The 288,358-nt window shown below is 40.6% G+C and overlaps 2 protein-coding genes, 1 long non-coding RNA gene, 2 other non-coding genes and 2 pseudogenes across 26 annotated transcripts; 4 read left to right on the top strand and 3 right to left on the bottom strand.

Annotated features, from left to right (window-relative positions):
• Nucleotides 1-7,076: 7,076 nt before the first annotated feature.
• Nucleotides 7,077-37,157, top strand: FMO4 (flavin containing dimethylaniline monoxygenase 4). 3 transcript variants are annotated; one of them, XM_009241012.4, is made up of 10 exons: nucleotides 7,080-7,328; nucleotides 10,849-10,990; nucleotides 14,480-14,619; nucleotides 17,675-17,863; nucleotides 18,809-18,971; nucleotides 26,382-26,524; nucleotides 27,446-27,645; nucleotides 29,141-29,493; nucleotides 32,094-32,163; nucleotides 33,967-36,056. In XM_009241012.4, exons 3-10 carry the CDS (start codon nucleotides 14,488-14,490, stop codon nucleotides 34,124-34,126), a joined length of 1,410 nt encoding a protein of 469 aa, XP_009239287.1. In that variant the 5' UTR covers nucleotides 7,080-7,328; nucleotides 10,849-10,990; nucleotides 14,480-14,487; the 3' UTR covers nucleotides 34,127-36,056.
• Nucleotides 37,158-84,671: 47,514 nt separating this feature from the next.
• On the top strand, nucleotides 84,672-174,440 carry LOC100442697 (ganglioside GM2 activator-like; annotated as a pseudogene).
• On the bottom strand, nucleotides 111,261-111,367 carry LOC112130953 (U6 spliceosomal RNA). The gene has a single exon (XR_002913119.1). It is a non-coding gene; the product is annotated as a U6 spliceosomal RNA (small nuclear RNA).
• A 1,672-nt stretch (nucleotides 174,441-176,112) lies between the features above and the next one.
• Nucleotides 176,113-176,215, top strand: LOC112131501 (small nucleolar RNA U13). Its single transcript, XR_002913558.1, has one exon. It is a non-coding gene; the product is annotated as a small nucleolar RNA U13 (small nucleolar RNA).
• A 610-nt stretch (nucleotides 176,216-176,825) lies between these two features.
• LOC134761895 (uncharacterized) lies at nucleotides 176,826-179,752 on the bottom strand. The gene is made up of 2 exons (XR_010141041.1): nucleotides 179,520-179,752; nucleotides 176,826-177,673 (listed from the first exon to the last, which is right to left on the bottom strand). It is a non-coding gene; the product is annotated as an uncharacterized LOC134761895 (long non-coding RNA).
• A 34-nt stretch (nucleotides 179,753-179,786) lies between these two features.
• PRRC2C (proline rich coiled-coil 2C) lies at nucleotides 179,787-287,909 on the top strand. 20 transcript variants are annotated; one of them, XM_054525483.2, is made up of 36 exons: nucleotides 179,787-179,975; nucleotides 206,424-206,592; nucleotides 207,393-207,570; nucleotides 208,904-209,013; nucleotides 210,109-210,234; nucleotides 211,963-212,186; nucleotides 216,589-216,671; nucleotides 217,650-217,783; nucleotides 217,864-217,951; nucleotides 219,241-219,382; nucleotides 222,229-222,282; nucleotides 226,770-227,388; nucleotides 229,864-230,033; nucleotides 230,464-230,713; nucleotides 231,693-231,903; nucleotides 234,399-236,657; nucleotides 239,889-240,097; nucleotides 244,479-244,633; nucleotides 251,637-252,498; nucleotides 255,358-255,443; nucleotides 260,567-260,755; nucleotides 260,926-261,177; nucleotides 262,569-262,661; nucleotides 265,653-265,754; nucleotides 269,353-269,554; nucleotides 271,857-272,060; nucleotides 273,768-273,880; nucleotides 274,242-274,378; nucleotides 278,356-278,587; nucleotides 278,817-278,924; nucleotides 281,369-281,587; nucleotides 282,008-282,111; nucleotides 282,736-282,862; nucleotides 283,734-283,970; nucleotides 285,526-285,578; nucleotides 285,973-286,302. In XM_054525483.2, exons 2-36 carry the CDS (start codon nucleotides 206,481-206,483, stop codon nucleotides 286,043-286,045), a joined length of 8,517 nt encoding a protein of 2,838 aa, XP_054381458.1. In that variant the 5' UTR covers nucleotides 179,787-179,975; nucleotides 206,424-206,480; the 3' UTR covers nucleotides 286,046-286,302. The 20 variants fall into 20 exon arrangements, with proteins under 20 accessions (XP_054381458.1, XP_054381456.1, XP_054381445.1 ...); XM_054525481.2 differs by having other exon boundaries at nucleotides 278,817-278,939; nucleotides 285,973-286,203; XM_054525470.2 differs by lacking the exon at nucleotides 285,526-285,578 and having other exon boundaries at nucleotides 255,361-255,443; nucleotides 278,817-278,939; nucleotides 285,973-287,909.
• LOC112131067 (U6 spliceosomal RNA) lies at nucleotides 214,198-214,298 on the bottom strand (annotated as a pseudogene).
• Nucleotides 287,910-288,358: the final 449 nt, after the last annotated feature.

Genomic DNA, 288,358 nt, shown 5'->3' with positions numbered 1-288,358 from the left:
CCCAACCCAGGTACATGTCCTCTTCTCCCTCTCTGATTTAAAGCAGATCAAGGTAGACATGGGGAAGTTTTCAGATGATCCTGATAGGTATTTAGATGTCCTACAGGGTCTATGGCAAACTTTTGACCTCACTTGGAGAGATGTCATGCTATTGATAGATCAAACCCTGGCCTTTAATGAAAAGAATGTGGCTTTAGCTGCAGCCCAAGAGTTTGGAGATACCTGGTATCTTAGTCAAGTAAATGATAGGATGACAGCTGAAGAAAGGGACAAATTCCCTACTGGTCAGCAAGCCGTCCCCAGTATGGATCCCCACTGGGACCTCAACTCAGGTCATGGGGACTGGAGTCACAAACATCTATTGACCTGTGTTCCAGAAGGACTAAGGAGAATAGAAAAAAACCCATAAATTATTCAATGATGTCCACCATAACCCAGAGAAAGGAAGAAAATCCTTCTGCCTTCCTTGAGCGGCTACAGGAGGCCTTAAGAAAATATACTCCCCTGTCACCTGACTCCCTTGAGGGTCAGTTGATGCTAAAAGATAAGTTTATTACCCAATCTGCCACAGATCTCAGGAGAAAGCTCTAAAAGCAAGCCCTGGGCCCTGAACAAAATCTGGAGGCATTATTAAACCTGGCAACCTCGGTGTTCTATAGTAGGGACCAAGAGGAACAGGCCAAAAAGGAAAAGTGAGATCAGAGAAAGGCTGCAGCCTTAGTCATGGCCCTCAGACAAACCAACCTTGGTGGTTCAGAGAGGGCAGAAAATGGAGCAGGCCAATCACCTGGTACAGTTTCTTATCAGTGTGGTTTGCAAGGACACTTTAAAAAAGACTGTCCGATGATAAACAAGCCACATCCTCACCCATGTCCACTATGCCAAGGCAATCACTGGAAGGTGCACTGCCCCAGAGAACAAAGGTTCTCTGAGCCAGAAGCCCCCAACCAGATGATCCAACAACAGGACTGAGGGTGCCCAGGGCAAGCACCAGCTCATGTCATCACCCTCACTGAGCCCTGGGTAAGATTAACCATTAAGGCCCAGGAAATTGACTTCCTCCTGGACACTGGTGTGGCCTTCTCAGTGTTAATCTCCTGCCCCAGACGGCTGTCCTCAAGGTCTGTTATCATCCAAGGAATCCTGGGACAGCCTGTAATCAGGTATTTCTCCCACCTCCTCAGTTGTAATTGGGAGACTTTGCTATTTTTATATGCCTTTATTGTTATGCCTGAAAGTCCCACACCTTATTAATGAGGGATATATTGGCCAAAGCTGGAGCTATTATCTATATGAATATGGGAACAAGTTACCCATTTGTTGTCCCCTACTTGAGGAGGAAATCAACTCTGAAGTCTGGGCATTGGAAGGACAATTCAGAAGGGCAAAAAATGCCCGCCCAGTCCAAATCAGGCTAAAGGACCCCACTAATTTTCCTTATCAAAGGCAATATCCCTTAAGGCCTGAAGCTCATAAAGGATTACAGGATATTGTTAGACATTTAAAAGCTCAAGGCTTAGTAAGAAAATGCAACAGTCCCCACAACATCCCAATTCTAGGAGTACAAAAACTGAATAGTCAGTGGAGACTAGTGCAAGATCTTAGATTCATCAATGAGGAAGTAATTTCTCTATATCCAACCCCTATACCCTGCTCTCTCAAATACCAGAGGAAGCAGAATGGTTCACAGTTCTGGACCTTAAGGATACCTTCTTCTACATACCCCTGCACTCTGACTCCCAGTTTCTCTTTCCCTTTGAGGATCCCACAGACAACACATCCCACCTTACATGGATGGTATTGCCCCAAGGGTTTTGAGATAGCCCTCATCTCTTTGGTCAGGCACTGGCCCAAGATCCAGGCCACTTCTCAAGTCCAGGCACTCTGGTCCTTCAATATGTGGATGATTTACTTTTGGCTACCAGTTCGGAAACCTCATGCCAGCAGGCTACTCTAGACCTCTTGAACTTTCTAGCTAATCCAGGGTACAAGGCCCAGCTCTGCCTATAACTCAGATATCTAGGCCTAATCTTAGCCAGAAGAACCACGGCCCTCAGCAAGGAATGCATACAGCCTATACTTGCTTATCCTTGCCCTAAGACATGAAAATCATTGTGGGAGTTCCTTGGAATCACTGGCTTTTGCTGACTATGGATCCTCAGATACAGTGAGAAGGCCAGACCACTCTATACTCTAATCAAGGAAACCCAGAGGGCAAATACTCACCTAGTAGAATGGGAACCAGAGGCAGAAACAGCCTTCAAAACCTTAAGGCAGGCCCTAGCACAAGCTCCAGCCTTAAGCCTTCCACAGGACAAAACTTCTCTTTATGCATCACAGAAAGAGCTGGAATAGCTCTTGGAGTCCTTACTCAGACTCGTGGGAAAACCCCACATCAGTGGCATATCTAAGTAAGGAAACTGATGTAGTCACAAAAGGCTGGCCTCACTGTTTACAGGTAGTTGTGGCAGTGGTATTAGAGGCTATCAAAATAATAAAAGGAAAGGATTCCACCTGGACTTCTTATGATGTGAATGGCATACTAGGTGCCAAAGGAAATTCATGGCTATCAGATAAACCCATGCTTAGATACCAGGCACTACTCCTTGAGGGACCAGTGCTTCAAATACACATATGTGTGGCCCTCAACCCTGCTATTTTTCTCCCAGAGGATGGAGAACCAATCAAGCATGACTACCAACAAATTGTAGCCCAGACTTATGTCACCTGAGAGGATCTCTTAGAAGTCCCCTTAGCTAATCCTGACCTTAACCTATATACCAATGGAAGTTCATTTGTGGAGAATGGGATACGAAGGGCAGGTTATGCCATAATTAGTGATGTAACAGTACTTGAAAGTAAGCATCTTCCTCCAGGGACCAGCACTGTTAGCAGAAGTAGTGGAACTTACCCAAGCCTTAGAACTGGGAAAGGGAAAAAGAATAAATGTGTATACAGATAGCAAGTATGCTTATCTAATCCTACATGCCCATGCTGCAATATGGAAAGAAAGGGAGTTCCTAATCTCTGGGGGAACCCCCATTAAATACCACAAGGAAATCACTAAGTTATTGCATGTGGTGCAAAAACCTAAGGTGATGGCAGTCTTACACTGCCAAAGCCATCAAAAAGGTGAAGGAGAAAAGGCAGAATGAAACTGTTGGGCAGATGCTGAGGCCAAAGTTGCTACCAAGTGGAACCTACCATTAGAAATACCTATAGAAGGACCATTGGTATGGAACAACCCTCTCCAAGAGATTAAGCCCCAGTATTTCCCAACTGAAACAGAATGGGGACTTTCACGGGGGCATAGTTTTCTCCCCTCAGGGTGGTTCACTACAGAAGAGGGAAAGGTACTCATACCTGAAGCCAGACAGTGGAAAATACTTTAGACCCTCCACCAAACTTTTCATATGGGTATTGAGAACACTCATCGAATGGCTAAATCCCTATTTACAGGGTCCAAGTCTCCTCCAGACCATCCAACAAGTAGTCAAAGCCTGCGAGGTGTGCCAAAGGAATAATCCCTTGGTCCATCCTAAGGCCCCCCTGGGGGAACAAAGAATACGGCACTATCCTAGAGAGGACTGGCCGTTAGACTTCACCCATATGCCTAAGTCTAAGGGATTTCAATATGTGTTGGTCTGTGTTGAAACCTTTACAAATTGGATAGAAGCCTTCCCCTGCAAGACAGAGAAGGCTCAGGAAGTGGTTAAAGTCCTAATGCATGAAATAATTCCTAGATTTGGGCTTCCCCAAAGCTTACAAGGTGACAATGGTCTGGCTTTTAAAGCCACAGTAACAGGGAATTTCCAGGGTGCTAGGGATACCATATTACCTCCACTGCGCCTGGAGGCCACAATCCTTAGGGAAGGTTGAGAAGGCAAATCCCTGTAACTATGAATACCATCTTAACTTTCCAAGCCCCTCTATGCATCCAACACAACCTGTTATCAGGCCTGCCCCTGGGGAACCTACTATCCCATCAGTGTAATTACATCCTACAACTTCAAGCCCCAACTGATTATAGTAACTTCCAAGTCACCAAAACAGCTCCATTCAGACGGCTTGTCCACTTCTCAGAGCCTCCAAAAATCATCACCTCCTCCCTGCTTAACAAACAGTCTGGGTTTTTTAATAGCAAACATACTCCCTGCATGACCATTCACCCCTGGACCCCCTGCAGCAGTGCCCCCACCACTAGTGAATGCCTCCTCATCCCCTCTTTCAATTAATCTATTGAATGGTCCCTAGTAGATACAAAATGGCTTTTTCCCCCAGTGGGAAGATAGAACACAGGGAGCCACTCAGTTTGCTCCCAGCACCCCTTTCCAGCCACTCACCAGAGCCACCTTGGCAAGTACTCTAGGAGTATGGGAATATGAAAACAACAAGCTCACAAACCTTTTTAACGTACAGAACCAGTTCTGTCTACCCAGCCAAGGCATATTCTTCTTACGTGGAATGTCAACTTATATCTGCCTCCCCACCAACTGGACAGGCACCTGCACCTTAGTCTTCCTAAGTCCCAATATAAACATTGCCCAGACCCTATAAGTGCCCCTCAAAGCTCAAGTCCATCAGCACAGGGCCATACAACTAATACCCCTACTTATAGGGTTAGGAATGGCCACTGCTACAGGAACCGGAATAGCAGGTTTATCCACTTTATTATCCTACTACCGCACACTCTCAAAGGATTTCTCAGACAGTTTGCAAGAAATAACAAAATCTATCCTTACTCTACAATCCCAAATAAACTCTTTGGCAGCAGTGACTCTCTAAAATCACTGAGGCCTAACCTCCTCACTTCTGAGAAAGAGGACTTTGTACCTTCTTAGGGGATGTGTGTTGCTTTTACACTAACCCGTCAGGGTTAATATGAGACGCTGCCCTGCATTTACAGGAAAAGTCTTCTGAAATCAGACAATGCCTTTCAAATTCTTATACCATCCTCTGGAGTTGGGCGACATGGCTTCTCCCCTTTCTAGGTCTCATGGCAGCCATCTTGCTATTACTTGCCTTTGGGCCCTGTATTTTCAACCTCTTTGTCAAATTTGTTTCCTCCAGGATCAAGGCCATCAAGCTACAGATGGTTTTGCAAATTAAACCCCAAATGAGCTCAACTAACAACTTCTACTGAGGACCCCCTGGATCGACCCACTGGCCCTTTGATACCTAGAGAGTTTCCCTCTGGAGGATACTACAATTCAGGGTCCCTTCTTCACCCCTATCCAGCAGGAAGTAGCTAGAGTAGTCATTGCCCAATTCTCAAAAGCAGTTGGGGTGTCCTGTTTAAAGGGGGTATTGAGAGGTGAAGCCAGCTGGACTTCCGGGGTCGAGTAGAGACTTGGAGAACTTTTCTGTCTTACAAGAGGATTGTAAAATGCACCAATCAGTGCTCTATAGCTAGCAAGAAGTTTGTAAAATCCACCAATCAGTGCTCTGTAAAATGGACCAATCAGTGCTCTGTAAAATGGACCAAGCAGCGCTCTGTAAAATGGACCAATCAGCAAGATTCTAAAAGTAACCAATCATGGGGAGAATTGAGAAAAGGGCATTCTGATAAGATAGAAACAGGACATGGGAGGGGACAAATAAGAGAATAAAAGCTGGCCACCCCAGCCAGCAGCAGCAAATGGCTCAGGTCCCCTTCCACTCTGTGGAAGCTTTGTTCTTTCGCTCTCCACAATAAATCTTGCTGCTGCTCACTCTTTGGGTCCGTGCCATATTTAGGAACTGTAACACTCACCACAAAGGTCCGCAGCTCCATTCTTGAAGTCAGGGAGACCATGAACCCACTGGAAGGAACTAACTCTGGACACAATATTTTTCTTTTTTCTTTTTTTAATTTTTTTTCTTTATTTCTTCTAAAAAGCTGGGATGCATGTGCAGAACGTGCAGGTTTGTTGCATAGGTACACATGTGCCATGGTGATTTGCTGCACCTAATGACCCATTCTCCTCTAAGTTCCTTCTCCTCACCCCCCACCCTACAACAGGCCCTACAACATTCCCTCCTCTGTGTCCATATGTTCTCATTGTTCAACTCCCACTTATGAGTCAGAATATGCAGTGTTTGGTTTTCTGTTCCTGTGTTAGTTTGCTAAGGATGATGGCTTCCAGCTTCATCCATGTCCCTGCAAAGGACATGATCTCATTTCTTTTTATGGCTGCATAATATTCCATGATATTTTTCAAAAGAAAATATTTGCTGCCAACAGAAGATTTTATATTAAAATCTGTATTTGCAGCTTTTACTGAAAAGAGCTTAAGGCCTTGCCATATTGGGCTCATTTTCTCAAATAGCAACATTTAGCTGAACTGAATAGACAGAGAAAGTACTTTCCAGTCAGATCATATCTGGCCCACTTTCTGATGTATGTTACCCTCCTCACTCCTGTAGGTATTTGCATGTGTAGTCACAAGCAAATGTGGTTTAGAAATTGTTCAGTGAACCATGTTGCAAAATGTCCCTAAACACAAGTCCTAAAGATGGTCTGTTATATTATCTTCCAAGCACACAGTGGAAGGAAAAAAAGTAAGTTTTCTATTACTGCCACAGCTTCTATAATTATTACCTTTCTTGTGCCCTAGGTTAATATCTAAAAATAGCTTTATGCTTTCTCAAACACATTTCACAAGCTCCCTCTGCTGATCCAACCTGAAGGATAAAACAGCTTAAATTCCTTGTAAGTCCTGAACTTTAAAATCGCATTTCTGGGGTTGGAGAACTCCAAGCATGAAAGAACTTGATGAGATAATGGTCATCTAAATAACTTTCTCCTTTGGACAGCTCCTATGGTAATTCAAGCAAGAGTCAGGGTGTAGAAGTTTGTTTCCAAAAGTAGAACTCCTGTTTTGCTGAGACAGCTGTAATTTGGGGTGATTTGGCGCCCTCTACAGACTATAATGGCAAAAGCGACGCTATCATGTGCTTCCCATAAGCTTTGGGGCTTTGCCAGAACTATGACGTTGAGGAGGGTGGGGTAAAGGGGCAGGAAGGGTTTATGGTCTGCCAATCCAACAGCTGTATTCTAACTCACCATTCAGCCCTCCCTTAAGATCACGGAAGTATCACGCTTGCCTCTTACACAACTTTTTTTCCTTAGTCCGTATACTTTCTGCTGTCACCAGCATAACAGAAAAGACAAATGGCTTTTGTTTTAAACTGAGGGCACTTTTACAAAAGTCATCTTTCCATTTATTTTTCTTTCAGAAAAAAGAATTTGGGTTTTGAGCTTTTTTAAAAAAAAGACAAACACTTTCCTTGCCTATTTGACTTTGAGAAATAATTTAAGTCAAAGAATCTGCTCTATGCTAACCAAGGTAAGTGTCCTGGATTTTTTTTTTTTTTCTTTTAATGGGGAAATGATCGAGAAACTGCTTTCACAAAAGATGAATGTTCTTCTTGGAGTGTGTTCCTTAAGAATGAATGTGATTATCTTCTTTTGGGGTCTCTTGACTAGGGCTAAAGCAAGAGAATTAAGGAGAGAGTCAGGAAGCAAAGGGAAGTTGTAAGGAAACAAAGTTATGTTGTGGACAGAACCATCCAAAAGGAAAGTGTCAGTGAGATAAACAGAATCATGAGACTTTCAGTGACCTCTGATTTCATCTTATGAATGAGATGGAAATGCCAGCCATTGGGAAACAAAATATCCCATAGATGGTGTGGAAAAAAAATACTGTAACAAAGCAAGAGCATGCTAGGATGATGATAAGAAACATAAAATGATCAAATTCCAAATTCAAAGAAATCATAATTGATTACATGATTTGCAAATCACCCAAGTCTCTCCATGTCTCATAAAGGATTCCTACATTTGCTGGTCAGTCAGGTATAGGGTGGAGTTTTCCCGTTGTACAAAGGTATAGTTCAATAGGTCAGGGCTCCTTTCTGCCAAGGGACTAAATATAAGCAACCTATTGAGAGGTGACAGCATGCTGGCAGTCCTCACAGCCCTCACTCGCTCTTGGCGCCTCCTCTGCTTGGGCTACCACTTTGGCGGCACTTGAGGAGCCCTTCAGCCCACCGCTGCACTGTGGGAGCCCCTTTCTGGGCTGGCCAAGGCCAGAGCCGGCTCCCTCAGCTTGCAGGGAGGTGTGGAGGGAGAGGCGCGAGTGGGAACCGGGGTTGCCTGCGGCAATTGCGGGCCAGCTGGAGTTCCGGGTGGGTGTGAGCTTGGCGGGCCCTGCACTCAGAGCAGCCGGCCGGCCCTGCCGGCCCCAGGCAATGAGGGACTTAGCACCCAGGGCAGCGGCTGCGGAGGGTGTACTGGGTCCCCCAGCAGTGCCAGCCCACCGGCGCTGCGCTCGATTTCTCGCCCGGCCTTAGCTGCCTTCCCGCAGGGCAGCCCTCGGGACTGCAGCCCGCCATGCCTGAGCCTTCCCCCGCCTCCGTGGGTTCCTGTGCAGCCCGAGCCTCCCCGATGAGTGCCGCCCCCTGCTCCACGGAGCCCAGTCCCATCGACCACCCAAGGGCTGAGGAGTGCAAGTGCACGGGGCGGGACTGGCAGGCAGCTCCACCTGCAGCCCGGGTGTGGGAACCACTAGGTGAAGCCAGCTGGGCTCGTGAGTCTGGTGGGGCCTTGGAGAATCTTTATATCTAGCTCAGGGATTGTAAACACACCAATCAGCACTCTGTATCTAGCTCAAGGTTTGTGAACACACCAATCGGCACTCTGTATCTAGCTCAAGGTTTGTAAACACACCAGTCAGCACCCTGTGTTTAGCTCAAGGTTTGTGAGTGCACCACTGGACACTGTATCTAGCTGCTCTGGTGGGGCCTTGGAGAGCCTTTATGTCTAGCTCAGGGATTGTAAACACACCAATCAGCACCCTGTATTTAGCTCAAGGTTTGTGAGTGCACCAATGGACACTCTGTATCCAGCTGCTCTGGTGGGGCCTTGGAGAGCCTTTATGTCTAGCTCAGGGATTGTAAACACACCAATCGGCACTCTGTATCTAGCTCAAGGATTGTAAACACACCAATCAGCACCCTGTGTTTAGCTCAAGGTTTGTGAATGCACCAATCGACACTCTGTGTCTAGCTGCTCTGGTGGGGCCTTGGAGAACCTGTGTGTCCAAACTCTGTATCTAACTAACCTGATGGGGACGTAGAGAACCTTTGTATCTAGCTCAGGGATTGTAAACGCACCAATCAGCGCCCTGTCAAAACAGGCCACTCGGCTCTACCAATCAGAAAGATGTGGGTGGGGCCAGATAAGAGAATAAAAGCAGGCTGCCCGAGCCAGCATTGGCAACCCGCTCGGGTCCCCTTCCACACTGTGGAAGCTTTGTTCTTTTGCTCTTTGCAATAAATCTTGCTACTGCTCACTCTTTGGGTCCACGCTGCTATTATGAGCTCTAACACTCACCGCGAAGATCTGCAGCTTCACTCCTGAACCCAGCGAGACCACGAGCCCACCAGGAGGAAGGAACAACTCCAGACACACTGCCTTAAGAGCTGTAACACTCACCGCAAAGGTCTGCAGCTTCACTCCTGAGCCAGCGAGACTACGAACCCACCAGAAGGAAGAAACTCCTAACGCATCTGAACATCAGAAGAAACAAACTGCAGATGCACCACCTTAAGAGCTGTAACACTCACCGCGAGGGTCGGTGGCTTCATTCTTGAAGTCAGTGAGACCAAGAACCCACCAATTCTGGACACACTATGGCTGGCATGGTGGCTCATGCCTGTAATCCCAGCACTTTGGAAAGCCAAGGCGGGCAGACCACTTGAGATCAGGAGTTTGAGACCAGCCTGACCAACATGGTGAAACCCAGTCTCTACTAAAAATACAAAAATTAGCCAGGCGTCGTGCCGCATGCCTATAGCCTCAGCTACTCAGGAGGCTGAGGCAGGAGAATCACTTGAACCCAGGAGGTGGAGGTTGCAGTGAGCCGAAATTGTGCCACTGCATTCCAGCCTGGAAGACAGAGTGAGACTCCATCTCAAATAAATAAATAAATATAAGCAACCTTTGAGCAACCAAGTACCTTATGAAGTCCACTTTATAGTTTGCAGAGTTTGCACACACATGTTCTCCCAATCCTTCAAGCCTGCAGTATTCTCACCTACCTTTGAATTCATATCTTTTTTTTTTCTGCACCAATTACTTAATTTTTAGACATAAGAACAGTCCTTTCAAGCTTGAAGGAAACAAAGAGAAAGCCACTTGAACCCTCTGTTTTACAAATGTGGAAGCACTGGCTCAGAGAAATCGAGAATTGTGTTCAGGGTTACAAGCTGCTTAGAGGCAGAAGCAGAATTAGAACTCAGATCTCTCAATTTCCAGTTCACTCACTACCTTCCTCTACTGACTCAAGGCAAAATTTAAAAAGGTTGCTCCCATTCAGAAATTTATAGTCTGTAAATACGGATTAATTTTAAAAGGTGCTAATTCCCAATTTGTTTCTACTGCCTGTAGAGTCTCTTCAGTCAGTCCTTAAAGTGCTTTTGCCCAGCACCTTTTTAACACACAGCCCACTCTGTGTCACTAACTAGGTCTCTAGGCAGGGATAATAAACAGGCCAGGAGAGTGCAAGCATTCATGCCTAGAGCATGCTGCTACCATAGGACTTAGCACAAGGTAGCGTCAGCCTCTCCATATACGACATCTTGAGCAGTCACGGTCTTTTTTAAATTCTAAGACTTTACTACTATTTCTTAGTTGCAGGGTCTTCATTATCTTCAGGGCCCCACACTTAGCTTAGGACCTGCACTTAGAGGTACCCAGGGCATATTTGTTGAATGAATTAATTTGCTTCCAGTCTATTCACGTCAGTATATTTTTCACTTTGGCAATTCAGTTAGCAGTCATTTCTTTTTATGTTATTATTGCAGAGATAGAGCACAGCAAAGATCTGCCAGCCCCAGGCCTCTACCTAGTGGCCTGGAAATTCAAGTATTCTTATTGGTGGAGGCCATTTATTTCTGATTAGAAGCTGTCTAAACCTCCTACTCCTCAACTCAAAGGAAAACACAGGTATGTCTTCCTACTCCTTTCCAAACTTGTTGATACATTTTATCTGTATGAACCATCTTTTCCAAGGAGAAGAGAAGGAAGACAGGAGACAAGTAGGGAGGTAGAGAATGAACACTGAGTAAATATTTTGTGCAAGGCACTTTTTTGTGTAAGTAATATCAAGTTTTTTAAAACACAAACAATCCTTCAACATAGATATTTTTATTATTTTATAAATAATATATGTAAGGTTGCTTCAGTAGGTTGCTCAGGGTCATAGGGCTAGTTGGTAGCAGAGAAAGTTCAAACCCAACTCTGCTGCCTCCAAAATCCATTTTCATTGCATCCCGTATAGCTCTCTCAACTAAAGAGGGACTCCCAAATAAAAAGTCTAAGAGGAAAAATGATACATTTTGTAATAGATAATGAAGCCACCAGGTATGGCAATCTCAGCCTTACAAAGCGCAAGGCAGCAAATACATTCGGAAATTGGCAGCCCTAGGAAATCCTTCTGATCCTCATTGCAAGTTCATGAATCTGCCTTAGGGTCAGGTAAGTCTAAGGGTTCCTGGAGGACTCAAAAGTCTTTCTTTACTCCCTCCAGTCAGTAAATTATCTTAGATTTTGTGCCTGGGGATTCTGATCTCATTAAGAGACAAGCTACAGAGCCATAGAGAAAAACTCCAAGCCCATCCCAAAGGTGCAGCAGCAAACCTGAGCAAAGATGAAGGAAGAGGCTTAGTGACGGGAACCACAGGATACCTCAGGCTCTCAGACCAACAGCATGTTCACATCTTGGTTTCAGATCCTCAAATCCATACTCAGTGCAAACTCTGCCTCTTAATAGCAGTGTAGCCTTAAGTTGTTTCAAATGATTATGCTAATTTCCCATTTACTGGTCCTAATAGCTCAAAAAATATATGCTCTCTTGTTTCCCCAAGGCAAATACCACTGTGATATGTGACATGAGACTACAAAAATCACACAGGGGTTATACAGCTAGATCTTTCCTCAAAAAATGCTGTATCTTCAAAGGCAAAGTGAAATGAGTTACATATATTTCATAAAACAATGGAATACTTTGAGGTCTCAACTATCATTTATGTGTCTTCTGAATTGGCCAAGTGGGTTGCAGGGAAAAGCAGCACTTGCAACTAAGTCTACATGACATATTAAGGGCCTCAGTGTGACATAAACTTGATTTACTAGAATTAACTCAGCCCATTTGATTGAGACAAAAGCAATGTGAAATGTGCAGAAGGCTAAATGATAAAATCCAGAAAAACTGGTAAAAACTGGTCTTATATCCCCATGTATGTGTATGTGTATACTTCCTCCAGTTCCCGCTGACAAGCATGAGCATCCCCATTTCTAGCTGACATCGTCTTGGGCTCCAGAATATCCCTTATGACGTTCCTTGGGGACTTTGTTTTCTATTATGGTCAGTCTTGCCTCTGCAAGTTAAGAACCTCCCCTCAACCCACGTAATATCCTTGTTTTATGGCAAGACATGACCGTGACCAGCTATTCTTTAGGACTTTAAATGCTTTGAATCAAAACCAACATTTCTACTGACTGAAATTCCTAGGATTCAAAGGCAAAGTGATAGCAAAGAGCCCCTTTAATACTGAGAAATTCTAGCATCCCAACGGGGTCAAGGTACTGTCTATACTCTCTAATAATACTACTACAGATTGAGTACTCCTTATCCAAAATACCTGGGACCAGGCCAGGCACGGTGGCTTATGTCTGTAATCCCAGCACTTTGGGAGGCTGAGGCCAGCATATCACTTGAGGTCAGGAGTTCAAGACCAGCCTGGCCAACATGGTGAAACCCCATGTCTACTAAAAAATACAAAGATTAGCTGGGCATGGTGACAGGCACCTGTAATCCCAGCTACTTGGGAGGCTGAGGCATAAGAATCACTTGAACCTAGGAAGTGGAGGTTGCAGTGAGCTGAGATTGTGCCACTGCACTCCAGCCTGGGTGACAGAGCAAGACTGTCTCAAAAAAATACTACTAATAATAATACTTGGGATGAGAAATGTTTCAGTAGGATGAACGTGGTGGCTCACTCCTGTAATACTAGCACTTTGGGAGGCCAAGGCAGGAGGATCACCTGAGCCCAGGAGTTCAAGAACAGCCTGGGCAATAAGGTGAGACCCCATTTCTATTAAAAAAAATTTAAAACAAATAAAAAATAAATGTTTCACATTTCAAGTCTTTTCAGATTTTGGAATATTTTCATTATACTTACTGATTGAACATCCCAAATCTAAAATCTGAAATACTCTAGTGAGCATTTCTTTTGAGTTTCATGTCAGTATTCAAAAAGTTTTGGATTTTGGAGTATTTCAAATTTTGGATTTGGGGGTTTGTGCTGCTCAACCAGTAATAGCTAAATTTAGTTGAGCACTTACTATGTAGCAGGCACACTTCTAAAACCATTCCAACATTTATCAGTCATTTAATCTTCACAACAACCCTTTAAAGTCATTATTATTATTACTATTAAAATGGAAGAGTTCCCTGACCCCTCACAGAACTTGCTGCAGGGGTGTGGCTTGTTTGCATGTTCAAACCCCTTAAGGGAAGGGGAGCATGCAGACAGGCAGGTGCAGGAGCCAGGGCTAGTGCTTTTCAGTTCCAGCTCCACAGTAGGATCTAGAGGTGTGTTAAAATTAATGCTCTTTTAGCAGTTGCTATTTACAGACAGCTAAGTATTACTAGTTCAGTGGAGATTCAGGTGACAGTCTTTTACACCCTGCCCTTTTGGTACCCAGGTCCTTGTCCAAAGTCCAGGAAGAATCAGGTCAAATGGACTTGAAGGATGGTGAATGCGGGTATTTTATTGAGTGGTGGAGGTGGATCTCAGTGGGCTTGTTGGGGAGCTGGAAAGGGGATGGAGTGGGAAGATGATCTTCCCCTGGAGTTTGGCCATCCTGGGCCAATCTCCTCTCCAACCATCCCCAGCTGAACTCCTCTTGATATTCAAACACTCCTTCTCTTCTCTCCTTCTCTGCCATGCTGCTCTGCTCTGCCAGTGGAGCTTGGAGTTTATATGGGCATGGGATAGGGGCATGGTGGGCCAGAATGGTCTTGGAAAAGGCAACATTGGGGTGCAAAAACAGGAATGCCTGTTCTCATTTAGGGCTGTAGGTTTCCAGGCTTGAGGGTGGGGCCTTTGCCAGGGAACTGCTTTCTTCTACTCAGTATTTCCTTGCCTCCTGTTGGTATCACTATTATTACCATTCGCATTTTACAGGTGACAAAACTGAGGCATAGACAGGATAGTTAGCCCAAGATCACACAGTTAATAAGTAGTGAAGCCAAGACTTAAACCAAAACAATCTGATTTCAGAGCCTGGATTTTTAAGCAGCATGTGATTCTGCCCCCACTCAAAGATGAAAAAAAGGCATATATAGCACTATAAAAGTTGAGTCTTGTGACAAGGGCTCTCTTCCAAACTTATTAAATAAAGAAGTTCTGCTTGACTTTCCTCTAACAGAGCATACCATGGCCAAGAAAGTTGCAGTGATTGGAGCTGGTGTGAGTGGCCTCTCCTCCATCAAATGCTGTGTTGATGAGGACCTGGAGCCCACCTGCTTTGAGAGAAGTGATGACATTGGGGGATTATGGAAGTTTACTGTACGTGGTTCACATCCTCTCATCTCTATCAGTCATGATCTGGCCATTTGCTTTGTCTCTGCTCAGACATGGTGGCTTTAGCCTGCCTTGGTGATCAAGTAAGGGAGTGGCTTACTGCAACAGCACAAACATGTGCATAATGCAGTGTTAAACATTAGGCAGGATGCAGTCTGATTGGTGAGGAATCTTGAGAATGTGCAGACTCGGGTCAGGGACAGTTGGAAGAGAGAGGAAAAAAGAGTTAAGTCTGATAGATAAGCGTAGTATTGGACATTTATGATGATTTCTGGACCGTGGACATTCTAAGACAAAGCAGCAGAGTGTAACATCAGGCAAACTGAATAGGACTGGTGAATATAAAACAGATTATACTCTAGGGAGAATGGAAGTTGGCAACAGGGAGTGGAACCACAACCCCCAGACATTGTTCAGGTCTTTAGGAACAGAACTGGCAAGAGTGAGGCAGGGCCCCAGACCTTGGAAGGCCTTGGGGGAGGGGGAGGGTTCGCTGTCACATTTTCAGAATAGAAAGAACTCAGGCACTAACCAATCCTTCTTAGAAGTGGAATATTTAGCCTCGGAGGCTACACTCAGGTCCAGGCCACCTGTTAGGTGACTTGAGCATCAGACAGTGGGGATGGAAGTGGTTAAATACCACCTGCCTCTGGTCAGGATTGGTGCTGGTTACTGGAAGTAGCAGGGTATCCAGTAGGGACTGAGGGATCTGCCCCAGTGGTGAAGTATAAGGAGGTATCAGAAGGTTTGTGCCTGTAATCCCAGCACTTTGGGAGGCTGAGGTGGGAGGATCACTTGAGGCCAGGAGCTCAAGACCAGCATGGGCAGCATAGTGAGACCCTGTCTCTATAAAAAATAAAATTAAAAACAAACAAAAAAAATAAGATGGAAGCTAGGCAAGCCCAAGTACTAAATGCTATAGCGGAAAAGAAGAGTGACATTCATTCAACAGGCATGAGAGAGAAGCCTTCATAAAAGACATGTTGTTTGCTATTAATAGATCTCTGATGGATGATGAATAAAACAGAATAAGCAACTACATATAAGCAGGAGTAGTCATAACCCTAGGATTATAGTATACTAGGAGAAAAAATATTTGGTATATTGTTAACCTCATCAAGCCACCAAATGTTTATGTGGAAGGAAAATATTGGGTCTGGTTTATGTAGCTTCTGCTATTTGACCCCACAGTTGGTTTGGTTTACTTCTTCTATTCTAAAGTAATACAGATTAATTTTAGAAAACAATTTTGAGGTAAACAAATAGGGAAAAAAAGAAAAATATAAATTAAGTAAGTGACAATACTCACAAATTAGTACTATTAAAATTTCAATGTAATTTCTCTCAGTCATATATATACAGTTGTCTCTTGGTGTCCGTGGGGGTTTAGATATCCCTTTGGTTTTGCTGTGGATACCAAAATTCTCAAATGCTCAAGTTCCTAATAGAAAATGGCATAATATTTGCATGTAGCCTACACACATCCTCCTGAATATTTTAAATGTTCTCTAGATTACTTATAATGCCTAATACAATATAAATGCTATATAAACAGCTGTTACACTGTAATGTTTAGGGAATAATCACAAGGAAAGAAATACGTACACGTTCAATACATATGGAAGCATCCTTTATTTTTCCCAAATATTTTCCATCCTTGGTTGATTGAATCCATGGATCTAGAACCTACAGATACAGAGGGCCAACTGTACTATTTTTTTCAAAAATGTTATCATAATATTAATTTTCACTCATTCAACAAGTACCTATCATGTTCTTCTGCCGGGACACAATGATGAACAAGGTAGACAGGGACTCTGTCCTCCTTGCAGTCCGGTGGGAAACAGAAACAGTAAATAGGGAATTACAAGACAGTGTCATCAAGTTCGCAGTAGAAGTACAGGATGCAGCAGGGCCGCATCAGCTACCTTATGCAGCTCCGTTGGGTCATGGATGACTTCTTAGAGAAAGTGACAGCTAAGAAAGAGGCTTAAAGGAGAAACAGAGATTAGCTTCAGCCACAAGAAGTTCATTGATGTCTTTAATATAGACCTATTTGTTTGGTTGTTTTGTTTTTGAGTGATGGAGATTGAATCAAGACAAGTTGAGGACTTCATGAGAAAACAGAGGCTACAGTAAATGATTCTTCTATGAAGATTGAGATAGGATGGAGAGAGACAGGGCTGAAGGGGACATAGGTTGAGAAGATGTTTTGTTTTGTTTTTTAAATTAGAGTATTTTGTGCTGATGAGAAGGAGCCAATAAAGGAAGGTAGATTGGGAATATACGGAGACAATAAAGAGAAAAATTAGTAAGGTATTCTCTGAGGAAAGGCAAAAAGGAACATGTCTAGGGCATGAGTGGAGGGAGTAGCCATGCCAATGGAAGAAGGAAAAGATACACAAGACAGATAATGAGCCCTGCATTCATGGAATTGTTTAAGGACAGTGTTAGTCTTGGAGAGCCCTATTTAATTTGGTTAGCTTCTTTGTGGTTTGAAAAATATATTGATTTTAATTATACAATCCCACCAATGATTTCTGATAATTATAGCATAGAGACCTAATGCTGGGTTTCCTGGAACTCTTTAAAATTACAAATAGTGGCTGGGTGCAGTGGCTCATGCCTGTAATCCAGGCACTTTAGGAGGCCAAGGCGGGTGGATCACTTGAGGCTAGGAGTTAGACACCAGCCTGGCCAACATGGTGAAATCCCGTCTCTACTAAAAATACAAAAATTAGCCAGGCATGGTGGTGCACACATGTAATCCAAACTATTTGGGAGGCTGAGGCACAAGAATAGCTTGAACCCGGGAGGCGGAGGTTGCAGTGAGCCAAAATCGCACCACTGCACTCTAGCCTGGGTGACAGAGTGAGACTCCATCTCAATCAATCAATCAATAAAAGTAAATAAAATTACAAATGGAACATTAATTGCTATGACCCCCCACGCTCAGTGAGGCTAGCATGAGCCACCATGATCTCTGTTCTCTTCCTCCTATCTCCATTATCCCAACAAGCTAACTATGCCTTCACCACAGGAATCTTCCAAAGATGGGATGACCAGGGTCTATAAGTCATTAGTGACAAATGTCTGTAAGGAAATGTCATGTTACAGTGACTTCCCTTTCCACGAAGATTATCCTAATTTCATGAACCATGAAAAATTTTGGGATTATCTCCAAGAATTTGCTGAGCACTTTGACCTCCTGAAATACATTCAGTTTAAGGTAAGATACTTTGGGTTATGGAAGATGAATAGATGGGGGCTGGCCTATTCAGCAATCTAATGAAAATTGGATGTTTAAAGTAAACTTTTTATTGATTTTATCTCTAAATAAATAGGAATATAATAAGGACTCCTCACTTCTGCTGCTGCTCAAGTTTTACTCAAATAAATCATTAAAATACTGAATTGGGGACGGGTGCAGTGGCTCACACCTGTCATCGCAATACTTTGGGAGGCCAAGGCAGGCAGATCACTTGAGGTCAGGAGTTCGAGACCAGTCTGGCCAACATGGTGAAACTCCATCTCTACTAAAAATACAAAAATTAGCTGGGTGTGGTGGTGTGCACCTGTGATCCCAGCTTCTCAGGAGGCTAAAGCATGAGAATTGCTTGAATCTGGGAGGCAGAGGTTGTAGTGAGCCAAGTTCATGCCACTGCACTCTAGCCTGGGCCACAGAGTGAGACTCCATCTCAAAAACAAAATAAAATACTGAATTTGCGGATTCCACCTCTAAATGCCAAACTCTCATTCAGGATGAAATTTTGACTTTTTTTAAAAGAGAAAAAAAGAATTTTGTTCATGAAGCCCATTGGGGAAAAAAAATCTAGACGTCTAAACCACAGAAATTATAATAAGGCAAAACTAATTTTCCTAAATTTCCCAAAGCATTGGGCATTGTAACTCATCTCTTTCTCACCAGGAATAAAACGTGACCGTTTCTTCCTTCCACTGAAAGATTCAAATGTCTTGAGTCAAAGTCTATATTGCCACCTTTGTGAGTTTGTGTAAGTTACTTAACTTCTCTAGGAAGATGATAAATCAATATTAATAGACCTCCTGTCATGGGACTTGACCTACTAAAAGTAACCGACATGGTTACCACACCAGTCATTGCATGAGGTCCAAGGGTGTTGGTGAGAAGTGAGTGTTTGTCTTTCACTTTTAGACCACTGTGCACAGCGTAACGAAGCGTCCAGACTTCTCCGAAACTGGTCAGTGGGATGTTGTCACAGAGACAGAGGGCAAGCAAAATAGAGCTGTCTTTGATGCTGTTATGGTTTGCACTGGACATTTCCTGAATCCCCATTTACCTTTGGAAGCCTTTCCTGGTAAGTCATTTCTACCTGAGACCATGCCTACGCTTCTGGGTTCTTCTAGAAATAAACTTATTGATTTGCAGTTGGAAATACCTCCCCATGATTATAGATAGCTTTATATTCACTCTCAAAAATAATATGTGCAAAATTACTTTAAAAGGTATATAAGGCACTATGTAGGTGTCAGGTCTTATTTATTTATTAATATAAATGTAATTATTATTGTTTAAGCTTTCTAATGTGTGTCTAATTCAAATTCAGTGATCACATAAGGCTCAAAATGATCCGATCTGTCATGAAAAAGAACAAGCTTTGATTTTAGGAATTAAATTACAGGTAATTTGAATCAGGACTGGCCTGTAATAGAACTTACAGGAAGTGAGAGTATATGATTTTTTTTTTAAAGAAACACACCAGAAATTAAACATGTAAAGCAATATATTCAACCTTCTCTAGAGTTGGAGATTCTTGGACAAATAAAACTTTGAAAGGGAAAAAAAAGCAATATATTCACCCTTCAAAACAGTCAACACAATAATCATACAGTTCTTCAGCTAGGCATAGTGGTTCATACCTGTAATCCCAGTACTTTGGGAGGCCGAGGCAGGGAGATCACTTGAGGCCAGGAGTAGGAGACCAGCCTGGACATCATGCTGAAACCCTGTCTTTACTAAAAATACAAAAATTATCTGGGCATGGTGGCTCATGCCTGTAATCCCAGCTACTCAGGAGGCTGAGGCACAAGAATTGCTTGAACCTGGGGGAGTGGTGGTTGCAGTGGGCAAAGATCATGTCACTGAACTTCAGCCTGGGCCACAGAGTGAGACTCTGTCTCGAAAATAAATGAACAAATAAATAAATAATCATACAACTCTTAAACCAGGGCTATCCATAAAAAGGAGTTTTAGAAACTTCCATTTGAAAATGCTTTTCACTGTGACAACATATTCTTTTTAATATACTCATGACTGTCAAATTGCCATCATTTGAGGTCAAAACTGATTATTTGAAAAGCCAAAAGCTATTCAAATTCAGTTGAGGGAAATAAAATTAATCAATTGACGATTACTAAAATGTAATAAAGCTACTCTTTTGTTACATATTAGTGGCCCTAAAGGCAATTGAATAGGTGAGTTTTTGAAGTATCTTCAAGGAATTAAAAGAACTTTTAAGGAAGGAAAACTGTGAAGAATAAAACATGCAGACATTGGCAAAACGAATGAAAATACATCTTATAAATGTAATCACAAATTGACAAAATATCCTATTCAAAAAGGAATGAAGTGAAAATTCAATACATAATTTTGCAAGGAAACAATATTATAAATGGTGGTTGGCTTCAGGCTTGCTGCTGATCTGGGGGCTAAACACACAACTGTACAGTACTAAAGGAATATAAAAACACCTCTTATGACATTTTCTATGGGAAAATGTGCTGTAAGTGCCAAACTATTGACTTGGATACTTTCGGAATTGATTCTCTTCAAGTTTGGGATTGTTTACCCTTTATTCCACATTAAATTCAGTTCCACATAGACTATCTTTTTTTTTTTTTTTTTTTTGGAGACAGGGTCTCACTCTCTTGCCTGAGCTGGAGTGCAGTGGTGCCATCTAGGCTCACTGCAGCCTCAACCTCCTGGGCTGAAGCAATCTTCCTGCCCCAGCCTCAGAATAGTTGGGACTACAGGTATGTGTCACCACACCTGGCTCATTTTTGTATTTTTTGCAGAGACGGTGTCTTGCCATGTTGCCCAGGCTGGTTTCAAACCCCTGGGCTCAAGGGATCCACCTGCTTTGGCCTCCCAAATACTGAGATTACAGGACTATAACTTTTTAAGATTCCGTTTCTGCTTTTAACTAACCACCACAGTATCTTTCACGAATAGCTGTAGGACCCCTGTTGAAATGAATGTTTTACTTGGGAACATGAACTCTTCTCTGCATAGAAAGTACCAGGATTATTTCTACACTATTGAAAAAAATCCATAGAAATCACAAGCTTTGTCTATAACATGTTGCCACAACTGTTTGAAAGTTGACATTGCAACACATGCATACCCTTTTTAAAAATCTATATTGTCAACCTAATGGAAGAAGCTGAGGCACAAAATGTGATTTCAAAGAATTTACTTGAGTCAAAATACAATCTTAAAGAGTTTCCTTGAGGATAGCTGCTTGGGAAACATTTCCAAGTTGCTTTGGGAAGTGCTCTGTTCAGCCTTTGTTACAAGCAGGTTTCTGAAGGGAACAGGGAACAAGGAGTGCACAGATACAAAGTTGTTGGACAGGAATTCTCATTAATTTACAGAAATAGCATTGATTAGTCATTGGCTGTACATTTTTGAACTATAGGCTATGAGTTGTGACATCCAGCGTATAGCATTGTCAGGGTAATTTATGGCTACTTAATGTCAGTAAGTCTAGAGCCCAAATAGCAAGTGTCTTCAAGAGGCGATTATTTAACTCATCATGGGAAGTGACATGTGATTGCTGTCAGATTTCAGTGCCTCTCTGGGCCTGATAACTTACAGGGGACTTGCATTCCTCAGATAAGTTTCTTTTCTTTCCAATATAAATTGACTTCTGCTGTTTTCCTGAATTAGTAGTTTTAATTTATCAAATATATTTCTTTTTTACTTTTTGGCACTGCATTGACATAATCATTGACTCAGAACTACCTACACATTCTCTGTTTTTTCTTCTTCAATATGTAATTACAGAGAATCTGTCATTTGCAAGTCATTGTGTTAGGCAATATGAAAGATATAAAATCCATGAGCAAAGTTGAGCCCTCCAGTAAATTCCCTCCTGGAAAACCTCATAAGTGCCTGAAAGTCCCACTCTCTAATGCATTTGATGCATATTCTGTTCCCACTTCTTGGAAACTTCTTCATGCTCCCCTTTTCCAATTTCTGATCATCCTTTAACAAATTCTTAATTTAAGAAAATCCCCTTCAAATGCCTTCACTGGCTCAGTCCAGGCTAGACGTCCCATTGGACCCATCTTAATGCCTTCTCTTCTGGGAGGGAGTATAGTAACATGCCTGACAGCTAAGCTCCAGAGTCAGACATCTTGAGTTCCCATATGGGCTCTGCTATTTACTGTATGGTCCTGGGCAAGTTGCTTAACCTCCCTGTTTTGTTTGTTTGGTTGGTTGGTTTTTGTTTTTTTGCACTGCAATCTCAGCAGTGCAAAACAAAAACAAACAGGGAGGTTAAGTCATTTGCCCAGGGATCTTTTTTTGTCTCAATCTCAGCTTTGACAAAATTGAATAATACTATGGTCCACTCTATAGGAGTGCTGTGAGGTTTAAATTTGTTAATACAGACCAGGTGTGGTGGCTCATGCCTGTAATCCTAGCACTTTGGGAGGCTGAGGCAGGCAGATCTTTTAAACTCAAGAGTTCGAGACCAGCCTGGGCAATATGGTGAAACCCTGTCTCTACTAAAAATACAAAAAATTAGCCAGGCATGGTGGCATGTACATGTAGTCCCAGCTACTCGGGGGGCTGAGGCGGGAGGATCACTTGAGCCTGGGAGGCAGTTACAGTGAACTCTGATGATGCCACTGCACTCCAGCCTGGGTAACAGAGCTAAATTCTTTCTCAGCAAATAAATAAATTTGTTAATATGTATAAAGTTCTTAGAAGCCTGGGACTAGCATAGCAAGGACTAAATAATTGTTACCTATTTTCTGTTTACTTACTTACATCCCCATTAGAGGACAAAGTCTTTATTTATTTATTTATTTTGAGACAGAGTTTTGCTCTTGTTGCCCAGGCTGGAGTTCGATGGCATGATCTTAGCTCGCTGCAACCTCCACCTCCCAGGTTCAAGCAATTCTCCAGCCTCAGCCTCCTGAGTAGCTGGGATTACAGGTGCCCACCACCACACCCAGATAATTTTTTTTGTACTTTTAATAGAGACGAGGTTTCACCATGTTGGCCAGGCTGGTCTCGAACTCCTGACCTCAGGCAATCCACCCACCTCGGCCTCCTAAAGTGCTGGAATTACAGGTGTGAGCCACCGCACCCGGCCTAGATGACAAATTCTTTGAGGGTATGGGTCGGGCACGGTGGCTCACACCTGTAATCCCAGCACTTTGGGAGGCTGACGCAGGCAGATCACTTGAGGCCAGGAGTTTGAGACCAGCCTAGACAACATGCAAAACACTGTCTCTACTAAAAATACAAAAATTATCCAGGCATGGTGGCATGCACCTGTAATCCCACCTACTCAGGAGGCTGAGGCAGGAGAATCACTTGAACCTGGGAGGCGGAGGTTGCAGTGAGCCAAGATCACGCCATTGCACTCCAGCCTGGGTGACAGAGCAAGACACTGTCTCAAAAAAAAAAAAAAGTTCTTTGAGGGTAGGAACTGCCTTTTGTTCTCACATTCCTTAGACCTGACCTTAGACCTAGCATAGTACCTTGGGTGGTGTTGAAAGTGTTGAAAGAACAGGCTATATAAGATACGACTATTAGCCAACTTTTTCCTTTAGTATCCCTGCAGACTTGATCTGTGAGGCTTGTCCTTCCATTGGCCCTGGATGAAATCTCAGGCAGTTTTCTGCTTATTCTCAGATAATGAAATGTCCTCTGATCATTATAAGTCACCCCAAAAACAAACAAAAAAAAATCTCATTTTCATAACTAAAATGTCCTGTTCATGCAATAGTCAAAATTTGCAACTGCATGTAATGTAAAAGCTTCTCCCTCCACCATCTGGCACCTGCTATGAGCTGACAGCAGTGTCAAGAAGAGACAGTGTGCTTGACTTCCTTCTTCCTCTGCCATCCTCTCCCTCTGAACCCTAAACCTATCAGCTGCAGTTTCTGACCTTTGCAGAATTGGAGTTGGGGAAAGGTCAAGAAGAGGTAAGAGAGAAGAAAAGTTCTTTCTGGACTGGCCCCAATCCTGGGCTAGTTTTCTCTGATCTCGGGGGTGTTTAAAATTGGCTTTGTCAGGTGGTGTCCCAGGTTCTGATTCAGAGAGACGCTTTATTACTGGGGATATCTCAACTGTAGCTTCTGTTACAGATTATATGCTCTCAGGCTGGCTACCTACAACTCTCTAACCCCCAGTTTTCCCCAGGTCATCACCACACAGACTATCTGTTAGGGCCTCATTGTGTGTTCAAATTGCCACCTTGGGCAAAGTTCCCTTAAGCTGGTGTCAGACTGGCTCTCTCCCAAAAGGCCTTCTGGTCCACATGAAATATAGATCTTGCATTGTCAACAGTGGGAGAAATGCTGCCAGTGCAGCCACCATCCCTCGAAGGCAGTCCCAGTCACGGCCTTACGAGCACCAGTTGCTGTGCTCTGTAGACCCCGAACATCAAGGTCTTGCTCAGAGTGGTCTCCTTGAAGCCCCTCACACCTGGCTCCATGTCAACATGACAGAAAATGCCACAATTCCTGTCAATTTCCAACTCCCAGCCACTTCAACCTCAACCATTTTAGACTGTCAAAGTGAGTGTGAGGCTAAGTCAGGATCACAAAACTGGCCTCAAACACACAGTTTCTGCAAATTCAGCATAGTTGGTTTAGCACCTCACTTGGAATGCGGGAATTATTGTTTAGTGTCCAGCTTTGGGGGCCTCTGTAGGCAAAGAATCCTGTTAAAACATTTCGGGAACTATTGTTTAGTGTCCAGCTTTGGGGGCCTCTGTAGGCAAAGAATCCTGTTAAAACATTTTGTTATACAATCTACGTCTTGCCCAGGATGTTCAGCATAGTGTATAGGATGTTTCTTATTATTTGTGAGTTTGATTTCCTGAAGCAACTGCTTTAAAAAAGAACACTGATGTGGACTATAAGATCTCTTATGTTTTTAACAAGGCAGGTTGTAGCTATTCAATAAATGTTACCAAGTAAATGAATGAATCAGTGACTGAATAGGAGGAGAATGATATATTCTAGAAGAGAATTTAATCTTTGTATATTGACACTTCAAAGGTACTTGAAGCCTTGGAGTGAGACGCAGTCTAGTCCTCAAAACTGCTGGGCTTCCCTTTCAGATTCTTTGTCAATGCTTCATCTCATCTGTGATTCTGACCATCACTGGCCTCATCACAATTGTTTCCTCTGTTACCTCCCACAGTTTCCATTGTTGCTGCTGCTGCTGTAAACACCCTTGCTTCCACTATTCTTACCATTCTTAGTTTATGTGAATCCATGGTTCATGTCTATTCTCACGCTGCTAATACACACCCAAGACTGGGTAATTCATAAAGGAAAGAAGTTTAATTGACTCACAGTTCCACATGGCTCAGGAGGCCTCACAATCTTGGCAGAAGCGAAGGAAGAGCAAAGTCATGTCTTACAGGGTGAAGGCAAGAGAGGGAGCATGCCCAGGAAAACTCCCATTCCTAAAACCATCATATCTCGTGAGACTTATTCACTATCAGGAGAACAGCATGGGAAAGACCTGCCCCCATGATTCAATTACCTCCCACTGGGTCCCTCCCATGACATGTGAGAATTATGGGAGCTACAATTCAAGATTTGGGTGGGGACACAGCCAAACCACATCAGTCTTTTATGTCTGCCAAGGAGATAATCACCAAAAATGAATCAAAAGAAGAAATATTTGTAGTCTTCCTTACATATGTAAATATCATTATAGCTGTGCTTCTATGGACAGGGTATTAGGAGCTTCATGAAAGATCAATCAGAAACAAGTGTAAATAACGTAAGAATAAAACACAAATAAGCATACTGCATAATAACACATCAATAATAAAGCATAAAGTAAAATAAGCATAAAGTACAAGTAACATGAACTTAAATCACAAGAATAATTACTTCATTTACAAAAGAACTTACCACAGAATCTCCCCTGTGGAGAATTTTAATTGAATCAAAATTTAATATGTAAATATATTATATATACAAATCACATTCTGATAGAGTATATCTATTGGGCAAAGTAACATACATCAACAACCTACTGTTTTTGTTTGTTTGTTCAAGATCTTTATTCAGTATCCAAAAGAAGATGTCAAGTACGTATTTAGATACAAGTGTAATGGTCCTGGGAGAAGCCACAGCTGGATATAATACTTAATGAGATGAACTAGATACAATCTACTTTTTGCCCAGGATGTTCAGCATAGTATATAAGGTGTCTCATTATTTGTGAGTTTGATTTCCTGAAGCAACTGCTTTAAAAGGGCACACTCATATGGAATTCAAGATCTCCTATGTTTTTAACAAGGCAGTTTGTACTAAATCCACATCTGGGCTCACAGCATCCCAAGGGAGAGGGAGGTTATATGCTTTTTCTACTTCCTGCCACAAGCAGCATAAGCAAAGGGCTGCCATAGTTGTGGGATTTCCCTTTTTCCACAGACCCTATCCCTGTGTAGTGAGAAATTATAACTTTAGATATTTCAGACTTTCTGATCCTTCACTCCTCTCAGGAATTCATAAGTTTAAAGGTCAGATCCTGCATAGTCAAGAGTACAAGATCCCAGAAGGCTTTCAGGGCAAGCGCGTCTTGGTGATCGGTCTTGGGAACACTGGAGGAGACATTGCTGTGGAACTCAGTCGAACAGCAGCTCAGGTACATCATCTCTGAATTAATGCCCCTAATCCCATCATCAGTTATGCTAGCTGGAAAGAGATATTCAAAACTATGAAGTACATTGGCCAATTGCTAAATTATGCAGACACAGAGTAAGTGGGAAAAAAAAAAAACATTGAAAATCTTTAAAGCCACTCACGGCCCTTTCTGAACTATTTAAAAAGCCATGCTTTACAGAACTGAACTATCTCCAAGAAGGGTCTAGGAAAATTGTGTGGATGCCATACCTCTAAGCATTTTTCAGAAGTGCTCCTTCAGAAACAAGACCATATAGGCAAATTGCTTCACCCAGGTTAATTATCTTTTTTTTACACTCTCCCTTTGTCATTCTGGCAAAATCCCTATGTAAAAATAGAGAGGTCATGTTCTTGAATGTTTCTAAGCTCTCTACTAAAAGTGATATTTGTACCTTGTTTTGAGATGAAAGCAGCTCTTGCACAACAAGTATACATAATGGTTTTAGAAAGTCTAAGCCCAGATTCACAAATTAGAAATCTATTGCACTTTAGCATAAAAGGACAATGATTAGATCTGGAAAGAATAGATTTTTATTTAAAAATAAGTTAAAATTGCTTTTCCATACCTTCACTTTAAGTTCTATTTTGCTTACATGTAAAAAACTGCCAGATCAATTCCATGTATCTACAAATATTATACTTCTATATTTATAATTCTATAAACATAGTAAAATATTTAAGAGATATACAGATCTAGTAAAGTGATTTTGAGAACAATGACAGCAATAGGAAGAGATAATCGTATGTAAACCTATGTACAAATTCACCAATCCTCTATTGTTAAAAGACCAGATTGGAATAAGATCATTTGAAACACACTGATGAAAAATACTACAAAATGATGAACATTTATTTATCCTCCTTGCCTTACTTTACTTTTTAGGTACTTCTCAGTACTAGAACTGGTACCTGGGTTCTTGGGCGCTCTTCAGATTGGGGCTATCCTTATAATATGATGGTTACAAGAAGATGCTGTAGTTTTATTGCACAAGTTCTGCCTTCACGTTTTCTAAACTGGATTCAAGAAAGGAAGTTGAATAAGAGATTTAATCATGAGGATTATGGATTAAGTATTACCAAAGGGTACTTACATTTTTTATTTAGTAGAAAAATTATTAAATCAATATTTCTCATTATATTTTATTCAGAATTCAAAATGTTCAACAATTGTAATATTGCCTTTGTTTATTCTACTCTAAATCCATTTCCCTAAAACATTGTTCATCAGGTACCATAGCAGTTCTTAAAATATGTGTATTCTCTTTCTGGTAGCAAAAGTAGTGATTCATGAGGCTGGAAGAAAATAAAAGATGAAAACTTTCATTTCCTGCTGTTACAAATATCACATATTTTTGTTGTTGTTGTTGTTGTTGTTGTTGTTGTTGGGGGTTTTTTGTGTTGTTGATGTTGTTTTTGTTCTTGAGACAGGGTTTTACTCCCGTCACCCAGGCTGGAGTTCAATTCACTGCAGTCTCTGCCTCCTGGGCTCATGCTATTCTTCTGCCTTACCCTCCCAAGTAGCTAGGACTACAGGCACAGGCCACCTCGCCCAGCTAATTTTTGTATTTTTAGTAGAGACAGTGTTTCCATGTTGGCCAGGCTGGTTTTTGAACTCCTGGTCTCAAGTGATCTACCTGCCTCGGCCTCCCAAAGTGCTGGGATTATAGGAATGAGCCACTCCACTCAGCCAAAATGATATATTTTAATATACATCTGTATAGAGTTGCACATTGGCAAGTAAAAGAAAGCCTTTGAAAAGCACGTAAGGTCATTAAATATGATTTTTATTATTCACTTGACCCAAATGTTTTTCTTTGGTAAGATATCTTTTTTTGTTTTTTGTTTTGTTTCTTTTTTTTGTCTGTGTTTTTATCCTTGAGATGTCTTTCAACTTATGAGGAGAACTACTGGCAAAGGATGATTTGATATGTAAATTTTATAAAGAAAATATGTTTGATGTGATTAGGTAGAATGATGGTCACACTGAAAATATGTATCAGTATAAATTTTTTTTAATGGAGTCTCACTCTGTTGCCCAAGCTGGAGTGCAGTGGTGTGATCTTGGCTCACTGCCACCTCTGCCCTCCCCGGGCTGAAGTGATTCTCCTGCCTCAGCCTCCCAAATAGCTGGGACTACAGGTGCAGGCCACCATGCCCAGCTAATTTTTTGTATTAAATTTTTATTTAAAGAGTTCCTTGCTAATTTCCTGTCTGCCTAATATCATTCCCTAGAGTCCTAAGTAATGTGAGACCCAAAATTGATCATCAAATGGATTGTTGTACACTCTATGCTGACACTCTGAGAAAAGCATTGCTCCAGAAATTAGTTCTAAGAGATAGAGAGTTTTAAACCCCAAGCAAGAAAGAGTAGGTTTAGTCATTTTCCGTATACCTTCTACTGAGAACAGAAACACAAACCCATGTTATAAACATACTAAGTAGATGACTTTGAATTAGACATTGGTTAATTCTCTTCCTTAGCTTGACAGGTAATTTCCCTGAATTGACTAAATAAATCATTTGCTGAAGTTTCTCATAAAAATAACTACAGTGAATAATTTTCTCCTTTGTGTCAAAGGAAAAAAGCAAAATTCATTGTGAATGATGAGCTGCCAAACTGTATCCTCTGTGGGGCAATCACTATGAAAACCAGCGTGATTGAATTTACAGAAACCTCTGCTGTCTTTGAAGATGGGACAGTGGAAGAAAACATTGATGTTGTGATCTTCACTACAGGATATACATTTTCTTTTCCATTTTTTGAAGAACCTCTTAAAAGCCTCTGTACAAAGAAGATATTTCTATACAAGCAAGTCTTTCCCTTAAACCTAGAGAGAGCGACATTAGCCATCATCGGCCTTATTGGCCTTAAAGGATCCATCTTATCAGGCACAGAGCTCCAAGCACGATGGGTCACAAGAGTATTCAAAGGTACCATGACTCTACTGAAAGTCCTCTCTTTGGATCTTAAAATTGGTGCCCTGCCATTTAGCTAAAATCAAACAGATGTGAACTAAAGTAACAAAATATTTTTTAAATTAGTGTACAATTAATTGTATATGTTTGTAATATGAGGGTGTGCTGTGTCACTTAATGTGACTGAATAGGAAAAGAGATTTTGGCTCTGTGGATGAGATAAATTTGGACAACAGAATGTAATCAAATTTCTCAGGTTAGCTGAAATTATTGAAGGCTTCATGATCCTATTCTAGCCTAGTCTAATCTATTTACTCTTAAGTCTTTTCATTTAGTACTAGAAGTACAATTTCATATTGCTCCCAAAGAAAGATATTGGAATAATATACACTATGAATGAAGTTGAGATTAGAGACCCATAAAAAATATTTTAGATACTGGAAACTACTTTCTGTCAATTATGCAATAAGAGCATAGATGCTGGAGTCAGAGCTACCAAGGTCCAATCCCAACTTCAAAATTCTTTAGCTTTGCAAGAACCCCTCTAAATCTCAGCCCCTTCATCTGTAAAATGGGGATAATAAATCCTCTATGACAAGAATTTTGTAAAAAGGATAATGTCTGCAAAGCAATTAGCACAGTACTTGACATATAACTAACACTTATTAAGTGACAGGGTTTCTCTGACCATTGCTATTGCTATCGTACCTCTCTAAAGCAGGGCAAATTTTAGATTAGCAAGCATTTTAGTTTTAAAGAACTGCAGTTTTCTTGTTTTTAAATATAAACAGCCATAGCAATTAGGCCAATCAGCTATGCTGTAGAAGAATTCTGTTCTTAATGAATAAAAACAATCACCAATAACTTATAAATAGCATACAACATGGTATTAAGTAGTGTTGACTTCTATCAAACTGTAGAAATATAATAGGTATCAATCACACTTAAAACCGTACGTTCTCCTAAGTTGGCAAAAAAAAAAAAAAATGTTATTTGAATGGGGGGAGGGGAAAGAAGGCAGTTAGAAAAATCTCATTTTATTTACATTACAGAAAAAAAATTCTACAACCCTGCAGTAAATTACCACAAATTTCTGTTTTTTAAGGTCAGTTAAAGAGCTTTCACAGCATTATCCAATTACATTAAAACCACAAAAGACTTAATTAACTACCTGGTTTTAAAAAGTGTTTTATGGTGAGCTCCAAAATGGTTATTAGAATGATAAAGTTGACAAAACAAAACTCGTTTAGCTCACACCATAGGAGTAATGGCGTGCTTCTCCTGAGAACTTCCAAAAAGCAATCTAGGAACAACCAATTAAATCTTGCTAGTTTTTTAGAGGATAAGGTGACCCTAGTGGAAAGCAGTCCACAGAGCTTAGTTGGACCTATCTCGTGTGTAAAGTAAACACACACCCTGGGCCAGCACTTGGTACCTAACAAGGGCAGGACTGGCCAGAATGGGATGGCAAACAGGGAAGACTAACAAGGGTCACAAGTGGCCTGAGGTGGATAGAGACAGTGAAGGGGCAGGGGGTGGGGACAGAGTTTACATTATAAGAGGGAGTATGGACGTTCTAGGAACCCAGAAGACAAACTGGGATTTTAGTCTCAGGGAAGCTGGACAACTGCAGAGAATTATCAGGGTGCAAGCTGTTAAGGAAGAATAAGGTTTAGAATTCAGAAAAACAAGAAGAGCAGAGTCCAAGTGCTAAGACTGTCTAGACAGGAGACTGGGAATGAGCAGGTCCTCACAACAAAAGCAGAAAGAGCCTGGGTGAGACTGACTGAGAAACTGCCAGGCCCCTTCCACACTTGAGGCTCCTTGTGTAACAAAAATAAAAATGTTGTAAGACAGGGTTATAAAGAGGGTTTTTTTTTAGAGACCAGTCCTCACTCCATTGCCCAGGCTGGAGTGCAGTGGCGTGATCATGGCTCACTGCAGCCTCCATCTCCTGGGCTCAAGGGATTCTCCCACCTCAGCCTCCTGAGTAGCTGGAACTATAAGCCCATGCCACCACACCTGGCTAAATTTTTATTTTTTGTAGAAAGAATATCTTGCTATGTTGCCAGGCTGGTCTTGAACTCTTGGACTCAAGCTGTCCTCCTACCTTGCCCTCCCAACGTGCTGGGATTATAGGCATGAGCCACTATGACCAGCCTAAAATGGGGTCATTTTAAGTGTTTACATCTAACCAACTAATAGCTTTAACACAAACAGGCACACGCACACACACACACACACACGTACAATGTGGAGGGTATACATACAATATAATATAAATTATATTATTTGTACAGTGAAAGCAGATGAAGAGAGACAGGGCAGGCCAACTGGCACAGGTGCAGGTGTCTGATGAGTGTGGCGCAGGCTGACAGCTGGGCCATAGAGGCATCTCTCCTCACAATTCTGGCAGTAGAGTACCCTGGTTAAGTGAGCTGGGCGGGGAATTTTACCTCCAGAAAATTATTTTCTGTGCTGCAATTCCATTCTGAGCTTTGACTATCATGTGCTCTGAAGTTAGAGCAGTGGGAGGCTAGAAATGAGTGGGCGGAGAATTTAAATAAAGGAAAAGCCACATGTGACTTTAGTGTTGTTTGTGATTTTTCCCACAGGACTCTGTAAGATACCGCCATCCCAAAAATTGATGATGGAGGCTACTGAAAAGGAACAGCTCATTAAAAGGTATGAAATGTAGCTTGCTCTAGGGAAAACTTACAGGATATTCTATTACAAAAAAAGGATTCAGAGTATAAAAGCCATTCCTAGAGAAGCAGTATGGCAGGTTGGAAATAACTCTGCATTAGGAATCAGAAGGATACGTTTTTAGTCCTAACTCTGCCACCAATCAGACGTGGCCTTAGACAAGTCATCTGGGGACACCAGGTCTTTTCAGCGGAACACACAGCCTGGCCCCCTACCAGTGGCAATCCTGTCTTCACTTAGTCCAGGAAATCTATTCTGACTTCACTCTCTTCCTACCTCTCAGGCTGCTCTTTCTCTGTATTTGCTGGTATCGCCTCTTCCTCACTCCTAAAATTTAGTGAGCTCCAAACTTAGTCCTCAGGCCTCTTCTCATTCCTATTTATACCCACTCCCAGGTGGCCTCATCCAAGCCTGTGGCTTTAAATATCATCATATACTCAGGGCTCCCAAACTGTGTCTCTGACTCAAATCTTTCTCCAGAACTCCAGACTCCTAATTCCACTCCCTCTAGATAGCTCCACTTAGATATTTAATAGGCGTCTCAAATTTAATATGTCTAAAAATGAACTCTTGACCCCCTCCACCCCACATCTGCCCTGTAAATGGGCTGATCTGAAACTTTTCCCCATCTCAGTTCATAGCTACTCATTCCAGTTGGTCAAAACCAAGTTCAGTCAAAAACCTTGGAATAATCCTTTCCTCTTCTTTTTTTCTCACACCCCATATCGGCAAATATTGTCAGCTCCTGCCTACCAAATAAATCCAGAATTCAGACACTTCTCACTGCCCCTACTGCTACCATCCCAAACCAGACCACCAACATCTCTCATCAGGACACTTGCTGCCACCTCTTACCTGGTCTCCCTCCTTCCACTCTGTTCTACAATCTAGGCTTGCTTGTCACAGCATCAAGAGTGAGCCACATCACATTGCCCTTCTACTCAAAACCCTCCAGTTGCTTCCTTTTCACTCCCAGGAGCCTCCCTACAGCCTCTGAGGCCCACAGTACACCCAAATATTGATATGCCCTCACTGCCTACTGCTCTCCATCTCATCCATGCTGCTTTAGGCATTCCAGCCTCCTACCTGTTCCTCAAACATACCAAGCATAACCTCCTCAGAATCTTTACGCTCACTCTTCTGTGTGCCTGGAATGTTCCACCAGACACCTAAAAGACTCACTCTGTTCAAATGTCACTTAATAGGAGAGAAGCCTTCTCTGACAACACTATATGTGACAGCAACCCACCCTGACTCACCACTGCCTCTCCCCTTACCCTCCTTTCTATTTCTCAGAATGCCCATTATTACCACCCGATATATTACATATCTACTTAGTTGGGGTTTTTAAATAATGTGTTCATTTCCCCCATTAAAATGCAGGCTTTTTGACAGCAAGGACTTTGTTTTGTTCACTATTGGATCTCCAGCACCTACAATGGTGCCTGGAATGTGATAGACACTTAATGTTCATTTATTTATTTATTCACTGAATGAATGAATGATTGACATTGGGACATCATGAAAGTTTACTGACAGAAATAAGTAAACTTCATGAAAAGTAAAACATCATGGAAGTTTACTGACAGGAATAAGTAAATAAGTAAGTTTACTGACAGAAATAGGTATGAATAATGCTTTCATATTAATATATAATATGCTCATATCTGTGGAAAGTTCAGTCCACGTATACCAAGTATGGCCCTCTCAACTCACAATTCACACCAATAAAAAAATTTAGGTACATATGATGCTTTCTGGTCATGTTCATTCATTCAACAGCTGTTCTATTTGGACTGATCAGACGTTGTTCTCACAGCAAATCCAAGAACTGAAAACATTATTTAAAGTTTCTCTCGAGTTTTTAAGAACCTACAACTATTTATGGAGAACAAGCAGCCCGAGGATGATCTTTTTGATAGACTCAATACTGGTATTCTGAATAAGCATCTTCAGGATCTCATGGAGGGCTTGACAGCCAAGGTATTCCATACATACAATGCCTCCATCACGCTACAGCAGCAGCTAAAAGAACTCACAGCCCCGGATGAGAACATCCCAGCGAAGATCCTTTCTTATAACCGTGCCAATCAAGCTGTTGCAATTCTTTGTAACCATCAGAGGGCACCACCAAAAACTTTTGAGAAGTCTATGATGAACTTGCAAACTAAGATTGATGCCAAGAAGGAACACCTAGCAGATGCCCAGAGAGACCTGAAAAGTGCTAAGGCTGATGCCAAGGTCATGAAGGATGCAAAGACGAAGAAGGTAGTAGAGTCAAAGAAGAAGGCTGTTCAGAGACTGGAGGAACGGTTGATGAAGCTGGAAGTTCAAGCTACAGACCGAGAGGAAAATAAACAGAGTGCCTTGGGAACCTCCAAACTCAATTATCTGGACCCTAGGATCACAGTGCCTTGGTGCAAGAAATGGGGTGTCCCAATTGGGAAGATTTACAACAAAACCCAGTGGGAAAAGTTTGCCTGGGCCATTGACATGGCTGATGAATACTACGAGTTTTAGCCATTCTCAAGGGGCAGGGTTCTGTGAAAAGGAACAGTGTGGTTTGGGAAAGATGGATAAACTGAGCCTCGCTTGCCCTCATGCCTGGGTGAGAGAGGCAGCAAGTCTTAACAAACCAACATCTTTGCCAAAAGATAAACCTGGAGATATTATAAGGGAGAGCTGAGCCAGTTGTCCTATGGACAACTTATTTAAAAATATTTCAGATATCAAAATTCTAGCTGTAAGATTTGTTTTGAATTTTGTTTTTATTTTCAAGAGGGCAAGTGTATGGGAATTTGTCAGCATTCTACCAGGCAAATTCACTGTTTCACTAAAATGTCTGGATTCTCTTAGCTACTGTATGCAAAGTCCGATTATATTGGTGCGTTTTAACAGTTAGGGTTTTGCAATAACTTCTATATTTTAATAGAAATAAATTCCTAAACTCCCTCCCCTCTCCCCCATTTCAGGAATTTAAAATTAAGTAGAACAAAAAACCCAGCGCACCTGTTAGAGTCGTCACTCTCTATTGTCATGGGGATCAATTTTCATTAAACTTGAAGCAGTCGTGGCTTTGGCAGTGTTTTGGTTCAGACACCTGTTCACAAAAAAGCATGATGGGAAAATATTTCCTGACTTGAGTGTTCCTTTTTAAATGTGAATTTTTATTTCTTTTTAATTATTTTAAATATTTAAACCTTTTTCTTGGTCTTAAAGATCATGTAGATTGGGGTTGGGGAGGGATGAAGGGCGAGTGAGTCTAAGGATAATGAACTAATCAGTGACTGAAACCATTTTCCCATCATCCTTTGTTCTGAGCATTCGCTGTACCCTTTAAGATATCCATCTTTTTCTTTTTAGCCCTAATCTTTCACTTGAAAGATTTTATTGTATAAAAAGTTCCACAGGTCAATAAATTTAGAGGAAAAGAGTATTTGGTCCAAAAAAATGAAAAATAATTAAGATTTTAGGGCTTTTATTTTTTCTTTTGTAATTGTGTAAAAAATGGAAAAAAAATAGCAGAATTTTAATGTGAAGACATTTTTTGCTATAATCATTAGTGTTAGAGGCATTGTTAGTTTAGTGTGTGTGCAGAGTCCATTTCCCACATCTTTCCTCAAGTATCTTCTATTTTTATCATGAATTCCCTTTTAATCAACTGTAGATTATTTAAAATAAATTCCTATGACTTAACAGAAAAAAAAAGTTTCTCTTCCATCTCTAGTAAAATTAATTGCCTCCTTTTACCATCTCTAGTAAAATTAGCTTCAGATACCCTCTGTAGATAAACTCCTTCAATTTCTTTATTCCTAACATACAAAAACATTCCCAAATATGGTTTGATTTCCCCCAAAAAAATGTAACAAAATGGTTGGAGGAGGGGTGGGTCTGATAACTTGAGAAATGCAGAGCAGGTGTGATTAATGAAAGGTCCTCCCTCTTTTTTCCTCTCAGGGGAGTGTTTAAAGACACCAGCAAAGACAAATTTGACTACATTGCCTACATGGATGATATCGCTGCCTGCATAGGCACAAAGCCCAGCATCCCGCTTCTGTTCCTCAAGGATCCCAGACTAGCTTGGGAAGTTTTCTTTGGACCATGTACTCCTTATCAGTACCGCCTCGTGGGCCCTGGAAAATGGGATGGAGCCAGAAATGCCATCCTGACCCAGTGGGACAGAACATTGAAACCTTTAAAAACTCGAATTGTCCCTGATTCCTCCAAGCCTGCCTCCATGTCACATTATTTAAAAGCCTGGGGGGCACCTGTCCTACTTGCCTCTCTTCTACTTATCTGTAAATCACTTTTCTTGAAATTGGTGAGAGATAAACTACAGGACAGAATGTCCCCTTACCTAGTAAGTCTTTGGCGAGGATGAACCTGATTGTTATGAGGGCTGCACCAAGTCATGCTAATTCTATCTCCAAGTATCTTGTGCATCCCTCCTCTGCTCTCCATCATAACTGCTATTAGCCAAATTGAGGCCCAGTCATCTCTTATATGAATTATTGCATTGTCTTCTTCTTTGTTTTCAGTACCCTCTTTCTTGCCACCCTTTCCAATGCATCTTCTACCCTGCTACCTCAGTGATTATTCTAAAATAAATATCTTTGATATGGTTTAGCTGCATCCCCACCCAAATCTCATCTTGAATTGTAGCTCCCATAATTCCCACATGCCGTGGGAGGTAGGTAATTGAATCATGGGGGCAGGTCTTCTTCCATACTGTTCTCATGGTAGTGAATAAGTCTCATGATATCTGATGGTTTTATAAATGACAGTTCCCCTGCCCAAGCTCTCTCGTGTCTGCCACCATGTAAGACGTGTCTTTGCTCCTTCTTCACCTTCCACCATGATTGTGAGGCCTCCCCAGCCATGTGGAACTGTGAGTCTGTTAAACCTCCCTTCCTTTATAAATTACCCAGTCTTGGGTGTGTCTTTATTAGCAGCAATAAAACAGACTAATACAATATGGTTTATTACTCTAAAGTAAATATATGGTTTATAAATATATAGGAACCTCTGATTCCCAGGAAGGTCTCAGTAGGAACAAAATGGCATTCAAATTAAGTTGAGAAAATTTTTTTTCTCTTAGAGACAGAGTCTCGCTCCATCACCCAAACTGGGACACAGTGATGCAAACATAGATCACTGCAGCCTCGAACTCCTGGGCTCAAGCTATCCTCCCACCTCAGCCTTCTGAGTAGCTGGGACCATGCCTGGCTAATGTTTTTAAAGGTTTTCATAGGGACAGTGTGTTACTATTTTTTTCTTTCTTTTTTTTTTCTTTCTTCAAAAAAAAATAATAGGGCCAGGGTCTCTCTATGTTGCCCAGGCTGGTTTCAAGCTCCTGAGCTCAATCATTCTGCCTCAGCCTTCCAAAGTGCTGGGATTACAGGCATGAGTTATCATGTCCAGCCTCACTATGTGTTTTAGATCTCAGATCTTGAACTCTTGGGTTCAAAAAAACCTCCCTCCTCCACCTCCCAAGCTGCTGGGATTACAGACATGTGCCACCATGCCTGCCTGGAAATTTTAATATAGAGATTATTTTAAAAGATATGAGCAGAGTGTAGGAAGATCGTAGAGATAATGAAACACTCCCAGACTTGTAACAATCAGGTACTTTTACTATCCATAGACCTAATGAGGCAAGAGAATAAAGCAATTACTAAAGAGAAAAAGTAAGCACTGCATAGAGGGCCACGTAACAAAAGCGATGACCTTCAGCTGAGTGACAAAGGCAGGTGCACGATGACTACAATAGTAGACATCGGGGGGAATAAATTATCTAATCTTACTCTCTTCCCACTCTCTGATCCCTTGCTAGTGCTCCCCAAGGGCCAAACCCAGATGAAAGTCAGAAGGCAAGGTTGCCAACAGATTTTATCCACAGAGGTCAGGCTCCTAGGGCACAGAGCAGAGCAAAGATGATGGAGAGGATATATGGTGAGGCACAAAAAAGGGATCCAGTTTAATCATGTCACCCTCCCATATAAAATCCTTCATTTTCTATCTTGATTAGAGATAATAGTCCTTGGCTGGGCACGGTGGCTTATGCCTGTAATCCCAACACTTTGGGAAGCTGAGGCGGGCAGATCACTTGAAGTCAGGCATTCAAGACCAGCCTGGCTAACACGGTGAAACCTCATCTCTACTAAAAATACAAAAATCAGCTGGGCGTGGTGGTGTGTGACTATAATCTCAGCTACTTAGGAGGCTGAGGCAGGAGAATCACTTGAACCCAAGAGACAGAGGTTGCAGTGAGGCGAGATCACGCCACTGCACTCCAGCCTGGGTGACAGAACGAGACTCTCTCAAAAAAAAAAAAAAGAAGACATAATAGTTCCATATTCCTTAGCATAACATAGAAGGCCCTTCATGGTCTGAGTCCCTTTGCCCGGGTCAGCAGAATGCCTGTTATTTCAAACCCTCCCATCCAGCACTACCAAACTATGAACTTTCATAACTCCTCCCTTTGGCATCAGCTTTTGCCTCTGCCAGGCACACAAATCTATACCATGCCTGACTGATGAGGTCCTATTTATCTTTCAAGAGAGCTCAGTGCTCTCATTCTGTGCAGCCTTCCCTGAATCCCCAAAGCAGAAATGGTCACCCCTGTGTAGCAGCTGCACCTTGTGTATGCTCTGGTGCTGCTCTTTTCTTACCATAGTATCATTTTCTTTTCGTCTGTCACCTAACAATTGGTGAGTTCCTAAAAGGAATCATATCATGTTCATCGGAAACACTGCCTGATATGAAGCATTGCTAAAGAACTATTTGATGAATCGACAGTGGCCTTGCCAGCTGGCACTCTTTGTTTTCCCTCTTCTACCTACATTCTTGTCTTCTGCCAACATGATAAATTACCTCAGCCTTGCAAACAAACAAGAACAGTCCGCCAACAGCTAATGTTATAAGTAAAAGACAATCCAAGTGGCAATTAGAAGAAATAGAACTATACAGTCCAGTACTTGCACAGGAGCCAAGTACACTGGTTAAGAGCACTAACTTGAGAATGAGAACTCAACTTGTTAGCTATGAAGTCTTGGCCATGTGACTTAGCCTCTCTAAGCCTTAGTGTCCTCATCCGGAAAACAGTGGTCATAATAGGGCCTACCTTACTGTGAACATTAATGAGAAAATGCAGGGTGTTTGGCCAAAAGTAAGTTAACTATTAATAGCTGCAGAATCAGGGGACATTTTCTATTCTCTGAATTAAAGAAAGGACTTGAAACTACTGCCAAATCCCATTCCCTGTTGTGTAATCTGGAGGCATGGCCTTTGCTCTCCCTGGATTCTCTGGCAGCACTTTCCGGTTAACGATTGTTTTTGTTGTTGCTGCTGCTACTGATAAACAGACATGTTTAATGACATATTGGTCTTCATAGAGATGACTACAGAGACTTTTAATCTATAATCCAGTAGTATACAACCATGCATCACAGACTAATTAGCCAGATGTAAAATAAACTAGCTTCTTACCACAACTACCCTATAAACATTGCAACTATTCTCTCCAAAATGACCCTAATCTTACATGAAAACACCTATTGTGGGGAAACCAGAAACCTAGTTATGTGACCAAAACTAAAAATTAAAGGAAAAATTGCAATTCACTGGTGAAAGCAGAGGAAATTCAGTGCCCTTCACTGTGCTACTTTGATATTACTTGTGTTCTTTTTGTCCCTCTTCTTCAGCCCATCCATGTTAGTTGTCAGTAGGTTTGAATAAGCCACCCGGAACTTATTCACTTCTTTGGAGCTCACCACAATGCTAAACTTCTTTTTCCCATCAGTAGTTCTTAACAGACACCTGTCTGAAGACTCAAAGCCCACAACAGAACCTTTCTTTAGAATGGGTTTGGTTCAACCTCAGTTCTCAAGGAACAAATGGTACCAGGAAAAGTCTGCTGTAAGTGAACCCATTTTAAATGAGAATCAAAACATCACAGTAAATAGTATGGAAAAAAAATAGGTTTGGTCAAAACTTCAACTTGAGAAATAAAACCAGAAATTATAAAAATAAGTTTGCTTTGCTGTTTATTTAACTGAGTTAGATTATAATTGGAACTATGTAAAAATGGGAACTGTCTAATTGTCTGAGAACTTATATTACAGCAAGAGGAAACATTCTCCACTTTATACAATATTCTTTACTTCCCATATGACTTTCAAAGCAAGATTATAAGAGTGCCCTTTTTAAAAATAATTCACAGTTTTCATTGATTTTGCCAAGTATTTACATCATTCTCTTTTGAATTTCCTGTCTTGTCATTATGTTTGCCAATTCTCTCTATGTTATTCTTATATTTCTTACATGATTTAACTCTGCAAGACCTAGACTTGCCAATGGCTTAACAGTTCTCCGGTATTACTTTATCAACTTCAACATTCTTCTTAGTTGCAGGTGATATGGCTTGGCTGTGTCCCCACCCAAATCTCATCTTGAATTGTAAGTCCCACAATTCCCACAGGTTGTGGGAGGAACCCGGTGGGAGGTGATTGAATTATGGGGGTGGAGCTTTCCCATGCTGTTCTCATGATGGTGAATGAGTCTCACGAGATCTGATGGTTTTAAAAACAAAGGTTTCCCAGCACAAGCTCTCTCTTTGCCCCCTGCCATCCATGTAAGATGTGACTTGCTTCTCCTTGCCTTTGGCCATGATTGTGAGGCCTCCCCAGCCATGTGAGACTGTAAGTCCATTAAACCTCATTCTTTTATAAATTGCACAGTCTCAGGTATGTTTTCACCAGCAGTGTGAAAATGGACTAATACAGCAGGATATGTAACTTCTCTTTGCCATTGATTTGCATTGTTTGGTCTGCATTATCAGACAATTATCAGAGACTGATCACAAACACATTTATGAAATACATTTATGGAAATGATATCCAGAGTAGACTGTACTGTCAAACAGTCCTGTTGGATATGTGTTTGAGGAAAAGTAAACTTTTTTTTTTAAGACAGGGTCTTACTGTGTCACCCAGGCTAGAGTGCAGCAGCGTGCTCACAGCTCACTGCAGCCTTGACCTCTCTGGCTTAAGCTGGGACTATAGGCATGCACCACCATGCCCAGCTAATTTTTTCATTTTTTGTAGAAACAAAGTTTCACCATATTTCCCAGGCTGGTCTCAAACTCCTGAGGTCAAGTCATCTACCCGCCTCAGCCTCCCAAAGTGCTAGGATTACAGGCATGAGCAACTGTACCTGGCCAAAAATAAACTTTTAAGTGGTCAGTTAATTTGTTCACTCAATAAAACTTATTGAGCACCTAATATGTTCCAAGCACTATTCTAGACCATGAGGAAATAGAAGCAAATACAAAGAGATAAAACTCTTGACTTCATGAAATTTATAATCCAGTGTGAGAGGCAGAAAGTGAACAAGAAAATGCTTTATAGTGATCAGTCTGAAGAAGAAAAAGTAAGTTGAAGAGACAAAGGGTGGTGGGGGTTAGATAGGATGCTCAGATAAGACTTCTCTTAAGAAATGACTCTTGAAATATTTTTATTGGAACTTGCATAAAGTGAGGATGTGACCCACATGAATATTTCATAGAATGGTATTGTTTCTGAAAGACGGATCAGTAAGTAGGCCTAAGTCAGGGATGTTAGAACAGTGCTTTCCAATCTTGTTCACATTGTGACACATAGAAGATTATGGTAATGGGCCAGGCACAGTGACTCATGTCTGTAATCCCAACACTTTGGGAGGCCAAGGTGCGGGGATAACTTGAGCTCAGGCATTCAAGACCAATAGGCAACATTGCAAAATCCCATCTCAAAAAAAAAAAAGAAGATTATGATAATGAAAGAAGACATATGAATAGCCAATGAGCATATGAAAAAATGCTCAACATCACTGATCATTTGAGAAATGCAAATTAAAACTACAGTGAGATATCATCTTATACCAGCCAGAATAGCTATTATTAAAAAGTCAAAAAATAACAGACGGTCAGAACATGGAGAAAAGGGACCACTTATAGACTGTTGATGAGAATGTAAATTAGTAGTACAACCTCTATGTAAAACAGTATGGGCCGGACATGGTGGCTCATGCCTGTAATCCCAGCACTTTGGGAGGCCGAGGCAGGCAGATTACCTGAGGTCGAGAGTTCAAGACCAACCTGACCAACATAGAGAAACCCCATCTCTACTAAAAGTACAAAATTAGTCAGGTGTGGTGGCGCATGCTTGTAATCCCAGCTACTTCGGAGGCTGAGGCAGGACAATCACTTGAACCTGGGAGGCAGAGGTTGCAATGAGCTGAGATTGTGCCATTGCACTCTAGCCTGGGCAACAAGAGCGAAACTCCATCTCAAAAAAAAAAAAAAATGGAGATTTCACAAAGAACTAAAAATAGAACAACCATTTGATCCAGCAATCCCACTACTGGGCATATATCTATAGGAAAAGAAATTATTATATCAATGATTTCTGCACTTGTATGTTTATTGCAGCACTATTCACCAACCTAAATGTCCATAAATGGATAACTGGATAAAGAAAATGTGGTACCTATATATGTGGGTGTGTATGTATGTGTGTGTGTCTACATGTGTATGTCTATATATGTGTGTGTGTGTATAGATACACATATCATGGAATACTACTCAGCCATAAATAAATAAAACCATGTCTTTTGAAGAAACATGGATGGAACTGGAGGCCATTATCTTTTTTTTTCCCATATGTTCTAATGGAGGCCATTGTCTTAAGTGAAACAGCTCAGATTCAGAAAGTCAAATACTGCATGTCCTCGCTTATAATTGGGAACTAAATAATGTGTACATATGTGTATTAGTCCATTCTCACCCTGCAATAAAGAACTGCCTGAGACTGGGTAATTTATAAAGGAAAGAGGTTTAATTGACTCACAGTTCCACACGGCTCCAGCCAGCGAGGCCTCAGGAAACTTAAAATCATGGCAACAAACACATCCTTCTTCATATGGTGGCAGGAGAGAGAAGAATGAGAGCTGAGCAAAGGGGGAAGCCGCTTATAAAACCATCAGATCTTGTGAGAACTTACTCACTACTACAAGAATAGCATGGGGGCAACCGCTCCCATGATTCAATTACCTCCCATTGAGTCCCTCCCACTACATGTGGGGATTTGGAGAACTACAATTCAGGATGAGATCTGGGTGGGGACACAGCCAAACCATATCAACATGGATATAAAATGTGGAATGATAGACATTGGAGACTTAGAAGGGTGAGGAGTGTAGAAGGGAGGGAGGGTGATGAGAAATTACTTAATAGGTACAATGTACCTCATTTGAGTGTTGTCTACACTAAAAGCCCAAGACTTCACCACTAACAATATATGCATGCAACAAAATTACACTTGTATGCCTTGAATTTATACAAATAAAAAAGACAAATGATGATAATGTTTGTATTTCACACTGGGATAAGTTAGAAAGAATGTGGTTATCTGTGTGAGCACAGGAAAAAATGATCTTTTTATATATTAAAATAAAATTAAGCAAAATATAAATATAAAATTTTAGGAAGAATATTAAATACACAATGTATAACATACTTCCAAATAAATATTCACAGTTTTTAACTAAAACTTGAGCTCATTTCTGAAAACATAAGTTTTTCTATCATATTTTACACTTGAAATTATATACTTAATTCTTAATTAAGATTTTTTTAATGATGAGCACTTCGCATGTGGCAAGTTGGCATGAAAATAATGTAAAACCATTTCATAGTCATTCAAAAATAATCAGAGCCCTTGAAATATTTAAATCCAAGTGTGTTTTTTTCCTTTTCTCTCATTGACAAATGTAACATTTAAAGTTTTTGTGTTATAAGAATTGATTCAAATCCAATCAAACTTTTTTAAAACAAGTAATTTAGAACAAGACAAAATTTAGCCATGAACATTGGCTCACACCTGTAATCCCAATGCTTTGGAAGGTTAAAGTGGGAGGATTGCTTGAGGCCAGGAGTTCAAGACCAGTTTGGTCAACATAGCAAGACTCTAACTCTACAAAAAAATTAAAAAATTAGCCAGGTGTGGTGGCATCTGCCTGTAGTCCCAGGTACTCAGGAGGCTGAGGCAGGAGGATCCCTTGAGTTCAGGAGTTCGAGGTCACAGTGAGCTATGATTGCATGACTTAACTCCAGCTTTGGAAATCAGAGTGAGATTTTGTCTCAAAAACTAAAAATGAAAATAAATAAGACAATGTTCTAATTAGTAGAAGGAGCTAACTTAGAGCATTCACCATGCAGGTAGCTTGAATACATTAAAAGTGCATCTTGGCCGCAGATACACAGAATTAACTACTATATGTGAAGATAGAAATTCCAAGCCACTGTTTTTACAGGACCAACAGGTTCATATATCTGCTGTGCAGTAACAGACTAGTACAGCAAGACAGCAAGGTTTACAATGGAGAAAGAGTTTAATGATCACAGGTGGCTGAGTGAGGAGACAGGAGGGAGCCTCAAATCCATCTCTCCAAGGGGTTCTGGGATGGGGATTTTAAGGGGATTGTGGAGGGCAAACAGCTAGAAAATTAGGGTCATTGACTGGTTAGGAAAAGGAGGGTGAAATCATCAGGATATAGAAACTGCATTCTTTGGTGAGTCAGCTCTTCTTGGAGTCCTTCAGACAAGCTACCATCAATAGTTTTATTTTTGTTTGTCTTGTTTTGTTTATTTTTTAAGTTTTTTATAGAAACAGAGTCTCACTATGTTGCTCAGGCTGGCCTCGAACTCCTGGGCTCAAGTGATCCTCCCACTTCTGCCTCCCAAAGTGCTGGATAAAGAAAATGTGGAGGCCAGGCACTGTGGCTTAGGCCAGTCATCCCAGCACTTTGGGAGGCTGAGGCAGGAGGACTGCTTGAGCTCAGGAGTTCGAGACCAGCCTGGTCAACATGGCAAGACCCTATCTCTACAAAAAATACAAAAAGTGATCTGGCATGTTGGTGGATGCCTGTGGTACCAGCTAGTTGGGGGGCTGAGGTTGGAGGATTGTTTGAGCCCGAGGGTTGAGGCTGCAGTGAGTCATGATTGCACCACTGCACTCCAGCCTGGGTGACAGAGCAAGACCCTGTCCCTCACCCCCCAAAAAAGAAAATGTTATATACATACATAATACACACACACACTCACACACCATGGACTACTACTCACTACTGCCAACATTAGGCTGGCCATGGCGGGATTACAGGTATGAGCCACCATGCCCAACCTAATGTCAATAGTTTTATCAGCATGCAGGACACAAAAGAACATCTCAAATGGAAAACTTGCTCTCGCTCTCCCTCTCCCTCTCCCTCTCCCTCTCCCTCTCCCTCTCCCTCTCCCTCTCCTTCTCCCTCTCCCTCTCCCTCTCCCTCTCCCCTCTTTTTTCAGTCTCCCTCTCCTTCTTTTTTCGGTCTCCCTCTGTTGCCGAAGCTGGACTGTACTGCCGGGATCTCGGCTTGCTGCAACCTCCCTGCCTCGGGCTCCTGTGACTCTCCTGCCTTGGCCTGCCGAGTGCCTGGGATTGCAGGCGCGCGCCGCCACGCCTGAATGGTTTTTGTATTTTTGGTGGAGACGGGGTTTCGCCGTGTTGACCGGGCTGGTCTCCAGCTCCTGGCCTCGAGTGATCTGCCTGCCGCGGCCTCCCGAGGTGCTGGGACTGCAGACGGAGTCTCGCTACCTCAATGCTCAATGGTGCTCAGGCTGGAGTGCAGTGGTGTGATCTCGGCTCTCTGCAACCTCCACCTACCAGCCTCCTGCCTTGGCCTCTTAAAGTGCTAAGATTACAGCCTCTGCCCCACCGCCACCCCGTCTAGGAAGTGAGGAGCGTCTCTGCCTGGCCGCCCATCGTCTGGGATGTGAAGAGCCCCTCTGCCCGGCCGCCCTATCTGGGAAGTGAGGAGCGCCTCTGCCCGGCCGCCCATCATCTGGGATGTGAGGAGCGCCTCTGCCCGGCTGCCACCCCGTCTGGGAGGAAGTGAGGAGCGCCTCTGCCCGGCTGCCCCGTCTGGGAGATGAGGAGCACCTCTGCCCGGCCGCCCCGTCTGGGAGGAAGTGAGGAGCGCCTCTGCCCTGTTGCCCTATCTGGGAAGTGAGGAGCGCCTCTGCCTGGCCGCCACCCCGTCTGGGAAGTGAGGAGCGCCTCTGCCCGGCTGCCACCCCATATGGGAAGTGAGGAGCGCCTCTGCCCAGCCGCCCCTTCTGGGAGGTGAGGAGCGCCTCTGCCCAGCTGCCCCGTCTGGGAGGTGAGGAGTGCCTCTGCCCGGCCGCCCCGTCTGGGAGGTGAGGAGCGCCTCTGCCTGGCCGCCACCCCGTCTGGGAGGAAGTGAGGAGCACCTCTGCCCAGCTGCCCCATCTGGGAAGTGAGAAGCGCCTCTGCCCAGCTGCCACCCCCTATGGGAAGTGAGGAGCGCCTCTGCCCGGCCGCCCACTCTGGGAAGTGAGGAGCGCCTCTGCCCGGCCGCCCACTCTGGGAGGTGAGGAGCGCCTCTGCCCGGCCGCCCACTCTGGGAGGTGAGGAGTGCCTCTGCCTGGCTGCCCCGTCTGGGAGGTGAGGAGCGCCTCTGCCTGGCCGCCACCCCGTCTGGGAGGAAGTGAGGAGCGCCTCTGCCTGGCCGCCACCCCGTCTGGGAGGAAGTGAGGAGCACCTCTGCCCAGCTGCCCCATCTGGGAAGTGAGGAGCGCCTCTGCCCGGCTGCCACCCCCTATGGGAAGTGAGGAGCGCCTCTGCCCGGCCGCCCACTCTGGGAAGTGAGGAGCGCCTCTGCCCGGCCGCCCACTCTGGGAAGTGAGGAGCGCCTCTGCCCGGCCGCCCACTCTGGGAGGTGAGGAGTGCCTCTGCCCGGCCGCCCCGTCTGGGAGGTGAGGAGCGCCTCTGCCTGGCCGCCACCCCGTCTGGGAGGAAGTGAGGAGCACCTCTGCCCGGCCGCCCACTCTGGGAGGTGAGGAGCGCCTCTGCCTGGCCACTCCGTCTGGGAAGGGAGGAGCGCCTCTGCCCGGCCACCCCGTCTGGGAGGTGAGGAGCGCCTCTGCCCGGCTGCCACCCCGTCTGGGAGGAAGTGAGGAGCACCTCTGCCCGGCTGCCCCATCTGGGAAGTGAGGAGCGCCTCTGCCCGGCCGCCACCCCATATGGGAAGTGAGGAGCGCCTCTGCCTGACCACTCCGTCTGGGAGGTGAGGAGCGCCTCTGCCTGGCCGCCCCGTCTGGGAGGTGAGGAGTGCCTCTGCCCGGCCGTCACCCCGTCTGGGAGGAAGTGAGGAGCACCTCTGCCCGGCTGCCCCGTCTGGGAGATGAGGAGCACCTCTGCCCGGCCGCCCCGTCTGGGAGATGAGGAGCACCTCTGCCCGGCCGCCCCGTCTGGGAGGTGAGGAGTGCCTCTGCCCGGCTGCCACCCCGTCTGGGAGGAAGTGAGGAGCACCTCTGCCCGGCCGCCCCCTCTGGGAAGTGAGGAGCGCCTCTGCCTGGCCGCCACCCCGTCTGGGAGGAAGTGAGGAGCGCCTCTGCCTGGCTGCCCCATCTGGGAAGGGAGGAGCACCTCTGCCCGGCCGCCACACCGTCTGGGAAGTGAGGAGCGCCTCTGCCTGGCTGCCCCATCTGGGAAGGGAGGAACACCTCTGCCCGGCCGCCACACCGTCTGGGAAGTGAGGAGCGCCTCTGCCTGGCTGCCCCATCTGGGAAGGGAGGAGCACCTCTGCCCAGCCGCCACACCGTCTGGGAAGTGAGGAGCGCCTCTGCCGGGTCGCCCCGTCTAGGAGGTGAGGAGCGCCTCTGCCCGGCCGCCCAGTCTGGGAAGTGAGGAGCGCCTCTGCCCGGCCGCCCTCTCTGGGAGGTGAGGAGCGCCTCTGCCTGGCCGCCACCCCATCTGGGAGGAAGTGAGGAGCGTCTCTGCCCGGCTGCCCCGTCTGGGAAGTGAGGAGCGCCTCTGCCCGGCCGCCCCCTCTGGGAAGTGAGGAGTGCCTCTGCTCGGCTGCCCCCTCTGGGAAGTGAGGAGCGCCTCTGCTCGGCCGCCCCATCGGGGAAGTGAGGAGCGCCTCTGCCCGGCCGCCCCGTCTGGGAGGTGAGGAGCGCCTCTGCCCGGCTGCCACCCGGTCTAGGAGGAACTGAGGAGTGCCTCTGCCCGGGCGGCCCCGTCTGGGAAGCGAGGAGCGCCTCTGCCCGGGCGGCCCCGTCTGGGAAGTGAGGAGCGCCTCTGCCCGGCCGCCCCGTCTGGGAGGAGAGGAGCACCTCTGCCCGGGCGGCCCCGTCTGGGAAGCGAGGGGCGCCTCTGCCCAGCCGCCCTGTCTGGGAGGTGAGGAGCGCCTCTGCCCGGCTGCCCTGTCTGGGAGGTGTACCCAACAGCTCCGAAGAGACAGCGACCATCGGGAGCAGGCCATGAGGACGATGGCGGTTTTGTTGAAGAGAAGGGGAGGAAGTGTGGGGAAAGGAAGGAGAGATCAGATTGTTGCTGTGTCTGTGTAGAAAGGGGTGGGCATAGGAGACTCCATTTTGTTCTGACTAGGAGAAATTCTTCTGCCTTGGGATGCTGTTGATCTATGGCCTTTCCCCCAGCCCCCTGCTCTCTGAAACATGTGCTGTGTCAACTCAGGGTTAAATGGATTAAGGGTGGTGCAAGATGTGCTTTGTTAAACAGATGCTTGAAGGCAGCATGCTCTTTAAGAGTCATCACCACTCCCTAATCTCAAGTACTCAGGGGCACAAACACTGCAGAAGGCCGCAGGGTCCTCTGCCTAGGAAAACCAGAGACCTTTGTTCATGTGTTTATCTCCTGACCTTCTCTCCACTATTATCCTATGACCCTGCCATATCCCCCTCTCCGAGAAACACCCAAGAATGATCAATAAATACTTCAGAAATTAAAAAAAAATAAAAATAAAAATAAAAATAAAAATAAAAAAAAAATGGAAAACTTAACATTTCAGAGTGCTCATGTTGTTGTCTGTAGAGAGGTTAAGGGGAACTATCATCTTGTGACAGGTCTACATGATTCTGGGGCAACAGACAATCATGAGGAAGTAGGTAAGAGATCAAGCTGACCTAATGATTAATGCTAAATGTGCTGCAAGCTTGGTTTATTTTTGCTTCTTCCCTGATTAATTTTACAAAATTTATAGGGACAATTTTACAGACTGAAGTTGCACCTACCAGGAAGCCCTACCTACTCCCTGCCACCTCCAACACCCTACCCACCATCACCACCTTAGGCACTATCATAGCAACTTCACCAACAAGTCCACAACCCCTGTCCACAGTGGGGAATGGCATGCTCTGTAAATCCTGCTAAAGTAGATGCCTAGGTGGTTCAGCATCTTTTTGACAAAGCTCAAAGCAACCCAGGGAAGTATCAAATGCAGGACTCACACATCACACTGCCACCAAAAGGGGATGATATAGAGCATGCTGTCCGAAATGCTGCTCTAGGTCCCAGATTCCTGCCCAGGCACTCTGCCCATGGTCACACCTTGCCAATCTGAGGGCTGAGGGGATCAATTTCTCCAGCACAGTGGGTAGGAAGCTCTGTTTTAGAAGACCTATAAGAAGAAAATGTGACAGAGGAGGAGGAGGGCTGTATTAGTCCACGTTCACGCTGGTAATAAAGACATATCAGATACTGGGTAATTTAGAAAGAAAAAGAAGTTTAATGACTCACAGTTCTACCTGACTGGGGAGGCCTCACAATCATGGCAGAAGGCGAATGAGGAGCAAAGTCACATCTTACATTGTGGTAGACAAAGAGGGCATGTACAGGGGAACTCCCCTTTATAAAACCATCAGATCTCGTGAGACTTATTCACTATCACAAGAACAGCATGAGAAAGACCCACCCCCATGATTCAATTACCTCCCAACGGTCCCACCCACAACACATGAGAATTATGGGAGCTACAATAAAAGATGAGATTTGAGTGGGGACACAGCCAAACCATATCAAGGGCAAAAGAGTAAAAGGAAATAAATAAAAATAGAAAAGCACTGAATATTTTTGTATTATGATGAGTTCCTTTTCCTACACAGTATTATAACTTTAGAGATTCAGATAATAAATCCCCAGATAAAGAAGTCTCTTTGTGATTATTTTCTACGTTTCTTTTAGGTTATGCACTCTTCAAAGGCAGGAGTAGAAAGCAGCCTGACTAAAGCCAGCTCAATAAAGCAATTCATTGAATTAAGTTTCTCCCAAGTCAACAAGGCTTCTAAAACTTTTCCAGCTGGGCCCAGTGGCTCATGCCCGTAATCCTAGCTACTGCGGAGACTGAGGTGGGAGGATCACTTGAGTCCAGGAGTTCCTTGGCTGCAATGTGCAATGATGGCATCACCGCACCCCAACCTGGCAGAGATGGGGCAAGCTTAGTTTCCAAAAAAAAAAAAAAAAAAGTCTTCCAGATCAATTTTCAGTGGATTCTGGGAACAGTCTAATGCCTCCTGCTATGGAACAGGTCTTTCGGGCCTTCAGCAGTTCCAATGCCTGTACCTCTGGAAACAAATAATGAGTCATCAATTCTCCTAAATCAGTAGAAAAGAAGAGAGGTCAACAGTCAAAGTTTATTGAAGGTAATATCCTTACATTCCAAAACTTCTAACCTACTGGGTAGAGAATAAGATGAAGCTGTTACTTTTCCAAACACGGTCCAACGTAGTTGATCCTCCCACTTCCTACCCCACTACACACTCAATATTGTCTGTAGTTAGAGAGTTGGAGTTGTCCACACAGTCTCTACAACTCTCTGTGAAACGTACCTTTCTCTCTCTGCATCTTGTATGTTCCCAGATATACTTCTTCCCCACTCCTCATGCATCCTTCCCAAGAAAGGAACCCAGTTAATACAGTCCTGAGCCTCTCCCCATTCCTTTACTTACACTGCTTCTGTGTCTGGACTTGTGCAGTGATTTTTCTGACTGGTAAATCTGGGGAGAATAACGCTCCCCACCAACTCTACACTCTTTCTGGTGGAGTGAGCCTGCCCACGCAGAGCACACTCTCTGCTCTGCTCCAGGCACAGGATGAGGAATTTCCTAATTCTAAGGCTTAGTTAGTAAGCCATACGTTCCAGCTTCATCTTTATCAGTGATGAAATGAATATTTTTGACTCAATCTTTACTGTTTGTTTTATCTTACAAATTATCTAGAATCCATGCAAGGAAGATAGGTGTTATTCAGGGAGCAAGGACTCTCAGAGACTCCATTATATACTAATAATATGTCACTTAACGGTACCTCTAATTCCTACTTCCTAGCTTTTCCATTGAAATCATAATTCTTTACAAGTACATCATCAACATGCCCAATAAAAACTCCCTTACTATTGCATTCCCTCCCTTTTATTTGTTGGCTTGCTACTTTATCAGCTTCCTACCTCAAAGTGCTACCAACGTCCATTAGCAAACAACTTCACTCATTCTTCCTATACTGTGTCTATGTTGGAGGCAGAGATCAGCTGGCAGTAAAGGTTGACAGAAGACTATATGGTTCTACCCTAATCCAAGCTCCTCTCATGTAGATGACTATAAACAGGTCTTCCCACTTCTAGTCTTGCCATCATACCAAATTACACACATACTTAAGACCTTCCCATCGTATTTCCAATAAAATCCAAGCTCACTATCATGTCCTACAAAGTTCTGCTTCATTTGGCCCTGTCTCATGCCAGTTTCCCCTTCAATTTCTACTCTTCTTCACCTATATTAGCTATCCTTTAATTCATTTTACATGTCATAAGTTCCTTTTCATCCTTCAGGGCTCAGTTTAAAAGTCTCCTCCTTAGAGGGGTCTTTTTTGATGATCTATTTTAAACAGGAACTTTCCCCATCCCTTTACCCTACCTTTGTTTGTGAACAATCATTTCATGTATTGGTTTCCTTCATAGTACTTGGCATTATTTGAAATTATCTGTGTGTTCCTTTATTATTTACTCTATCCCCCAACTTAACAGTCAGCACTATGAGTATAAGAACTTGTCTTTTTTATTTACTAAAGGAAGAAGCAGATAAACAAATGAATGAATAATGCACACTTTTTTTTTTTTGACACAGTTTCACTCTGTCATCCAGGCTGGAGTGCAGTGGTGCAATCTCAGCTCACTGCAACCTTCGCTTCCTGGGTTCAAGTGATTCTCGTGCCTCAGCCTCCTGAGTAGCTGAGATCATAGGCATGCAACCCCAGGCCCGGCTAATTTTTTGTATTTTTAGTAGAGGTGCGGTTTCGCTATGTTGGCCAGGCTGGTCTTGAACTCTTGACCTCCAGTGATCTGCCTGCCTCAGCCTCCCAAAGTGCTGGGATTACAAGCATGAGGTCACCGTGCCTGGCCTGAATAATATAAACTTTTTAAAGCAAAGACATGACTTAGAGGTTCTACATAACTCCTGCAATGAAGATTTTTACTGTGATTCAGAATTCTTAAAATATGTATGTGTTCTAAAGAAGCACTCTAAAAGGTTTTTCCTGGAGTAGCATGGTGTCATTCTACATTTTCCTCTTTATTTGGCCTCCTGGTGCTCTGACAAATTACTAGTATATAACTGACTCTCTAATGAGTATAGATCCTTTTGTAGAGTCCATAATGGTTATAAAATGGTCCCAATGTGTGCTGGTCACTGCCTTAGCTTAGTGGAATCGTTTGTGGAACACTGCTCTGCATAGATAACAGAGATATCAGTAACTGATTGGCCAAAGGCATGAATTCCACCAAAATATGTTTAATGTGTAAGGTTGGGGTAGAGAAAACCATTTTCATTGCAAATAGAGAAACTATATACAAAAATGCTAGTGAATGATAAATCTCTTATGTGAATTACTCAAGATACATATCGCTTTTTTCTAATATCACCAATATTTAAATCTAAGACAAGTTTCTATATCTTAGTTTCTGTATCACTCTGCTTAAAGTCTTTATATTCCTCTAAAGTAATCTGCTTCTCACTATAAAGTGTTTCTTTTTTTTTTTTTTTTTTTTTTTTTTTTTTTTTTGAGACATGGTCTCACTCTGTCACCCAGGCTGGAGTGTAGTGATGCGATCTCATCTCACCACAACCTCCACCTCCCCAGATCAAGCAATCCACCCACCTAAGCCTCCCAAAGTGCTGGGATTACAGGCATGAGCCACCACGCCTGGCCCATAAAGTGTTTTGCAACTGTACATTATTATATTCAAATAATTATATATTGAAATTATTTGAATTATTATATTCAAATAATTTATACTTATAAACATATCTTGTTTGGCTGATCTTAGGAGTCTATAACTGTCATTTTCACTCCTTTATTCCATCCTGGCCCATCCGGGTTTTCTGATCTATTTATTTCCAGCTGCAACTGGGTAGTCTTCCTCAGGATTAGAATATCTTTCCCCTTTGATTGAGTCCAGTTGATCAAAACAATGATGTTAGTGAAGAAAACTTCTTAAACTCTTCTTATGTCCAAACTGTCGACAGAAATATGTCACACTTTACTATTAGCACTTATGCTGTTACTGTCTGTCCCTGTATAACCAGGGATGAGACAGGCTTCCTTGCTTTGTTCTCTTAACTAAGCTAGTTTTCTCTCCAATTGCTCTTCGTGTGTTTGTGTGTGTGTGTGTGTGTGTGTGTGTGTGTGTGTGAGAGAGAGAGAGAGAGAGAGAGATTGACATCCTTCCACATTTTCTGTCTTAACTAAATCAGTAATGGCTGATACTAAATTGTTGCAATTTTCTCTCTCTTCCAGTTTTAGGGCCTCATTTTCAATGCATACAACCCTCACTTACCTATAGCAAGTTCTGTAACCATCTGATAAATGTGCTTCATGAATTTCCATATTCTTATCAAGCTCTTTAGAAAGTGTGGTCCCAAGTTATTTGTTCTAAGGAAATTCCTATGACTGGCCAGGCATGGTGGCTCATGGCTGTAATCCCATCACTTTGGGAGGCCAAGGTGGGCAGATCACTTGAGATCAGGAGTTCGAGACCAGCCTGGCCAACATGGCAAAACTCTGTCTCTACTAAAAATAAAAAAAATTTGCCAGGCATGGTGGCATGCGCCTGGAGTCCCAGCTACTGAGGAGGCTGAGGCAGGAGAATCACTTGAACCTGGAAGGCAGACGTTGCAGTGAGCCCAGATCGCGCCACTGCACCCCAGCCTAGGCAAAACTCCCCATCTCAAAAACAAAAAAAGAAAATTTCTCTGCTTGCTTTAGCACCCTATGCTGCCTCTCGCCACTGACTGAGGATCACCAAGAAGAAAGAAAAACATGAGTTCATGCTCACTGATATGTTTGCTGAGCATTTTGAATCCCTGGTTCCCTCTAAAATCCTTTCTTGATGAATCATTATGCCTGGGTCAGACAGGCTTCTCCCCATCTCCCCGGCCTTGCTTTTCCCAGCTTATAAATAGGTTCACTACTCTATCATTCCCCCTCCTGCAGGCTTCCTCTCCCCCTCAACCTTCTGAGTCAATGCTGACTGGGGTGGAAAGCACACAGCAGTGTAGCTTCAAATACGGCCCATGAACTACTTTCATCAAAACCACCTGGGCTGGGTGGTTTCAAATGCAGAGTCCTGAACTTCTGCCCTGTGTATCCTGAAAACTGTATATTTTAACAGATTTTCCAAATGATACATATAGTTTTTATCATGTACCATTGTTCTAAGAACTTTAAATATAACTAATTTAATACAACAACCTATGAGGTAAGGATGATTATTATCCTCGTTTTACGGATGAGGAAATTGAGGAAAATAAGTTATATAATTTGCCCAAGGTCATAGCTATGACAGGACGGAAACAGGATTAAAACTGGGGCAGGTCTTCCTTCTGGAGTCTCCACACTTAACCACATATTACACTGCTGCACCCACCTAAAGTTAGAGCATCACAGACATTACAGATTAGAATGGAGGTTACCTGTATACACTTCTCAAGAAAAACAACAAAGAACATGAAAATAAGGTCATGAATGTAATTCTGAAGAATTTTGTTTTGAAGACAAGGTCCTTCCAAGGATTGTTTTATTTTTTAGGAGAAGTTACCATTTTCTAACTTCTCTGTTTAATATTAACTAGGGGCTTTAACTTTGTGAAGTTATATCGACTTGTAGATTTATGTCTGATAAAGATGCAAATAGGCCAGGTACTATGGCTCATGTCTGTAATCCTAACACTTTAGTAGGCCAAGGCAGGAGGATTGCTTGATCCCAGGAGTCTGAGACTAGCCTGGGCAATATAGTGAGACCCCATCTCTACAGAAAATTTAAAAATTGGTAGAGTGAGGTGGTGCATGTCTGTGGTCCCAGCTACCGGAGGGCTAAAATGGGAGGATCACTTGAGCCCGGGAAGTTGAGGCTGCAGTGAGCTGTAATCATGACACTGCATTCTAGTCTAGGCAACAGAGCTATACCCTGTCCCGACAACAACAACAAAAAAGATGCAAATGAAATCTCTCCAGTAAAAGACATCATTCCAAAGGTTACAGTTTACTGCCGGATAAGACATTAGTCAGCTTTGTTTCTAACTTAGAAAATTTATTCTAACATTTGTTTATTTAATTCTCTATAAATACCCTTAAAACCAGCTTTACCATCATACTTTTCCCCTGACTAATAAAATTATTAAATCTTTGACATGTGCTTATTTGACGTTTGCAAAAAAAAGCTATGATTTAAGCTTCTGAAAATTACACTTTTACACTCCAGACATGGGTAAACCATTTACAAGAATTCTTCTGACATAGTATTTTTCACAGTCAATTAAGTCTGGGGAGAAGTGCTTACTTGGTGCCAACTACTGCTCCGAAGTAACTGGCAGCATGATGCCAATGAAAGGGCATGGACTGAAGTTAAATGGGTCTATTTACTTTTTTTTTTTTTTTTAGACAGAGTCATGCTGTGTCTCTCAGGCTGGAGTGCAGTGGTGTGATCATAGCACACTGCGCACACTGCAGCCTCTGACTCCTGGGCTCAAGGGATCCTCCCGCCTCAGCCTCTGAGTAGCTGGGATTATAGGTGCAAGCCACCATGCCCAGCTGTCCTCCAAAGTCTATATGGTACTTCCTTAAATTTTTAGCTGGTACTCAGCCCTCCCCTGAACACTGACTGATGCAGAAAATTGCTCAAATCAGTACCACGTGAAAGTAAAACATTTTCTCATGGCTGGAGGACCCCAACACCGGGGCAAATTTCCTGATAGAAGTCACCTGCCTACTTGAGTCCCAAGGACTAAAATCTCACTCAGTTTCTTCAAGGCTGATTTCCATCAGTGAATTGAGTGTTCCAGTGCCAGCCACTGCCTCAGTTGAAGGTAAGCTTGCCACCCATGTACTGTGACTCAAATATCAGCCTCTGTACTTAAGAGTTCTCCAGGGTCTCCTTTATTTTTTGCTTTTTGATCTTTTTTCTTCTTGTGGAGACAGGGTCTCCATATGTTGCCCAAGCTGGTCTCAGACTCCTAGGCCCAAGCCATCCTCCCTCCTCTGCCTTTCTGAGTGCTGGGATTACAGGCATGAGCCACCGTACCTGGCAGAGTCTGCTTTGAACTTGAGTCCACATACCAATTTTGTTCTCTTCTGCATATGTTTCCTACCACTACTGATACTTAATGCCTTCTCTTTAAGTTACAGGTTAAGATCAACATTTACTCAGTTTGACTCTTCCAGAGAAATAATTTGCATTTGTAACTACAAATATTTACCCATGGTCACAATTAGAATCTCCCCTATCTAAAGGTATATTTTTTTCTGAGAGAAGATTTTAAAATATGAAATTGATTTAAATGTAAGAAGGTATTATTACCATTAATTAAGAACCTGGCCGGGTGCGGTGACTCACACCTGTAATCCCAGCACTTTGGGAGGCTGAGGCAGGAGGATCACGAGGTCAGGAGTTCAAGAAAAGCGTGGTCAAGATGGTGAAAACCTCTCTCTACTAAAAATACAAAAATTAGCTGGGCCTGGTGGCAGCCACCTATAATTCCAGCTACTCAGGAGGCTGAGGGAGAGAATTGCTTGAAGCCAGGGGGCGGAGGTTGCAATGAGCTGAGATCAAGCCACTGCACTCCAGCCTGGGTGACAGAGTGAGACTCCATCTCAAAAAACTAATTTGTATGAGAGGTCAGTTAGGTATGCATGCAAGTCACCTAAGTAAGCAGGCAAAGATAAGTCTTCACATTCTTGAGACTTTTCAAATGTCTTATCTGACACTGCAGAATTCTTTCTGGCATTTTTGCAATTTCAATCATTTAGCATCAGTATGAGCGAAGTTTGACCAGCAGGCCATATGCTGCCAACCAAAGCTTGCAATGCAGCTTAGAATTTAATTTCAGGAATTCTTTAATCCTAATAATGGAGAAACTGAGATTCACCTAGGTAAACTCAGCCTAGACCTAGTTTGACCCTTTACAGTCAACGATTTCTGATCAGGTCTTGCAGACAGGGAAGGACCAATCAGGTGCAGCAGGCTGACCTGCTGTGTGTACAGTTTATGGCAAGGAATAATTGGAAAATCCAGTCTGAGCCTGTACTTGGGCCTTTATAAGGGGTCATGGTTCAGGCCAAAGCTGACAGTCTCTCAGAGCAGCAGCTATGAGTCTTGCACCTCCCTGGTTGAGAATGAAACACAGTTCCCAAGAACAATTCATAATCCCATTACATTTTAAAAATATTATTAAAGGGAATCTTGGTGGGTGGGTGGCAAGATGACCGAATAGGAACAGCTCCGGTCTGCAGTTCCCAGTGAGATCAATGAATAAGGTGGGTGATTTCTGCATTTCCAACTGAGGTACCCAACTCATCTCATTGAGAGTGGTTAGACAGTGGGTGCAGCCCACAGAGGGTGAGCCAAAGCAGGGTGGGGCATCACCTCACCCGGGAAGCACAAGGGGTCAGGGAACTCCCTCCCTTAGCCAAGGGAAGCCATGAGGGACTGTGCCATGAGGAATGGTGCACTTTGGCCCAGATACTACACTTTTCCCACAGTCTTCACAATCCGCAGACAAGGAGATTCCCTCGGGTGCCTACACCACCAGGGTCCTGGGTTTCAAGCACAAAACTGGGCAGCCATTTGGGCAGACACCAAGCTAGCTGCAGGAGTTTTTTTTTTTTTTTTTTTCATACCCCAGTGGAGCCTGGAATGCCAGCAAGACAGAACCATTCACTCCCCTGGAAAGGGGGCTGAAGTCAGGGAGCCCAGTGGTCTAGCTCAGTGGATCCCACCCCCATGGAGCTCAGCAAGCTAAAATCCACTGGCTTGAAATTCTCACTGCCAGCACAGCAATCTGAAGTAGATCTGGGACTCTTGAGCTTGGTGCGGGGAGGGGTGTCTGCCATTACTGAGGCTTGAGTAGGCGGTTCCTCCCTCTGAGTGTAAACAAAGCCACCAGGAAGTTTGAACTTGCAGGAGCCCACCGCAGCTTGGAAAGCCGCCGTAGCCAGACTGCCTCTTGAGATTCCTCCTCTCTGGGCAGGGTATCTCTGAAAGAAAGGCAGCAGCCCCAGTCAGGGGCTTGTAGATAAAACTCTCATCTCCCTGGGACAGAGTGCCTGGGGAAAGGGGCGGCTGTGGGCACAGCTTCAGCAGACTTAAAACATTCTTGCCTACTGGCTCTGAAGAAGGCAGTGGATCTCCCAGCACAGTGCTCAAGCTCTGCTAAGGGACAGACAAGATCCTCAAGTGGGTCCCTGACCCCCATGCCTCCTGACTGGGAGACACCTCCCAGCAATGGTCAACGGACACCTTATACATGAGAGCTCCAGCTGGCATCTGGCAGGTGCCCCTCTGGGATGAAGCTTCCAGAGGAAAGAACAGGAAGCAATCTTTACTGTTCTGCACTCTCTGCTGGTGATATCCAGGCAAACAGGGTCTGCAGTGGACCTCCAGCAAATTCCAGCAGACCTGCAGCAGAGGAACCTGACTGTTAGAAGGAAAACTAACAAACAGAAAGGAATAGCATCAACATCAACAAAAAGGATGTCCACACAGAAACCCTATCTGAAGGTCACCAACATCAAAGACCAAGGGTAGATAAATCCACAAAGTGAGGAAAAACCAGCACAAAAAGGCTGAAAATTCCAAAAAACCAGAATGCCTCTTCTCCTCCAAAGGATTAAAACTCCTCACCAGCAAGGAAACAAAACTGGACAGAGAAAGAGTTTGACGAATTGACAGAAGTAAACTTCAGAAGGTGAATAACAACAAACTCCTCTGAGCTAAAGGAGCATGTTCTAACCCAATGCAAGGAAGCTAAGAACCTTGAAAAAATGTTAGAGGTATTACTAACTAGAATAACCAGTTGAGAGAAGAACATAGATGACCTAAAGGAGCTGAAAAACACAGCATGAGAACTTCGTGAAGCATACACAAGTATCAATAGCCAAATCAGTCAAGTTGAAGAAAGAATATCAGAGACCGAAGACCAACTTAATGAAACAAAGCATGAAGACAAGATTAGAGAAAAGAGAATGAAAAGGAAGGAACAAAGCCTCCAAGAAACATGGGACTATGTGAAAACAACAAACCTACATTTGATTGGTATACCTGAAAGTAACAGGGAGAATGGAATCAAGTTAGAAAACATTCTCCAGGATATTATCCAGGAGAACTTCCCCAACCTAGCAAAACAGGTCAACATTCAAATTCAGAAAATACAGAGAACACCACAAAGATACTCTTCAAGAAGAGCAACCCCAAAACACATAATCATCAGATTCACCAAGGTTGAAATGAAGGAAAAAATATCAAGGGCAGCCAGAGAAAAAGGTCGGGTTACCCACAAAGGGAACCCCATCAGACTAAGAGCAGATCTCTCTGCAGAAACCCCACAAGCCAGAAGAGAGTGGGGGCCAATATTCAACATTCTTAAAGAAAAGAATTTCCAACCCAGAATTTCATATCTAGCCAAACTAAACTTCATAAGCGAAGGAGAAATAAAATCCTTTACAGACAAGCAAATGCTGACAGATTTTGTCACTACCAGGTCTGCCTTACAAGAGCTGCTGAAGGAAGCACTAAACATGGAAAGGAACAACCAGTACCGGCCACTTCAAAAACATACCAAATTGTAGACCATTGACACTATGAAGAAACCACATCAACTAACAGGCAGAATAACCAGCTAGCATCATAATGACAGGATCAAATTCACATATAACAACATTAACCTTAAATGTAAATGGGTTAAATGCCCCAATTAAAAGAAACAGACTGGCAAATTGGGTAAAGAGTCAAGACCCATCAGTGTGCTGTATTCAGGAGACCCACCTCACATTCAAAGACACACATAAGCTCAAAATAAAGGGATGGAGGAATATTTACCAAGCAAATGGAAAGCAAATAAGTAGGGGTTGCAATCCTAGTCTCTGATAAAACAGACTTTATGTCAAACAAAGATCAAAAAAGACAAAGAAAGGTATTACATAATGGTAAAGAGATCAATGAAACAGGAAAAGCTAACTATCCTAAATATGTATTCATCCAATACAGGAGCACCTAGATGCATAAAGTAAGTTCTTAGAGATCTACAAAAACAGACTTTCACACAATAGTAGTAAGAGACTTTAACACCCCACTGTCAATAACAGACAAATCAACAAGACAGAAAATTAACAAGGATATTCAGGACTTGAACTCAGCTCTGGACCAAGCAGACCTAATACACATCTACAGAACTCTCCACCCCAAATCAACAGGATATACATTCTTCTCAGCACCACATTGCACTTATTCTAAAATTGACCACATAATTGAAGTAAAACACTCCTCAGCAAATGCAAAAGAATGGAAATAATAACAGTCTCTCAGACCACAGTGCAATCAAATTAGAACTCAGGATTAAGAAACTCACTCAAAACCACACAACTACATGAAAACTGAACAACCTGCTCCTGAATGACTACTGGGTAAATAACAAAATTAAGGCAGAAATAAATAAGTTCTTTGAAACCAATGAGAACAAAGATGCAACATACCAGAATCTCTGGGACACAGCTAAAGCAATGTTTAGAGGAAAATGTATATCACTAAATGCCCACAGAAGAAAGCAGGAAAGATCTAAACTCAACCCATAACATCACACTTAGAAGAACTAGAGAAGCAAGAGCAAACAAATTCAAATGCTAGCAAAAGACAAGAAATAACTTAGATCAGAGCAGAACTGAAAGAGATAAAGACACAAAAAACTCTTCAAAGAAATCAATGAATTCAGGAGCTGGTTTTTTGAAAAGATTAGCAAAATACATAGATTGCTAGCGAGACTAATAAAAAAGAAAAGAGAAGATTCAAATAGATACAATAAAAAATTATAAAGGAGATATCACCACTGATCCCACAGAAATGCAAACTACCATCAGAGACTACTATAAACACCTCTATGCAAATAAACTCGAAAATCTGGAAGAAATGGATAAATTCCTGGACACATACCCCCTCCCAAGACTAAACCAGGAAGAAGAGGAATCCCTGAAAAGATCAGTAACAAGTTCTGAAATTGAGGCAGTAATTAATAGCCTACCAATTAAAAAAAGCCCAGGACTAGATGAATTCACAGCTGAATTCCACCAGAAGTACAAAGAGGAGCTGGCACCAGGCCTTCTGAAACTATTCCAAACAATAGAAAAAGAGGGATGCCTCCCTAACTCATTTTATGGGGCCACCATCATCCTGATACCAAAACCTGGCAGAGACACAACAAAAAAAGAAAATTTCAGGCCAACATCCCTGAAGAACATCTATGTGAAAATCCTCAATAAAATACTGCCAAAATGAATCCAGCAGCACATCAAAAACCTTATCCACCACAATCAAGTTGGCTTCATCCCTGGGATGCAAGGCTGGTTCAACATATGCAAATCAATAAACATAATCCATCAGATAAACAGAACCAATGACAAAAACCACATGATCATCTCAATAGATGCAGAAAATGCCTTTGATAAAATTCAACACCGCTTCCTGCTAAAAACTCTCAACAAACTAGATATTGATGGAACATATCTTATAACAGTAACAGCTATTTATGACAAACCCACAGCCAGTATCATCCTGAATGGGCAAAAGCTGGAAGCCTTCCCTATGAAAACCAGCAGAAGACAAGGATGTCCTCTCTCACCACTCCTATTCAACATAGTATTGGAAGTTCTGACCAGGGCAATCAGGCAAGAGAAAGAAATAAAGGGTATTCAAATAGGAAGAGAGGAAGTCCAATTGTCTCTGTTTGCAGATGACATGGTTATATATTTAGAAAACGCCATCGTCTCAGCCTGAAATCTCCTTAAGCTGATAAGCAACTTCAGCAAAGTCTCAGGATACAAAATCAATGTGCAAAAATCACAGGCATTCCTATACACCGATAATAGATGAACAGAGAGCCAAATCATGAGTGAACTCCCATTCACAATTGCTACAAAGAGAATAAAATACCTAGGAATATAACTTACAAGGGATGTGAAGGACCTCTTCAAGGAGAACTACAAACCACTGCTCAAGGAAATAAGAGAGGACACAAACAAATGGAGAAACATTCCATGCTCATGGATAGGAAGAATCAATATTTTGAAAATGGCCATACTGCCCAAAGTAATTTATAGATTCTATTCTATCCCCTTCAAGCTACCATTGACTTTCTTCACAGAATTAGAAAAAAACACTTTAAATTTCATAGGGAACCAAAAAAGAGCCCATATAGTCAAGATAATCCTAAGCAAAAAAGAACAAAGCTGAAGGCATCTTGCTACCTCACTTCAAACTATATTGCAAGGCCACAGTAACCAAAACAGCATGGTACTGGTACCAAAACAGACATATAGACCGATGGAACAGAACAGAGGCCTCAGAAATAATGCCCCACATCTACAACCATCTGATCTTTGACAAACCTGACAAAACCAAGCAATGGGGAAAGGATTCCTTATTTAACAAATGATGTTGGGAAAACTGGCTAGCCATCTGCAGAAAACTGAAACAGGACCCCTTATACAAGAATTAACTCAAGATGGATTAAAGACTTAAATGCAAGACCTAAAACCGTTAAAACCCTTGAAGAAGCTGAGTACGGTGGCTCGCACCTGTAATCCCAGCACTTTGGGAGGCTGAGGCAGGCAGATCATGAGGTCAGGAGATCGAGACCTTCCTGGCTAACAAGGCAAAACCCTGTCTCTATCAAAAATACAAAAAATTAACTGGGTGTGGTGGCAGGCACCTATAGTCCCAGCTTCTCAGGAGGCTGAGGTAGGAGAATGGCATGAACCCAGAAGGCAGAGCTTGCGGTGAACTGAGATCATACCACTGCACTCCAGCCTGGGCAACTGAGTGAGACTCTGTCTCAAAAAAAAAAAAAAAGAAGAAGAAAACCCAGGCAATACCATTCAGGACATAGTCACGGGCAGACTTCATGACTAAAACACCAAAAGCAATGGCAACAGAAGCCAAAATTGACAAATGGGACCTAATTAAACTAAAGAGCTTCTGCACAGCAAAAGAAATATCATGAGAATGAACAGGCAACCTACAGAATGGGAGAAAATTTTCCCAATCTATCCATCTGACAAAGGGCTAATATCCAGACTCTACAAAGAACTTAAACAAATTTACAAGAAAAAAACAACCCCATCGAAAAGTGGGCAAAGGATATGAACAGATACTTTGCAAAAGAAGGCATTTATGTGGCCAACAAACATATTTTAAAAAAGCTCATCATCACTGATCATTACAGAAATGCAAATCAAAACTACAATGAGATAACATCTCACCCCAGTTAGAATGGTGATCATTAAAAAGTCAGGAAAAAACAGGTGCTGGAGAGGATGTGGAGAAATAGAAACACTTTTACACTGTTGGTGGGACTGTAAACTACTTCAACCCTTGTGGAAGACAGTGTGGCAGTTCCTCAAGGATCTAGAACTAGAAATACCATTTGACCCAGCCATCCCATTACTGGGTATATACCCAAAGGATTATAAATAATTCTACTATAAAGACACATGCATATGTATATTTATTGCCACACTGTTCACAATAACAAAGACTTGGAACCAACCCAAATGTCCATCAATGATAGACTGGATAAAGAAAATGTGGTACATATACAGCACGGAATACTATGCAGCCATATAAAAGGATGAGTTCCTGTCCTTTGCAGGGACATGGATGAAGCTGGAAACCATCATTCTCAGGAAGCTAACACAGGAACAGAAAACCAAACACCACATATTCCCATTCATAAGTAGGAGTTGAACAATGAGAATACATGGACACAAGGAAGAGAAGATCACACACTGGGGCCTGTCAGGGGGTGGGGGGTTAGGGAGAGATTGCATTAGGAGAAATACCTAATGTAGATGATGGGTTGATGGGTGCAGCAAACCACCATAGCACGTGTATACCTATGTAACAAACCTATATGTTCTGCACACGTATCCCAGAACTTAAAGTATAATAAATAAAAAATACATATATGTAGATACATGTATATATATACATACATAAAAATAATATATATTTTAAAGGCATTTTATCTTCTGTAAATTATCATAGAATTCATATATTTAAACACAAAATTATAATCCAAATGAAATAATGCAATATTAAGAAGCATTTTGAGGCAAACCTTGTTTCACAGGATTGTTCAAGGAAATTTAAAATAAACCAGTTGTAATAGTCTCTTGCACAATGTTAAAATGTGTTCAAAGGTCAGCATTATAGTTAGATACTTCTGTTATGCAATTTCTGGAAATTTATCTCCTCAAAAGGAAGTCCTTCAAGTGAAGGGGGAAGTCTCTTTTTTTTTTTTTTTTTCCGAGACAGAGTCTCTCTCTATCACCCAGGCTGGAGTGCAGTGGTGTGATCCCAGCTCACTGCAACCACCACCTCCCAAGGTCAAGCGATTCTCGTGCCTCAGCCTCCTGAGTAGCTGGGATTGCAGGTGTGTGCCACCACACCTTGCTAATTTTTGTATTTTTTAGTAGGGATGAGGTTTTGCCATGATGGCCAGGCTGGGGTCGAACTCCTGGCCTCAAGTGATCTGCCTGACTCAGCCTCCCAAAGTTCTGAGATTACAGGCATGTGCCACAGCGCCCAGCCTGGGAAATCATTTTTTTAAAAAAAAGACTGAGCTTCATATATTATACTTTCTACTTTAATAATAATACATATGATAACTTAAGAGGGAGTAAATGAAGCTCAAAAGCATTTCTTTTCCTTTTCTTGGCCCACCCATATGCATACATGTTCTAACACATTCACCTCTATGAATTGGGCTTACTCTAAGTGTTCAAGTCAACTTGTGAATCTCTATAGGAATAGTAATCACAGTGCTTACCATTTACCCTGCAGGAGAGAACCAGAACTATACCCCCTCTACACATGCATACAGTTCATTTGAACTCATTTTACTTGTACCACACAATCTAGCTTCCCTTGACCACTCTCAATTAATTTTCAGGTACCTGTGAGCAACAGTTCAAAAGGTCAGACGTAATGATCCCTGACCGTGGCAAATGCAGTAATAGACAAATGCAGAGAAGAGGAACACCCAAAAGAGAAGAGAGAGAGAGGCAGACACTCCAAGCAGAACGGTAGAGGCCCCTAGGTCATGTGGAAGAATTAAAACAGTTTCAATAGTCCTTGAAAACATCATCAACTTGAAAGACAGAAAACCAAACAACCACAATAGCACAGCATTCTGGGGCATCTAACACAGGACATCTGAGCCTCTCAAGCAGTGGTCTGGGAGTGAAACAATGCATTATAGCATAGATCTGTCATCAAGGAATTTTAGCTGAACTAAATAAACATCTTTTGAGAATAAATTTGATTTCTGAAAGCAGTTAAAAATCACTTACTCTGGCCAGGCATGGTGGCTCACACCTGTGATCCCAACACTTTGGGATGCCAACATGGGAGGATCACTTGAGGCCAGGAGTTTGAGACCAGCCTGAGCAACATAGCAAGACCCCATCCCTACAAAAAAAAAAATGTTTTTAATTAGCCAGGCACAGTGGTGTGTACCTGTAGTTCTAGCTACTGGGGAGGCTGAGGCAGAGGATAACTTGAATTCAGGAGTTGGAAACTACAGTGAGTCAAGATCACAGCCCTGCACTCCACCTTAGGAAACAGAGTGAGACACAATCACAAAAAAAAAAAAAATCACTTAGCTGCAGTAAGAAACTAGAAAAAATCAAAAATTAAAAAAATTTGAAATCACTTAGACCCCAATTTGCATGAATAAGATATGAAGACAAACTGAGAAATGTTATTTCAATGAATAATAAAAGCTTTTGTGGGAATGTTTTATGGGACATAAAACAAACAAAACACAAATAAATAAATGCAAGATTTGCTCGAACTCAGGAGTTCAAGACCAGCTTGGGCAACATGGCCAAACCCTGTCTCTATAAAAAACACAAAACTTAGCTGCGTGTGGTGGCTTGTGCCTGTAATTCTAGCTACTCAGGAAGCTGAGGTAGGAGGATGGCTTGGGCCCAGGAGGCAGAAGTTGCAGTGAGCTAAGATCAAGCCACTGCACTTCAGCCTGGACGATAGAGCCAGATTCTGTCTCAAAAAACAAATTAAAAAACTAAAAATAAAAGCTGACATAATGAAACTGGTTTACTTTCATGATTCCAAACAAGGAATTCTAAAAATGACTGGAGAAAAGACACTTGGTTAAATTAAATAGACTGTCCACCTATTCATTTTAAATTATTTTCTAGGGTGTTCAATAAAAAGCAATCTTATGAAAACTTCTGGTTGAACATGGCAGCTGGAACACAGGTAATTATTTTTATTTCATCTCTTTGGAACCCCATCAAAACAAAAAAATGAGAGACAACAGCAGATGAGCAATGTCATCACATTTTCAGTAGATGGAAAGCAGATGGAAGTATACTAACTAACAAAGTGGAGAAAGTTTACAACCTGAATTATAACAGAGATAAATACCATAAGAATCCACAGAACCTTGGAAAAGCTCAGGATTTAATAGCATCCAGCACAGCAAAGGGAAAGGATGGAACAAGTGGACAAAGCCAGATGGGCTCTAAATTTAGAGTATTTTTTCTGATTTTATTTTTGTTTTGTTTTGAGATATGATCTCTTGCTCTTTTGCAGTGGCTGGTCTTGGAATCCTGGCCTCATGGAATCCTCCTGCCTCAGCCTCCCAAGTAGCTGGTATTACAGGTGTGTACCACCACATCCAGCTTAAAGTCTCTACTCTGAATGAGCTCCAGATTGCTTTCCCCTGCCTGCACCCACCAACAGCTGGGCAGAAGAGTGGTCTTTTTTCCATGGAAGATCTGAATGACTCCAGAGAAAAATTCCTGGTACTAACTCCCAGCAAAAAAGTTAGGCTCTCAGCCTGATTATCTCATGATAAATCCCACTACTTAAAAAGTCCTCCACAAACATATAAAGCTGCAAATCAATAGTTTGGAGCTGTGCTCTAAAACATGAACAGAAGGTAAAGGGTCAACAGACATTTAAGGAAATCATCTAATACAGAAGGCAGAGATGAAAACAAACACAAAAAAGAACTTGGAGAAAATAAAAATAATGCACAAGCTGCCAGGCGCAGTGGCTCACGCCTGTAATCCCAACACTTTGGGAGGCCGATGCAGGCAGATTACAAGGTCAGGAGTTCAAGATCAGCTTGGCCAACATGGTGAAACCCTGTCTACTAAAAAAAAAAAAAAAAAAAAAAAAAAAAAAATTAGCCAGGTGTGGTGGTGCATGCCTGTAATCCTAGCTACTAGGGAGGCTGAGGCAGGAGAATTGCTTGAACCTGGGAGGTGGAGGTTGCAGTGAGCCAAGACTGTGCCACTGCCCTCCAGCCTGGGTGACAGAGCACGACTCCATCTCAAAAAAATAAAATAAAATAAAAATAACAATAATGCACAAGTTAACATCAAAAGAACTGTAATCCATGTCCTCTGAGAGACAAAAGGTAGTATTGCATCCAAAAAACAAGAACAGAATACTACTGTAAAAAGAAAAATAGAACAAGAAAGAGCTTGCAGAAATTAAAAATAGGAATGAAAGTTCAGATAAAGATGAAGTGGAACAAAAGGTAAAATGGTGAACAATTAAAAAAAAAACTAAGAAAATTATAATATCTGTCTAGAAGTTTGAACACTTGAATAACAGGACTTTCAGAAGAAGTCAGAAAGCAAGATAAAATTATCAAAGAAATAGTGGGCAAAGGATATAAACAGACACTTCTCAAAAGAAGACATTTATGCAGCCAACAGACACATGAAAAAATGATCATCATCACTGGCCATCAGAGAAATGCAAATCAAAACCACAATGAGATACCATCTCACACCAGTTAGAATGGCAATCATTAAAAAATCAGGAAAAAACAGGTGCTGGAGAGGATGTGGAGAAATAGGAACATTTTTACACCGTTTGTGGGACTGTAAACTAGTTCAAGCATTGTGCAAGACAGTGTGGTGATTCCTCAAGGATCTAGAACTAGAAATACCATTTGACCAGCCATCCCATTACTGGGTATATACCCAAAGGATTATAAATCATGCTGCTATAAAGACACATGCATATGTATGTTTATTGTGGCACTATTCACAATAACAAAGACTTGGAACCAACCCAAATGTCCAACAATGATAGACTGGATTAAGAAAATGTGGCACATACACACCATGGAATATTATGCAGCCATAAAAAATGAGGAGTTCATGTCCTTTATAAGGACATGGATGAAGCTGGAAACTATCATTCTGAGCAAACTACCACAAGGACAGAAAACCAAACACCACATGTTCTCACTCATAGGTGGGAATTGAACAATGAGAACACTTCGACACAGGGTGGAGAACATCACACACTGACTTTTAAAAGTCAGCGTTGGAGACAGAAATTATGAGCTCATGCCTGTAATCCCAGCACTTTGGCAGGCCAGGCAGGTGGATTACCTGAGGTCAGGAGTTCGAGACCAGCCTGGCCAACATGGTGAAACCCTGTCTCTACTATAAATACAATTAGCCGGGTGTGGTGGCGGGCACCTGTAATCCCAGCTACTCAGGAGACTGAGGCAGGAGAATCACTTGAACCCGGGAGGTGGCAGTTACAGTGAGCCAAGATATGGCCACCAATCCAGACTGAGCCTGGAGTCTCAGAGTGAGACTCTATCTTGAAAAATATATATAAAAATTGTAAGCCACACATTCCTACCAACTCTAATAGGAAAGGATATTATGTATAAATCTGAAACTCAGTCATCTTGCTTACTCTCGTCCCTGGAACTGCATCCAAGTGGAGATGCCTAGCAGGTAGCTGGATATGCGTGGAGCTCTTGAGAGACGGTGAGTTTTCATAAGGAGAACACTGGGTGATATAGAACATGACAGTCTGTAAATAAGTTACACAACAGTATGTCTTAAAATATTGTTCTCTGTATTAACAGATTAATTCAAATCACTAAAAGCAATTCTAGGAGGGACCAAAATAATCCAGTAAAAATAAGCAGGCCCTTGATGTTCTAGAAGGACTGCATATCACTTAGAAATCTTCTCTTAATATTATCCCTCTCAAATGAGCTTTTGGCAAGAGTTTGACTCCCTGCAGAGTAGTCACTTGAGGAAGTCTCTCTCCACACATTGATGATCAATTCTGCCAATGTATACAGAAACCTTTGGACAACAATGAGAGCTCAAACTTCTATAACATTGAGCTTTTCTGTAATACCTTTGGCCTAGACGATTCTCTAAGCTCATGTTACCAATTATACAACTGGTGAAAGGAAAAAAGAAAAACATCAGTGAAGTGTTTTTATTTTCATCTTAGCAGTGTACTTTGTGGTGGACACTTCCAGATATTCTAATTGCAGCATGTAATCCTGGGTAATTAAATGAATTTGCCTGCTTATTTATTTTGTATAGACCAACTAACTGTTGGAAATATCTACTGAAAATGAATATATAAAATAGTTATATTTCCTGCTCTCATGGTTGGAAACTAAATAAGCCATCACAAAATATATAATTACAGATTGTATGGCCGGATGCAGTGACTCACACCTAATCCCAGCACTTTGGGAGGCCAAAGCAGGTGAATTGCTTGAGCTCAGGAGTTCGAGACCAACCTGGGCAACATGGCAGAACCCCATCTCTACAACAACAAAAAAAATTAGCCGGGCATGGTGGCACACACCTGTGGTGCCATCTATTCCAGGAGGCTGAGACAGGTGGATTGCTTGAGCCCAGGAGGCAGAGGTTTCAGTGAGCTAAGATTGTGCCACTGCACTCCAGCCTGGGTAATACAGTGACAGCCATTCTGTCTCAAATAATAATAATAATAATAATTACAGATTGTGAAAAATGCTCTGAAGGAACAGTCCAGTAGAGAGAATGACAGAGCAACTGTCAGGCCTCTGAGCCCAAGCTAAGCCATCATATCCCCTGTGACCTGCACATATACATCCCGATGGCCTGAAGCAACTGAAGAACCACAAAAGAAGTGAAAATAGTCACTTCCTGCCTTAACTGATGACATTCCACCATTGTGATTTGCTCCTGCCCCATCCTAACTGATCAATTGAACTTGTGACATTCCTTCTCCTGGACAATGAGTCTCATGATCTCCCCACCCTGCACCTTGTGACCCCCGCCCCTGCCCACAAGAGATAATCACCTTTAACTGTAATTTTCCACTACCTACCCAAATCCTGTAAGACTGCCCCACCCCATGTCCCTTTGCTGACTCTCTTTTCAGACTCAGCTCACTTGCACCTAAGTGAAATAAACAGCCTTGTTGCTCACACAAAGTCTGTTGGTGGACTCTCTTCACATGAACTCGTGCGACAGTAACCTAATTTAAACTGTGAATGGGGTATATCAAGGAACAGCTCTTTGAGAAAGTGAGGTTTAAATGGAAACATAAAGAATCAGTAATAGCTCTTCCAATGAAGAATGTAGGATTAGGCCTATTCCAGGCAGAAGTACAGCACGTAAGCCTTCCCTGAGACAAAAAAAGAGTACTTCACGTTGCTGAAAATAGGCCTTTAGGGCTGGAAAGATGGTGAGGGAAGGATTCTGAAGTCAAAGCCAAATAAAGCAAATAAATGAAGACCTTATTAGGTCATGGTACAGAGTTCTGATTGTACCTAAGATAAGTATTGTAAACAAAAAGATGACATAATTTGATTTATGTTTCTAAAATTAAAAAAGTGCTACACAGGGATTTTATAACAATCACCCACTTTAAGCCAGTTTAAGGAATTTTAGTAAATTTACACAGTTGTGCAACCATCGCTGCAGTCACCCAAAGTTCATTTGTGTCCGTTTGTGCCTGTTCGTATCCACCCACTGCCCAAGGAAACCACTAATCTGATTTCAGTCTTAGTAAGTTTGCCTTTTCTAGAAATTTCTCTTTCTTTTTTCTTTCTTTTTTCTTTTTCTTCGAGACAGAGTCTAACTCTGTCACTCAGGCTGGAGTGCAATGGCACAATCTCGGCTCACCACAACCTCTGCCTCCTGGGTTCAAGCAATTCTCGTGCCTCAGTCTCCCGAGTAGCTGGGACTACAGGCATGTGCCACTATGCCCAGCTAATTTTTGTATTTTCAGTAGACATGGGGTTTCACCATGTTGGCCAGCCTGGTCTTGAACTCCTGGCCTCAAGTGATCCATCCGCCTTGGCCTCCCAAAGTGCTGGGATTACAGGCATGAGCCACTGCACCCAGCCAGAATTTTCATCTGAATGAAATACACTATGTGGAGTTTTGCGTCTGACTTGTCCTATTTAGCACAATGTTTTTGAGGATCATCAGTATTGTTGAAGCTGTCCTCAAAAGGTTAACAAGAATTCTGGAGAAAAATATAGTTATAATTAAGCATTAATCAGGTTGCCCTTTGACCCACTTTCTTGTAACCAAAAGTCACATAACACTAGAAACTGACCATTTGCATCCCAGTTGTTCCTACAGATAGGATTTCTGATATTAGGATCATTAGGCTTTTAAGAAATGTTTAAGCAGATCCTGAATTCCAGCAGAACAGCTGACAGCAACCAGATTAAAGACCCCAATGAGGAACCAAATCAGCATGAGAATAGTTTCTTCATCTCCCTACCCCATGACTTCACCCTGCACTCCGACCAATCAACAATCTCCACACTTCAGCCCACTCTGAAACCCTTAAAAACCCTACCCCCAAGCTCCTCAAAAAGATGGATTTGAGGTTTCCTCCTGTCTCCTTGTTCAGCAGCCTTATGATTACAACTCTTTCCCTGCTGCAACCTGGTGTCTCAGCGCATTGACTTGCTATGTGCATGGGGCAGTGAACCTATCACAATTACACTGTGTGTATCAACAGTTTGTTTCTTTTTATTGCTGAGTAGCATCTGGTGGTATGCATATAACACATGTTGTTTATCCACCCACCAGTGGATGGACATTTGGATTGCTGGCTATTACAAAAGGCCACTGTGAACATTCATCTACAAGTATTTGTGTGGACATATGCTTTCTTTCTCTTGAGTAGATTCCTAATAGTGGAATTGCTAGGTCCTATGATAAGTTCCTGTTCAACTTTTTAAGAACTTGCTGAACTGTTTTCCCAAGAGGTTGCACCATTTTGCATTTCCATTAGAAATGTATGGGGCTTTCCATGTCCCTACATCTTTACCAGCACTTTTTATTGTCTTTTTTGCTTTAATCATTCTAGTCGGTGCATAGCGGTATCTCTCTGTGGTTTTAGTTTACATTTCCCTAAGCAACAAAAACATTGAACATCTTTTTTTTTCATGTGCCCATTTGCCAGATGTATATATTCTTTGGTGAAGTCTCTATTCAAATATTTTGGCCATTTTTTAGATTGGGGTTTTGGTCTTATTTTGAGTTATTCTGAGTTATAAGAGTTCTCTATCTATTCTGGATATTACACCTGATTACAATACACTCTCCTAGTGTATGGCTCACCTGTTTAATTGTCTTGCTGTGTAGGAATTTGAATAGATGGGGATATGAGTTTGCAAGTTATAAAGCTATTGCCTTACGGTACAGGCAAAAGATGTTGGTTTTAAAATGGGGGAAGTAGAAGCCAGGCACAGTGGCTCACACCTATAATCCCAACACTATGGGAGGTCAAGGCAGGTGGATCTCTTGAGTCTCGGAGTTCGAGACCAGTGTTGGCAACAAGGCAAAACCCTGTCTCTACAAATATAAAAATTAGCCGGGCACGGAGGCATGTGCCTGTGTGTCCACAATTGGTGGGTTCTTCTTCTTGCTGACTTCCAGAATGAAGCCGCAGACACTTACAGTGAGCATTACGGTTCTTAAAGATGTTGCATCCAGAGTTTCTTCCTTCTGCTGGGTTCGTGGTCTCGCTGACTTCAGGAGTGAAGCTGCAGACCTTTGCTATGAGTGTTACAGCTCATAAACGCAGCCCATCTGGAGTTGCTTGTTCCTCCTGGTGGGTTCGTGTTCTCGCTGGCTTCAGGATTCAAGCTGCAGATCTTCATGGTGAGTGTTACAGCTCATAAAGACAGTGTGGACCCAAAGAGTGAGCAGCGGCAAGCTTTATTGCAAAGAACAAAACAACAAAGCTTCCACTCTGAGAAAAGGCACCCAACAAGTTGCAGCTGCTGGCTCAGGCAGCCTGCTTTTATTCCCTTATCTGACCCCACCCTCATCCTGCTGATTGGTCCATTTTACAGAGAGCTGATTGGTCCGTTTTACAGAGAGCTGATTGGTCCGTTTTGACTGAACGCTGATTGGTGCATTCACAATCCCTGACCTAGACACAGAGTGCTGATTAGTGCATTTACAATCCTCTAGCTAGACATAAAAGTTCTCCAAGTCCCCAACAGATAAGTTATATACAGAGTGCTGACTGGTCCACATACAATCCTCCAGGTAAACATAAAAGTTCTCCAAGTCCCCACCCGACTCAGGAGCCCAGCTGGCTTTACCTAGTGGATCCCATGCTGGGGCCACAAGTGGAGCTGCCCCCCAGTCCTGCGCTGCGTGCCCACACTCCTCAGCCCTTGGGCAGTCAATGGGACCAGGCACCATGGAGCAGGGGGCAGCACCTGTAGGGGAGGCTATGGCCACGTGGGAGCCAACAGGCAGGGGTAGGGGCTTGGGCATGGCAGGCTGCAGGTCTTGAGCCCAGCCCTGCAGGGAGGCGGTTGAAGCCCAGTGAGAATTCAAGCATGGCTTGGGATGGCTGGCAGTGTTCGGGGACCCGGCGCACCCTCAACAGCTGCTGGCCCAGGTGCTAAACCCCTCACTGCCCGGGGCCAGCGGTGCCAGCCGGCTGCTCCAAGTGCAGGGCCTGCTGAGCCCACACCCACCCAGAACTCACGCTGGCCTGTGAGCGCCACGCACAGCCCTGGTTCCCACCTGCACCTCTCCCTCCACACCTCCCCACAAGCAGAGGGAGCCGGCTCTGGCCTCAGCCAGCCCAGAGAGGGGCTTCCACACAGTGCAGCAGTGGGCTGAAGGGCTCCTCAAGCATGGCCAGAGCAGATGCCAAGGCCGAGGAGGCGCCAAGAGTGAGGGAGGGCTGCTAGCACATTGTCACCTCTCACCTGTAGTCCCAGTTACTGGGGAGGCTGAGGTGGGAGGATTGCTTGAGTCCAGGAGGTGGAGATTAGAGTGAGCTGTGATTGCACCACTGTATTCCAGCCTGGATGAGAGTGAGACCCCATCTCAAAAAAAAATTAAAATAAAAAAGTGGGGCAAGTGAAGGCGGAGAACAACTGACAGATTACAGACATATTTTGAAGGTAGAATTCACAGGACTTAATGATGAATTGAGCATGTGATGCAAAGGAGGTCTCAAAGATACTCCTGGTTTACTGGCATGAAAATAGATTGAAGAGACATCATTTTCTGATATACAGGAGATGGAATGAAAATCAGATTTGAGACTCAGAAGGTTCAGAGTTCGGTTTAAAAAAAAGATGAGGGCATGGAGTTTTGAGATCTTTGTGTAACATCCAAATGGAGCTATCCAGTAACTAGCTGGAAATGGAAATAAGGATCTAACACTCAGAGACAAACAAAAAAAAATGTTCACACATAATTCTTTCTTTTTTTTTTTTTTATTTGAGACAGAGTCTCACTATGTCGCCCAGGCTGGAGTGCAATGATGCAACCTCAGCTCACTGCAGCCTCCTTCTCCTGGGTTCAAGCAATTCTCATGCCTCAGCCTCCTGAGTAGCTGGGAGTACAGGCGACTGCCACCACGTCTGGCTAATTTTTGTATTTTTAGTAGAGACGGGGTTTTTTCATGTTGGCCAGGCTGACCTCGAACTCCTGACCTCAGGTAATCCACCCACCTTGGCCTCCCAAAGTACTGGGATTACAGACATGAGCCACCATGCCCAGCCTGCAAATAATTCTAAAGGCTAGATTCCTAGAAGCAGGATTGCTGAGGCAATAGATAAAATTTTGATAGATACCACCAAATTATACTCCAAAATGGCTACAACAATTTATACTCCTTCTCAGGCCGGGCGTGGTGGCTCACGCCTGTAATCCCAGCACTTTGGGAGACCGAGGTGGGTGGATCACAAGGTCAGGAGTTTGAGACCAGTCTGGCCAACATGGTGAAATCCCGTCTCTACTAAAAATAGAAAAGCAATTTATACTCCTCCTCTTTTCAGTGCCCCCTCTTTCACATCCCCACCAAATCCACGTCTTTTTTATTAGCTCTTTTATATAATTTTTTCTCATAACTTATAAATGTGAAAAACAGAATCTATTTTGATTCACATTTCCCTGATTTGGTGGTTGAGCAACTTTTTAAGTAAATGAACCATTTTTATGTCATCCTTTGTAGTTCCATTCTTATTTTTTGGCTTTTTTATTGTTATTCTTAATGATTATAGGAGCTCTTTATGCTTTGTAAATATTAATTTCTGTCTGTTATCTATGTTGCATGAATTTTCTCCCAGACTATCTCTTATTTTGTGTATGGTAACTTTCATCATGAAAACACTTTGAGTTTTATTATAGCACATCTGTTCATCTATTTCTTTGCAGCTTCTGGATTTGGTGCCTTGCAGGTGCCTTTGCCTTTTGAAAATTACTAAGATAAGCTTTGTTTTGTTTCATCTAGTATGGTTTCTTATGCATTAGCCTCTAAGTAATTTGGACTTTATATTATGCGTGCTGTAAGATAGGAATGAAATTTTTTTTCTTTAAAGAGTAATTGATTTTCTCAATAGCATTTGTTGAACAATTCATTATTCCCCCATTGATTGGAAATGCCAACTTTAATATATTAACTTTCCATAAATACACACACGTTACAGAATTCTTTCATTTTTAAATTTTTTGTTGTGACAGGGTCTTGCTATCTTGCCCATGCTGGTCTCAAACTCCTGGCCTCAAGCAGTGCTTTCACCTCAGCCTCCTGAGTAGCTGGAACTACAGGTGCAAGCCAACATGTCCAAGTTAATTTTTAAATTTGTTTTTTGTAGAGACAAGGTGTCACTATATTGCCCAAGCTGATCTTGAACTGGGCTCAGGCAATCCTCCTGTGCTCCCAAGGTGCCAGGGTTACAGGACTGAGCCACCACTCTTAATTCTTCAAAGCTCATCTAAGACATCGTTTTGTTGTTGTTGTTGTTGTTGTTGTTGTTGAGACAGGGTCTCACTATATTGCCCAGACTGGAGTGCAATGTAACGATCATGGCTCACTGCAGCCTCAACCTAGGCTCAAGCAATCCTTTCACTTCAGCCTTCTGAGTAGCTGGGGCTATGGGTGTGCACCAGCTCACTTGGCTAATTTTTGTATTTTTTGTAGAGACAAAGGTCTTGCCATGTTGCCCAGGCTGGCCTTGAACTCCTGGGCTCAAGCAGTCCTCGCACCTCAGCCTCCCAAAGTGTTGGGATTACAGGTGTGAGCCACTGCGCCTGACCTCAACATTCTTTTTTTTTACAATAAGAGAGTACAGTAATTACACAATAGTTCCTGATAATAAAACATAGTATCAGCATATGTGTTCTTTTCTTTTTTAGCAGGAGGTCATGCACTTTGTTCAGAGAGATATGATGTCAAGCTATTATGGAACAGCTGCTTTAATAGGAGAGTGTAGGCTACATCACATAACATTTTACTTTCTGCTAAGTTAAATATCTACTGACCTAGATTTTCATGATGCTATTAAGATACAGGCTCTACGTTAGCTTCAGTAGCTCTGAGGGCTATATGTAGCAAAACAGCTACATTCAGAATAGATTCCTAACCACAAAAATAAATGTGAAGGAAAGATCAATACAAGCTGCAAAGACTTTTACATTTCTTCCAGGAGATTTTGCCACAAGGTGATAAACGAGTAAGACCATGGTCAATAATGGAAAAGCAGTGCCTGAATCTCTCCTGCTTGTCCTGTAAACTATTTACCTGAGATACCCCAACTGGAATTTGCCCAGGAGGAAACATACTGGCTAGCACTTTAGATTTAATAACTAGTGAATTGAAGTTTTATAATCTGTAGGGAATGGAGAATTGACCTTTAAAAAATAAAGTAGACCATACTTTAAGTCCCACCAGATGGGACAATCCTAATGGAGTTAAAATACAAGCAAGTGCTGCAAATTAGAAACCATTATTCCACATGCCTTGAATATCCTAGAAACAAGAAATTTCCATTAGGCACTTTGTTTATTGGGACCATGGTATGTGAGAGTGTGTTCTCAAACTCAGCCAGAAAAATGCTTAGGGTAGATATCTTTATTTGTTTCCTCCTATTATTATATTCCTAAGAAAATAAAAGCTAGGATTTTGAGTCCATCTTCTAGTATTCTAATTCAAAACAGAGCAATTTGTCATTTTAAATCTATAAAATAAAAATAGTTACCATTTCTTGAGCAATTACTTTGTGTCTACCAGTCAGCATCCTAAATGTTATACATTCATTCATTAATATTTACAGTAGACCTATTAAACAAGTATCACTGTATCCCCCCACCCCCCCCCCTTTTTTTTTTTTGAGACAGAGTGTTGCTGTTGTCACCCTGGCTGGAGTGCAATGGTGCGATCTCAGCTCACTGCAACCTCCGTGTCCCAGGTTGCAGCAATTCTCCTGCCTCAGCCTCCTGAGTAACTGAGATTACAGGTGCCCACCACTACGCCCAGCTAATTTTTTAAATATTGTTAGTAGAGATGGGGTTCACCATGTTGGCCAGGCTGGTCTTGAACTCCTGACCTCAGGTGATCCACCCACCTCAGCCTCCCAAAGTGCTGGGATTACAGGCATAAGCCACCCCACCCGGCCCACTGTTCCCCTTTTATAGGTGAGAAAACTGAGGTTCAAAGAAGCTAAATGACTCCAGCTGGGCACAGTTGCCAACACCTGTAATCCCAGCACTTTGGGATGCCAAGGCAGATGGATCATTTGAGGTCAGGAGTTCGAGACCAGCCTGGTCAACATGGTGAAATTCTGTCTTTACTAAAAATACAAAAAAATTAGCCAGGCATGGTGGTGTGCAACTGTAGTCCCAGTTACTTGGGAGGCTGAGGTAGGAGAATCTCTTGAACCTGAAAAGTGGAGGTTGCAGTGAGCCAACATTGTGCCACTGCACTCCATCCTGGTCAACAGAGGGAGACTCTGTCTCAAAAAACAAAACAAAACAAAACAAAAAACAGAAAAAGAAAAAGGAAATTAAATAACTGAAAAATAGTGCATGGCATGGCCATGATTCAAATCTAGATGCAGCCGATTCCAGAGCTCATGCTCTTAACCACTATACTATATCAGCTCTAAGTAGGAAAAGAATGAAAGGACTAGGGTAATGGATGTTAAATAAGTAGGTTGTCATCCTTGTATAACAATCAGAAAATTTATTTGATCTAAATTTCCCTAGAGAGAAATGCAAGGAATTGATACTTATTTTCTATAAACCCAAGTACATGAATCAGCCTACAGCTGTGATGCTTACTTTAAGAAGTTGATGCTGGCTGGGTGCAGTGGCTCTCGCCTGTAATCTCAACACTTTGGGAGGCCAAGGCAGGTGAATTGCTTGAGCTCAGGAGTTCAAGGCCAGTCTGGACAACATGACAAGACTCCATCTCTACAAAAACTACAAAAATTAGCCAGGCGTGGTGGCATGCTCCTGTAAGTCCAGCTACTTGAGAGATTTAGGTGGGAGGATAGCTTGAGCCCAGAAGGTCAAGGTTGCAGTGAGCTGAGATTGTGCCACTGCACTCCAGCCTGGGTGAAAGAGCAAGACCATGTCTCAAAGAGACAGAAAAAAAAAAAAAAAAGATGTTTAGGCTATGCATGCTGGGTCACGCTTGTAATCCCAACACTTTGGGAGACCAAGGCAGGAAGATCACTTGAATGCAAGAGTTTGAGGCTGCAGTAAGTTATAATTGTGCCATTACACTCCAACCTGAGCAACACAGCAAGACCTTGTCTCCAAAAAGGAAAAAAATAATAATTCAGCATGTTATCCAGGTCTTAAAAAAAATGATGCTTGGTTATTTAGATTTATTTAGGTTTTTTTTCTTCCTCTTGTATATAAAAGGCAGGCTCACTTAACTAGTCTGTCAACAATGGTTTCATCAAAATTTTCATCCCCCTACCATGTCTCAACATAGTTTCACATTATAACTAAAAAATAAATTTTGTCTTCCCATATTACAGTGAAAAGGGAATAAACATTTAATGTTGACACAGACTACATTAGGTTCATTTTAAACATGTTTTTTCTTTAATGTTATTACAGTTAAGTGACATCTATAGTACAAGGCATGATTTGATTTTGTGATAATGCAAGTAGCAATTATGAGCTATAGGCTCTGTTGATGAGACCACATCAAGTTACACGGTATGAGTAGGGGATGGAGTAAATACTCGAGTGTACCTGAAAAAACATAAACTAAAAGTCATATTACATGGAGAAAACATTTCGTTTAGTGGGACAATTTGTAAAAGACAGGATGAAATCCATGACTGGCCTGTTACTTTCAGATAAAAATTCAAACAGGGTAAAGAAAGCCAAATCCTGCCAGATGCAGTGACTCACACCTGTAATCCCAGCACTTTGGGAGGCCAAAGTGGGGGGATCACATGAGGTAAAGAGTTGGAGACCAGCCTGACTAATATGGTGACAACTCGTCTCTACTAAAAATTCAAAAATTAGCCAGAGATGGTGGCGTGCACCTGTAGTCCCAGCTACTCAGGAGGCTGAGGCAGGAGGATTGCTTGAACCGGGGAGGCAGACGTTGCGGTGAGCTGAGATCACACCATTGCACTCCAGCCTGGAAGACAGAGTGAGACTCCATCTCAAAAAAAAAAAAGCACAAATCCAAAGGTAAATCAGCTCCTATAAAGTGACTAGACAAGTTGCCCCAATTCCAGGTCAGGTATCTGGGCTATCAAGGCTGTAGGCAAATCCCACTATGCAAGAGTAAATCCAACCACCACCAGGAGAATGTCCCTTTGTTCTTTAGATTAGCCCACACTTACCAAAGAGAAAGAAGTTTGGATTCACATCCCTAAACTGAAACTAGTTGCAAGTGATTTCATTAATCTTGTGTTTTTCTAAACCAGCCAAGTATTTGATTCAAAATATCAAATCAGACTCATCACTTATTCTAACTGGAACTCTGTTTCCCATCTATAAAATATGCTAGATTGAATATGTCGGACTGATTGTGTTCAAGAACTGTATAATTCTACAACTATAGGAAAATAGGAAGAATTAGCACAATGGCAGTTCCTGAGGGGGACGAAAAGTCCCAGAATAATTATCTCACCATGAACTGAGAAGCACAAACAGGTGGAAGAATGTAAGAATAGTATCTAAGTCAAAAGAGGTACCAAGTTCAGGGAACTCTGTACTTTCTAGCCCACATTCAGAATATCATAATCTATTCTAAGAGACACATTCTAACAATGACATTGATTGACTGAATGCAATCAGTAGAGGGTGACCAGGATGGTAAGGCATCAAGATATCATGTGCTATAAAGAACATCAGGAGGAGTCTGAAGAGCAGGAATTGTTTGCTTGGAGCCCCTGATGAGATTGTTCTTCCCACAGCCTTACCACTAGAAACCACCCAAGAGTCCACACCAGAGAAAGAGGCTATAAACGAACTGACCTCCCACCTTCTAAGGAGATAATGCCATCATGCGTTGCTTTCCTATTTACCTTAGTCATCCACAAAAGTCCAAGTTCCAAAGTTTAGGGTCATTACTAGATTTTTCTCCCCACAGGACACTGTACATGCTTGACCGGTCCAATCTTTGTCCTTCCTGAGTCACACAAATATCTCTACTATGTCCTATGGAATTCACAGGTGTCAGCAAAACCCCCTCTATCCTCAAACACCTCTCTGAGTGTTTCCTACTCTGGTGCTTCTCAATAACCCCTTTGAGTACACTGCTACACCTGGGTCCTCCTCATGTGTAATTTTTTCTTTCCACATTCAACCTATCACAATGCCTGGAGATGGTATAAATATCCTTGCCCCTCATTCTCATATACAAAAGTTTTACTCCTTAAAGAACATTCCATTAGATGTTCTCATATCCTCTGCCCTTTTATTTTATATCTATCAACCTCCCTCATTCCTTAAAGATGTGAAGCTCTTGAGTTTCTGTGTCTTTCTACCACAACTGCTGTCATGCATCTTACTGATTCTACAATCCAAATACATGAGTCAACCAACACCTCGGCTTCTCAAGTCCTTGACCACTGAGGATCATTTCCTGTCTCTGAAATCTTTGCTTCAGCCATCTCCTTCTCAGACCATCACAGTTTACTGCAGCCTTGACCTCCTAAGCTCAAATGATCCTCTCACTTCAGCCTCCTGAGTATCTGGGACCACAGGCATGCCTCACCATGCCTGGCTAATTTTTAAATTGTTTGTAGAGATGGGATTTTCCTATGTTGCTCAGGCTGATCTTGAACTCCTGGGCTCAATAGATCCTCCAACTTTGGCCTCCCCAAGTTCTGGGATTACAGAAATGAGTCACCATGACCGGCCTTCCCCAAAACTCTAAAGCCAATTTTCCTACTACTCCTTTGCTATCGCTTTCTTCTTTTACTCAGTTTTTTGTGTTTTGTTTTTCTTAGCTCTCTTTTCTCTGTACTTACACTCTCCTTCTAACCACAGGTCCATAGTTTTAATAACCAGCTCTACAGTGACCCGTCAAAGATTTATTTCTCCTCAGATTCCCGGATTTGACTATACAAAGTTCAGCGGCTTTCTTTGGTTGTCCAATATGTATCTCAAATTTAACATAGCCAAAACAGATCTATTTTCCTTTTTTTTTCCCCCGAGATGGAATTTTGCTCTTGTCACCAAGGCTGGAGTGCAATGGCACGACATTGGCTCACTGCAACCTCCGCCTCCCGGGTTCAAGCAATTCTTCTACCTCAGCCTACCGAGTAGCTGGGATTACAGGTGCCTGCCATCACGCCCAGCTAATTTTTCATATTTTCAGTAGAGACAAGGTATCACCATATTGGTCAGGCCGCTCTTGAACTCCTAACCTCCAGTGACCCAACCCACCTTGGCCTCCTCAAGTGCTGGGGTTATAGGCGTGAGCCACCACGCCCGGCCAACAGATCTATTTTCTACACCAAAAACCTGCTTTTTATCCCAATCATTTCTATCTCACTGGCTGAGTTACTCAAACCAAGCACTTACGAGACAGCCTTGGTTTTTGATTCACCCTCCTACACTCAATCTACCAAGAAGATCTGTATACAGCGTAATGTCTAAATGGAAACTGACTTCTTAATGCCTTCACAGCTACCACCTCAACCCAAGCCCCATCCATCTCTGGCCTGGACTAGAACTGTGTCCGGAACGCTTTCCTTCCAGTGAGTTCTTGGTCTCACTGACTTCAAGAATGAAGCCACGGACCCTTTCAGTGAGTGTAGTTTGTTCCTTCAGATTTTCAGATGTGTCTAGAGTTTCTTCTTTCTGGTGGGTTCATTGTCTTGCTGACTTCAGGAGTAAAGTCGCAGACCTTCGCAGTGAGTGTTACAGCTCTTAAAGGTGGCATGTCCAGAGTTGTCTGTTCCTCCTGGTGCGTTTATGGTCTCGCTGGGCTTCAGGAGTAAAGCTGCAGACCTTCGCGGTAAGTGTCACAGCTCATAAAGGCAGTGCCGACCCAGAGTGAGCAGCAGCAAGATTTATTGCAGAGCGAAAAACAAAGCTTCCACAGCATGAAAGGTGACCCCAGCAGGTTGCCACTGCTGGCTCTGGTGGCCAGCTTTTATTCCCTTATTTGGCCCCACCCACATCCTGCTGATTGGTCCATTTTACAGAGTGCTGATTGGTCCATTTTACAGAGTGTTGATTGGTCCATTTTTACAGAGTGCTGATTGGTGCATTCACAAACCTTTAGCTAGACACAGAGTGCTGATTGGTGTGTTTACAATCCTTTAGCTAGACAGAAAATTTCTCCAAGTCCCCACCCGACCCAGAAGCCCAGCTGGCTTCACCTCTCAGTGCAGTAGTCTTCTTTCTTCCACCCTTGCTCCTTGAAATCCATTCTCCCTTCAGCTGCCATAAAGCATATACTTCCCTACTCAAAACTCTTCAAGAGCTTCCCAACCCACTTATAATAGATTTCAGACTCCATATGAGGCCTGGTGACCAGCTTAATGCTGTGACAACCAACTTAATGCTCTTACCTCATCTCCTGCCCCTCTCAAACTCTCTCAACCAGCTGCAGCTTCACTGCCCTTCTTGCAGTGACTGAAACATGGCAAGCTTTTTTCTGCCCTCCATCATTATCCTTATTTCCCTCTCCACTTAGAACATTCCTCAAATTTTGCTTGCCATGACCCTTTATGTCATTTAATTCTCCACTGATATGTCACCTCCACAGAGAAGTCATTTCTGATCACCATAAGCAAAATACCCCCGTTCCTTTTACCTTGATTTATTACCTGAAATCGTCATGTGAGTCTATCTACTTTTTTTAAAAATCACCTATTTGACCCACTAGAATATGATCTCCATGATGGCAGCGTTTATATTCTGTTCACCACTATCACCCACACCTAAAACAGTGACTGAAACGTGATCAATGTTCGACAAATATATGTTGAATAGATAAATGGCCCATTTGGGGCAACGAATATATAAGCATCTGTCTACTAAGAAAAATGACTTCCCCTTTTAGGAAAACAATCATAATTACATGAATTACGCATATGCTGACTATTTTGACATCTGAAAAAGTTTTGCTTAAAAGCATAGAATATCTGCTGTGGAAATTTTGACTGCCTAGCATATTTGTTGCCCCTCTTTGTGACAACACTCCTAATTTCTTTTACAGAAAAGACCTTCTCCATTGTGTGCAGTCTTGACGAAACCATAAATCAAGGTTCTCTTGTCATCCCACCCCATCACACTATTCCCTTTCTCTGTTTCCCTTCTCCTTTCTTCTCGCTCTCTGTGTCTCTCTTTCACCAGGCTAAGAGGTAGAATCACAACACAAGCCAGAATAATTTTTTTTCCAGAACTTTGTTTATTGAGATTTGTAACTTAAAGGATTGAAAATGTGGGTGGTTAACTCCACACAGACTCACCCTTCGCTGTGCAATCCCTGATGGAGGCTCCATTCCTGATTGTCCTGGGCTTGCTTCTTGCAGGCCTAGCAGCCCCTGCCCACGTCCACCTGAACCAGATCAGTAGCTTTCCCTGGGATAACTGGGACAAAGGGAAGGACTCTGTGGTGATCAAAAGCCTGTCTCTGGAAGCTGACCCCAACGTCGTTCCTGGGAACATGATCATCAGTGCTGAGGACAAGAACCAGTGTCCCCCTCAAATCTCCTCTGAAGGTGGAATTAACTGTAGAGAAGGAAGTGTCTGGCTTCTGGGTCAAGATCTCATGCATGGAACAGATTGGTAGCTGTGCCTATGAAGACTTCTGTGATGTGCTTGATACTTTCATTCCTCCTGGGGAGCTCTGCCCAGAGCCCCTGCATATCTATGGGCTTCTTTGCCACTGTCCCTTCAAAGTAGGCACCTACTCACCATGAGTGAGTTCACTGTGCCTGACCTGGAGCTGCCCAGCTGGCTCAGCACCAGAAACTACCACATTGAGAGCATCCTGAGCAGTGGAGGAAAGAGTCTGAGTTGCATCAAGATTGCTGTCTCCCCCATCCTGGCTAACAAGGTGAAACCGGTGGCGGGCGCCTGTAGTCCCACCTACTCGGGAGGCTGAGGCAGGAGAATGGCATGAACCCGGGAGGCGGAGCTTGCAGTGAGCGAGACTGTGCCACTGCACTCCAGCCTGGGCAACAGAGCGAGACTCTGTCTCGAAAAAAAAAAAGATTGCTGTCTCTCTAAAGGGAATATAACATGGCATCAGCCACAGCAGAATGAAAGGATGTGAGGAAGGTTCCTTTTCCTCTGTCTCATGCTTGCCAACGTCAAATTTTGACTCTCTGCATGCCTTCAAGCCCCTTTCTGCAATGAGTCAGCTATCTTCACTGAAAATCATTTTGTGCCACTTACATTTTAGGCTGGGACAAGCAGCCCTGAACTAAGGCAGGATGAGTTGGACAGTTTTTTTGTTTTGTTTTGTTTTGTTTGTTTGTTTTTTGAGACAGAGTTTCGCTCTGTCACCCAGGCTGGAGTGCACTGGCACGATCCCAGCTCAGGGCAACTTCCACCTCCCAAATTGAAGCGCTTCTCCTGCCTCAGCCTTCCGAATAGCTGGGATTACAGACAGGCACCATGGTGCTCAGCTAATTTTTGTATTTTTAGTAAAGACAGGGTTTTGCCATGTTAGCCAGGCTGGTCTCGAACTCCTGACCTCAAGTGATCTGCCTGCCTTAGCCTCCCAAAGTGCTGGAATTACAGGGTGAGCCACCATGCCTGGCCAGAGTTGAACAGTTCTTGATAGCCCAGGACATCTGCTGGGCTGGCCACATTACCCATCCTCGTTTAGACATTCTCTCTAAAGAGTATCGTTCATTTCCAAAATAGTTGAGGAATGGGAACCAATGTGTTTTGGGACCTCATGTTTACACTGATCTAATCTTGACCTCCTGAAAAATCTTTGTGACTTTTTTTGTCACTGAGTTAAAAGAACAGTGAGAGTATTAACATTTTTGTTCTACTCCAGCTCCCTCTTACAATTAAGGGGAAAAGTAGTTAGTCTTGGAATATTTATCCCTTAACTTCTATGATTAATTTTGATTTCTTTTCTAGATTTGCCCAATTAATACTGGGGTACAGTGTATCCTGGAGAGCAGGGTGTGTGTGGGAGGAGTCTCTTGGGGGAGATAGGAGATAGGAGTGCTCTATTGTTTACAAACACAGGTGCCCACAGGGCCAAGCAAGAGATGAGTGACAAGGACCATCAGAAATAGGTTGTTTCCAAGGGAGATGTTTGTTTTTCCTTTTTAGATAAAGGTGATACTAGAATGTAACTCTTTCTTATTCTATACAGAAAGTCACAGCACATGTGCATTGATACAAGGCCGCTGAGGCCTGGTCTCCAGTTGGAAATATAATTAAGGGTGACAAGGACTGGAGTAAGTTGGAGAGTGCACAGCCAGCTAGTCTGTGAAGACAACTGCTACCTTGCTATAACAAGTTAGTGCCACATAAGAATGTCACAGGCCCAGTATTTGACAGATAGTTTCAACTTTTACACCTAGAGAAGCCAAAAATCCAGAATTTTATATGAAATCTTACCATTTTAAAAGATTGGCAAATAATTATTTTTCTTTTTCTTTTTTTTTTTTTTTGAGACAGAGTCTCCTTCTGTCACCGGGCTGGAGTGCAGTCGCACGATCTCGGTTCACTGCAACCTCCGCCTCCCGGGTTCAAACGATTCTCCTGCCTCAGCCTCTTGAGTAGCTGGGATTACAGGCATGCACCACCACGCCCAGCTAATTTTTGCCTTTTTAGTAGAGACAGGGTTTCACCATGTTGGCCAGGATGGTCTCGATCTCTTGACCTCGTGATCCACCGGCCTCGGCCTCCCAAAGTGCTGGGATTACAGGTGTGAGCCATAGTGCCTGGCAATTATTTTCCTTAAACAGTGTAAAGCCCAAAGGGGCCGAGCAGACGTGTGAGTGGGGAAAGCCAGCTTGTGGGTGGCCATTTTGCAGCCTCTGATCTGAGACGGTGCATGCCTTGTCCTCTTAAAACAACTCCTGTGGCACCACTTCTCCCTCCACAAGGCCAAATCCATCGTGTCTGATCTTAAGGAGAAGGCTCTTCCAGTGCTAGGAGAGGTATGGGCAGCCTCTCATCTGTAAGCTGTGGAGATCAGCAGGCTACCTGCCCCAGTCTTGGAGCTCTGTAGGGTGAATGAGGCAGATGTGGAAGAGTTGGCCCCACCAACAGCTGCTTTGTGGAGCAGGGGTCCAAGGAAGATAAGGTGGACTCAAGGTCAGGTTGCCCGGATTTGTCCACCACCCTGTTATGCCATGACAACTTCTGAACCACACACCAGACCTGGGTTCTGGGCTCATTTGAAGCCTGGAATAGCAATAAATATTTTTAACTTGCAAAAAGAAAAGAAAAAGGCAGGTGTGGTGGCTCGCACCTGTAATCCCAGCACTTTCAGAGGCTGAGATGAGCAGATCACTTGAGGCCAGGAGTTCGAGACCAGCCTGGCCAACATGGGGAAACCCCCACTCTCTACTAAAAACACAAAAATTAGCCAGGCATGGTGGCATGTGCCTGAAGTCCCAGCTACTGGAGGAGGCACCAGAATCACTTGAACCCCAGAGGAGGAGGCTACAGTGAGCTGAGATCACACTACTGTACTCCATCCTGTACAACAGACTGGGACTCTGTCTCAGAGAGAAAAAAGAGAGAGAGAGAGAGTTATTATTAATTCCTTAGGAATACCTAGATTGATACAAAAACTACTATTCGTTCTTTTTTGTTTTTGTTTTTGTTTTTTCAGACAGGGTCTCACTCTGTCACCCAGGCTGGAGTGCAGTGGTGTGCAGCTCACTGCAGCTTCAACCTTCCAGCCTCAAGCTCTCCTCCCACCTCAGCCTCCTGTGTAGCTGGCAAATAGACACACACCACCAAGTCCAGCTAACTTTTGTATTTTTTGTAGAGACAGAGTTTTGCCATGTTGCCTAGGCTGGATTGTTTTTTATATTTAGTTATGTTTAATTATACTTGGTAAATGCTATAGAGTTCTCATTAAAATGAACTATAGTGAATTTTTAAGTAAAAAACAATTTGCATAATATATTTTTAAAATAAGCACTCCAAAAATAATACTGTGTATTTTCATCAGTTTAGTTGTATAAATATGCATATAAATGGATAAATAAAGACCCCAAGGATACATGCAAACTAAAAATAGTAATTAATTATGTAGAAGAAAAAATTAGGGGAGTCAAGGATGACTGTAGCTTAATCTGTCATAAATATCATGTGAATTTAAAAACATAATTTTAAGGAGAAAAAAATTTCAAGTACATGCAAAGGCACAAAGTCTGCTTTTTAACTCCTTTAAAAATATACAAGTACAGACATAAAAGCTCCATGGGGTCACAATAAAATTGTAAAGGCTTGTGTACTATTATCATAATCGTAGGATGACCAATCATAGTGATTTTCCCAGGATGACTGGTCATCTTACATAATGGTATCTCTTAAAGCAAAAAACAGTATTTTTTTCTTAAGTTTGGCAGGATAATTACTGGTATATGTAGTAAATAAAGTTTGGGGGGACTCAGGCTTTTTTCTAATGCCTGGGCATTGATAATATGATCAGCCTATATAACATTTATTAATTTAACAGTAATTGATCGTTTATTGTGTGTCATCACTATAATAGTGATAATAGGAGATAGAAAGACATCATTTAGGTAGATTGTTAGGATGAAGAGACTCCCCAGTAGAAAACTTTCCTTCTAACAAAAAGCAGCTCGGAAATTGCTCCCTTTCTAACCTCATGCAGTTCAAAGAAATCACTTCTCCTCTAACAAAGAGCAGTCTGGAAGATCAGGCTGTGAAACACAGATAGGCAACTTGGGCACAGAGTGGGGAGCTTCCTGGTTATCACCAAACTTCACATACCTACAATGGGCCCCAGTAAAAACAGTGCACTTTTTTTTTTTTTTTGAGTCGGAGTGTCGCTCTGTCGCCTAGGCTGGAGTGCAGTGGCACAGTCTCGGCTCACTGCAAGCTCTGCCTCCCGGGTTCATGCCATTCTCCTGCCTCAGCCTCCCAAGTAGCTGGGACTACAGGCACCCGCCACCATGCCTGGCTAATTTTTTGTATTTTTAGCAGAGACGGGGTTTCACTGTGTTAGCCAGGATGGTCTCAATCTCCTGACCTCGTGATCTGCCTGCCTCAGCCTCCCAAAGTGCTGGGATTACAGGCGTGAGCCACCGCACCGCGCCCCGCCCCCAGTGCACCTTAATAAGCACATTCATTTCCCTTTCTTTAGCCTCACTAAGATAGGGAAGCTGGAAGCACGAACTGGGCGGGGGAGGCCTGCAGCTGCAAGAAGGTGCCTGGGAACCGGCACAGAAACTCTCCCTCTCCTTTTAGCACACGCAGATAAGCAGCAGCAGAGCAGCACAAACTAAGAGCCTGCCTGCATAATCAAAGAATGGGGTGGGGCTATTAGAAACTCTTCTCTATGCCGATGGCACACCTGGTCCTAACCAGTTCTTCAGGCCTTACGGAGATAAGACACCCCCTTCTCACTAGCTCATTTTTTAAAAACCCTAACATTTTTACTACAACTTGGCAATCAGTTTGGACCCCTCTCTGTGACAGAGAGCTGTTCTTTCTTCTCACCTTTTAAACTCCTGCTCCAATCTCAGTCTGTACGCATCTGCATCCTTGATTTCCTTGGCCATGAGATCAAGAACCTTGGTATTTACCCCAGACAATGAGCCTGTTTTAGTAGTTCCTATAGATCCTATAATAAGTGAGGCACAATCCCTTTATTTATTTATTTTTTTGAAACAGAGTCTCATTCTGTCACCCAGGCTGAGGTGCCGTGATGTTGTTCCCAGACCAAACCAAGGGTCAGGTTCCTTATTCTTGTGGCCCAATAATGAGAAGCAGATGAACTGGGAGAAAAGGGAGTTTTATTTCTATAACTGGTTACAGGGAGAAGGGCTGGAAATTATCGCCAGACCAACTCAAAATTACAATACCTTCTAAGCTATATGTGTACGTGTAAGTGGGCATTAATCTAAAGACATGAGTGATTAACTTCTTTTAATCTATAACTAAGGTCTGAGTCCTGAAGACCTTCCTCTGGAGCCTCAGTAAATTTACTTAATCTAAATGGGTCCAGGTGCTGGGGTGATTACCGACCATTATCTTGTCTCCTGCTAAGTCATGGAGGTTTGGGGACTTACTTTAGTCCCCAATAAAGCTTGTTTGTGGAGGACTGGAGAGTTTCTTCAGGCCCACAATAAAACTTGTTTAATCCTCAACAGGTCCTGTTAAGAATTCCTTCATTATCTTGTCATGCTTTAAGGCCGAGGAAAAGCCTAAGCAGAACTCTTGGTGGGCTTTTGTCACATTCCAAACTTTGTACAAGGGCACTAGCTCTTTTAGCTTTCAATATTTAACTTAACCACTCAGTCAGTACTGAAACAGTTGTTATGGAGGCCTGCATTAGTGGGACCTGGCCTGCCACAGTGTGATTACAGCTCACTGCAGCCTCGATCTCCTGTGCTTAAGCAATCCTCATACTCAGCTGAGACTACAGGTACACACTGTCACTCACATCCGTGTGAAGAGACCACCAAACAGGCTTTGTGTGAGCAACAAGGCTATGTTTATTTCACCTGGGTGCAGGCGGGCTGAGTCCAAAAAGAGAGTCAGCAAAGGGTGGTGGGATTATCATTAGTTCTTATAGGTTTGGGGATAGGCGGTGGAGTTAGGAGCAATGTTTTGCAGGCAGGGGGTGGATCTCACAAAGTACATTCTCAAGGGTGGGAAGAACTACAAAGAACCTTCTTAAGGGTGGGGAAGATTACAAAGAACCTTCTTAAGGGTGGGGGAGAAACAAATCACAATGGTGGAATGTCATCAGTTAAGGCTATTTTCAGTTCTTTTGTGGATCTTCAGTTGCTTCAGGCTATCTGGATGTATACATGCAGGTCACAGGGGACATGATGGCTTAGCTTGGGCTCAGAGGCCTGACACACACCACACCACTACTTTTTTTTTTTTTTTTTTTTTTGGAGAGATGGGGTCTCACTGTGTTGCCCAGGCTGGTCTCAAACTCCCGAGCTCAAGTGATCTTCCTGCTTCAGCCTCCCAAAGCACTGGGGTTATTACAGTTGTGAGCAGCTTCACCAAGCCATGGCACAATCTTTATCCTCAAATACCTTAGCATCCCAAGAAGAAAACACACAAGTAAGCAGGTAACCTGAAGACAGTATTAAGTGACAAGTAAGTAGAAGGAGCTGAGGGAGCACATGGGTGGAACATCTAACAGCCTTAGGAGAGCAGAGAAGCTTTTCTGAAGGAAAGCACAAAGCCAAAAACAAAAATCGTGTGAAGGCCAACCCTACAGACTGCCAGATGTTCCTGCAACATCTCTGTGACACCTATATTAGTCCATTTTCACACTGCTGTAAAGAAATAGCAAGAGTGGGTAATTTATAAAGGAAAGAGGCTTAATTAACTCACAGTTCCACATGGCTGAGGCAGCCTCAGGAAATTTACAAAAAATGGTGGAAGGCAAAGGGTAAGCAAGACAACAGGAGAGAGAATGAGAGGGAGCACAGGAAATACTGCCACTTTTAAAGCCATCAAGATCTCATGAGACTCACTCATTGTCATGAGAACGGCAAGGGGGACACTGCCCCCATAATCCAATCACTTCCCACCCTCAACATGTGGGGATTACAGGTCCCTCCCTTGACATGTGGGATTACAATTCGAGATGAGATTTGGGTGGGGACACAGAGCCAAACCATATCAACACCTCTCCCCTCCTGGAGCTTCCACAGTAGCAATTGGTGTTACACTGATCTGTGAGCTCCCTGAATGTCTGCTTAGAGTTCTTAGAGGCAGGACCTGTTCCATCTTACTTTGTAACTACAGCAAGGCTGTCATGTGTGAATTAATAAAGAGCTTTTACTGAACAACAACAAAAAAAAAAGTAAGTGATGGAAAGTATTAAATCATCATATGGGCCAGGCACAGTGGCTCATGCCTGTAATCCCAACATTTTGGGAGGCTGAGGTAGGAGGATTGCTTGAGCCCAGGAGTTCAAGACCAGCATGGGCAACATAGTGAGACCCCATTTCTAAAAAAACAAAAAATTTAAAAATTAGCTAGGCATGGTGGTGCATACCTGTAGTCCCAGCTATTCAGGAGACTGAGGCAGGAGGATTGCATGGGCCTGAAAGGGTGAGGCTGCAGTGAGCCATGATTGCACCAGCACACTCCAGCCTGTATGACAGAGTGAAACTCTGTCTCAAAATATGTCTTTAAAAATTTTTTAAATCATCATATGTTGTGTCTAAGGGCAGGAAGCAATCAATCAATCAATAAAATAAAAATAAATCATCATATGACTGGAAGCATCTTTCTTTCTTAGTAATATATAAGTTAATAGTGGGGCCAGTTGCAGTGGCTCATGCCTGTAATCCCAGCACTTTGGGAGGCCAAGGCAGGAGGATTGCTTGAGCCCAGGAGTTCAAGACCACTGTGGGCAACATAGCAAGACCCCCATCTCTATAAAAAAATTAAATTGGAAAAATTTAAAAAGATAATACTGCATCTTAAATTGGTGGCATCTTAGATTCAATTAAATGTGGTATTTTTAAAAGGATCACTCTGGTTGCAGTGTTGAATAAAGCCAGTAAGGGAGGTAAGGAGGAAGGGGGAAAATGAGAAAAGCAGAGAGAGGATTCAGGATGCTATTGCAGTAGAGAAATGATGGTAACTGGGATCAAAGTTGTAGCATAGTAGAAGGGAGAGATTGTCTAATTCTGAATATATTTTTGAAGGGCAGTTGATAATGGACAGCAAGAAATGGGGAGTGAAGGAAAGAGAAGACTCAAGGATTAGTTCAAGATTTATGACCAGGACAACTAGAAGAAGGGAATTGCCATTTTCTAAACTTTCAAGTTCTTAGCCACAACTTGGCCACTAACAATCTGAGTAACTTTAGAAAAGTCATTACCCTTCTCTGAACCTCATCTTTCACATTTGTACATGAGAGATTTAAACCAGATCAGAAGTTCTCAAACTGTGTTCGGTACAGGTGCCTTACGATGCTTCTCAGGAGATAGGAGAAAATTCAGGCAAACTGGATTACAGGCTGTGTATAGTAGCAGTCCATGTAAAGTTGCATTTAAAAACAGGAATTAAAAGTATTTAAAATAACTATATGCCAGGTGCAGTGTCATGCACCTGTCCCAGCTACTTGGGAGGCTGAGGTAGGAGGATCACTTGAGTTCAGAAATTTGAAACCAGCGTAGACAACATAACAAGACTCTATCGCTATAAAAAATAAAATAATTAATTAAAAACATATAGCTACCATAGTTTTTTAGTGAAAATACACTATAAAAGATGTAAAGTGTAACTTCAATAGCATAAAATGGGATCAGGGAGAAGTAAAAGTATACAGTTTTTGTATGTGCTTGAAGTTAAGCTGTTATTAACTTAAACTAGAATGTTATAACTATAAGATACTTTATGTAAGCCCCATAGTAACCACAAAGAAAAAATCTCTAGTAGATACACCAAAGATAAAGAAAAAGAAATCAAAGCATACCACTACAAAAATTCAACGAATCACAAAGGAAGACAGCAAGATTGGAAAAAAGGAACTACAAAACAGTCAGTAAACAATTAAAATAATGGCAATCATAATTTCTTACCTGTCAAAAATTACTTTAAATGTAAATGGATTGCCGGGTGCGATGGCTCATGCCTGTAACCCCAGCACTTTGGGAGGCCAAGTCAGGCGGATCACTTGAGGTCGGGAGTTTGAGACCAACCTGACCAACATGGAGAAACCCCGTCTCTACAAAAAATACAAAATTAGCCATGCATGGAGGCACATGCCTGTAATCCCAGCTACTTGGGAGGCTGAGGCAGGAGAATTGCTTGAACCAGGGAGGCGGAGGTTGTGGTGAGCCAAGATCATGCCATTGCACTCCAGCCTGGGCAACAAGAGTGAAACTCTGTCTCAAAAAAAAAAAAAATGTAAATGGATTAAATTCTCCAGTCAAAAGACAGAGAATGCCTAAATAGGTTTAAAAAAAAAAGTTCAACCATAAGCTGCCTATATAATTCAATCATAAAGACACACTTAGACTAAAAGCAAAGACATGGAAACAGATATTTAATGTAAATGGAAAACAAAAGATAGCAGGAGTGGCAATATTTATAACACACAAAATAGATCTTAAGTAAAAAAACTGTAAAAATGGATAAAAATTGTCATTATATAGTGATAAAGGGGTCGAGTAATCAAAAGGATATGACAACTTTATTTTAGACATTTAGAGAGAAGGATGTAACAACCGTAAATATATACACCCCCAACACTGGAGCTCCTAAATACATGAAGCAAATATTAACAGATCTGAAGAGAAAGATAGATTGCAATATGATAATAGCAGGAGACTTTCAAACCCTATTTTTGATAATGAACAGATCATCCAGACAAAAAATTAATAAGGAAACATTGGACTTGAACTACACATTAGATCATGGGTGTCCAATCTTTTGGCTTCCTTGGGCAACATTGGAAGAAGAATTGTCTTGAGCCACATATAAAATACATTAACAATAGCTGATAAGCTAAAAGAAAAAAAAAATCTCATAATGTTTTGAGAAAGTTTATGAATTTGTGTTGGGTCACATTCAAAGCCATCCTGGGCTGCATGTAGCCCATGGGCCATGGGTTGGACAAGCTTGTTTTAGACCAAATGGACCTGAATGACATATATAGGACAATACATCCAACCCCAGTAAAATACACATTCCTCTCAAGTATACACACAGAACATATTCCAGAATAGATATGTTAGGCCACAAAACAAGTCTTTAAAAATGTAGTCCGGGGCAGTGGCTCATGCCTATAATTCCAGCACTCTAGGAAACTGAGGCAGGCAGATCACTTGAGGTTAGGAGTTTGAGACTAGCCTGGCCAACATGGTGAAACCCCGTCTCTACTAAAAATACAAAAAAAAAAAAAAATAGCTGGGCATGGTGACGGGTGCCTGTAATCCCAGCTACTCAGGAGGCTGAGGCATGAGAATCACTTGAACCTGGGAGGTGGAGGTTGCAGTGAGCCAAGATCATGCCACTGCATTCCAGCCTGGATGACAGAGGGAGACTCTGTCTCAAAAAAAAAAAAAAAAAGGAAAAAAATCTAAGAGGGTGCAGTGAGAAAGAAAATGGCAGATAGGAGACAGGACTAATGTGTAGCTCCCACTTGGATGAACAGAACAGCTTGTAGAGGCTCACATCATGAAATTTTGCTCAAGTACGACTGCAGGAACATATCAGGAAAACTGAAAGAATTCACAGACCCTCTGAGAGAATCAGTTTGCTGTTGCAAACTCTATGAGATAGTAGAAAAACTGTGAGTTCCCAACATGTGAGGGGGGGGAAAGCCTGCCTCCAAACACACATCCACACTGGGGAACCTGAAAATCCAGATCACAGGAGAAGAATTTAACCTTACCTAGAGCTAAAACAGATTTAGGGAGCTGAGCAAAATATAAAAAGTAGAAAAAGTAGTGGGAAGAGCCTTGTAGGCACTCCCAGTCCCCAGCTTGAGCCCAAGGAAACCGTCCCTGACTTAATCTCACAGGGGTCCTTGGGGAAGGCAGCCAGAGGAATTAGGGAAGGGTCAAATGGTGAAAGAAGCTTCTAGCTGAACTTTGTAATAAATTTTGACCCAGCACGAATTTTTGTGAGCAGAACTCAGGGGGTGAACAGGAAGTGCAGATAGCAGCTCAGAAGCTACAGCAAAAGATGTAGGCAGACAGGGAGGGGCAAGGCCTGAAAGTCCTGCTACCCTTCTCAGCACGGAAGCTTACAGCCAGCCTGGGGCAAGAGCTCAGCCCTGCATACCAGCTGCCTGAATATAAACTCGGTGCTGTTGGCAGGGCACAGCAGGAATGAGACGGCCTTGCTGGCTGCATGGAAGCTGGAGGAGGCTAACCACCACTGGCTTTCTCTACTTCCCTGGCAACCTGGATGACATGGCAGAGGCAGCCATAATCCCCCTGGGAACATAATTCCATTGGCCTGAGAACCACACTCCCCATACCGGACAGTGGCCTCAGCAAGCCCCAAAGAAGAGTCTGAGCTCAGACCTATCTAACCCTGCCCCCATCTGATAGTTTTTCTCTACCTGCCCTGATAGCTGAAGACAAAAGACATAAACTCTTGGGAGCTCTATGGCCCTGCCCATCACCTGAGAAGCCTGAATACTTATCCTGACCAACATAGGGCAAGCTTATATCCCCCTTCTACCACAGCTGGTGCTCTCTTGAAAACGCCACTTCCTAGCTGGAGTTCACCCAACTTAAACCATTATAGCAACTCATAAGAAAACAACCCTGCTCCAAAGAAGGAGAAAACAACAGCTAATTCCACTGCCTACAACATGGCTAACCAGAGGTTCCTGAATCCTTCCACATGACAACTTCACTGCTAGGATTACTAGCATTCTAGAAAAACAGTGCACTAAACAAAACTACAACCAACAATTCCCACAGAGTCCACTTCACTCCCCTACCACCTTCACTGGGTATCCACAGCTGGGAGACCAAAAGACAGATCACATCACAGGACTCTTTGCAGACAATCCCCAGTACTAGCCCAGAGCCCAGTAGCTCTGCTGGGTGGCAATAACAATCACTGCAGTCCAACTTTCAGGAAGCCCCCATCCCAGGAGAAGGGAGAGAACACCACAGCAAGGGATAACCTGGTGGAACAAAAGAACCTGAATAGCAGCCCTTGAGTTCCAGATTTTTCACCTGAAATAATCCTCCCAAATGAGAAGGAACAAGAAAAGTGATTCTGGTAATATGAAAAAACAAGGTTCTTTGACACCCCTAAAAGATCACACTAGCTCTCTAGCAATGGAACCAAACCAAGAAGAAACCTCTGAATTGCCAGATAAAGAATTCAGAAGGTTGATTATTAAGCTACTCAAGGAGGTACCAGAGAAAGTGTAGGGTCCAGTCCTACCAGGCCTGTGTGTTTTTCTCCTCATGTGAGGAGACAAGAGATTGTAGAAATAAAGACACAAGACAAAGAGATAGAAGAAAAGACAGCTGGGCCCGGGGGACCACTACCACCTAGACACGGAGACCAGTAGTGGCCTCGAATGCCTGACTTTGCTGTTATTTATTGGATACAAGGCAAGAGGGCAGGGTAAGGAGTGTGAGCCATCTCCAATGATAGGTAAGATCACACGAGTCACGTGTCCGCCGGACAGGGGGGGCCCTTCCCTGTTTAGTAGCCAAGGCGGAGAAAGAGAGGGGACAGCTTATGTCATTATTCCTTCTATGCATTTCAAAGACTTTAGTACTTTCACTAATTCTGCTACTGCTATCTAGAAGGCAGAGCCAGGTGTACAGGGCGGAACATGAAAGTAGACCAGGAGCGTGACTGCTGAAGCACAGCATCACAGGGAAACGGTTAGGCCTCTGGATGGCTGCGGTCGAGACTGACTGCCGTCAGGCCTTCCACAAGAGGTGGTGGAGCAGAGTCTTCTCTAACTCCCCTGGGGGAAAGAGAGACCCCCTTTCCCAGTCGGCTAAGTAACGGGTGCCTTCCAAGGCATTGGCATTACCACTAGAACAAGGAGCCCTCTAGTGGCCCTGTCTGGGCGTGACAGATGGCTCATACTCTTGTCTTCTGGTCACTTCCCACTGTGTCCCTTCAGTTCCTATCTCTGTATGGCCTGGTTTTTCCTAGGTTATAATTGTAGAACAAAGATTATTATAATATTGGAATAAAGAATAATGCTACTAATTAATAATATTCATATATAATCATATCCATAATCTATTTCTAGTATAACTATTCTTATTCTATATATTTTCTTTATTATACTGGAACAGCTTGTGCCCTCGGTCTCTTGCCTTGGCACCTGGGTGGCTTGCCACCCACAGAAGGGTGAAAACCAACTTAAAGACATTTTTAAAACAACACAGGATATGGATTAAAAATTCTCCAGAAAAATAGATATCATAAAGAAAAAACAATCACAACTTCTGGAAATGAAAGACACACTTAGAGAAATACCAAATACACTGGAAAGTTTCAACAATAGACTAGAACAAGTAGAAAAAAAACTTCAGAGCTCAAAGACAAGGCTTTCAAATTAACCCAATGAGACAAAGACAAAGAAAAAATGAATTTTAAAAAAAGAACAAAGCTTCCAAGAAATTTGAGATTATGTTAAATAACCAAACATAAGAATAATTTGTGTTCCTGAGGAAGAAAAGAAATCTAAAAGTTTGGAAGACATATTTGAGGGAATAATAATGAAAAAAAAAGCTTCCTTGGCCCTGCTAGAGATCTAGACATTCAAATACAAGAAACTCAAGGAACACCTGGGAAAGTTATCATAAAAAGATCATCACCTAGGCACATAATCATCAGGTTATCTAAAGTCAGGACAAAGGAAATAATCTTAAGAGCTGTGAGGCAAAAACATCAGGTAAAACATAAAGGAGAACCTATTGAATTACCAGCAGATTTCTCAGTAGAAACCCTATAAGCCAGAGGGATTGGGGTTCTATCTTTTTTTTCTTTCTTTCTTTCTTTTTAAGATGGAGTCTCACTCTGAGGCCCAGGCTGGAGTGCAGTGGCATGATCTTGGCTCACTGTAACCTCTGCCTTCTGGGTTCAAGCGATTCTCCTGCCTCAGCCTCCCAAGTAGCTGGAACTACAGGCACGCACCAACATGCCCAGCTAATTTTTGTATTTTTGGTAGAGATGGGATTTCACCATATTGGCCAGGATGGTCTCAATCTCTTGACCTCGTGTTCCGCCCCCCCTCGGCCTCCCAAAGGGCTAGAATTACAGGCGTGAGCCACTGTGCCCTGCCTGGGGTCCTATCTTTAGCCTCCTTAAACAAAATAATTATCAGCCAAGAACTTTGTATCCAGCAAAACTAAGCTTGATAAATGAAAGAAAGATAAACTCTTTTTCAGACAAATGCTGAGAGAATTCACCACTACCAAGCCAGCACTACAAGAAATGCCAAAAGGAGTTCTAAATCTTGAAACAAAACCTCAAAATATACCAAAATAGATCTTCCTCAAAGCATAAATCTCATAGGGCCTATAAAACACAGTGAAAACAAAACAAGGTATTCAGGTAACAACTAGCATGATGAATAGAATAGTACCTCACATCTCAGTACAAATGTTGAATGTAAATGGCTTAAATGTTTCACTTAAAAGATAAAGAATGGCAGAATGGATGAAAATCCACCAACCAAGAATCAGCTGCCTTCAAGTGACTCACCTAACACACAAGGGCTCGCACTGACTTAAGGTAAAGGGGTGGAAAAATATCTTCCATGCTAATGGAAACCAAAATCAAGCCAGAGTAGCTATACTTATATCAGACAAAACAGACTTTAAAGTAATGACAGTTTAAAAAAGACAAAGAGAACATTATATAATAATAATTGGATTAGTCCAATAGGAAAATATGACAATCCTAAATATATATGCATCTAACACTGGAGATCCCAAATTTATAAAACAATTACTACTGGCTAGGCGTGGTGGCTCACATCTGTAATCCCAGTGCTTTGGGAGGCCGAGGCAGGCAGATTACTTGAGGCCAGGAGTTGAAGATCAGCCTGGCCATCATAGTGAAACCCTATCTCTACCAAAAATAGAAAAACTAGCTGGGTGTGGTGGTGCATGCCTATAATCCCAGCTACATGAGAGGTGAAGGTTGCATTGAGGCAAGATGGCACCACTGCACTCCAGCCTGGGTGACAGAGTAAGATTCTGTCTCAAAAAATAATAATAATAATAATAATAAATTACTACTAGGTGAAAGAAATTATATAGACGGCAACACAATAATAGTGGGGGACTTCGATACTCTACTGACAGCACTAGGCAGGTCATCAAGACAGAAAGTCAACAAAGAAATAATGAACTTAAACTATGCCCTAGAACAAATGTACTTAACAGATATTTACAGAGCATTCTACCCAACAACTACAGAATATACATTCTATTCTTCAGCACATGGAACATTCTCCAAGATAGACAATATGATAGACCACAAAACAAGTCTCAATAAATTTAAGAAAACTGAAATTATATCAAGTACTCTCCCAGGGCAAAGTGAAATAAAATTGGAAATTAACTCCAAAAGGAACACTCAAAACTATATGAATACATGTAAATTAAATAATCTGCTCCTGAATGACCTTTGGGTCAACAATGAAATCAAAATAGAAATTAAAAAATTATTTGAACTGGGCCAGGCACGGTGGCTCACATCTGTAATCCCAGCACTTTGGGAGGCCGAGGTGGGTGGATCACCTGAGGTCGGGAACTTGAGACCAGCCTGACCAACATGAAGAAACCCTGTCTCTACTAAAAATACAAAATTTGCCAGGTGTGGTGGTGCATACCTGTAATCTCAGCTACTTGGGAAGCTGAGGCAGGAGAATCGCTTGAATCTGGGAGACCGAGGTTGCAGTGAGCCAAGATTGCACCATTGTACTCCAGTATGGATGACAGAGTGAAACTCTGTCGCCAAAAAAAAAAATTTTTTTGAACTGAATGTTAATAGTGACAAAACCTATCATAACCTCAGGAATACAGCAAAAGCAATGCTACAAGGAAAGTTTATAGCATTAAATGCCTACCTCAAAAAGTCTGAAAGAGCACAAAGAGACAATTAAAGGCCACACCTCAAGGAAGTAGAGCAACAAGAATAAACCAAACCCAAACCCAGCAGAAGAAAAGAAATAACAAAGATCAGAGCAGAGCTAAATACAATTGAAACAAACAAACAAAAAAAGAAAACAAGAGATAAATGAAGCAAAAAGCAGGTTCTTTGAAAAGATAAACAAAATTCATAGACCATTAGAAAGATTACTCAAGAAAAGAAGAGAAAAGATTCAAATAAGCTCAATTAGAAACAAAATGGGATGTATTACAAACAATATTGCAGAAATGCAAAAGATCATTCAAGGCTGCTATGAACACCTTTACCCTCGCAAACTAGAAAACCTAGAGGAGATGTGTAAATTCCTGGAAATATACAACCCTCCTAGATTAAACTAGTAAGAAATAGAAACTCTGACCAAACCAATAACAAGCAGCAAGACTGAAATGGTAACTTAAAAATTGCCAACAAAAAAAATGTCTGGGACCAGATGGATTCACAGCTGAATTCTATCAGACATTAAAAAATAATTGGTACCTATCCTACTGAAACTACTCTAAGAGATAGAGCAAGAGGGAATCCTCCCTAAATCATTCTATAAAGTCAGTATAACCAGCCAGGCTTGGTGGCTCATGCCTGTAATCTCAGCACTTTGGGAGGCTGAGGCGGGCGGATCACGAGGTCAGGAGATCAAGACCATTCTAGCCAACATGGAGAAACCCCGTCTCTATTAAAAAATACAAAAATTTTCCGGGCATGGTGGTGCATGCCTGTAATCTCAGCTATTCAGGAGGCTGAGGCAGGAGAATCACTTGAACCAGGGAGTCGGAGGTTGCAGTGAGCCGAGATCATGCCACTGCACTCCAGCCTGGTAACAGAGCAAGACTCCATCCAAAAAAAAAAGTCAGTATAACCATAATACCAAAATTAGGAAAGGACAAAAGAAAACTACAGACCAATATCCCTGATGAACATGGATGCAAAAATCCTCAACAAAATACTAGCTAACTGAATCCAACAGTATATCAAAAAGATAATACACCATGATTAAGTGAGTTTCATGCCAGGAATTCAGGGATGATTGAAATACAGAAGTGAATGTAATGTACCACATAAACAGAATTAAAAACAAAAACCATGTGATCATTTCAATAGACACAGAAAAAGCATTTTATAAAACCCAGCATTCCTTTCTGATTAAAACCCTCAGCAAAATTGACATAGAAGGGATACCTTAAGGTAATAAAAGCCATCTATGACAAACCCGTAGCTAACACTGTACTGAATGGGAAAAAGTTGAAAGCATTTTCAATGATAACTGTAACAAGATAAGGATGCTCATTTTCACCACTTCTATTCAACATAGTACTAGAAGTCCTATCCAGAGGAATCAGACAAGAGAAAGAAATAAAGGGCATCCAAATCAGTAAAGAGGAAGTCAAACTGTCACTGTCTGACAAATAATCATACGTCAAATATGAGCATACTCCTAAAAACCTGAAAGACTCATCCAAAAGGCACCTAGATCAGATAAATGAATTCAGTAAAGTTTTGAGATACAAAATCAAAGTACACAAATCAGCAGCACTGCTATACACCAATAGCAACCAAGCTGAGAATCAAATCAAGGACTCAAGCCCTTTTACAATAGCTGCAAAAAATAATAATAATAAAATGCTTAGAAATATACCTAACCAAGGAGGTGAAAGACCTTTACAAGAAAAACTGCAAAACACGGCTGAAAGAAATCACAGATGACACAAACAAATGGAAACACATCCCATGCTCATGGATGGGTAGACTCAATATTGTGAAAACGATCATATTGCTAAAAGCAACCTACAAATTCAATGCAATTTCCATCAAAATACCATCATTATTCTTCACAGAACTAGAAAAAGAAATCCTGAAATTCATACATAACGAAAAAAGAGCCAGCCAGAATAGCCAAAGTAAGACTAAGCAAAAAGAATAAATCTGGAGGCATTACATTACCCAATTTCAAACTGTACTACAAAGCATAGTTACCAAAACAGCATGGTACTGGTATAAAAACAGGCAGATAGACAAATGGAACATAATAGAGAAACCAGAAATAAAGCTAAATACTTACAGCCAACTGATCTTCAACAAAGTAAACAAAAACATAAAGTGGGGAAAGGACACCCTATTCAACAAACAGTACTGGGATAATTGGCAAGCCACATATAGAAGAATGAAACTGGATCCTCATCTCTCACTTTATACAAAAATCAACCCAAGATGGTTCAAAGACCTAAATCTAAGACCTGAAACCATAAAAATTCTAGAAGACAATATTGGAAAAACCCTTCTAGACATTGGCCTAGGCAAAGAGTTCATGACCAAGAACCCAAAAGCAAGTGCAACAAAAACAAAGATAAATAGCTGGGACTTAATTAAACTATAAAGCTTCTGCACAGCAAAAGAAATAATCAGCAAAGTAAACAGAAAACCCATAGAGTGGAAGAAAATATTTACAAACTATGCATCCAACAAAGGATTAACATTCAGAATTTACAAGGAACTCAAGCAAATCAGCAAAAAAAAAACAAATAATCCCATCAAAAAGTAGGCTAACGGTTGGGCTTGGTGGCCCATGTCTGTAATCCCAGCACTTTGGGAGGCCAAGGTCGGTGGATCACTTATGCCCAGGAGTTTGAGACAAGCTAGGCAACATAGAGAAACTCTGTCCCTATAAAAAATACAAAAATTAGCAGGATCCAGTGGTGTCTGTGTAGTCCCAGCTACTTGGGAGGCTGAGATAGGAGGATCCCTTGAACCCCGGAGGTGGAGGCTGCAGTAAACTGAGATTACACCACTGCACTCCAGCCTGGGCAAGAGAGAGAGACCCTGTCTCAAAAATAAAATAAAATAAAATAAATTTAAAAATTTAAAAAAAAGTGAGCTAAGGACATGAATAGACATTTATTTTTTTTTATTTATTTATTTTTGAGGTGGAGTCTCACTCTGTCACCCAGGCTGGAGTGCAGTGGTGCAATCTCATCTCACTGCAACCTCCACCTCCTGGGTTCAAGCTATTCTCCTGCCTCAGCCTCCCGAGTAGCTGGGATTACAGGTGCGTGCCACCATGCCCACCTAATTTTTTTGTATTTTTAGTAGAGACAAAATTTCACCATTTTAGCCAGGAGGGTCTCAAACTCCTGATGTCGTGATCCACCTGGCTCAGCCTCCCAAAGTGCTGGGATTACAGGTGTGAGCCACTGCACCCGGCCATAGACAATTCTTAGAAGATATACATATGACCAAAAAACATATTTTAAAAAATGCTAACATCACTAATTATCAGAGAAACATGAATCTAAAACCATAATGTGGTACCACTTTACTCCTGCAAGAATAGCCATAATTTAAAAATTAAAAAAATTGATATTGGTGTGGATGTGGTGGAAAGGGAACACTTCCACGCAGCTGGTAGGAATATAAACTAGTACAACCACTATGGAAAACAGTATGGAGCCTCCTTAAAGAACTAAAATTAGAACTACCATTTGATCCAGCAATCCTACTGCTGGGTATCTACTCAGAGGAAAAGAAGTCATTATATGAAAAAGACACTTGCACATGCACGTTTATAACAGTGCGATTCAAAATTGCAAAAATATGGAACCAGCCTAAATGCCCAATCAACCAACAAGTGGATAAAGAAAATATGGTATATATACACCATGGAATACTACACAGCTATAAAAAGCAATAAAATAATGGCATTTGCAGCAACCTGGATAAAGTTGGAGACCATTAATATAAATGAAGTAATTCAGGAATGGGAAACCTAACATAATATATTCTCACTTATGAGTGGGAGCTAAGCTATGAGGACACAAAGGCAGAAGAATGACATAATGGACTCTGGAGACTTGGGGAGAAGGGTGGGAGGAGGGTGAGGAATAAAAGAATACACATTGGGTACAGTCTACACTGCTCAAGTGATGGGTGTACCAAAATCTCAGAAATCACCAATAAAGAACTTATCCATGTAATTAAAAAAAAAAAGAAAACATTGAACTTGGAGTACACTGTAGACCAAATGGACCTAAAAGACATATACAAATATTCTATCCAACAGTAACAGGATATATATTCTTCTCAAGTACACACAAAACATTCTTCAGAATAATTCACATATTAGAAGGAGATTGGCATTAATAACCCAGAGAGCAAATGGAAAATACCTGCAGGTGGGGGCAGGGGAAGTGGTAGCAGGGGTGATAGATGTGATGTCGGACTATAGAAGGGAAAGGAAGAGAAAAAATTTGATAATTTTGAATAAATTGCATGAATACCTTGCTTTTAGTGATTAAAAGAACACTTATTTTTGGCTGGGTGAGATGGTTCATGTGTAGCACTTTGGGAAGACAAGGCAAGTGCATGGCTTGAACTTAGGAGTTCAAGACCAGCCTGAGCAACATGGTGAAACCCATCTCTACCAAAAATACAAAAATTAGCTGGGCATGGTGGCATGAGTCTGTGATCCCAGCTACTTGGGAGGCTGAGGCAGGAGGATTGCTTGAGCTCAGGAGCAGAGGTTGCAGTGAGCCGAAATTAAGTCACTGCACTCCAGCCTGGGTAACAGAGTGAAACTCCATCTCAAAAAAAAAAAAAAGGAACACGTGTTTTTGTAAAAAAAAAAGAAAAGAAATAAACCAGAGAGAGGTATACAATGCTGGGAGAACCAGCTGCAATTTAAAATCTTGTACATATCTCCCTAAAGTTATTATATGCAAATATAATAATATACAATATAATATATTGGACATTATATTCACTCTAATATTACAGACAATACATCACCTGTTATATTTATTATATTAACACTGTGCAATATAGTGTGATAAATATAATGTGTTGTATGATAACACGTAGGTAATTATAATATATAATTATATTATATAATAATGTATATATGATAATTATTTTAAAATTAAGAGGACTAAAACTATATCAAGTATCTTTTCCAACCACAATGGTATAAAATTAGAAATCAACAAAAGGAGGAATTTTGGAAAATTCAAAAATATGTGGAAATTAAACAACAGGCTCCTGGACAAACAATGGGTCAAAAAAGAAATCAAAAGGGAAATTTTAAAATAATTTAAGACACACAAAAATGGAAAAACAACATACCAAAATGTATGGGATAACAGCAAAAGCAACTGTAAGAAGGAAATTTATAGCAATAAATGCCTACATTGAAAAAGAAGGATCTAAAAAAAAAAAGAAAACAACCTAACATTACACCCCAAGGAACCAGAAAAAGAAGAACAAACTAAGCCCAAAGTTAGTAGAAGGAAGTGTTACCGGCAGGTCTTTGTTCTTAGAGCTCCCAAGATGGTGGCGGGCCACTCGCAAGATGGTGGCAAGCCTTTTTTGTTCTCTGACCTAGGGTTCTTGGCCTCACAGATTCCAAGGAATGGAACCTTGGGCCAAGTGGTGAGTGCTATAGCTCTATTAGAAGCCATGAGTCACGGAAGAGAACCGTGGAACCCAGTGACTAGTGTTCAGCTCCATTAGGACTAACCTGGGCACTTAGCCATGCAGGCATAATGGCGAGCCTCTAGCCTGATCAGGAGCGGCAATGGGCGCCTCACTGGATCAGAAGAACAGCGGACACCCTGCCAGATCCCACGGGGTGGAAGTCAACGGGGGGAGTCTGTGATGGCGGCATTCAGCAGTGGTGGACGGCAAGTGAAAGCTCAGCTCAAGCCAGAACAAACATGGACCAGAAGAGTGTGCAGTTGCAAGATTTAATAGAGTGAAAACAGAGCTCCCATACAACGGGAGGGAACCCAAAGGGGGTTGCCCAATCCAGCACCAATGCCTGGGTTTATATCCCGATCATTGTCCCTCCCCCTGTGCTCTCAGGTGATAGATGATTGACTATTTCTTTACCTCCTGCTTTTAGCCTAATTGGTATTTTAGTGAGCTGAGTTGCAAGCCTAGTGTTTAAAGGTTTAAACACTGTTTAAAGGTGCGGTCACCTTCCCCAGCTAGGCTTAGGAATTCTTAGTCAGCCTAGGAAATCCAACTAATCCTGTCTCTCAGAAGGGAATAAGATCGGGGCAAAAATAAATGAAATAGAGACTAGAAAAATAATAGAATCAAGAAAACTGAGTTGATTTTGTTAAAAGACAAACAAAATCAACAAACTTTTAGCAAGACTAAGAAAAAAAGATTCAAATCAAATCAGAAAGGAAAGATGAGACATTAGAACTGATACTGTCGAGACACAAAGGATTGTAAGAGACTAATATGAACAATTATACTCCAACAAATTGGATAACCTAAAGGAAATGGATAAAGTCCTAGAAACATAAAACTTCCCCAGATTGAATCATGAAGAAATAGAAAATCTGAATAGATTAATAATGAGTAAGGAGATTGAATCAGTAATAAAGTCTCCCACCAAAGAAAAGCCTAGGATCTGTTAGCTTCACTGCTGAATTCTACCAGGCATTTAAAGAACTAATGCCAATTCTTCTCAATCTCTTCCAAAAACCTGAGGAGAAAGGAATACTTCCAAACACATTTTACAAGGCCAGCATTACCCTGATACCAAAGCCAAACTAACAAACTACATTAAAAAAATTACATGTCAACAATCCTGATGAATATTGCTATATTTCTTTTTTTTATTTTATTTCTTTTTCATGCTCTGTCACTCAGGCTGGAGTGCAGTGGTGCGATCTTGGCTCACTGCAAACTTCACCTCCAGGCTCAAGTGATTCTCATGCTTCAGACTCCCAAGTAGCTGAGACTACAGGTGCATACCTCCACACCCAGCTAATTTTTGCATTTTTACTACAGACAGGGTTTTACCATGCTGGCCAGGCTGGTCTCAAACTCCTGACCTCAAGTGATCCACCCACATCGGCCTCCCAAAGTGCTGGGATTACAGGCGTGAGCCACTGCACCCAGTCAAATATTGCTCTATTTCTAGCAAACAGAATTTAGAAGCATATCAAAGGATCATTCACCATTATCTAAGTGGGATTTATCTCTGGGATACAAAAATGGTTCAACATATGCAAATCAATAACTGTGATACATCACATTAACAGAATGAAAGACAATAATTATATGATCATCTCAATAGATGAAGAAAAAACATAACAAAATTCAATACCTTTTCATGATAAAAACATTCAACAAATTAAGTATAAAAGGAATGTACCTCACTACAATAAAAGCCATCATACTCAATGATGAAAAGTTGAAAGCTTTTCCCCTATGAAAAGAAACAAGACAAGGATATCCACACTTTCCACCTCTATTGAAAACAGTATTAGAAGTTCTAGCCAGAGCAATTAGCCAAGAAAAAGAAATAAAAGGCATGCAAAACAGAAAGAAAGGAGCCAGCCACAGTGGCTCCTACTATTAATCCCAGCACTTTGGAGGCTGAGGCAGACAGATCACTTGAGTCCAGGAGCTTGTGACCAGAGGCAGACAGATCACTTGAGTCCAGGACTGGCTGTGACCAGCCAGGAAATAAGATGAAATCCTCTCTCTACAAAAAATACAAAAATTAGCCGGGCGGCTGGGCGCGGTGGCTCACCCCTGTAATCTCAGCACTTTGGGAGGCTGAAGTGGGCAGATCGCGAGGTGAGGAGATCAAGACCATCCTGGCTAATATGGTGAAACCCTGTCTCTACTAAAAATACAAAAAATCAGCTGGGCGTGGTGGGCGCTCGCCTGTAGTCTCAGCTACTTGGGAGGCTGAGGCAGGAGAATTGCTTGAACCTGGGAGGTGGAGGTTGCAGTGAGCCAAGATGGCACCACTGCACTCCAGCCTGGGTGACAGAGTGAGACTCCATCTCCAAAAAAAAAAGGAAAATTAGCCAGGTGTGATGGCATGCATCTGTACTCCCAGCTACTAGGCAGGCTGAGGTGTGAGGATCGCTTGAGCCTGGTAAGTTGAGGCTGCAGTGAGCCAAGATTGTACCACTGCACTTCAGCCTGGACAACAGACCCCCATCTCAAAAAAAAAAAAATGAAAATTGTCTATGTTTGCAGATGACATGATTTTATGTGTAAAAAACTTTAAAGACTCAACCAAAAAACTTATTAAAACTAATAAACAAGGTTTACAAAGCTATAAGATACAAAAGTAACATGCAAAAATTAGTAGCATTTCTATACAATAACAAAGATCTAAAAAATAGAGTGGAGGGAACTGGAAATAAAAAATAAAATTTAAAAATGAAAATATAACATTTGGGGCTAGATTATGATAGAAAAAAATGAAGAATACAATGCCATTTACAATAGCATAAAAAATAAAATACTTAGTCCAGATGGACATGGTGACTCATGCCTGTAATCCCAGCACTTTGGGAGGCTGAGGCAAGAAGACCATTTGAAGCCAGAAGTTCAAGACCAGCCTGGGTAATATAGCAAGAACCTTATCTCTAAAAAAATTTTAAAAATAAAAATAAATACTTAGGAATACAATTAACCAAAGAAGTGAAAGACCTGTACACTGAAAAAAACAAAACACTGATGAAATAACTGAAGATACAAATAAATGAAAAGCTACCTGTGTTCATGAATTTAAAGAGTAAATATTGTAAAAACGTCCAAACTAGTCAAAACAATCTAAAAATTCAATGCACCCCTACCAAAATTCCAATGACAAATTTCCACAGAAATAGAAAAACAATTCTAAAATTAACCACAAAAGACCCCAAGTAGCCAAAGCAACCTGGAGAAAGAAAAACAAAGCTGGAGGCATCACCCTACCTGATCTTAAAATCTACTTATGAAGCTAGAATAATCAAAACAGTATGGCACAAAAACAGACATACAAGTCAATGAAACAAAACAAAAAACCCAAAATCACAAAATTAAATCCACATGTTTATGGTCAACTGACCTTCAACAAAGTTGCTGAAATCATTCTATGAAGACAGGATAGTATCTGGTGTTGGGGAAAGTGGATATTCACATGCAGAAGAATGAAATTGGGCCCTTATTTCACACCATATTTAAAAATCAACTAAAAATGGATTGAAGACTCAAAAGTAAGAGCTGGAACTATAAAACTACTAAGAAGAAAATGAAGACCAAAATCTTGAGGGTTTTTTTGTGTTTGTTTATTTGTTTGTTTGAGACAGAATCTCACTCCATCCCCCAGGCTGGAGTGTAGTGGCATGATCTCAACTCACTCTGCCTCCCAAGTTCAAGCGATTCTTGTGCCTCAGCCTCCCAAGTAGCTGGGACTACACACCCAGCTAAATTTTGTATATTTAGTAGAGACATGGTTTTGCCATGTTGGCCAGGCTGGTCTCGAACTCCTGGCCTCAAATGATCCACCTGCCTCAGCCTCCCAAAGTGCTGGGATTACGGGTGTGAACCACCATGCCCAGGCTGTTTGTTTTAGAAACGAGGTCTCACTGCCCGGTCTGGTCTCAAACTTCCCCCAAGCGATCCTTTCACGTTGTCCTCCCACAGAGCTGGGATTACGGTGCAAGCCACTGCACTCAGCCCAAAATCTTGTTGTTTTGTTTTGTTTTTTAAAGACAGGGTCTCACTCTGTCACCCAGGCTGTAGTGCAGTGGCATGACTGTGGCTTATGGCACCCTTGAACTCCTGAGCTCAAGCAATCCTCCCACCTCAGCCTCCTGAGTAGCTAGAACTACAGGCAGGCACCACCACACCAGGCTAGTTTTTTCGAAATTTTTTGTAGAGACAGGGTCTCACTATGTTGCCCAGGTTGGTCTCAAGTGTGTGGACTAAAGTGATCCTCCTGCTTTGGCCTCCCAATGTGCTGGGATTAAAAAATCAAACTCATGGAAGCAGGGAGTAGAGTGGTAGTGTCAACAAGAAGAGTCGAGCTCTGAAAAATATTTGAAGAGATTTCTTCTAAGCCAAATTTGAGTGACCAATGGTCTCTGACAGTCCCAGGAGATCCTGAGAACATATGCCCAAGGTGGTAGGGCTACAGCTTGGTTTTATACATTTTAGGGAGACATGGAACATCAATCAATGCATGTAAGACGTACACTGCTTCAGTCTGGAAAGGCAGGACAACAAAAAGGAGGTGGGGGGCTTCCAGATCACAGGCAGATTCAAAGATTTTCTTTTTGGCAGTTGGTTGAAAGAGTTATTATCTAAAGACCTGGAATCAATAGAAAGAAATGTCTGGGTTATGGTAAGTGGTTGTGGAAACCAAGATTTTAATCACGCAGATGAAGCCTCCAGGTAGCAGGCTTCAGAGAGAATAGATTGTAAATGTTTCTTATCAGACTTAAAGACTCTGTTCTATCAGTCTTTTTTTTTTATGGAATGCTTCATGAATTTGCATGTCATCTTTGCACAGGGGCCATGCTAATCTTCTCCGTATCATTCCAAGTTTACTATACGTGCTGCCAAAGCAAGCACTATTCTATCAGTCTTAAGGGCTCTGTGTTGATGTTAATGCTGGACAGCTGTACCTGAACTCCAAAAGGGAGGAGGGCATAATGAGGTATGTCTGACCCCCACTCCCTGTTATGGCCTGAACTAGTTTTTCAGGATAACTTTGGAATGCCCTGGGCAAAGGGGAGGACCCATCAGTCAGCTAGAGGGCTTAGAATTTTATTTTTGGTATGTAGTGTTTACCAGGGCTGGGAATGGAGGTGACTGGGGAGGAGGAGGAAATGGGTAGATGTTGGTCAAAAGATACAAAGTTGAAGTTAGGAGTAATAAGTTGTGGAGATCTATTTTGCAACATGATAACTATAATTAATAATAAGGTAGAGTATATTTGAAAATTGTTAGAGAATAGATTTTAAATGTTATCTTCACACATTTAAGTATGTGGGGTGATGAATATGTCAATTAGCTTGATTTAATCATTCCACAATGTATTCATATTTCAAAACATCACATTGTACACCATAAACATATACAATTTGTCATTTGTCAATTAAAAAATGAATTACTAGCCTGGGCAAATAAGCAAGACCCTGTCTCTACAAAAAAAATAAAATAAAATAATTAGCCAGGCATAGTGGCATGTGCCTTTAGTTTCAGCTACTCAGGAGGCTGATGCAGGAGGATCCCTTGAGCTCAGGAGTTCAAGGCTGCAGTGAATTATGATCATGCCACTGCACAACAGCCTGGACAACAGACCAAGACATTGCTTCTAAAAATAATAATAATTAATCAATTTTAGAAAGGAAACAAATAAAAACAAGAATCTACTGGTAAAATGGAAAAAAAATTTACCATCCTCTTACCTAGATGACCTATGAAAGCCTTTTCACTATAGCTCTAGAGTTATATAATCAAGTTAAAAGTTGATGATTTGTGTGAGTGGCATTAGTCTGGCTCTATCACATCACTGCAACAGTGTGGCAGGCCTCCATAACAACTTTTTTAGTACTGACTGACTGGTTAAGTTAAATATTAAAAGCTAGTGCCCTTATACAAATGCTGCAATATAACAAAATTCCACCATGAGTTTTGCTTAGGCCTTTCCTAAGCCTTAAAGCATGACAAAATAATGAAAGAATTCTTAACAGGGCCCATTTAGGATTGCACAAGTTTTATTGAGGGTCTGAAGAAACTTTCCAGGCCTCCACAAACAAGTTTATTGGAAATCTGAAGGAACTCCCCAAACGTCTGTGATTTAGCAGGAGACAAGATAAGTGCAATCACCCCAGCACTTGGCACTTGGACCCATTTCAATTAAGTAAACTTACTGAGGCTCCAGAAGAAGGTATCCAGGACCCAGACCTTAGTTATAGATTAAAAGAAGTTAATCACTTACGTCTTTAGATGAATGCACACTTACATGAAAACATATAGCTTAGAAGGTATGTAAGGTCTGAAAAACTTTGTAATTTTAAGTTGGTCCAGCGATAATTTCCAGGCCTTCTCCCTGTAATCAGTTACAGAAATAAAAACTCTCTTCCTCCCTAGTTCATCTGCATCTCATTATTGCGCCATGAGAAATAGCAGCCTGGCCCTCAGTTTGATCCAGGAACAACAGGAAGCAGAAAGATTGAGTGGTTTTGTTGTGACCTATCACAAAATCAGTATCAGTACTGTGGTGGGGGTTTTTTAATTTTTTTTTTAATTTTTTCCAAGACAGGATCTCACTCCGTCGCCCAGGCTGGAGTGCAGTGGTGCAATCTCGGCTCACTGTTACAACATCTGCCTCTTGTGTTCAGGTGATTCTTGTGCCTCAGCCTCCCGAGTAGCTGGCACTACAGGCACACACCACCACACCCGGCTAATTTTTGTATTTTTAGTAGCAACACGGTTTCACCATGTTGGCCAGGCTGGTCTTGAACTCCTGGCCTCAAGTGATGCACCCTCCTCAGCCTCCCGAAGTGCTGGGATTACAGAAGTGAGCCACCACGCCGGTCCTGTGGTGGTTATTCTAACAAACCTCTATGTGTGCTTGGTGGGAGAGAATCCAGTGTAGGATTGCTCTGACAATGTAGCAATGGATTATTTTAACACTATTTCATTATTTATCTCTCCTTGGAATTAAATTTGAAGTTTCAGCAGTGGGTCTCCTTTCAATAGTTTGTTCAGATTTCAGTTCCTTTCATTCCTACTTAGAGCTTTCTGGCTATAAAGGCAAATTTCTGAGTTAGCTGAGTGACTCATTTCAGGTGCATGGAAACAAAAGCAAAACAGGAAATAATTACGATAACAAGAGCCAGAGACACACCTATAGGTGATAAGACTGGTAACAAGCCAGTGTCTTTGTAGAACACTTAATTTCTGAAAATGTTGCATAACGTTCACGCTCATCTGGTATTTTAACACAGTGTTTCACTTTGGCATGGTCTGTTCTTATGTGACTAAAGAACTGAGTCCTCTATTTGTTTGTGCTGTTTTCCATAAAAGGAAATGGGGGTGAGAAATAGTGAAATAGCTCCATCCAGATAGTTGAAGCAATATAGAGTTGCACAAAATTAAACTCACCTTAAAATAAATGGACATTGATGTTTTGGTGCTCTAAAATTGCTCCAAAACATTCTTTGTAAGTTATGCATACTGTTTAAGGGTATTTATTAGCTGTGGACCTCAGACAAGTGATTTAACCATCCTGTGCTTCTGGTTTTTTTGTTCGTTTGTTTGTTTTCCCACTCTCAGCAGAATCATGTTTCTTTATCTGTAAATTGGAGTAATAATAGTACCTTCTTCAGAAAGAGGTAATAAGGACTAAATGACTAAAGTGCTTGGAACAGTGCAGAGCAGTACATGAAGTAAGGACGTGTGTACTAGCTATTGTTGTTACTGTTGTAGAAAAAAACAGGTTCTTGTCACATGACCAGGATAATTTAGGCACAAGGACACACTGTAAGGTTAGTAGGGCAGGGTTTATTGGGTGAAAAGGGGAAAAAAAAAGGGGGGAAATGGAACTCCAGCAAACCGAGAGAGAGTCCGGCTAGCAGGTTTTCCTCCCCAAAGATTGAATCCCTGGTCACCACACAGGAACAGGAGAGGCCAGGATCCTCGCCACTGCAAATAGCGTGAACTTCCCGAGGCTCCACCCAGTCCTCCCAGTGCGCAGGTGGCCATTATTCAGAAAGAATCGGTTGGGAAAGGGCAGGCTTCATCCAGACCAGCACTCTGGTTTTTCAGCCTTCAGACTGTTTTAGGCTTGAAGGAGGGGTTTCACTGGGAGACTCTTGGCTGCCTCCTGTCTCTGTTGTTACTGTGTCCATCCTGAAGAGTCATCAATAAGACAAATGGGCAAGAGATTGTGACTTTATTTTAAAAAACGAGAGAGAGAGAGAGAGAGAAACATCTCCACTGCCGCCCCAACCCCTCCCCCCTCCAAAAAAAAACTACCAAGAGCTATGAGTAAAACTGAGACAGAACAGAGACCCCTCTTTGAGGCCTGTGGGTCCCCTCCCCTCTCCCTTAGCATGGAAATAAAGGAAAATCTTGAGTTCCTTCAAGGGAAATTCCAGGCACCTAGCTAGCCTTGAGAAGTAAATGAACAGCTTGTTACTCAGGAGGCTGAGGCAGGAGAATCGCTTGAAACTGGAAGGCAGAGGTTGCAGTGAGCCGAGATCGCACCACTGCACTCCAGCCTGGGCAACAAGAGTGAAACTCCATCTCAAAAAATAAAAATAAAAAAATAAAATAAAACAATAGCCAAGGAAGTTAGAGTCAGATGTTTTGTTCTCTATAGAAACTAAAGGTAACATCTTAACATATGTCCCTGAATTGTTGGAGACCCAGATCCCCACCAAATGGATCTGCTGGCACATAGAGCTCAACTAAGGGGGAACCAAGGACTGAACTCTGATGGCTGTTCTGAATCTCTTCCTGAGGGGTCTGAAGGAGGTCACACCCACAAGTCAGAGGTAACATTCTTTTCTGCTGGTATCAAATTTTTGTGCAAAGCTTAACCTCTTTAACCAATCGCAAATCAGAAAGTCTTTGAATCCAGTCTGGATGTGGTGTGTCATGCCTGTAATCCCAGTGCTTTAGGAAGCCAAAGCCGGAGATCGATTGGAGCCAGGAGATCAAGACCAGCCTGATAAACATAGCAAGACTCCGTCTCTACAGAAAATTTAAAAATTAGCCAGGCATGGTCGTGCATGCTTGTAGTCTCAGCTACTTGGGAATCTAAAGGAGGAAGGATCAGGCCTGGCACAGTGGCTCAAGCCTGTAATCCCAGCAGTTTGGAGGGCTGAGGCAGGCCGATCACCAAAGGTCGGAGTTTGAGACCACCCTGGCCAACATGGTGAAACTCCATATCTACTAAAAATACAAAAATTCCGGGCATAGTGGCAGGCATCTGTAATCCCAGCTACTAGGGAGGCTGAGGCAGGAGAATTGCTTGAACCCAGGAGGCAGAGGTTGCAGTGAGCTGAGATTGCGCCATTGCACTCCAGCCTGGGCGACAAGAGTGAAACTCCATCTCAAAAAAATAAATAAAAATAAAAAATAAGGTGGGAGGATCACTTGAGCCCAGGAGTTCAAGATTACAGTGAGCTATGATCACACCACTACACTCCAGCCTGAGCAACAAAGCAAGACCCTGCCTCAAAAACATAACAAAACCAAAAAACCTGCCCATACAGGATGTTAGTGACGCATTGTTAGGGACCATAGGTTTTTAGGCTCCCATGCAATAGAAATTGACAGGAGGCCAAGAGAGTTTCCCAGACACAGCTTTGTTAGGGACTTATGCTCAAACACAAGGGAAACAGCACTAGAGTGAGGAGTTCTCCAGCTGGTTCCCCAAGGACAGGTCATTTTGGTGTTTTAAGAAGGGTGACGTGAATAAGCACGAGGTACACAAACGTCATTACATGCGTGGGGTAGAGCACAGGGTGCACAGACACAGTGCGAAATCATTTTAGTACATATATCACATGATAAAAAAATGGCAAATAAGCCCTTCCCTGGGTGGAGATTTTAGTGTTATAATGAGGCAACTCTATAGGGTAAAGATCATCATTCTTCTGGTCTTGTATGTGTGTGGATGATAGAGTTGACTTCCTTGAGTAAGACTTAGGGTGGGATGCTGCTTGTCTTAGTTTCTTCAAAGTCCGGAGATCAGTGGGTATGCTGCCTTGACTAAGATGGTGGGATGCTGCTTATCTTAGTTTCTTCAAGGTCCCCGGGTCAGCAGGTAGGACAGAAAAAGAGGAAAATTATGTATTAATGGGGGTGGAGGGACCAAGCCCTGTCCCTACTCTGTCTCAATATTAGTACAAGTGCAAGGCCGTCTTTGCATTAAGCCTTCTGTTAAGATCCTAAGGAGCCCTAATGGGGCAGAGAGAAGGTAAATTTGGCTGGGATTCCAGAATGGGTCAAGTAAATTGCTGAAGTGAGCAGGGAGAGACATATTTTGGGAAATCTTAGAACTTTAGGGGACAGTGAAAGAGGGGAGGTATTGAAGTTTCTTCTTTCCTCTCTCTCCTTACCCCTGAATTACAGAGGATGGGAAAAAAGTTGGTTATAAAAAATCTTGAGCTGCTTTACCCCCAGCCTGCCAGAGTAATCATTTTAAAATGTAAAGTCTTAAACTCCCCTTTTTAAAACCCTTTAAAGCATTCCCATTTCACCCAAAACATTGATCATTATTTTGGATTGAATTAATGGGAGAGGGAGTCCCACATGATGAATAAATGGAGTCCTTAGAGAGAGATTTATGAGAACACTGCTGGCAGGAAGGATAAACCCTTGCTCACAAGTTACAGTCTGGGATTTTCTTATTCTTTCCTCTCAAAGCCCTCACGTTTTCTCCTCCTTGCCTATTCCCCATTCCCAGAGGAACTTGATCCCCTCAGGACAAACCTGGATAGGGCCTCTGTTGAGTCAGTTCCAGCCTCTCCTCTTTATGACCTCAAGAAGCAAGTGAAAACCTGTCTCCCAAATCAGAGTGCCTTACATACCTGAAGGCTCGCCTAGGGCAGGACATGCACAGATAGGATCTCTTATTGTTCAAGCACAGACAAAGCAACATAGCCCAGCAGTCAGGAGCACAGTCTTCACAGATGGATAGAGCAGAGTTGGAATCTTAATCTGGCCACTTCCGAGCTGTTAATAAACTTTTCAAAATATCAGTTTCTCGTCTGTAAAATGATGACAGGAGAACCTACCTGAGGGTTGTCAGGATACTTAAATGTGATGCCTGGCACCTAGTAAGTACTCAATAAATACTGACTATTGTTAGTACTAAAATCATAATCTACAAGCTAGATACATAACTTTCTCTCTCCCCTCTCACATGCAAGAGAGTGGAGCACAAATGTTCTATTGTTCTACTAGCCATGATAAAATTCAAGCTAGTTACAATATTTTAACAATAACCATAGTTCCCTTCCTTTCTTCTAACTTCTGATGGTGTAACACAGCAGTCCCCAACCTTTTTGGCACTGGGGACCAGTTTCATGGAAGACAATATTTCCTCGGCTGGTGCTGGGGCTGGGGGTGTAGTAATATAGGCATGAGCTGGGTAGGAAGAATCAATATCGTGAAAATGGCCATACTGCCCAAGGTAATTTATAGACTCAATGCCATCCCCATCAAGCTACCAATGACTTTCTTCACAGAATTGGAAAAAACTACTTTAAAGTTCATATGGAACCAAAAAAGAGCCCGCATCGCCAAGTCAATCCTAAGCCAAAAGAACAAAGCTGGAGGCATCACGCTACCTGACTTCAAACTATACTACAAGGCTACAGCAACCAAAACAGCATGGTACTGGTACCAAAACAGAGATATAGATCAATGGAACAGAACAGAGCCCTCAGAAATAACGCCACATATCTACAACTATCTGATCTTTGACAAACCTGAGAAAAACAAGCAATGGGGAAATGATTCCCTATTTAATAAATGGTGCTGGGAAAACTGGCTAGCCATACGTAGAAAGCTGAAACTGGATCCCTTCCTTACACCTTATACAAAAATTAATTCAAGATGGATTAAAGACTTAAACGTTAGACCTAAAACCATAAAAACCCTAGAAGAAAACCTAGGCATTACCATTCAGGACATAGGCATGGGCAAGGACTTCATGTCTAAAACACCAAAAGCAATGGCAACAAAAGCCAAAATTGACAAATGGGATCTAATTAAACTAAAGAGCTTCTGCACAGCAAAAGAAACTACCATCAGAGTGAACAGGCAACCTACAAAATGGGAGAAAATTTTCGCAACCTACTCATCTGACAAAGGGCTAACATCCAGAATCTACAATGAACCCAAACAAATTTACAAGAAAAAAACAAACAACCCCATCAAAAAATGGGCAAAGGATATGAACAGACACTTCTCAAAAGAAGACATTTATGCAGCCAAAAGACACATGAAAAAATGCTCATCATCACTGGCCATCAGAGAAATGCAAATCAAAACCACAATGAGATACCATCTCACACCAATTAGAATGGCAATCATTAAAAAGTCAGGAAACAACAGGTGCTGGAGAGGATATGGAGAAATAGGAACACTTTTACACTGTTGGTGGGATTGTAAACTAGTTCAACCATTGTGGAAGTCAGTGTGGTGATTCCTCAGGGATCTAGAACTAGAAATACCATCTGACCCAGCCATCCCATTACTGGGTATATACCCAAAGGACTATAAATCATTCTGCTATAAAGACACATGCACACATATGTTTATTGCAGCACTATTCACAATAGCAAAGACTTGGAACAAACCCAAATGTCCAACAATGATAGACTAGATTAAGAAAATGTGGCACATATACACCATGGAATACTATGCAGCCATAAAAAAATGATGAGTTCATGTCCTTTGTAGGGACATGGATGAAAATGGAAATCATCATTCTCAGTAAACTATAGCAAGGACAAAAAACCAAACACCGCATGTTCTCACTCATGAGAATTGAACAATGAGAACACATGGACACAGGAAGGGGAACATCACACTCAGGACTGTTGTGGGGTGGGGGGAGGGGGGAGGGATAGCATTAGGAGATATACCTAATGCTAAATGGCAAGTTAATGGGTGCAGCACACCAGCATGGCACATGTATACATATGTAACTAACCTGCACATTGTGCACATGTACCCTAAAACTTAAAGTATAATAATAATAAAAAATAAAAAATAAATAAATAAATATATAAGCATGAGCAGGGCAGGAGAGGGCTCTCCCTGACCCACTAGGAATGTCAGGTGATGGTTCAGCAATTATCACATTGCTTCGCTAAAAACGATAATTAGGCAGCCAGGAGAGACAATCCCCTGATGGTCCACACCTGTTAACATTAAAAGTGTTAATTGAATGCAGACCCCATGGAGAAGCAGTTTCTCGGGCATGCGTGTTAAGAGACAAAATGGCAGGCTAGATGTGGTGGCTCGTGCCTGTAATCCCAGCACTTGGGAGGCCGAGGCAGGTGGATCACAAGGTCAGGAGTTAGAGATCAGCCTGGTCAATATGGTGAAACCCCATCTCTACTAAAAAATACAAAAATTAGCTGGTCGTGGTGGCACTGCACCTGTAGTCCCAGCTACTCAGGAGGCTGAGGCAGGAGAATCGCTTGAACCCAGGAGGCAGAGGTTGCAGTGAGCTGAGATCCTGCCACTGCACTCCAGCCTGGGCAACAAAGAGAGACCCTGTCTCAAAAAAAAAAAAAAAGAGAGAGACAAAATGGCAAAGTATGATGTTCCAGGGACAAATGCCACCGAAAAAAGGAAAAAAACCTCAGATGCGCATGTGTATAGCTCCCTAAGCACACTGTGTGTGCTCAGTCCCAAAGAGTAAGGAAAGCACTGCACATGCAGAAAGCCCACCCTGAGGGAAGAATCTTGGGAAAGAGGCAAGCCTATAAAAATCCTAGGATCATGGTTAAATGGGGACTTGATATTCTTTTTCTCTCTTTGACCTTCAGGCACCCACTTGGATCTCTTCCAAGGGTTCTTTTCTTTATTTCCTGCCTTAAAGCCTTTTTAAATAAACCCATTCCTGCTCTGGAACTTGCCTCGGTCTCTTTTTCTGCTTTATGCCCCTTCATTGAGTTCTTCCTTCTGAGGAGGCAAGGAATAAAGTTGCTGCAGACCTGTATGGATAGCTGCTGGTAACTCAGGGTAACTCCTATCTCTTCCACTGCTAACAAGGAGAGGGGGTGCGCAGAAATGGTTTCAGGATGAAACTGTTCCACCTCCGATCATCAGGCATTAGATTCTCATAAGGAGTGCACAACCTAGATCCCCTGCATGTGCAGTTCACAACAGGGTTTGTGCTCCTATGAGAATCTGAGGCTGCCACTGATCTGAGAGGAGGCAGAGCTCAGGCAGTAATGCTCACTTGCCAGCTGTTCACCTCTTGTGGTGCAGCCCGGTTCCTAACAGGCTGCAGACTAGTACTGGTCTGCAACTCGGGGGTTGGGAACCCCTAGTGTCACAGTTTATTTCCCCTGGGCCAGGACAGCCTGTGGATGCAGCTAGGAGGACAGGGTTTCTGTTGTTTCTACCAACTCCAGCCCCTGCCCCACACCCACTATATCCACATTCTGGGTACTTCTAACTTAGATCTTGTTTTCTCCTCAAAGAAAGGAGAATCTTTAAGGGGTGGGGTAGCTCACAGATACTTGGGTATCCTCCCAAACTTGTCTTTCAACTTCCCAGTCACTACATATTGCTGCAACCTCCTGACCCATCTGCACAATCCCATCATCACTCACCCCAGCCTCACCATACTGCTTCACAGCATCCTGGCTTCTTGCAAGCAGCCCTACCCAGGTAGATCTGCTTCTTTCTTTTATTATTATTTTTTAATTCCATTTTTTCTTTCTAATAAACCTTTTGCGCTCCTAAGATCTGCTTCCTTACAATCTGTTTCTGTCATTGCTGCTGGTACCCAGCAGCCAGCTTGCCTTGCCCCCATTTTTTAGGCAAAGCCTGAGCTGTTTCTCAGAGTTCTCAGAAGTCCCAGCCTGTTAACCAGCCCCAATGTGCAATAAGAAATACTGCTTTTTGGCCAGGCATGATGGCTCGTGCCCATATTTCCCAACAACTGAGGAGTCTGAGGCAGGATGATTACTTGAGTCCAGGAGTTCAAGACTAGTCTGGGCAACATAGTGAGACCCAACCTCTAAAAAAAAAGAAAAGAAAAGAAATACAGTTATGATGTTAGTTGTGGGCTTGTAATAAATTTTTTTCTTATTTTTATTTTTTTAAAAAAGAAAAGCAATACAGTTGTCTCTGGTTATCCATGGGTAATTGGTTTCAGGACCCAATAGTGGATACTAAAGCCAGCAGATGCTCAAGACTCTTACATAAAATGGCATAGTATTTGGATATAACCTACACACATCCTCCCCAGAGGATGTGTATACTGTATATTCTTTTTCCCCAGAAACAGCCAGGAAGAACTTCCGTACACTTTAAATCATACCTAGATTACTTATAACACCCAATACAAGTAAATGCTATGTAAATAGTTGTTATACTGCATTGTTTAGGGATAATAACAAGAAAAAAAAGTCTGTACATGTTTGGTACAGACACAAATTTCTCTGGAGTATTTTTGATCAGTGGTTGGTTGAATCTATGGATGCGGAACTCATGAATACAAAAGGCCAACTGTCTATTGTTTTTGGCTTTCATTCCAGCTTCCTGACACAGAGCTCCTAAATTATTCTAGTTTCCTTAGTGTTAAGGGTGACAAAAGCATCTTTTGTTATAATATTTGTCTTTTGTACAGAGCTCCTAAAACTCTTGGAATTTTCTAAGTGATAGAAGTTTATTTTGTTACTCTTAATAAGCCCTTTAGCTCACAGCTGAGTTTGTGCTAATGAGGTGACCTTAGGGTGGAGCCCCTAGATAGCCTCAGGATGGGGTCAGTCACTGGAAAGACCAAGTGAGATGCGATAAGCTTCCAGTTTGCTGGACACTTGGAAGTACTGGGAAGGAGGGTGTTGTGCCAGAGAAGTGATGGAAGATCCACAACCTCATGCTTTATCCTATCCGTCTCTTCATCTGGCTGTTCATCTGTATGCTTTATATTATCCCTTATAATTGGAAAATGTAAGTAAAGTATTTCCCTGAGTTCTGTGAGCCACCCTACTGAATTAATGGAATCCAAGGAAAGGAGATATGGGAACCCCGATTGATTGATTGAGATAGGGTTTGGCTCTGTTGCCCAGGCTGGAGGGCAGTGGTGCTATCTCAGCTCACTGCAGCCTCAACCTCCTGGGCTCAAGCAGTTCTCCCACCTCAGCCTCTGGAGTACCTAGGTATACAGGTATGGGCCACCACACCCAGAAATTTTATTTTATTTTATTTTTTTTGTTGTTGTTGTTGTAGAGATGTGGTCTCACAAAAGACCTGTTGCCCTATTGCCCAGGCTGGTCTTGAACTGCTGGGTTCAGGTAATCCTCCCACTTAGGCCTCCAAATGTGCTGGGATTACAGGCATGAGCCACCATGCCCAGCTAGAACCTCGAACCATAGCCAGTCAGTCAGAAGCACAGGTAACAATCTGGGACTTGCAATTGACATCTGAAGGGGGGACAGTCTTGTGGCACTGACCCCTTAACCTGTGGGATCTGACACTAATTCCAGGCAGATAACATCAGGATTGAATCAAATTAGAGGACACATAGTTGGTGTCTTCTGGAGAATTGTTTGGTGTATGCAGAATGTTGGGACAACTAAGTTCCTCTTCAAAGCCTCAACTTCCTGGTCATAAGCTGTAAAAGTTTTAAATCAACTCTACCCCCTTCTTCCCCCCTTTTTCTTTTCACAAATCGTGCATTTACCTTATTTGAGAAGGTTTAAGTCTCAACCAGTCGGGATCAGCTTAGATTGTGCATCCAATCCCAGCCAATAGGAGAAGGACACAGAAACAGGAACTGCGTTAGGGTTAAAAGCTCCTTCCCTCCTTTGTTCAGTGTGCTCTTGTGAATGCATCAGGCGCAAGCAGCACCCTTCTGCAGAAGTGAAGCTGCCTTGCTGAGAAATTTTCTGTCTAAGTGCTGGTTTCTTTTGGCTACGCCAAGCACTTGTTTCTAACACAGAAAATCTCCACATAGCTGGTCACAGAACTGTTTTGTGATATGTGAGAGTAAAGAGGTAAAGCAGTTTGTTTTTGACTTTATACCCAGAGAATCCATTTCCTTCCCTCTTCCTGAGATCCCAAGAAACCCACACTAAATCTTCTTGGCCCCTCCTCATGCAACCTTGTGGTAAACAACATTTCTCCCTCCTTCAGTTGATCTTCCAGCCTCCAGGGACAGATGCATTCCCAAGTAGCATCAGCAACTCTCCTCTGGGGATCTTGCTAAAACTGTAATAATCACAATCCTTTATTAGTCTATTTCCTTAACCCATACATAACATTCTACATTTAGCCCCTTTTCTCCAGAAATGTAGTCACCCTTGTGATTTTGTAAATTTAGTAAGTTTACTGAAAAACTGGAGAGGGATTATAGCACACACAGTAGTTTTCCTACATTTGGTACCTCTACCCTCTCTCACCTCTGGCTCCACACTGCTGTCACTGAGAAACCTCTCCAAGTAATGGGCCTTTTAGGAGGTACACACTGAGGGGGAAGAGAACTTCCCCTAGGTTGACTTGCCTTTGTAAAAGGAAAATAAATCTTGGGGCCCCAAAATCACTAAGCTAAAGGGAAAAGTCAAGCTGGGAACTGCTTAGGGCAAACCTGCCTCCCATTCTATTCAAAGTCACCCCTCTGCTCACTGAGATAAATGCACATCTAATTGCCTCCTTTGGAGAGGCTAATAAGAAACTCAAAAGAATGTAACCATTTGTCTCTTATCTACCTATGACCTGGAAGCTCCCTCCCCACTTCAAGTTGTCCCGCCTTTGCTTCGCGTTGTCCTGCCCCTCTGGACCAAACCGTTGTTCATCTTATATATGTTGATTGATGTCTCATGTCTTCCTAAAACGTATAAAATCAAGCTGTATAAAATCACCTTGGGCACATGTAGTCAGGACAGCCTGAGGCTGTATCATGGGTGCGGGTCCTCAACCATGGCAAAATAAACTTTCTAAATTAACTGAGTCCTGTCTCAGGTATTTGGGGTTCACACCTTCTCCAGTGCCACTGAAATTATGATGATTAAAACATCCTCAGAACTGTGCAGATATATGTTCTGTATTCCCCTCTCTTAACCACTTGAGCACTGCCTTGAGATACAGTGTGAATTCTGTTTACCTCCTTTTCTTGCTCTAGAAAGAGCTTTCTGGGTCTTCTGGATCTATTTCTATTTCTTTATTACCTCTTACCACTAGCAACTTTTACTTTCCAATTTCAATTTTTTTCTTTTTCTTTGGCCGAGGCCAGTCTTGTAGCATAGCTAACTGAGGGGGCGGGGGGCAGGGTTGTCATCCTAAAATAAGGATAAAATGGAGCTAAAGTTTTTCACAAACTTTATATTAGTTTATAATTTATCTTATTTGCCTAACCATATAAAGGTAAATTCAGTTAAACGTATGTTTAGCAAATACTTAACACACAGACACATACACAGCACTATACCAAGCACATTGAGGGATATGTTGGGGGTCAGAAAACGATTCCCCAAAATATGGACTTTGGCTTGCTGAGCGCTTTTGAAAATTGAAAGGCCTCAGTGAAACAGGATAGTTTCCTTGACCCCTTTGCAGGACTCGTGAAGGGGGTGGCTCATTTACTCAGCCCACAGCTCTCAACCCCTCGTGGGAGGGGGAGCAGGCAGGTGGGCAGGTGCAGGGGCCAAGGTAAGTGCTTCCGGGAGCCGACAGGAGCAGAACTCCATGTGGCCCCTGGCAGCATCTTGGGGGTACCTGAAACCCCTAGAGCCCCAGAGAGTGCGTGTGACAGTGTGCTCTTTTAACTTTGCTGTCTACAAATGGCTTAAGTGCTTAACAGCTCAGTGTGACAGCTCTCTGTATACCAAGCTCTTGTTCGGCATGCAGAAGAATCAAGTCACATGAACGAATTGAAGATGGTAAATGTGGGGGATTTTATTGCCTATGAAAGTGACTCTCAGCAGGATGGGCAGCTAGAAAGGGGATGGAATGAGAAGGATGGAGTGGGAAGGTAGTCTTCCCTTGGAGTTCGGCCAGCTCAGTTCCATCCCCGGCCAAATTCTTCCCCAAAGTCCTGCTGTCAAGTTGTCCCTCTGAAGTCAAGCTGCTTCTCTCCAATGTCCAGCTGCTTCTTCTCTTCCCTCCTTCTCTGCTGTTCCACTGTGCTGCTCTGCCAGTGGAGCCTGGAGTTTTTATGGGTACAAGATCAGGGGCGGGGCAAGCCAAAAAGCAACATTCAAGTGGGAAAACGAGAATGCATGTTCTCACTTTGGGCCGAAGTTCCAGGCTTGAGGGTGGGGCCCTCTCTGGGGCTGCCGTCTTCTATCCAGTATTTCCCTGCCTCCTATCCATTTCATCAGAATAGGTCTCAGAACCAAAATCTCTCTCTGACTTTTCCCTGACCCCTGGTCTCTCTAATCCTCTTTTCCAAGCCACCAGAAGAGACTCTCTCGGGAATTTCCTTATCTGATTAAGAAAGCATCTTTCCAAAAGAAATGCAATTGTTTTAAGACTCTTTCCCTAGAAAATCTCATCAAATAACCAGGAAAGATCAACCACCGAGAGTAGAAGAGACCAGGAGTCTTCATCATGTCCAGACAGAATTTTCATTTATTTTTCTGAGGGCAGCTTCAAGAGATTACCTGAGGGGCTTCATCTACATAATAATAAAAAACCTTTGTTATGCCTCTCAACTTTGGAGTTACTCCCAGTCAGCTCCCAAAGAGAAACATAGTCTGAGCATTGGGCCTATTCATTCCTCCATCCCTCCCCTCACCCCATGAAACAGGGTACAAAAGCTTCTGTACCATTGAGTTTTTGGGTGATCACCCTGTGATTCTCCCCCTGTGCCCAGCACATTAATAGATTGTGTGTGCCTTTTCTCCTATTAATCTACATTTTGTCAGTTGCTTTTCAGAAAACTTCTTGGTATTTTTTTCTTTTTCTGTCTTTCTCTCTCTCTCTTTCCTTCTTTCTTTCTTTTCTTTCCTTTTTTGACAGGGTCTCACTCTGCTTCCCAGGCTGGATAGCAGTGGCTTGAATTCAGCTCACTGCAACCTCCATCAGTTCCCCCACCTCAGCCTCCCTAGTAGCTGGGACTATAGGCATTGTGCCTCCATACTTGGCTAATTTTTTTAAATTTTTGTAGAGATGATGTCTCACTACATTGCCCAGGCTGTCCTCAAACTCCTGGCCTTAAGTGATCCTCCTGCCTTGGCCTCCCAAAGTGCCCAGCTTCAGAGAAACTTCAAAGGGCTAAGGGCAGGTTTTCTCTTGGTCCCTACAGATACAAATGCAAATGTGACTGAGGCTGTGGCCTCATAGAGCTGATGGTCTGATAGAAAAAAAAAAGACACAGAAAACTAGAAAACTCAGAAATCCATGGCAAGTAATCTTAGAGAGGGACTAGGGGCAGAGGGGATAAGGCTGTCTGGAATGTCCCACAGGAGAAACAGAGAAGGTCTTTGAGGTCAAAGTATCATTTTATCTGGGCTCCTAAGGTAAAATTTAAACCACAAAAACTCTGAGCATTTTGCAGGTGCAAGGCTCAACATCAGCAATATCGTTCAGGCCTAATATTGCTTTTGATAATAGGTGATTAATTCAGTCTAGGAAATCCCTAGTGATAACACCTCAGAAGTCTGAGAACAGGTTTTATGAATTGAGAAGGCACATAGGACTCAAATCCATGCAGAGGCCGGGTGCAGTGGCTCACACCTGTAATCCCAGCACTTTGGGAGGCCGAGGTGGGTGGATCACTTGAGGTCAGGAATTTGAGACCAGCCTGACCAACATGGTGAAACCCCATCTCTACTAAAAATACAAATTAGCCAGGCATGGTGGCACATGCCTGTAATCCCAGCTACTTGGGAGGCTGAGACATGAGAATCGCTTGAACCCAGGAGGCAGAGGTTGCAGTGAGCCGAGATCGCGCCACTGCACTCCAGCCAGGGCGACAGAGCGAGACCCTGTCAAAAAAAAAAAAAAAAAATCCATGCAGAGCAATATATATTTCTATTCTCTCCTATTTGACTATTCAGATGAGTCAAGAAAAGAAGTGTTAAGACTGCTGACCATTCTGTACTCCAAATTTGCTCTCTAAGGATTATAGTCTGGAAAGTTAATGATCAGTTTATTCAACATGATTCAGACTTGGGGAACGCAGATCACACCGCCTCAACTCACAAAACAGGTGACCTCATCACGTTCTCTCCAAGTCCCTGATGTACAAAAGCATAGAAACCATGCATCTTAGGCTTCCCAAAGCAGTCCCAGTTTTATATAATCTTCCTCTTTTGGATGAAAACAAAAATATGTAACCAAATGTAACTTATTTCTTGCAGACTTGATATATATATATAAATTCAAAATTAAAGAAAAATATATTGTGTCAGATTGTCAATCCTGATTTTGGGTACCATATCTACAAGAAATGATGTTGATTTCTCACTCTAGGGAAGAGTGAATCAGGGCCTGAGGAACAGGGAAACAATTAAATGTGAAAGATTGCTGTCTATAAAAGAGTATATTGATATTCATACAAGCACTTACTGATGATTTAGTAGATTGAAGAAAATCCTAAGTAATGAGGGGAGATATTATGCCTTTGAATAAAATAGGCTCTCTGGCACCTGAGAGCTTATAAAGTAGTAGGGAAGACAGTTTACACAAACATCTTTAATATAAAAGAGAGCTTGAGAAATGCTACAATTAAAGTGCCAAGTATTGTATTGTGAGTAATTAGGGAGGGCAGTGTTTGTTTCAGTTCATTCTCCATACTGCCACCAAAATGAACTTTCTTTCTTTCTTTTCTTTATTGAGACAGAGTCTTGCTCTGTCACCCAGACCGTAGTGGGGTAGCAAGATCTCAGCTCACTGCAGCCTAGACCTCCCAGGCTCAAGGGATTCTCATGCCTCAGCCTTCTGAGTAGCTGGGATTACAGGCATGTGGCATCATGCCTGGCTGATTTTTGTATTTTTAGTAGAGACAACGTTTCATCATGTTGCCCAGGCTGGTCTCGAACTCCTGGCCTCAAGTGATCTGTCTGCCTCAGCCTCCGAAAGCACTGGGATTATAGGCAGTGCTATAATGGGCCACCATGGGCCACCATGTCCAGCTAAAATAAACTTTCTTAAATGGTAACTTTGGGCCGGGCACAGTGGCTCAGACTTGTAATCCCAGAACTTTAGAAGGCTGAGGCGGGTGGATCACTTGAGGCAGGGAGTTCGAGACCAACCTGGTCAACAGATGAAACTCCATCTCTACTAAAAATACAAAAATTGGCCGGGCATGGTGGCATACGCCTGTGTTCCCAGTTACTCCAGAGGCTGAGGAACGAGAATTGCTTGAACCTAGGAGGTGGAGGTTACAGTTAGCCGAGATTATGCCACTGCACTCCAGTCTGGGTGATACAGAAAGACTCTGTCTCAAAAAAAAAAAAAAAAGTAATTTCATCATGTCATTTCCTGGCTTAAAAATTCTCAGTGACTCACCAGAAGCCTCATGAAAAAAGACCAAATTCGGCTTTTAGAGCACCTGTCTCATTTCTGAACTCTTCCAGCCATAAGCCATTCCACCCCAACATTTTAAACAAATTTGTAAATATGCCCATTCCCTTAAAACTCTAGATATCTACACTTTCATTTTGCTTACAATCTCCCATTTCCTCTTCCTGAACTCTCAGCACCTCCATTCTACCCAGCTTGGCCTAAATCCAAATCATCTCTTAAGTTTCAATGAAGACCTCAATCAGGAAGCTTTCCTTTATCTCAAATGGGGTGTGCACTCCTCCCATTAACTCACACATATCCCTCCACTACACTTTTAATTCTACATTGTTCTGTCTGCTGTTTTTCACAGTACAGGCAAATAATATAAAATGATATTAAAAAGTAAATTTTGCCAAGAACAGTGGCTCACACCTGTAATCTCAACACTCTTGGAGACCGAGGCAGGCAGATTGCATGGCCAAAGCCCGTCCTGTCTCTACAAAAAATACAAAAATTAGCCAGGTGTGGTGGTGCACACCTGTTGTCTCAGCTATTCCAGAGGCTAAGGCAAGAGGATGGTTTGAGCCTGGGAGGTCAAGGCTGCAGTGAGCCGAGATCGTGCCACTGCACTCCAGCCTGGGTGACAAAGTGAGACCCTGTCTCAAAAATTAATAAATGAACAAATAAGTAAATTTTAACAGAAAAAAAAGTTAATATTACATCGTGTTCATTTATCATACTCTTACACTAAACTTTTTACATACACAAAGACAGCAATCCTGTATTAATTCATTTCTGTGTTCATTAAGTATCTTACATTGCCTGAAACATAACTAGTTATTTAATAATCATTTGTCAATTGAGTAATTAGGGAAATTCTTCACTATGAAATCTTCACTTACCAGGCTTCAGCCTGCATCAGCCTAAAACTCCTACGAGATAAGGCCCACAACTCGCAATCTAAGTCCTTTAACTGCACCAGCCTCAGCATCCAGACCTCACCATCTGACTCCATCTTGAGACTTAGGGCCATCCCACATGGGGCCATTATAATTGTTCAACCACACTAGATATCACAGAGTTGGCATAAATGACCAGGAACAAAAATACATTTTTCCCAATACCCTCATTCCCATATTGCTTTATTATTCCTTCCCTCCTATACCTGTACCCTCTTAGCATCCCAAACTCATAGAATACTACCTCAATTCCTAGTCATGATTAAGACTCAGCTTTGGCTCAAGAACATTTCCCCTATAGTCTCGTTAATGTTTTTTTCCCCATCCTATATACCTAAAGCTGGGTAAGTGAGGTTAAGATTTTCCTCACTCCTAATAGAACTTCCAGGCCTTCACTCTCCTTGAAGTGTCACTGTCCTTTTGAGAGTTATTCTTTCTCTGACATCTGAATATTTTACATGCTTGCATTCTTGGAATACTTGGTAGTTTTCAATGTCCAGTGGATAATGCTTCTAACACTTTAGCTTCCTAGTTTCTTGATGCCTGCAACTTCAATAATTACTATTTCTCCTTCATTCAGCTACTCATTCTTGTGATCATTTCTGAACCTTGTCATCATCTGGAATTACTTTATTAATCCATTAATTATATTCCAAACTATAATAACTCATCCTCTGACAAGGACTCTCATCTTTCAAGCACCCACTAGACAGTCCTTTTGACTCTCACAAGACTGTTCTTCTACTTCTTATTCTTTCATTTCTCCCAATCTTCTCCCAACCTCTTTTCCTTCTGAACACAGGATACTCTTATGTAGTGGATCATATGCACAATTTTTTCATGAACAGCCTTGATTCCAAGGCATACCTATCTTTAAGTTCTGGGTCAATTCTACAATTGCCTTCTCTACTCTTACATTGGGACAATAAGCACAATTGAATAAAATGACAATCATTATGCAAATGTACCACTAAAAATTAACAACCCTCAACCTCAATGAGGTCTTTTAGCAATTTCTCCTATTCCACTTTAAAGATTAATCTAAACCTTAGCCAATTTTATCAACTCCCCTCTCTTTTCACTTCTATCAAGTGACCTTCATCAAATTTCAACCAAGTCACATACCTATAATTTTACCTAGATTCTCCCTAATTCTCACCAACTTATCTCCAGTTTTAGAGAATAAGATATTCCTCTTTCTTAACTGCATTCCCTATTGCTCCACAAAGAATTCTGCCCCTTCACTTAGCTATCTCTTTCCTGCATTACTAATTTCTCCATCTCAACTACCCTCATTACCTTAGCCCAGGGAGATGTCAAACTTTTTCTGTGAAGTACCACATAGTTAATATTTTAGGCTTTGTAGGTGTGTCAGGTTGTTTTTACTATAAAGAAATTTTTGCCACTATAAAGAAATTGTTTTGTCACTATAAAGAAATTCTGGAGGCTGGGTAACTTATAAATAAAAGAGCTTTAATTGGCTCACAGTTCTGCAGGCTGTACAACAAGCGTCGTGCTTCTGGTAAAGCCTCAGGGAGCTCTTACTTATGGTGGGAGGCAAAGCTGGAGCAGGCATGTCACATGGAGAGAGTGGCAGCAAGAGAGTGAACAGGGAGGCATCACACTTTTTTATTTTATTTATTTATTTATTTGGAGACAGGGTCTCACTCTGTCACCAAGGCTGGAATACAGTGGTGCCATCAGGGCTCACTGCAGCCTCAACTTCCTGTGCTCAAGCAATCCTTCTACCTCTCTGAGTAGCTGGAACTACAGGCTTGAGCCACCACATGTAGCAAATGTTTTTGATTTTTTTGTAGAGATGGGGTCTCACCATATTGCCCCAGGTTAGTCTCAAACTTTTAGGCTGAAGCAATCCTTCCACCTCAGCCTCCCAAAGTGCTAGGATTATAGGCAGGAGCCATTGTGCCCAGCCTGTCACACTCTTTTAAACAACCACACTTTTTTTTTTTTTTGAGACAAGATGGAGTCCTGCTCTGTCACCCAGGCTGGAGTGATCCCAGGCATGATCACGATCTCGGTTCACTACAACCTCCATCTCCCAGGTTTAAGCAATTCTCCTACCTCATCCTCCTGAGTAGCTGGGATTACAGGCACATGCCACCATGCCTGGCTAATTTTTGTATTTTTAGCAGAGACAGGGTTTCACCATGTGGCCAGGCTGGTCTTGAACTCCTGACCTCAGGTGATCCACCCGCCTCAACCTCCCAAAGTGCTGGGATTACAGGCGTGAGCCACCGTGCCCGGCCTAAACAATCACATTTCAAGTGAACTGAGTAAGAGCTAACTTATCACCAAAAGGATGGTGCTAAACCATTCATGAAAGATCCTCCATTATCCAGTCACCTCCCACCAGGCCCCACCTCCAACACGGGGATTATATTTCGACATGAGATTTGGAGGGGACAAATATCTAAACTGTATTAGTAGGCCTTACTATCTCTGTCACAACTATTCAAGTCTTCTGTTACAACATGAAAACAATTGACAATATATAATAAATGTGTGGCTGTGTTCCAATAAAACTTTGTGGACAATGAAATTTTAATCTCATATTTCACATGAACAAAATATTATTTTCAAAGATGTAAAATGTAAAATCCATTCTTAGTTCAGGAGTGATACAAAAACAGGCAGTCAGCCATATTTTGCCTTCCTTGACTTAGCCTATAACAGATTCTCAGAGTGAGGTCTCAACAGCATCAGCATCATGTGGGAATGTGTTAGAAAGGCAAATTTTCCTGCCCCACCCCGGATCTAGTGAATCAGAAACTCCAGGCATGCAGCCCAGCTGACTAAGGCCTAACAAGCTCTCCTGGTGATTCTGATACAGACTCAAGTTTGAGAACTACTGTCCTCTAAACAAGTTCAAGTCTCTCCTTCAAAAAAAGGCCTCTGACTTTGCACCTCAAACTTTTTCTCATTTCATCCAAAATTCCAGAATGGTTAGTCAATTCTTGCTGGCTCCATTTTCTCAGCATAATTTACCATGAGTTTATAAAATGAAAGTAAGAATACCACCAAGTGGTTGTCAGAACTACATAAGATGATTATAGGTGGGAATTCCACATAGGAAATTCTTCATGCAGTAAAGAAAGGTGGAAAGGATTTTAACTGCACATCCCAGGGAGGAGAAATATAGAAGGAACACTGCCTGCCTCCCCATAATCCCCTCACCCACTCCTCATCATGGAAGAAGAGTGAGCTGATGTGGGAGCCCGGGAAAAGGAATGAAACCTGTTCTGCTTACAGGGGCAGCTGGAACCTACTCAGCCTCTCTGTGCAAAGTAGAAAGAGGCGCCTCCTCAGGGGAACACAGTCCTATAGAGCAAAGCTTGGTGATTGGAAGGTAACCTGTGGAAATAAGAATAAGATATAATTTATCCAAGTGGACAGAGCCCTCAGGGACACTATTGGGTCCTGTTTGCTCATCTCCTGCTAGGTTCCCTCTTTTGGTTTCTAAATTACTGTGGTCCGTTAATTTCCTAAAGTGTCTGTAAATCACCCCTCAGCCTCAATGAAACCAGCAAGTCTCTTTGATAGAAACTTTTAAACAGGTACAGTGGTCTATAGCCAGCAGGGTCCTGTACTTGCCCAAGATTGCCAGGACAATTTTCCCCAATGTTCAGTTTTTCCATCTACTGACCAATATAGCAATGGTAAAAGTATTGTGTGGAGTGTGTTGTTCGAAAATATAGGTGCTTGAATTTCCATTTTTCCTGTTCACTAAGATCACAATTGCAGTATTTAATGCAGACAGCAATCATGCCGTCATCTTTGCTTTTGGAAAAAAATGACTAACAAAGCAGCCGGAAGAATGTGCCAAGTTAGAGCTACATTTGAAGTGCTCATGGAATGTTAGAGGAAATAGGAGAATCAGAGAAGTTCTCACAAAACTGTAAGAAATATAAGCTTTTTTTTTTTTTTTTAGAGCTGGGTTCTCACTATATTGCCCAGGCTGGCCTTGAACTGCTGAGCTCAAGAGATTTTTCTGCCTTAGCCTACTGAGTATCTGATCTGGGACGACAGGTGTGCACCACCATACTCAGCTAATAAGTAGCATTTTTATGGGTGGATAAGAAGAGAAAGGAATTCCAAGTGAGGAAACAGCATGAGAAAAGTAGGGGGGGAATAATCTGGGGTAGCTGGAGCACAGAAATATTGAGAGTTGGCGTGGTTGAACTTGACAGCCAAATCCTGAATCTTTATATGTCACAGAGTCATCCCTTGGTATCCATGGGGGATTGGTTTCTGGACCTCATTTTATATGAGGGACTTGAACATCCATACCAAAATCCATTGATGTTGTTATTAGTCAGTTTTCATGTTACCAATAAAGACAAACCCAAGACTGGGTAGAAAAAGAGGTTTAATTGAACTTACAATTCAACATGGCTAGGGAGGCCTCAGAATCATGGTGGGAGGCAAAAGGCACTTCTTACATGGTGGCAGCAAGAGAAAAATGAGGAAGATGCAAAAACCATGATTAAATCATCAGCTCTCGTGAGACTTATTCACTACCATGAGAACATTATGGAATGAGGAAGATGCAAAAACCATGATAAAACCATTAGATTTCATAAGACTTATTCACTACCATGAGAACAGTATGGGGGAAACCGTCCCCATGATTCAAATTATCTCTCACCAGGTCCTTCCTGCAACACATGGGAATTACGAGAATACAATTCAAGATGAGATTTTGGTGGGGACGCAGAGCCAAACCGTATCAGTGTTCAAGTCCTTCATATAAAATGGTATAGTAGGCCAGGCACGGTGGCTCACGCCTGTAATCCTAGCACTTTGAGAGGCCGAGGCAGGTGGATCACCTGAGATCAGGAGTTCCAGACCAGCCTGACCAATACGATGAAACCCCCGTCTCTACTAAAAATACAAAAATTAGTCGGGCGTGGCGTCATTCACTTATAATCTCAGCTACTCAGGAGGCTGAGACAGGAGAATCCCTTGAACGCAGGAGGTGGAGGCTGCAGTGAGCTGAGATCGCGCCATTGCATTCCAACCTGGGCAACAAGAGCAAAACTCTGTCTCAAAATAAAATAAAATAAAATAAAATGGTATAGTATTTGCATATCCTCCTGTATACTTTAAATCATCTCGTGGTTACTTATAGTACCCAGTGCAATGTAAATAGTACGTAAATAGTTGTTACACTACATTGTCTGGGAAATAGTGGCAAGAAAAAAGTCCATACATGCTCAGTACAGACACAACCATTTTTTTCCCCTTTTTTCTTTTTTAAAAAATATTTTTGTCGCATGGTTGGTTGAATCCACAGATCTGGAATCCATAGAAACAGAGGACCAACTGTACTAAGCCCCATTAGGACACAGAAAATTTAAGTGATTCCTTTATCTTTAATGGATTAAGTAGAGTACTTGGAACTTAGCAGCAGATTATTAAATATTTGTAACATGAAAAAAATGAATGTGTGAAATTTCGTTTACTTATAATTAGTTGAGTCAAGTGGCCTAACAAACCGTAAGGAGTCCCAGCAGATGGAGGAAGCAGGAAGTCAAGCCAGAAAATTTACATGTGAGTTATTAGTTATTGCTTGATGAGCTCATCAGATGAGTCAGAAATCGTTTTCCCAATATTCCTGTAATAGACTCAGATGACAAATACAAAACTTAATTTGCTTCCAACAACTTCTTTAAAGGAAAAAAATTATGCCCAGGCACGGTAGCTCATGCCTGTAGTTCCAGCACTTTGGGAGGCCAAGGCAGGCAGATCACGAGGTCAGGAGTTTGAGACCAGCCTGGCCAACATGGTGAAACCCCATCTTTACTAAAAATACAAAAATTAGCCAGACGTGGTGGTGCTTGCCTGTAATCTCAGCTACTCAAGAGGCTTAGGCAGGAGAATCGCTTGAACCCAGTAGGCAGAGGTTGCAGTGGGAGCCAAGATTGCACCACTGCTCTCCAGCCTGGGCAACAGAGTGAGACTCTGTCTCCAAAAAAAAAAAAAAAATTGTAAAAATAAATCATGTTTATTTCAGAAAACTTGGGACATATCCTACAAATTATAATAAAGTAATAAAGACTGTTTAAATCCCTGTAATCTCATCAAGTAATAAGGTAACAGTATAACAATATTTTCTCATGTCATTAAACATTCTTTGAAAGTATGATTTAAATGTGATTTTCCGCAAATGCATACATCAATCTGTTTTCTATTTATTTAACCATTCCTCTATTAGTAGACATGTAGATAATTTCCAAATATTCATTACACCTTTGTAAATGTATCTTTATTATTATTATTACTTTTTTTTTCTGAGACAGAGTCTTGCTCTGTCACCCAGCCTGGAGTGCTGCAACCTCTGCCTCCCAGGTTCAAGTGATTCTCCTGCCTCAGCCTCCTGAGTAGCTGGACTATAGGCACCTGCCACTGCACCCGGCTAATTTTTTGTGTTTTTACTAGAGACCGTGTTTCACCATGTTAGGCGGGATGGTCTTGATCTCCTGACCTCGTGATCCACCCGCCTCGCCCTCCCAAAGTGCTGGGATTACAGGTGTGAGCCACTGCACTCAGTCATAAATGTGTCTTTAAATATAACTCTAATAATTTTCACAGTGAAGAGCCCTAAAAATACCCTTAAAACCCTATTAAAGACAAAAGGCTGCGCACGGTGGCTTGTGCCTGTAATCCCAGCACTTTGGAAGGCCGAGGCAGGCGAATCACTTGAGGCCAGGAGTTTGAGACCAGCCTGTCCAACATGAAACCCTGTCTATTCTAAAAATACAAAAAGTAGCTGGGTGTGGTGGCACATGCCTGTAATCCCAGCTACATGGGAGAGGCAGGAGAATCACTTGAACCCAGGAGGCAGTGGTTGAGTGAGCCGAGATGGTGCCACTGCACTCCAGCCTGGGTGACCGAGACCCTGTCTCAAAAATAAAAATTAAAATTTAAAAAAAAAAAAACCTCTTAAAGACAAAAGAAGTTGAAAAAGATGGCTCTACTATATGTGTAAAATAGTTTAACAGGCTGGGCGCAGTGGCTCACACCTGTAATTCCAGCACTTTGGGAGGCTGAGATGGGAGGATTGCTTGAGGCCAGGAGTTCGAGACCAGCCTGGTCAACATAGCAAGACCCCCATTTCTGTTTTAACATAATAATTTAAAAAGAAAAGAAAGGAGAAATAAAATAGCTTAACAGTAGAAATCTGTAGGCTCTTCTAAAAATATCAATGTATAACACATTTCAGTCAAAATTCCACCTGAACTTCTTTTTTTTTTTTGAGACAAAGTCTTGCTCTGTTGCCAGGCTGGAGTACAGTGGCATGATCTCAGCTCACTGTAACCTCTGTCTCCTTGGTTCAAGCAATTCCCCTGCCTCAGCCTCCCGAATAGCTGGGATCACAGGTGTGCACCACCACACCCGGCTAATTTTTTTTTTTTTTGTATTTTAGTAAAGATGGTGTTTCACCATGTTGGCCAGGGTGGTCTCGATCTCCTGACCTTATGATTGGCTTCCCAAAGGGCTGGGATTACAGGTGCGAGCTACCATGCCCAGCCTGAATTTCTTATAAGTGATAAATATTCTTTATTTGATGTTACACATAAATTATGCTAAAATGCCTTTCAATAATTGAAAAGTAGAATTTTAGGTAGGGCACAGTGGCTCACTCCTGTAATTTCAGCCCTTCGGGAGGCCAAGGTAATAGGACTGCTTGAATCTAGGAGTTTCATACCAGCCTGGGCAACAAAGTGAGACCCAGTCTCTACATAAAATTTTTTAAAAACCAACCTGGCATGATGGTGCCTGCCTCTAGTCCCAGCAACTCAGGGGGCTGAGGTGGGAGGATGGCTTAAGCCTGGGAGGTTGAGCCTGCAGTGAGCTGTTTATCATACCACTGCACTCCAGTCTGGGTGACAAAGCGAGACCCTGTCTCAAAAAAATAAAATAAAAAAACAAAGAAAGAAAATAAAAATAGCATTTTAGATACCAGGAATTCTAATTAGATTGACATAATTAAGACCAAAAATATAAAGCAGACATTGCTACCTTATCTTCGGCCCTTGCCCTTAACAGGCTAATGAACACAAATTAAAACACAGGTAATTCTTGCTTGGTTCTGAGATAGTGAAGGGATTTCCCCAGTATTTAAATATATTCATATATTCATTTATATAACTATATAAATCAAAACATAAAATCAATTTCCAATAGGCTTTGTGATGGCATTCTCCATCTTTGTGAAAAGTTGAACATTACTAATGAAGTCCAAACTTATCTTTAGAAGAGGAAACAGTGAAAGCATTTACTGAATTGGAATTACTATCAAAATCCAAGAAACTAATTGTATTCATTTAACCATAAGCCAGACTTAGTTAAATCAGGACTCTCTAACAAAAATATTCTGTCAGTCATTAATGATCTGAATTCTGGTATATGAGATCAATTAAATTATGACACACATTTAAAAAGTCATGAGGCTGGTCATGGTGGCTCATACCTATAATCTCAGCATTTTGGGAGGCCAAAGTGAGAGGACTGCTTGAGGCCCGGAGTTCGAGACCAGCCTGCACAACATCACAAACCCTCGTCTCTACAAAAAATTAAAAATTAAAGATCAGCCAGGTGTGTTGGCATACACCTGTAGTCCCAGCTACTCAGGAGGCTTGAGGTGCGAAGATTGCTTGAGCCCAGGAATTTGAGGCTGCAGTGTGCCACTGCACTCCAGCCTAGACAACAGAGCAAGACCCTACCTCTTAAAAGAAAGAAAAAAGTTATGAGACATTTCTGCTTTGTAATAAGGCAGTAGCCAATTATTACTTATTAGGGCTTTTTGAGATAAGCTATCAAGTCTGTCCTTTCTGTCTCCTTCTTAATGCCTGTGAAGATCATTTTTGTTCCAGAGTTGTATTTCTTGAGAATCTCCGAATAGTTCATCAGTGTCTCTTCTCCCCAGATGATGCCTTTGTTCTTACTAATGTCTGTGAGAGAGAATCCAGTGAACTCATCTGTTTTCCAAAGAGACCATGAAGATTGGGTCCATGTGGCACTGAGCACACTTCTGAACAAAAGTCTTCTGCCTTTCTCAACATCACCCATGTTTAATCTCTCATCAATGACACTATGAACGTTCCCACTCGGAAGCTGGACAGCCCACTCTCCAGGACTCCAGCTGGATTTTGAGGGGAATGTGACAAATTGATTCTGAAATGAACAAAGAATAGCTAAGACACGAATAGCTAAACTAATTTTGAAAAAGAAGAGCAAAGATAGAGGACTTTTTCTACCAAATATTAAGATAAATCACATTCACAGAAATAAAAATAATTTGATACTGGCACAAGAACAGATAGGCCAGGCGCCGTGGCTCATGCCTGTAATCCCAGCATTATTGGAGGCCAAGGAGGGTGGATCACCTGAGGTCAGGAGTTCGAGACCAGCCTGGCCAACATGGTGAAACCCCGTCTCTACTAAAAATACAAAAATTAGCCACGTGTGGTGACTCCAGCCTGGGCAACTCCAGCCTGCACGCCAGCCTGGATGACAAGAGCAAAACTCTATCTCAAGAAAAAAAAAAAAAAGAACAAATAGATCAGTAGAACAAAATAAGGAGCCCCAAAACAAACCCATGTGCATATTGAAACTTCATATATCATAGAAATGGCATCTTTAATCAATGAAGAAAGAAGGATAGATTTTTTTTTTAGTGAATGACGTTGACGTTGGGAGAGCTAGCACATGGAGAAAAACCCAGTTGTATTCCTGCCTCATACCATATACAAATGTTAACTGTAATGGATTACTTTCATTTGAAATGGAAATCAGTGAAGATAAGGAAAGTAGAGAAGAATATCTTTGTGACTTTGAAATGGAGGTGTTGGTAAGAAAGGCCTGAAAATCTTACCATAAAGGGGGAAATTTGTGGATTTAAATACAAAAACAAAAACACACACAAAAAAACACCAGGGTTTCTTTTTAAAGAAGACTATCATAAATAAAGTTAGGGGACAAGTGATAGCCTAATAGAGTATATTTGCCACCTATGCAACTCAGGAATTGTTATGTAGAATATACACAGAAATTCTGTAGATCAAGAAGCAAAAGACATGACATCCAATAGAAAACTAGATGATATAGTTTGGATGTGCATCCATGCCCATGAAATGTAATCCCCAGTGTTGGAGGTGGGGCCTGGCAGGAAGTGCCCCTGGATTATGGGGGCAGATTTCTCACCAATGGTTTAGCACCATCCTCTTGGTGCCGTCCTCGTGGTAGCAACTGAGTTCTCACAAGATCTACTCATTTAAAAGTGTGTGGCACCTCCCTCTCTCTCTTGCCCCTGATCCCACCATGTGAGATGCCTGCTCCTTTTTCACCTTCCACCATGACCAAAATCTTCCTGAGGCCTCCCCAGAAACAGATGCCTTTGTTATGCTTCCTGTAGAGCCTGCAGAACCACTAGCCAATTAAACTTCTTTTCTTTATAAATTACCCAGTCTCAGGTATTTCTTTATAGCAATGCAAGAACAGCCTAATACACTAGATGAAGGATAAAATAGGCAAATCACAGAAGAAGGAATTCGAATGCCTAGTGAATCTATAAAAAGATTCTCAAACTCTCTAGTGAGAAAAAAATTCAAGTTAAAATAACAATAAGATACCACTTCACAGAAATTTAAAGACTTAGTAATATCAAGAATTCGTAAGAATTGGGAGGATGGGGTAATCTTGGACTGTAAACTGAGGAAGCCATACTGGAAAGTGACTTGCCAGTATTTATGCAACTTAATATGTTCCAGAAATCTCACTCCAAGGAAACTTGCACACAGGTATTCTTGGGAACAGATATGAGAATGTGCGTCTCAGCATTGTTTGTAGTGGCAGAAGCTTGGAAAAACATGGGACATGATAGGCAGGGACAGAACTCCATCATATGTGATATATGTATTCAGTTGAAAACTGGGCAGTGGTCAGAATTAATGGACCAGACATACATTCAGCTATCTAGCTACCTCTTGAAGACATAGTGTCAAGTGGGAAAATGTAGAAAACAAAACAAAATCTGTATCAAAGTACCAGTGTAAATTTAAAACACTCTAAGCAATACATAATTTCCAAGCATATTGGTGATGCCTGTGAGAGAGACAGAAAAAATCACAAGGGGCATCAGGAATAAAGAGAAAAAAGAAGACCTTATATAGACCTGTGATACCAGAGCATAATCAATGCTATTCTTTCAGTTGCTTATGGGAACAAAAATTAAACACAACAAATTTGGAACTATGCTTGATTTCTTTGTTTCTCTCCCACCCATCATCCAACCCCTCATCTTCCAAATATATGCCGAATTAAATAATTTATCATCTTTTCCATCAATATCCCTCTGGGCATACTCACCATCACCTATAGCCTAATTACTGCAATAGCCTCCTAACCAGTCTCTTTGCTTTTGTATCCACCTGCCTTTGATCTATTTTCTTTTCTTTTCTTTCTTTCTGTTTGTTGTTGTTGTTGTTTGCTGTTTGTTGTTTGTTTTTTCTTTTTTTAGACAGAGTTTCGCTCTTGTCACCCAGGCTGGAGTGCAATGGCGCCATCTCGGCTTACTGCAACCTCTGCCTCCTCGGTTCAAGACATTCTCCTGCCTCAGCCTCCAGAGTAGCTGGAATTATAGGCTTATGCCACCACACCTGGATAATTTTTGTATTTTAGTAGAGATGGGGTTTCACCATGTTGGCCAGGCTGGTCTCGAACTCCTAACCTCAAGTGATCCACTCGCCTCGGCATCCCAAAGTGCTGGGATTACAGGTGTGAGCCACCATGCCTGGCCTGGCCCATTTTTAATGAAGCAACAGGAATATACTATTAAACATAAATCTGATCACATCAATTTCTGCTTAAGATCCTCTGGTCTCCTACTTCACTCAGGATTAAAGCAAAGGCCTAATGATCCACAAGGCCACATAAGCTTGAGCCCACTGTCTCTGGCCTTATCTCCTAATACTTTCCTTCTGGCCAATCCCTCATGCCACACTGGCCACCTGTTACCATAGAATATACGAAGCACACTCCGGACTCAGGTCCTTTGCAGGTGTTTTCCCTCTGCCTGGAATGTGTTTTCCCTAGAGTTCTAAACAACTTGTTCCCTCACTTCTTTCAGATCTTTATTCAAAAGTCTCTATGAGACCTTCCCTGGCCACACTATTTAAAATTGCAACCTTCTAGCAGATAAAAGATCTGAACAATGTGAACAAAGCATGTGAACAGCTATCTCACCAAAGAAGAAATACAGATGGTAAATCAGCACAGGAAAAGACGCTTCACATCATATGTTATGAAGGAATTGCAAAGTAAAACAATAATGAAATGCAGTGACACACCTATTGGAATAGCTAAAATCCAAAAACCTGACAATCCCAAATGCTAGTAAGAATGTGGAACAACAAGAATTTTCAGCCATTGATGGTGGGAATGCAAAACGGCACAGCTACTTCAGTAGGAAGTTTGGCAATTTCTCACAAAGTTAAACACAAACTTACCATATGATCAGTAATTGCACTCCAAGGTATTTACCCAAATGAATTGAAAACTTACATTCACACTTAAACCTGTACATAAATGTATATAGTAGCTTTATTCATAATTGCCCCCCCAAAAAATGGAAGCAACCAAGATATCCTTCAACATGTGTATGGATAAAGAAACGAAGGTACATCCATACAATGGAACAGTATTCAGTGTAAAAAGAAAGGAGCTATCATGCCACAAAAAGACATGGAGGAAAATGCGTATTTCTAAATGAAAGAAATCAGTCTGAAAGGCCATAGATGTATGATCCCAACTATATGACATTCTGGAAAAGGCAAAACTGTAGAAGTAGTAAAAAGATTAGTGGCTGTCAGGGGTTAAAGTATAAGAAGAGATTTATAGGTGACAAACAAGGGATTTTGAAAGCAGTGAAATTATTCTGTACAATACTGTAATGGTGGTAAATAATAACATGCATTTGACAAAACCCATAAAATTATACAACACAAGAATGAACTATTATGCAAACCATGGAGTTTAAAACATTATTATTATTAATAATAATAATGTGTCATCAATATTGGTTCATATTGGTTCATATGATGGTGTCATCATATTGGTTCATCAATGCAGCTAATGTATCATACTAATACAAGATGTTTAATAATATAGGAAACTGTGTTAAGGAGGGGTGTATGTGGAGACTGTACTTTCTGCTCAGTGGGGTTTTTTTGTAAACATAAAACTTTTCTAAAAAATAAAGTTTTCAAATTAAACAGAAAAAAACATTGCAATTCTCCCCACATCCAACCCCACCCACCCACCTAAACACAAAGGTAAGTTCCACCAAGACAGGAAATTGTTTAACATTTTATTTTAATATAATTCAAACTTAACAGAAAATTTGCAAGACTAGGTCAAGAAATTCTAATATACTTGTTTTTTTATTTTTCTTTCTTTTTTTTTTTTTTTTCTTTTTTGAGACAAGGTCTGGCTCTGTTGCCCATGCTGGTGCGCAGTGGCACAATCTCGACTCACTGCAACCTCCACCTCCTGAGCTCAAGCCATCCTCCTACCTCAGCCTCCTAAGTAGCTGAGACTACAGGCACATACCACCACACCAAGCTAATTTTTGTATTTTTGGTAGCGACGGGGTTTCACCAGGTTGCCCAGGCTGGTCTAAAACTCCTGAGCTCAAGCTATCCGCCCGCCTCAGCCTCTCAAAGTGCTCGTATTACAGGTATGAGCCACAGTGCCTGTCCAAGAAATTCTAATATACTTTTTGTCTAAATTCATCAGTTGTTTATTTTCTATCCCTTTGGCCCACTTGCTTTAACATTTCCCTCCCGTCTCATATATATATACTTTATACTTTATGTATTCTTTGTATATATTACATATGATATGTGTAATTACAATATATGATAATTATCCAAATCTGAAGATGAAACATCTAAACAATACTATTATCTAATTCACAGTCCATATTCAGATATCATCAATTGTCCCAGTGCTTATTTTATAGCTATTTTTCCTAATCCAGGACCCAATCCAGGATTATGCATTACATGAAGTAGTCTTTGGTCTCCTTTAATCTGGTACATATCCTCAACCTTTTTTTTTTGTTTTACTTCACATTGACATTTTTTTAAGAGCTCGGACCAACTGGGTGCAGTGGCTCATGCCTGTAATCCCAGCACTTTGGGAGGCTGAGACTGGCGGATCACTTGAGTCCAGGAGTTTGAGACCAGCCTGGGTAACATGGCAAAACCCTGTCTCTACAAAAAATACAGGCATCATGTTTGTGTGTGTCTGTAGTCCCAGCTGCTCAGGAAGCTCAAGTGGAAGGATTGCTTGAGCCCTGGAGGTCAAGGCTGCTGTGAGCCATGCGTGCCACTGAGACCTTGTCTCACCAAAAAAAAAAAAAAGAAGAGTTCAAGCCAGTTGCTCTGTAGATGTCCATCAATTTGAATTTGAGTTTGTCTGATATTTCCTTGTGATCAGACTCAGGTTATGCATTCTGGGCAGGAATACTGCAGACAGTGCATCATATCAAGAGGCACATGATTTGGATTTGTCCCATTGTTGGTGAAGTTATCTTGGTGCTCGCTCTCTCTTCCTCTCTCTCTCTCTTTTAATTTTATTTCCCAGGAATCATACTTCCAAACTAAGTTTGGGAGGTGCCCTCAGATATCTTTGTTAAGGTGGCAGCCCTCAGATTTCTTAAAAAAGGAAATTTTGTATGTTTTGTTCACTGCTATATTTCCAAAGCTTAAAAGAGTTCCTGGCACTCAAAAAGAATTTGTTGAGTGAGTGACTAAATGACTTCAACTCTGTGGAGTTGAGAAGACACAGGAGAGGAAGAGAAAGAAGAAATAAGAGGATGAAAAGGTGGAGCAAGGGAACAGTAGTTAAGGTTATAAAGCAAGTCATCAGTCAGTCTGCACACTTTAGGCTCATAAATATTGTCCAAAACGTTTGTATTAATTGATATAATCAACACTGTGAAACTTTCAGGATCATAATACTCTTGCTAGTATACTAAACATATCTTCCTTTTTTTTCTTTTCAAGGTTTATTTTAAGTTCAGGGGTACATGTGCCAGATGTGCGGGTTTGTTACATAAGTAAACGTGTGCCATGGTGGTTTGCTTCACAGATCATACCATCACCTAGGTATTAAGCCCAGTGTCCATTAGCTATTCTTCCTGATGCTTTCTCTCCCCACCTTCCCCACCTCTGACAGGACCCAGTGTGTGTTGTTCCCCACAATGTGATGTGTCCATGTGTTCTCATCGTTCAGCTCCCACTTACAAGTGAGAATACGTGGTGTTTGGTTTTCTGTTCCTGCATTAGTTTTTATTTATTTTATTTATTTATTTAAATATATATATTTGTTGTTGTTATATATATTTGTGTGTGTGTTTTATATATATATACATATATATACACATATATACATATATACATATATACGTATATACATATATACATATATACATGTATATACGTATATACATATATACATATATACATATATACATATATATACATATATACGTATATATATATACATATATATACATATATACGTATATATATATACATATATATACATATATACGTATATATATATACATATGTATATATATTTGTTTGTTGTTTTTGTTCCTGTGTTAGTTTGCTGAGGATAATGGCTTCTAGCTCCATCCATGTCCCTGCAGAGGACATGATCTCATTCCTTTTTATGGTTGCATAGTATTCCAGGGTGTGTATGTACCACATTTTCTTTATCCAGTATATCACTGATGGGCATTTAGGTTGAGTCCATGTCTTGTGACCAGTGCTGCAATGAACATATGCATGCATGTATCTTTATAATATAATGATTTATATTCCTACGGATTTATAGCCAGTAATGGAATTGCTGGGTCAAATAGTATTTCTGTCTCTAGGTCTTTGAGGAATCACCACACTATCTTCCACAATGGTTGAACTAATTTACACTCCCACCAACAGTGTAAAAGCATTCCTTTTTCTCTGCAACCTTGCCAGCATGTGTTTTTTGACTTTTTAATAATAGCCATTCTGACTGGCATGAAATGGTATCTTATTGTGGTTTTGATTTGCATTGCATTTGCATTTCTCTAATGATTAGTGATGTTGAACATTTTTTCATATGTTTGTTGGTCACATGTATGTCTTATTTTGAGAAGTGTTTGTTCATGTCCTTTGACAACTTTTTAATGGGTTGTTTGTTTTTTTCTTGTAAATTTCTTAAGTTCTTTGTAGACTCTGGATATTAGACCTTTGTCAGATGGATAGATTGCAAAAATTTTCTCCCATTCTGTAGGTTGTCTGTTTACTCTGATGATAGTTTATTTTGCTGTGCTGAAGCTCTTTAATTAGATTCCATTTGTCAATTTTTGCTGTTGTTGCAATTGCTTTTAGCATTTTTATCATGAAATCTTTGCCAATGCCTAAGTCCTGAATGGTATTGCCTTGATTTTCTTCTAGGGCTTTTATAGTTTTAGATTTTCCATTTAAGTTTTTAGTCCATCTTGAGTTAATTTTTTGTATATAGTGTAAGGAAGGGATCCAGTTTCAATTTTCTGCATATGGCTAGCTAGTTATCCCAGCACCATTTATTAAACAGGAAATCTCTTCCCTATTGCTTGTTTTTGTCAGGTTTGCCAAGTATCAGATGGTTGTAGGTGTCCGGTCTTATTTATGAGTTCACACTATTCTGTTCCATTGGTCTATGTGTCTGTTCTTGTACCAGTATCATGCTGTTTTGGTTACTGTAGCCTTGTAGTAGAGTTTGAAGTTGCGTAGCGTGATACCTCCAGCTTTGTTCTTTTGAAGCTAATGAGAACAAAGAGACAAGATACCAGAATCTCTGATATGCAGCTAAAGCAGTGTTAAGAGGGAAATTTATAGCACTAAATGACCACATCGAAAAGCTAGAAAGTTCTCAAGTTAACAACCTAATAGCTCAACTCCAAGAACTAGAGAACCAAGAGCAAACAAACCCCAAAGCTAGCAGAAGACAAGAAATAACCAAGATCAGACCTGAACTGAAGGAAATAGAGACACAGACAAAAAAAAAAAAAACCCCTCAAAAAAATCAACAAATCCAGGAGCTGTTTTTTGAAAAAAGTTAATAAAGTAGATAGATGGTTAGCTAGACTAATAAAGAAGAAAAGAGAGAAGAATCAAATAGACACAATCAGAAATGATAATGGGGGCCTGGGCATGGTGGCTCATGCCTGTAATCCCAGCCAGCACTTTGGGAGGCTGAGGCAGGCAGATCATTTAAGGTCAGGAGTTTGAGACCAGCCTGGCCAACATGGTGAAACCCTGTCTCTACTAAAAATACAAAAATTAGCCAGGTGTGGTGGCGGGTGCCTGCAATCTCAGCTACTCGGGAGACTGAGGCAGGAGAATCACTTGAACCCAGGAAACAGAGGTTGCAGTGAGCCGAGATCCCGCCACTGCACTCCAGCCCGGGCGCAGAGCAAGACTCTATCTCACAAAAAAAGAAAAGCAATGATAACAGGGATATCACCACTGACTCCACAGAAATACAAAAAAAAAAAATTAGAGAATACTATAAACACCTATATGCACATAAACTAGAAAATCTAGAAGAAATAGATTAATTGCTGGACACATACACCCTCCCAAGACTGAACCCGGAAGAAATTGAATCCCTGAATAGACCAATAACGAGTTTTGGAATTGAGGCAGTAATAAATAGCCTAACAACTAAAAAAAAGCCCAAGACTAGACAGATTCACAGCTAAATTCCACCAGAGCTACAAAGAAGAACTGATACCATTTCTACTGAAACTATTCCCAAAAATGTAAAAGAAGGGACTCCTTCCTAACTCATTCTATAAGGCCAGCATCATCCTGATACCAAAACCTGGCAGAATTGAGAACGGAGAATTTTTGTACAGTATTTCCCATATTCCTTTGGGATTTTTGTTTTGTTTTGTTTTGTTTTGTTTCAAACAGGGTCTTGCTTTGACCCCAGGCTAAAGTGCAGTGATGTGATCATGATTTGCTGTAACTTCAAACTCCTGGGCTCAAGTGATCTTCCTGCCTTAGCCTCCTGAAGTAACTAGGACTACAGGCAGGCACCACCACGCACAGCTGCTTTTTTATTTTTTGTAGAAACGAGGTATCACTATGTTGCCCAGGCTGGTCTCAAGCTCCTTGGTTCAAGCGATCCTCCCACCATAGCCTCCCAAAGTGCTGGGATTACAGGCATGAGCCACAGTGCCTGGTCCCTTTGGGATTTTTATTATATAAACAGATAGCAACACACTCACTAGACAACAGTTAACCAAATGGTGGGTATATTTTTCTTATTTGTAAGTTTTTATCGAAGAGAATATGCAATTCTTTTTGTCTGACATAATTTCAAGTCTTCAAGATAACAATGAAGTCTACTTGGTAATTGTTCTAAATGTGAATCCAGGTTCCTATTTTCTTTTTTTTCTTTCTTTCTTTCTTTCTTTTTCTTTTTTTTCTGGAGACATAGTCTCATGCTGTTGCCCAGGCTGGAGTGCAGTGGTGAGATCTCGGCTCACTGCAACCTCCTCCTCCCAGGTTGAAGCAATTCTCCTGCCTCAGCCTCCCCAGTAGCTGGGATTACAGGCATGTGCCACCACGCCCACCTAATTTTTTATATTTTTAGTAGAGACAGGGTTTCGCCATGTTGCCCAGGCTGGTCTCAAACTCCTGACCTCAAGTGATCTACCCGCCTCGGGCCTCCCAAAGTGCTGGAATTACAGGCGTGAGCCACTGTGCCCAGCCCAGGTTCCTATTTTCCAAATATTTCTTTCCTTATGTCTTCCACCTCAGCTTCCTGAGCAGCTGGGACTGTAGGCATGGGCCACCACACCCAGCTGTCCTGCCTGTTCAAATAAATTAATTATTATTATTTTGAAACAAGGTTTCACTCTGTTACCCAGGCTGTAGTGCAGTGGCATGATCATGCTCACTGCAGCCTTGACCTCCTGGGCTCGAGTGATCCTCCTGCCTCAGCTTCCTGACTAACTGGTACTATAGACCAGCACCATGCTCAACTAATTTTTTTTAGAGATGGGGTTTCACTATGTTGCCCAGGCTAGTCTAGAACTCCTGGCCTCATGTAATCCTCCCACCTCAGTCTCCCAAAGCACTCGGATTACAGGTGTAAACCACCATGCCTAGCCTAAATTAATCTTTTTTGAGACAGTCTCACTTTATTACCCAGGCTGGAGTGCAATGGCACAACTTCAACTTACTGCAACCTCCACCTCTCAGGCTTGAGTGATCCTCCCACCTCAGCCTCCCAAGTAGCTGGGACTGTGGGTGTGCACCACCATGCCCAGTTAATTTTTGTAATTTTTTTTTTTTTTTTGTAGAGACAGGGTTTTGCCTTGTTGCTCAGGCTGATCTAGAACTTCTGAGCTCAAATGATCTGCCCACCTCGGCCTCCCAAAGTGCTGGGATTATAGGTGCCAGCCACTGTGCCTGGCCCTAAATTAATATTTGATAGACAAAATTATTTGCCCCCAGTATGATTAGAAAAAGAAGTGAGCTTGTAAGACACACACACACACACACACACACACACACAGAGCCAAAAATGCACCATTTTGACATGGTCAAAAGAGGAATTCCATTTTATTGTACTCCATCAAATACTCTCATTGACACCAGTTTAATTTCCTATGTTTCTCTTCTATCGGGTTGAGTCCCTTTCTAACATTTTAGGCAGCATTCTCATTTGGTGATCAATTCTCTCAATTGGTCACTTTTTCTTTTTTTTTTTCTTTTTTCTGTTTTTTTGAGACAGAGTCTCGCTCTGTCACCCAGGCTGGAGTGCAGTGGCATGATCTTGGCTCACTGCAAGCTCCGCCTCCTGGGTTCACGCCATTCTCCTGCCTCAGACTTCTGAGTAGTTGGGTCTACAGGTGCCCATCACCAGGCCGGCTAATTTTTTGTATTTTTAGTAGAGGCGGGGTTTCACCATGTTAGCCAGGGTGGTCTTGATTTCCTGAGCTCGTGATTTGCCTGTCTCGGCCTCCCAAAGTGCTGGGATTACAGGCATGAGCCATCAGGCCTGGCCAGTCACTTTTTCAATGTAAATATTTTGGGAAAGTTGTACCTTATTTGTGCAGAACTGTCCAGCGAAAGTGAAACACATTCAAATCCTTAGCCTGCTCAAATAGAGCCAGAGTGATCAATGTTTCATTCCTCAAAGGGTATGTCAGATCCAAGAACAGCATCATGGTTTTCCACTCAACAGTATACATAATGAAGGACCTCCAACATCTGGGAATCTTTCTTTCTACACTTTCCTGAACAAAAAAGTCAACCACTGCTTTCCCCAGTCAGATATAAGCACCATTCTAACAATTCCAGCATGCCATTTTTATATACAAACAGCCCACAGGGAGCAGCACATAATAACATTATCCTCCTCTCACCTCCTACTCTCTTCTAACAGATGAAACACTAAAGCAAGTGAACAAGTGGATAAGCCAATTTAAGAAATTGTGGGAGATGTTTAAAACCTGTTTGGGCATACAAAAGTTTCCAAACTGTCAGGCCCTAAAACCATGAAAAATCTTGGTTCTTATCTGGAAAGTCATGGTACTTAAAATCCATACTAGCCAGTTTGCATTTAACCATATCATTAAGTCACATTGTTAACTCTCTTCCCATGTAAGCATTCACGGTTTCTCATTGTTTTTTTTTTTTTTCTCAGTCTTTTTTTTGAGAGGAGTTTCACTCTTCTTGCCCAGGCTGGAGTGCAATGGGTGTGATCTCGGCTCACTGCAATCTCTGCCTCCTGGGTTCAAGTGATTCTCCTTCCTCAGCCTCCCGAGTAGCTGGGATTACAGGCACCCTCCACTATGCCCAGCTAATTTTTTGTATTTTTAGTAGAGACGGGGTTTCACTATGTTGGCCAGGCTGGTCTCAAACTCCTGACCTCAGGTGATCCACCTGCCTCAGCCTCCCAAAGTGCTGGGATTACAGGCGTGAGCCACTGCGCCCGGCTTTTTTCTCAGTCTTTAAAAAAAGATGTATACCTTTCTTTGCAAAGTAATTGAGTGTCAGGAAGATTTGTTTTTAAATTATGTATTTTTAGATAAAATTGTAATTGAAATGAACTATTGGCCCTAGCAATCTGAAGGAATCTTGCAATAAATTTAATTAGTTACTAATAAGTATTTAGTTAGGTCTACTTGATGCTTTGTACTCTGCTGTTTGAAAATATATTTACATTTGTTCACTTTTTTATTATCTGCTTCCCCCACAGAATGAAAGCGCAATAATCTCAGGGACTTTTTTTGCAAAATCTTTTTCTCTGATTTATCCATTGTATCTATTATATGACAGGACTTAAATAAATATTTGCTTAATAAATAAAAATGTTCCAGCAACTAGCCAAATGTTTCCTTTTTCTCCCTCTAGAAAGCCACCTGAGTATATCTTTGTCTGCCACAAAATCCCAAACTGCTTTTCTCTGACTCACTGTAGCATTGCTTTATGGAGATTAAACAGAAGTTCACTAACAAATTGCCTCAAAATATTCCCATGGCTACAGTTGGCTTGTGTCATGAAAGTTATTCCGTGGGTATCTTACATTATTCCTTTGATAAAAATCTAAGACATGCACAAGAGGTGAGTTTAGACTAGCTGACTACTCTTGGACACCTTTACAGATTGTTAAATTATTACGTTAAAACCAAGAATCAACAGTTACTTTGACATAGATTGGGTTATCCCCCCGTTCAAAATATGAGCATCAGCAGATGCACAGAAGTGCTGAGCTAAGCTTGTCATTCTTGAAAGCAGAGCCAAATGGGGATTTTCCTAAGATACAGTCAACCCAGAAAGGGAATTAGGCAATTTTAGCCCATCTATTTCATCCTCTCTCTGCCCGCATAGTGATTCACAGAAGCAGGAGCAGCTCTGACAGATGGTGCTTAGCAGAACAATTGGTTTGTATGTATTTAACCTGCTCAAAGCGCCAAACCTCCCTCTTGCTATCATCAGTGCCTCTCCTGCCCAAAACCTTACCCAGATTTCTTGGTGCTTCTTTTCTTGCCAGAGATTCTCTCTGATGTTATTTTGACCTGATTTCATTCAGGTAGAAATGGTAGGAAGTGCTTTCCAAACTTACCTAATCTTGAGAATCATCTAAAATATTTATTTTGAAATGCAGCTTCCAAAAGAACTACCAAAATAATTATAGCTGAATCAGCATCCTGAACCTCCTGAAAAGCATTCAAAGCAACATGAAAAACAACAATAAAACACAAAAATAGATATACAATTTCTACACCAATGTTTATAGCAGTATTATCCACAATAGCCACAAGATGAAAGCAACCCACAAGATGAATGCTTACATGGAAAGAAAGCTAACAATATCACTTCAGATATTCAGCAACAGATGAATAAAACAAAATATAGTATATGCATACAATAGAACATTATTCAACCTTAAAGAGGAATGAAATTCTGATACATTTTACAAGATGGATAAACTAGAAAGACATTGTGCTAAGTAAAATAAAAATAGGCCAGACACAAAAGGAAAAATATTGTATGATTCTACTTATATGAGGTACCTAGGGTAGTCAAATTCATAGAGACAGAAGGTGGAATGGTGGTTTCCAGAGACTGGAGGAGGAGGGAACGGGAATTGGTGTTTATGGGTAGAGTTTCAGTATGGGATGATGAAAAAGTTCTGGAGTTAGATGGTGATAGTGGTTGTACAACGATATGAATATATTGCCGGCACAATAGCTCATGCTTATATTCCCAGCACTGTGAAAGGCCGAGGTGGGAGGATCGATTGAGCCCAGGCGTTCAAGACCAGCCAGGGCAACACAGCGAGAACTTGTCTCTACAAAAAATAAAGTTCCAGCTCCTCAGGAGGCTGAAGTAGCAGGATTGCTGGAGCCTGGGAGGTTGAGGCTGCAGTGAGCTGTGACTGTGCCATTGTACTCCAGTTGGGGTGACAAAGCAAGATCCTAGATCAAAAAAACCCAAACTATGTAAATATACTTAATGCCATTGAACTGCACACTTTAAAATGGTTAAGGCCAGACACAGTGGCTCACATCTGTAACCCCAGCACTTTTGGCTGGCTAAGGTGAGAGAATCACTTGGGGCTAGGATTTTGACACCAGCCTGGGCAACATAGCAAGACCCATCTTTATTTACTTATTTAGAGACAAAGTCTGACTCTATCGCCGAGGCTGGATTGCAATGGCCTGATCTAAGCACACTGCAACTTCTGCCTCCCAGGTTTAAGCCATCCTCCCACCTCAGCCTCCTGAGTAGCTGGGACTATAGCTGCACACCACCATGCCCAGCCAATTTTTGTATTTTTTGTGGAGACAGGGTTTTGCCATGTTGCCCAAGCTGTTCTCAAACTCATGAGCTCAAACAATCCACCTGTCTTGGCCTCCCAAAGTGCTGGGATTACAGATGTGAGCCACCACACCCGGCCTAAGAACCACCTTTAATAAAAAATGGTTAAAATAGTAGATTTTGGCTGGGCATGGTGGCTAACACCTGTAATCCCAGCTCTTTTTGAGAGGCTGAGGCAGGTGGATCGCTTGAGCCCAGGAGTTCGAAACCAGCCTTGGCAACATAGTGAAATCCCTTCTCTACAAAAAAATTAAAAAAAGAAAAATTAGCTGGGCACAGTGGTGCACACCTGTAATCCCAGCTCCCAGCTTCTGGGGAGGTTAAGGTGGGAGGATGGCTTGAGCCCAGGAAGAGGGGGGTTGCAGTGAGTGAGACTGTCTTCACAGTCTCCCAGAAAAAAAAAAAAGGTAGATTTTATGTTATATATATTTTATCACAATTACAAAAACAAACAAATACATAAGACACTCCATTTTCTTTTTTTTTCTTTTCTTTTTTTTTTTTTTTTTTCTTTTTTTTGAGACAAAGTCTCACTCTGGCACCCAGGCTGGAGTAAAGTGGTCTAATCTTGGCTCACTACAAACTCCACCCCACCAGGCTGAAGCAATTCTCCCACCTCAGCCTCCCAAGTAGCTGGGATTACAGGCATGCACCACCATGGCCAGCTTATTTTTGTATTTTTAGTAGAGATGGGGTTTCACCATGTTGGCCAGGCTGGTCTCGAACTCCTGACATCAGGTGATCTGCCCGCCTCAGCCTCCCAAAGTGCTGGGATTACAGGTGTGAGCCACTGCACCTGGCCAAAACCCTCCATTTTCAGTGAGACTAGGATAAAATAGATAAAATCTGCAGACTCCAAAACACCTATTAGGGCAGCTAAAAACGGCGGAGAATAGGCAAAAGCCATGTGACAGAAAGTGGAGAGAAGAAATTTGAAGGGTGATGAGAGGTTATTTTTATTAGAGCTCAGGAAATACGAGGGTGGGGGTCACTTTCTGAAAGCGAGGGGCCCAGTCTGCAGTTCAAAGGCAATATCACTTGTTTGCAAAAAGGGTTATGGGAAGTGGGGTAAGGAAGGCTCTTAGCAGAAGCCCTCCTGGACATTGTGTGATCCAGAGAAGTAGGCGTGTAAGGGCTACTTAAAGAATTACACAGATAATTCAAACAGATAGGACTGGTATACTTCTGCTGCAAAGGAGAGAGCCATTGGGTTGTAAAGTCTCAAAGGTTACCCTGACTCACCTCTTTTGCTATGCAATAATCTCCTACAAATAGTTAAGTTAATGGAAATCTAACTCGGGCAGGCATGGTGGCTCATGCCTATAATCCCAGGACTTTGGGAGTCTGAGGTGGGAGAACTGCATGAGCTCAGGAGTTTGAGACCAGCCTGGGCAACAAGGTGTGACCCTGTCTCTACAACAAAATTTAAAAATTAGCCGGGCATGGTGGCATGCACCTGTGGTCCCAGCTACACCAGAGACTGAGGCAAGAGGATTACTCAGGCCCAGGAGGTTGAAGCTGTAATGAACTGTGTCCATGCCACTGCCTTCCAGCCTGGGTAACTGAGTGAGACTGTCTAAAAAAGAGAAAAAAGTAAAAAGACAATCTAACTCATTCATTGTTAGGCAATAAAAAACAAAAAATCGGCTGGGCGCGGTGGCTCATGCCTATAACCCCAGCACTTTGGGAGGTGGAGACAGGCGGATCACGAGGTCAGGATATCGAGACCATCCTGGCTAACACAGTGAAACCCCGTCTCTACAAAAATTACAAAAAATTAGCCAGGCGTGGTGGCCGGCGCCTGTAGTCCCAGCTACTTGGGAGGCTGAGGCAGGAGAGTGGTGTGAACCCAGGAGGCGGAGCTTGTAGTGAGCCGAGATCATGCCGCTGCACTACAGCCTGGGCAACAGAGTGAGACTCCTTCTCAAAAAAAAAAAAAAAAAAAAAAAAAAAAATCTGGCACTGGCAGCATTGATACAAACATACCAAAAGAAAAATTGTGGGCCAGGCATCGTGGTTTACGCCTGTAATCCTAGCACATTGGGAGGCCGAGATGGGCAGATCACCTGAGGTCAGGAGTTTGAGACCAGCCTGGCCAACATGGTGAAGCCCCATCTCTACTAAAAATACAAAAAATTAGCCGGGCGTGGTGGTGGGCGCCTTTAGTCCCAGCTACTCAGGAGGTTGAGGCATGAGAATTGCTTGAAACTGGGAGGTGGAGGTTGCAGTGAGCTGAGATCGGGCCATTGTGCTCCAGCCTGGGTGACAGAGTGAGACTGTGTCTCAAAAAAAGAAAGAAAAACTGAAAACAATTACAAAGTTACCAGTGAACAAATCATACTAACCAGGAGAATAATAGCCATCAAAAAACAGATGAGCCTGGCCACAATGGCTCACACCTGTAATCCCAGCACTTTGGGAGGCCGAGGTGGGTAAGTTGCTTGAGCCCAGGAGTTTGAGACCAGCCTGGGCAACATGGTGAAACCCTATTGTCTCTACAAAAAAAACAAAATTAAAACAAAAAAAAAAGCAAAAATTAGCCAGGTGTGATGTCATCTGCCTGTAGTCCAGCTACTCGAGAGGCTGAAGTGGGAGGATCACTTGAGTCCAGGGAGTTCGAGGCTGCAGTGAACCATGATCCCACCACTGCCCTCCAGTCTGGACTACAGAGAAGAAAGAAAAAGGAAAGGAAGGGAGGGGAGGGGAGGAGAGAGGAGGGGAGGGGAGGAAATAGGGAGGGAAGAAAGAAAAGGAAGGAAGGAAGGAAGGAAGGGACGAAGGAAGGAAGGAAGGGAAGCATTAGGCTGTGAAGGAAGAAAATAAAGGAAAGAAAGGAAAGAAGGAGGGAGGGAAGGAAGGAAGGAAGGAAAAAGAAAGACAAGACAAGAGAGAATAAACTAGTCTGGGCGCAGTGGCTCACACCTGTAATCCCAGCACTTTGGGAGGCCAAGGCGGGCAGATAACCTGAGGTCAGGAGTTCGAGACCAGCCTGGCCAACATGGTGAAACCCTGTCTCTACTAAAAATACAAAAATTAGCCGGGCACAATGGTGGGTGCCTGTAGTCCCAGCTACTTGGCAGGCTGAGGCAGGAGAATGGCTTGAACCGAGAAAGCAGAGGTTGCAGTGAGCCGAGATCCCACCACTGCGCTCCAGCCTGGGGGACAGAGTAAGACCCTATCTCAAAAAAAAGAAAAAAAAGAAAAGAAAAAGAAAAAGAACAGAACTCTGGGAAGAAATGATGAGAAATAGTAGGAGGTAACATGTGAACTAAACATACAGGAAAAAATAAATAAATCCAATAAGAACAAGGATGAAATTAGAAGGAGCACAAAAAAAGTGAAATACAGAGTTTAAAAGAATTGGAGAAAGATTATGGAGAAAACAAATTAAGGAGTGCCAACATTTGCATAATTGAAGCCCTTGCAGTTGTAGAAGTGTTGAGATTGAGGTGTCAGCAGACATGTTTTGTTTGGATCTCACGTTATTTATAACTGTGTGTGTAATTAAATGCCATCACTTAACGACTGGAAGATTTCACCCCCAAAAAATTCTATTTGGCTTCTTTCAAAAAGATCAGAACCACTATAACACCAAAATTGCATTTCTTCCTAGCCTTAGTTGCATAGAGCCAATCAATAGCTCCTGCCACTTTACTGTAGCACAAATTCACCCAGATATCCACAGTCTGCACTGGACTCTCACCTCCTGCAGACATTTGGATTTGGGATCCTGGTATATGCAATGTGATAAGGTAGTTTTTAAAAAGCACCTCTTATGAGAGCTTGTCATTTAAAAAAAAAAAAAAAAAAAAGCATGGATGGGCCAGCCACGGTGGCACACGCCTCTAATCCCAGTGTTTTGGGAGGCCTAGTTGGGCAGATCACTTGAGCTCAAGAATTTGAGACCAGACTGGGAAACATGTTGAAACTCCATCTCTACAAAAAATACAAAAATTAGCCAGGTGTGATGGCACATGCCTGTAGTCCCAGCTACTTGGGAGGCTGAAGTGGGAGGATCACTTGAGCCCTGGAGGTTGAGGCTGCAGTGAGCTGTGATCATGCCGTGAGCTGTGATCATGCCGTGAGCTGTGATCATGCCACTGCACTCTAGCCTGGGCAACAGAGCAAGACTTTGTCTTAAAAAAATAAAAGTAATAAAAGAAAAATAATAAATCTCCATCTCCTCACCTGCAAAATGGCCAGACTACCTGTCTTATAAGGGTTTCCTAGGAGAGTTTAATGAAAAAATGCACATAAAGCTCAATAGTAATTGTTAACAAATGGTAGAAAAAAACGACCAATTAAAAATTAGAGGCTGAGCATGGTGGCTCACTCCTGTAATCCCAGCACTTTGGGAGGCCAAGGCAGGTAGATCACCTGAGTTCAGGAGTTCGAGACCAGCCTGGCCAACATGGTGAAATCCTGTCTCTACTAAAAATACAAAAATTAGCTGGGCATGGTAGCACACATCTGTAATCCCAGCTACCCAGGAGGCTGAGGCAGAAGAATCACTTGAACCCGGGAGGCAGCGGTTGCAGTGAGCCAAGATCGTGCCACTGCACTCCAGCCTGGGTGACAGAGCGAGACTCCATCTCAAACAAACAAACAAACAAAAAATTGAAAATACAATTCTAGAACTGCAGATAGAATCAGAGCTATGGTCCATGGATTGGAAAGACAGTGTTGTATAGGTCTGTCCTAGATTTAGGACTTTATGACTGACGTGTCAGAACTTTTCCTCTAGCTCCCCATCTCCACGTCTCAATCCCTAAGAGTTAACAGATAGAAAGAGCCCAATAAATGTGTAAGGAAGGAAGAAAAGGAGAAGGGAAGAATGAGTGAAGGAGCTGAAAAAAAGAACAAACCCAAGATGTTTTCTTTTATTTATAAAGTAGAAGAAAAAGGAAGTTTCCAATTTATCTCAGTTTGTTTCGGCCCACCCATCACCATCCCTCTGCCAATAAAAAATGTTAACTAAGGCATACAGTTACATTCTATATCCCCAGGTCCAAAGAAACGATTTTGAAAAGACACACACTTAGGTTGACTGCAAAATAAATCTCTAAGCCTCCCTGAGTAAGATACTATTTGGATAGTATTTAATAGAGGTATTGGTTATACCTAAATCATAATACTAACAAAAACCAACAACAACAAAAAATTGATTACAATTATGATTTAGTGTAAAAAGCTTCAAATAAAAGATGATTTTGTGTAAGGGGGCCAATTTACCCTTTTCTGTTGTAAAAAACATATACAATTTTAACTTTTGAATTCTCCACACAAGCAATATTCAACCCTGTAGACACCTTTTGTTCATGCTTCTGCTAAACACATTTTCTAGTAGCCACATTTATTTTAATTTCTTCATAACACCCTATTTTTTTTGTTTGTTTGTTTTTTGTGATGAGGTCTTGTTCTATCGAATAGGCTGGAGTGCAGTGGTAAGATCTCAGCTCACTGCAGTCTTCACCTCCTGAGCTCGAGCAATCCTCCCTCCTCAGCCTCCTGAGTAGCTGGGACTACAGGTGCACATCACCATGCCCAGATAATTTTTGTATTTTTTTGTAGAAACAAGGTCTCACTATGTTGCCCAGGCTGGTCTTGAACTTCTGGCCTCAATTGATCCTCCTGCCTCTGCCTCTCAAAGTGCTGAGATTACAGGCATGAGCCACTATGCCCAGCCATATTTTCCTTTTTTAAAATAGTATGTCAAAATTGAAGTTTTAAGTCTTCCCAATGTTCTAATACCTGAATACCAAACTATGTTTGGCTTATTCTGTTAGCATGTTCCTGATTTCACTTCTTTGTAGCTGAGGAAAATAGTCATATTAAGTCTGAAACTGAATTAACTCTCATTTTTTAAAAAAGCTGGGTGAGTTAAATTGCCAACAGTTTTGATTGATAAGATATTTTATAATGTCATAAATACTGGAAGCAAGAGCATAAATTGTCTGGAAACAACTAGGTCATCTTTTACTACAAATAAATATTATTGCTTGTGGATTTCAAAGATTCACTTAAGTACCACAAAAACTGTAAGGTAGGTTCTTGAATGCAACTATTTGGCTGAAAACTCTAGATCATTCTTGGAAAGAAACTAGCACCTGGAGAGACAATGTTAGCACTAAGGAACACATCCAAGTCATACAGCACCAAAGTATGTGAGCAGTGGTGAATCCATATGAGTCTGAAGCAACCTCAATTCTTGCCTCGTCAGAGGAAATAATTCATCCAAGTAGCATAAGGTAGAGGGAGAGACCAAGGCAAGTTTTAGAGCAGGAGTGAAAGTTTGTTAAAAAGCTTTAAAGTGGAACCAAAGGAAGTAAAGTACCCTTGGAAGAGGGCCAAGCAGACAACTTGTGAGATTCAAGTACATGGTGTGACCTTTGACTTGGGGTCTCATATGTTGGTATGCTTTTGGGGTCTTCTGTTACTTCTCCCTGAGCCTTCCCTTGAGGTGAGCTATCTGCATGCACAGTGGCCTACCAGCCCATAGAAGGGGCCACATACACAGTATGTTTACTGAAATTGTACACATGTTCACCTGAGGCATTCTTCCCTTACCAGCTAAGTGTTCCTAGAAGGAGGTCATATACCAGTTAAACTCTGGCATTTTGCCTCTTAGGGAACATGCTTGAGCCCACTTGCCTAACTCCTGAAATCTTACAGGGAAGTTGCTGATCACCAGCTTCCGGTGTTTATTTATTGGGAGACTGCCTTTCCCTGGCACCAGCTGAGACCAATTATTATTTTACAGAGACAGTTTAACAACTACCTGACCATCACCTGATGGTCACTTGATATTACCGGTAGGGGCAGCCCTCTCCTGCCCTAGTCATGTCTGACTATCTACTGTAACAAAAATAACAGGCTCTTGGCAGGAGAAGGAGTGCTATGAAGAGTATTCTATTATCATATGAAGGAATGGGTATGGGGTTCAAAGTCACCTGCCATTAAGTGCATATGTTTTTAAAGTCTAATTGTTCTAAACTATTCCAACCAAAGGATAATTGTGGTCTTTATTTCCATGAAGCTATGCTGAAGGACACATAGAACTGGAAGATTGTTGAGCTCATAGAGCCCAGTTTGCTCATTTTACCACAGGAAACTGAAGATCAGAAATGTGGCCTGCTCATGGTGACCAGATCACAAGGTCCTTTTGAATCCCCTTGCCTCAGCAGCAATTGCACCAAGCACACATTATTTGATAAAAAGGTGATGAATTTATATTCATGAACAAAGAATGAATAGTATCATCATCATTTACATTCTAGATGTGCTTCGGGGAAAAAGTGTTATGCACTGAATGTTTATGTCTTCCCAAAATTCATACGTTGAAGAGTTAACTCCTGATGTGATGGTATTAGGAGGTGAGGCCTTTGGGAAGTAATTAGGTTTAGATGATGCCATGAGAGTAGAGTCCCCATGATGCAATTAGTGCTCTTATAAAAAGAGATACCAAATCAAGCTCGCTCTCTCTCTCTCTCTTTCTGTCCCGCATGTGAGGATACAGCAAGAAGATGGCCATTGCAAGCCAGGAAGAGAGCCCTCACCAGAAACCAAACTGGCCAGCACCTTGATCTTGGACTTCCCAGCCTCCAAAACTGTGAGAAAGAAATGTCTGTTGTTTAACCACACAGTCTGTGGTATTTTGTTATAGCAACCCAAGATGACTAAGACAGAAGGTTTCCCAAAAGAAAGATTTCTAAAAGAGGGTGAAGTAAAAACATGATGTAGAATATATCACAGAGAAAATCCTTTTAAAGAATATTTTATTGAGGAAATTTTTTTAATTCGTAAAACGAGAGAATATAATGAATCCCTATCACCACTTTAAACAGTTATCAATATTCTGCCATTCTTATTACAAATGTATTCCCCTACATTCTTTTTCATTTTGCTTTGTTTTGTTTAGTGGAACATTTTTCTTTTTTTGTATTAATTGTTTTATTTTTATTAACTTACCACCATACTAATCGAGATGGTATTTTTTTTTTATTTTTAATTTTTTTTTTGTAAATTCAGATTTAGCCCTACAGAGAAGATGGTGGAATACATATATTGTTTGTTTGTTTGTTTGTTTGTTTGTTTGAGACAGAGTCTCACTCTGTCACCCAGGCTGGAGAGCAGTTGTGTGATCTTGGCTCACTGCAGCCTCTGCCTCCCAGGTTCAAACAATTCTCATGCCTCAGCCTCCCGAGTAACTGGAATTACAGGCGTGTACCACCACCCCCAGCTAATGGTGGAATATTTTTGAAGCAAAACCAAGATTTTGCATGCTTTTTTTTGTTTTCAAGACACAGTCTTGCTCTGTCACCCAGGTTGGAGTGCAGGTATGCGATCTCATCTCACTGCAACCTCCACCTCCCAGATTCCAGTGATTCTCGTGCCTCAGCCTCCTGAGTAGCTGGGATTACAGGTGTGCATCACCACATGCAGCTGATTTTTATAATTTTTTTTGTAGATACGTTTCACCATGTTGGCCAGGCTGGTCTTGAACTCCTGGCCTCAGGTGATCTTGAGATCTGCCTGTCTCAGCCTCCCAAAGTTCTGGGATTATAGGTGTGAGCCACTATGCCCAGCCTTTTTTTTTTTTTTTTTTTTTTGAGACAGGATCTCACTGTTTTGCCCAGGCTGGAGAGAAGTCATGTGACCATGGCTCACTGCAGCCTCAACCTCTTAGGCTCAGGTGATCCTCCCACCTCAGCCACAGATAGCTGGGGCTACAGGCACACACCACCACACCTGGATAACGTTTTGTATTTTTTGCAGAGACAAGCTTTTGTCATGTTGCCTGCGATGGTCTTGAACTCCTGGGATCAGGCAATCTGCCTGCCTTGGCCTTCCAAAGTGCTAGAATTGCAGGTATGAACCACCACGCCTGGCCTTTTGCATCATTTTTACCTATACATATTTCTACAAGTATCTCTAAGAGATGAGAATTTTTTAAACAACATAATCACAATAACTTTGTCATATCCCATAATATTAACAAGAAATCCTTAACTAGGCTAAGATCTAGTCCAGGAGAAATTTAATTTTATCAGAGCATTCATAAATGGATCAAGTTTTCAAGTGATAGCTTTTCAATGAGACTAAGAATTTTAAAAAGAGGAAAACTTTCAAAATTAAAATTGCAATCTCATTTTTTCTCATATTGCTCTGCAAATATAAATCTGGGCACTCAAACTCCAGAAGAGGATAAAAATAGCCCTATGAATCAAAACCATTAATCATATCCTGTTATTTTTAGTTATCTGTTTCTTCCTGATGTTTTAACTCAACATCAGTTTAATATATTTAATCATATTTTTTAACAAGAAAAATATTTTAGATCCATCATGAAAAATTTTGACCAAAAGATAAATTGAAAGCTAAAGAAGGATGGTTGTCTAAGCCTGTGTCCATAACTTTGCACGAGACACTTAGTCATTTGGAAAGTGCTGTGTTAATAGCCTGTTCTATGACTCAATTATCTCCCACATAGAGACAGTACAAAACACCCTTAAGAAAACTCACACCTAGGCCGGATGCATTGGCTCACACCTGTAATCCCAGCACTTTGGGAGGCTGAGGTGGGTGGATCACCTGAGACCAGGAGTTCGAGACCAGCCTGGGCAACATAGTGAAACCATGTCTCTACTAAAAATACAAAAAATTAGCCAGGCCATGGTGGCGGGCACCTGTAATCCCAGCTACTCAGGAGCCTGAGGGAGGAGAATCGCTTGAAGCCAGGGGGCAGAGGCTTCAGTGAGCCGAGATTGTGCCATTGCACTCCAGCCTGGGCAACAAGAGCGAAACCCCGTCTCAAAAAATAATAATAATAATAAGGCAAAAAACCCTCACACCTAAAAAAAATGTAAAAATCACAAAACATAAATGACTACTGGGTCACAGACGAAATTACCCTCCACACTAAAAGCAGACCCTAATAATGGCAATTTTGAGATAGCCTATAAAACGTGTGATTTAGGGCCAGGGCACAGTGGCTCAAGCCTGTAATCCTAGCACTTTGGGAGGTCGAGGTGGGTGGATCACCTGAGATTGGGAGATTGAGACCAGCCTGACCAACATGGTGAAACCCTGTCTCTACTAAATATACAAAATTAGCCAAGCGTGGTGGCATATACCTGTAATCCCAGCTACTCAGGAGGCTGAGGCAGGAGAATCTCTTGAACCTGGGAGGCGGAGGTTGCAGTGAGCTGAGATCGCGACTCTGCACTCCAGCCTGGGCAACAGAGCTAGACTCTGTCTCAAAAAAAAGAAAACAAGTGGCTCTGAGTAAACTCTAAGTACCAGTGTTTTATTTATTTTCACTAAAATGTTTAGAAAGATTCTTTCATACATAAAAGATGCTCAACAGTATTTGTTGATTCAATTTAATATTGAAACTAAAATTTTCCAACATAGCAAGTATTGAATTTCAGAGTACGTAAAACGTAATGGATATGCATTGTCCTGCATCCTGGAACTGAGTAGGGAAAAAAGCTTTTGCTTTTCTTTTCTTTCTTTCTTATTTATTTATTTATTTACTTATATATTTATTTGAGACAGTGTCTTGCTCTATTGCCCAGGCTGGAATGCAGTGGTGTGGTCATAGCTCACTGCAGCCTTGACCTCCCAGGCTCAAGCTATCCTCCCACCTCAGCCCCCTGTGCAGCCAGGACCACAAGCACACACCACCACATCTGGCTAATTTTTAATTTTTTTTTTTTTTTTTTGAGACGGAGTCTCGCTCTGTCGCCCAGGCTGGAGTGCAGTGGCGTGATCTCAGCTCACTACAAGCTCCACCTCCCAGGTTCACGCCATTCTCCTGCCTCAGCCTCCCTAGTAGATGGGACTACAGGTGCCCGCCACCACACCCGGCTAATTTTTTGTATTTTTAGTAAAGACAGGGTTTCACCGTGTTAGCCAGTATGGTCTTGATCTCCTGACCTTGTGATCCGCCTGCCTCGGCCTCCCAAAGTGCTGGGATTACAGGCATGAGCCACTGCGCTCGGCTTAATTTTGAATTTTTTTGTACAGACAAAGTCTCCTTATGTTGCCCAGACTGAAAAGCTTTTTCTTATACATTTTTTAATCTGCATTCAGTACCTTACCTGCTGTCCCAAATATGTACATTTATATATTTATATTCAGTGTTCATGCTGAATTTGTGCTGGTAGGATAGAGACATACAGCATCCCTACATTACCCCCATTCATAACTTCCAGGACTGTCCACAGGATGAGCGTTGATGGGGACATTTTCTGGATATTGACAGAAAGGCACTTATCAATATTTCCTGTTTACATATCAGTGAAGTGCTGATTTTTTTTTTTTTTTTGGAAGAACACCCTAGTTGGTAAGGATGTCATACCTCTCCAGAAAATTCTACTGTTGCCCTAGACCTAAATACATAGAAAAAAAAAGAAAAAAGAAAATTATATTGCACCCTTTTCTAGCCTGAAATTTATCAGGGCTATGTAGAATTTACTTATCACGTGTGTTCTAATTACATACCAGCATATATATAAACACAAAATATCAGCCCACATACTTTTCTACCAGCACACTTTCACTCCCAACAGTCACATGAATAAAGTAACAACACATGACCCTCTCCCAAAGTTTTAGGCTATGTTTTGCAGGAAGGATAATATGGGCAAATAAATTCATGTTAACCAGAGCAAAAAACAAACCAACAACCAAAAAAAACTAATGTACCTTGACGCAGTTTTCCTTATAAGTTATGTTTATTCTTCTCCCATTCATCTTCGTGAATAGGAACAATGCCTTCATTATGTTTGCTCCCTCAGAAGAGCGCATCGGAATCACATGAAGAGTTTTTTTAAAAAAAACACCAGTTCCCAGGATTACCCTTTATCAGGAACTTCAGAGAGTGGGACTCAAGAATCTGTTACCTTGACAGTTCCTCAGATGCTTTTTCTGTTGACCATTATCAACAGCATATGAGAATTACCGCCCAGGGTACCTAGAGCAGCTCACTACATACAGTAGTTGTATATAAATGTTCAATAAATGAGTAAATAAACAAATGAATCAAAACTGGAAATGCACCGGGCTCGGTGGCTCACACCTGTAACCCCAGCACTTTGGGAGGCTGAGACGGGCAGATCACTTGAAGTCAGGAGTTTGAGACCAGCCTGGCCAACATGGTGAAACCCTGTCCCTACTAAAAATACAAAAATTAGCCGGGCGTGGTGGTGGGTGCCTGCAGTCTCAGCTACTAGGGAGGCTGAGGCACGAGAATCACGTAAATCCTTGGGGTGGGGGTTGCAGTGAGACGAGATCATGCCACTGCACTCCAGCCTGGGGGACAGAGCGAGACTCTGTCTCAAAAACAAAAATAAATAAATAAGTAATTAAATAAAAATGTATTTAAAAAACTGTGGAAATGAGCAACTCTGTGAGCTCTGACCACACCCAAGGCCTATTGATCTATGAGTCTTCTAAGTGTCTTGCATCATTTGGCCAGATAGATGCTGGCTCATCTCTGATCTGTGTTGCCTCATTGCATTTCACTCCTGAGCAGCCAGCAGGACCCTACCTCAAAAAACAAGCTGCCTGGCATGTGGCTCATGCCTGTAATCCCAGCACTTTGGGAGGCCGAGGTGGGCAGATCACCTGAGGTTGGAGTTTAAGACCAGCCTGACCAACATGGAGAAACCCCATCTCTACTAAAAATACAAAATTAGCCAGGTGTGGTGGTGCATGCCTGTAATCCCAGCTACTCACGAGGCTGAGGCAGGAGAATCACTTGAACCCGGGAGGCAGAAGTTGCTGTGAGCCGAGATCGTGCCATTGCACTCCAGCCTGAGCAACAAGAGCGAAACTGTCTCAAAAACAAACAAACAAACAAGCAAACAAACTAAAAAACAAAACAAAACAAAAAAGAAAGCTTTGCCTTATTTATCTCCTGACTTGTAAAGTAAGGAGACTGAAATCCTAAATCCCAGTCCACAGAAATACCTACTGGCATTCAATATATTGCTAAAATAATTAATTGGGAAGCCATTAGGTTGAGAAGGCTGCAGTGCCTTGGGTTCCTACATAAGCAAACCAAAAGCCCACTCAGTGTAAACAGTAAAACAAAACATAAGCTTAACCAGTCAGAAACCACAAACTGGCTGGGTGTGGTGGCTCATGCCTGTAATCTCAGCACCTTGGGAGGCCAAGGTGGGCGCATTTCCTTAAGGTCAGGAGTTTGAGACCAGCCTGGGCAACACGGTGAAACCCCATCTCACCAGGCAACGTGAGCATGCGCCTATAGTCCCAGCTATTCAGGAGGCTCAGGTGGGAGAATCTCTTGAGCTTGGGAGGTTGAGCAGAGCAGTGAGCTGTGATTGTGCCACTGCCCTTCAGCCTCGGCAACAGAGTGAGACCCTGTTTCAAAAAGAAAAGAAAAGAAACCACAAGCTAACCTTTAACTAGAGACATTAACAATCATAAACTGCCAACTCTAACCTCTAACTAGGGACTTTTCTCTTTAACCAAATATTTTATTTGTCTTGCTTGTGTGAGCACTTTATAAAAATTTTCCCCTCATGTTCCCTCAGTGGAGTCCTGAACCACTTGTGATCCAGTGCTGCTTAATTCGTGAATCACTGAATGTTTAAATAAACTCATTAAAATTTTAAGGTGCTGAGGGCCAGGCGCCCTCGCTTGTGCCTGTAATCCCAGCTACTTGAAAGGCTGAGGCAGGAGGATCATTTGAGCCCAGGCATTGGGGCTGCAGTGAGCTACGATTGTACCACTACACTCCAGACTGGGTGACAGAGCAAGACCCTGTGTCTGAAGAAATAAATAAATAAAAATTTTATCTTGCTATGTACTGTTTACTTTGTATATGCCAGGCATAGTAGAGGATATAAAATAATTATAAAATTTGATACCTGCATGTATTAATCCATTTTCACACTGTTAATAAAGACATATCTGAGACTGGGTAATTTATAAAGAAAAAGAAGTTTAATGGACTCACAGTTCCACATGGCTGGAGAGGCCTCACAATCATGGCGGAAGGCAAGGAGGAGCAATGCCATGTCTTACATGGCAGCAGGCAAGAGAGAGTGTGCAGGGGAACTGCGCTTTATAAAACCATCAGATTTCCTGAACTTATGCATTCACGAGAACAGCACGGGAAAAACCCACCCCCATGAATCAATTACCCCCCACCAGATCTCTGTCACAACACATGGGGATTATGGGAATTACAATTCAAGATGAGATTTGGGTGGGGACACAGCCAAACCATATCAGTGCCCCTGAATACTTTTTACATTTAATGTTGGAAAGAGGAAAAAATGTGTCATATCCTATGCTAAGAACTTTGTTGACATCTTTTAATTCATTCCTTGGAGCAATTCTGTAAGAGGTGTGGTGTGGGGTGTATTATTATCTCTATCTCACAGGTTAAAAAAAAGAAAAAAAAATCCTACAAAGGCTCAAGAGGTAAAATACCAGCTAAAGGTTATATATTGGCACAGTTTGAATTTGAACTTCCCTGACTCAGAACCCAAGCTATTGTCACTAACCTATTATGCATGCAAGTGCAATGGAAGTGACTATCCATTCAATATCTACCCAAGAAATATAAAATATGCCTTTACTGTGCACTAGGCCCTGATGTAAATACAGATCACACATGGCAGACATTTAATAGTTACAGCAATGAGTATTATGAAGGAAAACTGTAGGATGTTACACAGTAGCCTGTAACCAGTAACTTATCTTGGTCTGTTAAAGAAAAGATTATTCTGACACTTGTTAAAGACAGTAAAGCTGACTTTCTTGGAGGAGGGCCGTGGCAATGGGCATAGAAACAACTGTAATGAGGTCTTGCAGTGGGGGAAGGAGATTAGACTCAACTCTGACTCCAACAAAAACAAGGGAAATTTGTAACCAAGTAGCGACATGGGAGTCGAGTCAGTGGTTGGAAAATTACTTAGAGGGAACATCAAGGATAAGGGGATTTCTAGCTAAATCAACTTCATAGTATTACTGTTGAGGTTAGCCTAGAGTGGTAAGATATGGGGGTAATGAGATACCAAGTGTGGGGAATTTTTCACTAAATTGACTTAGTGGGATTTTTGTTCAAACTGGATTCTATGAGGACAGAGAGGGAAGCCCAGAGAGGTTTATTCAAGCAGAAGACTCAGAGGAGGCCGATTAGAGTTTTGGTGAAAGCAGAGTCTTTGGCAGGTCTAAGGATTCAGCAAGTAGATGAATCCTAAGTCCAGCAACTCTACTTTCTAGTTTCATGATTTGGGGGAAGGAACAGTTTATTATCTGCAAAATAAGGGATATAATGCAAATCGTAAGTTTTGTGAGGCTTACCAGATAAAATGTTAAAAGCACAGAACCTAACAAAAAGTAAGCGCTCAATAAACATTACTTAGCAATTACTTTAAACATACATATTAAATAAATATTACATTTAAATATTCATATCTTTTTGTGATCAGGCCTGGAGAAAATTTAAGATGATGCAAATGCAGGGATAAAAGCAGATGAAAATGAGCAGTAGAAACAGAGGAAGGAGCACAGGCAAAGGCCCTGAGGCACGAGAAGCAAGGCATCACAGAACTCGGTTTTAAGGTCCAGTCCTGCCTGGCTGAAAAAAAGAGAACCCTGCCAGGGGAAGCTGGAAAGATGGGTAAGGGACACACCAAAATGTCAAAATTTATCAACTTATATACTTTAATTTTTAATTTATTATTATTTTTTAAATTGAGATGAGGTTTTTGCTATGTTGCCAAGGCTGGTCTCAAATATCTGGGCTCAAATGATCCTCCCACCTTGGCCTCCTGAGTAGCTGGAACTACAAGTGTGCACTGCCACACCTGGCTGACCTGTATACTCTAAATATACACAGCATACTGGATGTCATATATACCTCAACAAATCAATTCAGCATAATAAAATTATAAGAAAAAATAAGTCACTTTGATAAAGACAAAGGTAAAGAGAGGAAAACAAAATAGCAGTGACCTTAGTAGTTTACTTAAATGACATATGGTGGTGACTTGGATTACAATGATGTTAACTGGAATGAGGAAAAAAAATAAGGACTTGGCGATTGATTAGATATAGTGATTTTCAGAATAAAGGAGATAATGACATCTGGTGGATTTTCCTGATTTCTGGCTTGAGCAAACTGGATAGATGATGGTATTGCAGGCTGGCTTCCTTGGGGTAACAGTCAAATTAGCATGCAGAACACTAACTAGCATGCTTTGGGGAACACCAGGTGAAAGGAGGAGAGAGAAGCAGAATCAGACAGACTGAGAGGTTGATCTATGATAAGTCCCAATGAAGGCTTTTGCCAACAGTACATGGAGTTCTGAAACTGAAGTCTCCCTTCATAATGGTCCTCAGATGAGATAAAAGGCCCAGATCTTTGTACCCTCACACCAATCAGTCATTTAGATGGTGGATGCCTCTGAAAAGAGTTGTGACCTTGGGCAAGGTGGTTCTCATTAGCTAAGGCAATCTCAAAAGAAGGCTTAGTCTCAAAGAGGGCCATTCTCACCCAGCACTCCCAAGAACTCTAAAATCAGTTATTCCTTCCCCAGGAGGGACTGGGCAGCACATCTCAGTGTCCACCACAGTTGGTGGTTCTCTCACTGAAACACAGAACCCTTAGTTCTCAAATGGATAACAAGTTTACATATTATAAAAATACAAGGGAGGCATGGTGGCTCACGCCTGTAATCCCAGCACTTTGGGAGGCCGTGGCGGGAAGATCACTTGAGGCCAAGGAGTTCAAAACAAGCCTGGCCAATATGGCAAAACCCCATCTCTACTAAAAACACAAAAATTAGCTGGGTATGGTGGTGCATTCCTGTAATCCTATCTACTTGGGAGGCTGAGGCAGGAGAATCAATTGAGCCCAGGAGGTTGCAGTGAACCAAGATCGTGCTACTGCACTCCAGCCTGGACAACAGAGCCAGACCTTGTTTCAAAATAAAATAAAATAAAAAACCCAAACAAATAAACAAAAAAACCCACAACCATCAGTCAAGTGCTATACTAGCTTGTTAATAAAATTTTAAATTTGCAGCTAGACATATGCCTGTAATCCCAGCACTCTGGGAGGTCGAAGCAGGAGGATCCCTTGAGCCCAGGAGTTTGAGACCAGCCTAAGCAACATAGTGAGACCCTCATCTCTACAAAAAAAAAAGAAAGAAAAGAGAAGAAGGAAAGGAAAGAAAAAGAAAGAAAGAAAGGGAGAGAGAGACAGAAAGAAAGAAAGAGATTAGCTGGGCAAGGTGGTACACACCTGTAGTCCCAGCTACTTGGGAGGCTGAGGCAGGAGAATCATATGAGCCTTGGCAGTTGAAGCTGCAGTGAGCTGTGATCAGCCACTGCACTCTAGCCTGGGTGGCAAAATAAATACATTTTACATTTAATGGTCACAAATGGGTTTTAGAATGCTTGCCTTCTGAAATCACACCATTGCAAGAATAACTCCCTAGTTTCTTAAGAGAATAATGATGGAGTTTCTGTGGAAGTAAAAACAATCTGAGGAAACAATCCAGCCCTGCCTACTTCTCTCAACCGCTACTGCAGGATTCAAGCCTCCTCTCACTACTCCTTGGATTATCATTACAGCCCCTAAAAGAGCTGCTCCTGTGCCAGGCAAACCATTCTTCACATTTCAGCTAAAGAAAGGTTTCAGACACTAACCATTTATAGCTCCAGCAGCTAGCACAATCATTGGTACATAATTTATACTCAATTAATACTTGTTGAAAGAAAAAGTCACTAAGGAATAATACATATTAAGCTGTATTTCCTATGTGAGATCATAAAACTTACACATTTTATCTAGGTTACGTAATATCCCAGTTTAAACCTAATCATTGGCTCCTATTGCCCTCAGTCATACAAAGTCAGTTTACATGACTTTTTGCAATCTGGTCTCTGATCATCTCTGAAGTTTTGCTTTTTTGCCCCTTTTTTCACCTTTCTCCTCCCTCCACCTCTTCCCTTTTACTTTATGAACAACAGAGCTATCAAGATGCTTTTTAAAATCCTCAAACATGCCATGCTCCATTTGGCTTTTGGGATCTTTCCATACGCTGGTTTCTCTGCCTGAAACATTCTTCACCCTTCACTATGTGCAAGTTAACTGCCTCCCTTTCCCCAAAACTTGCCCCATCACTTCCTGTCATATCTGCACACACACACATACAGACACACACCCTCACTCATAACATATATTCACATGAGTATCTAATTCCTATAAACTGTTGGGGCTTAATTCTGGGCAGAAATGTAGTCATAAGCATTAATCAGACTGCACTATGACCCACTTCCTTGTAGGTGAAAGTCGCATAGCACTAGATACTGACCATTTGCATCTTGATTTTTCCTATAGATAGATTTCTAACATTAAAATCATTGGGCTTTTAAGAACCACTTAAAGTCGGGCATGGCTGCTCACGCCTGTAATCCCAGCACTTTGGGAGGCTAAGGTGGGCGGATCACCTAAGGTCAGGAGTTCGAGACTAGCCTGGCCAACATGGTGAAACCCTGTCTCTGCTAAAAATATGAAAATTAGCCAGGTGTGGTGGTGGGCGTCTGTAATCCCAGCTACTTGGGAGGCAGAGGCACAAGAATCACTTGAACCCAGGAGGCGGAGGTTGCAGTGAGCTGGGATCTCACCATTACACTCCAGCCTGGGTGACAAGAGCGAGACTCTGTCTCAAACAAACAAACAAACAAACAAAAAACTGCTTAAACAGATCCTGAATTCCAGACAGAACAGCTGACACCAACTAGTTTAAAGATCTCCACAGAGCAGCCTAGTCAGCATGAGAACATGGTTTCTTCATCTCCTGCCCCATGACTTTACTCTGCACTCTTCAACCAATCAACTATCTCTACACTTCAGCCCACTCTGAAACCCTTAAAAACCCAAGCCCTAAACTCCTCACAGCCCTATGATTAAATCTTTCTCTCCCGCAACCCTGCATATTGACTTGCAACAGATCTATTATGGCTACATTCCCTGACCCCCACCATCCCTGGAAATTTGGGTTAGGTGCCTTCCTTTGGACTCACATGGCACTTTTAATTCTCTCATCAGAGAATTTATCACCTGTGATGGTTATTTTTCTGTGTCAACTTGACTGGGCTACTATGTCAATATTTGGTCAAACGTTATCCTGAATGTTTCTATAAAAGAGGTGCTTTTTGTTTGTTTGTTTGTTTGTTTTTTGAGACAGAGTCTCGCTTTGTTGCCCAGGGTAGAGCGTGGTGGCCTGATCTCGGCTCACTGCAACCACGATCTCCCGGGTTCAAGCAATTCTCCTGCGTCAGCCTCCCAAGTAGCTGGGATTACAGGCATGCGCCACCACACATGGCTAAGTTTTGTATTCTTAGTAGAGCCGAGGTTTCACCATGTTGGCCAGTGTGGTCTCAAACTCCTAACCTCAAGTGATCCCCCTGCCTTGGCCTTCCAAAGTGCTGGGATTACAGGCATGAGCCGCTTCATCTGGCCTATAAAAGTGTTTTTGTTTTGTGGGAGGAGGTAGGGGGGTGATTATATTAACTGTAAATGGATGTATTTTGACCTCCATAATGTGAGTGGGCCTCATACAATCAGGTGAAGGCCTAATGGAAAAAAGACTGATCTCCCCCAAAGGAATGCTTAAGTATGGCAGCCTTTTGACTTAAACTACAACTTTGTCTCTTCCCTGGGTCTCCAGCCTGTTGGTCTACACATCCTATTGGTTCTGTTTCTCTGGAGGACCCTGACTAATATGTCACTTTTAATCATAATTACTTATAATTTCACCCCACTCTCATCCCACTTGAATAGAATCTCCTGAGAACAGGAATTTAAACTGTTTTATTCATTTTTATGTCTTCCGTAGCCTGATATATCATGACTTTTTTTTTTTTTTTTTTAGACAGAGTTTTGCTCTGTTTTCCAGGCTGGAAAGCAGTGGCAAGATCGTAGCTCACTGCAGCCTCAAACGCCTGGGCTCCAGAGATCCTCCAGCCTCAGCCTCTCAAGTAGCTGAGATTATAGGCACACACCTGGCTAATACATAGGTAATATGGAATATTGTTTTTTGTTTTTTATGGAATATTGAAATGAAGAGTTTCATTTCACTGCAATTCACCAAGGCTGTTAAATACTTTGAGATGCTTTTTCTCAATTCTCTTTCAATCACTATTCCCCTTTCTCTCTTCTATCAAGACCGTGCCCTATGAAGTTATCAATGGTCCAACCTCCAGAGAATTGCACTAATTCCCATTTGAAGCAATTATTCACTGAGGCTCTTGGCAACTCATAGAAATATTTCTGAAACAATCATTTAATTAACCCCAGCAGAAATAAGAATAGAGAAGAGCCTGTAGTGCCAGCTACTCTGGAGGCTGAGACAGGAGAATGGCGTGAACCCAGGAGGTGGAGCTTGCAGTGAGCCGAGATCATGCCACTACACTCCAGTCTGGGCGACAGAGCGAAGTCCGTCTCAAAAAAAAAAAAAAAAATTAGAGAAGAGAAAGAGAAACCAACCAACCACATAACCAAACTAGGTACAAGCTACTGGTGGCATTGTAACATATGAAATTCTGTCTTCCACCACAAGCCTAAAAATTATTCAAAATACCTAGTCCCAATGGTAACCAAAAAAAGTACTATCAATCATACTTCTCTTAATTACTATGAAGCAATAAAATATTTGAAATCGGATAGTTTTATTTATACATATACCCAATTGGTTGGGCAGCAGATACATAAAAAGTCTCGTATACTTTAAGAAATGCTACAAGCCACAGCCAGAGTTACAATTTTAGAAATAATTATTGAGCACTGTATTCATATTCATTAGTAATATCTCAAGGATCTGCTTTTTGGCCTAAAAAATTAAGAAATTACAATTTTCTGTATCTTCAATTACCACCTGGCTATTTTCCTTTTGTAAGCTTTTCCTGTTCTGCCTTTGTTGTGACCCCTTTTCCCTTTGTGCTCTTCCTCTTCAGATCAGTGCCTTTTATCGCTACTCGTTTCCTGACTCAGGTGAACCTACAGCCTAAGGCAAAAATGGGAGACAGCAAAGTTTGTTTTCTCCGTCTCTCCCCTCTTTCCCTCCCTTCTTCCTGCAGCTCCATGAGGGACTAAATCTTCCAGATATTCTGTGCTTATTGACAACACAGCACCCTCTTGACTTGGAATCCATAGCTGTAAGAATTTAGTTTCTCCTGTCAGCTAAGAAAACTCTGGGAAAATTTTTGGTGGACAGTAAATACCAGGTAATCCAGACTTCATTAATTTATGACATAACAAATAAATACAACTTTTAGCCAAACTGTCCCCTTTATTCAATTATAAAAAGTGTTTGCTAAGTCAATAAACAGACTGGTAATAAAAATATTTATCAGCCAGGCGCAGTGGCTCACGCCTGTAATCCCAGCACTTTGGGAGGCTGAGGCGGGTGGATCACCTGAGTTTAGAAGTTCGAGACCAGTCTGGCCAACATGGTGAAACACCGTCTCTACTAAAAATGCAAAAATTAGCTGGGTGTGGTGGCGGGCACCTGTAATCCCAGCTACTCGGGAGGCTGAAGTAGGAGAATTGCTTGAACCCAGGAGACAGAAGTTGCAGTGAGCCAAGATTGCGCCACTGCACTCCAGCCTGGGTGACAAGAGCAAGACTCCATCTCAAAAAATAATAATAATAATAAAATAAAATATTTATCCTACTTGGCCGGGCACGGTGGCTCACGCCTGTAATCCTAGCACTTTGGGATGCTGAGGCGGGTGGATTGCCTGAGCTCAGGAGTTCGAAACCAGCCTGGGGAACACTGTAAAGCCCCATCTCTAAAAAAAAAAAAAAAAAAAAAAAAAATTACCCAGGTGTAGCAGCATGCGCCTGTTGTCCCAGCTATTCCAGAGGCTGAGGCAGGAGAATGGCTTGAACCTGAGAGGCGGATGTTGCAGTGAGCCAAGATCACACCACTGCACTCCACACTCCAGTCTGGGTGAGAGAGTGAGACTCCGTCTCCAAAAAAATAAATAAATGAAAAATTTATCGTACTTTATATATAATGTAAAATTTTATATATAACATATAATATAAACATTATAATGTACTCAATATATAGCCTCTCACAAGTTGGCCAAAGGTTTTTTTTGGAGAGGGGAGGGGAAGGAGTCTTGCTTTGTCGCCCAGGCTGGAGTGCAGTGGCAGGATCTCAGCTCACTGTAACCTCTGACTCCTGGGTTCCAGCAATTCTCCTGCCTCAGCCTCCTGAGTAGCTGGGACTACAGGCACCCACCACCACACTTGGCTAATTTTTTGTATTTTTAGTAGAGACGGGGTTTCACTGTGTCAGCCAGGATTGTCTCGATCTCCTGACCTCAGGTGATCTGCCCGCCTCGGCCTCCCAAAGTGCTGGGATTACAGGTGTCAGCCTCCATGCTTGGCCCACTTTTTTCTTAGTTTTTGTTTTTTCTGGACCGCACCCCCCTAAAGGTGATTTGTTGAAGCACTAGCAACATTTTTCTTATCTTTATTAGCAAATGTACAACATCTGTTGATGTTTATAAACTGAGATTACATTTTCATGCAGTATTTGGGTATTCTGGTTTCTTTACACCAGGCTTATCATGTTTCATAGTTTTTAACTAAATATGATTTGCTGGATCATTGATAAAAAGAAAACAAAATTGTCAAATGCACCTAAACACTTAAGAAACACAACTGCTGATCCTTTTGTAGTTCATAAGTGTAATGATTTGGTGTTCACATGAATGTATGAGATGTGCCGCCCTCAAACCATGTTATGATGTGGTCCATTACCCATCTGATGTGAAAATTTAAAAATTGTAAACAAAGAAGAGAGAAAAAAGGAACATTACTACTAATAAAGTATGATACTTTCATTGATCATTTTGCTTCTAACTACTCTACCATAAAATTTCAGTGCCTACAGGATTATGGAATCAATCACAATGAGAAGGGTAGAAACTCATTAAATCATTAGCAAATAAGGCTGGACAATCACAAAGAAAATACGTCATATTGTTTGGAGAGTGAATTTGTTTTCAGTAAGAAACTAGTTTGCCTGATTCCACACCACCAATTGGAAATTTGATAATGTTACCCTAAAATTGTTTAAATAGAAGTGTTGTAAATTAAATGAAAAGCTTTCATTCAATCTGTCATGAAGACATTTTTGTTATAACAAATTTGTCTACAATGGTGGAGTGTCAGGAGAAGTGCAATCCAAGTCAAAGTAAACTATAAAAGAGTATTAGTTGGCTTTGGATATTGTACCAGAACTAGGAGACTTCAGTCACATTTTCCCCAATAAATTGGAAACAAAGGCAGTAAGACTGCTCTCTAAAAGTTAAACTTTTAAGATCACATACATAGCTAGGAGCGGAAATAAGCAAAGTCACCTTTAAAACACAAACTGGTTTGATTTAACTGTAACTTGATTTTTATTGAAATAATATTGCAAAGAGGTTTGGGTAGCCATGGAAACAGAGAAAGTAACGTACAGGGTGCACTTTAGGGCCAGTGGCCCTCCAAGTGCTGCTAAGGAGACAAGGAGCACAAATAAACAGCTCAGCAGGATGTCCCCACTATACTGGAGATCAATGCGGAAAACTGCAGCCATTGGAAATTGAGAACTTCTATCTTCGCGACAAAATTGTCCTGTTGTGAAGATAGATGACTCAAGAAAATCTATACATATAACTCCACTTGTTCAGAATATGTGCTCATCAAGCAATCTTCCGATAATGCCTTGGTTTCCTGAGTAGGTTTGGCTACACAGAAAATGCACTCAAGGGGGCCAGGCACAGTGGCTCACACCTGTAATCCCAGCACTTTGGGAGGCTGAGGCAGGCGAATCACATGCGGTCAGGAGTTTGAGACCAGCCTGGCCAACATGGCGAAACCCCATCTCAACCAAAAATACAAAAATTAGCTGGGCGTGGTGGCGCCTTTGTGTAATCCCAACTACTCGGGAGGTGAGGCAGGAGAATCGCTCGAACCTGGGAGGTGAAGGTTGCAGTAAGCCGAGATCACGCCACCTGGACAACAGAGTGAGACTCCATCTGAAAAAAAAAAAAAAAAGAAGGAAGGAAGGAAGGAAGAAAAGGCAGGCAGGCAAGGAAGGAAGGAAGGGAGGGAGGGCAGAGGAGGGGAGGGGAGAAGGAGGGAGGGGGGGGAGGGGAGGGGAGTGGAGGGAAATGAGAAAATGTACTCAAGAAAAGATAGCACCTTGGATCCATGCTGGCACACCGGAGACTTTCTGTTTCTGGCAAAAATTAAAAGAAAAAAAGAAAAAAAAGTATTGGCTTTGCAGTTGTTGAGTGTTCAGGTGTATAAATTAAAGCTCTTAGAAATTAATGATTTAATACATGTCTTTTTTTTTTTTTTTTTTTTGAGACAGAGTCTCGCTCTCTCGCTGTGTCGCCCAGGCTGGAGTGAAGTGGCAGGATCTCGGCTCACTGCAAGCTCCGCCTCCTGGGTTCAAGCCATTTTCCTGCTTCAGCCTCCTGAGTAGCTGGGACTACAGGCACCCGCTACCACGCCCAGCTAATTTTTTTTTTGTATTTTTTAGTAGAGACGGGGTTTCACCGTGTTAGCCAGGATGGTCTCGATCTCCTGACCTTGTGATCTGCCCGCCTCGGCCTCCCAAAGTGCTGGGATTACAGGCGTGAGCCACCGCGCCCGACCATACATGTCAGTCTTACGACCTTGGTTAATGTAATTTCATCTGATTGCTGAAGTTGTTCTCCATTGCTCAAGACAGATGTTTTGGCTGGGCGTGGTGGCTCATGCTGGTAATTCCAGCACTTTGGGAGGCCAATGCGGGAGGTTTGCTTGAGCTCAGGAGTTGGAAACCAGCCCAGTCAACATAGCAAGACCTCGTCTCTACTGGAAAAAAAAAGAAAAAAAAAAGCCAGGTTTGGTGGCAAACACCTGTAGTCCCAACTACTTGGGAGGCTGAGACAGGTGGATTGGTTGAGCCTGGGAGGTTGAGGCTTCAGTGAGCTGTGATTATGCCACTACACTCCAGCCTGGGCAGCAAAGTGAGACCCTGCCTCCAAAAAAACAAAGAAAGATGTTTCTGTGACCAGGACACTATAGACCAGATCCTAGAAGGTTGAAGAAATTCACTAAAGTAATGCTTCCTTGTCCTCTTGTGGATGATCAGTAGGCTTTCCCCTGACAATGACCCTGTATCAATAAGAAAAACTTTTTCTTTTCCTTTCTTCTTTTTTATTTTTTTGAGAAAGAGTCTCGCTGCAGCCTCAACCTCCTGTGCTCAAGTGATCCTTTTGCCTCCAGTCTCCCAAGTAGCTAGGACTATAAGCATGTGCCACTATGCCTAGCTAGCTTTTTTTCTTTTTAATTTTTTTGCAGAGGTAGGGTCTCACCATGTTGCCCAGATTGGTCTTGAACTCCTGGTCTCAAGCAATCCTTTTGCCTTGACCTACCAAAGTATTTGTATTACAGGCATGAGCCACCAAGCAAGTCCAGACTTTTCTACTTCAAATTAATATTAGTGGGGAGGGAGGTGTTCATAATTTACCTCTCTTTATTAGTTCATTTATTCTAACATTGCTACAGTGACAATTCCATGGACATACGCCAGCTACTGGCGAGGAAGATCGTTCAGACCAGAAGTGGTAAGAAATCCTTGAATTTTAAATATGTCATACGTAGTTCACAAAGAGGACAAAAGATACCATTTACTAAACATTCGCCATCTGTTCTGACATAATATTATCATCATTGTAGTCTCCCACTTCCAGATACACTCATCTGCCTATGTTACACTTGCCTAGTAAAAGCCAGCATGGGTGAATCTTAATATTCAACGGAGCTGAACACTGTGCTGGAGAGATCATATAAATAAACTGAATGGCTTATCTCACATCCATAATCAGAAACTTAAAAAGTGCTCTCAGCAGCCCATGCTACTCTGTTCCTCACACTAGTTTTACTTTCACTCTCTGTGATAACTTTTCAATACACCAAGACTTCTCAGCTTGCCCCAAATTCACTGAGAACATACTGGCAAACTGCTGGTTCAACCATTTACACATCCACCCACCAGACATAAGAGTGCTCATTTCACTGAGGCTTATTATCACCTTGTAAACGTGGTCAATTCAAGACTTCTTGGAAAGGTCTCAGGTCCAAGCTTTGTCCTGAAAAGATAATTCTGATTGCAGAAACTCCCTCCGTCCAGCAGGAAGCGCCAGCACCCTCTGCCGGAGTTGGGCCGCCACGGAGGCTTCACGTGATCCGGCCGTCTCTGCGCAGGAGTGTGGTCTTGCGGAGATTTGCCCTACGTACTTAGCGTCATGACGTAGTACGTAGGGGCTGGCTAGCCGCCATCTTGCTTCTTTTTCTCGCTCGCTCGCTCGCTCGCTCCCTCTCGGGAAGCTGCGAAAGTGCTTTGGCGGTTTGTCCATCCGCAGCTTCGGCTTTTCCAGTCCGGTGGCCCTTCCGGCCACCCCGTTAACCCCAGCTTTCCCTCCGCCTTCTTTCGATCAGAGATCGGCGGAGACCCTCGAAGTGCGCAAACTTGACACTCACCCTGACCGGTAAGGAAAGCGAGGGTGTGGGGGCCGCGATCAAAGAGGGCCCCGTCGGGAACGGCCAGAGTGCGGCCTGGGGCGTGGGAGCGCACCCAGACCCTGGCGCCCGGAGGCTAGGGGGCCGCGTGGAGAGGGCCTTGGGTCCGGGCATTTCCCTTCTCTTTGGTTACCATCATCTCTGTGTCTGGGGAAGTCGGCCTCCAGCTTGGGGAGCGGGAAACCGGAGTCAGGCCCGCCCCATGTGGTCTGCAGCGGGAGTTCTGGACCGGTCTGTCTTGCTCCCACCCAGACCCCAGTCCTGGCCCTGCGAGGGGATTACGCATGTTGCCGGGTAAGCGAAGGGGGTTTCCGTCTTCCTGGACTGGCGGACGTGCAGTCTTTCTTTTTTTTTTTTTTTTTTTTTAGTGTCGGGTATGCGTTCCCCCAAACCAACTGAAGGACTCAGCCGGGGCCTTCACTGTCTACCTCTTCCTGTGTAGTGAGGGTGAGACTTGCAATGAGCAATGTATGGGAGGGTCTGGATTAAAGACCTGGTTAGATGAGAGGCTCTTCGGGGAATCCAGACCAACCCTACTTCCGCTAGGGAAGTGCTGCCCAACTCCAGAGGAGGATTTGGGTAGTCTTTTCACACTCTAGGCCGCTCCATCCTCTAACTTGCGTGGTGAATCTCGGTAGCTCCCTGTCTTTGAGATAGCGTTGATATTGGTGGTGTTAGGGTGAAGGCCCCGTTTTAGGACTGAAGAAAAAGGCATGGGGCCAATAGCGACATTGATAGTCTTCTTTCCTTTGCATGAGAGGAGTACCTTTAATTTAAAGGAATGTATGTGTGTTTTGACATTATTTGGGATCTTTTGAGGGTCTCACATGCCTGATGTTTGCTGGCTTATAAAGCTACCCGGATTTCCGCATTGGCTGGTTTTCAGCCTGGGTTCATAGATTCATACCTCGTTAGAGTACTTAGAATTGTACAGTAGGCGGCTCTGCTGTAAGATTTTCATTTGGAATGCACCAGAAGAATCGGAGGATTTTTTGATTGTTGAGTACTTAATAGCTTACTCCTGCAAATAAAAATAATAGGGTGATATTAAGCACCTACCAAGCCTAACTCCAGCATTTTTCAAAACTAGATTTCACCTCCCATATTGGTAATTAAGATGCTGCTTTGACTGGAGCCATTTTTAGGTGTGTGTCACAGATGCACTGCAGCATCTTTTCTGGCTCACCCCAAATGCATTGATCCCCTAAAAAATTAGGAATAAATTGAACTTGAATTTTGTCTTTAGCATGTAGTCAAATAGTAATTCTCTCCTTTTCTGTAAGTGGATTTTCAGAATATAGCCTTTTTAAGTGATTTTGTTTGATCTGCTTAGCTTATGTGTGGCTGTTCTCCATTAGGTGACCTTTTACTATACACTGAGCACAGTAATAAGCCCTTTTCGTACATATTTTTTTTTTAATCTCCACAACAGACCTTTGAGGGAAGTGCTATTATGATCATCCCCATTTTCCAGATGAGGAAATGAAATCTGAGAGAGTAGGCTGACCAAGGTCACATAGCAGTTATTGGTGGTATTGTGTAGGTTCAATTCCATACTGTCTGAACCCAAAGGGGATGCTCTAAACCTTCAACCTGCTTTTTAAATTATAAACTACAGTAACTAAATAAGATAAAGCATTAACTAGTAGTTTTTCTTTAGCTTGACTAGTATATGAATATTGTTGCATGCTAAGGTTAAAGTGTTGAAAGTTGTAAAAATGGAATATATCCACTTTGGAGGTGGGGTAGAGGCTAATTTTTTTTGCGTCCTTTTCTATTTGAGTGCTTAGAGATAACTTAAAACTAACTCTACCATGTCATAGATATAATTTTTGAATTTGGGCATCTGATCTATATTATTGGTAGAATATTCCCTCATCTGTAAAATGGTGATGATAATAGGACTTCTCTCAAAGGGTTTTATAGGAGTAAAAAAAGATAATGGATAATGTATGTAAAGGGCTTATTACTATGCTTAGTGCATAGTAAAAGGTCAACTAATAATGGGGGGAGAATGGTAGGATATTAGTAGAAGAAAATACTCTCTTCCAAGCAATAAATAATCTGTAAATTCTCAGGGTGATGTATGTATTTCTTCAGGTACATAAGAAAATTTCACTTCCCCTTATCCCTGATATATCTATTTATATGCAGGATTTTGCTTCTTAGCGATTTCTTTATGCTCTACAGTAAATATCCCTGGGATGAGTATCTTGTTCGTAGCTGAAAATGCAGAAGTTCTGGTTCATTCCAGCCCCCGCTCTTCTTCTTACACCCACCCCACCCTCTTTACTGATAAAATGTCTTTGAAGATTATATTATATCCCTGTCTGCCTCCAAGTGCCACCCCTAAACACTGCTTCAGTTTGTTAGTTAGGTAACTTGTGTTTTAGATGCCATTTATGTCATATTTGTAAATGACAAGAATTGATCATTGGTAAAATGTTACGTAAGTTAGTACAGAATTGTATTCTTACAGTGAAGGAGATACAAAAGTTGTGTCTGAGTTATGACACACTTTCATTTCGGTAAAGCATGATTTTGTCATCTTATGAATAGGACAACACAATGAAAGCTTATCTCAGTCTATGTTAATTGTTGCTTACAAGTCTGAGAGTTACTGTGCTAGTTTTGTGAGTCATAACATTTTAAATTCCTCGCTAATCTCATTGATGCATGAGCCAGAACACCTTTGTGGATAAAAGCGTTCTATAGAGAGGGTAACTTTAGTAAATTTTCTATTTAAGAGACAGACCTAACTCTCTTGCCCTGGCTGGCCTCCAACTCCTGGGCTCAAGAGATTCTCCTGCCTCAGCCTCCCAAGTAGCTGGAATTAGAAGTGCCTACCATTGCTCCCAGCATTGTCAGTTACATTTCTAGTCCTTATTTTCCTCCAGATTATCAGAAAGCGTGTTTTGGGGCCTCTGACTACATGTATTTGCTGGCAAATCCAGTCAAACAAGGACTGTTACTTAGTTTCAACCGGAAATTTTTATCTGATTGGCAGACATGATTAGCTGATAACTAAGAGTCTGAACACAAGATTGCAATGAAATTATTATGTGAATTATAGTCAGTGTGATATACTCACCCTCTGTGGTGCTGCTATGTGCTCAACATTAAGGGAAGATGGGATATCATTTGAGGAGCACATCTAGTGTTAAAAAAACTACTGGGTATTATGTATGTAGCATACTACATAGCAATACGTACTACATACTATCTGGTAATTTTTCTATTTTCTGTGTTCTAATATTAGTTTGTTTTCCTCTGCTAGACTGTTTCCATGTCTTCATCACCTTGTATGGTGGTTGGCGTATACCTAGAGTTTATGTTATTGAATGAATGAGGGTGAGAAACACAAAAGAATAGACCTACAAGATTAACTGATAAGTATATTATTGGAGCAAAAGAAAACACTGTCAGGTTTTTTTTCTTTTACCTCTAAGAATAGTATCACAGGTAACTTCGAAGAGTTTGTGTTAAATAATATGCATTGTGAGATTTATTTACATCTGATTTTTAAAATTTTTAGCTTATTCAACAAAGATTAAAGATTCTTTTAATTTTGTAAGGCCCAGTGAATCAGAGCAATATGGCATTTGGTCCACTCCCAAGGTGTTCACAGCCTTAAGGATTAATGTTAAAAGTTATCTTGTAGTCTTTGGATTCATGCCAGAAGATAAAAAGGTGTATAAGAAGGTAAGAGAAATTTGGTGCAGAAAATTACAGATAGTACAGATTGAGTTCCTAGCTGATTATAAGTGAAGCTGTGATGGCTAAGAAAAATCAAGAATAATTGTGATTATTAATATTTCTTGAGCACTTACTATGCCATGTTACTAAACTAAGACTATTTTGTGAATGATCTATTTAAGTCCATATTGCAGAAAGCCTAAAAGGAAGAGATTTAAGTAATTTGCTCAAAGTTACTTCGCTTTTAAGTGGTAGAAATGGCATTTGAATTATTGATCCAGAGCCTGAGTGCCTAACTCAACTACATGGGTTTCCTAGTGGCCAGTATTTTCCAAACTTAAATCATTCACAATTTCTGCTTCGTCTCAAACCATCTGCCTGTTACTTAATATTTTTCTTCAATTCAACTTGCTGTCTTTTAATTAAATGAATTTAAAAGAATTTTTTTTTTTTTTTTTTTTTTTTAGATGGAGTCTCACTCCGTTGCCCAGGCTGGAGTGCAGTGGCGCTATCTTGGCTCACTGCAACCTCTCCCTCCTGGTTTCAAGTGATTCTCCTACCTCAGCTTCCTGAGTAGCTGGGATTACAGGTGCCTGCCATCACGCCTGGCTAATTTTTGTATTTTTAGTAGAGATGGGGTTTCACCATGTTGTCACACTGGTCTCGAACTCCTGACCTCATGATCCGCCCACCTTGGCCTCCCAAAGTGCTGGGATTACAGGCGTAAGCCACTGCATCCTGCCGTTTAAAAGGAAATTTTTATGATTATTTGGCGTTAGCTTCCCCCCAACATGTTTTAAAATAAGCATGATTTTACATAATTTTCTATGGATCACTTAAAATCATCCAGTATACTACCAGTCTTTGTATTCCACCCTTTGGGACATTACTGCTATAAGAAATGAATACTGGATAGGATCAGGCAACAGGTACAGTTAATGAAGGTCGAAAGCCTGGAATGGAATAGATTGATAAAATAGGAAATGGCAGCATTACAGGAATAGAGCTATGAATTAGAGTCTTAACTACATACTTGAGGCAACCATTTTCATGATAAACTGCAAAGGAGTAGTTTTATTTAGATAGAGAAATGTAATAGGATGTCTAGGACAGTCTATGGCAAGGGAAGAACAAGACAAAATAAGAAGGAAGTCACTATAGAAATCAGGGCAAAAGAGAATAATCTAAAAACAGGATTATTAAAGCTAAATGTAGCAGAGTTCAGAAAAATATGTGACAAGTAGTCTTTGGATTTGGCTGTGATATCCTTGGTGACCTTGAAATAATCTAGGTCAAGTTACAAAAGTGAAAAGTTAAAAGGGGGAAGAGGGAAAATCTCTTGATTTTTAGATATATTGAATACTCAAAGTGGACTCTAGACTAATTGTTTTAAAACCTAGGTTTAGTCCTTTTTGTCACTTTGTGCCAGCTGTTAATTTTGGGGCAAGTTAACCTGGCTTAAGTTTTAAATATATTGATTTATGATATAAGGATAATATCCATTTCCCCTATCTCAGAGGACTATTGCAAAGATTACATTTATGTATTTCTATATATCTTCTGAATTTAATATTCTTTGATATTACACAATATCAAGACATGAGTCTTGACCATATTTAAAGCAGAAAAGAGAACCACGAAAAGGGAAAATTAAAGATAAAGGGGAGGATAGGTTCCCTATAAGGTTGGAAGATCCCTTCTGAATAAATCTTGAGTCTGAAGGATAAGAGATGTATGCATGTATGTGGTTGGAGAATGGGTATCTAGATAAGTTAATAATTCATTTTTTCTTCCCTGTATGCCAGTTAACAAGCTGAAGGTACAGGGCTGCTATATATGGTTATGTAGCTTGTGTACTGCCCAAAGATGCTGGACTGAAGGAAGCAACAAGTCAGCCTGTGTTCTGCTTACAGAGTCCTGTGCCCTAGCTTAGGCCTCCCAGAGGAAACTGTTCCTCCACTTCTGTCTCCAAGGCATCAGCTCCTTGCCAAAAATGTCTGTATTTCCCCAGAAGGATGTATTTTTCCTAGTTACATAAAGGCCCTATGGAGAGCAATGGATGCTCTGAAAGACTCCTTAAGGAGACATATTAAGGATACATTTAGAACAACATCAAAAACAATTGGGAAATTGGAGAAATGGTCACTAAGGAACAAAAAGCTTTGAACATTTTGCCGAGATGGGTTAGGTGGTTGGGCAAGTACAGAATTCTAATTTATCCAGTGTACTTTAAAGATCTGTATTGTAGCTTATTAAATATTTTTATTAATCAAGAAACTATATTAAATATCATAGTTTATCGTATTTCAAAGAAGAGTGATAAAAGTAAAACAATACTTAACACAATTTAATCTTACCCAAAAACTTTGTAATTTTGGGGTTTAAATTAAAATTTAGATTTTTGGTCGTGTGGCTGGTAGTTTCATATATAAGTAACTTTTTAATGTTAGGTTTTATAATTAAAGCTATATAAATTTTATAGCTCTTAATTGAAGAAGCACAATAGGGAAGGTACACAGTTACTTCTGAAGGTTAGGAAAATGGAACAGAGGCATTTTATTTTGAAAACAGAGGACATTGAAAACAAAGGAGGCTTTAGACAGGTGAATTTTAAGTTTATATTTGGAAATTTGATTTGTGGTGTACAGTTCTGTAAGTTTTAGTATCTATGGATTTTTGTAGCCCCCACCACAACTAGGATACAGAATGTAGAAAGATAAAACATCTCCCAATTGTAGAACTAGAGTCTTCTGGCATTTTGGAGACAGGGAAATTCTCTTGAAGAAATAACTATTAAAGAGGGATGGAAAAAGCCAAGAATTGCCTACCCATGCTGATTGATTTGTTTTCTGATCAGAAAGAAAAAATATTTTGATTATACTGTTATGTTTATGACAAACTTGAACATAGAAGGAATGAAAGTAGGAGAAAGAAAAAGAAGGAGTTGGGTGTTGTGTCATGTGCCTGTGGTCTTAGCTACTTGGAAGGCTGAGGTGGGAGGATCTCTTGAGCCCAGGAGTTGTGGAGGGTAGCGCACTATGTTCTACATATGGACTGAGTGTCTGCACTAAATTCAGCATCAATAGGGTGTCCTGGGAGTGGAGGACTAACAGGTTGCCTGAGGAGAGGTGAACTGGTCCAGGTTGGCAACAGAGCAGATTAAAACTCCCATGCTGATCGATACTGGGATACCCACTGCACTTCAGCCTGGACAACATTAAGGTGACCCTGTTTCTTATTAAAAGCAAGAGGGTAGGGGAATTTTTATTTTATTTTATTTATTTATTTATTTATTTTGAGACAGAGTCTCTCTCTGTCGCCCAGGCTGGAGGCAGTGGTGCGATCTCGGCTCACTGCAACCTCTGCCTCCCAGGTTCAAGCAATTCTCCTGCCTCAGCTGCCCGAGTAGCTGGGATTACAGGTGTGTACCAGCACGCCTGGCTAATCTTTGTATTTTTAGTAGAGACAGGGTTTCACCATGTTGGCCAGGCTGGTCCCGAACTCCTGACCTCAAATGATCCACCTGCCTCGCCCTGCCAAAGTGCTGGGATTACAAGGCGTGAGCCACCGCGACTGGCTGGGGAATTTAAATAAAATAAAATAAAATAATAAGAGAAGGAAGGAGAGAAAGAAGGAAGGAAATAGGTTTACATGTCTTAAGATTGGATATTTCAGTGGTAGAAGAAGAGAGCCAATGATACGGAGGGATGTTAACCAATTCTCTACACTTAAAAAATTTAAAATTAATATTCTGACTTTTAAAAGCAACCCTTTGGTCATCCGAAAGATTAACCATAATTCATGATGCTAGATGAGCATCTTGGAGCAAGTACTTCTCTTTCACTCCCATAACATTCAACATACTTTGGCCTTGCAAAAAACAAAGTTCAGTTAACTGGATGGGATGGCATGTACTTGTAGTCATAGCTCCTCAGAAGGGTGAGGTAGGAGGGATCACTTGAGCTCAAGTTCAGGGTTGCAAAATGATGGCACTGCTGCACTCCAGCATGGGTGATAGAGTAAAACTCTTGAAAAGAAAAATAATAAATAAAGGTTGACTAAGAAATTATCTATGCTTTGGGCCTGAAGCGATGGCTCACCCTGTAATCCCAGCACTTTGGGAGGCCAAGGTGGGCAGATTACTTGAGGTTAGGAATTTGACACCAGCCTGGCCAACATGGTGAAACCCCGTTTCTACTAAAAATACAAAAGTTAGTCAGTTGTGGTGGCAGGCGCCTGTAACCCCAGCTACTCAGGAGGCTGAGGCAGGAGAATTGCTTGAGCCTGGGAGGCGGAGATCCTACCACTGCACTCTAGCCTGGGCAACAGAGCAAGACTCTGTCTCAAAAAAAAGAGAAGAACTTGGGTTTTTCTTTTTAATATATTAGTTTGCAAATATTGATTACCACTTAATAAGCTTTTGTTATGGACTTTACACTATTCTAAGAGCTTTATACACACTTCGTTAATTAAATCTTATAATAGTATTGGAGTAGATATTATAGCCCACCCAGGTGAGGAAGTAAAAAATTTGAGATTAAGTAATTTGCCTGTTGTCACCTAGCTACTAAATATTAGAGCTAGAATTTAAACAAAAACAGTTTTAAGAGAAACAGTTGTGTAATTTTAACAATTTTAAAATCCATAAGTTGTTAAAAAGAATGCCTTGGCAATCACCTCATTAAGTAATCGGTAGACAGAACAGCTGTACTTTTTAAGGACAGCAGTTTTTAGTACAGAAAATTTGATAGGTACATTTCTGTTCTGATTGTTAAGGCTTTATCCTACTCCGGAAACTTAATTCACATGTTTCAGTTTCCAAGAACAGCCTGAGCCCTTCCACTATCCTGATTAGAACTCCAACAGATTTATTTATATTACACTTTGTTTTTTAAAAAATGACCATTTTGGATGTTTTTGCTGAACTGCTATTTGTAGTAAAAGAATTCAACATATGGTGGTATTCTCAGTTTTACTATTATAGTGGCAAATGTACTCTTAAAATATTTGACCTTAGAATTACTAGTTCATTTTAACTACTAGAAATGGAAGAGACCTTATAAGTGGCCAATTCAACTTCTTACTCAAAGCAAGAATTATCTTTATAATATTTCTGACAGGCTTACCTTGCTTTTGCTTGGATCCATCTGATGATTAGTAGGTCACTACAGTCACCCCTTAACATTCACAAAGCATATATCCTAAGATCTTACAAATTTCCATATTTAGCATCAAACCTCTTCACTTTCTCCTTCCATGATCTACACTAGGATTTGGCCTCGTCTTCACTGCTGTTCCCCACCCTGCCCCCCTCCCTCAAGAAAGAAACGAATTTCTCTTTGTAAGGGTTATTGTATCCCCTAAAAGAAAACAAAGCTCTGGGCTTGGGGTCTCAGCATTAGGAGTGGTGAGGGATATCCAGGTTTATTTTCTAGATGCATACCTCATGGCATGTTAGTTACATTTTGTGCTTTAGCAAAATTACACGTTATTTCACAGCTCTTTGGGTTATTTGGCAAATTGTTAAAGTAATGCTATAAGTTTTAGTTTAATGTAACTTACTCACTTATAGATAAACTGAACAGTTTTTCCTTTGCATTCAGTCGTTTGTTTGTTAATGTTTGTCTTCATGAAGCCTGGAGTTGAGCATAATACTCTAAACATAGTGTGACAAACATAAAATTCAGTGGAACTGTTATGACTCCAAATCTGCGCATTAGATTTCTATTAAAATTTTATAAAGCAGTATTGTCACACTACTAGCTGTCACAGCTAGAACCTTTTTCACATGACAGTTTGGGTCTGTATTCTGCATTTATGAAATCCAGTTTCTGAACTGTTAATATGACTGTATAACTAATTGTTTAATTCTGCCTAGCATTCTAAGACCCTTAAAAATCTTGGTCATGGAATACATTGGTACTCCTTCAGATGTATATATTATTTCATATGCCATGTTTACTTTCCGAGTCTTTATTCAAGTTATTGACATGGAAAAGGACAGGGTCCAACATATCCAGGCTAAATTATTTCATATTGACTACATTCTTTTAAATATAAAATGATTTTCTACTTCAAACATTGTGTGATTCTCATTTGTATTAAGTTTATTTAAGGAGAAGTATGTAAATGACTAGTACTTTCAGTAGTCTGTTTAAAAAATCAAGTGGATTGAGGGAAGGAAGTGACTAAATTTTTTTAAGGTTTATATTTTGTGGATGCTGATTCACTTGGAACTAGGAGTGTGGTGAATATTTGGGCTTTTTTATTTTAAATGGGCAATTTAGTTAAAATTTGAGTGATAAACAAAATTCTGGTTTTTGAAGTTAATGCATCAGTCTCCCCTCATCATAGTTCAGGCTGCCATAGCAAAATAGTATAGACTGGATGGCTTAAAAAACAGAAATTTATTTCTGACAGTTTTGGAGGCTGGAAGTCTGAGATCAGGGTGCCAGCATAGTAGTTCTGGTGAGGACTCTTCCTAGCTTGCACACAGCCACCTTCTGACTGTATTCTCTAATGGAGAAGAGAGCAAGCTCTGGTATCTCTTTTTACAAGGGCACTAATCCCCTCATGGCCCGCACAACCTCATCGAAATCCAATTACCTCACCAAGGCCCCGTCTCCAAATATCAGCCCAGGGGATTTAGGGATTCAACATATGAGTGTCAGGGGGGCACCCATCAGTCCATCAGCACCCCTACCCCTTTACAATTTTTAGAGCTTTGATTTTTCTGCCTTTTTTTTTTTTTTTTTTGCAGGATCTCCCCCTGTTGCTTAGGCTGGAGTACAGTGGTGCTATCTTGGCTCACTGCAGCCTCTGCCTCCTGGATGCAAGCAATTCTCCTGCCTCACCCTCCCTAGTAGCTGAGACTACAGGTGCACGCCACCACACCCAGCTAATTTTTGTATTTTTAGTAGAGATAGTATTTTGCCATGTTGGCCAGGCTGGTCTCGAAGTCCTGACCTCAAGTGATTCACCTGCCTTGGCCTCCCAGAGTGTTAGGATTACAGACGTGAGCCACTGCACCTGGCCTGATTCTTATGTTTTTTACAAGTTACAAAAATAATACAAAGAATTAACATATTCCATCATTCAGATTCCCCTCTTGTTAATATTTTACCATATTTACTTTATTATTTTCTGTATAATATGCACATAGGCACACACACGCACTCTGTGCTTGGTTTTTAATGGCTGCTGTCTAGACCCCGTCATCACCAGGAACTTTAAATTTATTTCACAAGCTCTTATTCCTTACTTGTACTACAAAATGACATTTCTAGCAGCAAATCGATACATTTGGGGCATGTGTGTGTGTATGTATGTGTGTGTGTGTGTGTTTTGTTTTGACAAGGTCTCACTCTGTTACCCAGGCTAGAGTGCAGTGGTGCAATCATTGGCTCACTGTAGCCTCAACCGCCTAGGCTCAAGCGATCCTCCTGCTTCAGTCTCCTGGTTGGGACCACAGGCATGTGCCACCACACCTGGCTATTTTTTTGGTAGAGACAAGGTCTCTCCATGTTGCTCAGGCTGGTCTCAAACTCCATTGCTCAAGTTATCGTCCCACCTCTGCCTCCCAGAGTGCTGGGATTACAAGCATGAGCCACCATGCCCCACCAATACATTTGTTAATAGAGATGTTGCTGTGTTTTGTTGCTATTGTGTTTTATCTTTGATATCTTATTCTATATTGTAATGCAATACGTTTGATAATGAAAACATGAATCATTTAGGGTCTCTTAAGTGACATTTATTGTTTTACATTTCAGTTTGTTAATTTCTTAAAATGAAAGTTCAATCCTGATTTTTTAAATAATGAGATTATGTTGGACACTGGCTTTGAAGTCAGCCTGGAGTTAATCTTGGTAATTTTCAGTGATTTAGGCTGTAAGCCCTTCTTAGTCCTAATCTGGTTTTTATTTTTATTTTTATTTATTTATTTTGAGACAGGGTCTGACTCTGTCTGTTGCCGAGGCTGTAATACAGTGGCACAGTCATGGCTCACTGTAGCCTCAACCTCCTAGGCTCAAGCGATCCTTCTGTCTCAGTCTCCTGAGCATCTGGGAGACAGGCATGTGTCACCAGGCCTGGCTAAATTTTATTTTTTGTAGAGATGAGGTCTCACCATGTTGCCCAGATTGGTCTTGAACTCCTGGGCTCAAGTGGTCCTCCCACCTTCGTCTTTCAAAGTGCTGGGATTACAGGTGTAAGCCACTGCGCCTGGCCCTAATCTGGTATTTTTACGTTATACTATATCTTTAGAGCTCAGATTTTGGTGGGGCGGTGGGGGGATACAAGGTCTCCTTCTGTCCCCCAGGCTGGAGTGCAGTGGCACAATCATGGCTCACTGTAGCCTCAACCTCCTAGGCTCCAGTGATCCTCCCATCTTGGCCTGCCGAGTAGCTGGGACTACAGGCATGAGCCACCATGCCCAGCTAATTTTTTTTTTTTTTTTTTTTAAGAAAAGACAAAGTCTTGCTGTGTTGTCCAAGCTGGTCTTGAACTCCTGAGCTCAAGCCATCCTTCTGCCTCGGCTTCCAAAAGTTCTGGAATTACAGGCGTGAGCCACTATGCCCTGCCAATAATTACTATTTTATTGCTAGACCTTTTAGTCAACCTTAACTGAAATCACCAGTCCTTTCTGCTCTCCTCCTCATTCTCTTCTGACTTCCTCTCTTAGTCCATTCATGCTGTTGTAACAAAATGCCTGAAACTGGGTAACTTATAAATAACAGAAATTAATTTCTGTTGGTAGTGGAGGCTGGAAAGTCCAAGATGAAGTTATCAACAGGCAGGATCTCATCCTCCAAGATGGCACCTTGTTCATGTCCTCAGATGACAGAAGTGCATAGCTAGTTCCCTCCAGCCCTTTCATAAGGCACACATCACATCTGTGAGGGCAGAGCCCACATGGCCCAATCACCTCCTAAAGACCCCACTTCTTAATAGTGTTGCATTGGGGGTTAAGTTTCAACATGAAATTTGGAAGAAACATAGGCATTCAAACTATTTTCTTTCACTGTCTGGATTAGACTTCAGTAAAACACTACTCCAGAAACTCTGGCAGTATCTTCATCCACCTTGCTTTTCTTTACTAGTTTACTGATTACTGGTGCAACTCTAATCTCTGATTCAGTCCAGCTGCTTTTGTGCTTCCTACCACTCCCAACTCCCTGGATGTCCTACTGGACATTGAAGAGAATCGTAACTGCACAAACTTGGAAATACTGTATACCCTTGTTCTCCAGCTTCTACTGGGCTTTCTTTTTTTCTGTTTTTGAAGGGGAGACTGGGTCTTGCTTTGTTGCCCAGCAGTTGCGATCATCGCTTACTGCAGCCTTGAACTCCTGGGTTCAAATGGCCCTTCCACCTCCGCCTCCTGAGTAGCTGGGACGGGAACTACAAACATACTCTACCATACCTGGCCAATTGTTCATTTTGTGTAGAGACCAAGATCTCTCACTAAGTTGCACAGGCTGATCTGGAGTTCCTGGGCTCAAGCATTCCTCCCTCCTTGGCCTCCCAGAGTGCTGGGATTATAGGCGTGAGCCATGCCACTCAGCCCTACTAGGCTTTCAGTGCTTCTTGCCAATGTCTTGGCTGTCTTTCACATTCTCCCATTTGCTTTTCAAACCTTTTCCAGCCTCCTCAAATTTCTAAATTCTGCCTCCACTCAGTGGATGAGGAAGGCATGTCTCTTGTTCATCTGTTCCTAGCAGTGCCTGGTATATGGTAGACACTGGGTAAATATTTGTACGAGTGAATAGGGGAACTAATCATTTTGAGTTTGAAGTTCCGACAAGAAATGTAAGTGATGTTTTGTAGATCATTAAAACTGTGTATCTAAAGATTGTAGCTTGAAGGAAAATTTTGGAATTGTCCTTACTGATAATATTTGAAGCAGTGAACAGCAGATGAGATGGCCAAAGGAGAAAGCACTTATTAATAGAAAAGGGAGAAATGGGCCGGGCACGGTGGCTCATGCCTGTAATCTCAGCACTTTGGGATTACTACTCAGGAGGCCGAGGCAGGTGGATCACTTGAGGTCAGGAGTTCGAGACCAGCCTGGCCAACATGGTGAAACCCTGTCTCTACTAAAAATACAAAAATTAGCCGGGCATGGTGGCAGACACTTGTAATCCCAGCTACTCTGGAGGCTGAGGCAGGAGAATCGCTTGAACCTGGGAGGCAGAGATTTCAGTGAGCCAAGATCGTGCCACTGCACTCCAGCCTGGGCGACAAAGTGGGACTCAAAAAAAGACAAAACAGAAAAGGGAGCGATGGCAAGAAGAAACAGAAAAAAAGTAACGAGGCTGAAAGCTGTCATAGTCATGGAAACCAAAGAAAATGGTTTACAGAGAAGCTATTTAACTTTTATATTTATATGTGATACTTGACTATTATCAATTAGTTAATACACATTTCCTGATTTACAAATGTTCTGTAAAACACTTGTAGAGTATACTTCTCTGGAAATTGTTGTAGTTTATTTTTAATGTTAACTATTTAAATCTGGGGGACACTGTATTTTCCAGGGGAACTGAACTCTCATCATGAGAATAATGAGGAAAGAACGGTAAACAGAGCTTGGATATTTAGAAATCCATTGTGGCCAGAAAGAAAGTTACATCATTTAATTGAATTGTATGGGGGTTATTTTTCCAAATATACTAAATTTTCAGTATTGCTTAAGGTAAGGTTTTCAGTATTAAAACCAGAATCTTATAGTTTTGAGTACCAAAGGAATTTGAGAGACCATAGCTAATCTCTTTAACAAATGTGGAAACCACTTAGACATTTTTCTTCCAGATTTTCTCTTTTTTTTTTTTTAATTTTAATTTTTTTATTTTTAGAGACAGAATCTTGCTGTGTCACCCAGGCTTGAGTGGACTGGTACAATCATAGCTCACTGCAGCCTTGAACTTCTGCTCAGGCTGTCCTCCTGCCTCAGCCTCTTAAGTAGCTTGGACTACCGGTACAGGCCACCATGCCTGGCTACTTTTTAGTTGTTTTGTTAGAGACAGTCTCACTGTGTTGCCCAGGTTGTCTCCACAGAGTTTCAATCTATGATACCTATCCTTTCATGAAAAACGTCCTTTTGTTATCACTGTTCAGTGTCATTCTTTGATTTTAAAAGGTTAATGTATATATTAAACTGCTGCCTTCCAAATTTCTTTTAGACCTTTTAGAAACAATCTGCTTTAAAATCCCTGGCTTCCTTTTTTTTCCTCCTAAACTTCTTTCATTTCAGTACTTTCTTTCCTCCCCCAAAAAACAAAACTGTTACAAGGTAATATTTGCTGTTCAAAATATGGAAAATGCAGATGCACATGTCTTGTTTTGTTTTGTTTTTTTGAGACAGGGTCTTACTCTCTTGGCCTAGGGTATAGTGCAGTGGCGCCATCATGGCTCACTGCAGCCTCGACTTTCTGTGCTCCAGCAGTCCTCCCACCTCAGCCTCCTGAGTAGCTGGGCCTGCAGGCGTGTGCCACCATACCCAGCTAATTTATTTATTTTTGTAGAGACAGGGTCTCACTACCAGTTCAGTCTGTTCTTGAACTCCTGGGCTCAAGTGATCCTCCTTACTTGGCCTCCCAAAGTGCTGGGATTACTACTCATTAGCTACTGTATGAACGGGGTTCACTACAGCTTTGACCTCCTGGACTCAAAACAGTCCTCCCTGCCTCAGCCTCCTGAGTAGCTGGGACTACAGGTGCCCGCCACAATGCCCTGTTAATTTTTGTATTTTTTGTAGAAACAGTTTTGTCATGTTGCCCAGGCTGGTCTCAAACTCCTGAGCTCAAGTGATCTGCATGCCTTGGCCTCCCAAAGTGCTGGCATTACAGATGTGAGCCACCACTCCCAGCTGAGGTGTACCTGTTTTGATACATCTAATTACAGTGAAAAATGCTAGTTTCTTACCAGCATTGCTCAGTTAGTCATAGAACCTTGAATTTAAAATAATGATTTTCTCTTCCTTAAACAGAGAAAGAAAGGTGTTTTTTCTTAAACAGAGAAAACCTTCAGAAGGTTTTGTTTTTGCTGATCCTCTGCCCTTAATGATTGAGATTTTTAGATACATGGCAAGTAGGACAGTAATATAAAAAGTATTAACATTGTAAAAGTAATAAAGCTTTTCAAAATTAAAATTGATATAGGTAGAGGGTATACTTATTTTGATATCCTCTATAACTGTGTGGATGGGTTTTGAAATCAGAGCTGGCAAGCTGAAGACAAATGGGACTGAGCATGCTGTTTCAAGGGTTTTGGGATTACTAATTATGTGAATTGTACCATTTTGTTACTTAAATGTGGTTATGCTGAGTGCATCTGTGCCTACTCAGCAATTGAGATTTTTTTACTAGCTTTTTCCTCCAGTGGCTTTTCTTGCCATTAAAACCTTTTTTGTTTTTTTATTGCAAATGAGAGATGGGGGTCTTGTTGGTATTGCCCAGGCTGGACTTGGACTCAAGTAATCATCCCACCCCTGCCTTCTCAGTAGCTGGGACTCCAGGCATACACCACCACACCCAGCTTTTTTTGTGGCATTTAGAATATACTCAAGGATAACACTTCTAATGTGACTTTTGCCTACTCTGATTTCATCTCCTGCCTGTCTCCCTGAGACATGACTTTTACACTTGAACATTCTTATGTAGAAAGCTGAAACTGGATCCCTTCCTTACACCTTATACAAAAATCAATTCAAGATGGATAAAAGACTTAAACGTTAGACCTAAAACCATAAAAACCCTAGAAGAAAACCTAGGCATTACCATTCAGGACATAGGCATGGGCAAGGACTTCATGTCTAAAACACCAAAAGCAATGGCAACAAAAGCCAAAATTGACAAATGGAATCTAATTAAACTAAAGAACATTCTTAAGTGGAAATTGGTTTGCTTTTCAATGGTTCTCAACTGTGGCTACAGTTTAGAGACACTTGGGGAACTTTTCAAAAAATACTATTGCCAGGCCTGGCCCCAGAAATTCTGATTTAATTGCCTGGCATGGGGCCTTGACATACAATATTTTTTTAAAACCTTGGATAACTGTGCAGCCTAAGTTGAAAACCACTGATTGGTTTTCCTTAACTCCTGTCCCCTTTTCAGAGAGGTCTTCTGGACCTTTGCTATCCTATCCAAAGTCCCCTTTACCTCTTTGCTGCCCCTTTTTACCCAGTTGAGTTTTTCATTCCCATATTTTTATTTACTTGTTTATTGTTTTGTTAAAAGTTCCATGAAGGCAGGGGCATCATCTGTATTTTCATAACATATCCTAATATCTGAAACACCAAAAAAGGCTTGTTTCTGTGTAACCTGTAGAGAATTGTTTTGCTAAATTATAGTTTAGAGAACATACCAACTACTCTAGTAGGCCTTAAAAGGACGTTGATTGTTGTTGTTATTGAGATGGAGTTTTGCTCCACGTGCAGGCTGGAGTGCAAAGGCTCGATCTTGGCTCACTACAACCTCCACTTCCTGGGTTCAAGTGATTCTCCTGCCTCAGCCTCCTGACTACCTGGGATTACAGGCATGCACCACACACCCGGTTAGTTTTTATATTTTTAGTAGAGACGGGGGTTTCACCATGTTGGCAGAACTGGTCTCAAACTCCTGACCTCAAATGATTCGCCTGCCTTGGCCTCCCAAAGTGCTGGGATTACAGCATGAGCCACCGCGCCCAGCTGACGTTGGTTTTGTTATCTAAGGTTTTAATATCCAATGGCAAAGGCATATAAGAGAAGTAAATACTTTATCTCTTGGAAACAGTGTTACAGATGTGGGTTAGGTTCCCATGCAAGTGCACAAAAATTAGAGGCCTTACCATAAACACCTTTGGTGGTAGAAGGAGGCTTATTGATAATGATAGAGTGCTCAGTGAATGTTCATATAAATGTGTTTGTAGGCCGGGTGCGGTGGCTCACACCTGTAATCTCAGCACTTTAGGAGGATGAGGCAAGTGGATCACCTGAGGTCAGGAGTTCAAGACCAGCCTAGCCAACATGACAAAACCCCATCTTTACTAAAAGTACAAAAATTAGCTGGGCGTGGTGGCACGTGCCTGTAGTCCCAGCTACTTGGGAGGCTGAGGCAGGAGAATCACTTGAACCCAGGAGGCGGAGGTTGCTGTGAGCCAGGATCACGCCATTGCACTCCAGCCTGAGCAACAGAGTCAGACTCCATCTCAAAAAAAAAAAAAAGAAACTGCCAAATTGTTTTTCAAAGTGATTGTGCTATTTTCATTTCCAGTTCTTTAATATTCTTGCCAAAACCTGATATAATCATTCTATAATTTTAGCAATTGTATTGGATGTGTGCAGGTATTTTATTTTGGTTTAAATTTGCATTTCCCAAATACAAATGATTCTGAGTGTATTAGTTTGTTCTCACATGGCTAAAGACATACCCAAGACTGGGCAATTTATAAAGTGAAGAGGTTTAATTGACTCACAGTTCCACATGGCTGGGGAGGCCTCACAATCATGGCAGAAGGCAAAGAGGAGTAAAGCTGCGTCTTACATGGCAGCAGGCAAAGAGAGAGAACTTGTACAGGGAAACTTCCCTTTATAAAACCGTCAGATCTCTTTAGAATTATTCACTATCACGAGAACAGCGCAGGAAAAACCTGTCCCCATGATTCAGTTACCTTCCTCCGGATCCCTCCCATGACATGTGGGAATTGAGGGAGATACAATTCAAGATGAGATTTGGTTGGGGACACAGCCAAACCATATCACTGAATATCTTCATATGCTTACTTGCCATTTGTGTATTTCTGGTGAAGTGTCTCTTCAAATCTCCTGCCGATTTTTAAAAACTGGGTTGGTTGTTATGAGAGTTTTGTATGTATTCTTGATAAAAGTTCTTTCTCAGATCTATGATTTGACAATTTTTTTTTCCAGACTCTAGTTTGTCCTTTAGTTCTCAACAGTATCTTTCAGAAAGCAAAAGCCCAGTTTATAAATTTCATTTTTTATAGATTGTGCTTTTGGTGTTATATCTAAGAAGTCCTTATCTAACCCAGTGTCACAAAGATTTTCTCCTGTGTTTTCTCTGGAAGTTTTACAGTTTCAGGTTTTACATTTTGTCTATGGTTCATTTTTGAGTTGAGTTTCATATATGTTGTAAGGTATGAATCAGTGTTAAGTTTTTAATATTATGTACACATAATTGCTCCAATATCATTTTTGGGAAGACTGTCCTTTATCCACTGAATTTCTTTGCATTTGTCAAAAATCAAATGCTTATATGTATTTATATTTCTGGACTCTATTCTGCTCCACTGAACTATTTGTCTTATTTTTACACCAGTACCACACTGTCTTCATTGCTGTGCCTTAAGTCTTGAAAGCAAGTAGTATTCACCTTCCAATTTCATTCTTTTCAAAGCTGGCGGGGTGGGGGGTAGGGGGTGGGTGGCGCTATTCTAGAGCCAGTCTATTTCTTTATAAATTTTATAAATTTAGAATCAGCTTGACAACTTTTGTCCTCCAGTAGATTTCTTCTGAGGTTTTGTTGAGGATTGCTTTGAATCTGTAGGTAAATTTGAAAATAATTGACATCTTAATATTGGGTCTTGTGATCCATGAACATGGCATAAGTTCTTATGCCATGTTTATGTAGCTTTTTAAATAATGTTTTGTAGTGTTCAATGTGTAGGTCTTACATATCTTTTGTCAGATGTATCCCTAAGTATTTCAGGTTTTTTTTTTTTTTTTTTTTTTTTTTTTTTGAGGCAGAGTTTCACTCTTTTTGCCCAGGCTGGAGTGCAATGGCACGATCTCTGCTCACGGCAACCTCCGCCTCCCAGGTTCAAGCGATTCTCCTGCCTCAGCCTCCCGAGTAGCTGGGATTACAGGCATGTGCCACCACGCCTGGCTAATTTTTGTATTTTTGTAGAGACAGGGTTTCTCCATGTTGGTCAGGCTAGTTTCGAACTCCCAACCTTAGGTGATCCACCCGCCTCGGCCTCCCAAAGTGCTGAGATTACAGGCATGAGCCACCGGGCCCGGCCGTATTTCATTTTTTATTGCTATTTCAAATGGCACTATATGTAATTTCTGTTTCTGATTGTTTAGTGCTGTATAGAAATGCAATTGAATTTTGTGTATTGATCTTCTATGCTTTTGTAAACTCCTATCTAGTAGGTTTTTTAAGATATCAGATTTTCTACATATGTGATCATATAATGCTAACTATTACAGACAATTTTACTTTATCCCTTCCAATCTGAATTTTTTTTGTTGTTTCTTTCTTATTTTGCTGGCTGGAACTTTTAGTATAGTGTTGAACAGAAGTGTTGAGAGAGTGGATATGCTTGCCTCATGTCTCTTCATTGAAGGGAACAGAAGGGCAAGCATACAAACTTTTGACTGTTCCCTTCTATTCCTATTTATTGAGGTTTTTGTTTTGTTTCTGTTTTTCAAATCAGGAATGGGTTGATTTTTGTCAGATACTTTTTCTGCATCCACATCATGCACTGCATAACGATGTTTCAGTCAACAATGGGCCGCATATATGACAGTGGCCTCATAAGATTATAATACCATATTTTTGCTGTACCCTTTCTATGTTTAGACATGTTTCGATATACAAATATTTCACCTTTTGTTACGTTGCCTACAGTATTCAGTACAGTAACATGCTGTGCAGGTTTGAAGCCTAGGAGCAATAGACTATACCATATAGCCTCAGTGTTCAGTAGGCTATGCCAGCTACATTTGTAAGTACACACTATGATGACACAGTGGTGAAAAGTAGAGCCAGGGTTTCACCATTTTGGCTAGACTGGTCTCGAACTCCTGATTTTAAGTGATCTGTCCACCTCAGCCTCCCAAAGTGCTGGGAATACAGGCATGAGCCACCGTGCCCAGCCAATTTTGCCTTTATTTTTGAAAGATGTTTTGCTGCATGTAGCATTCTGTTTTTATTTTTTCTTTTCAGTACTTTAAGCATGTAGCTCTACTGCTTGCAGCATTTCCCATGAGGGTTCTGCTGTTATTCTGTTTCTCTGTATGTAAAGCAACATTTTTTCTTGTTACTTTTAAGATTTTCTCTTTATCATTGGTTTTGAATACTTTGATTATGATGGGCTTTGATGTGGGTTCTTCATGTTTCTTAGACTTGGGCTTTGTTGAGTCTTTTGGATCTGGGTTTGCAGTTTTCATCAAATTTGTACCATTTTGGCCATTATTTTTTCAGTTTCTCAAGCCCCTCTATGTGTAACACCAATTACACATAGATTAGGCTGTTTGAAGTTGTCTTAAGGTTCACTTAAGGTCTTTTTTTTTTTTTTTTTAAGCTTTTTTCACTTTATCTTTCCCATTGGATAGCTTCTATTGATGGCTTCAGATTCACTATTTTTTTCCTTTGTGTGTGTGTGTGTGTGTTTTTTTTTTTAATTGGAAAGGGGAGTTTTCTTTTTCATAAAGGGTTGCAGCCTGCAGTATTCTTTCCTTTGGCAGTGTGTCTAAAATGCTAGTAATACCAATTGGTGTATTTTTTTCTCTACGTTTTGATGTTTTCATGTCTTTTATGTCTCTGTTTGTGTTCAATCTTTAGCTTGTTGAACATATAGAATACAGTTATAAAGTAGTTTTTGCTTAGACAAGGTGAAATAAGAAAAATAACTTCTGACATTCTTGTCCACTAATTCTAACATCAGTAGTCAAGACTAGGTTGGTTTCACTTGCTTGATTCCCCTCCCCACCTGCCTTGATTCTGGGATTCAGTTAAGTTACTGGGAAACTGTTTGATCTTTTCAAGTGTAGCTTTAAGGTTTGTTAGACAAGCCAGACGTGGTGACACATGCCTGTAATCCCACCTCCTGGGAAGAACCGAGGTGGGAGGATCACTTGAGACCAGCTTGGGCAACATAGTGACACCCCATCTCATTTATTTAACATAAAAAGAAGAAAAGATTTGCTAGACAAGATCAGAGCAGTATTTACATTAAGGTAATTTTCACCCACTGTTGGAGGCAAGGCTTTGCTCAGTACTCTACCTGGGCTGGGTGCAGTGGCTCACGTCTGTAATCCCAGCACTTTGGGAGGCCAAGGACAGTGGATCACCTGAGGTCAGGAGTTCAAGACCACCCTGACCAACATGGTGAAACCCCGTCTTTACTAAAAATACAAAAATTAGCCGGGCATGGTGGCAGATGCCCGTAGTCCCAACTACTTGGGAGGCAGAAGCGGGAGGATCACTTGAACCCAAGAGGCAGAGGTTTCAGTTAGCTGAGATTGCACTACTGTACTTAAGTAGCCTGGGCAACAGAGTGAGACTCTGTCTCAAAAAAAAAAAAAACAACAACAACAACTCTACCTAATGCCTGGTGAAGCATGTCATGTCATCTTTTTAGTCTTGGTTGTGAAATAGGTACTATTCCCAGCGCTCTGTGAACTTCAGGCACTGTTCCCCTCTGATCCTCTCAGGTCTTTCTTTGCTGGCTTGTTAACAATATTAATTCTTCCAGTCTGTGAATGTGGGCTATCTTTCCATTTATTTGTGTCTTCGATTTCTTGTATCAGTATTTTATAGTTTTCAGTGTACAGGTATTTTGCTCCCTTGGTTAGATTTACTCCTAAGAACTTTATTCTTTTTGATGCTCTAGTAAATGGGATCGTTTTCTTGATTTCCTTTTCATCTAGGTTGTTATTTGTGAAAAGAAATGCAACTGATTTTTTGTATGTTGATTTTGTATCCTGTTGCTTTACTGAGTTCATTTATTAGTTTCAGCAGTTTTTGTGAAATTTTAGAGTTTTCTACTTAAAAGATCATGTCATCTGCAAACAGGGATAGTTTTACCTTCCTTCTGATTTGTGATGCCTTTTATTCCTTTTTTTGGTCTGATTGTTGTTGCTAGTCCTTCCAGCACTGTGTTGAATAGAAATGGTAAAAGTGGACATTCTAGCTGTGTACTAGATTTCAGGAAAAAGCCTTCAGGTTTTTCCCATTGATTATGATGTTAGCTGTGGGATTTTTGTAAATGACCTTTATTATGTTGAGGAATTTTCCTCTGTACCTATTTTGTTGAGAGTTTTTATCATGAAAGGATGTTCAACTTTGTCACATGGTTTTCTGCATTTATTAAGATGATCATTTGGTTTTTACTTTTCATTCTGTTAAACTGTGGTATATCACATTGATTTGCATATGTTAAACCAATCATGCATTCTAGGGATAAATCAAACTTGGTTTAATGTGTTATTGAGAAGGATTGGTATTGTCTTGATTTTAAGTGGGGAAGTTAAGGTTCATTTTATGATTCTTTTAAGCTTGAATGTTCTGCGATGGCTAGAGTTAAATCGGATATTCTATAACCCTGTGGTTAAATTGTGTATTACTACTTTGTGTTCCTTCATAAGAATATGGAGAAGCTGAACTTGACATTTTATTTTCATTTTTGTTTAGTTGTAACATTGGACATTTTAATACGCTTGCTTACTAACACTTCTCTAGTGAATTGTCTGTTCATAGCTTTACTCTTTGGGCTGCTTTGATTTGTTGAGTTCTTATAACATATTTACGTTTTGTCAAGTGTTGATTATTTTCTTCATTGACCATCAATTTAATTTTTTTTTTTTTTTTTTTTTTTTTTTTTTTGAGACAGAGTCTTGCTCTGTCGCCCAGGCTGGAGTGCAGTGGCACGATCTCCACTCACCGCAAGCTCTGCCTTCCAGGTTGAAGCCATTCTCCTGCCTCAGCCTCCCGAGTAGCTGGGACTACAGGCACCCACCACCATGCCCGGCTAATTTTTTGTATTTTTAGTAGAGACGGGTTTCACCGTGTTAGCCAGGATGATCTCGATCTCCTGACCTCACGATCCACCTGCCTCAGCCCTCCAAAGTGCTGGGATTACAGGCGTGAGCCACCGCGCCCGGCCCAATTTGATTTTTTAACCATTATTTTTCTCTTAATGCTGGACAGTATGTTTAGTAGGCTTGCTTCTTAAAGTTTTGCTATGAAATAGATGCCTCTGTTCTAGTTAAAAGTGAAACTTCATTCAAAACAAAGAAATGTAAATAGGCAGTGTGGGGATATATTCCTCAGGAGTACTGAGCTGAAGGTAATCAGTTAGTAGTTAAAGCCAAAGGAGCTAATGAGATTTCCTAGACAAGAGTTTAGATAAGAAGGGAAGTGGGGATAGGACGAAGAGCGCTAGAGGAAAGATTGACCTTAAATGGAATGAGAAGAAAGATAAACTTTCTGTATTGTAGTGATTCTCAAACTACTTTCAGTTAGAATCACCTGAAGAATTTTTTTTAAAAAAAGAGTTGATGCCCAGTTGCCCCCCTGCCCCCAGATTTGTATACAGCAAGAGTTGAGAATCACTGCTTAGAATATATCTGCTTATAATAAGTCGGTAGGTCTTAACATCTTTGTAAGTCTTAGTCAAGCTGGAAGACTTGCTATAGAGTGCTGGGCCCCTTCCTCAGAGTTTGATTCAGTAGGTCTGGGTTGGGACCTGAGAATTTTCATTTTTATCGTATTTCTAGAGAAACATGGTTTCTGTAGAATCACATGTCTCAGAAACATTGTTCCTTTTTTTTTTTTTGAGACGGAGTCTTGGTCTGTCACCCAGGCTGTAGTACAGTGGCACGATCTCGGCTCACTGCACCCTCCACCTTCCGGGTTCAAGTGATTCTCCTGCCTCAGCCTCCTGGGTAGTTGGGATTACAGGCGCCTGCCACCATGCCTGGCTAATTTTTGTATTTTTAGTAGAGACGGGGTTTCACCATGTTGGCCAGGCTGGTCTTGAACTCCTGACCTCAGGTGATCACCTGCCTCAGTCTCCCAAAGTGCTGGGATTACAGGCATGAGCCATCGTGCCTGGCCAGAAACATGGTTCTGCGAACCGCAGTAGCAGTAGGTATAGGAAGGAAAGGTTGGATGTTAGATACAGGTTGGTTTGGAGATTTGCTCCTAGAAAGTTTAAGGAGTTCTTTTCTCATGATGTTGCTTTCTCTCTAATGTACAGAAAGGGTCTTCACCAAGAGTGTTGCTTGAGTAATAATGGTGTTCAGAAAAGTCCAAGATTTGAGGATTCTTAGTTAAATAGCTTGAGCAAGTTGACTGTTTTTCTTGATACATCAGTTCCTTTTTTTTTCACCTGATGAAAAAGCTCTTTGAATTTTAATTTTGTCAGGTAGTGAATATTTACTGTCCTCTTTTGTCACCGTAGATGAATAGTTTTTCTATATCTTTGTACATGTTACCAGTAAATTTGCCAATAGGATAGATTTTGGTAGTACATTCTCTTTTCACAACATCATCATCATTAGCGGTCTTGGGGTATAATTAATTGTATACATTTTTCTACATATAGTAGCAAATTGTATTAGTGTAGTCCTATTGGTTGTAGGTCAGTCTTTTTTCAGGTTGTCGGTTGTCTCAAGGAAAGATGGTTTATTGTAAATGTATACATGAAAAGCAAAATGGTTATCTACACTGTTATGTGGGAGGAGGCAGCATAGTGTAATGGATTGAACCCGACACCCTAGTTTCAAATTCAATCTAATTTAGTCTTTATGTGTAAAAATCAAGACAGTGACTACATCGTAAAGTTGTTTGACTGAAATGAGATAATAGATGTGAGAATGCCTGATAAATTTTATGGCACTATACAAACGTTGGGTGGCATTTTACATGCATATAAAATGACATCTCTGCTGATTCTGTAATTGACAAATACAAAACTAACGGATGAAACGAAATTTATAAAAGTAAAGTGGATATAGGCTTTACTTTGATGCTTTTTGCGTGGTATACCTGTTCTATACTATCTTTGGCTCCTGTGTTTCAGTTCTCAGTGTTTTCAGCTATTGATCATTTCTGTGGTAGAATTAGCCATCTTCTACCCTAATGCTACAATAACCCCTCAAAAACAAAAACAAAAACAACCCTCAGGTTGATATGTGTCTACAACTTAATTAAATTGAAGGGAAATAGCATGAGACATAATTTTCCTATTTCTCCTATCTATTAATAGACCAAGTTAGGGTACGTCACCAAGATGAGGGTACATTAGCTCTAAAGATGAGGATTCTCTTTGTATTTGAATGCTTATGAAAATGTTATTTATTTCTAACCACTTCTCATATGTAAGGGAACTTTATATATGCTTTGAAAAAAGTTGATACTATTTTTGAATATTTAGTCCACAGCGATGAAATAGGTTATTTTTATATACCTTGTGTTTGTGAGATGTTTTACCTTTTACAAAATGAAGAGAACATAGAATGTTGTTTCTGTTCTAAACTGTTAAAATTAATAGAGCTTTGTTGGGCAGATATTGCCTGATGATACAGGGATGTAATATGTAGGGGAATGAAGATGTCTTCCTGTCATTTGGATTCCATGTGCATAGGTTGATGTGTCAGTCATTTCAAGCATATTAAATTGGATAATACATCTTTTTAAAATAGACAGTCTCAATGGGTTCACTGTGTTTTAACTATTCACGACAGCATGGAATTATAACCCTTATTCTCTGTGATAGAGTTAAGCAGTTATAAACCATATATAACTGATATGTTTCACAAGTGCATGATAGCTTATTATGATCAATTTTATTGTGTATTGGTTATTGGAATTTGACAGTTAAAAAGTTCTATGAAATTATCATTGATATGGGAAGATTTTTCAGAATTTCTGTGAACATTTGAATTTACTGAGTTTTTCATCCTTATTTTTCTTTCTTATGTACATCTTAAGGACTGGGGTTTTAAGGGGTGTGGCAGGAGGTTTTGGACTCGATGAGTTTCCACCGAAATGTCGGAGAAGTCAGGCCAGAGCACAAAAGCAAAGGATGGGAAAAAGTATGCAACACTCAGTTTATTTAATACTTACAAGGGGAAATCATTAGAAACACAGAAAACCACAGGTGAGTAAAATCAAGTGACACTTATGTTTTTCATGGTTTGTTTTGTTACTGTAAGTGATACACCTGCTGCTGTGAGAAGCTAGGATGTACCCAAGTTAATACAACGCTATTTACATTTGCCTTTTTATGCATGCACACATTTTTCAGAGGATATGTGATAAACATCTTATAATTGAAAATTTATACTTTCATAGAGCCCTTTAAAAATATTTTTGTTTTTCTCTGTTGTCAGCAGAAAAAAGGTAGAAGTGTATGGCTCTAAAGGGGAAACTCAGTCAATGAGATTGATAGGCACAGACCTATATATTAGTGGGAATTTAGTATCTTTTTAGTTATAGACTAGAGAAAGTCCTATGTTTTGTGTGTGTGTGTGTGTGTGTGTGTGTGTGTGTGTGTGTTAGATACTGTGACCTAGTGAATATAGTGAAAACTGAAAATCATGCATGGCATATTAACAGTATTCTTTATGAACATAAAGTCAATACATTTATTCTCTAACATTCTAAGTTTTGAGTTTGAAATAGATTCTCTGAAAAAATATCAGTATTATCAATGTTTTCTGTAGTGTGTTGAATTGCATTGTTAAAATTTTTAAGGAATCTGTTAAATGCTGTTAAATGGCTTGATTTCTACACTGAATTGTGTTGCAGGTGTGTAGCTTAGTTTTAAAATTATTATCTTAAAATACGTGAATGAAAATCAGGGATTGCATTAATTCCTATTGTTTTTCTATATTGTTTGAGGAATAAAATGGGTAATAAAATAGATGTTCTAAGAAAGTTGATGTTATTGATCTTTAGTTGCAGCTCGACATGGATTACAGAGTCTTGGAAAAGTCGGTATTTCACGGCGTATGCCTCCACCTGCTAACCTCCCGAGTCTTAAAGCAGAAAACAAAGGCAATGATCCTAATGTAAACATTGTACCTAAAGATGGCACAGGGTGGGCATCAAAACAAGAGCAACATGAAGAAGAAAAGTGAGTCGAAGTCTGTTAAAGAATGAAGCCCTTCCCCTTTCTTTGTAGGGAACTTATGTTTGAGTACCTGCTATTTGCTAAGTGTTATGCTGTCTGTATTACATATTACATATTTTATACTCTTTAAAGTCTTTTGACTATAGTAACTTTTGGTTAATTTTCCCTATTAAAAGTATTTCAATTTGTCAGGGTAGAACAGATGACAGAATTGGGAATCACAACCTTGCTTATGTCATAGCCTTTATTAGGCTCCCCGCTCTCATACTACCACCAACTCAGGTATTCCCTTTCCAATATGATTAAGAGTTGACTCCGATACCTAAATTCCATGATACTAAGGATGTCTGCCAATTTACTGTGTATCTCCAGCATTTAAATGGCCTGATGTTTCATAGGTGCTCAAGTAATAATTTGTATATACTGTAGCAAGAAAGCTAGGATAGAATTAATAGTGTCCATCTTAGTCATCGTTCTTTCAACAACTATTTAGACTTCTGTGTGTCAAGGATTTTGCCAGGCTCTTAGCTAATTGAATGACCAAGCCTAAATAGTGGTAATTTTAAAAAAATAAGACAAGCCATTGGATACTTGATGTTTTCTTGTCTATCTCTTATCAAAATTCTATACTCCTGCCTGGGGAGATTTATATAGTAAATTTGACTACTTCTGTAGTAGTGTATCAAATATTTAAATGCTTGTTAGCTGTAGTAAAATTATTTTATAGTAATGAGTCAGTTATAGGTATGAGTGTCCCAGAAATACATTGCATTTTGTGAGCCTCTTAACTACTTTCTTATTTTTAAGCATTACCTCATTACAACAATTGAATAAAACTGTACACCCTTTCAAAATACCTTTTACTCATGTGAATGCATTAGGCAGGTTGCTGTTACCTCTTTGAATAACAGTAGTAAGTACAGTGGTGATCCTGTTGACTGCCAAGTGGAGAGTTTGCTTAGCTTTAGCCCTCAACTAATTTCACCAGTCCAGACTATATGTATGTTTATACTGCAATTTTTAATTATAAGTGTTCACTTCTTCAAAACAGATATTTGGTAACTGTGTTTAATTAAAAGTGTGTGTGTGTGTGTTTTAAACAAAATGGAAAACAAGCAAAACTCATCTCATTGGGTTATTCAAAGGCAGAGATGAAAGAGATAAGAATAGCCATAATTCATTTAAAGGAATGTTGCACAGAGAAAACATTTATAGGAGATTTACCAATGAATAAACATGTAGCCAAAATAATTTGTACACAGGTTTACCTTAAATATAATATTGATTTTATTTAAACATACAGTATCTGAAATAATGGATTCATATTTTTTTTAAGAACACCAGAAGTGCCACCAGCACAGCCAAAACCTGGGGTTGCAGCTCCCCCAGAAGTAGCACCTGCTCCCAAATCATGGGCCAGTAACAAGCAAGGTGGGCAAGGAGATGGTAAGTGGACATTAGTTGGGGAAACTGCCTAGGCTTGATAGTTACTGAACAGCCATGCAGGAGATAAGGGGTGGACTGTGTTTTGGTAGAGCCATAAAGCATTGTTAAAGGATATACTCGAGGCTCTTAAAAAGGTTTTTTAAAAAATCTCTTGGGCTAGCTAAATTCCATTGTCAAGAGCCATGTATGAGTCAATGATATTGGTTAAGAAAAGGAGTCTTTAAGGTACCCTCTGCCCCACATTATTTTATCTTTACCCCTACATATCCAAGCAAAGTTTGTACCTTCAAAGTATCTAGCCATCGCATAGATTGTTAGAAACCATACTCATTTTTCATCTGTGTCCCCAACCTCTCCTGTTTCAGACATGCTACCACGATTCCTGAGAGGAGAAGAGCTAGAAAGTAGCCATAAAGCACCACTGCTGTAATATTCCCCTTTCCCCCAGGGAATGATGGAATCCCCAGCAGAATTTAGTTTTCCCACTTTCAAAACAGGAACTGTCTAAAAAACATTCTATGGAAGAACCAATCTGGGCCCTCAAGCTAATAAAACTAGGTCTTTTAATTTATAGAAGTACAAAAAAATAGGTAGATAGGAAGTTGGGTGAATAGTGAGGTGTAATAATCTCAGCTGTAAATTAAATCAAAGTAAAGTAGATGAAGCAGTAAATTAAATAAAAGCATTTTAGCCTCATCTTGATCTTGGAGAGTTTATTCGTCAAACACTATTTCAATAATATGATTTGAACGAATTCTGAGAATTCTTAGCAAAGGAATTTGATGTGTATTGAAAATGTAAGGAGTCATAATGAAAGAGAAACAAGAGAAGCTCTTCACTTGCGTGGTCATCTTAAATGAGTCCTCTGGAATGGTACTGGTAGATTACTGTCTTAGACTTTCATCTCCTCATGGCTGATCATTAGCTTTTCAAAGGAGTCTAGATGAATTTTAAAGTTTTATGGCTATGAATAGTCATCACTGAAATGTGGAATAATTTATGAGAAAGAGGCAGAGAGCTCTATCCTGGGAGAGTGGTTTGTATTATCTTCAGTATAAAAGTTACCTTTAATGTTTTTTTAAAAAAAATCTATAGGAATCCAAGTGAATAGTCAGTTTCAACAAGAATTTCCCAGCCTGCAGGCAGCTGGGGATCAGGAAAAAAAAGAAAAGGAAACAAGTGATGACAACTATGGACCTGGACCCAGTTTACGTCCACCAAGTAAGAGTACTTTCTCTTTAATACAAAATGAGATCATATTTGTGTATTATCTTGCAATACAACCTCCTGCTTGCTGTTGTATATATTATTTGCCTAGTTTGAAAAGGCAGACTTTGTACTGTAGTCACTTGCTACTCAGGTATGATTTTTGCACCGACAGTATCACCATAACTTGAGAACATGTTAGAAATGTGTCATCTTGGGCCTTGCATCCAAATTACTAAAGCGAAATCTACATTTTAACAAGATGTCCAGGTGACTTTCATGTATACCAATATTTGGATTTTTTTATATTAGTTTTTGAGCAAGCTTCCCTAATATATAACTATTTACTTACTACTGTATTAATATTCGGTGGTTCCTCACTTTCTGAGCTCAAACTGAGGAAACAAATGATTTTGGATAGTGAGGGATAGTTTATGTACGTTACAAAGCAAAAACTAAAAATAGAAGTATAAAATGTTCGAGGGATTTTTAAATGTCTTCTTAATTGTGATAGCTTCATATTGTCATTACCAAGTATCTTAAAGGACCTTGTTTACATGGGGAGGTTCGTCTATGACAGAAGTGTTTACAAATTCCATATTTCTAATAACCTGATATATTTCACATTTTTTGGCTCTTGTCAGATCTAAATAAATCAAAATCTTACTTTTCAAGCGTCATAATGTGGTTGGTGCATTTGTATTAGATGTGCTGACTCCTCTATTTTTTTGTTCAGTTGAATTTTCACCAGTTATCTATTGCTGCATAACAAATTTAGCAATGTAAAACAACAAACTGAACTATACTTATGATATCCCACTGTATCTGAAGGTCAGGAATCCAGGGTCAGTTTAGCTTGAGGTTCTTGCCAAGGGACTCTCTCTCAAAGCTGCAATGAAGCTGTCTGAAGCTGACTTGACTGGGGCTGTACTTCCAAACTGACTGGTGTAACTGTTGGCTCTTTAGTTTCGTGGTCTCTTAGTGGGGCTGCTTATGACATGGCTTCTGCAGAATACATGATGAGAGACAGACACCCTCCACCCAAGACAGAAGCCCACAGTCTTTAATAACTTAATCTGGAGAGGGACATGCTATCACTTCTGCCAAATTCTACAGGTTACACAGACCAACCCTGCTATATTGTGAGAAGGGACTATACTTAGTGTAAATACCAGAAGATAAAGATCATTTGGGCTATCCAGCAGACTGGTTACCATGCAGTGTTTCTTAGCAAAACCACTTGGCTGTTTTATTTGGTTAAGTGTAATTACACCAGATAATTTCACGCAATCTGTTCACTTGGGGGCATCTGTAACTAGCAATGATATACTGGGAACAGACAAATGAGAATATCACTGTCAACCCTTCCAGATTGTAGAAGTCCCATCTTCCTTCCCTCAGGAAACCTCAGGTGTGTCACTCTGAAACGTGGCCATCTGATATATGGAGAACAGTGATTTTAATCTCTATACCAAATATTGATAAAGCTTCATAGAGAAGTTCCAATATTTTCTTCTCCCACCCCAGTATTTGCTTGTGGTGACACCCTCTGAGGTACATCCTCTCCACTTTGGAAGCCACTACTACCCAAACAACTTGAAAGCATTAGTAGGACCTGGATTAGACTTTGCCTGCTCTTTCACTCTGCTTACTTGCTTTCATTTTCCTGAAACACATTTTGGTTTCACTTTGTTCCATTTTCAAATTTTTATGTTTTTCCTTTTTTCTCTGCCTTCATACTAGATGTTGCTTGTTGGAGAGATGGTGGTAAGGCTGCTGGCTCACCTTCTTCATCTGATCAAGATGAAAAGCTCCCTGGCCAGGATGAAAGCACAGCTGGAACATCAGAGCAAAATGATATCCTCAAAGTGGTGGAAAAGAGGATAGCTTGTGGTCCTCCACAGGCTAAACTGAATGGACAGCAGGCTGCTCTCGCTTCCCAGTATAGAGCTATGATGCCTCCTTATGTGAGTATTGTTAAATGAACAAACAGTCAAACAAGTGGTTTTTGATCTGGGGTCCAAGGAGCGAATTGTTATAGGGAAGAGTTTAGGTCTTCATTTTCATTAACATCTAACTAAAAATTAGCATTCTCTTTTATTGTACGGTATATTGTGAGAAGGGACTACACATGGTGTAAACACCAGAAGATAGAGATCATTTGGGCTATCCGGGGAACTGGTTACCACGCAGTGTTTCTTAGCAAAAACACCTAGCTGTTTTATTTGGTTAAGTGTAGTTGTACCAGATAGGAAACAAATCACAGGAGTATCAGCAGTATCTTTATTATTAACAGGGATTGTAGATATTTTCATATCACATTACATTCAACATTACTTCAAAATAATTATTAGACCCATAGATAATGATCTCATAAAGAAGCACATACATTACCATACCACAGATTTATTTTGTAAATACAGAGAACAATAACACTAAAATTCTGTTTAATGTAATTGTTCTTCTTTGCAATATTTTTGTATTTTACATTATACATTTAAAATGTTTTCCTGAGAGGAGGTCCATAGGTCCATAGGATTCATCAGACTGCCAAAGGGGTGGTTCATGGAAAAAATGATAAAGAACACTTGCTGTAGTTTCAGAGTTTTTATTTGTGTACTTTTAATATTTTTTTCAATTTTTTTCAATTTTTTTTTTTTTTTTTTTTTTTTTTTGGAGACAGAGTCTTGTTCTTTCGCCTAGGCTGGAGTACAGTGGCATGATCTCAACTCACTGCACCCTCTGCCCCTGGGTTCAAACAATTCTTGTGCCTCCGCCTCCCGAGTAGCTGAAATTACAGGCATGTGCCACCACACCTGGCTTTTTTTTTTTTTTTTTTTTTTAAGTAGAGATGGGGTTTTGCCTTGTTGGCAAGGCTGGTTTTGAACTCCTGGCCTCAAGTAGTCTGCCCACATTGGCCTCTCAGAGTGTTGGGATTACAGACATGAGCCACCTCACCTGGCCTTTAAACTTTTTTTTAATGGAAAATTTTAAACATGTACAAAAATAAAGATAACAGTGCAATGAATCTACCTCTTTTCCTACCATTTTTTTTTTTTTTTTTTTTGAAACAGAGTCTCGCTGTGTCACCCAGGCTAGAGTGCAGTGGCATGATGTCGGCTCACTGCAACCTCTGCCTCCTAGGTTCAAGCAATTAACCTAGCCTTAGCCTCCTGAGTAGCTGAGATTATAGCCGCCCACCACCATACCTGGCTAATTTTTATATTTTTAGTAGAGACAGGATTTTGCCATGTTGGCAAGGTTGGTCTTGAACTCCTAACCTCAAGTGATCCACCCGCCTCAGCCTCCCAAAGTGCTGGGATTATAGGCATGAGTCACCATGCCCGCTCTTTTCCTACCACTTTGGATTACTAAAGCAAATCCAAGATATTTCATCAGTAAATATTTTAAGTTCTATTTTAAAGGATAAAGACTTGGGGAGAAAGTTTGCAATGCTGTTATACGTAAAAAGAAAACTAATTCCTTGATATTCTCAAATATTATGTTAGTATTCCAGTAATTGTCTCATAATTAGGATCCAGGCAACATCCATTCGTTGAGATTGGTTCATATTTCTTTTAAGAATCTTGTTATCTATAGATATTTCCATCTCCTGTTTCCTTTTGAGCTTATGTGTTATAATTTGTTAACCTGTGAAGTTCCTCAGATTTTGGATTTTGTTGTTTCTATCTTTAATTTCATTTATTATATACTCTAGCACTCACCCCTGCCCTCCCACCACATTTTCTAAATTATTAGATTTGGTGTCCTCATTCTTTGTTTACTTTCAGCCCAACGTAAAGTTGTAGAGCAAGTCACATGTGCCTGGATACATCCATTTAGTTTTACCGAAGACTCATTACTCTCATAGGAAACAAAAATCTAGGTCATATTTATTTAGTTTGTTGTTTAACTCCTAATGTTTGAATCCTAAATATCCATCATATTTTCCATTCCTTCATATTGTTGATTTTATTTAAAAATATGGAATGCTTCATGAATTTGTATGTTATTTTTATGCGGGGGCTGTGCTAATCTCTGTATTGTTCCAATTTTGCTGCCAAAGTGAGCATATACATTACTATTTTTTAATCATTCTAGACTAACAGAGGGAAATGAATGATTAAATACAATTACTTGTTAAATGTTTTTCACTCTGACGCCTAGGCTGGAGTGCAGTGGCACCATCTCGGCTCACTGCAGCCTCCACCTCCCAGGTTCAAGCGATTCTCCCGCCTCAACCTTCCAAGTAGCTGGGATTACAGGGGCACACCACCACGCCCAGCTAATTCTTGTATTTTTAGTAGAGACAGGGTTTCACCATGTTGGCTGGGCTAGTCTCAATCTCCTGACTTCAGGTGATCCTTCCACCTCGGCCTCCCAAAGTGCTGGGATTACAGGCGTGAGCCACCGTGCCTGGCCGTTAAATGTTTTCCTAAAAGAAGTTTGGGAGTATGCTGACCTGGCCTTGAAAAATGATTTATACCCAGTTACTTTTTTTCTAATCGTTTTCAAATTGTGCTACCCAAGACCCCTGAACTTTCAGGTGAGAGGGGGTAGGATAGGAAAGAGGAGAGACCACGTGGGCATCATTCCCACTTTCATCAGTGATTATATTTGAATAAAGTGTTCCACTAATTAACAAAAACATTTAAATATCACTACTGTATACTGAGAATTTAAAATTTGTTTCTAAAATGAATTTTCTGGCAAATTCCTAGACTTTAAGCGTTTTTTAAGACCACATGAAGTTATGTCTGGAATGACCAGATGAAGGATTTAATGCAACTTTAGCTATGAACATATGCCTCCAGTAGTGTCTTTATTAACTTCAGTATAGAAGTGTGATGCAACTGAAAATTCTCCAGAGTATCCCTCAAAGTTTCCCCAGCTGAGTTTCAGCTGTTGCTTGACTTAATTAACATTGCTTCAACCTGACTTAAGAGAAATTTCTTCTCTCTTCTCTCTTTTTTTTTTTTTTTTTTTTTTTTTTTAATAAAGACGGAGTTTCGCTCTGTCGCCAGGCTGGAGTGCAGTGGTGTGATCTCAGCTCACTGCAACCTCCGCCTCCTCGGTTCAAGTGATTGTTGTGTCTCAGCATCCTGAGTTACTGGGATTACAGGCACGCCCACCACACCTAGCTAATTTTTTTGTATTTTTAGTAGAGACAGGGTTTCCCCATGTTAGCCAGGATGGTCTCCATCTCCTGACCTTGTGATCTGCCCACTTCGGCCTCCCAAAGTGCTGGGACTGCAGGCATGAGCCACTGCACCTGGCTGAGAGATTTCTTCTTTAGACAGCATAATCATATAAACATAGCCTTACTTCAAATGTAAGGTAATTTTCTTATCTAACACACAGTTACTACTTACTTTTTAGAAAAACTAGTCTTCTATTTCAGGATATAAATTATGTTTTTACAGTAATATAATTTCCTATTATTTACATAATTTGACTTGGATATAAGCATATAGTCAGTGACCAAGCCGTTCTTTGACACTTCTTCCCTTCAAAATCATAGGATGAATCCCTTGGTGTTATTCATTCTCAGAATCTATCTTATGTCTTAAGTTTAGTTTCCCAGAGCCAAGTTCCTAGAGAGAACAGTATCTGGACCTGTTTGGGACAGTTTATAATGATCATCTGTGCAGTAACTTGATTGAGAATTCACCTATGCCATATCCATAGAAAATTTCTGGGTAGCTCTCTGTCCCCCTTTTCCAACTCACTTCCTTGGATTGTGGACTGTCTCTTAATTTTATCTGAGCTGAGTTCTTCTTCCCCACCCCTGCCACCCCTACATTTTTCTTTTTGAGGTGCTGGGGCTGGGGAATGATGTTATCCTCCTTATCCACAAATCTGCCTCTAATTATTCTACTCCTGCTTATGGAGGAAGGCCAACAGCATTTGCTTTTCAAATATTTTCACTTTGCGTTTGCTGGGGTGCATGTGTGTACATATCCTGTTGATACAGTTACTTTAATGTAATTTATATCTTGTTGATACAGTTACTTTAATGTAATTTTACATTACATATCTCATTGATACAGTTACTTTAATGTGTACATATCTTGTTGATACAGTTACTTTAATGTAATTTTATTAATATAATACAGAAGTTTTTCATATGTGCTCTAGTTATTCTATTTGTAAAGAGTTGGTAGTGGCAATGGCCTTGGAAATGGGTTGCTACTGAGGATGAACAGATAACAGTTATTAATAGTTTTATTCACTTTAATCATTGTTTCTGTAAATTATAACTTCAGGCCTAGGCTCAGATTTTTTTTTATATATATATATATATATATATAATTTTTTTAAATAACTGGGTTGCTAAATTTATCAAAATTTTTTGTTTCCTTCATTCAGATGTTCCAACAGTATCCGAGGATGACATATCCTCCTCTACATGGTCCCATGAGATTCCCACCTTCTTTATCTGAAACAAACAAGTAAGGCTGTTAAATGATTAAAGTCTATAAGGAATATATGCTTGTTAAGATTTCCTGAAGGTTGAGTGGATTGTGTGATTCTGAGTTGTGTATTTGATTGTTTTCCTATCCTCACAGTACAGTTGTCATTAATAAATAATTAGCTAACTCTTATAAGACAGAACAGAAATAATTCATTCTTTTAAGCATTTAAATTAATTTACATAGGATTTTGAAAACTGAAAACCAGGCCGGGGACGGTGGCTCACCCCTGTAATCCCAGCACTTTGGAAGGCGGAGGTGGGCGATTTGCCTGAGGTCAGGAGTTCAAGGCCAGCCTGGCCAGCATGGTGAAACCCTGTTTCTGTTAAAAAAAGTACAAAAAAATTAGTTGGACATGGTGGCGTGCACCTGTAATCCCAGCTACTCGGGAGGCTGAGGCAGGAGAATTGCTTGAACCCGGGAGGCGGAGGTGGCAGTGAGCCAAGATTGTGCCATTGCACTCCAGCCTGAGCGACAGAGCAAGACTCCATCTCAAAAAAAAAAAAGAAAAAAAAGAAAACTGAAAAACACGGCCCTAAAATTGATGACACTTGTTTTTCTCTTCTTCCTTTCATATTTTGGACTCCCCATTTTCTTTTCTTTTTCTTTTTTTTTGCTTATCATATGAGACTTGAACATCCTCTTGAATTATTTTCCTCAAAATTATGTATTTTGAAGTTAGTTTTATTCATATCATTATCCTTTAGCATATATTTGTTTTATCTTAAATATTTGAGAATTCTTAAAAAGTTTGTCAGCTGTTACTTAAGAGTTACATATTATCCTATAATTGCATATTAATATTAATTTTTTCATACACATGTCAATGCAGAACATACTAGGTATCTTGGTGTAGAAAACACTAATGTTGAAATGAACTAAATTCCAATCCTTTAGTATTCTCCCAGTTTAGTATCATAAACTTTTGTATCTTTTCCATGACCTGCCTTTCATTAGAGGCCTTCGAGGAAGAGGCCCACCTCCTTCATGGGCCTTTGAGCCTGAACGCCCATCCATTCTTAGTGCATCAGAACTGAAGGAGCTTGATAAATTTGATAACCTAGATGCTGAAGCTGATGAAGGTTGGGCAGGTAAGAGGCAAAATTAATTAAGCCCTTTAAATTGTTAGATGCTTTCAAGCAGCCAGTCTGAGTTTTCCTTAATTTAATAGGTGCTCAGATGGAAGTAGATTATACAGAGCAACTGAATTTCAGTGATGATGATGAACAAGGAAGTAACAGTCCTAAAGAGAATAACAGGTAAGTTGTGATATCTTTTACTAATAACAGTATGAATTTGTTGATACAATATTAGCTACTTATGCAGAGAGGCTTTATTAATAGACAATTGTTTGTTATTTGTAGAATTTATATATTCTCAGTTTTACTGAATAGAGGGTGCTTAATGAGCTAGATTAATACAGTATACAGCTAATCAAGGAATTAAAATTTGATGTGTCTCAAGAAAGTTTATTTAAAAACATTTAGGGCTGGGTGCAGTGGCTAACCTCTGTAATCCCAGCACTTTGGGAGGCTGAGGCAGGCAGATCACTTGAGGTCAGGAGTTCGAGACCAGCTTGGTCGACATGGTGAAACCCCGTCTCTACTAAAAATACAAAAATTATCCAGGCGTGGTGGTGCATGCCTGTAATCCCAGCTACTCAGGAGGCTGAGGCAGGAGAATCACTTGAATCCAGGAGGTGGAGGTTGCAGTGAGCCAAGATCATGCCACTGCACTCCAGTCTGGGTGACAGAGCAAGACTGTATCTCAAAAAAAAAGATATTTAGATGCTTGGCACCTGGTTTGGAGGTCTTTTGAGAATTGGTATTAGGAACAATTTTAAACTGTTACTTGCTTGACCTGGTCTGTATTTACAAAATTGGAGAATAATTCCCTGGGTTACTACAGCTGCTTCAGGTCCTCGATTTCTTAAAACTTAGTAAACTGCATTAGGGCCTTGGAAAATGGGGAGCTTTTTATTTCTTTTTCCTTCATTCTGGAATATTGGAGCGCCAGTCAGGAATATATGGGTTATATATCATAAAAGTTGGGCTTTTAAAATATATGGAAGTTTGTAAGCACATTTGGTATAATTTTTTAGTTATGGCATTGTGACAAACATCGTTTTATGATTATTTGAGAGATACCTGTGGTTTGTTGTGGCTTTGAAAAAATACTGTAGTTTGATTTATCTTTTTATTAAATCAGAATAAATTAGAATGCAGTTAAATAATAATTCCAATATTATCCAGTTATATTTGGATTGTATTTCTTACATAGAGGAGATAGGAAATTATGTGATTATATTCTTTTGCCAGGATATATGCCTGACGTATGTGTTTAGATTTGACAACTACTGTATTGCACTTTCATAGTATATATTTATTGAAAGAACAAATTAGCACTAATGGGTCACACACCCATCTCATTCCTTAATATATTCCCCCCCCAGAAACCATACAGAAATAATTTTTTTAATTGCAAAAATAATGTGTGTACTTATGATACAGTTGGTCCACTTTATTTCTTCTGCATTTTGATTTTTCAGTGAGGATCAAGGTTCAAAAGCCTCTGAAAACAATGAAAACAAAAAAGAAACAGATGAAGTTTCCAACGCTAAATCTTCTCAAATACCTGCCCAACTGTCAGTAGCAAAAGTTCCCTGTGGGAAAGGACCTTCATTTAATCAGGTTTGTTGGACTCATGGAGATCCTTGTTATTGCAAATAATTATTATAATTACGGTGTAATTACTGTGTAATACTATGGATAATTATTCTTACCACAGAGTGGAATGGGACTTAGAAAAAGGAAACTGTGTATTTTTTTCTTGAATAGTCTTGAATCTATCATAATTTTTATTGCATTTAACCGGAATTATCAATACAGTAGCTAAAATTATCAAGTGAAAACTAAAGCTTCACCTTTTTTTTACCTTACGTTATAGCTCAGTCATAGCAAAGTGTAGGGATAGTATTTTTCTAAAATAAAATAAACATTGCTGAAGTGCTTTATGGTTTATTGAATACTTAAATACTAGTCAGTCTTTTTGTGTGAATGGTACACTATCTGTAGGGAAATCACATAGTGAGTAGGGAGATCTAAAGTCTGAATCATTTTGAAGAACATTGTGAATGAAGGGAAATGTGTGTGCAACAGATATTTGATCCCACTTTTGAGATGGTAAAGGGTTGCAAAAGCTGCATTGTAAACTGGGAATAAAAAGGGCTACTTTCAAGGGAGTCCACTTATCTCTTTATTAAGGAATCAGTATAGTTAGCAAGTATTTGTTGGATTCATACAAAATAGATGGAGGAACTTGTCCTTTCTGAGGGCTAAAAGGAGGTAGCTAATAGTTTCCTTGACAGGAAAAAAAGTCAGTAAGCAGTTACAGTGTGCTAAGTGGCATAATCATAGACGGTACAAAATAAGTTCTTCGAGAATTCATTTAAGGTAGAAGGCTGCAGAAGACTAAGTACTTGAGCTAATTCTTAAACAAGCATGATTTAGGCAGTATACAAAGGGAACATAGCTGTTATAAGCAGTGGAAACACATGTAGAGAAGTATGAGAAAACATGGCACATTCAAGAAATTCTAAGTAGTTTGGTATGGGAGAGAGGTAAGAGAGCTATGTAAGAACCACTTCTTAAAAATGTATACTGTATGAGGGTTTTAATCTTAAGGCCTTGATGATCCATTGAAGAATAAATTTATGAATCCTGAAAAAGAAGAATTTTTAAAATAACATTTTAATAAATTTTTTGTGTGACTTTTTACTTATTGGCATAATGGGGAATGAGAATTTTTCATGAAAGAATAGAGGAATAGATGGAATATGTCTTGATGTCTTTGACTTTTTTTGTGACAGTCATATGACAGTTTATGTGACAGTTTATATTAGCAAGTGAATGTTTCATATATTTTGTTCCATTATGTTTTAGATTTTCTTAAGATAAATCTCATATTTTTAGTTTGCCACTAGAAAAGAATTGAGCTTACATAAATAAAATTTAGTAATTAGAGGTATAGATCTCCTCAGTCAGATTTGCTGGATCAGAATTCCAGAACAGCTAGACTAAAATTCTTTTTTTCCCTCTTGAGACAGAGCCTTACTCTTTCACCCAGGCTGGAGTGGAGTTGCACGATCTTGGCTCACTACAACCTCCACCTCCTGGGCTCAAGAGATTCTTGTGCCTCAGCCTCCCAACTAGCTGGGACTACAGTGGTGCACCACCACACCTGGCTAATTTTTGTATTTTCAGTAGGGCTGGGGTTTCCCCATGTTGGCCAGGCTGGTCTTGAACTCCTGGCCTCAAATGACCCACCCACCTCAGCCTCCCAAAGTGCTGGGATTACAGGTGTGAGCCACCACGCCTGGCTAAAATTTTTATTGTAAAGTGCATTTAAGATTCTAACCTTATTGAAATAGCAGAGTGATTGCATAGAAAGTAATCTTGTAATGAGTGACATGCTTTTATTTAAAAAGAGAGAAGGAGAAAGATGTTTAGCAATCTTATGGTATTGAGAAAATCAGTACATTCAGAAATATATCTTTTTTTTTTTTTTTTTTGAGATGGAGTCTTGATCTGTCTCCCAGGCTGTAATGCAGTGGCATGATCTCCGCTCACTGCAACCTCTGCCTCTCAGGTTCAAGCGATTCTTCTGCCTCAGCCTCCCAAGTAGCTGGGATTACAGGCTCCCGCCACCATGCCTGGCTAATTTTTGTATCTTTAGTAGAGACAGGTTTTGCCATGTTTGCCAGGCTGGTCTCTAACTCCTGACCTTGCGATCCGCCCGCCTTGGCCTCCTGATGTGCTAGGCTCACAGGCATGAGCCACCGTGCCCGGCTGAAATATTTCTAATAGATACATATCTTTTCTTTTTCTTTCCTTTTTTGAGACGGAGTCTTGCTCTGTCACCCAGGCTGGAGTGCAGTAGCATGATCTTGGCCTACTGCAACCTCCGCCTCCCAGGTTCAAGCAGTTCTCCTGTCTCAGCCTCCAGAGTAGCTGGGATTACAGGCGCCCACCACCACGCCTGGCTAATATTTGTATTTTTAGTAGAGACAGGGTTTTGCCATGTTGGCCAGGCTGGTCTTGAACTCCTGACCTTAGGCAATCCGCCTGCCTCGGCCTCCCAAAGTGCTGGGATTACACGTGTGAATCACTGCACCCGGCAGATACATTTTTTCTTTTATGGTTATTTTTAAGTAATTCTTTCAGGCTGGTGCAGTGGCTCACATCTGTAATCCTAGCACTTTGGGAGGCTAAGGCAGGCAGATCACTTGACGTCAGGAGTTCGAGAACAGCCTGGCCAACATGGCAAAACCCTGTCTCTACTAAAAATGCAAAATTACCCGGTTGTGGTGGCAGGCGCCTGTAATCCCAGGTATTTAGCAGGCTGAGGCATGAGAATTGCTTGGCCCCAGGAAACAGAGGTTGCAGTGAGCCAAGATCATGCCACTGCACTCCAGCATGGGCGACAGAGCGAGACTGTCTCCAGAATAATAAGAATAATTCTTTCTTCTTTATAATAGGAACGTGGAACATCTTCACATCTGCCACCACCTCCAAAGTTGCTTGCACAGCAGGTAAATTTTAACTAAGTGCTTGTTTATGGATTATATGTTTTATTTGACCTTTTGTTTTGGTGGAAAAACACCAAATTTTTTATTCAAAACTTTTATGAAACAGTTACTAACTTTTTACCTTGTGACTCTTACATGTCTTATTCTTCATCCTTTTCATTTTCATTCTCAGTTGATAAGCATGCTTCAAGTTTCACTAAGAAAAGAAGCACCTAGGAGATAATTTTTTTTTTTCCATCTCAGTGCCCGTATACTTTTTCTTCCTATTGTTTTTGCTGCTAAGGACATTTTACTTTGTTCCTTGTATCCTTTTCCACTTATGATAATGTTATCTCATATTTTAAGACAAACAACTTCACAAAAACCTCTCTCTTTACATTTACTCCATCCCACTACCTTCCATCCCATTGCAATGTCTACCCTATTTCTCTGTTCCCCATCAGTGAAATTCTTTTTTTTTTTTTTTTTTAGACGGAGTCTAGCTCTGTCGCCCAGGCTGGAGTGCAGTGGCATGATCTCGGCTCGCTGCAACCTCTGCCTCCTGGGTTCACAACATTCTCCTGCCTCAGCCTCCTGAGTAGGTGGGACTACAGGTGCCCGCCACCACACCCGGCTAATTTTTTGGTATTTTTTAGTAGAGACGGGGTTTCACCGTGTTAGCCAGGACGGTCTCGATATCCTGACCTCATGATCCACCCGCCTCGGCCCCCCAAAGTGCTGGGATTACAGGCGTGAGTCACCGCGCCCGGCCAATGAAATTCTTTTAGTGAACTATTTATACTTACCATCTTTTGCTGCTCATTCTCTCATTAGCCCTCTCCATGCATGCTTTCTTTTCCCACTCTACCTTTGAAACTATTATTATCAGAATCAATGATGCCTTCCATCTTGACAAATTCAGTTTTCTTGTCTTCATCTCATTTAAATCTCAGCTGAGTCATTGACATAGTTGATTTCTCCATCCTTCTTTTGTATATGCATATATTTTTAGAGACAGGGTCTTGCTTTGTGGCCCAGGCTGGAGTGCAGTGGTGTAATCATAGCTCACTGCCACCTGGACTCCTGGGCTCAAGGGGTCCTCTCACCTCCCCAGCAGCTGGGACTACAGGTGCACACCACCACGCCAGGCTAATTTTTTGCGGAGACAGGGTCTTACCTTCATGCCCAGGCTGGTCTCGAACTCCTAGACAAGACATCCACCTTGACCTCCCAAAGTGCTAGAATTACAGACTTGAGCCACCATCCCTGGCCTGTCCTTAAAACACTTTTTTATCTACTTGCATCGGAGACATCTCACTATTTTGTTTTTCTTTGCTTTGTATTTCTTCTGGGCCTCCTACACTTCGAGTGTTGGAGCACTCAGCCTTTTTCTCAGTTCATTTTAAAAATCTGTATCCTTTTCCTTGGGGATGTCTTCTATGAGCTGATGGCATTCAGATGTACATTTAGCCCAAAAAGCTCTGCACTGACTTTTAAGAGTCATATATTCAACAAATCAACTCAACATCTCCACTTGGATCTAGTAAACAGCTCAAATATGTCCAAACCATAACACACACCCCCACCTTCCCTACGTACCCACAGTGCTGCTTCTCCTGTCTTTCCCATTTCAGGTAATGGCATTATCATTCACATATTTGCTAAGGCTGAAACTTAGAAGTTACTCTTAACTCTTCTTTTTTTACCCTACATCTAGCTTTATCTATCAGCAGCTTGTCACCTGTACCTTAAGATGTACACTGACTACTTGCTACCACCTTTTATATTTCCTTTGAACTATTGGAGTGGGTTCTTGACAGATACTACTTTCCTCTTATGCTGCCTGCTCACTTGCCACCTTCATCCCATATTCTCCTGTAGTAGCTGTTGTCTTTTTAAAACTATGGATTAGGTCCATTACTCCTTGTTCAGGTCCTTCTCATGATCTTTCAGATCTTTGTCTACTTTTCTAATTTCATCTGCTGTTCTGACCACATACACATTGCTCTTCCTGACTTTTTTACTTGTTCTTCTTTCTAACTAGCAGATTTTCTTTTCCTGAAATCGTTCTTATGATCAGGTCTCCAGACCTTCTCTAATCACCCTACTGTGATAGCTGCACAATATCACAACCATCACCATAATTTCCAGCAATCCCTCTCCTCATAACCACTGAAAGCTCTTTATAACATTTCTGCATACACAGAAACTAAAACTAAAACATCTAGAAAAAAGTATAGAAGATCAAGTGTTCATGAACTTGGAGCTGACAAAGTTTTCTTCAATAAATAAGACCTTGGCCACGAATTAGAAAGGAAAAGCAGCCGGTCAGTTGGACTTTGGAGAACATTTCCCAAAGAATGCAAAGATATGTTACAGAAAAAAATATTCCATCTGACGAAGGACTTGTATGTGGGCTTTTTTTTTTTTTTTTGCACGACAGAGTCTTGCTCTGTTGCTGAGGCTGGAGCAAGATCTCAGCTCATTGCAGCCTAAACCTCCTGGGCTCAAGCAATCCTCCTGCCTCAGCCTACCAAGTAGGTGGGACCACAGGCATGTGCCTCTATGCCCAGCTAATTTTTTTGTATTTTTTGCAGAGATGCGGTTTCGCCATGTTGCCCAGGCTAGTCTTGAACTCCTGAGCTCAAGCAATCCTCCTGCCTTGGCCTCCCAAAGTGCTGGGATTACAGATGTGAGCCACCGTGTCTAGCCTGGGCCGTATTTTTTTTTTTTTTAATATCTTACAATTCAATAATAAGTAGTTAAACAAAAAAACTTGAACATTTGTTTCTCAAAAGAAAATGTAAGAATGGCCAGTACGCACATGGAAAGATATTCAGTATCTTTAGTTATTAGGGAAATGCGAGTTAAAACCACAGAGATTTTACTACACTGCCAAAATTAAAGACTGATGACACCATGTGTTGGCAAGGATGTATAGAGCAGCTGGCACCCTTATACACTGGAAAACCTTATAACCACTTTGGAAAACAGTTTGGCAGTTTCTTGTAAATGAAATATCTATTTACCATATGACACAGGATTTCCACTTCTAGCTGTTTATCCAACAGCCAGGAAAACATACATTTACACAAAGACTTACGCGTGAATGTTCATAGCTGTTTTATTCATAGTTTAAAAACTGGAAGTAACCCACATGTCTATCATACATGAAACAACATGCCCACAATGGAATACTATCCAGCAGTAAAATGGAGCAAACTACTCATACATAAAATAACCTCAATGCCATTATACTTAGCAAAAGAAGCTAGCACAAAAGAGAATATAATTTTATACATCTATATAAAATTCTAGGACAAACAGAACTGTACAAGGTTAGGGTTGGGGTGCTTGGGGCCACAGGGGGAGGCAGAGGAGTGATGGAAATGTTGTGTCTGCGTTGGAGCAGTGGTTACACAGGTGTATCATTTGTCCAAACTCATCAAACTATACACTTAAAATATGTGCAGCACAGCACGTTTTATGTAAATTTTACTTTTATGAAGTGAGTTGTGTAAATTAGGTACTTATATATTTGGTTTTTCAGCTTATCTCTGAGCTGTGGATGAAGAAACTCAGCACAAGAGAGATGAAGTAATTTGCATATGATGGCACTATTAGTAAATGGTAGTCTGCATTCATTTAAAAAAGATATTCAGTCAAGTGTTTTCATTGTATCATTGTTTAATCTTTTTGTAAGCATTCCAGCTGGGTTACATATGGCTCTTGAGATTTCACCCTAGTAGCCTTTAAAATCAATATGTTAAAAACAATTTTTTTAAATTACTTTTATTGTTTTTGCATAGTTGTAAGCAGTGATTTTAAAACCTGTCATTGTTTTATAACACATTAATGAAAATTTAGTCATTGAAACTTGGATCTTTCAGATGATCCTCCCATTCTCCACTCTGGGTTCTAGATATGCTTTTCTGGATCTTTCAGTCTAAAGATAGAACTTTTCTTCACCCAGACTAGTTTGTAGGAATTTCTTCTTCTTTGGGGTATCATTACAGCACTGACTCTGTCTTTTTCACTTTGCTTCTTTGGCTCTGTGCTTTTTACCTGTAGCTGTACCTTAATTTTCTCAGGGCTCACATGCCATCATTTTGGGTATTTAATACCTTCATTTCTCTCCCTTAGACATTCCAACTCTGGCAGGTGCTTCTAAAGTATTCATGCTAAATTTCCTTTGTGTCTAAATTTAGATTTTGAGATTCACTGTTGTGCTTCTAGTTTTATTCAACAAATACTGAATGAGCAACAACGTCTGGCACAATAAATAGGTACATACTCAGTAAACATTGGACCGCTGGATTAATTATTCTGGTCTTAGTTTGGTGAATTATCTAGATGTAGTATATTTCCCATCTTATGTGTTTTCATTTTAATGTGTATGTTCATCAGAGAAATTTCTGATATTTTTGTGGGGTTTTTCCCTCTCCATGCCTGATACCCAGTGTTAGTCAGAAATAGAGTTGTCACACTCATCTGATACCTTAATGTTTCAGCATCCACCTCCAGATCGACAGGCAGTACCGGGAAGACCAGGCCCGTTCCCCTCCAAGCAGCAAGTAGCTGATGAAGATGAAATATGGAAGCAAAGACGAAGACAGCAATCAGAAATTTCTGCAGCAGTAGAACGTGCTCGTAAACGGCGTGAAGAGGAAGAGCGAAGAATGGAAGAACAAAGGAAGGCAGCTTGTGCAGAGAAACTGAAACGATTGGATGAGAAACTTGGCATCCTGGAAAAACAACCATCTCCAGAGGAAATTAGGGAAAGGGAACGAGAAAAAGAACGGGAGCGTGAGAAAGAACTTGAAAAAGAACAAGAACAGGAGCGAGAGAAGGAGAGGGAAAAAGAGAGGGAGAGACAGCAGGAAAAGGAGAAAGAGCTGGAGAAGGAGCAGGAAAAACAAAGAGAAATGGAGAAAGAAAGAAAGCAAGAAAAAGAAAAAGAACTAGAACGGCAGAAAGAAAAGGAAAAAGAACTACAAAAGATGAAAGAACAAGAAAAGGAATGTGAGCTGGAGAAGGAAAGGGAGAAATTAGAGGAGAAAATTGAACCCAGAGAACCTAATTTAGAGCCCATGGTAGAAAAACAAGAAAGTGAAAACAACTGTAATAAAGGTTTGATAGTCTTCTTCATTCTCTTTTATAAACTTTACAAAGAGCTTTATGTTGGTTACAGTTTGGGGTTTGTATATTTTAAATATATGTAATCAATATAAAAGTGATTGTTTTATGATAGCATTTGCAGTACAAAATATGGGCTAGAGCCATGTTTTCTAATTCTGTATATGAACAGATGTCCCTGAAGTGTTTCTCAGTTGTTAGATGAGCTTCATTTCTGTTTTATCTGCAGAATTGTATTGGCTTCATAGTCACATATACTGATTCTCCCCCTGCTTTTTTCTGACTCCAAGACGTTTAACTAAACAAAACCTCATTTGTTCACATGCATTAATACCTCTAAAACTGAACTGGCATAGAGCTTAATGAGTATGTTGGATTATCATAATTAAATGACTGCACCTAGTTGATAATTTCAGGTTTGCTGTTTAATCAGTTTAAACATGCAAGCTTCCATGGTGTAGTTGATATGCTATTAAACTGTAATTTCCTGGAGTAATTATACTTTAAAATAAAATTCTTTTTCTAGATCTAATCAACTTTTTTGTTCTTCTCCGAGTTGGCTTGTAGACTGATTAATGGCATTGAAATATAGTATAAAGACTTGGCAAAGTTAAAGTTCAGGGTTTTTGTTTTTTGTTTGTTGTTATTGTTGTGGTGGTTGTTGTTGTTTTTGAGACAGAATCTCTCTCTGTCTCCAGGCTGGAGTGCAGTGGCGGAATCTCAGCTCACTGCAAACTCCGCCTCCTGGGTTCAAGCGATTCTCCTGCCCCAGCCTCCCGAGTAGCTGGGGCTACAGGCACGTGCCACCGCACCCAGCTAATTTTTGTATTTTTAGTAGAGACGGGGTTTCATCTATGTTGGCCAGGATAGTCTCGATCTCTTGACCTTGTGATCCGCCTGCCTCGGCCTCCCAAAGTACTGGGATTGTAGATGTGAGCCACCGTGCCCAGCCTAAAGTTTAGTTTTAATGAACGACTTGAATTAAAATAGAAATGCAGTTTTATTTCAGTGTATTTTCTGATGTGGAAATATTGTAAGTTTTCTAACCTGACGTGTCATGCGCTTTTCTACAAGGCACTGCTGCTTAAAATAATAAGAATGTGTTTTTAAAAATAGTTTTTATTTATATGCAGGGTTACCTTCAAACTTGGCTCTGAATGTAACTATAAAAGAGTATGAGTATTTGATCTTTAATTTTTTTAATGAAATAAGGCCTGTATGGATCATTTGTTAAGACTCTAAGATTTCAGATTTTTTTCATATTAATCAATCTAGAGAGACTTTGCTATTGAATAGTGGGCTTATATTACATAAGTACTTATGAAGATTGCTCATAACACCGAAATAGTGAAATAAAGTGTTCACAAGAGAAAGGAAAACATTATCATAGTTTAATAAGTTTTATTTGTGCTTTTATTTTCATTCACATTTTATATATTCTCTCTCATGGCAATTTAATTTTAGCTTGTTTATCAGTGAGATGTACACATGTGATTTTTTTCCCCCTCAATTCTGATACTAGACACATACAATTTTTTTGTTTGTTTTAATGCTCTCTGAGATGTTCCCAAGACACACGTGATTTTAAAGTCAGTGCCTATGTGGCTCTTTTTTCCCCTGGTATATTATTTTCCATTCTTATTTTTATTTTTATTTTTTTGCTGTGTTGCCCAGGCTGGTCTCAAACTCCCAGGCTAAAGTGATCCTCTCACCTCAGCCTCCTGAGTAACTGTTATTACAGTCATGCACCACCATGACTTGCTCACTCTTTTACAACATTCTTAATATTGAATGTAATCCAAGCAATAAAAATGTTATTTGTGGTTCTTAACAGCATGCTTTTACATTGGGAGATAAACTTCCATTTTAAATTCATTTCTAGTCATTTGAGAAAAGAATTTGTAACAAGCGTGGCTTTGTAATTGTGACAAATGACATTCTAGAATGAATTATGTTTGAAGATAACTGGTGATCCCTCTGTTTTCTTCAGACTTAAACTCATTAGTTTTCCTTACAGATAATAGTCCCTTTATCCAATAAATAACTAAATAAACCAACATGCTCTCTTTTTAAGTATTTATAGGCCATTTGTGTTTTCATGTAGATTTTAATGAACTACCAGTAAATACTGACAATTACATTGATGTTTATTGAAACAAATAAAAAATAGATGGAGTTGGAAATGTTTCATTATTTTAAAAAAAAAATCAAACATAGATTTTATATGATGAAGCATTTGGATCTCTGCTCTCCATCTCTAAGAATGCAGCTTTTAGGAAATCTGAGGTTTTGATAATCTAATGTTACCTCATTGATAACTACCAATGTTAAAGTAGAAAATAATGTTTTAGAGTGTCGAGGATATTTTCTTCCTCATTAACTTTTATTATACCTCAGTCTGTGTAAAAATCCTGTGTTTGATAAGTGTCATAGATGAATACTATTACCTTTCACCTTTTCTTTGAGCAGAGGAGGAACCCGTTTTCACTAGACAAGACAGCAGTCGCAGTGAAAAGGAAGCCACACCAGTGGTGCATGAAACAGAACCAGAATCAGGGTCTCAACCTCGGCCGGCTGTATTATCTGGCTATTTCAAACAGTTTCAGAAGTCTTTACCTCCACGATTCCAGCGGCAGCAGGTAATGATAAAAATATTTTGTCATGTATGTGTGATTGAAATGGTTTATTTTGCAATAGTCTGGGAAATTAGACATAAAACTTATAATACGTAAAGCACACAAAGTTTCCTTGAAATTATTTTTCCTTATAAATAAAAGTTAACATGGGTTTTACCTTGACCTTCTGTGTCATTCCTTTTGATCTTCTGCCTCATTTATAGACACCATCTTCCATTTCTAGGAGATAGATTATACAGTGCTTGAGTATAAGGTAAAATGTTACAGTTCATCTTTCAGTTTTTTGTCTTGCCAACTCTAACTGTTAAATACCTTTTGAACTCTTACTTTTCCTTCAAGGATTCAAAACAGGCCATTATTTTGTGATATGATTGATTATATTAATTTGTCATATGGAACTAAAATCTCAAGATACAGGATCTTACTTTTTCAGGAACAGATGAAACAGCAGCAGTGGCAGCAGCAGCAACAGCAAGGTGTACTTCCACAGACTGTTCCTTCACAACCGTCCAGTAGTACTGTCCCTCCTCCACCACACAGACCTCTTTATCAGCCTATGCAGCCTCATCCTCAGCATTTGGCTTCTATGGGTTTTGATCCAAGGTGGCTCATGATGCAGTCCTACATGGATCCTCGAATGATGTCAGGAAGACCTGCTATGGATATTCCACCCATTCATCCTGGTCAGTTGAATTTGCATTTATAGTTTTACAGGTTCAAAATTTTTTTTTCCCTGCTTTTAGTTTCAGTTCCTTTGAGAGTTGTAATCTAGGAAAAACTTAAACCTCCAGATTTTTAATCAAAATGATGTAACTTTCAGCATTGAGTAATTAAATATCTGACACTCATATTACTTATGTGGCAAGAACAAAATACTAGTTCATTTCTGTTTTGTAAGTATTATTTAAAACTTCAGATGGAAATAATTATGTCTTATTAACAGTATCTGTTATTGGCTACATTATTCTTCTTTAAAGTGTTTTCAGCATTTGAATTTTGTCCATATGTTATATATATTCCTTTTCAAGTTCCTCTTCCATCGTTTACCAGCCTAACACTTGAATTTCCTTTTAGATTAAGGGAAAAAAAAGTGAATTAGCAGTCTTTTATGGAATCCATCAGAATAAATCAAGATAATCTATTACCAAAATGTTACAGAGGAAAATTCAGGGATGATAAGCTGATCACAAATCATGTTTTGATTTTTACATTTATACTGTTATTTGGAAATTTAAGTGGCATATTTTGTAGAATATTGACCAACTAAGGTAGGTTAATGGAATTTAGGAAAGAATTTTCTCTGAAAGTTATGGTATAATTTTCATGATGTTTGTATTGACATCCAGAGTCACAATACTTGGTGTGTGATTTTTATATGCATAATATTTTCTTTTTTTTGAAGTAAAACAGGCTGCTATTGTGATTTTGCTTATTTTGCTTCCTCAGTTCTTAAATGCAATTTTTATTTAACAGCAGTAATAAAATTTCATTCACAGAACAACCCTTACATGATTTCCACCAATCTTTTACTGAGGAAAAAAATGCTTTTAATATGGAGAATTCCACGTAACAATTAATAACCTGTATTCTATGTCTATCATGGTTTTGTTTCGTTCATTTTTCAAAATCCTCATTTCACCTTTTTCTGAACTTTTGTTACAGGAATGATTCCTCCTAAACCATTAATGAGAAGAGACCAGATGGAAGGGTCACCGAACAGTTCTGAGTCATTTGAGCATATAGCTCGATCTGCAAGAGATCACGCAATTTCCCTTTCTGAGCCTCGTATGCTGTGGGGGTCAGATCCCTATCCTCATGCTGAGCCTCAACAAGCAACTACTCCCAAAGCAACAGAAGAGCCTGAGGATGTGAGGTAATAAATTATTTCAATTTAATAGACGATGCAGAATATTTTGGTAAAAGGAAAACTGTGTAGTGTTTCTGCAGATCATTCCAATTTAGAACTGAAGCATAAATCTGGTTTCCTTCTATTTAATTTAGCATGCTATGCTTACTCTTTGGACATATTCTCTGTATTCATTAGGGCATTTTGTAACCTGGTTCTGTACTCAATTGTATGCTGTAATTTAGTATTAGATGTTGAAATTGGTAGGTTCTTTTTTGAGATAGGAACTTGCTCTGTTACTCAGGCTGGAGTGCGGTGGTATGATCTTGGCTCACTGCAGCCTTCACCTCCCAGGCTCAAGTGATCGGCTTACCTCAGCTTCCTGAGTAGCTGGGACTACATGCGTTCACCACCACACCCTGCTAATCTTTGTGGGGTTTTTTTGTTTTGTTTTTGTTTCTTTTTTGTTTTTGAGACAGAGTCTTGCTCTGTCTCCCAGGCTGGAGTGCAGAGGCGCAATCTCGGCTCACTGCAAGCTCTGCCTCCCGGGTTCATGCCATTCTCCTGCCTCAGCCTCCCGAGTAGCTGGGACTACAGGCACCTGCCACCACGCCTGGCTAAATTTTTGTATTTTTAGTAGAGACGGGGTTTCACCGTGTTAGCCAGGATGGTCTCGATCTCCTGACCTCGGGATAATCTTTGTAATTTTTATAGAGATGGGGTTTTGCCATGTTGCCCAGGCTGGTCTTGAACTCCTGGGCTCAAGCAGTCTGACTGCCTTGACCTCCCAAAGTGCTGGGATTATAGACGAGAGCCATCATGTGCAGCCACTTGGGATGTCTTTATTGTAGAGTAGGTGTGAAGAAATTTAAGTGTATCTACAATGCTTATGTAATATAGCTAGATGTAATTTTTCCATTAGTGAAATGTTTCTTTTTAACAGTATTTTAGGGAACATTTTTAAGGCCAAGATAAGGAGAAACACAATAATACAAAGTTAACTTTGAAATGGCACACAATTGGTGATGACTGTAATAATTTATAGCCATACAGTTGGAACTTCCTGCCCTTTTATGGGGTATATTTTTTTGGTAATGTTTTATAATTATTTGTAATTAATTGGGACAGATGAGCTTACTCAAGTGTGCTCTTTCATTCTAGGTGGAAATTACTGGTCTTGATGGATTAGAAATTCACATTAGCATGGTCTTAACTTTGTTTTTCCTTAAGGAATAAACTTCATTTATTTATTTCTATTTTTTATTTTTATTTTTTGAGAAGCGTCTCGCTCTGTCAGCCAGGCTGGAGTGCAGTGATGCAATCACAGCTCACTACAGCCTTGACTTCCCAGGCTCAGGTGATCCTCCCACCTCAGCCTCCTGAGTAGCTGGACTACAGGCATGCAGTACCATACCTGGCTAATTTTTGTATTTTTTGTAGAGACAGGGTTTTTTCATGTTGCCCTGGCTGGTCTCAAACTCCTGGGGCCCAAGTGATCCTCCTGCCTCCCAGAGTGCAAGGATTACAGGTGTGAGCCACCGCTTCAGGCCCTTTTTTTTTTTTTTGAAATGGAGTTTTGCCCTTGTTGCCCAGGCTGGAGTGCAATGGTGCCATCTCAGCTCACCGCAACCTCCGCCTCCCTGGTTCAAGCGATTCTCCTGCCTCAGCCTCCCTAGTAGCTGGGATTACAGGCATGTGCCACCACGCCTAGCTGATTTTGTATTTTTAGTAGAGACGGGGTTTCTCCATGTTGGTCAGGCTGGTCTCAAACTCCCCAGCTCAGGTGATCTGCCCTCCTCGGCCTCCCAAAGTGAGGATTGGGATTACAGGCGTGAGCCACTGCACCCGGCCCTATTTATTTTTAATTGTGGCAGAAACCACTTAGAACAGTAGATATATCCTCTTAACAAAAATTTAATCATATGGTACCATGTAGTTAACTGTAAGCACAGTGTTATACAGCAAATCTCCAGAACTTTTTTTATCTTGCATGACTGAAACTTTATACCTATTTCCTATTTTTACCATTACCTATATTTCCTCTATTTACCTTTACCTGTATTTCCTATATTATACCTATACCTATATTTCCTATTTCCCCCTACTCCTAGCCCCTGGCAGCCACCATTATGGTTTCTGCTTTGATGAGGTTGATTACTTCATGTTCCTCATGTAAGATATTTGTGCTGACTGACTGACTGACTTCACTTAAGCATAATGTCCTCAGGGTTTATCCATGTTGTAGCATATGACACTATTTCCTTCTTTCTTATCCCTGAATAATAATCTGTTGTATGTGTATACCACATTTTCTTTATCCATTCAGCTATTGGATATTTAGGCTGTTTCCACCTCTTGGCTATTGTGAGTAATTCTCCTCTAAACTTTTTATATAGCAAGAGAAAGATTCTCATTATGGTTAAGAGTCATTGCTTTCTGTTTTTGAGGGATTATTTTGCTATATACTTACACATGGGAAAGATTGCTTTGTTGATTATACCTTTGAATTCTTACCATCATAGGTCTGAAGCTGCGTTGGACCAGGAACAGATTACTGCTGCTTATTCTGTAGAACATAATCAATTAGAGGCTCATCCAAAGGCAGACTTTGTCAGAGAAGCAAGTGAGGCAGAAGTACAGAAGTTTCTAAGCAGATCTGTGGAAGATGTTAGACCTCACCATACTGATGCAAATAATCAATCTGCTTGTTTTGAAGCACCTGATCAAAAGACCTTATCTGCTCCTCAAGAGGAGCGGATTTCAGCTGTAGAAAGTCAGCCTTCCCGGAAAAGAAGTGTTTCCCATGGATCTAACCATATGCAAAAACCAGACGAGCAGAGAAGTGAACCATCTGCAGGCATTCCTAAAGTAACCAGCAGATGCATTGATTCAAAAGAACCAACAGAAAGGTCAGAGGAGAAACCAAAAAAGGAAGGCTTTATACGATCTTCTGAAGGACCAAAACCTGAAAAAGTATATAAATCTAAATCAGAAACTCGTTGGGGCCCACGACCAAGCTCCAACAGAAGGGAAGAAGGGAATGATAGACCTGTGAGAAGATCAGGTCCCATTAAAAAACCCGTACTTAGAGATATGAAAGAGGAACGGGAACAGAGGAAGGAGAAAGAAGGAGAAAAGACCGAAAAGGTCACTGAAAAAGTAGTTGTAAAGCCTGAAAAGACGGAAAAGAAGGATCTTCCTCCTCCCCCACCACCACCTCAGCCACCAGCACCAATTCAGCCACAGTCAGTTCCACCACCAATTCAACCAGAAGCAGAGAAATTTCCTTCAACAGAAACTGCAACTTTGGCTCAAAAACCATCTCAGGATACTGAGAAGTCTCCGGAACCTGTGAGTACTGTTCAGGTAGAGCCTACAGTTAAGACTGTAAACCAACAGACTATGGCAGCACCAATAGTCAAAGAAGAAAAACAACCTGAGAAAGTCATCAGCAAAGACCTTGTTATAGAGAGGCCTCGACCAGATTCAAGACCAGCAGTTAAAAAAGAATCAACTTTGCCTCCCAGGACCTACTGGAAGGAAGCTAGAGATAGAGATTGGTTTCCAGATCAGGGATACAGAGGTCGAGGCCGAGGTGAATATTACTCCAGAGGACGAAGCTATAGAGGTTCTTATGGAGGGCGTGGCAGGGGTGGTAGGGGACACACTCGAGATTATCCTCAGTATAGAGACAATAAGCCAAGAGCAGAGCATATACCCTCAGGGCCTCTCAGACAGCGAGAAGAAAGTGAAACACGGAGTGAGAGCTCTGATTTTGAAGTTGTCCCCAAAAGAAGACGACAGCGGGGTTCAGAGACTGACACAGACAGTGAAATTCATGAAAGTGCAAGTGACAAGGACAGTTTAAGTAAAGGCAAACTTCCCAAAAGAGAGGAACGGCCTGAAAACAAAAAACCTGTAAAGCCTCAATCTTCTTTCAAGCCTGATAATCACGTTCGAATAGATAATAGACTGCTAGAAAAGCCTTACGTAAGGGATGACGATAAAGCTAAACCAGGTTTTCTTCCTAAAGGAGAGCCTACAAGGAGAGGCAGAGGGGGAACATTCAGGCGTGGTGGAAGGGATCCTGGAGGCCGTCCATCACGCCCTTCCACTTTACGAAGACCAGCTTATCGGGACAATCAGTGGAACCCAAGGCAGTCAGAAGTTCCTAAACCAGAAGATGGAGAGCCGCCAAGAAGACATGAGCAGTTTATTCCTATAGCAGCAGATAAACGACCTCCAAAATTTGAGCGAAAATTTGACCCAGCTAGAGAAAGGCCTCGAAGGCAGCGTCCTACCCGACCACCAAGGCAAGACAAGCCACCTCGATTTAGACGGCTGAGAGAGAGGGAGGCTGCTTCAAAATCAAATGAGGTGGTAGCAGTGCCCACAAATGGCACAGTTAATAGTGTGGCTCAAGAACCAGTTAATACTCTTGGGGATATTTCGGGGAATAAGACACCAGATTTATCTAATCAGAACTCTTCAGATCAGGCAAATGAAGAATGGGAAACAGCTTCTGAAAGCAGTGATTTCAATGAGAGGCGAGAGAGGGATGAAAAAAAAAATGCTGACTTGAATGCACAAACAGTTGTAAAGGTTGGAGAGAATGTTTTACCTCCAAAGAGGGAAATTGCAAAGAGAAGTTTTTCTAGTCAGAGACCAGTAGATCGTCAGAATCGACGTGGCAACAATGGTCCACCCAAATCGGGAAGGAATTTCTCAGGTCCTAGAAATGAAAGGAGAAGTGGCCCACCATCAAAAAGTGGGAAGAGAGGGTGAGTACTTTGTTTTAAATATAGTTGCTTTTGCACCTTTAAAGAAGCTAAAAGTAGAGTTCTTGGTTGAATTATGCAAAGAGCCAGTCTAGATAAAGGACCAAAAAACATTGTTCTTCCCAAATGCTTTATTCTCTGTTCTCAAAGTGTAAGGGTGCTTAAGGAAGAGAGGTTAAGGTGTCTTAGGAGTCTTTGCCTGCTATGTTACATTTTCCAGAAGAGTCCTCTTGGAAACTTGTAGCTTTGGGAAAATGTACGCATCTAGGGAGGGACATGTACTGTGTCCTTATTTGGTAAGTTATCTTATCTGATGAGTAGCCCTCCCTTCTTTCTCAGTTTCTTCTAATAAACCTCTAATGCTACACAGTTGTCCTCTGAGATTTAAATTAATGTTATAACCATATACTTTGTCACTTTAGAGAGAGGCCCAGAAAACAAATCCCTGTTCTACTACCAATAACATAATTGCCATGGCAATGGATTTTTTTAAAAAATAATTTTTCTCAAGTAAGCTAAACTTGGCCTGTTTTTTGTTGTTGTTGAGATGGAGTCTCGCCTTGTCACCCAGGCTGGAGTGCAGTGGCATGATCTTGGCTCACTGCAAGCTCCACCTCCAGGGTTCATGCCATTCTCCTGCCTCAGCCTCCCGAGTAGCTGGGTCTACAGGCGCCCGCCACCACACCTGGCTAATTTTTTGTATTTTTAGTAGAGATGGGTTTCACTGTGTTAGCCAGGATGGTCTCAATATCCTGACCTTGTGATCCGCCCACCTCGGCCTCCCAAAGTGCTGAGATTACAGGTGTGAGCCACCGCGCCTGTCGCTTGGCCTGTTTTTTTAAGTATTCAGATGTTGGGCCAGGTGCAGTGGCTCACACCTGTAATCCCAGCACTTTGGGAGGCCAAGGTGGGCAGATCACGAGGTCAGGATATCAAGACCATCCTGACTAACACAGTGAAACCCCGTCCTCTACTGAAAATACAAAAAATTAGCCAGGTGTGGTGGCAGGCATCACTGGGAGATGGAGCTTGCAGTGAGCCGAGATCGTGCCACTGCATTCCAGCCTGGGCCACAGAGTGAGACTCCGTCTCAAAAAAAAAAAAAAGATGTTGGTTATAGTAAGCTACTATGGATTTATTTAGTGTTAGAAAGCATTATAAAGTAGCAGTTAAGATTCAGAATGCCTAGGTTCAAATCTCGGCTCTAGTACTTTCTAGTTGCTTCCCCTTTGCTTCCTCACCAGTAAAATGGGGAGAAAATAATAGCACTTAATGTGTGAAGATACTAAGATGATACTTGTGATGCACTTAATACCTGGTATATAGTAAGTAATCATTATTATGTATGCCCTGCTTTTAGAGCAATTGCCAGGTTTGCAGCCTGAGCTGATAAGAATTTAAGAATTTATTTGGACTGTATGGTATTAATCTGAGTTCCTTAGTTTTACATACTTAGCACTTCAGGTTACTATACTCGTAAGGTATATTTGTCTATTTTCTGTTGATATAACTAAATACCTAAGACTTGGTAATTTATAAAGAAAAGAAATGTATTTCTTGCAAATCTGTTGGCTGCAAAGTCCCAAGGTTGAGGGGGCGACATCTCATGAGGGCCTTCTTGTTGGTAGAGACTCTGCAGATTCCCAAGACAGCATGCGTATCACATGGTGAGGGGGCTCACAAGAGATGGCACAACTGGCTTTTATAACAGACCCATTCATGATAACTAACCAACTCCCTTGATAACCCATTCATTAACCTGTTAAGGATCAATCCATTCAGAAGGGCAGAGCCCTGATGACATAATCACCTCCCAAAGTTCTCACCTCTCACCCCTGCAGCATTGCCATTAGGGACCAAGTTTCCAACACATGAACTTTTTTTTTTTTTTTTTTTTTTTTTTTTTTATTGAGGGCACGGGTGAGGGATGGAGTCTCACTCTCTCACCCAAGCTGGAGTGCAGTGGCGCAATCTCTGCTCACTGCAACCTCCACCCCGCTAGGTTCAAGCATTTCTCCTGGCTCAGCCTCTCTAGTAGCTGGGATTACAGGCGTAACGCTACCATGCCCGGCTAATTTTTGTATTTTTAGAAGAGACAGGGTTTCGCCATGTTTGCCAAGTTGGTCTCGAACTCCTGCTGGGATTACAGGCGTGAGCCACGGCACGTGGCCCAACACGTGAACTTTTGAGGGATACGTTCAAATCACAGCATTAGAGAAAGTCTTTTTGCTGTTCCAGATAATTTAGAAAAAGGAAATTTTTACTTGGAATTTGAACATTCCCTTAAAATTCCAACAGAATCAGGATAACCAAAATAAACAGAATAGTTTATTTCCTGTAACCAAACTATTAGAATTTTAAGTAACAATACTCAGGGAAAATTTTAATAAGATTTTTGTGCCATGTAAATCTCAACTATGTAGCAAGATTTTTGTGCCATGTAGATAGATAACAACAACTTTGAACCTGTAGAAATGGCAGTGACGATTATAATTAAATGTTTTTTATAAGAGCACCATATAGAAGAAATGAACTCATTCTTAAAATGTTTCAGGTATGGCCAGGGACCTGGTAAGCTTTTATCTTGAGTAATACTATAGGCTAAGGTGCAAATGAATTAGTAAACCCATTTCCCGTGATCATTTTCACTTGGAAATTTAAAAAAGTCAACCTGAAATTATTCTTTTAGGAAATAAGAACTGTTAAGAACTGTAGGGGATACATTTGGTTTGTGAAGTGAATTATTTCCATATTAAGGTTTTTAAAATAATTATATCAATGTGTAAATCTGATTACATTTTTTTAATGTACATAGTTGTAAATATAGAATGTTTTTTAAAAATTTTTGTTTTCATATGCTGCCCACTTTTAGAGAGCATCCATTTGTGAATACTTTGAACTTGCTTGGATCACAGAAATTTTCTGCTACAAACAGCATTAATTAGCTCATTTATAATATGATAGACAAATAGACTCTAAGAACTTCTGGTATAATTAGAATTCTAGAATTTAATTGCTGGAAAGAACTCTAGGGAGCTAGTTTACTTTCTTGGGAAACCTGGTTTCAGTAAGGTTGTACTGAACAAAAGTCACTAATGCTTGTTTGGTTACAGTTAGAGTTTTCTATCCCAACAGTGTTTCATCTTAGAATGAACTTCAGAAACTGCCAATAACAGCATTTTTCTTTTGTTTGGATAGGTGGAAATAGTTATTTCTCAAGTTATTTTTTTATAGGCCATTTGATGACCAGCCTGCAGGCACAACTGGGGTTGACCTCGTCAATGGCAGCTCTGCACACCATCAGGAAGGAGTACCTAATGGTACAGGACAAAAGAACTCCAAAGATTCTACTGGGAAAAAAAGAGAAGACCCCAAACCAGGTCCTAAAAAACCAAAAGAGAAAGTGGATGCTCTATCACAGTTTGATCTCAACAATTATGCAAGTATGTCTTAGGTTTCTTTCATTTTATTTATCTATTTGTTTGTTTATTTATTTGTTACATTTTAAAATGTAGATGCCACAATTCAAGAAGTTTTCCAAGAAGGGAAGATTTGGACATTCGAGGTATACATAGTGGCTGATTATGAAACACTAACTGATTGAACTTAAACTAAAATAACTCCAGCTTTTAGTGTAGCCTTGAATGCTTAATAAAATTTTTGTTAAAAATAATCCAACAGCATTGCACTGTTCTTCCAAAAAAGAGGAAGAAAATTCAGTAACCACTTTATTTGCCAGATTTGAGAAAGCACAGAAATTTGATTCTTAGTTAGTTATATTGGTATAGATGTATTATTAAAAACAAAAGGAACTAAATGTTAAACTCAATAATTATGTCCTTGGTAAAACTGATGTCTAAGATATGGCAAATACAGAATAAATAATAGGACGAGAGGCAGTGTCACTGTGGAAAAATAGGAAACCATGAAGTAATAGAGGATCAAATATGAAGGATAATACAAGCAACAAGAAAATATTAGATGAAGAAAAAACAGACAAGGAATATCTGCGTCTAGACATTTGTACATGTAAAATGTACTATTTGCCATTCATTTGGATGAAACTGGAAATACTGAATAAAGTTGAGAGATTTACTAAGTTAAGACCAGATAGCTCAATAGTAGTAATAATAGTAGTAATAGGAAAGTTGGGTTAGTTGCAGTTATCCTAGTATAAGAGATATAGATGAGGTTTTTCTTTCATCTGCCTAATGGTTATTTGTACATATTAAGCCCTGATTTGAGCACAGTTCATGGACATTATTTTTTGACCAGTGGTTCTCAAAGTGTGGTCCCCACATCATCAGCATTACCTGGAAATTTGTGAGCAATGCAAATTCTTCATTTGTTTGTTTTGAGACAGAGTCTTACTCTGTTGCCCAGGCTGGTGTGCAGTGATGCAATCTCGGCTCACTGCAACGTCTGCATCCCAGACTTCAAGCGATTCCCCAGCCTCACCTTCCCGAGTAGTTGGGACTACAAGCATGAGGCACCATGCCCAGCTAATTTTTTTTTTTTATTATTTTTATTTTTATTTTTTGTAGAAATGGGTTTTTGCCATGTTGTCCAGGCTGGTCTCGAACTCCTGAGCTTAAGCCATCCACCCGCCTCAGCCTCCCAAAGTGCTGGGATTACGGGCATGAGCCACCACGCCCAGCCATAATATTGCTATATTAAGACATAATAGGCCCAGGGCAGTGGCTCAGGCCTGTCATCCCAGCACTTTGGGAGGCTGAGGTGGGCGGATCACCTGAGGTCGGGAGTTTGAGACCAGCCTGACCAACATGGAGAAACCTCGCCTCTAAAAATACAAAATTAGCCAGGCATGGTGGTGCATGCCTGTAAAAACAAAACAAAACAAAACAAAAAAGACAGTAAAAACAGATAAAAACTATATATATTTCTGAAGTGGTGATAGAAATTAAGCCATTCATTTCAACTCATTAAAGTTATCTTTAAGAGTTAGTCATCTTTAGTTCTTTTTCCTGGTAACATTGTTTTTAAGTAATATCTGTAACCTAAAATGTTAAAAAGAAGAGGACATTGGAAACTAAAAAATAGTGTTCAAATTTTCCATAAATGCTACATGTGGTTGGGTGAACTAAGGAAGTTGAAATAATAAGATAGGCTTTACACACACACATTTTAGTGTAAGTGAAAAACTGAGATAAAATTAGAATTATGATGAGGTCTTTCCATCAGTCTGAAGTAATGTGTGCATGACATCCTTTGAAATGTTTGACTCAGACCTTTCATTGAAATGAGAATATGCTTCATTTTACAGAGTTAATGATTTTTAAAAGGATTTTAAAAACAAGTAGAAGTGTCTTATAAATCAGAATCAACTGGGTTTTTTTCTTTTGAAATCAAGTTTCCCATTTTTTTTGGTTTTTTTTTTCTCTTTTTTTTGAGACAGAGTCTTGCTCTGTCCCCCAGGCTGGAATGCAGTGGCGTAATCTCAGCTCACTGCAACATCTGCCTCCCCGGTTCAAGTGATTCTCCTGCCTCAGCCTCCTTAATAGTTAGGATTACAGGCACATGCCACCATGCCCAGCTAATTTTTTGTATTTTTAGTAGAGACTTTAGTAGAGGGTTTTGCCATGTTGACCAGGCTGCTCTCAAACTCCTGACTTCAAGTAATCCGTCCACCTTGGCCTCCCAAAGTGCCGGGATTAAAGGCATGAGCCACCGTGCCTGGCTGAAATCAAGTTTCTATTAGAAAAATGGAATAATAGTAATGTCTCACCCTGTGACCCAAGCTGGAGTACAGTGGCGTGATCTCGGCTCACTGCAACCTCTGCCTCCCAGGTTCAAGCGATTCTCCTACCTCAACCTTCTGAAAGGTGGGACTACAGGCGCGTACCACTATTCCCAGCTAATTTTTTGTATTTTTACTAGAGAAAGGGTTTTTTACCATGTTGGCCAGGCTAGTCGCAAACTCCTGACCTCATGTTATCCGCCTTCCTCGGCCTCCCAAAGTGCTGGGATTACAGGTGTGAACCACCATGCCCAGCCAGTTTCTAAGGAGTGAAAGCCAGTATTCATTTTTCATTTCATCTCTCAGAATATGTTAATGCTAAATTTTAACTATTTTAGAAGAAATGTTTGTAGATAGTTTCTCTGTGACCACTTCCTTGATCATACCTATGTTGCCATACCTAACAAGTATCACCTTCCCTTGTTGCTGTACCTAACAAGTTATCACCACCCTGAATTGAATACTTATCATTTCCAAGAAAAATATTTTTATTGTATATGTAATTTCCAATTAAAACATATTGTATATTGTTTGAAAATTAAATAATTTCTTTAAATTGCTTCACTCTTTCTTGATACTTATTGTTCAGACATTATACCTGTAATAAAAAATTACATCACCTGTAGTAATTTAATTTTTCTTGGAAATATTATTTGATGGATTTATATTTCACATACTGACTGGGATATAGGGTAATTTTAAGATAGCCAAAATAATTGGTTAGTTGGAAAATAAGTTGAAAAATGATCTTGAGTTGTTCATCACCTAGATGATTCTGGTATGTGTTCACCTATGCCATCTTACATTCACACACAGCTTACACGTTTATTTTAATTAATTAACTTATTCATTTCTTTATTTATTGAGACAGGGTCTTGCTCTCCCATGCTGGAGTGCAGTGGCTTGATCTCAGCTTGTTGCAGTCTCAACCTCCCCAACTGAAGTGATTCTCCTACCTCAGCCTGCCAAGTACCTGGGACCACAGGCGTGCGCCAGCTAATTTTTGCGTTTTTTGTAGAGACAGGGTTTCACTGTGTTGCCCATAACATGTATTTTTAACAACTCCACACTGTAGACAAGGGTCTGCATAAAACAGAGACATTAAGAGTCATAAGACCAGCTAGGCTGGTCATCTTACCTTAAACAAATCAGTTTATTTCATTTTTTAAAACATTATTTATTTATTTATATGTTTGTTTTTAAAGTAGAGACAGGATCTCCCCGTGTTGCCCAGGCTGGTGTGAAACTGTTGGCCTCAAATGATCCTCCCACTTCGGCCTCCCATAATGCTGATACTACAGGCATGTGCCACAGCACTAAGCCAATTTATTTCATTTTTTGAAAAGGAGAAATAATAGTAACAGCCACCTCTTAGAATGGTTAGATGCAAATGAGGTAGAATGCTTTGCAGATCTTTTAAAGCACTATACAGATCTGAGGCTAAGAGATCGAGGTTAGGTCATAGGATAATTTTGATTTTTTTTCTTTTTTAAGGCATTACTTCTATATTACTTAAGGAAAAGAAAAAAGACTATATCATTCAAAACAGGTATTTTTAGGATTTTTTGGACAGAGTCGCACTCTGTCTTCCAGGCTGGAATGCAGTGGCACGGTCTCGGCTCATTGCAACTTCCACCTCCCAGGTTCAAGTGATTCTTGTGCTTCAGCCTCCCGAGTATCTGGGACTACAGGTGTGTACCACCACACACATCTAATTTTTGTATTTTTAGTAGAGACAGAGTTTTGCCATGTTGGCCAGGCTGGTCTCAAACTTCTGGCCTCAAGCAGGATGCCCATCTTGGCCTCCAAAAGTGCTGGGATTACAGACGTGAGCCACTGCGCCTGGCCAGTTTTAGGATTTTTATTTTTAAGTGTATGAAATCTTTTCAAATCTTTACAATGAATGGCCATGCGATAGGGTGAGAAATAGGTTATACACTATAAGTTATAGGAACTAGGCCTTTGGCTAGTTTTTTTTTTTTTTTAAAGTACTACTATACTAAACATTTTTATTAATTTTCATTTGAAAAACAGAAAATATCTTAAATCCTTTCCCACACCCACAGGTGTTGTTATAATTGATGATCATCCTGAAGTAACAGTAATTGAAGATCCCCAGTCAAATCTGAATGATGATGGTTTTACTGAAGTGGTATCCAAAAAACAACAAAAACGTTTACAGGATGAAGAACGCCGAAAGAAGGAAGAACAAGTCATACAGGTTTAAATCTTTTTTCAACTTGTTGCTAGTTATCTAGATTTCTTGCCCAAAGTGTATCAGCAAAGGTTCAAGGTTTTTATCTACTTGGCAAGGCTGTATTCATTATTCAAGTGTTAAGAGTGACATCATCTTCCCAACTTTTAATCATTTTGACCGGAATCAAAGGAAATTTTAAATAAAATATAAGGACTGTAGCTCCTTATATTTTGACTTACAGCAAAGACCATCTTTTTTTTATTTTTAATACTGTAAGTTCTAGGGTACATGTGTACAACATGCAGGTTTGTTACATATGTATACATGTGCTATGTTGGTGTGCTGCACCCATTAACTCGTCGTTTACACTGCGTATTTCTCCTAATGCTATCCCTCCGCCCTCCCCCCATCCCACAACAGGCCCAGGTGTGTGATGTTCCCCGCCCTGTGTCCAAGTGTTCTCGTTGTTCAGTTCCCACCTATGAGTGAGAACATGAGGTGTTTGGTTTTCTGTCCTTGCGATAGTTTGCTCAGAATGATGGTTTCCAGCTTCATCCATGTCCCTATAAAGGACATGAACTCATCCTTTTTTATGGCTGCATGGTATTCCATGGTGTATATGTGCCACATTTTCTTAATCTAGTCTATCATTGATGGACATTTGGGTTGGTTCCAAGTCTTTGCTATTGTGAATAGTGCCGCAGTAAACATGTGTGCATGTGTCTTTTTAGCAGCATTATTTATAATCCTTTGGGTATATACCCAGTAATGGGATCACTGGGGCAAATGGTATGTCTAGTTCTAGATCCTTGAGGAATCACCACACTGTCTTCCACAATGCTTGAACTAGTTTACACTCCCACCAGCAGTGTAAAAGTGTTCCTATTTCTCCACATCCTCTCCAGCACCTGTTGTTTCCTGACTTTTTAATGATCGCCATTCTAACTGGTGTGAGATGGTATCTCATTGTGGTTTTGATTTGCATTTCTCTCACCAGTGATGATGATCATTTTTTCACGTGTCTGTTGGCTGCATATATGTCTTCTTTTGAAAAGTGTCTGTTCATATCCTTTACCCACTTTTTGATGGGGTTGTTTGATTTTTTCTTGTAAATTTAAGTTCGTTGTAGGTTCTGGATATTAGCCCTTTGTCAGATGAGTAGATTGCAAAAATTTTCTCCCATTCTGTAGGTTGCCTGTTCACTCTGATGGTAGTTTCTTTTGCTGTGCAGAAGCTCTTTAGTTTAATTAGATCCCATTTGTCTGTTTTGGCTTTTGTTGCCATTGCTTTTGATATTTTGGTCATGAAGTCCTTTCCCATGCCTATATCCTGAATGGTATTGCCTAGGTTTTCTTCTAGGGTTTTTATGGTTTTAGGTCTAACGTTTAAGTCTTTAATCCATCTTGAATTAATTTTTGTATAAGGTGTAAGGAAGGGATCCAGTTTCAGCTTTCTACATATGGCTAGCCAGTTTTCCCAGCACCATTTATTAAATAGGGAATCCTTTCCCATTTCTTGTTTTTGTCAGGTTTGCCAAAGATCAGATGGTTGTAGATGGGTGGTGTTATTTCTGAGGCCTCTGTTCTGTTCCATTGGTCTGTATCTCTGTTTTGGTACCAGTATCATGCTGTTTTGGTTACTGTAGCCTTGTAGTGTAGTTTGAAGTCAGGTAGTGTGATGCCTCCAGCCTTGTTCTTTTTGTTTAGGATTGTCTTGGCAATGCAGGCTCTTTTTTGGTTCCATATGAACTTTAAAGTAGTTTTTTCCAATTCTGTGAAGAAAGTCATTGGTAGCTTGATGGAGATGGCATTGAATCTATAAATTACTTTGGGCAGTATGGCCATTTTCACGATATTCATTCTTCCTATCCATGAGCATGGAATGTTCTTCCATTTGTTTGTGTCCTCTTTTATTTTGTTGAGCAGTGGTTTGTAGTTCTTCTTGAAGAGGTCCTTCACATCCCTTGTAAGTTGGATTCCTAAGTATTTTATTCTCTTTGAAGCAATTGTGAATGGGAGTTCACTCATTATTTGGCTGTCTGTCTGTCTGTTATTGGTGTATAGGAATACTTGTGATTTTTGCACATTGATTTTATATTCTGAGACTTTGCTGAAGTTGCTTGTCAGCTTAAGGAGATTTTGGGCTGAGACAATGGGGTTTTCTAAATATACAATCATGTCATCTGCAAACAGGGACAATTTGACTTCCTCTTTTCCTAATTGAATATCCTTTATTTCTTTCTCTTCCCTGATTGCCCTAGCCAGAACTTCCAATATTGTGTTGAATAGGAGTGTTGAGAGAGGGCATCCCTGTCTTGTGCCAGTTTTCAAAGAGAATGCTTCCAGTTTTTGCCCATTCAGTATGATACTGGCTGTGGGTTTGTCATAAGTAGTTCTTATTATTTTGAGATACATCCCATCAGTACCTAATTTATTGAGAGTTTTTAGCATGAAGGGTTGTTGAATTTTGTCAAAGGCCTTTTCTGCATCTATTGAGATAATCATGTGGTTTTTGTCTTTGGTTCTGTTTATATGCTGGATTACATTTATTGATTTGCGTATATTGAACCAGCCTTGCATCCCAGGGATGAAGCCCACTTGATCATGGTGGATAAGCTTTTTGATGTGCTGCTGGATTCGGTTTGCCAGTATTTTATTGAGGATTTTTGCATCAATGTTCATCAAGGATATTGGTCTAAAGTTCTCTTTTTTGGTTGTGTCTCTGCCTGGCTTTGGTATCAGGATGATGCTGGCCTCATAAAATGAGTTAGGGAGGATTCCCTCTTTTTCTATTGATTGGAATAGTTTCAGAAGGAATGGTACCAGTTCCTCCTTGTACCTCTGGTAGAATTTGGCTGTGAATCCATCTGGTCCTGGACTCTTTTTGGTTGGTAAGCTGTTGATTACTGCCACAATTTCAGATCCTTTTATTGGTCTATTCAGAGATTCAACTTCTTCCTGGTTTAGTCTTGGGAGGGTGTATGTGTCGAGGAATTTATCCATTTCTTCTAGATTTTCTAGTTTATTTGCGTAGAGGTGTTCGTAGTATTCTCTGATGGTAGTTTGTATTTCTGTGGCATTGGTGGTGATATCCCCTTTATCATTTTTTATTGCGTCTATTTGATTCTTCTCTCTTTTCTTCTTTTTTAGTCTTGCTGGCGGTCTATCAATTTTGTTGATCCTTTCAAAAAACCAGCTCCTGGATTCATTAATCTTTTGAAGGGTTTTTTCCGTCTCTATTTCTTTCAGTTCTGCTCTGATTTTAGTTATTTCTTGCCTTCTGCTAGCTTTTGAATGTGTTTGCTCTTGCTTTTCTAGTTCTTTTAATTGTGATGTTAGGGTGTCAATTGTGCATCTTTCCTGCTTTCTCTTGTGGGCATTTATTGCTATAAATTTCCCTCTATACACTGCTTTGAATGTGTCCGAGAGATTCCGGTATGTTGTGTCTTTGTTCTCATTGGTTTCAAAGAACATCTTTATTTCTGCCTTCATTTCATTATGTACCCAGTAGTCATTCAGGAGCAGGTTGTTCAGTTTCCATGTAGTTGAGCGGTTTTGAGTGAGTTTCTTAATCCTGAGTTCTAATTTGATTGCACTCTGGTCTGAGAGACAGTTTGTTGTGATTTCTGTTCTTTTACATTTGCTGAGGAGTGCTTACTTCCAACTATTTGGTCAGTTTTGGAATAAATGTGATGTGATAGTGAGAAGAATGTATATTCTGTTGATTTGGGGTGGAAAGTTCTGTAGATGTCTATTAGGTCTGCTTGGTGCAGGGCTGAGTTCAAGTCCTGGATATCCTTGTTAACCTTCTGTCTTGTTGATCTGTCTAATATTGACAATGGGGTGTTAAAGTCTCCCATTAGTATTGTGTGGGAGTCTAAGTCTCTTTGTAGGTCTCTAAGGACTTGCTTAAATGAATCTGGGTGCTCCTGTATTGGGTGCATATATATTTGAATAGTTAGCTCTTGTTGAATTGATCCCTTTACCATTATGTAATGGCCTTCTTTGTCTCTTTTTATCTTTGTTGGTTTAAAGTCTATTTTATCAGAGACTAGGTTTGCAACCCCCGCTTTTTTTGTTTTCCATTTGCTTAGTAGATCTTCCTCCATCCCGTTGTTTTGAGCCTATCTCTGTCTCTGCACGTGAGATGGGTCTCCTGAATACAGCACATTGATGAGTCTTGACTCTTTATCCAATTTGCCAGTCTGTGTCTTTTAATTGGGGCATTTAGCCCATTTATATTTAAGGTTAATATTGTTATGTGTGAATTTGATCCTGTCATAATGATGTTAGCTGGTTGTTTTGCCCGTTAGTTGATGCAGTTTCTTCCTAGCATCGATGGTCTTTACAATTTGGCATGTTTTTGCAGTGACTAGTATTGGTTGTTCCTTTCCATGTTTAGTCTCAGGAGCTCTTGTAAGGCAGGCCTGATGTTGACAAAATCTCTCAGCATTTGCTCGTCTGTAAAGGATTTTATTTCTCCTTCACTTATGAAGCTTAGTTTGGCTGCATATGAAATTCTGGGTTGAAAATTCTTTTCTTTAAGAATGTTGAGTATTGGCCCCCACTCTCTTCTGGCTTATAGAGTTTCTCCCGAGAGATCTGCTGTTAGTCTGATGGGCTTCCCTTTGTGGGTAACCCAACCTTTCTCTCTGGCTGCCCTTAACATTTTTTCCTTCATTTCAACCTTGATGAATCTGACAGTTATGTGTCTTGGGGTTACTCTTCTCGAGGAGTATCTTTGTGGTGTTCTCTGTATTTCCTGAATTTGAATGTTAGCCTGCCTTGCTAGGTTGGGGAAGTTCTCCTGGATAGTATCCACAAGAATGTTTTCCAACTTGGTTCCATTCTCCCCGTCATTTTCAGGTACACCAATCAAACATAGATTTGGTCTTTTCACATAGTCCCATATTTCTTGGAGGCTTTGTTCGTTTCTTTTTACTCTTTTTTCTCTAAACTTCTCGCTTCATTTCATTTATTTGATCTTCAGTCACTGATACACTTTCTTCCACTTGATCAAATCGACTACTGAAGCTTGGGCATGTGTCGTGTAGCTCTCGTGCTATGGTTGTCAGCTCCATCAGGTCATTTAAGGTCTTCTCTACACTGTTTATTCTAGTTAGCCATTCGTCTAATCTTTTTTCAAGGTTTTTAGCTTCCTTGCAATGGGTTCGAACGTCCTCCTTTAGCTCAAAGAAGTTTGTTATTGCCAACCTTCTGAAGCCTACTTCTGTCAACTTGTCAGTCATTCTCTGTCCAGCTTTGTTCCGTTGCTGGCAAGGAGCTGTGATCATTTGGAGTAGAAGAGGCGCTCTGGTTTTTAGAATTTTCAGCTTTTCTGCTCTGGTTTCTCCCCAGCTTTGTGGTTTTATTTACCTTTGGTCTTTGATGATGGTGACCTACAGATGGGGTTTTGGTGTGGATGTCCTTTTTGTTGATGTTAATGCTATTCCTTTCTGTTTGTTAGTTTTCCTTCTAACAGCCAGGTCCCTCAGCTGCAGGTCTGTTGGAATTTGCTGGAGGTCCACTGCCTGGGTATCACCAGCAGAGGCTGCAGAACAGCAAATATTGCTGCCTGATCCTTCCTCTGGAAGCTTCATCTCAGAGGGGCATCTGTCTGTTTGAGGTGTCAGTTGGCCCCTACTGGGAGATGTCTCCCAGTTAGGCTACACAGGGCCAGAGACCCACTTGAGGAGGCAGTCTCTCTGTTTTCAGAGCTGGGAGAACCACTGCCCTCTTCAGAGCGGTCAGACAGGGGCTTTTAAGTTTGCAGAAGTTTCTGCTGCCTTTTGTTCAGCTATGCCCTGCCCCCAGAGGTGGAGTCTACAGAGGCAGGCAGGCCTCATTGAACTGCGGTGGGCTCCCCCCAGTTCAAGCTTCCCGGTTGCTTTGTTTACCTACTCAAGCCTCAGCAATGGTGGACGCCACTCCCCCAGCCAGGCTGCCACCTCGCAGTTCGATCTCGGACTGCTGCGCTAGCAGTGAGCAAGGCTCTATGGGCGTGGGACCCGCCAAGCCAGGCGCAGGATATAATCTCCTGGTGTGCCGTTTGCTAAGACCGTTGGAAAAGTTCAGTATTAGGGCGGGAGTCCCGATTTTCCAGGTACAGTCTGTCATGACTTCCCTTGGCTAGGAAAGGGAAATCCCCCCACCCCTTGTGCTTCTTGGGTGAGGCAATGCCCTACCCTGCTTCGGCTCACCCTCCGTGAGCTGCACCCACTGTCCAACCAGTCCCGGTGAGATGAACCAGGTACCTCATTTGGAAATGCAGAAATCACCCGTCTTCTGCGTCGATCACACTGGGAGCTGCAGACTGGAGCTGTTCCTATTCGGCCGTCTTGGAATGGCAACCGCTACTTCCTCAAGACCATCTTTACTTTAACAACATACTGTATGCTAGGGACACCTTATTTGCCCCAAGGCAAAGTTGAGTTGATTTTAAATTATCTTGGAAAGCTAATGAACACAAATGTCACGAACCAGTAGATTTTGGATTCCTGGCCTACAAAAGTATCTATTGTAATTTATATTAGTTCATTTAAATACGCAGAATGAATCAAGATAAATTATTCGTTTAATTGCCTATAACGTTTGGAACCAAATTTTCAGAAGTCATTTATTTAGAAAGGTAAAATAGTTGTGCATCTACCCTATATCATAACATACCAGCCACACTGCCCAAATTAATGTCTGTGGCAAATATATGAGTTAAGACTGTAAGTAGCATTTTGTTAGCTCAGGTAGGTTTTGCTGCAAAATGAATTTACTGCAAAATTTCTTAGTTCTTGAATTTCAGAATTGTGTACCTGTATGTCAAGAATGTACAATACCTATTTGTCTTTTGTCTCAATATCATTTTGGCTTCTCATCATTCAAAATCTTATTAGCAACCCTGACATTTTGTAGTTTGAGTACCTATTTTGAAAAGTAAAGGAGCCAAGTTAATGGGAGTTAGTTAAAAGTTGCATTTATGAACTGTTGCTTTCAGCTGCATTATTGACAAAAATGGTCCCTGTTAATTTTTTAAGGTCTGGAACAAAAAGAATGCAAACGAAAAAGGAAGAAGCCAGACTTCTAAGCTTCCTCCAAGATTTGCCAAAAAACAGGCTACAGGGATCCAGCAAGCACAGTCTTCAGCCTCAGTTCCACCTCTAGCTTCGGCTCCACTTCCACCTTCAACCTCAGCTTCAGTTCCAGCCTCAACCTCAGCTCCACTTCCAGCAACCTTAACTCCAGTTCCAGCCTCAACCTCAGCTCCAGTTCCGGCCTCAACTTTAGCTCCAATTCTGGCCTCAACCTCAGCTGCAGTTCCAGCCTCACCCTTAGCTCCAGTTTCAACCTCAGCCTCAGTCTCAAGTTCAGTTCCAGCCTCTACTTCAGCTGCAGCTATAACCTCTTCTTCAGCTCCAGCCTCAGCCCCAGCTCCAACCCCCATCCTTGCCTCAGTTTCAACCCCAGCTTCTGTCCCCATTCTTGCCTCAGCCTCAATTCCCATTCTTGCTTCAGCCCTAGCACCAACTTCAGCTCCAACGCCAGCCGCAGCAGCCTCTTCCCCAGCTGCCCCAGTCATCACAGCACCAACTGTCCCAGCTTCAGCCCCAGCCCCAGCCCCCACCCCAGTCTCAGCCCCAAATCCTGCCCCACCTCCCCTAGCCCAGACTCAGGCACAGACCCACAAACCAGTCCAGAATCCACTACAGACTACATCTCAGTCTTCAAAACAGCCACCACCATCAATTAGGCTGCCTTCAGCTCAAACACCTAATGGCACAGATTATGTAGCCTCAGGAAAATCCATCCAGACCCCACAGTCACATGGCACTCTGACAGCTGAATTATGGGATAACAAGGTGGCCCCACCAGCTGTGCTGAATGATATCTCTAAGAAATGTAAGTTGCAAAAGAGAAGTGAGGGGTGGGGAATGGCATGGGAATACTGAGGTTTCTTTTGAATTTTATTTTTATACTCTTTAAGTGTTTTCTAGCCATCTCATTTTTTATTGTAGGAAAAAGTAATAGTAATCCTCTCAACTTTAAAATTTTTGTTTTAAGCATGTTTAACAAGCATATTATATTTTATGGAAATAATTTTGTGTTGATGAGAAAATAATAGGCAATATTTGGGGGGGACTTGTACATGCATACCTCATTTGATTACACTTTGTGGACACTGCATTTTTAAAAATTAAAAGTTCATGGTAACTGTGTCAAGCAAGTCTTCTGGTGTCATTTTTCCAACAGCATGTGCTCATTTCATGTTCTGTGTCACATTTTGGTCATTCTTGCAATATGTCAAATTTTTCATCATTTATCTGTTATGGTGGTCAGTTATCTTTGATATTGTAATTGTCTCGGGGTACCATGAACACCCAAATAAGATAGTGAACTTAATTGATAAATGTTTTGTGTGTTCTGACTACTCCATTGACCAGCCGTTCCCTGATCTCTACCTCTCCTGGACCTCCCTATTCTTTAAGAACACAACAATGTTGAAATTAGGCCGATTAATAACTCTCTGGTGGCCTCTAAGTGTTCAAGTGGATGGAAGAGTCATGTACGTCTCACTTTAAATCAAAAGCTGGAAATGACTAAGCTTATTGAAGAAGGCATGGTAAAAGCCAAGATAGGTCAAAAGTTAAGTGCTACTTCAGTAATCAACACTAATGATAAGAAAGTAAAACAATCTTATTGCTGATACAAAGTTATAGTGGTCTGGATAGCAGGTCAATCCAGACATAACATTCCCTTAACCCAAAGCCTAATCCGAAGCAAGGCCTCTATCTCTGTTCAGTTCTGTGGTGCCTGAGAGAGGTGAGGAAGCTGCCAAAGAAAAGTTTGAACCTAGCAGAGGTTGGTTCAGGAAGTTTAAGGAAAGCAGCCACCTCTATCACATTAAAGTGCAAGGTAAAGCAGCAAGTTATCCAGAAGATCCAAAACTGAGATAATGGATGAAGGGGGCTACATTAAATAATAAATTTTTCACGTAGACGAAACAGCCTTCTGTTGGAAGGAGATGCCATCTAGGCCTTTCATGGCTAGAGAGAAGTCAATGCCTGACTTAAAAGGACAGGCTGACTCTCTTGTTAGGGGCTAATGTATCTGATGACTTAAAGCTGAAGCCCCTGCTCATTTACCATGTTTGAAATCCTAGAGCCCTTAAAAATTATGCTAAATCTATTCTGCCTGTACTCTAGAAATGGAACAATCAAGCCTAGATGACATCACATCTGTTTACAAAATGGCATACCAACTTTTTTTTTTTTTTTGAGACAGAGCTTCACTTTTGTCACCTAGGCTGGAGTGCAGTGGCTCAATCTCAGCTCACTGCAACCTCTGCCTCCCAGATTCAAGCAATTCCCCTGCCTCAGCCTCCTGAGTATCTGGGACTACAGGCATACGTCACCATGCCTGGCTAATTTTGTATTTTTCGTAGAGACGGGGTTTTGCCATGTTGGCCAGGCTGGTCTCGAACCCCTGACTTCAGGTGATCACCTGCCTCGGCCTCCCAAAGTGCTGGGATTACAGGTGTGAGCCACCATGCCCGGGCCCGTACCTATTATTTTTATTCCCACTGTTGAGACCTACTGCTCAGGGGGAAAAATGCTCAAAAGCTTTCCTTCAAAATATAAGCTTGTTGACAGGGCACCTAGTCACCCTAGAGTTGTGATGAAGATATACAGGAAGATTTATGTTGTTTTCATGCCTTCCAACATGGCATCCATTCTGCAGCCCATGGATCAAGGAGTATTTTGACTTTCAAGTCTTGTTATTTAAGAAATACATTTTCTAAGGCTACAGCCTCCATAGACAGTGATTCTTCTGATGGATCTGGGCAAAGAAATTTGAAAACCATGTGGAAAGGATTTACCATTTAGACTCCTTTAAGAACATTAGTGATTCATGGAAGGATGTCAGAATATCAACATTAACAGGGGTTTGTAAGAAGTTGATTATAACCCTCATGGATGACTTGGAGGAATTCAAGACATCAGTGGAGGAAATAACTCTGACACAAAGAAAGTTGTTTCTTGTGATGGAATCTCCTGGTGAAGATGCTGTGAACATTGTTGAAATGACAGCAAAGGATCTAGAATATTACATAAACTTAGTTGATTAAACAATGGGATTTGAGACTATTGACTCCAGTTTTGAAAGAAGTTCTACTGTATGGGTAAACAGTATCACATGCTACAGAGGATTCATGAAAGGAATAGTCAGTTGATGTTACAAACTTCGTTGTTGTCTTATTTTAAGTAACTGCCACAGCCATGCTAGCTTTCAGCAAACGCCATCCTAGTTAGTTAGCAGCCATCAACATCTCCACTGGCAAGATTCCACCAGCAAAATACGATTCAAAGGCTAAGATGATGATTAGCTTCCTTTTTAGCGGTAGTTTTTTTAAAATTAAAAAGTATGCATCTTTTTTAAGACATGATGCTATTACATATTAGACTGTAGTATAATGTAAACATAACTTTTGATATGCACTTGGAAACCAAAAAATTAGTGTGACTTGCTTTATTGCAATACTTGCTTGATTGCAGTGGTCTGGAACTGAACCCACAATGTTTCTGGGGTATGCCTGTATGTTGATACATAATAATCTTTGTAAGTCTGATTTGAAAAGTGATTGTTTTATTGCCTGGCTAGTAATAGCTAGACAGTAGGAGATTAAGGAAAGGGTTAAATGGGTTAGAGATTATTAGACTCTAAATCCTAATCATGTTTCTTATGGCTTCTTCTTTCCAGTAGGTCCCATTAGTCCACCACAGCCACCCTCAGTTAGTGCATGGAATAAGCCCTTAACATCGTTTGGATCAGCTACTTCATCAGAGGTAAGAATAGGCTTTTAACAGCATTGGTGTGCTGGGTTTTCCCTAATACTTCAGTGTGGCCGGGTGTGGTGGCTTACACCTTTAATCCTAGCATGGTGGGAGGATTGCTTGAGTCCAGGAGTTCGAGACCAGCCTGGGCAACATAGTGAGACCCGCCTGGGCAATGTAGGAAGACCCTGTCTCTACATACAGAACAAAAAATAGCCAGTTGTGGTGGCATGTGCTTGTAGTCTCAGCTACTCTGGAGCTGAGGTTGGACTGTCACTTGAGCCTGGGAGGTCAAGGCTACAGTAAAGTCATAACTGTGCCACTGTACTCCAGCCTAGGTGATAGAGCAAGACCCCACCTGGAAAGCAAAACAATGCTTATAGCATGCCTCAGAATTAACCTGGAGGGCAATTAAAACATTGCTGAGCCCCACGTCCATAGTTCATGACTTATTAGGTCTGGGTTGAGGTTTGAATAAATTCTAACAATTTCCCAAGTGATACTCTTGCTGCTACATCTTTACATTTATAAGGTGTGTCTCACTTTCAGACCTTAAACACTTGTTTTCAATTTAGTCTCAAGAAAGATCTTAATGATACAGAAAATAAAAGTGCAATTATTGTTTTCTGGACTTTTCTCCCATGTTTCTATCTTGAGGACTTAAGTAGTATAAGTATTTAGAAACTGTTTACAGCAGATTGTTATTCTAACGTAATTTCTCAAATGTGATACTGCTAAATGACTGTTGGGGGTCAGTGATTCTTCATTCATTGAACGAACATTTACTAAGCCCTCACAGTATTCTAGGTAGTGTTCTAACCTGTGGGCTTACAAAACTGGGACTAAAAACAGTCAAAAAGCCCTACCGTCATGGGACTTCCATTGTCCTGTGAGGAGAAGCCACTAATAAAAAAACGTATCGTGATCAGCACTGTGGAGAAAAACGAAGCAGGAAAGGTACATAAGGAATTTTCCAAGGTTCACAAAGACAGTTTAATATAGGGTGACCACGAAAGCCTACTTAGATAATGCTTGAGTTAAAGACTTGAAGGATATAAGAGAGTATGCTATTCAAATGTCTGAGGAAAAGAGATTCCAGGTTCAGGTAATAGCAAATATGAATGCCATGAGACAGGAGTACACTTGGTTTGTTTGAGGAAGTTCAGCGAAGTCCATGTGGCTGGAATGAAGTAAGAGATAGAGAATAGATGAAGTTGGAGGTCACACCTGAGTAGCAGGTGGATCCTGTAGGGCCTATGGAAGAGGTAGGAAGACACTGGAGGGTTTTGAGCAAGGAGCAACAGGATCTGACTTTTAAAATTATTCTGGGTGGTCTGTGAAAAATAATCCATAGGTGGCAAGAGTAGAAGTTAGGATATTACAATAATCGAATGATGATAGCTTAAAACCTGGGAAGTGGCATGAAAGGTCATGAGAAATAGTTGGTTTCTGAGTATTTTGAAGATTGAGCTGACAAGATTTACTAAAGTGTTAAATGGGGTATGAGAAGGGACAGAGGAGTCAAAGTTAGCTCCAAAGTTTTTGGGTTGAACATTAAGAAGTACTAGAATTTTCAGTAACTGAGATTGGACAGTTTTTGACATGTTAGATTTAAGATGCTTATTATACCTCTGAGTGGAAATGTAGTTGGATATGAGTCTGTAGTTCAGAAGAGTTCATCTAGTTTGAAGATAATGAATTTGAAGTCATTAGCATATAGATGATGTTTAAAGTGATGGAATTGTATAAGGTTACCAAGGGAGAATGAGAGTAGTTAGGAAAGAGAATCAAAAATTAAGTCTTAGGGCTTTCTGACTCCAGGAAATATAGGAATTAGAGAAGCTAAGTGATTAGAGAAGTATCCTAAAAGTCAAGTGAAAGATAAGTTCAAAGAAGGGGTAGATAAGTGTGTCAGATGGCTGCTGGTAGGTCAAGTAATATAGGTGTTCAATTGATAGAGTTATATGATGGTCACTGATGACTTTGATAAGAACATTATTGGTGGAGTAGTAGGGATGAAAGCCTGGATGAAAGAGTGAGTTTAAGAGAAAATGAAAGGAAAGATGAGTACCATTTTCTCTCCATATCTGTGGAGATTGGTTCTCACCACCATAGAAACCAAAACCCAGGGATGCTCAAGTCTCATATAAAATGAAGCGGTATTTGCATATAACCTATGCATAACCTCCCTGTGTACTTTAAATCATCTCTAGATTAATTATATACCTAATACAATGTAAATGCTATGTAAATTGTTGTTATACCATATTATTTAGGGAATAATGACAAGAAAGAACAGTCTGTTCTTGTATAGTACTGACAACCATTTATAATTTTTTTCTGAATATTTTCCATCCATACTGGGTTGAATCTACAGATGTGGAACCTGCAAATAAGGAGAGCCAACTGTATAAAGAACTTGAACATCATTTTGCTATAAAGGAGTACAGAAAAAAATGGGGCAGTAAAGAAGATATAGTTGAGATTTTAATTTATTTTAATTTTTGTATAGCCCATAGGTGCTAAAAGGTTTTTTTTTCTTTAAAGAAATCTTCCTGCTACTTCTGTCTCCACTCCAGTTTTCCGACTTAGTAGGTCCAGAGTAGGCTTCATCATCTGTTTTGATGTTACAGATTCTTCAGAGAACTGTACAACTCAAGAGTCAATGCATTCAATATTTAAGAGTCTCAGTTTAATAATTTTTCTTCTGCCTTTTGGTATTAGCATTATGATTAGTCATAGAGAGCATTTCAGAATTTTTCATGCTGGTGTGAAGGACAAGAGTGGAAGTTTGTTTCCCAACTGTAAGATTTTTCTTGCAGGCATTGTACAAGTTTACAGTGATAAATGGGTATTTACACTTAACCTTCAGTCAGTGGTGGAGCAAGATATTTTAGTGGTGTCTCATTTTTCTCTCATACTTTTTTCTTCATTGTCTTTGTGTTCTTTATGTTTTCTGGATGGAAGATGATTTTTTGTGAATGTCATACATTATTTTGGAGTTTTTCCTCATGATGAAATTTTGTATTAGCAAAATTGACATTTCATAGGATGGAAAGAATTCCCTAATGAACTTTTTCTTAGATTATTCTAGTGAAATAGAACTCTTAATGATTATTTTACTTAAAGTTATCAATGTTAGTTGCACCAACTAGCCTTACAAATACTTGATATTATAATATTGTCTAAGCTTTTATCATTCTTTGTACTATGTATATTTCATAAACACTTTCGTTTCAAAGGATATAACATTCTCCAACAGTCATTAACTTGACGGTTATTTTTCTACTCATTTAAATATGTACAAGTTCTTAACATTTTTGTATATACAATTAATAGCCTTCACAGTCTACTTACTGCATTATTTTCTTTTCTAATACTACTGTACACTTACACTTAACTGACTGTAGAATTTCAACATTGACTAAAGCAAAGAAATTTTTATTCTAATGTACATCAGTATTTTCCAATACATTCATGCTTTGCTTAACAACAGAGATACGTCCTGAGAAATGGGTCATTGTGTGAACATCATAGAGTCTACTTACACAAACCTAGATGGTACAGCCTATGGCTTCTAGGCTACAAACCTATACAGCTTATTACTATACTGAATACCATAGGCAGTTGTAACACAATGATAAGTATTTGTGTTTCTAAGCATAGAAAAGGTACAGTAAAAATACGATATAATTTTATGGAACCACCTTTGTATATGTGGTCCATCATTGGCTAAACATCACCATTATATGGCACGTGACTGTATTTGAAGGTGACTATTTAGATATTAAAAATAAATCTGAATTACATGTGTTGTTCATACTCTTGACATTATATCCTGGTAGATATAACATTAACCTTATGTAGTAATTGACCATGGTAGGTTTAGGAATGCCAAAAATGACATGGAGTAGTGATTCAATTATTAAAACAAGCTTTAGTTGAATTTTGACCCTAGTTTTGCTTTATATGTTTGTCTTTTCATGAAAAGATTGGTTGTTGTAACAAAGCCCTAGGTCACCTAACCTGCTTGTGTGTTTCTACAACTGTTCCCCATACCTGCTGTGCTTCAGCCTCACTGACCTTTTTTTGTTCTTGACCTTTACCCTAGGTATGTGGTCTCCCTAAACTCTTTCCACTGATCTTGTCTTCTAGATTCAATGTCAGTGTGTCCTCCTCAGGGGCTTTCTCTGTCTACCAGTCTAGTAGCTGGTCTCTTAACCCTATTTTGCTTTTGCAGATTCCTTATCTGACTTTTCAGTCTTTATTTGCTTCACCTGCTAGAATGCGAATTGTGCAATTAGACTGATTAGTACATCTGATTAGCACAAAGAAGATGCTCAACAAATTAGCTGGGTTTGTTTGTTTGTTTTTGAGACAGGTCTCGCTTTGTCACCCAGGTTGGAGTGCAGTGGTGCAACCTAGGCTCACTACTACTTCCACCTCCCGGGTTCAAGCGATTCTCCTGCATCAGCCTCCTGAGTAGCTGTGATTACAGGCACACGCCACCACGCCCTGCTAATTTTTGTATTTTTAGTAGAGACAGAGTTTCACCATGTTGGTCAGGCTGGTCTCAAACTCCTGACCTCATGATCCGCCCACCTAGGCCTCCCAGAGTGCTGGGATTACAGGCATGAGCCACCATGCCCGGCCCAAATTAACTGTTTAATTGGTGGATTGATTGCTTAGATGTTTGCTCTATGTTACCAGTCACAAAGTTTTTATTATATTTCTTAAATTTCATTTTCAAAGCAGACTTCTGAGAAGCAGGTGACACTTATTACTGTCTTTTATTTCCAGTTTATTCATCTGTTTGTTGGTAGTAGTGTCTTTATGTGTTGCTTTTATGTTTGTTTTAAATGAGGAAACAACTTGAAGCTGTGCTTTGCCCATGATCACACTCCTGAGAGCCAGGACTTTAAAAACTTAAGTCTTGTGCTAGTTTCATTTTATCAGTTGTTTTCTAGTACAGACAAACAACAGTTAAGAGAAAATTATCCTAAAATATAATTAATGTCGGTCTCAGTTAATATGTAGATTGCCTTAAACCTTCTATTGTACTTAAACTATATAGTGCTTCATAAATCAGTCACAACTATACTTTGCAAGGAAGTTTTAAAATATTCTTTTACTAGGGAGCGAAGAATGGTCAAGAAAGTGGACTCGAAATTGGAACTGACACAATTCAGTTTGGTGCTCCAGCTTCAAATGGAAATGAAAATGAAGTCGTTCCTGTGCTTTCGGAAAAATCTGCTGACAAAATACCTGAACCTAAAGAACAGCGGCAGAAGCAGCCACGAGCAGGACCTATCAAAGCCCAGAAGGTAAATATACTTTATAATCTAGATAAAATTTTATGAAGGCCACTGACATGAAGAGCAAATAATACTTTTAAAAGTGAACTTAATTTTAATAAATATCTTTGATCATGATGCAATGATGAAAGATACTCATTTATCATAAACATAGTTTTATCATAAACATTTGACTTTAGCTTCCAGATTTGAGTCCAGTAGAAAACAAAGAACACAAACCAGGTCCCATTGGAAAGGAACGTTCATTAAAAAATAGAAAAGTAAAAGATGCCCAACAGGTGGAGCCAGAAGGACAAGAGAAACCAAGCCCAGCTACAGTCAGAAGCACAGATCCTGTCACGACAAAGGAAACTAAAGCAGTCTCAGAAATGTCTACTGAAATAGGAACAATGATCTCGGTATCATCTGCAGAATATGGTACTAATGCAAAGGTAAGCCACATGTAGGGATTACCAGTTCAACAGATGCAAGCCATGTCTAAAATGAACGAGAAGAACAGCAACAGTCTGCTTTTTTTTTTCCTGCTGAGGCATATAACTCTATAGATTATTTCTGCAAAGAAGATTTTGTTTCATGATTTGCATATGTAATCTAAAGAAGTTCTTCGTAGCAAATTATATTTCTTTTTGAGGAAATTTACTCTAAATTCTGGACTATTTGAGTAGCTTAAAGTGAAAAACATCTATACAAAATGGCAATACTTTGAAAGATGGCTCTATATCACTTTTAATATAAATGGAATTACAGTAGAGCTTTATCTTGCCCACTGGTGACATTCTAAAGTCAGGAAATAAGGCAGACTTTTAGTAACTCCAGTATAGCCAGTTTTTTTTCATAGTTGGAACAGATTACTGTTTCTTTGGTTGAACACTAGAGGCTGTTGACTCACATTTAGGGACCACATTGAATGAAACGTGTATCTAAAAATACTCATTAAGACAAGATATGTTGATTGACCATGGGAACAGACACTTGTGAGAGTAGCAAACATATCTGCCATTTTATGTTGACTCTGGGACATAAACTCTGAGAAAAAAGTTACATGCAATTTTTTATATTATCTGAATATTATTCTCTTTTTAATTGCCATACAACTGAATTCATATAAGTAATAGCTTATGTGGTCCTACTCTGCCATATTTCAAAATGAGATTTGTGACAAGAAACAAGGAGTGTACCCTAAAACCTGAGTAATTGCAACAACTAAGATCTTGGTAGTTGATAGTAAGCTGTAGAATGAATGTGGGAAACACATAAAAGGTTCTTTTAATAACCTACAGAAATAAATATTTGGTACTGTTGACAGTCTCCTAGTACTAAATGTACAAGAATGCAGCAGTAGTTGAAATGCTATCATTTTGATCGTGAGTCCATGTTGTGTTATTCCATTGTTAGTTGATTGAGTGAGTTGAATCTTAGTCTGCTCTTGTCCCCTGCTTTCTTCCAGAACAACTTTACAACTATTAAGCTATCATTAGAAAGTGAGCAATTTGGCCAGGCGTAGTGGCTCATGCCAGTAATCTCAGCACTTTGGTGGGCTGAGGCAGGCAGATCACTTAAGGCCAGGAGTTCGAGACCAGCCTGGCCAACATGGCGAAACCCCATCTCTACTAAAAATACAAAAATTAACGGCATGGTGGCGCACGCCTGTAATCCCAGCTACTTCAGTGACTGAGGCACAAGAATCACTTGAGCCTGGAAGGCAGAGGTTGCAGTGAGCTGAGATCATGCCACTGCACTCCAGCCTGCATGATAGCGAGACTCAAAAAAAAGTGAGCAATTAATTCAGTTTAAAACGTATTTTTTTTCTATTACTACACAGGAGTCTGTAACAGACTATACTACACCCTCTTCTTCTCTGCCTAACACTGTGGCTACTAATAATACAAAGATGGAGGATACTTTGGTTAATAATGTAAGTAATCAGTTTGAGATGTGGCAAGTTTGGATTGGAACCTGGCTATTATTATCAAGCACATTATTTCATGTTTTATTTACTGTAGTGATCAATATTTAACTCAGGGAAAGAGTTGATAGTAAATTTGTGTTTAGGAGTACTGTAATATAATTAGCAAAAATAGTCAAAGCTGAGTTTTTTATTTTTCCTCTGAAAGCCATCTGCTTTCCATTTAAGATGAAGGTTTGTGGTGCGTAGGCTTGGTTTCATGTAAATACTAATCTTATTAACCTGGTATTGGTAAGAAGTTTTTTTAGCTCTCACATTTACAAATTTAACATGAATGGTTGGTGATTTTGTTCTTACATAAAACCTTTTTATAATTCAGTGAAACCCAACTTATTTAAGATGACTAAAATTAGAATTAAAAGACAACTATAGAATTCCCAAAGAATCAAGTATGTCTTTAAAAAAGAAAAAATACCAACGTGTTAACAACATTCTTGTTGTGTAGATTGAGCTATATTGTATTGTATACATAAGTACGCCAAACACTCTGATATGCTCTAATATAAGGTGATATTAAGTCATGTTGTAACTTAGGACCTAGTTTTCCAGAGCAACCTTGTTACTAATATAATTCAAGGTTGTGTTAGAAGTCTGTACAGTTCATCATTTTGCTTAGCTCACTGACTGATAGATGAAAAATTGTTAGCCCAGAAACATTAGGTAGCTTGCCATAGTTATACAGTGTCATTTATTTAGAAGAACATTTTAAAAGTTACTTGCATGGACCTTATTTTGGAGAGAGGTATGATGGAAATTTGGTTAGTGCTCTCTGTTTTAAATATAGCCTTCTGTAATAAGTAAAGGCTATCAGACTAAAATGTTGATCATCCTTTTTTAAAAAAGTCCTTTACAGATAAATATTTAAAGATCTGTCACAAAGAGCTTTAACTATCATTTTGAGTTATAAAAATCTTTATTCTTACTTTTTTTCTATGCTTTCTATTCTTCCCTCTAGCATCAAGTATATGGAATTTTAGAAAGGTGAGCTGCGTTAGGGGTCACTTAATCAAATTTTTGTAGTTCAGCTGAAGGACTGTACTAAATATGTAGCTGAGAAAAGGAATAGAAAGGACTGAGTCACATATTTTTTCTTGGTGTTGAGAGCTCTCTAGGAGCTGATTAATGTCATTTGTTCAACTTTCCTCCCACCCACCCCCCACTTTTATGAAAGTGGTATATATATATATAATGTTTTTTTTTTTTTCTTTTTTTAACTCCTTATACCTCCTGTGAAAAATAATGGAAGACTTGGGAAGGAGGAAAAGTCTTCCTTTCAGTTTAAGTGCTGTGATATCACTGTCTAGATTATGAAATATTCAATCAGTAAGATCTCAATAAAGTTTAATTATACTTTGTGTCTTTTCTCATTTTTAAAAAATACAGAATATTTCTACGACAGTGGTTTTTAAAGTATGTGATGCTTTTTGCGAAACTACCCTCTGAAAATATGATTTATAAAATATATAAAATAAGGAAGAAAAAATTATTATTCTGAGAACCCTTAAAATTCATTGAAAATATCCAGATGAGCATTTTGATGGTTTCTGTGTGATCTATAAGGCTAATTAATGGAGCGACTTATATACTGATAACTACTGGAGGCAAGAGACCCAGCCTCATATATAGGTGAATAGTCTGCATGCAATTGTTAGCAGTGTAGCCAGGGTATATTTGAAAGCAGAATGATCAGTTTGGGTCAGGGAGCGTTGTAAATGGTCATCAGTTTGAAAGGATTTCACAGTGTTGCTTACTTGTGCCAAGTTTGTTGGTGATTCTGAACTCAATGTAGAGTTAAAAACAAATGTCCTTCATGGGAAAAAATTTAGGACCTCTTGAGATGTCTTTTTTTCTTTCACTTGTCTGTTCTATGTCCATTTTGCACATAGAACTTTTGTCTTTCTTAATTATACTTGAAAATGGCTTATTTCTCTTATTGGGGCTTAATACACTTTTTTTATGGTCTTAACTGATACGTGTTGGTTAGTATTACTCAGTAGTACAATCATCTTGTATCTTGAATGTCTTGAAGATTAAATGCAGGTGGCCTTTTGGATTATCATAGCATAGCTGCTTTCAACATGTATGAAAGAATCTCCATTAGGTAGTCCATAGTATCACAAAGTGATTATCTTAAAACTCTCAAGCATCCCAGTTATTTTTCCTGAACAACTGAACGAACCATCCAAAACGTAATACATAATAAAGTCCCAAGATCCAGAGATAAAGGCAGTGAGTTTCTAATATCTTAAAGTTTCTAACAATATTTGCCATAATTATTACTATAGCAGAACAGTTTTATTGTAATGAGGTGGTGCTAATAGTCCATACTTTCTTCCCAAGATTACTTTTGTTCTTGAATCTTGTTATAAAAAAGTTAACCATATTGCAGGAAAGAGATTAATTTTTTGTATTTTTGCTGTCATGTTAAATACTTCTGGTGGAACCTGTAGATGCCCCATATATGGTGAAGGTTTTATTCCTTAGAGCTTTGCTACACAGTATGCAGCCTGTAAACCAGCACCATCAGCATCACCTGGCAACTTGTTTGAAACCCAGCATTTCAGGCCTTAACATAGACCAATTGAATCAAAATCTGCTTTTTATCAGCATCCTCAGGTGATTTATGTACATATTAAAATATGAGAAGCACTGCCTTCTGAGTATACACCTTATATCTGGTGCAGACTCTCTTTCTGATGCAGACTCTCTTTCTGCCAACTTAACGTATAAAAAGGCAGATAATAATTTCCCTTCAGAAGTTTTATCTGAGATATCCTTAATTACCAACTACTATAAACACAATGTGACTCTTAAGTAATCACATATTTCTGTTAGCTCTGATGAAAAATAAACACTACCCTTAGAACACCTTAGCATTGTCTTTAATGGGGCTTTCATAGTAGACACATAGATTGTGATATGTGTTGCCTACCTTTTCAGGTGCCCCTGCCCAACACCCTTCCCCTCCCTAAGAGGGAGACTATACAACAGAGCTCCAGCCTAACTTCAGTTCCTCCCACTACTTTCAGCCTCACCTTCAAGGTATGTACAACATCCATCTCTAAGAGTCCTTAATTGTTGCATGCAAGGGGACATAAGTTAACAATATTGGTGTGGTATTTTTACTAGATTTATGTGGTAAGCAACAATACTAAGCTGAGGAAATAGAGTGCTGTCAAATTATACCTTACAGTTTTATTACCTTCTGATACCACTAAGTGGTGATGTGATATCCTCATATTTAAAGTGAGGCCTATTATGCTTGTGAATTTTGTCTTAAAAATATAGCAGAGTATTTTTCCATGTTTGTGTTAAGTTCTTCCCAGAGATCTTAATAATTTTTGGATATATGGGTTTGTATACAAAAAAATACAATCTTATTATTTCATGTTTGTATGATTGTTACCAAAATATTAAGTACTGATAATAGTAAGAATGTTGTTTGTCTTCCCTGTAAGTTATGTGTGAATTGAATGAACATTGTATGATTATTTTATGGGAAGATAATTGACAAGTATGCTTTATAGATGACGTCAGAAGATTTTCAGTTGATTTTTTTTGGATAATTTAATAAGAGGGCAAAAGAGATTCAGCGCTTTTTGATGTCAAAATGTTTTGGCCTTTTTTTTAAATCTCCTATTGTAATTTTGAGCTATGTTAATGATTTTTTACAGTTGTGTTGTTTGAGAGTATTTTAAATCAGTTCATCTTTGGAGTAGTCAGTAGTTCAAAAAAGTGCAAACCTGGAATTAAAGGAGGTTTTTTTAATTAAAAAAAAATTTTTTTTTAAATAGAGATGGGGTTTTGCCATGTTGCCCAGGTTGGTCTTGAACTCTGGGCTCCAGTAATCCACCTGCCTCAGCCTCCCAAAGTATTGGAATTACAGGTGTGAACCACCACACCTGGCCAAGGGAAGATTTTTTTTAATTCTGTTTATCTCATTGATGTTCTTTGTTCATAATCCAGGGAAGTTCTTAATCTCTAATATAGTAGGGCTTCCTGATGTTGCACTGGTTGACAATCTCTTTGATGATCTTCAGTTGGGGTCACAGGAACTTTGTTGTTTTACAATGTGGCCAATATTCATTTTGGACTCATATTACTTTTGTCCCCTTATCTTTTCACCTCTCTGCCCAACTTCTTTGTAAGAGGCTTAACAAATATAAGTTTGAGATCATAAAATTTTATAAGACAACAGCTTCTGCTTTGTGCCATCCCTGTCTTTGCCCAGTCTTTACTGTTTACTGCCAATTCCTGTTCAGCCTTTTCTGTTGTCTTTCGGCTTGAATGACTGTCTCAATCTGTGTTCCTTACTTAGTCTTACTTTTATGGTTTTTATCATTATACTCGCAAGGTAATAATTAATTTCACATAAGCAAATATAATGTCATCTTTAATTATTTTTAAGCCAGTATTTATTTCCTTAGAATACCTATTCAACTTTGCCTTTCACTCATATTTTTAACATTCCAAGAAGAAATATACACATTGAGAATTAAATTTAAGTCAAATTACATTAGCTTAAAACCTCTGATTTCTTTATTTTTACTTTCTCTGCCATCTCCTTTTTATTGGAGTAATACATAAAGCATAGAAAAGTTATATTACACAGTAAATTCTTACTTATCAGTGGGTTCATGGAAACTGCAACTTTAAGCAAAACTGATGGATCCATAGAATAGGATCATTTGGTTCAGTGCCACTTGTTCTAAAGTTTATGAGAAAAAATATTAATTACACATTGTTGGGCTTAGTCACAGTTTCCAAGAACCTATTGACGACATTAAGTTTTTATGGACATCATTGACAAAATATGAAAAAAAAATGAGTATGATTAACTAATTGTACTTTTAGTTTCACTGAATTTCCAGAAATAAAAACTTCAAATTATCTTTCTGCTTAAGGAATGGAATCAAGTCAAACTTGTGGCCTGTATGCATACATGTGGCCTGTATGTTATGTAAGTTTGATTAGCTATAACTTAATTTATATGTTCCCAGTAAAACAAAATTGGCATGAAAGACATTGTACTCTGTCAACTTGCCATAAACCACAAAATCTCAGATGGTACAGGTAAATTACATTATAGCTTACTTCCTAAATTCCCCCCAAGACTTTCATTTTAAAATAAAACACATTTGAAATCAACCAGGTGATTTTGAGAAAAAGAAAAGATTTCAGATTTTTCTCAAATATAAAAGTGTTCTATAATTAGTCTTAAGAAAAGGTTAAATTATGAGTAGTGTGTTTTTAAAGGAAGGCAGGGTAAAATATGTACTATTTCTCTATTTCTCAAAATTCTTTCTTTCTTTTTTTTTTTTTTTTTTTTTTGAGTTGGAGCCTCATTCTGTCGCCCAGGCTGGAGTGCAGTGGCGCGATGTCGGCTCACTGCAACCTCTGCCTCCCAGGTTCACGCAATTCTTCTGCCTCAGCCTCCCGAGTAGCTGGATTTACAGGCGCACACCACGCCCAGCTAAATTTTTTTGTATTTTTAGTAGAGACGGGGTTTCACTGTGTTGGCCAGACTGGTCTCGAACTTCTGACCTCTTGATCCACCTGCCTCAGCCTCTCAAAGTGCTGGGATTACAGACGTGAGCCACCGCACCTGGCCTCTATTTCTCAAAATTCTTATAACCAAAATAAAATTTTAGAAATTGATACTTTAAGGAACCACAAAGTTCCTAACAGTGATATTAAATATGTTACTTGAAAAAGTTCCTCTCTCGTAAGTCATTGCAGCTGGATCTTATAGATTATGTTGGATATATACTGCATATGAAATTTTAATATTAAAAAAACTTATAAAATATCAATTTATGTTCATTAGTGTTTTAGTTATAATATTATAAATATTGGGTTGAATTAAATGTTTTCAAAATAAATATATGATCTATTTGTATTTACTTTTTAAAATGTAGCTACTAGAAAATTTAAATTACATATTTGATTTGCATTTACATATGTATTTGTTGAAAACTACTGAATAGTGCTGCTCTAGATTGAAATAAGGCCATTTTCTGCCATTTAAGAAACCAGGAGAAGAAAATACAGCTGAAACCAGGGGTCATAAATGCAAATGGTTACATCTGGTGGTACATGAAATGCTTGAGATCTGGATGTGAAACAAAAGCATTTCTATTGCACCCAAGCCGAAAACCTATCTTGTTACCTTGCCTTTTAAAACACTGTGAGCATGAAGCAGCCAACCAAAAGATGCCTGCCATTTGCCATTTAAGAAGCATTGGAGTAAAAAGAAAGAATGGAGAGAATGGATATTTACTGGGGAAGGCCTTTCCTTATTCACTGGTAGGGATAAGGGCTCATGTTTAAATGATACAGGAGCTGTGACTTTAAAGTACGCTGACTTGTTTTCTAAAACCATCAACAAGTTCTCTGTAGAAACATAATTAAGCCCCACTCTCACACTACCAATTTGAGTAATGGAGCAAAGATAAAGAGGCAAATGGAAAGTCTGAAAGCCCTAGGGTCTTAGGGTCTTAGATTTTCTTTAAATATCTGTGTGTGTGTGTGGTTTTTGAAAGATTATATTTGGCACTTAAATACTGATACATGTATATACGTACGTATATTCTGTATTAACATCATTTTTTTACTATAAAAAATGTCTGTTTTATTGCAGATGGAGTCTGCACGCAAAGCATGGGAGAATTCTCCAAATGTAAGGGAAAAGGGGTCTCCAGTAACTTCCACAGCACCTCCAATTGCAACTGGAGTCAGCAGTAGTGCCAGTGGACCAAGCACTGCGAATTACAATTCATTCTCAAGTGCATCCATGCCCCAGATTCCTGTTGCTTCAGTCACTCCTACAACATCACTATCAGGTAGAACTTTTTCGTTCTGTTTCTTTAAATATCTTACATTATTTAAAATTTTAATGATTTTTTCTTGTTTACTATGTCTAGCCCTCCCAAAATAGTAATATTCAATCTTCCCACCTCAGCCTCCCAAAGTGCTGGGATTACAGGCATGAGCCACCACACATGGCCAGTAATTGCTTTTTAAAATGTCATTTTCCTCTAAATTTTTCTAGGAAGTTCACCTTTTGATTGTCATTTTTATGTATATACAACTAACTAGATCAGCTCAAAAATAACAGAGAATCACGCCTCTTTTAAATGTTTCACAATCTGTATCTAATTTGAAGGTGCTATTGGCCTAAACCTGTTGGGATAACATATTTTCTGGTAAAGACTTAGGGATGGAGAATTTTCAGCCTCTGCTATTTGAGTGATGTGATTCATTGGATTTGGCTTTAGTTTGGTTTGGTTTTTGTTTTATTTTGTTTTTTAGGAGAGTCCTTTGGTGCCCAAAGTTAGAAGGTGCTTTTCTTGCTCTTTTTCCTTAGATTTTCTTAAATTGTTACTAGTGTGTAATCTTTTCATTGAACTATCTCATTATTTGGAGGCCTTAGGGTTCTTAAAGAAACGCAAATGTTTCCAAAATGCTTGACTCTAGAAAAGTACACCCTTTTCCTTTTACCATATGTAGAACCAAGTTTCTTCTGTTGAAAAAATAAAATTTAATTTCAAGCTTTCTCAGTATTATCTGCTTCCAAAGCAGTAGGAAGCTCCTTTCCAGTGATATAAATTACTTTGTTTGACTGGTTCTCATTCAATATTGCTTTTCAGTATTCCAGCCCACCGTGCTATTTTTAGGTACCAAAAAGCTGGTCTTAGGTTTATACAAGTTATTTTGATATTGTGTGTAATCAGAAATATGTATTAACACAAACTCCCGAGATTCTACGCTGCATTAACATTTTAAATCAAACTGTGTTCCAACTATATTTCTTTTCACTTTAAAACCCTTCCTAGCATTCCTCCACCACTCATTTGCCAAGGCATCTTCACTTATGTTTACTAGACTAGCTTGAGCCCCAGTCTACTTTAGGATGGGGGGGTTAGTGAAGGTGGTGTAAAGGAAACAGGAGAGTATGGTAGGAAGATCTGGAAATAATGGTTCCTAGTTCTTTCTTTGGAACCCAACTAACCCGTTTCCCCACATCTAGATTTCCTCCACTATGCTTGACTAGGATAATTTTTTTAACAAGGCCCTTATTGCCTAGTCATCCTACTGGTAGATGATTCACTAGAAGGACAGAAGCACTTGAATTTTGGTCCACTCTCAGGTGGAACATCATCTGAAGATAATGACAACTATACATTACTTTTTAATCAAATACCAATATTGACATTTTGGGCTAGTAATACAGTCATAATAGCTCACTAATCAATAAAACAAATTGACCCTAACACCTAAGTTTTATAACTCTATTTACTTATTAAGTAGTTTATTTAATTTGTTTTAAAGGTATTACTATATACCAGGTGGTTTTGTTTTGTTTTTGTTTGTTTTTTGGTTAGTTGTTTTTGGAGTTGTGTGGTTTTTTTGTTTAAGAGATGATGTCTTGCTCTGTCGCTCAGGCTGGAGTGCGGCAACATCATCACTGTTCACTGCAGCCTCAAACTCCTGGGTTCAAGCAGTCCTTCCATCTCAGCCTCCCAAGTAGCTGCGACTACAGGCACCACCATGCCCAACTAATTTTTTAATTTTGTGTAGAGACAGGATTTTACAATGTTCCCCAGGCTGGTCTTGTACTCCTGGTCTCAACATGTGCCAGTTTTTGCAGGAGAGAGAAATCCAGCCTTAAGTTTGTGTGACATTTTAGGACTAGTTGAGATCTTTCAAGGCCCATGTATATTCATAATTATTTCTAAGGTATAGCACTTTTCTCTTTTGTGTCCTTATATCTATGGTCATAAGTGAATGAAGCTCTTGATTATATATCCTATTCTTCTTTGTGATGATTAAAAAACAAATCGTTTCTGGCTAAACTATAACAGTTACATAGGCTCTCAGCCTCATTTTATGAATTTTGTGTTTTGTTTCTTTCTTGTTTTAATTTTCTATTGTTTATTGTTCCATATTTTCTAGTCATATTTACATTTGGTGATAATTACTGTTTTCTTTTATAAGCTACCTCATCTACTTTTGGCCTGAAGCAGTATATAAGTACGTGATGGGTAGAAACATTAATTTTGCAGTTTCTGTTTGGTACTGTGAACAATAGCAACACTTTTAAATATGTTCTATTTTCCCCTTTATTTGCTTCCCCAAATATAGGAGCTGGTACATACACTACCTCTTCTTTGAGCACAAAATCTACAACCACATCGGACCCTCCAAATATTTGTAAAGTGAAACCTCAGCAGTTACAGACAAGCAGCCTGCCTTCTGCAAGTCATTTTTCACAGTTAAGCTGTATGCCTTCCCTTATTGCCCAGCAACAACAGAGTCCGCAAGTTTATGTGTCTCAGTCTGCAGCAGGTAATGTTTTTAGGCTTGAATATAAGGAATTTAGAAAATGAAGACTTACTAAAATGCTTATTTTTGTCTCTTCTTACCCTTTCAGCTAAGCATAAGGCTCTTAAAGTACATTGCTGTAAATATTTAAATTCGTGTAATTTTTTTTTTTTTTTTTTGAGATGGTGTCTGGCTCTGTTGCCCAGGCTGGATTGCAGTGACGCAGTCTTGGCTCACTGCCACCTCCACCTCCCAGATTCAAGTGATCCTCTCACCTCAGCCTCCCAAGTAGCTGGGACCACAGGAGCATACCACCACGCCCAGCTAATTTTTCTTTTTTCTTTTTTTTTTTTTCATTTTTGGTAGAGACGGGGTTTTACCATGTTGCCCAAGCTGGCCTCAAACTCCTGAGCTCAAGTGATCCTCCTGCCTCAGCCTCCCAAAGTGCTGGAATTACAGGCATGAGCCACCTCACCCAGCCTAAATTGGCATAATTCTTTTTAAAAGTGTCTTGGAAAGTATAAGCATACATACTTACTGTAGTAACAGTTTCATAACTAGGAATCTCATATGGATACACTTAACCTATTAGAGATTAAGTGAGGGTATTCATTGCAGTATTATTTCTAATAATGACAAGTTAAAAACATTATATAGGCTGGGTGTGGTGGCTCATACCTATAATCCCAGCACTTTGAGAGGCCAAGGCAGAAGGATTGCTTGACCCTAGGAGTTCAAGACCAACCTGAGCAACATAGTGAGACCCATCTCTACAAAAAATTTTAAACATTAGCTGGATGTGATGGCACATGCCTGTAGTTCCAGCTACTTGGGAGGCTGAGGTGAGAGAATCATTTGAACCGAGGTGATAATCATGCCACTGCACTCCAGCCTGGCGGAGTGAGACCCTGTCTCATCGTAATAATATGTGGAGTTCTGCAGAACATACTACTATATAAAAACAGTGAGTCAGCCAGGCACCGTGGCTCACGCCTGTAATCCCAGCACTTTGGGAGGCTGAGGCGGGCAGATCAGTTGAGGCCAGCAGTTGAAGACCCGCCTGGCCAACATGGTGAAACCATGTCTCTACTAAAAATACAAAAATTGGTTGGGCGTGGTGGCACACACTCAGCTGCTCAGGTGGCTGAGGCACAAGAATCACTTGAACTCGGGAGGTGGAGGTTGCAGTGAGCTGGGATCGATCGTGCCGCTGCACTTCAGCCTGGGTGACAAAGTGAGACTGTTAAAAAAAAAAAAAAAAGAAAAGCAAGTCACAAAATATTATGTATCATACATAGAAAGGTGTTTAAAATTTATACCAAACTTTTAAAATTAAATATCAATCCTCTAAATATTTTGCTAGATTCTAGTAGGTAGGTTTAAAATTGGAGTAGAATTGCTGGTTCAATGGGTAGATTCATTTTCAATTTTAGTAGATTATGTGAAATTTTACCACTGACAAAATCTGAGTATCTATACCCCATTGGCAGTATATAAATTTTTTTTTTCATGCCTTCACAAGTACTAGTTATGTTTGTGTGTACCTGTCTACTAGAAGGTTTCCATCTTTTCACATTTGCATTTTGTCACGTTTTTAGCTTTTCCCATGGCTGTATTTTCAGAGGGTGCACTTAATTTGGAATCTGCTACAAAACTTGGTTTTTATTTACTGTTTGGAAAATTCTGAAATTAGGACACTTACTACTACTTGTTTATCCTGATGGTCTACAGCTCAAATCCCAGCCTTCTATATGGACACAAGTCATTTATTCAATACCCAACATGCACGATTGGCTCCACCATCCTTGGCTCAACAACAGGGTTTCCAACCAGGTCTCTCTCAGGTAATATCAAAGACTTCTTCCATCCTGTATTTGTTCCTTCGAATTTCTGTGGTTATAATAGTTATCTTGGAACATAAATAATAGACTCTGAAATTACAAGCTACCCACGATTAGCTTGATATTCTATAAGCAAAATCTAAAATTTTTCCCAAATTTACCAAAGCTTAATATTAATAATGTAGAATAAGTAGTGGGTTGAAAGGGAAATTTAGATGTTTACATTCAGTTTTGTTTTAAAATGGAGCTGATATGTAGTATTAATCTTACTCTTTTCATGTCTCAAATTTTTATATTCCAGTGTTAATGATTTATCTGTATGATGTTGATATATATGTTTACATACTTTTTCAATGCATTGCAGCCAACTTCAGTTCAGCAGATTCCAATCCCTATTTATGCACCACTGCAAGGGCAGCATCAAGCCCAACTGAGTTTGGGGGCTGGCCCTGCTGTTTCCCAGGCTCAGGAATTGTTCAGCTCCTCACTTCAGCCATATAGGTAAATGCTTTAAAAGTTATGTTTGTAATGATGTTGAAAACATTGTAACTGCTGATCCTCCTTGCCGTAATCCATACTGTTCCTTTACAAAAAAACCTAGGATGACTCTGCTGTAAACTACATTGGCTTATTGAGCATGTTGATTATATGTCATGAACCTCAGCCTCTGGTAATTTCAACCATACCTTATTAAAGAATGTCAGATTTCAAAACCTCTTGAAGTAGAACAACAGCAACCGCAAAACTGTTAGAAATTATAGAAAATAGCTGCTAAAGAACCTAAAAGTCTGTGTGCCATCTGGCTACCAACAACTGTAAATCTGAATCTCCTCTATGTACGAGCTGAGGCATGGCAGTTAACTACATTATGTTAGGGGGTGCAGGGCAGGGTGGAATATAACAGACCAGAGAGGGGTAAATATCAAAGCATGGAAGTAATGGTGATAAATATGCTGTGTAGTGAAGAAAGCATTTTTTCCAAAAATTCACTCAGATGCACTGTAAGTTACCTTTGCAACTAGGGAAATAATGAAAACTGATTTTTATTGAACTTTCCTTATATATCTAGATATTCAGGCTTTCACATACATTAACTAAATTTAGTCTTCACACAACCACCTAAGATAAGTCACCCTCATTTAACATGTGGATGTTAGGACTTGAGGAGGGTGAGGTTTTTTTTGTTTTGTTTTGTTTTAACCTAAGGTTATACATAAAGTGGCAGACCCTCAGTGTCTCTGGTTTCCAGTTTAATGAGGGAAGAAGAGTGAGAGTAAGAGTCAGATAGGAGCAGTGCATCATGGCATAGCTGTCATCCATACTCATGATGGTGGCCTTAAATCATCATAAAGAAAAATAAGTTACATTCAGGACACTTAGTTTAGGAAGGCTGTGCATTTGTTTTTAGGAATTTGTTTTCAGAAGTGGATTCAGATAGAATTTCTATACTTTATAGATTAAACCTGTCATCAGTTAATACAGTATGTTTTATATTACCATAATGATACTCCTAGAGAAGCCAGGTTCAGCTAATGAAACTTTCTTAACAGAGAGCCTAGTCATTAGTAAACCTCATAAATGTGGCTTTTATTTTTACCTTTTGATTAAAGATGCTTTAGTAAAATTTCAGACACCTGTATCATTACTTATATAGCTGTCGTAGGTCTTCCCTCCTCATCTTACTCTCATTTAGTTTCGTTATTTTCTCCCGTTAGAAGCCCCAACTAGAAGCTAAAGGAAGTCTTGTATTGAATTTGGGATTATCTTGGAATTTATATTAAAAATAAAACTTGAAAATTTCTGACACAGGAATAGCAGCTAGATTTAATCTCACAAGCCAGTCTCCTTTTAAATTGTATTGGCTGCTTGAAACACTGTTGAAAAGTTTGCAACCACTTTTCAGTACTGTGAAAAAGAGTACAGTGATTAATTAGTAATGTCTTCCACAGGCCGTGGGAGGTGGAGTAGCAATGTACTATATTTGTAATCCCCATTTCACTAATTGTCTTGGAAGATATACTTTCTAAGACCAGACGTGGTCAATAGAAATAAATGTAAGACACATATATAATTGTGGCACTTGGCTACCACATTGGAAAGTACAGGTTTAGATTTTGAAAGCAGTTATTTTATCCCTAAACATTCCTTGTTTGTTCCTTAACCTAATCAGCATAGTGTTTATTAGGGAATCTCTGAATTGGTTTCTGCAAAGACAGGATAGTTTATAGCAGTATATTCATGTTTTCTTACCTTGTGTTTGAAACATAAATTATAAGTAGATATTGTAAAGACTGCTATGATCCTAGACTAGCATTCTTTCTTAGTGGCTTTTGTTCCTGCCACATAGGTCAGTTTTAACAAAGCATAATGTTCTTTAACCCACTACTTTTGATTTAGGTGCTTATTCTTTATCTCTGCATCTTAAAAGTGTAGACTGGAGGCATCCATCTCAGAGATGATAGGGAAGTCTGGAGTTAGATGCTGGCATATTATGGTTTTGTTTTGGGGGGTGTGTTTTGGCTTGGTTTGGTTTTGGTTTATGTTCTTGTTTGTTTGTTTGCTTGCTTAATCTTCGTGAGTAACTCTGACGTGAGCTACTACTGTGCTTTATTCCATAGAGATCTTGAGGCTAGGCCATTTATATTAAAAATATATGTGGGGAAGTAATGAAATACAAATAAGAAAAGTTGGGGCTATTGGTGCTATAAATAAGAATGTTGCCAAAGAGAAAAAGAGATTTTGTTCTGAACTTTGTAGTGAACACAAAAAGAGAATTATTCTCACTGTTCAAAAGGAAAGAGCAATCCACTTCTCAGGGAGAACAGGCCTTTTCACAGAACTTTTACATGTGAAGCTTCCTTGTATGCAGGGCTTTAAATCTTGAAACAAGTTGCTTTAGACACAGTCTGTATTCTCTGCCTCTTTACTTGATTTCTGAGCTAATTAGAGTGCAGCCAAGTATCAGTGATGGGGAGACATTCTGAAGTATGCATCCTTTTTCAAACATCACGGAGTGTACTTACAGGAACCTAGGTGGCATAGCTTGCAGCTATACACCTAGTCTGTAGAGTACAACCTATTGTGTCTAATTAGGCTATAAACCCGTGCAGCATTTTACTGTACTTAATACTGTAGGCAGTTGTAACACAGTAGTAAATATTTGTGTCTAAACATAGAAATCTAAACAATCTAAACAGAAAAGGTACAATAAAAATATAGCATACAAGATTAAAAATGGTACTTACCATGTATAGAGCACTTACCATGAATGGAGCTTGCAGGACTGGCAGTTGCTGTAGGTGAGTCAGTGAGTGAGTGGCGAGTGATATTACTGTACACTACTGTGGACTCTGTACTACACTGTGGGTACACTAAATTTGTAAAAAAACAAATTTTTCTTCAATGATAAATTGGCCTCAACTTACTGTAATTTTTTGACTCTTGTAATAACATTTGGCTTACAACACAAACACATTGTACATCTGCACAGAAGTATTTATTTTTTGTTCGTTTGGTTTTTTTGTTTGTTTTTTGAGACAAGGTCTGTGTCACCCAGGCTGGAGTGCAGTGGCCCATACAGCTCACTACCTCGAACTCCTGAGCTCAAGCCATTGTCCAGCCTCAGCTTCCCAAGTAGCTAGGACTACAGGCACTTGCTACCATGCTCACCTAATTTTTTATTTTTTTGTAGAGATGATGTCTTGTTCCCTTCCCCAGGCTGGTCTCAAATTCCTGGCCTCAAGCAGCCCTTTCACCTCAGCCTCCCAAAGTGCTGGGATTATGAGCATGAACCACCATGTCTGGCCTTTTCTTTTGTAACGTTTTTCTGTTTTTTAATTTTTTTTTTAACTTTTTAAACTTTTTTGTTAAAAACTAAGATGCAAACACACACATTAGGCTAGGCCTACGCAGGGCTAGGATCATCAATATACTTTCATCTACCTCCACATCCTGTCCCACTGGGAGGTCTTCAGTGAGGGTAACACATACGGAGCTGTCATGTCCTATGATAACAATGCCTTCTTCTGGAATACCTGCTAAAGGATCTACCTGAGGCTGTTTTATAAGTTTAAGTAAAAAGAGTACACTCTAAAATAACACGAAAATGTATAGTAAATACATAAACTAGTAACATAATTCTTTTTATCAGTATCATATTATGTACTGTATGTAACTGTATGTACTGAACTGTTACGACTGTTGGTGTAGTAGGTTTGTTTATATTTAATACTAGCACCAGCAAAAACACTTGAGTCGTATGTTCTATGATATTAGAACAGCTATGATGTCACTAGGTGACAGGAATTTTTCAGCTTCCTTATAATCTTAGGGGACCATCAATATATATGTGGTCTGTTGTTGACTAAAATGTCATGCAGCACGACTGTATTGGGTCATTTGGAATTTGCATTCTTAAGATTTTCAGTTTCCAGATGAAATTAACTTCTAACAGTATTTTCTCTTTAATCCTTATGTAGATCTCAGCCAGCTTTTATGCAGAGCAGTTTATCCCAGCCATCTGTGGTCCTTTCTGGTACTGCTATTCACAACTTTCCAACTGTCCAACACCAAGAACTTGCCAAGGCACAATCCGGTCTTGCCTTTCAGCAAACATCAAATACTCAGCCCATTCCTATATTGTATGAACATCAACTGGGGCAGGCATCAGGACTAGGAGGTTCCCAGCTGATTGACACGCATCTTCTCCAGGTAAGTCAGGGGACTAGAGCAATGCACACTATTGTATTCCTATGCCACAGATCATTTTAAGGAAACATTTTTAAAAGAAAACATGTTAAAAGATACAATGAAAAAAACAAAGTCCTTTCATTTATCTAATACTAGAAATTGCTAGACATTGCTTTGAAGTCATAATCTCCAGCTCTGAATTTGAAATTTTTTTCAGTCTTACTCATGTTTTCTAAAAAATTTTTTCTAGGCTAGAGCAAATCTTACCCAGGCCTCAAATCTTTATTCTGGACAAGTACAACAGCCTGGTCAGACAAATTTTTATAACACTGCCCAGTCACCAAGTGCTCTCCAGCAGGTAAACTATGGCATGGTAAATTTCCTCAGTTTTCTTTGTTATTATTTTTATTGCTTTTGTTATTGTTTGGGAATTTAAATTGAACCAAGATGCAAGATGGAGGATGGTTTTTAAACTGTTCACTGAGACGTCCTGAAGAATTCCATCGGGTCCATGTAGAAGGGGTTTCAGGCTCATGACACTCCTCACCACGATCACCCCCTACTTCAGTCATTCCTGGTTTTTTTAATATCTTCTAGGTTTTTTGTTGGTTTGGGGGGTTTTGTTTTGTTTTTTCTGTCACCCAGACCAGAGTGCAGTGGTGTGATCATGGCTCATTGCAGCCCAACCTCTCAGGCTCAAGTGATCCTCGCACCTCAGCCTCCTGTGTAGCTGGGCCTACAGGCTCATGCCATTATGCCTGGCTAATTTTTCTTCGTATTTTTTGCAGAGACAGGGTTTTGCCATGTTGCCCCAGGCTGATCTTGAACTACTGGTTTCAAGCGATCTGCCTGCCTCGGCCTTCCAAAGTGTTGGGATTACAGGCTTGAGCCACCACACCTGGCTGCCTTTTTTTTTTTTTTTTTTTTTTTTTAAGGAAAAAAAAAAAAACTAGGTTTCCGTGTAATTATTTATTCTATTTTAAGAAAGGATTCAATGAATATAAAACCTTGAAAACCATTGTCCAGAATATAGTTACATTAAGTGTGATACAGGTGGTCTTCCCATTACTGCTAGGGAGAAGCCTCCCAAAGACCATCTGGCAGGTTAGCATACATACAACAGTGTGGCAGACTGTGATCGAGTATAAATGACAAACACTTTCTTAAGTGTATGAATGCAATAATAATTTTCAGTGAAAAGTATGTGCTGCATTTAAAACTATCTCCTCTAATAATTTCATTAGCTTATTCTTTAAAAGTGGTGGAGGGCTGGTGGGGGAACAAGTCATTAGTCATTTTCTTATAACTTGTTGTTTGCTATTTTAGGGAGTGATAATTCATGAATATCTTATTGACATTCAGATTAAATATAGTGTTTATATGAAAACTGAGAGATTCTTGTTCTTCTCATAGCTCATTTTGACCAGCCTTGAAAATATTGTGTAAAATATCTGTTTGGAAACTTGTGAATACTACTTATATTGTGTCCCCATGTACTTTGTGATTATTTGACATGTCCTGTGGATAAATTCAAAGATAGTCCTAATTCTTTCAGTTTCTATTTTCTTCACTACAAGTAGCATTAACTAAACTATGTTGTATCTTTAATAGAAGAATGGAGATACGGTTGAGGGTTGAGTGTCTCTTACTGAAATGCTTGGGACCAGAAGTGTCTCGGATTTCAGATTGGTTTTTTTTTTAATGTTTGCCTATACATAATGAGATGTCTTGGGGCGTGGGGCCTGTCTAAACATGAAATTCCTTTGTTTCATATATACCTTATACATATAACCTGAAGGTAATTTTAAGCAACATTTTAAATAACTTTGTGCATGAAACAGAAATTCTGACCTCACTTCAACTGATCTGTCGCAGGAGGTCAGGTGTTGATTTTTTTTTTTTTTTTTTTTGAGATGGAGTCTCCCTCACCCAGGCTGGAGTGCAGTGGCATGATCTTGGCTTACTGCAACCTCCACCTCCCGGGTTCAAGTGATTCTCGTGCCACAGCCTCCCAAGTAGCTGAGATTACAGGCACCCACCACCATGTCTGGCTAATTTTTGTATTTTATTTTATTTATTTATTTATTTATTTAGTAGAGATGGAGTTTCCCCATGTTGGCCAGGCTGGTCTCAAACCCCTGACCTCAAGTGATCTGCCCACCTTGGCCTCCCAAAGTGCTGGGATTATAGGCGTGAGCCACCGTGCCTGGACTTGGTGTCAGATTCTCTACTTGTGGTGTCATATCAGCCTCTCAGAAAGTTTTGGAGCATTTTGGATTTTGATTTTCAGATTAGAGATACTCATCTTGTCATCACTAAGCAAAAGAAATATGTGAAATATATTAGTAGATGGATGTGTTCTATTTATTTATTTTATTTTATATTATTTTACTTTATTTTGAGACAGAGTCTCGCTCTGTCGCCAGGCTGGAGTGCAGTGGCATGATCTCGCCTCACTGCAACCTCCGCCTCCTGGGTTCAAGTGATTCTCATGCCTCAGCCTCCCAAGTAGCTGAGACTACAGGCAGATGCCACCATATACAGCTAATTTTCATATTTTTTTTTTTAGTAGAGACGGGGTTTCACCATGTTGGCCAGGATGGTCTCGATCTCTTGACCTCGTGATCCGCCCGCCTTGGCCTTCCAAAGTGCTGGGATTGCAGGCATGAGCCACTGCACCTGGCTGATGTGTTCTATTTTAAATCTTACTCAAAAGTATTTGAAGAGTTGTGTATAGTTGTATGGATATGTCTGTAGTAAACAGAAACAAATTGCTTCAGTTTCTCTTTACTTATTTTCTAGGTTACAGTACCTTTACCAGCATCCCAGCTTTCCTTGCCTAATTTTGGATCTACAGGGCAACCTCTAATTGCTTTGCCTCAGACTCTTCAGCCCCCATTACAGCATACCACTCCCCAAGCACAAGCTCAGAGTCTGAGTCGTCCTGCACAAGTAAGCCAGCCTTTCAGAGGATTAATTCCTGCTGGAACACAGCATAGCATGATTGCAACCACAGGAAAAGTAAGTAAAGAGACATTTGCACAGGTTATTTGAGAATTTAAGGTAGTGTGTTCAGATATATGCATGTGTTATCTAAAAAACTAAAATGCGTCAGTTTTTACCACCCTGCAAAAATCTCAAACCCCAGTATATTTACATTTTATCTATTTTTAATGTGTTTGGCCCCATCTGGTTTTTACCTAATAACAAAGAATTCACAAATTTATTGGAAGAATTGGATTTATAGTGTCTCTTGGGCTTATTTAATTATAAGTCTGTTTGGTCTGGTAATTCCATAATACTTGAAGCCTAACTATAGGAGTTTTGTACTAAGGTTCTTTGCCCTTTCCTAGATTACGTCTTCACATATAGGACATGTAAACACAGCACTTAGCTTATGGAATTAAAGAAATGTTAAGTTTATTTTATGCTTTTCCTCAGATGTCTGAAATGGAACTAAAAGCCTTTGGAAGTGGCATTGATATAAAACCAGGCACACCTCCAATCGCTGGTAGAAGCACCACACCAACATCTAGTCCCTTCCGGTAAAATGGGCATTTAAATTTGCTTATGAAATTCCAATTTGGTCACTATTTGTTAAATACTTATCAGTCCTGTGTGACATAATCCGTTTTCCAAGCAGAAAAGGAATTATTAAGACATTCTTTTTGATAGTTTTGTCTAAAATGTTACGCTTTTAAATTATTTAAAATGTGTTTATTGTACTATATTTTAAGTAAATTCTTTTGTTACAGAGCAAATCTTTTTTTCTTTTGTTTTTTTGAGACAGTCTCACACTGTTACCCAGACTAGAGTGCAGTGGCATGATTATAGCTCACTGCAACCTCAAACACCTGGGCTCAAGCAATCCTCCTGCCTCAGCCTCCTGAGTAGCTGGGACTACATACACGTGCCATCACACCTGGCTAATTTTTAAAAAAATATTGTCCAAGCTGGTCTCGAACCAGCCAATCCAACTGGTAACTGGTATCCTTTCTTACCTCTGCTCCTCCAATGTCTCTCTTCTACCAGAATGTTTTGGTAATCATCATAGTAAATTTTTACCAACTACCAAGTATGATGAAAATACCAAGAACGGTGTTTGCAAAAATCTAACAGCATTATTTACTTGGTATTACTATACTGACTAGTAATGGCTTCTTTCCAAGGGCTACTTCTACAAGTCCGAACAGCCAGTCCAGCAAAATGAACAGCATTGTCTACCAGAAGCAGTTCCAGTCAGCCCCTGCCACTGTGAGAATGACACAACCATTTCCTACACAGTTTGCACCCCAGGTGGGCAGATATAATTAAGAAATGAGTATTATTTACTTAAAAATAGTTGCTAATATGGATAAATTATGATCTTGCCTTATGTTAACCAGTTAAGAAGTACAGTTTTTAATAAAAAATAGTTTCTGAATTTAACAATAAATTTATTTTATAAAGATAGTCTGCGATTTATAGCCAGACATGGTAATTGTTTAGTTCTAAAGCAGACAAGAGAAATAGTTAAAAGATTCCCCACACAGCTCTGATAACGAGTCCTTTTCCTTTTAACTTTAAGGAGTTGACTTTTCAGCGAAGGGTCCCAGTGCTTGAAGTTTTCTAGGTTTAAAATTGTTTTTTGTTGTTGTTAAGATATTTATGTGCAATTGAGATAAAATTTCCAAAAAGATGTTTTAATATATGTAAAAAATATTGGCTTCTCTTCCCCTTGCTGATCGTATAAAAGGACTAAGAACTCTCACAAACTAGAACTGGTTCCTGAGAAATTCACATTTGTTGAATTAGTATTGATTTTATTTATCTTCAGATTACATTTGTTACAGGTGTGTGCCTTTTCTGCCGCTACCTTTTGAAAAGATAGCCTAATTAAAAGTCTTTCTATCCCCCCCTTCAGAATTTACAACTGAGATGCTAGGACCAACTGAAGTGCCATAGCATGCTTTGCCTAATTTTTCTGTTAAACTCTCCAAGCATGGCCTGTTTATTCCTTGTCCTTGTTAATGGAATGGCACAATCTATACACTTCCTTTCACTGGTAGGATGGGCACAGATTTACTCTGGGATGAGCCAACCTGGTCTAGTTGGCAGTTTTTTTTTTTTGTTTTTTTTTTTTTTTTTTTAACAGTTCAATGTTGTATGTTTTGTTTTTTTCACTCAGATTCTCTCTCAGCCTAACCTGGTCCCTCCATTGGTAAGAGCCCCACATACTAACACCTTCCCAGCGCCTGTTCAGAGGCCACCAATGGCACTGGCCAGTCAGATGCCTCCTCCGCTGACCACAGGCCTCATGAGCCATGCTCGTTTGCCACATGTAGCCAGGGGTCCTTGTGGATCACTATCTGGAGTCAGAGGTAATCAGGCCCAGGCTGCGTTGAAGGCTGAACAAGACATGAAGGTTAGTACAGTGTTAACAGCCAACAGATCAAGAATCTGTCTCTGAACCATGTCTTAAAATGCCTCTGGACCCATAACTATATCCAGGCATTCATTGTCTTAGCAGACTTAACTAAGCTAACTACTTTTATTCATTCCCCCTTTTTTTTTCTTTTTTTTCCCCCATTCCCATTCCTTTCATCTTTTTTTTTCTTTTTGTTTCTTTTTTTCTTTTTTTTTTTTTTTTTTTTTTGCAACTGTAGTCAGGAAATGAATTAGTGCCTTAAACTGTGGCCAAATGAATTGTTATCAAATAAGTATTTGAGGGAGATCTGAGTTTAGATGCAAATTTTTTTTTGGAATAGCAAAGAGGTAATATGAATTATTATAGACTTCCCCATTTTCTTTTCTTTTTTTTTTTTTTAATATATATTTTCTTCCCCCCTTTCCCCTGACTCTCCTCCTCCCAGCAGCTTAAAATATAAATCATGGTTATATGAAAACTCTGGAATGGGTAAGATGTGTTACCTATCTTAGTACTTTTTTCCATTATGAGTCATCAAAGTACAGTTTTTCTTCTCAAACTGTTTTCATACCCTTTTTGGCCTACCACATGAGGTGGTTGTATTCCACAGTGGATTGTGCAGTTATAGATGAAGAACTCAGAAAAGCACTTTGGGATCCTTCATGATGAAAGGCACTGATAAACATGAGGTTTGCTAATGCAGAAAGAGTGCCTTTAGGAGTCTGTGTGGGGACAGTTTTGTAGCATAAACCTTACATGTCTGCCAGTACAGCCAGTTGAATCCGTTTATTTCTATATTTACTTTAGGCTTGACTTTCAGGGATCTTAGTAATTTTTGCCTGTTTTGTCACTACATATGTCATCAGATCAGACTAGAACAAAGAAAAGCTTACTGCTTTCAAACAGGGAAATGTGCATAGTAATGCTTTACTCTGAATTAGAAACATGTTTATGATAATCCTATTAGAAAATTTGATTGATTGATTAAAGTTTCTTTTTGGGGCAACATCCCTAGTGTTTCTGATCCTGAGTAATCAAATTTAAAGACTACCCAGCAGCAAAACTTTTATTAAATAATTATCTACTTTTATTAAGGCTGTATGCCTAGGATTTCCATCTGTTTGTTATAATTAGAAATACCAGTGTGAGTAAAAATCTTAGGAAGTTATTTGGCCTTGGATTCCAGTTCTGCTCCTGGCTCCTTGGCTCTTGATTTTCACATATTCCCATGTTGGAAATAACATTAGAGCTTAATAATCATAATGGGGTGGGAGAGGGTACAAGCTACTTGAAAATTGCTTCAGATCTTTGGATAGTACAGGTTACCTATAGAACATAAAGCATTTTTTTAATATGCAAGAAGGATGGAAACTTAAGTTTTAATGATGAATGTTACAGTGGTAAAATTTACAGATTTGACGTAAGTATATTTTTGGGGGCACATAGTCAAAACTAAGAAATTATTTACCAGCTCAGAATGTGGTAGGAGCTATCAGAACTTAGTGATCAAGTGAAGTCGTAGTTACTAATTTCTGATGCTCTTCCCCTGCAGAAGAGAGCTGTGGGAAGAGGACTCAGCCACAAGACATTTGGTCCTAGGTGTTGGTAATGCCACAATATAAGTGCTTCCTTTTCATTTTATTGTAGACCACATATTGATAACTAGAAGTTTTAAGTGTTACATGTATGTTTTCAGATTTGCAAGCAGGTTCCCTAAATAAAATTTAATATGAGAGGGCAGACCTTGAAAAGGTGGTGGGAGGTGGTCCTGTGGTTTCTTTTTTTTTTTTTTTTTTTTTTTTAAATCAAATGAAATATTTCAAAAATAGGAAGAAATCTATTCATTAAAAGCTCAAAGATCAATGAGGTACTTTTGGCTTTGGCCAAACCAGTGTGGGGAAAACTGATTTGTGATTGGTAAAAGAATTTGAACCAAGATTGATTTGACAGGCTTTGGTAATGCTGCAGTATTTTCAGTTGTTCTTTCTCATTTTTTAAGGCAAAGCAGAGAGCAGAGGTTCTTCAGTCCACGCAACGGTTCTTCTCTGAACAGCAACAGAGCAAACAGATAGGAGGAGGCAAAGCCCAGAAAGTGGACAGTGATTCAAGTAAAGCTCCTGAAACACTGACCGACCCCCCTGGGGTCCGTCAGGAAAAAGTAGAAGAAAAGCCACCCCCTGCACCCTCCATAGCCACCAAACCTGTTAGAACTGGACCAATCAAACCTCAGGCGATCAAAACCGAAGAAACAAAATCTTAAAGGCTATGGTTTATTGCAGGGGATTGGGAGGGGGGAGGGAAAACATGGAGAATTAAGTCAGATAATGCTGGCAGCCAAAGGGGCAAAATGGTCTGTGACATTATCCTGTTCAGAGCTTGGAGATGTACAAGGGACATAGGAGCAATTTACACTGACACACAGCTGCTGTACCAGTAAAAACGAGGCTTTGCAAGCTTGTACCTACTATATAACATGTGCTCGGTTGATGGCCATGCATCTTCAGTCAGAATTTATATATAAATATCTGCACCCATTTTTTTGAGTGCATATAATTTAGGCCTAAAAATCCTTATAATTAGATGAAACACCAAAAATATAAGGAAAATAACACAGCAGAGGAATAGCTCAGCCTGAACAGTGTGATGGTCCCAGCTACTACATCGGATGCGGTTTTTTTGCTCCCTTATGTTCTTTGGATATGGTTATGGCATTTGTAGGCTTGGAGGTGAAGAACTGAAGATAACTGGTGCTGGATAGAGGAGCCTTATTTTTTATTATGGCAGCTTGCTATTTTTATAACATGGTGATTGAGTTGAACACAATCAAAGTACAGTAGTAACTGATCTCCCCTTCTTCCTGGATGAATGAGCAGATAAATATTTATGTCAGCATCCTTGAACCATATCAAAGTGAGCAGTGTTTGGCTACTGCTTCTGTTTGAAATGGTGCTGTGTTTTGGTTGTGGTCTGAAGCTTTGAAGCGCTACTTAGCATCTCCTTTCTTCCATGGAGCTCTCACCATTCAAACATGACAGATTTGGTAAAATGCTGGTTAGGTTGAGTCTTCCTTGCCCCCACTCAGTCATCTTTGTATGAATCCCATGATTTGGGGTTTTTTTTCTTTTTTTTCTTTTTTTTTTTTTTTTTTAACCAGTTTTTAGCTGGTGTTTATGAAGAACAGTGAGTACCTAGAACTGTGCCACTAATTAAAGGAAATCCTAAGAAGGTGCATTTCTTTACAGAGCTGTGTCATGCCATCCTTTGGGCCCTCTGCTGGAAAAGTAGAATCAAGTCTCAAATAATGCCTTTTTAATTGTATCCTCTAGTATTATAGATATAGGACAGTACTGTATCATACCTCTGTGAATGTAAAATATCTTGTACCTGCTTTATGATACGTAGTAGTGACCGTGCTTTATCAGAGCTGTTTTTAATGATGTTATTCTAGAATGTTTTCTTTCCAGATGATGATTCAGAAGCTAATTTTAAAAAATGGTGCCAGGTACCACAACAGTAACGGAACTTTGCAATTTTCTGGGGTTTTGTTTTTTACCTTTTCCCCCCTTTTTTTTTAATGGAGTGTGCTGGATGTCTCTATAATTTTATTCAGATGACTGCAGAACCTGGAAAAGCTGTTGCTGCTATTGATGCATAACATACTGCTATTGGTCTTTTTATATAAATATATATATATATACATATATATATATAATTTGAATTTTTGGAAACTTTAGCTGTGCTGTCAACTTTGGAAAAAATATCCCAGTTTACTGTGTTGAGTTGGCATTGTACAGAAATAAACAGCCATATTGGTCTAGAAACGTTAAACTTAATTTTTTTCCATTTGTACAGGGGTAACGCACTGTATTAAATATGTAAGGTCTTATCTACATGGGTTTGATTACAGAAACTAATAAAGTATTCTCTAAATAATGATTCTTGGAGCTTCTAATCATTTCCTAAAATCTGAAGCAAGAGGGTTTGTCATGTATTAAAAATAGCGGTCAAGAGTACTGGCCAGTCGCAGTGGCTCACGCCTGTAATCCTAGCACTTTGGGAAGCCGAGGTGGGTGAACTGCCTGAGCTCAGGAGTACAAGACCAGCCTGGGCAACATGGTGAAACCCCATCTCTACTAAAAATACCAAAAAAAAGTACATTATACAGCCGGGAGCAGTGGCTCACGCCTGTAATCCTAACACTTTGGGAGGCCAAGGCAGGTGGATCACCTGAGGTCAGGAGTTTGAGACCAGCCTGGCCAGCAGGGCAAAACCCCGTCTCTACTAAAAATACAAAAGTTAGCTGGGCCTGGTGGCAGGTGCCTATAATCCCAGCTACTTGGGAAGCTGAGGCAGGAGAATTGCTTGAACCTGGGGCGGGGGTCAGA

The sequence above is a fragment of the Pongo abelii genome, chromosome 1 (assembly GCF_028885655.2).
Source record: "Pongo abelii isolate AG06213 chromosome 1, NHGRI_mPonAbe1-v2.0_pri, whole genome shotgun sequence".
Classification (NCBI taxonomy): Eukaryota; Metazoa; Chordata; class Mammalia; order Primates; family Hominidae; genus Pongo; species Pongo abelii.
Note: the sequence above shows the minus strand (reverse complement) of the source record. Positions and strands in the feature narration are given on the sequence as shown.

Coding starts and splice junctions, on each gene's coding strand:
- FMO4 (XM_054547209.1), top strand. CDS start 14,488: ATGGCCAAGAAAGTTGCAGTGATTGGAGCTGGTGTGAGTGGCCTCTCC. Junction 27,646..29,140: donor GGATTAAGTATTACCAAAGG/GTACTTACATTT, acceptor TTTGTGTCAAAG/GAAAAAAGCAAAATTCATTG. Junction 32,164..36,141: donor AAGGAACAGCTCATTAAAAG/GTATGAAATGTA, acceptor TTTTCCTCTCAG/GGGAGTGTTTAAAGACACCA.
- PRRC2C (XM_024245665.3), top strand. CDS start 206,481: ATGTCGGAGAAGTCAGGCCAGAGCACAAAAGCAAAGGATGGGAAAAAG. Junction 219,383..222,228: donor AAGGACCTTCATTTAATCAG/GTTTGTTGGACT, acceptor TCTTTATAATAG/GAACGTGGAACATCTTCACA. Junction 262,662..265,652: donor AGGATACTTTGGTTAATAAT/GTAAGTAATCAG, acceptor CTACCTTTTCAG/GTGCCCCTGCCCAACACCCT.